At 55.6% G+C, this 270,224-nt stretch overlaps 8 protein-coding genes across 27 annotated transcripts in view; 3 read left to right on the top strand and 5 right to left on the bottom strand.

The window, feature by feature from the left end:
• Positions 1–13,164: 13,164 nt before the first annotated feature.
• On the bottom strand, positions 13,165–17,366 carry HRH3 (histamine receptor H3). Its single transcript, XM_049869430.1, has 3 exons — positions 17,099–17,366; positions 16,024–16,190; positions 13,165–14,313 (listed from the first exon to the last, which is right to left on the bottom strand). The coding sequence occupies exons 1-3, from the start codon at positions 17,364–17,366 to the stop codon at positions 13,387–13,389; spliced, it is 1,362 nt and encodes a 453-aa protein (XP_049725387.1). The 3' UTR covers positions 13,165–13,386.
• Positions 17,367–29,321: 11,955 nt separating this feature from the next.
• On the top strand, positions 29,322–86,485 carry OSBPL2 (oxysterol binding protein like 2). 2 transcript variants are annotated; one of them, XM_049869119.1, is made up of 14 exons: positions 29,322–29,402; positions 48,600–48,768; positions 49,117–49,258; positions 53,356–53,431; positions 59,775–59,909; positions 60,976–61,073; positions 65,996–66,178; positions 67,004–67,111; positions 72,116–72,205; positions 74,224–74,347; positions 80,105–80,233; positions 81,173–81,296; positions 82,539–82,629; positions 85,101–86,485. In XM_049869119.1, exons 2-14 carry the CDS (start codon positions 48,732–48,734, stop codon positions 85,201–85,203), a joined length of 1,440 nt encoding a protein of 479 aa, XP_049725076.1. In that variant the 5' UTR covers positions 29,322–29,402; positions 48,600–48,731; the 3' UTR covers positions 85,204–86,485. The 2 variants fall into 2 exon arrangements, with proteins under 2 accessions (XP_049725076.1, XP_049725075.1); XM_049869118.1 differs by having other exon boundaries at positions 29,322–29,413.
• A 6,296-nt stretch (positions 86,486–92,781) lies between these two features.
• On the top strand, positions 92,782–98,619 carry ADRM1 (ADRM1 26S proteasome ubiquitin receptor). Its single transcript, XM_049869057.1, has 10 exons — positions 92,782–92,865; positions 94,074–94,287; positions 94,987–95,103; positions 96,068–96,191; positions 96,499–96,585; positions 97,080–97,161; positions 97,332–97,564; positions 97,840–97,997; positions 98,143–98,245; positions 98,390–98,619. Exons 2-10 carry the CDS (start codon positions 94,075–94,077, stop codon positions 98,494–98,496), a joined length of 1,224 nt encoding a protein of 407 aa, XP_049725014.1. The 5' UTR covers positions 92,782–92,865; position 94,074; the 3' UTR covers positions 98,497–98,619.
• A 44-nt stretch (positions 98,620–98,663) lies between these two features.
• LAMA5 (laminin subunit alpha 5) lies at positions 98,664–153,186 on the bottom strand. Of its 3 annotated transcripts, none has more exons than XM_049869054.1 (80): positions 152,817–153,186; positions 148,037–148,189; positions 139,414–139,531; positions 138,816–138,934; positions 138,553–138,723; positions 137,722–137,819; positions 129,977–130,092; positions 129,778–129,896; positions 129,539–129,629; positions 128,676–128,810; positions 128,385–128,447; positions 124,339–124,479; positions 124,119–124,256; positions 123,871–124,005; positions 123,647–123,781; positions 123,436–123,573; positions 122,705–122,757; positions 122,379–122,484; positions 121,962–122,014; positions 121,774–121,879; positions 121,196–121,295; positions 120,904–121,060; positions 120,646–120,784; positions 120,175–120,317; positions 119,994–120,100; positions 119,752–119,905; positions 119,060–119,220; positions 118,875–118,983; positions 117,838–117,935; positions 117,555–117,756; positions 117,330–117,456; positions 116,720–116,859; positions 116,122–116,237; positions 115,751–115,962; positions 115,280–115,484; positions 114,978–115,122; positions 114,714–114,854; positions 114,377–114,538; positions 113,743–113,844; positions 113,573–113,656; positions 112,632–112,862; positions 111,874–111,987; positions 111,588–111,715; positions 111,309–111,389; positions 110,986–111,200; positions 110,579–110,679; positions 110,285–110,465; positions 110,005–110,154; positions 108,990–109,141; positions 108,755–108,865; positions 108,428–108,539; positions 107,908–108,078; positions 107,566–107,762; positions 107,302–107,418; positions 107,008–107,162; positions 106,553–106,694; positions 106,365–106,467; positions 106,011–106,121; positions 105,026–105,205; positions 104,727–104,875; positions 104,298–104,468; positions 104,078–104,214; positions 103,790–103,943; positions 103,462–103,595; positions 103,223–103,385; positions 102,757–102,882; positions 102,532–102,680; positions 102,285–102,417; positions 102,049–102,192; positions 101,660–101,790; positions 101,393–101,563; positions 101,187–101,322; positions 100,972–101,108; positions 100,622–100,814; positions 100,374–100,532; positions 100,119–100,281; positions 99,874–100,007; positions 99,694–99,787; positions 99,420–99,542; positions 98,664–99,329 (listed from the first exon to the last, which is right to left on the bottom strand). In XM_049869054.1, the coding sequence occupies exons 1-80, from the start codon at positions 153,111–153,113 to the stop codon at positions 99,169–99,171; spliced, it is 11,103 nt and encodes a 3,700-aa protein (XP_049725011.1). In that variant the 5' UTR covers positions 153,114–153,186; the 3' UTR covers positions 98,664–99,168. The 3 variants fall into 3 exon arrangements, with proteins under 3 accessions (XP_049725011.1, XP_049725012.1, XP_049725013.1); XM_049869055.1 differs by having other exon boundaries at positions 98,664–99,305; XM_049869056.1 differs by lacking the exon at positions 123,436–123,573.
• A 29,983-nt stretch (positions 153,187–183,169) lies between these two features.
• RPS21 (ribosomal protein S21) lies at positions 183,170–184,507 on the top strand. Its single transcript, XM_049869343.1, has 6 exons — positions 183,170–183,252; positions 183,469–183,531; positions 183,635–183,698; positions 183,835–183,906; positions 184,306–184,361; positions 184,445–184,507. Exons 2-6 carry the CDS (start codon positions 183,482–183,484, stop codon positions 184,452–184,454), a joined length of 252 nt encoding a protein of 83 aa, XP_049725300.1. The 5' UTR covers positions 183,170–183,252; positions 183,469–183,481; the 3' UTR covers positions 184,455–184,507.
• A 69-nt stretch (positions 184,508–184,576) lies between these two features.
• Positions 184,577–198,332, bottom strand: CABLES2 (Cdk5 and Abl enzyme substrate 2). The gene is made up of 10 exons (XM_049869342.1): positions 197,881–198,332; positions 192,054–192,125; positions 191,798–191,890; positions 190,301–190,378; positions 188,897–189,005; positions 188,225–188,390; positions 187,752–187,855; positions 187,261–187,367; positions 186,960–187,164; positions 184,577–186,832 (listed from the first exon to the last, which is right to left on the bottom strand). The coding sequence occupies exons 1-10, from the start codon at positions 198,330–198,332 to the stop codon at positions 186,692–186,694; spliced, it is 1,527 nt and encodes a 508-aa protein (XP_049725299.1). The 3' UTR covers positions 184,577–186,691.
• A 1,741-nt stretch (positions 198,333–200,073) lies between these two features.
• RBBP8NL (RBBP8 N-terminal like) lies at positions 200,074–217,303 on the bottom strand. Of its 16 annotated transcripts, none has more exons than XM_049869325.1 (16): positions 217,105–217,303; positions 214,048–214,216; positions 212,069–213,883; positions 210,124–210,309; positions 208,950–208,992; positions 208,228–208,323; positions 207,710–207,822; positions 206,746–206,818; positions 206,147–206,304; positions 205,975–206,057; positions 205,272–205,435; positions 203,924–204,668; positions 203,535–203,661; positions 202,973–203,043; positions 202,751–202,880; positions 200,337–200,560 (listed from the first exon to the last, which is right to left on the bottom strand). In XM_049869325.1, the coding sequence occupies exons 4-16, from the start codon at positions 210,182–210,184 to the stop codon at positions 200,430–200,432; spliced, it is 1,995 nt and encodes a 664-aa protein (XP_049725282.1). In that variant the 5' UTR covers positions 210,185–210,309; positions 212,069–213,883; positions 214,048–214,216; positions 217,105–217,303; the 3' UTR covers positions 200,337–200,429. The 16 variants fall into 16 exon arrangements, 15 of the variants coding, with proteins under 15 accessions (XP_049725296.1, XP_049725297.1, XP_049725282.1 ...); XM_049869338.1 differs by having other exon boundaries at positions 202,751–202,877; XM_049869326.1 differs by having other exon boundaries at positions 210,124–210,260.
• Positions 217,304–259,055: 41,752 nt separating this feature from the next.
• Positions 259,056–270,224, bottom strand: part of GATA5 (GATA binding protein 5) — a 12,309-nt gene continuing 1,140 nt past the window's right edge. Inside the window, exons 3-7 of one of the 2 annotated variants that reach the window (XM_049869127.1) lie at positions 268,900–269,075; positions 261,731–261,856; positions 261,238–261,334; positions 260,627–260,751; positions 259,056–260,470 (exon numbers count right to left, since the gene is read on the bottom strand). In XM_049869127.1, coding sequence (XP_049725084.1) covers positions 260,315–260,470; positions 260,627–260,751; positions 261,238–261,334; positions 261,731–261,856; positions 268,900–269,075 — 680 coding nt within the window. In that variant the 3' untranslated portion in view covers positions 259,056–260,314. The remainder of the gene's footprint in view (positions 260,471–260,626; positions 260,752–261,237; positions 261,335–261,730; positions 261,857–268,899; positions 269,076–270,224) is intronic. The other variant, XM_049869128.1, reaches the window with a different exon arrangement.

The following is a 270,224-nucleotide window of genomic DNA, read 5'->3' as shown; positions in this document are numbered from 1 at the left end:
CAGTGCTAATGTTATGAAATGCTGCTGAAAATGCAGACTCCCTGGAGGGCTGAGCAGAGAGAGCCCGTGTGGGTCCAGGGCCGAGGGCACAGACTTGAGGCTTAAGCACTGTCCCCTCACATTTATCAGCCATGACAAAGGGGCCCCTAGTTTCACAGCCCCTTTGTCACCAGCCGGTGACCAGCTGCTCCATCCCCAGGTGTGTCCTGCAGCGTGGCAGGCCCAAGTGCAGTGTGGGTGGTATTCTGGCTGCTGGTGGGGGAAAATGCCCCCATGCAGGGGGGACGGGATGTGTGTCGTCCTCTGCCTTGGTGTCTGAGAAAGGCAGGAAGGGCCGACTCCTCCCCCTTGTTCCTGGGGCACCATGCTGGGCTGGGGGCCAGACACCAACAAGAACTGGGTGTGTGCCCCCAATATCCTGGCGGGTGGGCAGGTGCACTGTGGTCCTGAGTGGTGCTTGGGCCTTCACAGCACGTGATGGGTGAGTGGGACTCGGCCCTCAGCATTGTTCACGCAGGCTGTGCAGAGAAACGGGGAGAAGTCTGCTGGGTGGCCTGGGGCCGGGTCTCCACCTAAACTCCAGACAAAATGGAGGATTTTCAGGGGTGGGGGACTCAGCCATTTAGAGTTTGGCTAAGCCGAATCAAAGGGTTAAGTCGCCCAAAGGACCCCCAGCGAGCCCTCAATGCTGGGGCTGCAATCACTTAACTGTGGCCAGGACCCTCCCCTCACCCACAGGCTAGCACCCAGCTCTCAGGAGCAACTTGGTTTTGATCTAACATCAAATCTATATCTAGAACAAGATAGCCCTTTTACCCAAAGCTTTATTTTAATGTCTTATAATTTCAAAGGTCTGTCTGTTTTCAAACCCTATTTGCTTTCTCTGCCAAGCCACCTCAAAGGGCTTCGTTAGGGTGAGATCAGGGTGGGTGTGCGTTAATTACCATTCCTTTCATCTTCAGCTACGGAGCCAGTCAAGACTACCCTGCCTCAGAGCCATCCTGCTCACGCCCCGCCCTCCCTGCTCCGTGGCCTCTGTCCGGTTCTGTCCCATGACGTGCCAGCTGTTGGCTGGAGTTCCACGTAGTTTCCTCCAGCAGCTCTGAGCTGACCACTTTGAGGAGCTCCCCTGTAACTTGTTCTGTGACAGTCAAACCTGGCCAAGGGCCCAATATTTTCTCCCTTCTTTTCGCTCCTACCACACAGGAGGCCATCCCAACCCATACCTGGTCACGCCACCACCAGGGACTGCACGTCCAGCAACCACCAGTCGAAGAAGTGGTAGGGTCTCGTTCAAAGCTGAGTCGGCAGCACGTCCAGGGGCCTTCATCTGGCTGAGGGGGTTGGGACGCTGTGTCCAGGTTGCACCACATGTCTTAGATAGCCTTCCCTGTTCCACGTGGGGAGCCCCAGCTTGCTGCTTTCCTGTTGCCAGAACTTTCCTTGCCACAGAGCCCTCGGGACTTTTCCCCATCACACAGAAAGCATTTGCGTGATGTTTTAAGCATAGCTTTTTCTCTTTCACGCGCTACTCTGTGTAGGAAGGTAAAGCTGGACCTCACTTCCTCCGGCGGGTCCCCGTCTCTTCTGTTTTAGGAACAGAAATTTTGCCAGTCTTCATTCTTTTAATTGAGATATAGTTTGTACACCATAAAATTTACCATTCAAAGGCATACAATTCGGTGGGTTTTCGTACATTCACAAGGTTGTGAAACCATCACCGCTATCCAATTCCAAAACGTTCTCATCATCCCAAAAAGAAGCAGTTACCCCCTCCCCTCTCCCCAGCCCTAGCACCCGTGGATCTGCTGTCTCTCTGGATTTGCCTGTTCTAGACCTTTCTATAGGTGGAACCGCACAGCAGGTGGCCTTTTGAATAGGAGGACTGGGACTGGAGGCTGGGGGCAGAGCAGGTAATTGGCTGACCCCGGCCTCAGCGCCGCGGGGGCCCGGCCAAGGGCTCCAGGGGCCATAGTGGGTCCTGCCCACTCAACCTCCCAGCTCAGCGCCTCGGGGGGCTGGCCCAGGGCTCCAGGGGCCACTGACGGTCCTACCCACTCACCCTTCCGGCTCGTGGGGAATTTCTGGTTCTACCACTTAGGGGCTGGTGCCCAGGAACAGGGCAGAGGCCGGGTGCATCCCCACCTCTGAGCTATCTCTGCTCCTAAACCCTGGCCTCGACTCAGGGTGTGCTGATCCAAAGCCCAGGGCTTTAAAAAGCCGTCAGATTGCCAAGTTCAAACTTGGACATCAGGGTGACTGGAGCACACAGCACAGCTCCCAAACTCTCTCCTTGTGTCCAAAGCCTCCTGCGCCTTCCTCCCTTCTCCCCTTTCTTTTTCTCCCTCCTTTGATGGATGCTGTGTGCCGTCTGAGTGTCGTCTGAGAATTCCCAGCTCCGGACAGGACGCCTGCCTCCCTGTGTGCGGGACGGCCCCGCGGCGGAGCACCTGCTCAGGTCCCTGAGCAGCAGCCTGGGGAAAGAACTATGGCCAGGCATGTGGGCCCGCCTCCTGACCTTCCAACCCAAGGGGTCTGGGCTGTTAAAGACGGCTCTCCTACCAAGAGCTAGTACAACTAATTAGTGTTTACTGAATAGCTCACTTACTTTGCCCTGTTGTATTATTAACCAAAGACATGAACTGGCTATGGGCAGGCTGAGCTGTCCTGCCCCCTAAGACAGAGGGATTCCAGCCCGGCTGGAGCCTGGGTGTTAAGCAAGCCAGCACCGCCCCCACCAGGACATTTGGGAGCAGGTAGATCCACACCTTCTGCCCACCAGTGGGGAAATGGAGGCTCCAGACAGGGTGGATTGGGGGTCTTGCTGGACAGGACTCCTCCATCACAGTTACAAAAACCCATTTTATACTGGCTGTAGAAAAGGTGTTTTTGGTGACTGGTGAAACAGGCCTAGAACTGGCTTTAGGCAAAGCTGGATCCAGGCACTCAGACAATGGCATCAGGAAGCTGTCTCTTTCCAGCTCTCAGCTCAGCTTTTCTCTACTTTGTCTGCAGTCCAGGTGAGCACCGTCCACCATGGCCCACAGCCAAAGCAGGCTTGGAGGCCCCAGGCCGCTGGAGAGGACCCCTGCCTGCCAAGCCCTGGAGGCTGGGCTGGGGAATGTACCACCCTGAACCGACCACAGAGATTCTGACTGCCCACGCCTGGCACCCACACCCATCCTGGGGCCAGAAACTAAGGGGTGGGTGGTTTGGCCCTTGGTCCCTGTCTTAGTCATCTAGTGCTGCTATAACAGAAATACCACGAGTGGATGGCTTTAACAAAGAGAAATTTATTTCCTCACAGTAAAGTAGGCTAGAAGTCCAAATTCAGGGCATCAGCTCCAGGGGAAGGCTTTCTCTGTCTGCTCTGGAGGAAGGTCCTTGTCATCACTCTTGCCCTGGACTAGGAGATTCTCTGAGCAGGAACCCCAGGTCCAAAGGATGTACTCTGCTCCTGGCACTGCTTTCTTGGTGGCATGAGGTCCCCCTGTCTCTCTGCTCACATCTGGCTGTTACATCCCAAAAGAAATTGGCTCAAGACACAATCCAATCTTGTAGATTGAGTCCTTCCTCATTAACATAACTGCCGCCTATTTCACCTCATTAACATCATAGAGGCAGGATTTACAACACACAGGAAAATCACATCAGACAGAAAAATGGTGGACAATCACACAATACTGGGCATCATGTCCTAGCCAAATTGATACACATTTTGGGGGGGACACAATTCAATACATGACAGTCCCCAAAGAAAAAGTGGCGACTGCTGTTACCAGAAGAAGGGGGCAGCAAGAGACGCTCTTAAGGACCTGCACCAGGAAGCCTTGAGCACAACTGGTAACGTGTCCGTTCACTGAGCTGGCTCTGCCGGTGCCTGGGGTGCCCGGTGGGATGGGGCGCCTGCCCTGGAGAGGAGGGAGAAGGTGGCCCCGGGAGCTGAGGGCCCTGGGAACGTGATCGCGGCAGGGAACCAGCACTGACTCGGTCACTTAGCTGTGTGAACAGGAGCTGGTCACAGCATCCCCATGCCGGGTGTCTATAAAAAGGGGGTGAGAGTGCCTACTTGGTGGGGTGGTCTGAGGACTAAACAGATTTAGATAAGAAAAGCACACAAAGTATCCTGAAGCAAGTTGTTGTTGTTGTGTGCCATCAAGTTGATTCCAACTCATAGAGAAGTCATGTGACCAAGTAGGACTGCCGCATAGGGTTTCCTAGACTGTAATCTTTACAGGAGCAGATCCCTAGGCCTTTCCTCCCGTGGAGTCACTGAGTGGGTTTGAACCAACGACCTTGCGGTTAGCAGCCGAGCACTCCACTGTTGAGCCACCAGGGCTTCTCTCCTAAACCAGAAACCCAAGTAACAAAACCCATTGCCACTGAGTTGAATTCTGACTCTTAGCGACTCTATAGCATAAAATCAAAAAACCAAACCCATTGCTGTAGAGCCAATCCCGGCTTGTGGCGACCCTATAGGACAGAGTAGAGCTGCTCCATAGAGTTTCTAAGGAGTGGCCGGTAGATTCCAACTGCCAACCTTTTGGTTCGCAGCCGAGCTCTTAACCACTGTGCCACAGGGCTCTCCCTGCAGCATAGTGTTAAAACCAGACTGCATTACTATCCTCGGAGTCTGAACGCTCACGTCTGCTACCCCGGCTCCCCTCCCATGGGGTCCCCAGGCCCAGCCTCAGGCCTCTCGCCTTCCCTGGCCAGTCCCTTGGTCTCCCCAGTAACCCCAGCCACCCGCATTCTACAGAAGGAAACAGGCCCAGGAGCTGCCTGGCCTTGGACACTGCTGGAACCAGGAGGCGGAGGGCTGGCGTCTCCTCAGGCTGCCAGGATTTGAGCCCTAGCCTCAGCATAGGCCTGCGGGGTAGGCTGGGGCCATCCCTGCCCCCTCTGGCCTCAGTTTCCCCCATGAAACAAGGAGTCAGACTTGCTGCCATCTGAGCACCCTTCCTGCCTGGCCATGCACCTGGGCATTATGAGCTGAGCCTCCGTGGCACCACCAGGCCCACGTCTCCCTCCTCCCCCATCAGCTGACTGGGCAGGTCTGCTGCTCACAGCTCCCTTGGGCCAAGACAGCAGGGGCATACGGGTGGCGCTTGATCAGTGCTTCATGTTGTATTCAGTAGAGCCAGGTCTGGCCCAGAGTCTCTTCTGGATCCCTCCTGCACCCCCCTGCTCCAACTACAGCACGCAGAGAGGGTGAGGCTTTTCTGCAGCGGAGACCTGCAGTGTCCCCACGGGGCCACACAAGGAGGCGCTCAGGAACTAGCCTTGCTATGGAGTCAGACTGGGTAAGATCCTGCTCCCCACTCCCATCAAATGTGTGACCACTGGTCCCGCTGTTGGCAGTCTAGAGAGGGACAGGCACCCCTTGTGGACAGCTGGAGGGTGTGGCAAGCTCAGCCGGCCTAGCGCCCACTGTGCGTTCCCGTAGATATCTGGGGGCCTGTCTTTGCACCCCTTCCCAAGCCACAAGTGAGACACGGGGGTAGGGGGAGCAGAGGCCAGATGGCCACATGCCCCCCTCCCCAGCTCCAGAAGCCCGGACTGGGAGACCATGCTTGGCTGTGGTTCATACCAGTTCCCCATTGTGCCCCTAGGTCTCCAAAGGGAGCATTAGACAGCTTGGCCTCTTGCAGAGGATGTGGGGGCCCTGCTGGGCACTGTGAGAACTCAGGGAGGGAGGACCCTTGGCACAGCTGCCCACTGAGGCACAGAGACCCCTCGTGCCTGTCTCCCCTGGAATTCCGTGCTCTCCCCAGCATGGGCCCAGGCCTGTGCCAGGGGCACCTGTTATGGATTAAATTGTGTTCTCCCAAAACAGGTGTTGTAAATCCTAATCTCTGTGTCTGTGGTTACATAGGTATTCATTGCTTAACGTCTGTTCGGGTAATGCCTGACCATATATGCGTCCATGGTCCCACAAAGTTATCCCAATTGGAGAACAAGAAGTAGTGGACATACTTTGCTAAGTAGGGAGATCTGACCTGTCTCTTACTAGCACCCCCGTCCTGTGTTCATTCAACCCCCGGCCCTGGGGCAGGAGGGTGAGGGAGCCCTGGCACCTCTGCTGCTGCCTGTCCCACTGTGCTTGCCTCAGGCAGGGACCAGGCAGATGCCACCAGAACACCTGAGGGGGATGCCCCCTGAGGCTGCTGGCCCACTTGGCCCGAGGGCACCCTGTGCATCACGCCCGGGTGAGGCCTTGACTCCTCCAGTGGTGGCAGATCCTGGGGGCGGGCTGGGCTGGAGGAGCTTAAAGCCCATTAGGGGAGATAGGGAAGGCAGTCTGGGAGGAACGGAGGGAAGAAAAAGCCTGTGGGCAGGCGGGGGCCGGGCAGGGGCAGGCGAGGGCTGAGCAGGGGTGGGGGGGGTGGGCGCAGCTCTTGGAGACAGGGTGGTGACCCCACATGACCGGTGGCAGCAGAGCCAAATTTTGGGTGCAGTTTCTCAGTTTGGTGGCAGCAGTGGTGGTGGCGGCACAGGTCCCAGGCTCAACCGGTGACCATCCTATGCACCTCTCTCCTATGTATGATATGGTGTTCACGCAATGTCCAAATCATATAACATCCCATTTCACAGAACATGTTGTGGATGTTAAGTGACGCATACCTGAAATTCCATTTAGGAATAGGTGTCTTTGTTATGTTAATGAGGCAGAATTGGTGTGGGGTGCATTCTGAGTCAATCTCTGTTGAGATCTAAAGGAGATAAAACAAGCAAGTGAGAAAGCACAGAGTGGGGAAGAGAGATGCCAAGCCACGTTGAAGACTGCCCAGGAACAGAAGCTCAGAGAGACAAGGACCTTCTTCCAGAGCTGACAGAGAGAGAAAGCCTTCGCCTAGAGCAGGCACCCTGAATTTGGACTTCTAGCCTCTAAACTGTGAGAAAATAAATTTCACTTTCCTAAAGCCACCCATGTGCGGTACTTCTGTTACAGCAACACTAGATAACTAAGAATTTGGTACTGAGAAGTGGGGGTGCTGCTCTAACAAATACCTACAGTGTGGAAGTGGTTTTGGAATTGGGTAATGGGTGGAGGCTGGAAGATTTTTTTTTTTTTTTTTAATTTTGCTTTAGGTGAAAGTTTACAGCTCAAGTTAATTTGTTGTACAAAAACTTATACACATAATGTTATATGTCCCTAACTGCAATCCCTATAATGTGACAGCACACTCCCCCTTCTCACTCCGAGTTTCCTGTGTCCAACCAGCTCCTGTCCTTTTTTGCCTTCTCATCCCGCCTCCAAACAGGAGCTGCCCATTTAGGCTCATGTATCTCCTTGGAAACTCTATGGGGGCAGTTCTACTCTGTCCTACAGGGTCGCTATGAGTTGGAATCGACTCGACCGATGGCACTGGGTCTGGGATCTACTTAAGAAGCACACTCTTCACAAGTATTATTTCATGTTTTGTAGTCCAGTCTAACCTTTGTCTGAAGAGTTGGCTTTGGGAATGGTTTTAGTTCTGGGTTAACAGAGAGTCCAGGGGCCGTGTCTTCTGGGATTCCTCTAGCCTCAGTCAGACGATCAAGTCTGGTCTTTTTACGTGAATTTGAATTCTGCACCACACTTTTCTCCCGCTCCGTCAGGGACTCTCTGTTGTGTTCCCTGTTAGGGCAGTCATTGGTGGTTGCTGGGTACCGTCTAGTTCTTCTGGTCTCTCTCAGGCTGATGAAGTCTCTGGTTTATGTGGCCTTTTTGTCTCAGGATCATATTTTCCTTGTGTCTTTGGTCTTCTTCATTCTCCTTTGCTCCAGATGGGTTGGGACCAATTGATACATCTTAGATGGCCACTTGCAAGCTTTTAAGACCCCAGACATCACTCACCAAAGTGGGATGTAGAACATTTTTCTTAATAAACTTTGCTATGCCTATGGAAGAGTTTTAAAGTGCCTTACAGTAAAAGCTTAGATTGCCTAGAAGAGACTGTTGGTAGAATTATAGGAGTCAAAGGCAATTCTGGTGAGGTCTCAGAAGCAAGTGAGGAGAGCTATAGAGAATACATATGGCACCAACAACAGAATGTCACTAGAAATGTGCACGTTAAATGTGCTTCTAAAAGACAGTGCTGAACACGTGATTGGGCGTGGAAGGTCAATGCTTTTTATGCAGCGGCAGAGAAAGAACGTGTCTGAATTATGTTCAAATGTTTGGTGGAAGGTAGAACTTGTAAGGATGAACTTGGATATCTGCTGATGAGATTTCTAAGCAAGGTCTTAAAGGGGTCGCATGATTTCTCCTTTCTGCTTATAGTTAAATGCAAGAGGAAAGAGATGGACTTAAAAATGGACAGTGAAAACTGAAAACAAAACTTTAAAGATTTGGAAAATTTGGTTGTACAAACTAAGGACACATGTCCTAAAATTTTCATGAAGGATGTGGGTACGCAATATTTTGTTAAAGACATTACGCCTGTGACTGATGGATCTAACCAACTATTACAGCAGGAAAACCATCAGCTTAGACTGAAAGGGACAGAGAAAGAACAAAAGGAAAGAACGCTGTCTGCCTCTTGGAATTCTACAGGCAGGAAACAGGCCAAAGGAGCTGCATCTGTTTCTTCCAAGGAAAAAAAGAACTATCCCTGGAGCAGCTCAGAGGTCAGCAGAACTGTTGGAAAAAGCAAAGGGAGCACAGCTGCCTCAGTCTCAAAGGGTGGGGCCACAGCCTCTGGGGTCTCAAAGGGTGGGGCCACAGCCTCTGGGGTCTCAATAGGTAGAGCCACAGCCTCCTAGGTTTCAAAGAATCAGATCTTCACCAACTCCATTCTGGAGCGTGAAGCTGCCATTCAGTTTGGCCAAGAGGATGGGGCCGCTGCCCATAGCTGAGAGGCAGGGCTGCCATGCCCAAGGGACAGAAGAATGGAGCTTGCCGAGGCTGAGTGGGTAGATGGACTCCCACCCAAAGCCAAGGGAGCTGAGTTTCCTTCCCAGTGGACCTGGAAGGCTGAGCTGAAGCCCAGGGCCAAGGAGCCTCCACCTAGAATCCAGAGAGGATGGCCAGCACTCAACCTGGAGGGCGGGGCCATTGCCCAGATGGTCCTAAAGAACAGAGGATTATTTTCAAGCCTTGAGAGTGAATGTAAATCACTCTGCTGGGTGTAGGACTTGCTTGGTTTCCATTATCCCTTCTTTCACCCCAACTTCTCCCATTTGTAATGGAAATATCTATCTTGTGCCTGCCTGACCATGGTGCTTTGGAAACAGACAACTTGTAGTCTAGACTTCGTAGGTTCACAGATGAAGAGGAATTTTGCCCCAGGATGGAAGACACCTAAAGTCTCACCCATATTTGATTTAGATGATTCAGAAGATGAGGTTTTAGACCTGGAGCTGATGTAAGACTTTGGGGATAATGTGATGGGGTGAATGTGTTTCGCAGTGGCAAAGACATGACTTTTAGGGCCCCGAAGTGCGGAATGTTATAGATGAATTGTGTCCCCCCCAAATATGTGTTGTAAATCCTAACCTCTATGCCTGTGCTATAATTCCATTTGGAAACGGGTTGTCATTGTTACCTTAATGAGGCAGGGTTAGTGTAGGGTGTGTTTTGAGTCAATTTGTTTTGAGGTATAAAAGAGATTAAATCAGCAAGCAAGAAAGCAGAGATGGGGGAGGAGAGACTCTGAGCCACATGAAGATCGCCCAGGAGCAGAAGCTCAGAGACAAGGAACTTCCTCCAGAGCAGACAGAGAGAGAAAGCCTTCCCCTAGAGCCGGTGCCCTGAATTTGGACTTCTAGCCTCCTAAACTGTGAGAGTATAAATTTCAATTTGTTAAAGCCATCCATTTGTGGTATTTCTGTTACAGCAGCACTAGTTGACCAAGACAGCATCCAGAGCCAGCACAGGAGCACATGCAGCAGTGCCCATCCTGAGGGGCCCTGTCTGGAGGACCCTGGGAGGTCTGCTGGCTCTGGCCTTCTATTGGTGAGTGGCTCCAGGGCTGTGGGCAGCCCATCCCTGTGCACTCAGGTGGGTCCTGAGTCCCAGAACTGCCCCGTTCCTCAGATACCACGCCCCTCTAGTCTCTGCATATGTCCCTCTATGGCTGCCAAGGCCCCCTACTGTTAGGTCGTCGGGGACCACTGCTTCCAGGCAGACCTCCCAGACTGCACCCTCCTGGATCCTGAGGCTCCCTCCCCAGCACCCATTCCGTCAGCAGCAAGACTGCCATGTGATGCTCCTCCTGCCTTGGGCCTGTACACCTTCACTCCTCGCTCTCCCATCAGCTCCCCTGACTGGCCCCTCTGCCTCTTGAACCCCTACCTGGTGCTCAGCAGGGGCCCAGCCCATGTCTGCTGATAAGTGAATGAGTGGATGCCACCTCCACCGAGTGGTCCCAGTCACTTGGCTCACAAGCCGGCCGCTGCTCCTCCGGCCCTGCCCAGTCTCCCCTACAGCTCTTAGCCCCTGAGGGAAGGCCCTGGTTATTGATTATTGGTTGTTTATATGCCCCCTGGAGCCCAGGGACCACGTATGTCTGTGCCCACATAGGTCGGGGCTAGCCTCCAGCAGATGTTGGTCAGTGGCGGCCCCTAGGTGTGTTTGTTTGCTGGAGAAGCCGGCGATGGACTTGGCCTTTCTTCTCTCCTCCTCTGGCCCCACACAGGAGCTCGGGAGCAGCAGTTTCCAGACATTGAATGCAAAATTGCTTGAAAGCCTGTGCTTTTATCCTCCAATTTGCGGCCATTTAGCAGGACTGGGTAGAGGGGCTGTTGGCTCTGGCTGAGCGTGCGGCATAGACGCACCCACTGCTGCCAAGAACAGGCTCTTTGTCCTTTTCCAGACAGCCAGGCCAAGGAGCTGGAGCCTGCAGGGGCCAGCCCAGGTTGAACAGGACCAGGAGGGGCAGTGGACAGCTAGTCTGCTGGCAGCAGCAACACAGCCTCTTTACAGTGTTGGGGCATCCCACAGGCAGCTGCCAGGTGGGGTCCCTGCTCTCTGAGCTCTGTAGAAGGTGGCATCTGGTGTCCTTGCTTCCACAGTGCCTGCCCTGCTCCCACCTCTGCTCATAACAGCACAGCCCCCTTGGGTGGGGGGAGTGCACACAGGCGGGGACAAGAATCACCAAGGTCCAAGTGCCCCAGGCTTGCCTCCCTGGTCACCAGGGAGGGTGCTGGCTCTGCCTGGCAGTTTCTTGCCCAAGAAGAGGGTCCTGCCTTGACTACAGGGGTGCCTCGAACTTTCAGGAGATAAAATCAGGATGTTTTTTAGAGAGAGCTGGGGCGGAAGGGTGCGGACTTAGGGCTCTGGAGGGACTTCTCCAGGAGTTTGGGTAACAGAAGTGCAGACACAGCTGTGGGGCTGAGAAAACGTCCAGAGTAAACAGGTTTACATTTTTTGTTTCATTTTTTTAATGTTGCTGTGACGGCTTGTCCCCCCTGCAGTGTTGGCGGATCTGAGCCATTATGAAGCCATGTCTGGGTGCTGAGCGGCACTGTGGTGCTAAAGCCTGGACCCCCTGGCACCCAGCGGTAGCAGGGTTACACGGAGAGGATGCACATTTCTGCCAAGGGCCAGGGAACCACGGCCAGAGCTGGGGCAGAGCAAGCTGACCACGGGTGTGCGAGAGGGAGGCTGCGTCTGCGTGTCTGCCAAGGGCCAGGGAGCCACGGTCAGAGCTGGGGCAGAGCAAGCTGACCGCAGGCGTGTGAGAGGGAGGCTGCATCCATGTGGTCAGGGGGAGAAGGCCCCCTCTGACTAGTGAGGATGACAGCTGACGCCCTGAGTTTGCACCTCTCCTGAGTTGGACCTGACGTGCCATTTTCCGAGTGGACTTTGTGCTCCAGGGTGTGAAGGCCAGTGTCTGCCTCCTGTGTAGAGCCCACAGAGACTTGCCGCAGGGCCGCCTTTAGGACACTTTGCTCAGCAGGCAAGCACTGTGTTCCATCTGTCAGGTCCTCTTCTCACTGTCTCTGGCTGTCACCTTTGGCCCCACCTCCAGGCCTTTCCCCAGGACAGAGCCTGACAGCGCTGGGGCAGAGCCACGCTGCCCTGGCTGAAGGCCGTGGCCGGGAGTAGTCATGGCCAAGAGGGAGGACCTGTCCTGGGGGTAGGCAGGTGCCTGATGGATAAGAGAAGCCCCTCCCGTGGGGACCCCATGTGCTTGGCTAGTGATGTCCTTCCTAACAGGTGTACAGGGCTGACCCTCCCTGTGGGCTCCTGGGAGAGTGGGAGGCCAGGGGTGGGGCCCGACTGGGGTACAGGCCTTTGTTAGTGTGAAGGCCTGGGGTGAGCGGCCTGTCCCCACTGCAGTCCACTCAGAGGAGACCTTGTGGGGTGGGGGGAGGCTCACAGCCCTCCACCGTCACTGGCTGAGCTCTTGTCTCCTCACTCTGCCATCCCTCGGAGTCCTCAGGGAGCCACAGAAAGCCACAGGATGAAAATAATCCACTTTATTGTGGCCTCACGGTGGGCAGGGCAACAGGTGCACCAGGTGGCATGCAGGTGGCAGGCGTGGGGCCGGGCGGGGCAGGCAGCCCTCTCTGCCAGACCACCCAGGCTCCCTTGGCCTCCGTCAGAGCCCTCAGGGCATGCTGGCCCCTCTGCCTTCTAAGGCCCCAGCAGTCCCAGCTAAGCGGCTGGAGCGGAGGGGCCGGGTCAGCAGACAGAGGGTCCATCTGAGCTCTTGGCACGGTGCCACACCGGGGAGCACAGGGTGACGGGCAAGCAGCTGGTGGCTGAGCCGGAAACAGCAGTACAAAGGGAGGAGGGCGTGGGAGCCCACACCTGCCAATCCAGCCCAAATGCCTTGGCAATTTTGTCTCCCTTGATTAAACATCCAAGGAACATCAAGTTCACAGACGTGTTTTCTTCTTCATCTTCCTGAAAACACCCAGAATGGAAATGCAGAGAACAGCTGTGAGGTTCCTGGAGGGTCACTGGGCACTTTTTGGGGAGCAAGAGAGTTGGAGCGGGGAGTGATAAAGGGGCCAGGACTCAGGCTTAAGCAGGGGTGAGACAGTAGCAAAGGTGGGGTCTGGCTAGTTTGGGAGCAGGCAGGTGTGCAGGTCTGTGCAGGTGTGTGCGTGTGCAGGAGCAAACTGCTGGGTCAGGAGGCCTGGAACACACACTAAGCACTTGCTTTGGCAAGAGAACACCAACCAGTATTTGTGCAAAAAAGGACACCAGCGCCCTGCCCACTGGGGTGGGACAGCGTGGCTGGGAGCCCTGGACTGTCCCTCTGGGGCTGGAGCCAGGACTGGGGTAGCAGCCCCAGCCTACCATGTTCCCGTTCAGCCAGCACGGGTCCCCCATGCCCACCGCTGCAGTGCAGATGGCCTGAGGGAGGCTGCCTGGCCTTTAGGGTGGCCCCAGACATGATACGGCTCCTCGGAGGGCCATGTGGGGGCAGCATGGGTCTGGAGGACTCCTCACTTCCAGCAGTGCTCAAGGGAGCCATGGGGCTGGATCTTGAGCTTGTGGGGGCAGAGCAGCTTGGTGAAGGCGCGGCGGAAGCTGTAATGGCAGAGCGGATAGAGCACGGGGTTGACAGCTGAGTTGGCCCACAGCAGCCAGAAGGACGTCTCATACCAGTAGTCAGGGACACAGTGGCCATGACAGGCAGCGCGGATGATCATCAGGAGCGTGTATGGGGCCCAGCAGAGTCCAAAGATGCTCACGATGACAGCCAGGGACTTGGCCACCTTCTTGTCCCTTGACAGGCGGAAACGCTGGGTGATGCTCTGGGACACCATCTTCATGCGCTTTTCCAGCGACGCGGAGGACGCCGAGGGCTTGGGGCCACGCTTGAACGAGCGAGGTCGCTCTGCACCCCTTGAGGAGCTGCCTGAGCTGGAGGTGGGGGAGGCTGTGGCGCCTCCTCCCCCACTGCCACCCCCAAGGGCCTCCTCCCCCACATCGGGGCCAGGGGCCGCCTCACTGACCCCATACCGGTGCAGGGGCAGGGCCTCCCCGGGCCCCTTGTGCCAGCAGCCCCAACAGCTGGGCCGGGGCGGGGGCGGGGAGGGCTGGGCCTCGGGTGGGGGCTCCGGGCCGGACGCCTCTCGGACCCCATCCAGCCGGACACGCGTGCGCCTCTGGATGTTCAGGTAGATACTGAGGTTGAAGAAGGTGACACTGAGGAAGGGTGTGAAGAACTCCAGCGTGGAGGCCGTGATGAGGAAGTACCAGTTGTAGAAGAACTCGGCGTAGCAGTGGCCCTCGGGGATGGAGCTGCCGCCGGACAGGTACTCCCAGCTCAGGATGGCCGGCCCATACAGCAGGAAGGCCAGCACCCACACCAGCGCCATCTTCTGCACCGCCCGCCGTGTGTCACCCTGCTGGGCCCGATATGACACCTGCGGCGCGAAAGTCAGCAGGGACAGGGATGGTGCCCAGGCCAGTCTCTGGCATCTGTGCACTGGCCTTCCCCTCTCTCTGCCCCCTTCGGGGCTCAGCTCATAGTGCCTCTGCCAGGAAGCCTCCCGGGCTTTCCCCAGAACCTCCCCCAGATCAACTTGAATCCTAACTGTGCTTGGCTACCTGTTGACCCCTCCACCCTGGCTGTGAGCTCCCTGGGGTTCTGGCATCTCCCCAAGTTGCCAGCCCCCACCCTGCCTCAGCTGCACAGGAGGCGCCACTCAGCATCTTGTTCCCACATGAGTGGGGCTTGCAGAGAGAGGCCTGAGCCACTGCCAGGGGAGGCCCAGCCCAGCCCAGCCCTGTGCAGACGCTTTGCATGTAGCTCCCCAGGGAACTGGGGGGCAGGCAGAAGCCAGTGCCAGCCCGTTCCTGGGCAAAGTCCCATTCCTGACATGCACAAAGCATCCTGGAGCCACACCAGGAGAGCTGAAGGGAGAGCAGGAGGACGGGGCAGTGCCCAGCAAGTCCTCCCCAGGATCCAGGCAGGGCATGGGGCACTGCTCCTCTCAAGTACAGAAAGCAAACAGCTCAAAAGGAGGGAGGGTGGGACATGGCAGATGTCTCTGCTCTGTCTCAGCCAGGCCAGGCAGCATCAGCAGTTCCCCCTGGAGGGGCTCAGCAGAGGGAAGCACTTTATGGATATTATCTCATTTAACCTGCCCAACAAAGCTATTATTATCCTGGCTTTCCCGATGGCTGGGGAAGGGAGTGGGGAACCCAGGTGGGCCGGCTAAGGAGGGTGGAGCTGGGGCTGCAGCGAGATCTGTCTGGTCCACCCTGTGCCCTCTGTGTGTGCTCTGTCCCATAGCTTCTTGAGGCTAGACGGGGAGATACCTCCCCCGGCAGAGGGGAGACCCCTGGGAGTGCAAGGTCGAGGGGTGATTTCTGCTCCAGCCCAGCCGGCCCTGTGCCCAGAATGCACAGGCAAAGAGAACCCAGGCAGCCTCTTGGCCCTGCCTCCTGGTTACCATGGCTGCCACTCAAAGAAAGGGAGGACCACAGAGCCAGGGCCACTGCCTGTCTGCCAGAGTGGTGTGTGCATGTATGTATGTATATGTATGCACGTATGTGTGCAGGGGCATGTGTGCATGTTCTCTGTGTATGAATATTGTGCAACATCTGTGTGCAAGTGTGCATGTGTGTGTCCGTGTGTTTGTGCACATGTGTGCAGGTGCATTTGTGCACTGTGGATGTGTTTGCACGTATGCATGTATATGCATGCATGTATTGTGCATATGTGTCCATTGTGTGTGCATGTACACTGCACGCACGCATGTGGATGTGTGCGTATGCATGCACATGTGCAGGTGTGTTTCGTGCACCTGTGTGCACACATGTGCGTGTGTTTGTGATTTGTGAGTATGTGCATGTGTGTCTGTGTATGTGCGTGGCAGGGCGGGAGGTGCAAACACAGGTCTTGCCAAGGGCTTCTGACCTCAGATCCTCCTTCAGCTTCAGGACTGTGCACCTGCCCTGATGGTGGTTGAAGGGACCCTGCCATCAGGGCATCCGATTCTGGCTCCAGAACCCCAGGACCAGCCCTCTGGCAGCACATGGCTACTGAGCAGCCAGTCATCAGGTGTGATGAGCACCACTGAAGGACTCAGGACATCACCTGCTGGGCCCCTCCCTGTCCCGGGACTTACCGCTCTGGTGACTGAGAGGAAGCGGTCGTAGCTGATGAGCACAATGTTGAAGACAGACGAGGTACACAGCAGGTAGTCCACCACCAGCCACAGCTTGCAGAGGCCCCGGCCAAAGGTCCAGCGGCCGGTCAGCACATAGGGCACATACAGGGGGATGCAGAAGGCACCTGGGGGGAGGCACAGGGAGGCCACGCTGGACAGGGGCCGTGGACAGTGCCGGCCCAGTGGAGGGACCTGGGCGTCTAAGACCACAGCACTCACCTTACCCTCCCCCACACCTGGTCTCCTAGGGCACACCCTCTGCTCTGTGTCTGGTCTTCATTCAACTCTTGCCCCCTCCCCACTGGTGACCCCTGGATATGGGGGCAGGAGGGAAGGTCATGGGGTGTTTGTCTAGATGGAGACTCAGAGCCTGGAGTTGGGACTGGGCTTCTGTCCAGCCCTCCCCAGCCCCCAAAGGAAAGAGAATTTCCTCCTCCTCCTCCTGCCCGCTGGGACCCAGCCCCTAGCCTGGCCTTGGACGGCCCTGAGCATCAGCTCAGACACTGAGAAAGCTGTTCACTGGCTTATAGGGCACTTGGCTGCCACATTGGCAGCCTCTCCCTCAGGAAAGCCGCGCTCCTAGCGTCGGCAAGACACCTCGCAGCCACAACAGGTGTCTGGCGCTCGGCCCCCTCGGCGCCCCGCCCCCCAGCCGGCAGCAGAGTGTGGGCACGTGAGAGTGCGCCGCTCCTCTGTGCACCCCCGCCTTTCTCGCGGCCCCCCTCCCCCAACACGGCTCGGAGAACCGCTCTTCCGTATGCCCTCCCCCAAACCTCCCAAGACCCTCCCCCCTGAGCTCCGCGCGTCCTGAGTCCCTGCAGCCTTTGTTTGGCCACGGCGCCGAGCCAGCGCTGCATCCGCCGCCGCTGCGCCCTGCGCCTCGCTGAGTGCCCGTCGCGCCGGCCCTTCCCTGGGGACACCCCCAGCACCCTTCCCCAGCCTGGCTGCCGGCGGGGTCGCGTGCCGAGCGGGAGGCGCCCGAGGCGGCTCGGGCCCAGGTCCCGCAAGCTGGCATGTGGCGCGGGGGCTTTACCCACGAGAAAGTCGGAGATGGCCAGGTTGAGCAGGAAGAAGTTGTTCTGGGTGCGGAGGCTCGAGTCGGCCACGAAGGCAAGCATGACCAGCGCGTTGCCCAGCACCGTGGCTACAATGAGCAGCGCCATGAGCGCGGCCAGAACCGCGGTCCAGGCGGCGGAGAAGCTGCGAGCCCCGCCCGCCGCCGCCGCCGCCGCCGCCGCCGCCGCCTCACCCGCCAGCGCCCCCGACTCGTTGAGCGACCCGTCGGGCGGCGCGCGCTCCATGGCTCCCGCCGGCTCACGCGACTTCGGGCCGAGAGGTAAGGCACGGGCGGCGGGCCGGACGGCCGGGAGGGGTTCCGGGCCGGGCGCCTCGTCCCCCCGGGCTCTCGGCCCGGTCTGCTTCCCCGAGGGTCGCCCGGCGCATGGTCCGCAGGCGCCGGGACCGAGCGAGCGAGCTGCGCCGAAGAGCCCGGGCCAGTAGCCCGGGCCAGCAGCGGGCGCCAAGCTAAGCAGAGCCGGAGCGGCGCGGGAGCGTCCGTGCGCCCCGAGCGCAGCGCCAGCGAATGCGCCCAGCGCGGAGCCGGCGCCCCCCACCCGGCGCAGCGCCGCCGCCATTGGCTGTCGCCGTCGCCCCGCCCCCGCCCCGCCCGGAGCCGGCAGCACCACGGACAGCGCCGCGTGCCATCGGCTGGCTGGAGCCCGACGCGGGGCGCAGGGCCGCGGCTCGCGGGGCCCTGGGTGGGCAGGGCCGGGCCGGGAGCTCGCCTGCCCACCCGGCCAGCGCGCGGGAGCCGGTCTCGGGTCGTTCGGCCTACCCCGTGCCCTTGGCCCCGGTGACCCGGCTCAGCCCTCGTGGGGAGCCCGGCACTTGTGGGGACCCACGGTGGGGGTGGGGGCAGAAACGCCTTGCTCCCGCGCCCAGGGAAACGTGCCCTGTGGGTGCCCTCCCTGTCTCACGCCTCGGGCAAGCGGGTCTCCGGGGGTGGAACGTCTCAAGAAGGAGAGGTAGGGAGGGGGTCTCCGAGAGTGGGTCCCCGGCCAGGTCCACCCCCAACATGTGTCGGACTCTGGCCTCAGTCTCGCTGTGGGCAGGGCCCGGCGTAGGGTCCAGGGTGACCTGTCAGGCGCAGACAGATGTTCAGTTACATAAGGGAAGATGGGGAGCCCAAGCGGCCCAGCTGGGAGGGGAGCGCGCCCACCCCGGGCTCAGCGCCCCCAGTGGAGAAGAGAGCCAAGGGACTGCAAGCCGGGCCGGGACCCCCGCTGGGCAAGAGGAAAGGCGGTCCTTGCTGCAGCGGACAGAGGCCACTGGGCTCCCGCGCTGCCTGCGGCGGCGGCTGCGCCGCGTCGACCGTGTTAGCCCCTGCGGGAAGGGAGGTGGGGAGGAAGCGCCCCCCACCCCCGACACAGCTCAGATAGGGTCAAGGACAGATGCAGCCTGAGACACTCACGGTGAGACAGACAGACACACCCACACTCAGACACACAGAAACCCACAGACCAAGGAAACAGTCACCCAGCGTCAGGGACCACAGTGGCAGTTAGACACACATCAGACAGCAGACAGCTAGGCAACAGAGCTCGGGAGGGAAGCTGCGGCTCCCTCTGCCGCCAGTAGCACACACTGGCAGCAGCCTTGGCAGGACAGGCTCACCCCAGTGCCTGGGGGAAGGAGTGGTAAGAGGGGGGGTCCACAAGGCTGCCACCCCTAGGTGGGAAGTCAGGGGGCTACAGATTGGACCCTAGGCACAGGCACACAAAGCACCCCCATACTTTCAGCAGCCCCTGAGTATGGGGGGCCCACCCCTCTGCCAGCCCCAACACATGCTTCAGAAACTTTGGGAGTGGGGGGCTGGGCTCCCTCCACTCCCTCGTTGGGCAGGGGCTCCTACCTGCACACACCCAGGAAGGAACCCCCAGACCCTCAGCCCAGCCAGCCCATGATTTCCTGGCTCTCTGAGCCTGTGCTGGGAGGAGGGTTGGGGACCCCAGTGCCTCCTTCTGCCCAAGAGCCCTCTTGGGGTGCCTGGGTCCACTCATACCCTGCCACCAGCAACCTTGTTGCGCTAACAGCCTCCCCACTTTCCCTGCACCACCCCAATTTGCCTAGCGGTGGGACAAGTCGAGATGGAAAGTTCCTGGAGCTGGGCAGCAAGGGTGATTGGGCCCCCTGCCCCCCATCATCCTGCCTCCTTAGCTGCTGGGTCCATGCTCCAGCCACCCCATCCTCAGCCAGCAGCTCCCTGCTGAGTGGGCCCTCTGGGCCCACCCCTGCTCTTCCCCAGTGACCTTGGTAGTGCTTTGCGGGACCCACCTGAGGCCTCAAAAGGCAGGATTGGATGGGGGTAAAAAGGGGGCTCCAGCTCTCTTGCTCACTGGCTGAGAGCCCCCTCCCCCACTTTGTGTCTCCATCCTGGAATGGGAGTTCCATAGTACTGACCACCCAGGGCTGAGGGGAGGAGTAAGAGGGAGGAGAGGCAGGCGGCCCTGGCTGCTCTCCTGTGACTATTGTAATTCTAGGTGGGAAATCTGTAGAGGAGCAGGATTTGGGGACATTGTGCCAAAAACGATGTGCCCTGTGTCGAGATTGAATTGCCAGTGGGATGTTCTAGGGGAGAGGTCAGAAGGGCATTGGGGTTGGGTAGGGGAGCTTGGGCTGGAAAAACAAGCAGGGTGTTGCCAGGATCAGGCCAGCAGGACGCGGCCCCAGGCATTCTTCCTTGTCTTGGGCTGTGGGCCCTGCCGCCAGCAGCTTGCCTTGATGGGAACACTTTACTCCCTTGAGCCAGCTGCATGTCCTGCTGTGCAGGGACATAGCCACTTATGAGGAGTAATGAGGGGCCTCAAGAGCCAGCGGCAGCACACTTGGCCTGCTTGTCACACCAAGGCAGCTTCCTGGCACCTGTGGGGCTTCCGAGTCCAGCCTCGATGTTACCTCCATGGAAGCTGCTGTTTGCTTTCTCTCCCCTCCCCCCCACCCCCGGAGGAATCATTTGAATATGGGAGTACAAAGTTTTCTTTCTTTGTTCCTTGTCCCTGCCCCCCCCCCCACCCGTGACATTCTGAAGCAGCTCTGGGTGCATTCTGGTGAGCTCAGGGCCCAGTGTGATCAGGATGGCTCCCGAGGCTGCGGTTTGGAACAGGAAGCAGAGCAGAGCCTGCCTTTCCCTCCCTACCTTTGGAGTCAGGGCAGAATTGGGTCTGGGGACATGTGACAGGCAGAAGATAAGGCGGAGTGAGATCTTCTCCAGGGTCCCCAGTTGCTGCTGAGCAGGAGACCTCAAGCACCTCCATCCTGAAGGTGTCGCTGCTCTGATTTGGCTGCAAGTAGCAGACACCAGCTCAAAAGGGCCTGGGGAAAATGACTGCTTACTATTGCCCAGGGCTGGAAAGTGCAGGGTAATGAGTTTCAGGTATAGCCGCATCCAGGAGCTCTGGGAGAGCTGCTTCTCCCCACTGGCCTTTGCACCATGCCCATTTTGTTCTCAGGCAGGGAGTCTCTTCCAGGTCACAGCTGTCCCCACGGCTGCAGGCTTCTTTCCTGCCTGCTCGTGAGACTCAGTTTTCTGGGGTATGAAATGGGCTTCCCAACATATCCACCACAGAAGGTCAGCATGAGGAGCCATGCATCACTCTGAGGGCTTGATAAATATTTGCTGAGTGCCTGAAATGAATTGCACCTGAGCAGGTCCTGCTGCATAAGTGATAAAGGAAATCATGGAGGAACAAGGAAGGGAAGCGAGAAAGTGGTCCTCTGTTTGCTGCGCCTTCTCCAGAGCCCTCAGCCCAACAGACTGGGAGGGGCAGGGATGGCTCTGAGCCCCACCCAGCTGTGTGGGGGCTGGGCCTAGCCCCAGGTGAGCCTCCACCACACACAGGACTGTGGGGGCTGTGACCAGACAATGCCACAGTGGGTGCTACCGGGGACCTGCCCCCAGGTACCAGAGTTCATCCTGAATCCAGACCTGACAGTTGATATTAAACTCCTGGGGGCTACCAGGCCTGACCAGAGGAAGGCCAGAGCGACCCAGGGCCCTGGGGCTGGAGAAAGTAGGCAAGTTGGGGGCCTGCTGCTGGAGCAGGTGGAGGTGGGAGGGGCATGGAATCAGCACAGTACTGGGGGGCACTCAGTGGACAGGCCTCAGCAGGGCCCTGGAGAGCAGAGGGTCAGCCATGCCTCTGTGCCCCCAAGGGTGGGGGGGTCTGTCTGGGGTGGAGGAGGGGTGGCCCACTGGGCTGGGTACCTTGGGGTGGCTCTGGGGAGTTTGACTGCTGTGTGGCCATCACTGGCCATGCTGCCTTGCTCCATCCAGGGGTGAAGTGGAAGCCAACAACACCACCCTGACCTCAGCGGCCCCCAAAGGCCCAACTCTTGCCTCTGAAACCTGGCAGAGTCTCCTTCTGTTCCCTGCCCTTTCCTGGGCACAAACCCACAGGCCCCACTCTCCTCCCAGGGCTGTCCAGGCCTCCCCCATCATGCCACTGACACTGGGTCCTGGACAGTGTGTGCGTGCGTGGGTGTGTGCATGTGTATGCATGTACATCTGTGTGTATACATGGTCCCAGCCCCTGAGCCTACATGCAGGATGCTGGGCACCTCTTCCTCCCAGCAGGCTCCCCTCAGGGGACCGTGGGGGTGCTCTGGGCAGGGTTGGGGCTCAAAGAATTGCTTCCTGGGGGAGGAGACAGGAGAGTCCTTCCACTGCCAATCCCTGCTGCAGGTGCCTCTCTGTTTACTCCCCAAACCCTCGGGACCAGCAAAGTTCCTGGAGGAGCTGAGCCTGTCAGAAAAATAAGGAGCCCAACAGCGCTAAGTGCTGGGGACACCGAATCCAGTTAATGAAGATGTCCCCAGGGTCCTGCAGGGTGGGGACCGGGTCTGAGGGACTCCCAAGGAGGGGGCGAGTTGTGTGTGTGTGTGCATGTCTATGTGTGTGTGCTTGTCCATATGTGTGTGCATGTGGGTCTGTGTGTGCCGGTCTGTGTGTGTGTCTGTGCATGTCTGTGTGCATGTCTACGTGTGTGTGCTTGTCCATATGTGTGTGCATGCGGGTCTGTGTGTGTGCCTGTGTATATGTGTATATGCGTGTCCATATGTGGGTGTGTCTGTGTGTGTCTATATGTGTGTGTGTCTGTGTGTATGAGTGCTTGACCTTCCCTCCCCACGACCCTGCCCCCACACTCTCCCGGCCCTCTGCTCAGCTCAGCCCTCCTCTCTGGGTCTGAGCTCAGACACTTGGCCCCTCAGAGAGGTCCCTCCAGGTGACATCCCAGCAGAGAGCAGCCCTGGATGGAGGATGGGGCAACCTAGGCCTGACCAATGGTCCTGAAGTGCTGACATGATGTCCCAGGTCTCATCTAGAGGTGGGCCACCTGAGGGTGGGTGTCCTGAAGGAAGATCCAGGGGCTGCCCCCAGAAGACAGCCACAGAACAGCAGACGCACACTGTGGAGTTAATGCCCCCTTGCCCCTCACCCCTTTACAAAGGCTGTTGAACACCTGGTCTCCTTTGGACCTCGCACAGCCCTGAGGACACCGGCTTGGCACACTTCCACAGCTGTCTGAGACCCTGTCACTAAGTGGCAGGGCTTGGATTCTAGGCAGGGCCTGTGGGCTCCAGGCTCTGTCCCACCCCAGCTGTTTGCCTAGCTGTCTGGCACCACTCCAGCAGACAGTCAGGAGTGTTTATTGAGCACCTACTGAGTGTGTAGCTCAGCTGAGCTTGGCAGAGGGGGTGCTTTGTCTCCTGGAGTACCTCACAGAGGACTGAGCCCTGGGGGTCCTTGAGCCCTAGCATGGGCCTCCATGTACACTACCTTTCCTAAGTACTGTGGGCAAAGTGTCTGGCCCATGGCCTCTCATCACCCTCTGTCTTCCCTAGAACAGGCCCACGAGCCACTGACCTGGCGTCAGGGGCACTCCTGAGGCCGGAGCTGGAAAAGTGGTGCCCCCATGGCCCCGCCTCCCATCTCTCAGCTCCCTACCCGGGAAACTATGAGATTTTCAGGCCTGTGCAGAAAGAACTGTGGGCTCCTGCCCAAACCTGATTAGACATTTCAAGATGGCCTGGGTGGAGCATTAAACTGAGCGTGGGGCCCTGGGGGGTGGCTGGGTCCATGTTGGTGGACCCCCTTTTCTCCTCACGGTCCCAGGCTCAGCCTGGCCCCTTGAGTCCCTTCCTTTGTAGGCTCCATGAGGGCAGGACTGGGCTGGCCTTGCCCACTGCCCCCACCTCCTCTTCTCCCCCCTTTCTCTCCCACAGATGGAATTGGGGAACCACCCCATTTCCAGAGGGACCCTGCATGCCTGCTGTCTCTTACCTAGGCCCCAGCAGCTCTGCCAAAGTGCTGCCGACCTGCCCCACCCACTGGCGGGGGGCTCCCGTAACTGCGCAGAGGCCTCAGCTACTCCAGAAGGAGGCCCGGCCCGCACCACCCTAGGCACCTCATGGCTCCATGTACTCCCCAGGCACATTTAAACTTTGCACCCCCTCTCCACCCCCTCTCCTGGCAGCTCCCCAGACACTGAAGCCCAGCCAGCCACTCAGCCGACGCAATTGGCTCCTGACAAGTTAAATTTAACCCAGCCCAAGCTGTCTCCTCCTGCTCCACGTGGGTCCCTGGGCAGGGCTGCAGAGGGGGAGCCAAGCCCCTGCTCCTGCACACTGGGCACAGCTCCCTGCCCTGGCCCTGTGGGCCCGTGCCAGGTTTCCTGGTACCTGGCGCCCAGCCAGGGTGGACAGCGGTAGGGGCACCATGAGTGCCACTGGAGGGGAAACAGGAGCCCATTCCGCAGCAGCTGGGTACAGCAAGAAGAAGGTTCATGGCCCCTGTGGGTGCTCTGCATCTGGAGGCCATGCTGAGGCCCAGGCCCAGCATGGGCTGGCACATAGTAGGACCACAGGCTGTGTGGCTCCAGGCGACACCAGGGACTTGGGGGCTGAGAGTCCTGCCAGGTGTCCTCTGCTGCTTTTATTCCTTTCCTTGACAGTGCAGGGACTCATGGTCTCAAGAGGCATCCAAGCCTCTGGGCCCTGCTCTAGCTGAAGGAGCAGAGCTGGGCACCACAGGTGGGGCTGGCCTCAGGGCCCTGAGCAGCTCCAGGGGTCTCCCTAGGAAAGGCCAGCAGGCAGGCCCCTCCGACAAGTCAATCCCAAGAACCTCTGACAAGTGGCCACCCCATAATCTTCTCCCGTTTGTTCCCTGTTTTATTCAGGGTGGCAATGCACTCGGCCGAAAGGCTGCTGCCCTGCCCAGTGTGGCTGGGATGAGGTTCTGGCCAGCAAGATGTAAGCAGAAGTGTATCTTTGTGTCTCCAGAGACAGATCCTCAGAGGGAGCTGATTTGCCTGGTGCGGTGGTGCTCCTCTTTGCCTCTTTTCCTTCCTCCTTCTTCCTGGTCAGACTTGTGCATGTAATGGCTGGAGCAGCAGCAGCCACCTTGGACCATGAGGTGATGCTAAGTATGAAAGCCAGCACTCAGAGAGTGACACAGTCAGGTAGGAGCTGGGTCCCTGATGATGCATGGTACCATACCAGCTCTGGACAGCAGGCCTGGTGTCACACAAGGGATAAGTATATTTCTATTTTGTTGAAGCTGTTGTTATTTTGAATTTCCTTATATATGCGGCTGTAACTAACCCTAAAGGGCAGGCAGCCAAGTTGGCCCAAACATCCCCCAGAAAGGTAGGAGGCCAGTCCAGTGTCCTGCATGACACTGCATGGGAAAGGCTCCTAGTTCCTGTAAATCCTGGGCCTGCAGCAGGCCCTTCCCATAGCCTGGGGCTGCATGTCCCGGGGTTGGGGGAGAGTGGGAAGCCCCAGAGCAGAGGAGGAGACACGTGCTGCCTGTGCTTAAACAACTTTCCCAAACCCATGGGACCATGGAGACCTCTGCTCCAGAAACACCTGGTAACAGCCAGAAAGGCCTGGCACCCCACGGTACCTGGCGTGGGCAAGTCCTTGTTGGGGCAATGCAGTGAGGAGTTTGGGCATGCAGGGACAGGTAGCCTGGGCCAGCGCACAGCAAGTGCTCAGTAAGTGCCAGGGCTGCCACCACAAAGCTCAGGAGTGAGCCTGTGCCTGCTCTCTGAAAGTGGAAGTTGGGACTCCCCACCCCCCACTCCAGCCTTCCCTCCTGAGCCTCCTCCTTCCATCTGATCTGGAGGCTGCGTGTCCACCGCCCTTTTTCTGCACTGAGTTCCACTTCCCGTGGGTCAGCGCCTGGCGGGCCCCTGCACCAAAGCTGAATGGCCCCAGTGGAGCAGGGTGGGGGCTGAACCGGGTGGGGACCACTCCAGGAGCAGTGGTTTGCAGAGCTGCAGAGGCGAGAAAGCCTCGGGGTAAAAAGTTTATAAGAGGAATGTGATTTTTTTTTTTTTTTTTTTGGCAGAATTTAATGATGCAGATTTTTCAGGTCCCAAAGCCATGGGGGAAAAAAAAACAAACGGAGAAAGCCCTTTGCTGCTGCTATTGATAACTTGTCTCTCTTCACGTGGAGGGGTTCAAATCTAAAAATACCCTTCTCCCGATGATGGGGAAGCAAATGCTGTCACGCTGCAGAGCTGCACTGGGGAAGGAGCTGCGTGGGCCACGTGAGGGCCAGGGCTGGCTTCTGCTGGCCTGGCTGCCCCCTGGCTGGCCAGGCTGTGTCCAGATGGAAGATTCCACAGCATTCCACAGAGGAGAGTGGGAAATGTCCTCTGAAAGCTTGGGAGTGGCAGAGAGAGAAGAGCCCCCACCAGGCCTCACCAGGGCAAAGGCCAGGGCAGCAATTCTGGGCAGGCAGCATTCTTGGTGCCGAGCCCTGTAGGTCTAGGAGGTGTCTCATCCAGACCCAGACAGAGATAACCCAGGCCCAAAACCAGCTTGGGAGGAGAGAGTGCGGGGCGAAGGAACAGTGGTCTGGGCAGGACTGCCACTCAGGTCCGTGCTCTGCTCTCAGAGCCTCAGTTTCCCCATCTGGAACGGGGAGCAATAATCTCCATTTGGCCTCCTCCATGCTGAGATGGGACAAGCTTCCTGGACGTGGCTGTGACCGCTGGGCCAGGGCACACCAGGCCTCGGGCACCCAGGGCCAGCTGGGCAGCTGAGGTGGGCTGCTGCCCAGGGTGCATGAGGTCGTGATATCCACTGACATACTCCATGGTTGGAAGGGGCATCCTAGCTCCCCTTCTTGTCTGGGAGGATGGTGGGAGGCGGGGTATCCTGGTAACTTCAGGGAGCTCCACCTTCTCCCCACAAATTCAAGACCTGGCTTGGCCCCAGTTGGCCTAAGTCCCCGCCATCCATGCTGGGACGCCCCCTAGGATTCAGAAGGAGTTCCGAAAGAGAGGCTCCAGTTATCCGTGCTGGAGGGGGGTTTACACAGGCAAGCATGAGTGTGGGTTTGCTCCAGGGCTGGGTGGGCTGGAGAGCAGTTCCAGGGGGCTGAGCTTTCCTTTCTGACAAGCTCCAGTGATGTTGCCTGCCAGTGGACTGTGCTGGGCCTGACATGCACTGGGCGACTTCCTCTTCACAGGGCAGCAAGGCTCAGTCTGCTCATCTGTAAAGTGGGGATAAAGACACATAGTAGCCACTTGATCAGCTGTTGCCAAGAAGAAGGGGATGAAGCCTGAAACGTAGGGACTCGGTCAGGTCAGTTGTCGTGATTCTTATTCTCATCACTGCTCTGAAGCCAACCTGTCTTCTTTCTGCCTCCCCTCCCATCTGCTTCCTGGAGAATCATGCCTCTGGAACTGACCCCTTGACCTGACAAAGATCATGAAAGATGACAAGTCAGACCCAAGACCCCCACCCCTACTCCTGATCCATTAGCACAGGGCTGGTCTGCCTGGTTTTGGCAACTGGGACCAGAACAGAGACAGGAGCAAATGACCCTCCTTCTCATCTGACCCAGTTACCTCATCTGTTAAAAGGAGAGAAGCCAAGTTGCAGCCCAGAGCCCCTCTTGAGAGCAGACCCTACCCTCAAGGCTCACTAGCAGGCAGAGGGAGGGGGATGGCTACCCTTGTCCCAGGAGTCCCGTGCATGGATGTGAGGGTCATTCAACCCCAGCCTCCCCTCTGACCATGTTCTCTGGGTGGGTAGGTGGACCACCTCCTCCCAGGGGCAGGGTCCCTTGCACTCGGTCAGTCACAGAGGCTTGTCAGGGTGAAGGGTGGGGAGGGGTCCTTCTGGGACCCTGTTCTGGGCCCTGTCCTGGCCAACAAGGGAAGCTCTGGAGCCGGTCATCTCTGGGGCAACCAGCTGTGTCCTCGTCCTCGTCCTGGCTGGGGGTCTCCCCGCAGACCGCACCCTTCCTCCCACCACAGGAGTTGGGTTTTTCAGAGGTAACCATGGCAACACCTTTGTTTCTGAGGCCTGGTGCCTGCCTCCTTCCCTCCCCTCTCTTCAGGAGAGGCCCAGAAAACTTCTTCTCAGTCCCTGCACGTCCCTGGCTGTGGCTGACTGTGGACCCCGTGGGCAGGGGACCAGCCTCTGGATGGGGGAAGGGGCCCCAGATGTGGCCTGGGCCCCACCCCTGTCACAGAGCCCCACTCACTCACTCACTCATATCCCAATATTTATTGGGGGCACAGAGCATCTTCTGTGGGTGCCAGAGGTGACCAAGGCCTGCCCTGCCCTCCAGGCACCCGACCCCACTAGGGTGACCTGCGGAGAGTCCCCTCGGTGCTGGAGGTGGGGAACAAGCTCTGAGGAGAAGCGCACGCCCACCGTGGGGTGGCTCTGTGGAGGAGGTGATGCTGAGCGGAATCTCAGAATGTGCTAGGTTATCATGGGCGATTTAGCAGTAATTTTGTGTTTTTACTCTTTAGGCAGCTGGGCGCCCAGGGCCCTTTTGGTTCCACCTCAAACTAGCTTAAGCAGAGAATTTATCGGCTCATGTGACCAGAGCCTGGAGATAGATCCTGCTAAAGTGCGGCTGGTTCCATGAGACCAGCGTCAGGGCCAGGGCCAGGGCCAGGCCTCAGTCTGCTGGCTGCCCTCTGGCTAGCCAGCCGCATTCACAGAGGAGATTCCACAACATTTTTTTCTACAGTATTTGCTTTTTCTTTCCTCTGGTTGGCTTCGTTCCTAGGTGCCCCTCCTCTCGTGGTGGCAAGCTGCCCACCAGTAACCCAGTCTTAGTTCTTTCCATCCCTGGGCGGAGGACGGTCTTTGACCCCAGCCTCCCCTGGGCGGAGTGATCCGGTCCTGTAGGAAAAGTCCCAGGGCTGACTGTCACTGGCCAGGATAGGGCCTCAAACCCACCTCTGAGCCATTTACTGTGACTCTGAGCAGACAGCCTGGTTCCTGCTCCTCCGCCCACCCCACAATGGACCCACGATTCAGTGGAATGAGGGTGGGGAAGCCTGGTGTGCTCATGGGCACAGAGAGGTTAGTTAAGTTACCCAGGGCCACACAGAAGGAAAGGATACACGCTCAGGGTCTGACACCAGCGCTTCTGAGCCTAAGAGCACACCTCTGTGGTCAGCAGGAGCCAGCGGGACCAGGGACGCAGCAGGAGAGGTGAGTTGGCCTCCGATCTTGGTGAGCAATGTATGGCATGTAACCCCCCACAAAAACTCAAACCCCTTGCCATGGAGTCAATTCTGACTCATAGCGACCCTATATGACAGAGCACAACTGCCCCATAGAACAGAATAGAACTGTCCCATAGGGTTTCCAAGGCTGTAATCTTTACGGAAGTAGATCGCGGGGTCTTTCTCCTGCAGAGAGTCTGGCTGGTTCCAACTGCCAACCTTTCAGGTAGCAGCCGAGCGCTTAACTACTGCGCCACCAGGGCTCCTATGGTATGCAAAGGAGAAGGGCTCTTTGATGTTCGGTGGGCTATGGGGGCCCTGCAAGGTTCTTGAGCTGAGGGAGAGTGACTGTGCCAGGATGACTCCTACCTACCACCCATGTCCCCATCCCCAGGGTTTGGGCAGCGTCGCGGCCCGGGCCACCTGACTCACTGTAAACTTATCTCTAGCCCGGCCACGCCCTCCCCCCCGCCTTCCGGATCCAAATCTGCATATCCCCGCCTCCCACCCGCTGTGATTGGCTGTCCGCGTCGTCACTCCTTCGCGTGAGCGGGACTCCCGAGTGGGCGGAGGGAGCTGCTGCTCTCACAGCATTAGCATAGTCCCGCCTCCGGGGCGGCCCTCCGGCTGCGGGTTGATTGGGCCAGCGGCGGCTGACGCCGGGGCACCGGGCGCAGCGAGTGGCGGGTGCGGCTGTCAGTCCGAGGCGGCCGGCCGCATTTCCGCCTCGGTGTCAGCGGCCGCGGCGGGGGCGGGGCGGCAGCGAGTTGGGGGCGCGGAGGAGACAGCGTCCAGGTGAGGCCCAGGTGAGACCCACCGCCCGCCGTCGGCGTCGCCGAGGGAGGCCCGGCCACCGGCGGGCCACGGGGGGCGGGCGGCGAGGAGGCGGCGGGCAGACCCGGCTCGGCTCGGACGCGGCGGCCCGCGGGTCTAGGCCGCACGGGCGGCGGGAAACTTGGGGAGAAAGTTCCGGGCGGCGGGCGGGACCCGCGGGCGGCCGCCAGAGCCTCCCCGTCGTCGCCGAGCAACTGCGGCCCCGGACGCGGGACCCCGAGGGACCCCAGCCCCCGGCCGCGCGGACCGACCCCGGGCCCCCGGCTGGAACCGGGCCCTGAGCCCGGGGCCGCCGAGTTTGGGCTCCCGGGACGGCTCCCATCCCAGCTGTCGCCCCAGTTCACCAGAAAGTCGGATCCGAATAAACTCGGAGGCAGAGAGGGGCAGCCCTTGCTCCAGTTCCCCTTTCGTCTCTGGCCCTTTCCTTTCTCCTTCGGGTCCGGATGTCAGTAACGACAGGTCTGATGGGCACGTCTGATTTCTGGTGTGTATTTAAGGTAGTCGATGTAGTCGATGTACCTGGTCCAAAAACAGGTCCAGCCAGCAATAAAGGGACATAGTGGACACTGCTGACCCTGCCTCCTGGGTCTCCTCCATTGACCACCTGTGTGGGGTCCATCCTGGAAGGCTTTATGCATGGTACACCCCTTCTCTATGCTGCTGTTTCTGTTCTTAATTTATAAATCTTCACAGACTGTATGTACTGTTGTTAACTTTTTACCCAACACGTGCCTTTGGTAATCTAATATTAAAAGATTCTTTCTCTACAGTTAAATTTTGGTAACCAGGAGGATATGCCATTGGAGGGGATAAGGTCAAATTTAGATCATGATTGTGGCACTAATCACAAAATCATTCTTCTGGGGTTTACGTGGGATGAGAAGTTAGGTGATGTAACGATGTGACAAATCCGTGAGGGTGAGGGCCACCTCCCAGGAAGGGTCGGTCTCAGTGAGCACTGGTTGGGGTAGCAGCCACGTCTGGATTAATTACAGCTGGAGAGGTAGTGACTTCAACTCATTCAGCAGCATTTCCTGAATGTCCACTGGGTGCCTGGCACTGTGCTGGGTGACTTTTCCACCTGCTGCAGATGTTGAGAGGACATCCCCGCATGTCGGGAGCCAGATGTCCACCTCCTGTCTTTTGTACTGCCCTTGCTGTGGCAGCAAAGCGGAAGGCCCTTCCTGGTTTCGCAATGTGGGCCGTGTTTTCCAGCCTCAGTTTTGTCATCTGTGAAGGGTAATGCTTACCTTACAGGGTTGCTAGGAGGAGCAGGTGAAACGATGGTTGACAATATCCGCAACACATGGTAGGCGTTCCTGCCCCATCCTCAGCAGGCGCACGTCCTCCTGGTCCAGCACGGCATCTGACACAGTATTGTCACTTCAGATGTTGCTGTGTATAGGTGGGCGACACTCTTCTTAGTAGAATTTACCTTCCTTGTTTGCCTCACATGCCTGTCTGTTAGTAACAGCGCTCACCTGAGCTGATGACAATATTTAACCATTGTTGTTACAGGGCGGCTGTAACAGGCAACCCTTTATTCACGTAAGCCTCACGACAACCTACAAGACAGGTTAACATTACCCTTAGTTTATTCACGAGGAGGCTGAGGAACAGAGAGGGTAAGTAACTTGCCCCGAACGACAGTGAATTATGGAGCAGGGATTTGAAGTCAGGCGCCCTGGTGGCGCAACAGCTAAGTGTTTGGCTGTGAACCGAAAGGTCTGTGGTTCAAACCCATCAGTGGCTCCGGGAGAGAAAGATCTGACAATCTGCTCCTGTAAAGATTACAGCCTAGGGAACTCAGTGGCGCAGTTCTACCCCGTCACACAGGATCACTGTAAGTCAAAATTGACTTGACGGCACCCAGCGACGGTCTGGCTCTGAGTCCCCCTCTCTGGCATGGTTCTGTTTCACAGTCTCCCCTGCACATTTCAGCCATGGTGCTGTGCTGCGAGGCATCAGAACCTTGTTTCTTACAGCATCTGTAATAGGTTTTTATTTTTGGTGAGCCTCAGTGTTTATAAAGCCATGTTGTTTCTTCCAAAATATAGTCATTTTCTGTCTGGCCACCCAGGAATTTGCCAGAACACCCCACCTGCCTCCAAGTCCCTCTGTTAGCAGTGAAGACGCTGGTGCTGATTGTGTGAGATGGCATCGGGAGCGCGGAGGTGTTGGCCGATGTGTCGGTGTTAAAGCACACGGCTTTAGTTTTTAATTCAATACTGAGTGTATTTAATGCAGTTAGCTTTACAGTGCACATTTAGGACGTTTTTCTTTTCTCCCTCAAGGATGTTTGAAGGGATCAGACTCTATTTTGTTGAATATTTGATGAGAATGTTATTTTAATGTTTAAAAAGTGCCACTTGACTTTCATCCTAGGGTCTCTAACCCTCGTCCTCCAGGAAATGCTCGCCAGTGCGGCTCGAATACCGATTTGAAACTTCTTTGACTTTAACACATTATTACATTCAGCTAATTACAAAAATGACATTTGTTTTGGTGAGAAAAAATCTGAAAAGTTTCATGTACTCTTATATTCTCTATAAACAGGGGGTTTAGTCTCTTGAAAATGGTTTCCTCAGCATTTCTGTGAAAAACTAAGACCTTGTCTTTTCAGAGGAGTCTGACTGTGGCAGTGATAAGGCATTCAAGGCTGAAGGCTTTTAATGAAAACAGTGACGTTGGCCCTCGAGGTAACGCTTTACGTTCGTGGGTTTAAGAATCCGTCTGCAGGCGGTGCGCAGCAGTGGGAAGGCCCAGGCTGGCCCTCCGTCTGGCTCTTCCTCTCTGGCTGTTTGATGTCAGAGAAGTCACATAACTGCTCCTGCCTTCAGTGTCTTTGTGAAATGGGGTCTTTGTGAGGTTAGAGTGCTCTGCTGCTAACTGAAAGGTTGGTGGTTCGAACTCACCGGCCACTCCATGGGAGAAAGATGTGGCAGTCTGCTTCAGCAAAGATTTACAGCCTTGAAAACCCGGTGGGGCAATTCTACTCTGTCCTGTATGAGTCGGAATTGACAGCACTGAGGTTTTTTGTTGTTGTTGTTGTTTTTGAGGAATAGATGTGACAATATAAATTGTCTGGTGTCTAATAGGTGTTCAGTGCACCCTTTGTGTCCCTGCCTGAGAGTGCTGAAATCGATGCCCACCACCACATGAGGACGCATGCGCGCGCGCGCACGGGCCCACGTGCTTGCGACTTAAGAACAGGAAGCCAAGGAGAGCGTTGTTAGGCAGATTTGCGTTCTCTTCCAAATGAGCTGCAGTAGTACTTTTAAATGACTGCCGAAGTAAGGGTCGTACTTATAAAAGATCCCCTAAAGAAATAAAACTGCCTTTGTTTGCAGATGATATGGTTGTTTATGTAGAAAATCTTCCAAAATCATTAAAATCCTGGAACTACTATATGGTCACACCAAGGTTGCAGGATACAAGGCTTATATACAAAAGTCAGTTCCTTGCCCATATACCAGCAGTGAACATAACACCATTTACATTAACACCAAAAAAAAAGAAATACCTAGGTGTAAATCCAATAAAATATGTACAAGATCTATATGAGAAAACTATAAAACTCTGATGAAGGAAATCAAAGAAGATCTAAAGAGATATTCCATGTTCATGGATAGGAAGATCTGATATAATTAAGATGTTAATTCTTCCCAACTCGATCTATAGATTCAGCACGTCCTAATCAAAATTGCAGCAAGGTATTTTGCGGATGTCGGTAAGCTGATTCCAGAGTTAAATGGAAAAGCAAAAGGCCTGGAGTAGCCGACACAATGCTGAAGGAGGACAGCTGGGGACCAACCCTCCCCTTCTTCAGGACTTACCCTGAAGCTGCAGGGATGGAGACGGTGGTGTTGACGAAGGGACGGACCGGGACCCACTTGCGAGGCCGTGGCCACAGTGCTGAGCCAGAGCCTTCTGTGGGTGGTGCGCTTGCGGGTGGGGCATTACTTATCCTTTAACGGTCAGTGCAGTTCCTTCTGGAGTTGTGATGTTTGAGTTCATCTTCACAAATTGTCGAACAGGAGGTTCAATTCTGCAACATACCATACTTTAAGGTCAATTTGTGTAACCTTAAAGACTGAAAGGAAGTCAGTATTTGAACATGACTGGTTATAAGAAAACCTAGATCCTGAGCGTTGATATCCTGGCTTCTAGTCTGACGCCTTAGGTGCGTTCAGTGTCCATGTACGCTATCTGTGTCTCTGCTGTAGTTCCCACTTTTCAAAGTGTCTCTGCAGAAACATTTCAGGTGTTGGTGTCACAGCCTGTCAGACTGAGGGGCAGACTCAGGTCCTGATTTGGAAATGGGGTGTGGAGTACCAGCCCTTGCCTGCAGCTCTTGTTGGCATGCATGTAATTACATGTTTGCAGGGACTTCATGGTGCTTGTTTCCTTTTCCTTCCAAAGTGGGAAAATAACCTGGGGTCACTTAGCGGAATCCTGACGCTCCAGCGTCTTTTCAACCAGAGCTGTGGTCACACCAACCCTACCATCTTGGAGCTAAGCGATAGAAGCAAGCCTTTAGCAGACCAGATTTGAGGGACAGAGATGCTGGGAGACCTGTGGCCCATGCCTGTGGTCTCTTTCTGCATGTTTGCTTGCTTGCTTTCTCCACTGGAAACCTTGCTTGGTTTATCCTGAGACACCGACTCTGGGATCAGATCCTGGCTGTGCCAGCGCTGGCTCTGTGGCCCTTGGAACTGGAGACAAGGGGGCCGTGGGAGGGAGGCTGTGTGTCTGTCAGGTGCGGACGTCCTGGTCCTCACTCTGCTTCTTCCCGCATCTGCCCATCCAGGAAGCCACCCAGTGCTGGTGGAGGAGGTGTGTGATTGATCCCTGAAGGGGAGGTATGGCCGTGGGAGTGGGTTCTCAGGTGGGCACACCTGTCTAACCCTGTAGCCCAGGCCTTGCGCCTGTGCCTTTCCTGGAGGGCCTGGGACCACAGGCCTTATAGGGTGCCCAGACTGGCACAGTGGTTCTTGCGGCGGGGCGGGGGGGGCGGGGAGCATTGAGGACAGTGGCTGTAGGGAAGCTGTGCTGAGTCTATGTTCTAGAAGGGCCGCCAGCTGCCATCTGGGGGAGCAGTGGTGTGTTTACTGGGCAAACAAGGCTGCTCAGAGGCTGGCCCCATGAGAAAGGAGCCAGCTGTGACTTGGTACCTCCTGCCACCGCATGCCTGGCTATAGGCAACTTTTGCTACTGCCTGAGACCCAGGGAACTGTGGACTTGGGGCAGTTTGGAGAAGGGTGCTGTTAGTGTTACAGTGGGGACAGGCCGCAGCTGGGGCTGTGGAGGAGAAGGTGGGCCAGGCACACCCCTGTACTTCGCCACCAGCCTCCAGCCTGGTGTGGACATGAAGGTGCATATCTCACTGCCAATGTGATGCACAGCCAAGCCGGTGCTTTAGGTTTCCATAACTGCCTTTATTCCAGGGAATCACTGACCGTGGGAAGTGGTGTGCACATGAGAGGAGGCGGGCAGGTGAGGGGAGCGATGACTGCGGGGGGTGGGGGCAGGAAGGAAGGTCAGGGGGCTCCTGGCACTGAGACTGTGCTCTCAGCCCCCAGAGTCTCCTGGGAGGTCCTGTCTCTGGGGTGGCAGTGTTTGGGGTTGGGAGACCATGCTTGTCAGCAGAAAGCCCCTGGCTCACGCTGTGGGGTTTTTGAGCCAGGCTTCTCCTCAGAAACACCTGGGGACTGTGTGAGTGCAGGCTCCAAGCCCAGCCCCAGGTCTGCAGAGCCGGGTCCAGGAGAGGGACCCGGGTGACCTGGTGACTGTGTGACCAGTCTCCAGCTAGTACTGGGGACCGCTGCAGGGCATGACTCTGTTTGGGATCAGGGGCCCTTTGAGAACGTGTTGACTAGCCCGAATCATCTTTGTGGGGAAGGAGAGTGAGCACTAACAGCACTTGCGGTGTTTTCTTTGTGTTCCATCAGAGGTTCATGCTTTCCCCGGCCTTGGTCCCGACGCCCACCCTGGAACTGTAGGGAAACACCATGGGCTCTGGCCAAGGCTGGTGTGGTATCAGGGTGACCATGTCGTCCCAGCATCCCGAGCGAGAACTGGACTACAGGTGGAACCAGTCAGGGCTGCTGACTGTGGGCAGGAGACCAGGGGGGAGGGCTGGAGAGGAGGCCTCGAGGAGGTGGTGACAGAGGGAGGCTGAGGACGCCTGCCTCACCTGAGCGGTCATCCAGGGATACCTGGGCACCCTGTCCACCTATGCACGTGCGCTCTCTGGACTCCTGGGACACTGCGGGACAGCAGCCTTGCTCCCCCAGGCCCTTTCCTCCATCCCTGCTCTGTACTGCACCCTTCACCGCGACACCCCTAGGCCAGGGGCGGGCGTCTGTGCCTGTCCAGCCAGCAGCCAGGGACTGGGCCCGACACGCCCTCTGGTCAGCTCTATGAGCAGCAGCAGCTCACTGACGGCTCTCTCTCTCTGGGGCCTTCTCAGGCCCCTGGCACCATCCTTGGGCTGCTGTGTGTGGTTTCTGTGGGCGCGGTGCTGGAGAGCTGCAGGTACACCCTGCCCAGAATGTTTTTGCCCCCTTCCGGGTACCAGTGCTGCATTTGAATAGCGTCTTCAGAATGATGGGCTCATTAAAACAAATGCTTTTGTACCAAAGAGTGTATGTTCTTGTGTGTTTGCACCAGGGTGTCATGTGTTTGCATTTCTAACAAGTTCCCTGGCGACGCTAGTGCTGCTGGTTGGGGGCCAGTTCAGAGAACCGTAGTATAGCAGCAGTTCTTAAAATTTATCACACACAAGAATCACCTAGGGATCTTGTTAAATTGTAGATTCTGATTCAGTATATCTGGGATGAAAATGTAAATTCCCAGCAGGGGTTCCAACCAGAATGAACCGGCTTAAAGTCCTGCTATGCAAGTACTGTGTCTGGCATTACAGAGTAATGTTCCTTGAAGTGTGAGACTTCTGTTTGGGTTTTACTAGTCACTAATGAGCCGTTTGGGAACGTCGAGGAAAGGGACCTATGGGAATTCACCGAGGACTGTGGCTTCCACCCCTGGGTCCTCAGGGGACCTGGCCCTGAGCCACGGCAGGAGGAGGGCAGCTCACGGGCAGCTCCCCAGGGTTGCCCTTTGCCTGTCCAGGGTGTGGAGAAGGGTAAGTGGTGGTGGCTAACGTTGTCGCTCGTGTGGCATGCTCAGTTCGTCTGCCGCCAGTCTCGGGGCTGGGAACTTCCTGTTTCTCACATGAATTCCCAAGAAAACTCAGGTGTGCTGACTGCTCGCGTCTTAAAGCGTGTGCTCACCAGCTGTCAGAACGAAGGGCTGAGGTCTGGGCTTCTCTTAGAAGTTTGACATTCTGTTTAGTACACGGTAGCCGAATTTGTGACGAGCCTAAGAACAATCATATAAACCTAAAGAAGCCTGAGCCATTGTTAAAGCCAGACGAGCTGAAAATAGAAAGCGTGTTGGTTTTGCCTCAGAAGAGCTGTCTGATGTAACTCCATGCACGGCTGGACTTCACTTCATTCTGCTAAAGGACAAGGCCAGCGCTCCACAAAGGTCATCTTGAGTCCTTCCGTCATCACCGAGGCACGGGCGGGTGGAGTGGGCAGAGGCAGGTGTGCCGGGCATGGACCCCCATGTGGTGTGACTGCAGGTGGTGGGCCAAGGCAAGACAGCTTGCTTGCCATGGGACACTTTTTTTGTTGTGGGTAGAGTAGGTATTTTTTGAGTCTAAATTTACACGAACTTTGTGAAAACAACTACTAAGCTTTTACAATTTGTTGTTGTTGTTAGGTGCTGTCGAGTTGATTCTGACTCATAGTGACCCTATGTACCACAAAACAAAACACTGCCCAGTCCTGCGCCATGTTCTTAATCGTTGTTATGCTTGAGCCCATTGTTGCAGCCACTGTGTCAGTCCATCTCGTTGAGGGTCTTCCTCTTCCTCTTTTTCCTTGACCCCGTACAATTACAGGAATGGTAGCTTAGCCTTTCCTTCATACTTAGCAGAAGGCCTCGTTTCAGTGGGTACGCATTGAGAAATCAGCTCAAGGGGCTTATGGAAATAAGAACAGAAGCAGGGCTTGGCCTGGTACACTCTTGATCACAGCCACCAAACAGATTGGTCTCTGAAAGGCTGCTGCAGAGTGCAGGACCAAGCGGGCTGTCTTTTTGTCCATCCAGCACAGGTTTGGGTGGTGCCACACAGAGGGCTGTAAGTCCGATGTCAGCATCAGGTGCAGTGCCCCACCCTGAGGCCTCAGTCCGTGGACACTAGAGCTGCACTGGCCAGTATGGAAGGTACTGGCCACTTGTGGCCACTTCAGCATGACCAGTTACATGTACTGACATTGAATGACATCCCACATTCTGTTCCTCAGCTGCACTAGCCCCATTTCAAGTGCTTAGTAGTCAGGTCTGTCCAGTGGCTATCGTGTCGGACAGTGCAGATTAGAATGTTTTCAACATCACAGAAGGTTCTAGAGTGTATGCATTGTTGAGTTTTTGCTTTAGTTAATTTTGGATTTTTTATAAAGGAAGGACACTGGGGACTGAGCCTGGTGGCCAGCTGGCCATCGGGAGGGCCAGGGCCTTGGGGTCCAGCAGCATGTGGGTCCCACTCTCACAGCGTGCCTTCCTGCACTTTTATCGTATCAGCCAAAGGTGGGGAAAGCACTCAGCAAAGATGACCACCAGGGCAGGCTGGCCCAGGCTTGGCCCCACGGCGATGTTGCTGTAGAAGAGAAGCCTGGCATCTGCTGTGCCCGAGGCCTGCTGGTGGCTGAGTGAAGGTTGATGCTTGCTAGGCCAGAGTCCCCGATGCTGGGAGCCTGGGTTCTTGCCACCTGCGGTGTCCTTGTTGGGACTTCACAGGATTCTGATAGAAGAAGCTGTAAGGGTGCTGGCCTGGGGAGACTTGTCTTCTCCTCACACATCTGGTGAGGGTAGGGTCCCAGCAGGTCGGGGGAGGGCTGCTCCAGCCTCAGGCCCGCAGCTGCTGGGGCTTTCTGGCCCACTGCCTTCCTTTCCCACACCCCCGTGGCTTATTGGGCTCCATGCCACTCCCAGGCATCTTGTGACTGCAGTTGCCATCCCCCCTGCCCTCACCCTGGCCTTCCCTTCCTCTCGGCCCGTCTGTGGCCCAGCCCTGGCCCCTCACCCCGACTCCCCCACTTCTTCCTGCTTTGGAGGCCCCCTCTCCCTGTGCCTCACTCCACACTCAGCTCCCGTTGCTTCCTGAGGGGCACCCTCCCAAGCCCCCGATGAGAAAGACCCTCTTTGGAGCGCCTGCTGAAGTTTTGCCTGGTGGTTGCTAGGTCCACGCCTCTCACCCCCAGGACCCCACAAGGCAGGACTGTGATGGTCCACTCGCCCCCAGCTCCCCTCCTGTTTGAGACTGGGCGCCCACTGGGCACTGAATGGATGAATGAGATCACAGCTGGTCTGCGTTGTCCTTCCCGTTGATAATCTGTAGTTGTTGTTAGGTACTGTCGAGTTGGTTCCCACTCATAGTGACTCTGTATACAACAGAACAAACACTGCCCAGTCCTGAGCCATCCTCACGATCATCGTTATGCTTAAGCCTGTTGTTGCAGCTGCCATGTTAACCCATCTCATTAAGGGCCTTCCTCTTTTTTGCTGACCCTCCACTTTACCGAGCATGATGTCCTTTTCCAGGGACTGATCCCTCCTGATAACATGTCCAAATTATGTGAGACGAAGTCTTGCCATCCTCCCTTCTAAGGAGCAGCATGTTGGTTGTACTTCTTCCAAGACAGATTTGTTTGTTCTTTTGACAGTCCATGGTATATTCAATATTCTTCACCAACATTGCAGTTCAAAGGCATCAGTTCTTCATCAGCTTTGGCCTGCACATGAGGTGATTGAAAATACCATGGCTTGGGTCAGGCGCATAATCTGTAGTAGTCGGGTGATTTTGAGGGTCCTTGCTTGGGACTCTAAAAGGAAGAAGGAAAGTGTGTGTCAGCTGTTAGGCAGATGTTTCCAGAACCATCTGGAGGCTGTACTGGGACTCACTATCGAGCAGAAATGCAAGTGAGTCTGGTTCTGCTGCATTTGAAGGCTCAGCATAGACCAAGTAGAGTGTTGGGAAGAGCCTCAGAGGTGGGTCTTTCTGGGTCCCAGTGGGGTTGGACGTTGGTGGGCGGGCAGGGCAGGTGACCTGAGTATCCCTACGGTCATCCCAGTGGGGTTGGACCTTGGCGGGCAGGGAGTGGTGACATGAGTGTCTTGGCTGTCATGCCGTGATCGAGGGCCTCTGTTTCCAGTCTTAGTCTAACCTTGCATTCTGTACCCTCATTTTAAAGAATGCCCATCATTTTTTACCTTTAATGTTGAGACTTTTGTTATGGGTGAGTAACCAAAAAGTCAGACCCACTGCCGTTGAGTTGATTATGACTCATAGTGTCCCTGTAGGACAGAGTAGAACTGCCCCATAGGGTTTCCAAGGCTGTAATCTTTACGGAAGCAGACTGAGAAGTGGCTGGTAGGTTTGAACTGCTGACCTTTTGGTTAGCAGCTAAGCGCTGAACCATTGCTCTACTAGGGCTCCTGTATGCGTGAGTAGGCATCTGAAAAAATAAAATGGTTCTTAACATGTTTTTTTTTAAATACTTTATTTTTTAGAGCAATTTTTGAATAACAGAAAAAATTGTGAAAAAAGTACAGCTGTGGAGTTTACATTAACTTTACTCAAAAGAATTTGGTCTTTGTCCTCAGTTCCTGAGAGATAATCTCTAAAATAAACCTTGAAACGTATGTGTCTTCAGTAAGGACCCAGACCACACCTAACAGGTTATGCTGGTGAGGTGATGAGGTGACTCTGGGGTAGGGGCTGGCCAGGCCAGAGGACCACCACCGCATAGTGCCTTGTGATCACCTCGTGATGTCCACCCACCTCAGGGGAGTGGGGCTGGAGTTGGCATTATGTTATGAGGCCCCAGTAAGGGCTCTGGACACGGGAGCTCCATGGGGTTCCTGGTTGGTGAAAGACATCCATGCACTTGGGAGGGTGGAATGGCCCTTAGGAAATGGAAGCATCATGTTGGGGACCCTCCCAGACCTCGCCCTGTGCGTCTCTTCATTTGTATCCTTCTTATAATAAAACTCTGATCATAAGTATAGTGCTTTCCTGAGTTCTGTGAGTGTTCCAGCGAATTATCAAACCTGAGGGGGTAGTGGGAGCCAGCAGGTCAGAAGTAGGGGTGGCTAGGAGCCCCTGAGCTTACCGCTGGTATCTGAGCGGGTAAAGGAAACCTCTGAATTTGTAGCCCACAGGTGGAGTGAGGGTGTCACGTGGACTCCCAAACTTGCAACTGGCTTCTGGAGTCTTGGGCCTCCTTGGTTGTCTGAAGGATGGTGTTCCTTCACCTTGTAAGATGTGCCCTAGCTCAGAGTGGCCAGGGGCAGGGGAAGAAGTGCTACGTGGGCAGCTGGAGTCAGAACAGTGGAGACCTGAACGGAGGATGGGCTATCTCCTCAGAGTTGGTGTCAGGAAAAAAGTAGATACTTGATTGTATTTGCTAGTGGATTCGATTGAGCCTTTCCACAGCGTTCCCTCCTACCCCCTCCCCCTAGAGTTTCTCCTGTTATGAACATCTTGCATTCTTGTAGTACATTTGTTAACAGCTAAGGGACCAGTACTGATGCATTATGGCTAAGGCCATAGTTCACATTGGGGTCCACGCCTTGTGTGGCACCCCTCTGTGGGTTTTGACAGATGCATGATGTCCTGGGTCCACCGTTACAGTGTCCTACAGGATAGTGTCTCTGTCCTGAAAATGCCCCATACTCTTCCTACTCATCCCTCCCCCGACCCCCTGGCAACCAACCACTCATCTTTTCACTGTTTCTATAGACCTTTTCCAGAATGTCCTACAGTTGGGATCATATATTGTGTGTCTTTTTCCACTGGCTTCATTCACTTAGCAGTATGCATTTAAGGCTCCTGGATATCTTTTCCTAGCTTGATAGCTTGTTTCTCTTTGTTGTTGTTAGTTGTCATCAAGTTGGCTGCACTTTGTAAAACGCAGTGAAACTTTACCCCGTCCTGGGCCATCCTCACGATCGTCAATATGCTCAAGTTTGTTGTTGTGGCCACTGTGTGTTGAGTGCCTTCCAGTTTAGGGGGCTTATTTTCCAGCACTATATTGGACAGTATTCTGTTGCAATCCATGAGGTTTTCATTGGCTAATTTTTGGAAGCAGATCACCAGGGTTTTCTTTCTAGTCTGTCTTAGTCTTCTCATCATTGAATAATACACCATTGTGTGGATGTACCACAATTTGTTTATCCATTCACCTTTTTTTTTTAATAGTTTTTATTGTGTTTTAAGTGAAAGTTTACAAGTCAAGTCAGTCTCTCACACAAAACCCCCTATACACCTTTCTACACACTTCCAATTACTCTCCCCCTAATGAGAAAGCCCTGCTCTCTCCCTCCACTCTCTCTTTTCGTGTCCATTTCGCCAGCTTCTAACCCCCTCTACCCTTTCGTCTCCCCTCCAGGCAGGAGATGCCAACATAGTCTCAAGTGTCCACCTGATCAAAGAAGCTCACTCCTCACCAGCATCCCTCTCCAACCCATTGTCCAGTCCAATCCATGTTTGAAGAGTTGGCTTCGGGAATGGTTCCTGTCCTGGGCCAACAGAAGGTCTGGGGGCCATGACCACCGGGGTCCTTCTAGTCTCAGTCAGACCATTAAGTCTGGTCTTTTTATGAGAATTTGGGGTCTGCATCCCACTGCTCTCGTGCTCCCTCAGGGGTTCTCTGTTGTGTCCCCTGTCAGGGCAGTCATCGGTTGTAGCCAGGCACTGTCTAGTCCTTCTGGTCTCAGGATGATGTAGTCTCTGGTTCATGTGGCCCTTTCTGTCTCTTGGGCTTGTAACCACCTTGTGTCCTTGGTATTCTTCATTCTCCTTTGATCCAGGTGGGTTGAGACCAATTGATGCATCTTAGATGGCTGCTTGCTAGCGTTTAAGACCCCAGATGCCACTCTTCAAAGTGGAATGCAGAATGTTTTCTTAATAGATTTTATTATACCGATTGACTTAGATGTCCCCTGAAACCATGGTCCCCAGACCCCTGCCCCTGCTATGCTGGCCTTCAAAGCATTCGGTTTATTAAGGAAAGTTCTTTGCTTTTGGTTTAGTCCAATTGTGCTGACCTCCCCTGTATTGTGTGCTGTCTTTCCCTGCACTTGAAGTAGTTCTTAAGTACTATCTAGTTAGTGTGTCCATTCACCTTTTAAATGACATCTCATTTCCTTCCAGTTTTGGACAATTATGAGTAAAGCTATAAATATTCGTGTGCAGGTTTTTATGTGGACATGTGTTTCCAGCTCATTTGGGTAAATACCTAGGAGGCACTTGCTGGATCATATGGTTAACCTATGTTTAGTTTTATAAGAAACTGTCAGACTGTCTTCCAAAGTGGCTGCACCATTTTGCATCCCCACCAGCAATGACCGAGCATTCCTGTTGCTCCACATCCTTGCCAGCGTTCGGTGTTATCAGTGTTTTGGATTTTAGCCACACTAATAGCTGTGTAGTGGTATCTCATTTTACCACACTTTTTATCATGGGAGATTTTAAACATGCAGAAAAGCAGGATAGTATAATGATTTCTATGAGCCTGTTACCAGCTTCAACAATCCACCCGCTCATGGCTCGTCTCGATCCGTGATTATCCCCACCTAATCCTGCCCATTTACTTCGGGAAAGTCCCAGACGTGATAGCATTTCCACCCATAAATATTTCAGTGTGTGGATCTTAAAAAATACTATTATGACACCTTAAAAAGTAATAATGTTTCTTACTGTCATCAGTCTGTTCAGATTTCCAGTCGTGTAAATGCCTGTGTAGGTTTGTGTCTGTCTGGCCGGGCCTAATTTAACCCTGCTGCAGTTATTAGTTGATGTGTCTTTTTTTTTTTTTTCAGTAGCTTTTTTGCGGTATTACTGATACCCAAAAAACTGTACATATTTAAAGTGTCCAATTTGATAAGTCCTGATGTACTCCTGAAACTATCACCTCAAGATAGTGAAGTACCCTTCTACCTCTCTTTCTTGCCTTTCTTTTCATTCATTTGCTAAAGAATGTGGGTTGTGTCCTGTTTGGATTTTGCTAGTTGTAGCCCTAGGACGTAGTTTGACATGACGTAGAGTTTACAACATGGTTTACTATAACACGTGTGCACACCCAAGAAACCAACTCCTCGTCAAGGTAGTGAACTGTCCCTCCACCTCTCTAGGTCGATCTCTCTTTTTTCCTTCATAATTTATTTGTTGAAGAAGCTAGATTTTGTCCTGGAGAGTTTCCCAGAGTCCAGATCCTGCCAATGGCATCCCCATGGTGTGGCCTAGCATGTTCCTCTATGCTTCCTGTAGTTAAACCTAGAGGCTGGGCCAAATTGTGGTTGATTTCCTTGGCAAGACTGTCCCCAAAGTGGCGGTGAGTTCTTCCTCCAAGTGTGTGGTGGCTGCAGCCGCAGATGGTCCGTGATCGCCTCCATGTTGCACAGTGGTGGGGCCCCGAGCTCGTTCTTTCTTCACGGATAAGTTGGAACACTAGGATGAAGAGAAACTCCCTTCATCTAGGGTTTGGGGTGCAGTGGTCAGTGCAGCGTGGCTAGGAAAGGCAGAATGAAGCCCGGTGAGTTCCTTTTATCAACAGCCTTCAAAACCAGGTCTTAGTTTCCTGGTATCACCCAGTGGTGGCCAGTTAGTTTCCTTCTTAGTATGTTTGTGAACCATGGACTTTAATAAACTCGCGGTGTTGTGGTCTGCTGCGGTTTTTACTTGGCGTGACCCTGTGGTCTTGAATGCCTTCCTTGCTGCCTGGGAGGGGGTGAGATGGTCCCAGTCCCTCCTTCAGCCACTTCTCCAAGGAGCTCTGGTCCCTTCCGTACCTTTTAAAGGGGCAAAGCGAGTCGACAGATGTTGTGGATGGCGTGTGACGTTAGAGAGGAGTTAGAAGTTAGTAATAAGAGCATCTGAAAAACAAAGTCATCAAGTGCAGAGCCATGCTTTTTGTGCTGGTGTGTTCAGAACTGTGCGGTTGCCCAGTTCCCAGGGGACAACCGGGGGGTTGGGGAGATAAGGGAGATGCTGACGAGTCTCTCAGGGAAAGAAGGAAGAAAAGGACTTCATGCTAACTTGTCCTATAACTTACAAGCTTGTGTATATATGGCTGCCATTTTAGCTTTGTTTTGGTGGGCAGAGCATCAGGGCAGAGACACTTAGGGAGTGTCACCAAGCATTGGCTGTGGCCATCCTCAAGACAGAAGGTACGTTCCTCATTCCGGACCACCCGTCACTCCTCCACTTCAGAGCTGCTGTGGAGCGCTCTGGGACTTGTCTCTTATACTGTGAACTTGACTTATGTTCAGAAAAAGCAAAACCTTTGGGACAAGGCTGACTTTTTGATCCAGTCTCATGCCATTTGTAAAACACTGCTGTTCATGTTGTTGTTGTTAGGTGCTGTTGAGTTGGTTCCATCTCATAGCGACTCTACAACAGAATGAAACACTGCCCTGTCCTGTGCCATCTTCACAATTGTTGTTATTCTTGAGCCCATTGTTGTAGCCACAATCAGTCCATCTTGTTGAGGGTCTTCCTCTCTTTCGCTGTCCCTCTGCTTTACCAAGATGATGTCCTTCTCCAGGGACCGGTCCCTCCTGATAACATGTCCAAAGTATGTGAGATGAAGTCTCTCCACCCTCCCTACTAAGGAGCATTCTGGCTGTACTTCATCCAAGGCAGATTTGTTTGTTCTTCTGGCAGTCCATGGTATATTCAATATTCTTTGCCAACACCATAATTCGAAAGCATCAATTCTTCTTTGGTTTTTCTTATTCAGTGTCCAGCTTTCACATGCATATTACATGATTGAAAATACCATGGCTTGGGTCAGGTGCACTTAGTCCTCAAAGTGACAACCTTGGTTTTGAACACTTTAAAGAGGTCTTTTGCAGCAGATTTGCCCAATGCAATACGTCGTCATCTGATTTCTTGACTGGTGCCTCCATGGGTGTTGATTGTGGATCCAAGTAAAATGAAATCCTTGACAATTTCAATCTTTTCTCCATTTATCATGATGTTGCTTATTGGTCCAGTTGTGAGGATTTTTCTTTTCTTTATGTCAAGGTGTAGTCCCTATTGAAGGCTATAATCCTTGATTTTCATCAGTAAGTGCTTCAAGTTGTCTTCACTTTCAGCAGGCAAGGTTGTGTCATCTGCATAACACAGGTTGTTAATGAGTCTTCTTCCGGTCCGGTGCCGTGTTTTTCATATAGTCTCACTACTTGGATTACTTGCTCAGCATACACATTGAATAAATACGGTGAAAGGATGCAGTTCTGACACACACATTTCTTGATTTTAAGCCGCACAGTGTCCCCTTACTCTGTTCAAATGACTGTTCTCTTGATCTATGTACAGGTTCCACATGAGCACAATGAAGTGTTCTGGAATTCCTTTACTTTGCAATGTTATCCATCATTTGTTGTGATCCACACAGTTGAATGCCTTTGCACAGTCAATAAAACACACGTAAACATCTTTCTGGTATACTCTGCTTTCAGGCAAGATCCGTCTGACATTAGCAATGATATCCCTTCTTCCACATTCTCTTCTGAAGCTGACTTGAACTTCTGGCAGTTCCCTGTCAGTGTACAACCATTTTTTAATTATCTTCAGCAAAATTTTACTTGGCTGTGATATTAATTATATTGTTCAATAATTTCTACGTTCTGTTGGATCACCTTTCTTTGGAATGGGCATGTATACGGATCTCTTCCGGTTGGTTGGCCAGATAGCTGTCTTCCAAATTTATTGGCATAGATAAGTGAGTGCTTCCAGCATTGCATCCGCTTATTGAAACATCTCAGTTGGTATTCCATCAATTCCTGGAGCCTTGTTTTTCGCCAGTGCCTTCATTGCAGCTTGGACTTCTTCCTTTAGTACCATTGGCTCTTGATCATATGCTGTCTCATGTAATGGTTGAACATTGACCAGTTCTTCTTGGTACAGTGACTTTGTGCGTTTCTTCCATCTTTTGATGCTTCCTGCATCGTTCAATATTTTGCCCATAGAATCATTCAGTATTGCAGCTCGAGGCTTTAATTTTTTCTTCAGTTCTTTCAGCTTGAAAATGCCAAGTGTGTTCTTCCTTTTTGGTTTTCTAACCAAATGTCTTTGCACATTTCGTTATAATACTTCGTCTTCTCAAGCTGCCCTTTGAAATCTTCTGTTCCCTTTAGCTACTGTATGTTCAGCACCAAGTTTCACAGTCTCTTCTGGCATTTATTTTGGTCTTTCTTTGCTGTCTTTTTAGTGACTTGTTGCTTTCTTCATGTAGATGTCCTTGATGTCATTCCACAACTCATCTGGTCTTTGGTCATTAGTGTTCAATACGTCAAATCTGTTCTTGAGATGGTCTCTAAATTCAGGTGGGACGTATTCAGGGTTGTACTGTGGGTCTCATGGACTTGTTCTAATTTTCTTCGGCTTCAGCTTGAACTCGCACATGAGCAATTGATGGTCTCTTCCTCAGCCAGCCCTGGCCTTGTTCTGACTGATGATAATGAGCTGCTCCGTCGTCTTTTTCCACATCTGTAGTTGATTTGATTGCTGCGTATTCATCCAGTGAGGTCCACATGTATGGTTGCCATTTATGTTGTTGAAAAAAGGTATTTGCCGTGGGTGAGTTGTTAGACTTGCAAATCTGTCATGCAATCTCTAATGTCATTTCTATTACCAAGGCCATATTTTCCAACTACTGATCCTTCTTCTTTGTTTCCAACTTTCACGTTCCAGTCGCCAGTAATCATCAATGCATCTTGATTGCGTATTTGATCAATTTCAGACTGCAGAAGTTGGTAAAGATCCTCAGTTTCTTCATCTTTGGCATTAGTGGTTGGTGCATAAGTTTGAATAATAGTCTTATTAACTGGTCTTCCTTGTAGGCATATAGATAGTATCCTATTACTGACAGCTTTATACTTCAGGATAGATCTTGAAATGTTCTTTTTGACAATGAACGTGATACCGTACCTCTTTAATTTGTCATCCCCGGCGTAGTAGACCGTATGGTGTGTCTGATTCAGAATGGCCAGTATCAGTCCATTTCAGCTCACTAATGCCTAAGATATTGATCTTCATGTGTTCCATTTCATTTTTGACAACTTCCAATTTTCTTAGATTCATACGTGGTGCATTCGATGTTCCAATTATTAATGGATCTTTTCAGCTGTTTCTTCTCATTTTGAGTCATGCCACATCAGCAAATGAAAGCTTTACTCTATCCATGTCATTAAGGTCGACTAAACTTTGAGGAGACAGCTATTTCCCAGTTGTATTTGAGTGCCTTCCAGCCTGAGGGACTCATCTTCCAGCACGGTATCAAACAATGCTCCACTGTTATTCAGAAGGTTTTTGCTGGCCAGTTTGTTCAGAAATAGACTGCCAGGTCCTTCTTCCTGGTCTGTCTTATTCTGGAAGCTCTGCTGAAACCTCTTGACCATGAGTGACCCTGCTCGTATTTGAAATACCGGTGGCATAGCTTCCAGCGTCACAGCAACAGGCAAAGCACCACAGTAGGACAGACTGACTGACAAGTGGTGGGGGATTGACGTGCATGAGTTCTGCTAAAGTCCCGTGATAAGGTATGAGCGTAGTTCAGTGGATCTGCTAGCAGCTTGCTTATACCATGGTCTCAATCCTCTAGAGCTGGAAATCGGTGTTTGGTAGACGTGAAACATCAATACTGTAACGCAGTTCTCCCTTTATTTATAATCATTCTTTCTCACCTTGGATAATGGTTTGCGGAGACTTTCAGTGAAAACTTGAGATGTGTCTGAGCACCTGATAAGGGAACTCTGCCCTACCACACTCTGAAATCATCCATCTGACTTGTCCCTGATTGTCTGCTTTATCCTCTTCAAATAATGAGCATTCGTTCATCTATTAGTCATTGATTGGTCTTTATGTTATGTATGCTTTCTCTCCCTTGTATTTTTGAAATAATTATTTGTTATTAATTTTATTTCTTTGCTTAGATGTAATTGAGATTGATGTCAAGAACACTGAATGTTTCTAAACCATAAAATTTCTGAGCCCTAAGTGTGTCAAATGATTTCCCCCCCCAGATCTCCAGTGCCTTTTGGATTTTTACCAAGAACAGGTGCCAAGGATAAGACTCCCTGTGCTCCAGATGTAGCTCAGACGCCATGATTCCATAGGGGAGCACACAGGGCGGCAGAAGGAGTGGCTGCTGAAGGATGAACAGTGAGGAGGAGTTCTTTGATGCCGTCACAGGTGGGTCAGAGGAAAATGAACTGTCGACCGTAGCGGGAGTGAAGATTCCCTGTAGCTGAGCCTCGGACCGAGCAGAGTCTGCATGGTCACATGGAATGAACTCGGGGCCTTTGAAATTCACTTGGGTACAGGTGTCCTTACTCAGGTGCTCCTGACATCTGCCTGCCTGCCTCACTGCTGTCACCTGTGTTTCTTGGGAAGCAGAGCTCATTCTTCTGAAACATGTCCATTAAAAGCCATCTTGAGCTTTAGGCTTTCTGCTTGCATAGCCAAACAGTAGACTTTCAGAGGCAGACTTTGACATCTTCCGGTTCCAGAGAAAATTCACATTTTGTTTGTCTTGTGCAGGCTTTGATTCTGATCATTCTGGGGAATTTTCAGAGGCAAATCAGAAGGTCACTGGAGGACTTGGCTCAGACACCAGCAAAAGTCAGGGGATCGGGAAAACTGGGGCAAGACCCCCACAGGAGAATGGAGTTCAAACACACAGGTGTGTCATCTCACATATGCCAACAGGCATCTGTTCACCCTGAGTCTGCTTTCGGGACCTCATCAGCACCCACAGAATGTCATCTGAGCCCCCAGCCAGCGTCACCTGTGCTTACTTCTCCAGACAACACATAGTGTCCCGAGGCCTTTGTACCTCGGGTCTAGGGATCAGAGGACGACGCGTTTCAATGTGTGAGACCCTTTAATGGTTCTCCCCTCACCTGTAAGGTGATGGCATTCTCCGTGAGGCCCTGGGACCACTGTGCAGATTAGGGAGATGACCTTCCAGGGCTATGCCCATGCCTGACCCAGACACCTGCTGCCCGAGCCACGGCCCCACCTGTCTCTCTAGTAGACCCTGTCCATCTGTTTTCTCCCCTGGGCTCTGCCAAGTTGGCTCACCTCCCTTCGTCAGGACAGGAAGGGTTTATCTAGCTTCATGCAGTCAAGACCACACTCCCTTTTCCTCCTCTTGCTTTTTCCTCTTCCTGCAAGTAAATGCTGGGGATGGTGGCTTCCATAAAGAGGCTTTCTCAATAGAAGAGAGCACACAGGCTGGAGAAGCCATCAGGGTGGTGGGTCACAGGGGATGGGCTGTGAGCGCCTTGAGACAGTAGTGGTGGGAAGGTGGGGGCATCTGTCTGCATCATCTGATTTGTGTTTTAGCTCCAGGTAGCCCCTCCAGCCCCCCCCACCCCTGAGTTCAGACCTGTAGACCCATTTGCCTTCTTGCTGTCTGCACTTGCTGACTCAGAGGTACCTCACTTGTGCCTTTATTTGCTCATATATTTGTTCAACAAATGTTTGTGCACCTGCCATAGCTCCCATTCTCACAGCGAAGGGAAGCTTAGGTTCCCTCTGGGGCTGGGCCTCCACCATCCTCCTCTTGCCCATGCACAGCGCATGGACGTGGGGTCAACCCTTGTACTGCCCTCCCTCACCACTGTGCCCCCCCTGCTCCAAGTGCTGATGTTTCTCCCATTTAAATATGTCTTGCACTCCTTCAGTGCCTTGTCCTGGTTCCACCACCATCACCCCTCACTGGTCTCCCGCACCCCTCTTTTCTTCATGAGAAACACAGAGCCATTTTATCAAGAGACAAATCAGATCAGGTTCCTCTACCCTTTGTTAGAAGCTCTCAGGCAGGGTGACCATGTGGCCTAGTGTACTCACGAGGTCTTGAGCAATGATCAGTAGCGTCTCTTTCCTCCTGGAGTAATGATCAGTGATACCCCTTTCCTCCCGGAGTAATGATCAGTGATACCCCTTTCCTCCCGGAGTAATGATCAGCGATGCCCCTTTCCTCCCGGAGTAATGATCAGCGATGCCCCTTTCCTCCCGGAGTAATGATCAGCGATGCCCCTTTCCTCCCGGAGTAACGATCAGCGATGCCCCTTTCCTCCCAGAGTAATGATCAGTGATGCCCCTCTCCTCCCGGAGTAATGATCAGTGATGCCCCTCTCCTCCCGGAGTAATGATCAGTGATGCCCCTCTCCTCCCGGAGTAATGATCAGTGATGCCCCTCTCCTCCCGGAGTAATGATCAGTGATGCCCCTCTCCTCCCGGAGTAATGATCAGTGATGCCCCTTTCCTCCCAGATTAATGATCAGTGTTGCCCCTTTCCTCCCGGAGTAAGGATCAGTGTTGCCCCTTTCCTCCTAGAGTAAGGATCAGCGATGCCCCTTTCCTCCCGGAGTAATGATCAGTAATGCCCCTTTCCTCCCAGATTAATGATCAGTGTTGCCCCTTTCCTCCCGGAGTAAGGATCAGTGTTGCCCCTTTCCTCCTAGAGTAAGGATCAGCGATGCCCCTTTCCTCCCGGAGTAATGATCAGCGATGCCCCGTTCCTCCCGGAGTAATGATCAGCGATGCCCCTTTCCTCCCGGAGTAATGATCAGTGTTGCCCCTTTCCTCCCGGATTAATGATCAGCGATGCCCCTTTCCTCCCGGATTAATGATCAGCGATGCCCCTTTCCTCCCGGAGTAATGACCAGTGATGCCCCTCTCCTCCCGGAGTAATGATCAGTGTTGCCCCTTTCCTCCCGGAGTAATGATCAGCGATGCCCCTTTCCTCCCGGATTAATGATCAGCGATGCCCCTTTCCTCCTGGAGTAATGATCAGCGATGCCCCTTTCCTCCTGGAGTAATGATCAGTGATGCCCCTCTCCTCCCGGAGTAATGATCAGCGATGCCCCTTTCCTCCTGGAGTAATGATCAGTGTTGCCCCTTTCCTCCCGGAGTAATGATCAGTGTTGCCCCTTTCCTCCCGGAGTAATGATCAGCGATGCCCCTTTCCTCCCGGAGTAATGATCAGTGATGCCCCTTTCCTCCCGGAGTAACGATCAGTGTTGCCCCTTTCCTCCCGGAGTAACGATCAGTGATGCCCCTTTCCTCCCGGAGTAATGATCAGTGATGCCCCTTTCCTCCCGGAGTAATGATCAGTGATGCCCCTTTCCTCCCGGAGTAATGATCAGTGATGCCCCTTTCCTCCCGGATTAATGATCAGTGATGCCCCTCTCCTCCCGGAGTAATGATCAGTGATGCCCCTTTCCTCCCAGATTAATGATCAGTGTTGCCCCTTTCCTCCCGGAGTAATGACCAGTGATGCCCCTCTCCTCCCGGAGTAATGATCAGTGTTGCCCCTTTCCTCCCGGAGTAATGATCAGCGATGCCCCTTTCCTCCCGGATTAATGATCAGCGATGCCCCTTTCCTCCCGGAGTAATGATCAGTGTTGCCCCTTTCCTCCCGGATTAATGATCAGTGATGCCCCTTTCCTCCCGGAGTAATGATCAGTGTTGCCCCTTTCCTCCCGGATTAATGATCAGCGATGCCCCTCTCCTCCCGGAGTAATGATCAGTGTTGCCCCTCTCCTCCCGGATTAATGATCAGTGATGCCCCTCTCCTCCCGGAGTAATGATCAGTGATGCCCCTTTCCTCCCGGAGTAATGATCAGTGTTGCCCCTTTCCTCCCGGATTAATGATCAGTGATGCCCCTCTCCTCCCGGAGTAATGATCAGCGATGCCCCTTTCCTCCCGGATTAATGATCAGCGATGCCCCTTTCCTCCCGGAGTAATGATCAGTGATGCCCCTTTCCTCCCGGAGTAATGACCAGTGATGCCCCTTTCCTCCCGGAGTAATGATCAGTGATGCCCCTCTCCTCCCGGAGTAATGATCAGTGTTGCCCCTTTCCTCCCGGAGTAATGATCAGCGATGCCCCTTTCCTCCCGGATTAATGATCAGTGATGCCCCTCTCCTCCCGGAGTAATGATCAGTGTTGCCCCTTTCCTCCCGGATTAATGATCAGTGATGCCCCTCTCCTTCCGGAGTAATGATCAGCGATGCCCCTTTCCTCCCGGAGTAATGATCAGTGATGCCCCTTTCCTCCTGGAGTAATGACCAGTGATGCCCCTTCTCCTCCTGGAGTAATGATAGTGGCATCCCTTTTCCTCTCGCAGGTAAATCACAAGGCCCGTCCTGTCAGGATGGAGGCCAGCACCCTCACCATATCACCCTCTCGGGCCAGCCCTGCTCTCTCCTCTGGCTTCATCACACCCCTTCCCACAGCCTGGTGCAGGTCCGTGCCCGCCCTCCATCTGCGATCCTCTCCTTCCTCCTCCACCTCTCTAGTTCCTCAGGGAACCCTTTCCTGCCCCGCTGAGCCATGCCCGTTCCTCATAGCCCCGCTGTCCCTCAGCTGTGCCACCGCACAGTGTTTATTGAAGGCACGTGTGTAAGAGGGGCCGATGGGAAGTCTTTGTTCCTAGGCAGTGTGCAGTAGAGCAGGCTCCTCCCTTCCCCCCTGCCCTGGCTCCCTGTCCACAGCAGCGCTGTGGAAGGAAGCCACAGATTCTTAAGGAAATGGCTGTCTTGCTTGTCATTGTCATCAAGGGAAGCTGTACAGAAAACCGATGCAGACCTTCCTTTGAGCCCTGGAACAGCAGTCTAGGCTGCTTTTTTCCCCAAACACAGCAGAATAAAGAAATGCTAATGTTTATATATAAAATTTAGGAAAAAATGGTCATTGAGCTAAACCGTCAGTGGTAAGTGACCCTCATGTTGGATTAATCATACCTCTGGTTATGTTATTCCTTTGCAGGACCTCGCTGCCCGCCCCCATGTTCACCAGAAGTGATTTCAGTGTGTGGAGCATATTAAAAAAATGCATTGGGTTGGTAAGTTCAGATGGACTCATCTGAAAGTCTGAAGCTTAAACATGCTTAATTTCTGTGGGGACTTTATGGCGCTGCTGGCAGTTTAAGAAGGTAGACTATGCATATTTGAAAACAGCGTGAAATAAAGATAATACAACAGGAAAGGACTATCTATGTACGAGGAAGAAATGGGGGAAAATGGTGAGTTATTGAAAAGACCTCGTAGGAAAGCACTTGAGACTGAAACCCAGGCTGAAGTGGTCTGTGAGAATGCTTCACTACTTGTTGCCCCTGTTCTCCTCCTGCTGTTTACTTCTCCTCTGACCCATTTCAGGCCTTTTTTTTCGAGAGAAAATGCTGTTTCCAACTTTTTATTTTTAAGTAATTTTAAACTTCAAGAAAAGTTGCAAAAATAGTTGAGAGCATTCCTGTAGACTCTTCACCCAGCTCTCCCTGAGCTTGATGTCTCAAAAACTGTAGTACATAATGCACAGACTAAGGGATTGTCACTGGTGTGTTCCTGTTGACTCCGCTACAAACTTTATCCTGCTTCAGCAGCTCTTCCACTGATGACGGCCTCCGTGCCAGGATCGCACCCAGGCTCCCATGTGACTTCAGGCGTCACGTCTCCTCAGGCTCTTCCATCTCTGACTGTTCCTCAGCCTCTCATTGTCTTCCCTGATCTTGACTCTTTGGAGAGTACTAGTTGGTTATTCTGTAGACTGTTCCTTGGTTTGGGTTTTTCTGAAGTCTTTTCATGACTGGGTGGATGGCGTGCCTTATTGGCAAGAGGACACCGAGGTGAGGTACTTTCCCAGCATGTCAATCAGGGCACATGATCTCCATGTGTCCAGTTACTGGTAATGTTGGCCTTTATCACCTGACCTGTTGGTTTATCCACTGGAAAGTTACTATTTTTGTCTTTGTAATGAATAAATATCTTGGGGAAGATACCTGGACTCCGGGTAAATACCGTTTTTCACACTATTTCGCCTGCCAGTTTTAGCATCCATTGGTGGATTTTGCCTGTAGCAGTTATTACTGTGTTGTTCTAAGAGTGCTTCTCTATTTCCCTTGTTCCTTGTAAGTTTACTAATTGGAATTCTTCTATAAGGGAGCAATGTCCCTTCTAATTGTACATTTATCCCATTATTTATATCTGCATGGACACGTTCATATTTATTTCGTGGGTTATGAGCCAGCACTGTCATTACATATTTAGTTGCTCCAGTCATTCCACCTGTGGCCATTAGGAGCTCGTGTAGGTTGGCCTGGCACCTGTTACCCCCCCCAAAAAAATCCAGTGCCATCAAGTAGATTCCAACTCATAGAGACCCTATGATAGGCCCCATCTTATTTCTGGCACTCACTTCCAGCACTATGGGATGTTCCGTGTTTTTCTTGTATTCTTCCTGCCTCAGCCTTGGAATCAGGCACTTCTCCAAGGAGTCTTTTTATTGGAGAGTAGTATTTAGAAACCAAGGTTTGGATACTGGGTGTGTTTATTGCTACTGGGATGTCGCTGCTCCCAGGCCTTCCCAGCAGCCCAAGCTTGGAAAACCCGATATGTGTGCCTGCTCTTCCTGCCTGCCCGTCAGCGTTTGCATGTCTTTCTGGGCGTTACCTTTCAAAATAACACACCTGAGATGCTTTTCTATCACTAGTGTTTTCTCCTGTGTTTATAACTCTGTGGACAATTCAAGTCTTGACATAAGTATCTGGGGATATACAAAGAATGTATTTTTATTATCCTGAAAAACGACTTGATTTTGACTCTCCAGGATTCTAACATCTTTTCAACAAAGTGAGATACAGTGAAACCTCTGAGAGCTGGAGCTCAGTGGGAGTGCCTTGTTTTTCTGGGTCTTGCAAGTTTTCTGCCTTTGACAGGGTGCAGCCTTACCACTTTTTTTCTTTCACTCATTGTATTGGAAAATATTTGCATTTTTTATCTCTGACTGGTTTCTGCATTGCGCAGGTTCTGGCTTTTGCAGGCTTTACTGTACTTTAATTTCAAATTAAAATAGCAAATTATAGGATGGATTCAGATTAAAGCTGAATGCATACTCAGGGATGGTGTGCTTCAGAGCCATTGGGAAGAAGGTTCTCTTACTCAGTCCTTCAGCCCCTCTTCACAGCAGTCTTCCTTTTGCCCTTGAAATGCTTGTCTCTCAGTTTCTGCAGCATACTGCTCTTTCTACGACTTCTCAGCTCATAAAAAAAATAAAAAAAAGCAACTTGTTACCATGGACAATTTCAAACACATACCAAACCAGACAGCGTCATATAAGGTTCCCCTATGTCCTCATCACCAGCGTCTACAATTATCCGTCATGGCCAGTTATAGCTTCTCTGCCCCTCCACCTGCTTTTCTCTGCCCCTGGCATTATGAAGCAAATTCCAGACATCTTTTTTGTGTGTGTGCGTGCTTTAAGTGAGAGTTTACAAATCAAGTCAGTCTCTCATACGAAAATTTTATATACGCCTTGCTATATACTCCTAGTTGCTCTTCCCCTAATGAGACAGCACACTCCTTCTCTCCACTCTCTATTTTCGTGTCCATTTGGCCAGGCTCTGACCCCCTTTGCCCTCTCATCTCCCCTCTAGACAGGAGCTGCCCACACAGTCTCATGTGTCTGCTTGATCCAAGAAGCTCACTCCTCACAAGTATCATTTTCTGTCCCATAGTCCAGTTAATCCCTGTCTGAAGAGTTGACTTTGGGAATGGTTCCTGTCTTGGGCTAACAGAAGGTCTGGGGACCATGACCTCTGGGGTCCTTCTAGTCTCAGTCAGACCATTAAGTCCAGACTTTTTTTTTATATATATATAATTGTACTTTAGATGAAGGTTTATAGAACAAACTAGCTTCTCGTTAAACAATTAGTACACATGTTGTTTTGTGACATTGGCTCCAACCTCACAACATGTCAGCACTCTTCCCCTTCTTGAACTTGGGTTCCCTATTACCAGCTTTCCTGTCCCCTCCTGCCTTCTAGTCCTTGCCCCTGGGCTGGTGTGCCTCTTTAGTCTCGTTTTGTTTTACGGACCTGTCTAATGTTTGGCTGAGGGGTAGATATCGGGAGTGACTTCATTACTGAGCTATAAACGTGTCCAGAGGCCATACTCTTGGGGTCTCTCCAGTCAGGCCAGTAAGTCTGGTCTTTTTTTGTGAGCTAAAATTTTGACCTACATTTTTGTCCAGCTCTGTCTGAGACCCTATATTGTGATCCTTATCAGAGCAGTCAGTGATGGTAGCCAGGCACCATCTAGTAGTGCTGGACTCAGCCTGGTGGAGGTTGCGGTAGTCGTGGTCCATTAGTCCTTTGGACCAATCTTTCCCTTGTGTCTTTGGTTTTCTTCATTCTCCCTTGCTCCAGATGGGGTAAGACTAGCGGAGTGTCTTAGATGGCCGCTCGCAAGCTTTTAAGATCCCAGACGCTACTCACCAAGTAGAATGTGGAACTTTTTTTTTAGAAACTATCTTATGCCAGTTGAGCTAGATGGTCCCTTAGACCATGGTCCCCACAGCCCTCAGTCCAGTAATTTGGTCCCTCAGGGAGTTTGGATGTGTTTATGGAGCTTCCATGACCTTGGAGTGAGGGGAGAGGGCAGAGACAGGAAGCTAAATTTCTTGGAATATACCAGGTTGTGCTGAATTCCCCAGTATTGTGTACTGTCATACCCTTCACCAAAGTTACGACTTATCTATTGACCAGACACCTTTTTATTTGTGGAATTTTCATGTCTCTCTAAAGGATGAGGACTCTTTTAACACAACCACAATACCATTAGCTACTTCAAAAAAGAACATAATGCTTTAATGTCATGGAATAGCCACATAGTGGTCAAATTCCCAGGGCCTCAGACGTCAGTTTTCACTTAATTATTTTTTAGCCGCTCGTTTATATGGACCTCGCTTGGATCCTGCCATTAGGAGACGTACCAGCACCTTCTTGTCTCTCTTCCTCTGAAGTTAAGCCCTGTCGACGAGGTGTTTCACCCATGTCCTCTGCGTTTACTGCCCAGGCCCAGGGCTCAGCCGTTTCACCAGGAGAGCTCATTACATGACCAGCGGCTCGGCTCTGGGGCTGCAGCAAACTGGTCCTGGTTTCTGGTCTTTTCAGGGCATAAAGCCAGGGACTGTGTTTTGGTTGTTTCGTACTGATGCTTCCATCGGACAACAGGGTTTGTCTTGCTCTTCTCTCTGCTGTCTGTGTCTCTGCCCTCCCACATAGACACTCCCAGCTTCAGCAACACTGGGGGTGGTAGTTAGACTTGTAGGTAGGTGGTGACTCACCTGCTTTACCCCAGAAACATAACAGTCCTGGGTCCAGCACCCATTCTGCCACTAACCATGTGGGTACGGGAGCAGCGTGAGCGCGTTTGGTCTTATGGCCCATGTGTCCTCATGGTACATCTCACCGGAGACAGGCATTGACATCGTCCGTTCTAGAATCGTCCGGGCAGCCCATTTCCGTGTGGAAGTTATGTGGGGTCATTTTTTCCGTTCTGTTTTTAGTGTTTAGAGATTGCTTTTTAAAATTCGATTTCGTTGTAGAATTACGGTCCAAAGTCAAATCTATTAAACAAGGCATTAGCTTCCTGTCCCTGCCTCCTCCCCCCACTCCCTCCCTTTTCCTGTGTGTGGCGGGGAGGGGGGGAAGAATTGCCCTGGAATTGACTGCAACTCATGGCAACCCCATGTGGGTCAGAGTAGAACTGTGCTCCATTGGGTTTTTAATGGCTGATTTTTGGAAAGTAGATTGCCAGGCCTTTTTTTTCTGAAGTGCCTCTGGGTGAACTCATACCTCTAAACCTTTCAGTTAGCGACCAAGTACGTTAACTGTTTGTACTGCTCAGCAACTTCCCCTTCCACTATAGATAATCATTGAAGGAATCCTGTGGTGTATTTTTCGTATGTATCTCCATATACCATAAAATTTACTACATGTAAATTTCCTCCCCATTTCTGAGATAAACGATAGGCTGTTACGCAGACCTTTTCCCCATCTGGTTTTCATTTAGCACTTTCTCCGTAGCAATATAGAGCGGTTTCCTGTTACAACTGTGTTGTAGCCCCCGCGTGGATGCCCTAAGTTCACTCAGCCAGTGCCCTGTGCTGGACACCGGGGCCATTTCGGGTCTTTCATTGACCCAAGTTGTGCCTCCCATTGTGTAGTGGGGCTCTGGGGTGTGCCCCCGCTGTGTAGTGGCTCCCCAGGACGCACCCCTGCTGTGTAGTGGCACCCCAGATGTGCCCTGATGAATGCTCCATGATGCTGTTACACCTCCCATAGTCATTGAGGAGGGGCCGCTCCAGCCCACACACGAACAAGGAGATGGGGCCAGGTGCTCAGTGGAGGTCACACCCGCAGGGTGACACTTTATCTGGCAGATGGGACCTTCCACAACCTGGCCGAATGTGCTTCTCCCTGTGTCCCCAGTGTCTGTTCTCAGGCGCCACACGGGGACATGGGTCTGAGTGAGGGCCTCCATCTGAAGCTGGCCTTGTCTCGATGCCACTGGGCAGCGCCAGCCATGTCTCCTTCTCCCCCTGCCCCGCCACTCTCCTCTCTCTCCCCTCCTCCCCGCCTCCGTTCTGCCCCCTCTCCGTCCTATCTCTTGCCTTCCCTCTCCTTCTCCTCTCTCCTCCCCCCTCCTCCCCCTCCCTCCTCTCCCATGCCCTTCCTCCCCTCTTTCCTCTGCTCTCTCCCAGTTCCCCTCCTCTTCACCACCCTCCTGTATTTCTGCCTCAGCCACCCCAGGTTTATGCAGCCATGCTTCATCCTGCAAACCCCTTTGCCTTATTCATGTCTGTCAAGTCTCCTTCCTGGAACCCATCTTGGGGTGTCCCCGTGGGTGCCTGATGACTCCCCAATCTGGCATCTTCCTGGCTGTACCAGCATAGTCTGCGCTCACACCACACCCAGGAGAGCAGATACCTGGGACTGGGCCAGGTTGGGGAAGGCCTGAGCGGCCCAGCTAAGGGGTTTACCGTCAGCCTGTAGGTGATGGGGAGCTGGTGAGGGTTCTGAGGGAAGCATTGGGCACCCTGCTTGGGGATGACTTGTCTGGAAGTGGCCTGAGAATGTGCTGGAGTTGGAGGGATGAGTGATGGCAGGCACACTCGGAAGCTTCCAGCAATGTCAGTTTGAGACCAGAGTCTGGAGTGGGCCTGTGTGGTTGAGGAGGTGAGGACTCAGAGCTGTGGTGCCAGTGCTGGGTCCACACAGTCAGATGTAAGCAGCCTGTCGGGCCACTGTGGGGTGGTGCTCTGTGGGGCAGTGTGGCTGTCACTTGGTGTGTCTGCGGTGCATGGTCGTAGATGCACTAGAGTAATGGTTCTGCCTTTGGTCACTGCAGGAGCTGTCCAAGATCACTATGCCCATCGCCTTCAACGAGCCACTGAGCTTCCTGCAGCGGATCACGGAGTACATGGAGCATGTGTACCTCATCCACAAGGCTTCGCGCCAGGCCCAGCCGCTGGAGCGCATGCAGGTGGGCAGGTGCCCTGGGGCAGAGTGGACCCACCGACACGCAGCCATGGGGCTGGACTGTCTCCACCTGAGGCAGCCACCGCAGTGCAGACTGCTGGCCACATAGCATGTCCTCCACGGTTGTGACGCTGGAGCTGGGCATGCAGACGCCCCGGACTAACCGCAACACTCCCACCCACTGCTTTCCACCTGAAGTCTCTCTCAGCACTGGGCCCTGCAGAGCTGCAGGTGCTGCTGAGACTGGAGCTGTGGGATGGGAGCTCCTCTGGGGTCCCCTCAGGACTAGAGCCCCGTGTGTGTGTGCGAGAGAGAGATCGGCACTGTGTCCACCTGCCGTCTGTGCATGTGAGACAGATGGATCGACATTGCCTCTGCCTGCAGTGTGTGTGTGTGTGTGTGTGTGTGTGTGTGCGCGTGCGTGTGAGAGACAGACAGATTGACAGTGTGCCGTGCCCACCTGCAGTGTGTGCCTGTGTGTGAGAGAGACGGATTGACAATGTCTCCACCTGCAGTGTGTGCATGGGTGTGTAAGAGACAGACAGATTGACGTGTCCACCTGCAGCGTGTGCGTGTGTGTCACAGATGGATCAACATTGTGTCCATCTGCAGTGTGTGCATTTGTGTGTGCATGTGTGAGACAGAAAGATCGACATTGTCTCCACCTACCGCGTGTGCGTGTATGCGCAAGACAAACGGATCGACGTTGTCTCATCCTGCAGTGCGTGCATGTGTGAGAGACAGATCGACATTGTCTCCACCTGCAGTGTGTGCATGTGTGCGCGAGTGTGTGAGAGACAGACAGATGAACATTATCTCCGCCTGCAAGGGAGTCCTGGGCGTGGGGCGTGCGAAGCAAGGCAGAGTTCCTGCTCTTGGTGGCTTTGAGGAAGTAGTGGTGTGACAAAGCACACTTCCCCGGGGGTTCTGTAATCTCAAAGCATGTCACAAGTGGGAAACTGGAAGTCACCCTGGAGTAGATAATGACAGAGAAAACGTGTGCTGTGGATGGCCTCCTGGTCGGCGCCCTTCCTGGCTGAAGCGCTCACTATCCTGTGGCTTGTTTGCAGTCTGTGGCTGCCTTTGCAGTATCGGCTGTGGCCTCGCAGTGGGAGAGGACCGGCAAACCGTTCAACCCGCTCTTGGGAGAGACGTATGAGTTAATCAGGTAAGGAGCAGAGGCCCGGCATAAACGGCTTCTACACTGAATTCTTGCGACGGCAAACACTGGGTTCCCCCGCCGGCGCTGACGGCTCCACTCCCAGAGCAGCCGGTAGAGCCGAGGAGCTCAGGAAGGGCTTAGCAGGCCAGAGGCTAGTCAGGCTGGGTATTGGGACTGAACTGTGACGAGCAGAGCCTGGGGCATGAAGCAGAGTCAGAGACAGGATAGCTTCATTGTTAGAATCAGGAGTGGAGACGGAATGTGTAGGAAAGGGCAGGCCAAGTGTGCAGGGTTGTGATGGTTTGAGGTTTTTTTCTTTGTATTTTATTGTTTTGAAGATATGCATAACAAAACATAAGCCATCTAAAGAATTTTTGCACATACATTTCAGTGGCATTGATTATGTTCTTCAAGCTGTGCAACCCTTCTCCCTAGCCTTTTCCAGATCGTTCCTCCAAATTGTTAGTTTTTGAACTAAAGTGGAAATGGGTGCTAGTCAGTGAAACGAGGCTAGTTTACCAACGCTCCTTAGTAGATGCTATTGAAAGAGCAGCTGATGCTAAAGAGAAGAAAAGAGGGCACACTGCAAAGAGGTGCCGGAGAGCCCTGCTCCCCCCCATCAGCCCAGCGGGTGCTAGGAAGGTGGCCGGGCGGGCTAACTGAGTTCACCAGGCAGCACCTGGCTTTGAATGTCTAGTGCAGCTCCTTCTGTGCGTGTCTCCCCAGCGGCATTGCTCTGCTTCCTGGGGTGCTCCAGTTTGCACCCCCGCCCACCTCCCTTGAGCTTCCATCCCTGATCTTGTGCTCAGTACACACGTCTGAGTTTGGACTCCAGGAGGTCAGATCCCATCGTCCATGGTGAGCTGGCTGGTCTGGAACCCCTCCACTGACCCTTGTTGCCGAGAGGGTGCCCGTTCTCAGAGAATTGTCCTGTGGGCCAGCCAACCCAGTGAAAATGCCCACTCTACCACCAAGAAGAAAATGAAAACCAGATCAAGAAAGTTAGACAGTGGCTGGATTTCTCACTCATCGGGTGAGCCGGGTGAGATGGCAAGCTCGGCAGGCCGGCCGAGTGTGGAGGCCAGCAGTGTCTGTGGGGCAGTGAGAGGTCTGGGGCAGCTTTCAATCCGTCACCCTGGGGACCACCCAGAAGTGTGTCTGACACAGACGCTGGTCAGCATGCCTGAGGACACCAGGAGCTGCATGACAGCCCTGAGTCCAGCCAGCCCTCTGACGGCCCCTGAGGAAGGGTAAGAAGCCATCCTGCAGTGTACCCTTCACACCTCTGACCCCAGTGTCGCTGAGGAAACGACTCAACTCTGCCTTGGTTTGATGAGGACGTTGGGGGGATACTGGGTGGTGACTGACACCAGAAGTTCTTGTACGAGACAAGATGCGTCCTGCCCACGAGCCACAGCGCAGGCTGTAGAGAAAGGCATCAGCCACAAAAACTAGGCTCTGGTTTGGGTTCTGGGCTAGCTGAGATTCTGCTGGGATATCTTATTAAAATAAAAGGTTTCTACCAGAACTATGTCCTGAAGTCTTCTTAAAACGAGACACTAGTTTAGCTTAACTGGTAAGGAGTGTCTGCCTTGAGCTTTGTGCTCTTCTGGGATCTGTCCATATGGGGTCAAACTGGTAACAGCAACTTGAAGGTTTAGATAGGAAGCTTAGGGGGCAGTGAGTTTATGTTAATGGGGGAGGAACAACTCGGAAAAGGAGGGTGAGAATGGTCACATAACTCGAAAAATGTAATCAGTGTCACTCAGTTATACATGTAGAAATGGTTGAATTGATGTATATTCTGCTGTGTATTTTTTTTTTTAATTTTTTGTGCTTTAGATGAAGGTTTACAGAACAAACTAGCTTCTCATTAAACAATTAGTACACATATTGTTTTGTGACATTGGTTACCAACCCACGACATGTCAGCACTCTCTGAGTCTTGATCTTGGGTTCCCCATTATCAGCTTTCCTGACCCCCCCCCCGCCTTCTCATCTTTGCCCCTGGGCTGGTGCGCCCCTTTAGTCTTGTTTTGTTTTATAGACAAGTGTAGTCTCTGGCTGAAGGGTGAACCTCAGGAGTAGCTTCATTACTGAGCTAAAAGGGTGCCCGGGGGCCATATTCTTGGGGTTTCTCCAGTCTCTGTCAGACCAGTAAGTCTGGTCTTTTTTTCTGTGTGTGAGTTGGAATTTCGTTCTCCATGTTTCTCCAGCTCCGTCCGGGACCCTCTGTTGTGACCCTTGTCAGAGCAGTCAGTGGCGGTGGCCGGGCACCACCTAGTTCTGCTGGACTCAGTCTGGTGGAGGCTGTAGTTGCTGTGTGTATTCTAAACAACAATAAAATAATAAAGGATATAAAAAAAAAAAGGATATAAGTATAAAAAAAGTTTTTTTATACATATGAAGTTACAAGAGCATGCTCTTTATAGAAAACGTATAAAATTAGAAAAGACAATCATTAAGATTTTGGCAGACGTCCTTTTCCCTGAAGCGTGGTGTGTGTGTCTGCGTTCACCTACTGTGGTAGATGGTGTGTGTGTGTGCGCGTGTGTGTTCACCTAATGTGGTAGATGGTGTGTGTGTGTGCGCGTGTGTGTTCACCTAATGTGGTAGATGGTGTGTGTGTGTGCGTGTGTGTGTTCACCTAATGTGGTAGATGGTGTGTGTGTGTGCGCGTGTGTTCACCTAATGTGGTAGATGGTGTGTGTGTGTGCGCGCGTGTGCGTTTACATAATGTGGTAGGTGGTGTGTGTGTGTGTGCGCATGTGTGCGTTCACCCAATGTGGTTGGTTTACCGTGTCCTCTCCTGTGTGACATCATGCCACCATCATTTTCCCGTGCTATCACAGATTCTGCCTGAACTACAGCGGCTCATCAGTTATAAGACCCTGTTTTTCATTTTGCCATTTCTGCATGTCCTAGTTTAATGTGCAGCGTTTTTCCTTCCTGCAATAAAACGGTGGTACATCTGCTGTACCCTCGATGGTGTCCTGGGTTCCAGGAGCCCAGTTTCTCTGATATTTCAGGTCTTTGTTCTTGAGGCCTTTATCTCCATGTGTCACTAAGGGTTAAGAAGGAGGGGAATGAGGGCTGTGGGGTGGGGGCTAGTGGCCTGCTCCACCCATGTGAAGAGTTGAGGCGTGTGTGCCATGCCTGATCCGTGGGCAGCCTTGCCTCCATCGTAGGGGAGGGAAGCCTTGCATGTCCGTATGGGGGTCACTGCCGTGGCTGGGAGAGTGGTGTGGATGTCAGACTCACAAAGTCCCTGTGACCTGCAGGGTGGGCGCCCCCTGGATGCCCCATGCTCTGGGTGCAGGCTGGCCTGGGCAACTGCACAGCTGCTCATGCAGCTCTCTGCCCTGAGAAGGCCAGGTGATGAGGGAGCAGCCGCCCTGGGCTCGGGTGAGGGGCAGCCAGCTCGGGTGAGGGGCAGCCATTGTGGGCTCAGGGTGCAGCTGTGGGTAGCAAAGGATGTGATTTTGTGTCAACACATGTCACAGCCGGAGGCCAGACGGGTGGTAGAGAACAGCCTCCTCCCTCAGCCTAGAACTGGGAAAACTAAGGCCAGAGGAGGCAGAGACTTGCCCAGGAGTCACTCGGCTGCCTGCCCTGGCCCACCCTCTTGCCAGCAGCATTTCGTAAGTGCCAGGATCCAGGCTCTGAACTTACTTAGCTGTTAGAAAATCATTGGTACTTTGGGCTATTAAGAAACACCATTAGTGTCCCTTGAAAAAGATAAAGTGTAATATGAGAACATATATCAAAAACAGAAAATAAGCAGTACGGGTTAAAAGAATATGAATAACCCAAGATGCTTAATAAAATGTGACACACCAAATTGTTAACCTTTTTCAGGAACGTAATTCAGAGGTTGAGTGAAAGTAGCACAGGCTGAAAGAAAAAAATTAAAATTCTTCCAAATGCCAATATACACAGTTTGTCACGCTCTGATTTCCGGGGCGCCCTCTGCCAGTGTCCAGCCGTAGTGCATACAGGAGCCTACGCACATTCTGCTTTGGGAGCAACATAAACACGCCGACACCCCGTACACCTTTATCCCTGCCGTTCCTCTTGTATCGCTAAAAATACACTTTCTTTGCTTAGACAAGTATTCATTTTGTAAATTACATACCTTGGTAGGTAACCTTTTAGAATCTTAAGTTTTCAACTTTCCTTCTTCTGCAATGATTGGGAATTCTGATTCCAGGTGAGTTAGTTATTATGTAGTTTAGCTTTTATAATCTTAATGACTATAGCTGGAGGTGTATTCACAGTTCCGGAACAATTAAAAACTGATATTTTTATTGAAAAAGAGAGTGTATTTAAAAAAAATCCTGTTTCCTGGCCAGGAATGCCTTGGGGGATAAGAAGTTCCATCACAGAAATCTGGCACACCAGCAGACGGCTAGATGCATCCCTCAGAAAGACTGTAGATGGATAACGGGGCTCAGTGGCCAGCAGGCTTTCCTCGCAGGGTTTGAGACGACAGCTTGGTGTCACTGGCTCTAATGGAGGTTTCTAGACCTGTGTCCATGAGCATTCCCACAGAGCCCCTGTGGGTGATCCCGGGCAAGCTTGAGGGAGAGCTTAGTGCTTCCAGGGACTAGGTTCCTAGAGAGCGTGAGGAGGGCTCCAGGTGGCCTTCCCCGCACAATGGCTGGTTTCAGTTGGTGGTCAGGTCTGCTCTAGAGGTTGTCTGTGGTCAGTGCCACGCTGAGTACAGCACTGTGGATGCTGGAGTCCAGAGTTGGAATCTGCCAAATCCCACAGTGTGGCCAGGGGTTCGGAGCACGTGCCGAGGTCAGGAGGGCTGTGCAGTGCATGGTGCGGCCGGGCAGCTCTCTGACTGTTTCACTGACTTAGCTGTTTTTCCCATCCCCTGCTTCCAACCCCCCTCCCCCCCGCACTGCCATGTTTCTTACTAGGGAAGACCTGGGATTCAGGTTCATATCTGAGCAGGTCAGCCACCACCCTCCCATCAGCGCGTTTTACTCTGAGGGGCTCAACCAGGACTTCATCTTCCACGGCTCCATCTACCCGAAGCTGAAGTTCTGGGGGAAGAGTGTGGAGGCAGAGCCCCGCGGGACCATCACGCTGGAGCTGCTGCAGTGAGTAGGGCGCCTGCCACTCTGCCTTGGAGAGCCAGCTGTGTGCTACTCATGGGGAAGGAGACCCGCTTTTGTTAAGTGTGAAGAATTCCTTTGATGGCAGTTGCTTGTTTGTTCTCCACTGAGGCGCTGGGCCTGTCCAGCAGCAAGCGCTCCTTCAACTAAGAGCTTTCCTGTAGACTCCTGGTCAGGGTGGAGCAGACCTGATGTACCTCTGCTCATGCCCGACAGCTGTTGGAATCCCCAACCCTTTTCCCCATGACCTGATGTGTGCTGGCCACTTGTACCCGTTCTCTTCTCTAAAGAACAAGTCGAGCGGCCTGAGACCACAAACCTACTGTCTCATGCTTTCCAGGGTCAGGAACTCATTTGGGGCGGCACCTCTGGGTGGTCCTGGCTTGGGGTAAGAGAAGAGGTAGTGAGTGTGTTGTTAAAAACCACAGACCACTTCCTCAGTGGTGGTGTCCCTCCTCTGAGCCACCCTGAGATCGGTAAACTGCCAAGGATGCACACGAGCGCGCAGTCACCCTGATGTGTGCTGGCAAAGCAGTTTTCTTTTGAGGACATTTGGGAAAGCTGTTTCTCCTTGCCTCAGTCCTCTTTTATTGCTCATTAGCTTGTCCTGACATTTACATAGAAAGCTTTGTTGATATTACAAGAAAGGAGAAATAAATTTAAAATGATTGCTAAATAAACGGCTGCCGTTTGGGGGAGTGGAAAGGATTGTCTGCCCGTCTTCAGGCTCTGCCAGCGTTGGCTTTCTGGGTCACATGGGGCCTGTGCCTCACTGGCTTCTGACGTGCATGTGTCTGACCCCTTCCACAGGCAGAATGAAGCCTACACCTGGACCAATCCCACCTGCTGTGTGCACAACGTGATTATTGGCAAACTGTGGATCGAGCAGTATGGGACAGTGGAGATCTTAAATCACAGGTACCTGCCATGGTCACTGGGGGCAGTCAGGTCCCTGCATGGTGAGGGCTGAGCTGGACCACGGAGCAGCCAGCAGGCTGGTCCCTACTTCTGTGGGCATTGAAACGACACTTTAAGTCATCTGTGTAGTGTGGTTCCTCCTGGCTCTGCCAGGACCCCAGCTGGGCTCCAGCACCTCATGGCAGCGTCCCTTCCTGTTCCCTGTGTCCCCAGCTCCCATACCCACCCTGCAGGAGTGGGGCTGCACACAGGTGGTGGGCAGACGGGGTTGGGGTGTGTTGACGTCACTGTGTCGGGTCCCTTGTGGTTAATTCATTTATTTTTATAATTTTTATTGTGCTTTAAGTGAAAGTTTATGAATCAACTCAGTCTCTCACACAAAAACCCATATACACCTTGCTACACACTCCCAATTACTCTCCCCCTAATGAGACAGCCCGCTTTCTCCCTCCACTCTCTCTTTTCATGTCCATTTCGCCAGCTTCTAAACCCCTCCACCCTCTCATCTCCCCTCCAGGCAGGAGATGCCAACATAGTCTCAAGTGTCCACCTGATCAAAGAAGCTCACTCCTCACCAGCATCCCTCTTCAACCCATTGTGCAGTCCAATCCATGTTCGAAGAGTTGGCTTCGGGAATGGTTCCTGTCCTGGGCCAACAGAAGGTCTGGGAGACATGACCACCAGGGTCCTTCTAGTCTCAGTCAGACCATTAAGTCTGGTCTTTTTATGAGAATTTGGGGTCTGCATCCCACTGCTCGCCTGCTCCCTCAGAGATTCTCTGTTGTGTTCCCTGTCAGGGCAGTCATCGGTTGTAGCCAGGTACCATCTAGTTCTTCTGGTCTCAGGATGATGTAGTCTCTGGTTCATGTGGCCCTTTCTGTCTCCTGGGCTCGTGATCGCCTTGTCCTTGGTGTTCTTCATTCTCCTTTGATCCAGGTGGGTTGAGACCAATTGATGCATCTTAGATGGCTGCTTGCTAGCGTTTAAGACCCCAGATGCCACTCTTCAAAGTGGGGTGCAGAACGTTTTCTTAATAGATTTTATTATGCCAATTGACTTAGATGTCCCCTGAAACCATGGTCCCCAGACCCCTGCCCCTGCTACTCTGGCCTTCGAAGCATTCAGTTTATTAAGGAAACTTCTTTGCTTTTGGCTTAGCCCAATTGTGCTGACCTCCCCTGTATTGTGTGCTGTCTTTCCCTTCACCTAAAGTAGTTCTTATCTACTATCTAATTAGTGAATGCCCCTCTCCCACCCTCCCTCCTTCCCCCCTCTCGTCATCACAAAAGAATGTTTTCTTCTCAGTCTAAGCTATTTCTCAAGCCCTTATAATAGTGATCTTGTACAATATTTGTCCTATTGCAACTGACTAGTTTCACTCAGCATAATGCCTTCCAGGCTTCTCCATGTTATGAAATGTTTCACAGATTCCTCACTGTTCTTTATCGATGCGTAGTATTCCATTGTGTGAATATAGCATAATTTATTTATCCATTCATCCATTGATGGGCACCTTGGTTGCTTCCATCTTTTTGCTATTGTAAACAGTGCTGCAGTAAACATGGGTGTGCATATATCTGTTCATGTAAAGGCTGTTATTTCTCTAGGATATATTCCAAGGAGCGGGATTGCTGGATCCTATGGTAGTTCTATTTCTAGCTTTTTAAGGAAGCGCCAAATCGATTTCCAAAGTGGTTGTACCATTTGACATTCCCACCAGCAGTGTATAAGTGTTCCAATCTCTCCACAGCCTCTCCAACATTTATTATTGAGTGTTTTTTGGATTAATGCCAGCCTTGTTGGAGTGAGATGAAATCTCATTGCAGTTTTGATCTGCATTTCTCTAATGGCTAATGATCGTGAACATTTCCTCATGTATCTGATAGTTACCTGAGTGTCTTCTTTAGTGAAATGTCCATTTGTATCTTTTGCCCATTTTTTAATTGGGTTATTTGTCTTTTTTGCAGGTGAGTTTTTGCAGTATCATGTAGATTTTCAAGATCAGGCGCTGATCAGAAATATCATAGCTAAAAACTTTTTCCCATTCCGTAGGTACCCTTTTTACTCTTTTGGTGAAGTCTTTGGATGAGTGTAGGTGTTTGATTTTTAGGAGCTCCCAGTTATCTAGTTTTTCTTCTACATTCTTTATAATGTTTTGTATACTGTTTATGCCATGTATTAGGGCTCCTAACGTTGTCCCTATTTTTTCTTCCATGATCTTTATCATTTTAGATTTTGTATTTAGGTCTTTGGTCCATTTTGGGTTAGTTTTTATGCATGGAGTGAGGTATGGTCTTGTTTCATTTTTTTGCAGATGGATATCCAGTTATGCCAGCACCATCTGTTAAAAAGACTGTCTTTTCCCCATTTAACTGTTTTGGGGCCTTTGTCAAATATCAACTGCTCATATGTGGATGGATTTATGTCTGGATTCTCAATTCTGTTCCATTGGTCCATGTATCTGTTGTTGTACCAGTACCAGGCTGTTCTGACTACTGTGGCGGTATAATAGGTTCTAAAATCAGGCAAAATAAGGCCTCCCACTTTGTTCTTCTTTTTCAGTAATGCCATATTTATCCGGGGCCTCTTTCCCTTCCATGTGAAGTTGGTGATTTGTTTCTCTATCTCATTAAAGAATGTCGTTGGGATTTGGATCAGAATTGCATTAAAAGTATAGATCGCCTTTGGTAGAATAGACATTTTTATAATGTTAAGTCTTCCTATCCACTAGCAAGGTATGTTCTTCCACTTATGTAAGTCTCTTTTGGTATCTTGGGAGAAGTGTACTGTAGTTTTCTTTGTATAAGTCTTTTACATCTCTGGTAAGATTTATTCCTAAGTATTTTATTTTTTCACGATTTTATCTTCTTGGGGGCTACTGTAAATGGCATTGATTTGGTAATTTTCACTTCGATGCTCTTTTTGTTGGTGTAGAGGAATCCAACTGATTTTTGTATGTTTATCCTGTATCCTGATACTCTGCTGAACTCTTCTATTAGCTTCAGTAGTTTTCTGGAGGATTCCTTAGGGTTTTCTGTGTATAAGATCATGTCATCTGCAAATAGAGATACTTTGACTTCTTCCTTGCTGATCTGGATGCCCTTTATTTCTTTATCTAGCCTAATTGCTCTGGCTAGGACTTCCAGCACAATGTTGAATAAGAGTGGTGATAAAGGGCATCCTTCCCAATCTCAGTGGGAATGTTTTCAGGCTCTCTCCATTTAGGGTGATGTTGGCTGTTGGCTTTGTATAAATGCCCTTTATTATGTTGAGGAATTTTCCTTCTATTCCTATTTTGCTGAGAGTTTTTATCATGAATGAGTGTTGAACTTTGTCAAATGCCTTTTCTGCATCAATTGATAAAATCATGTGATTGTTGTCTTTTGTTTTATTTATGTGGTGGATTACATTAATTGTTTTTCTAACGTTGAACCATCCCCTGCATACCTGGTATGAATCCCACTTGGTCATGCTGAGTTATTTTTTTTTGATATGTTGTTGAATTCTATTGGCTAGAAGTTTGTTGAGGATTTTTGCATCTACGTTCATGAGGGATATAGGTCTATAATTTTCTTTTCTTGTGGTGTCTTTACCTGGTTTTGGTATCAGGGATATGCTGGCTTCATAGAATGAGTTTGGTAGTATTCTGTCCTTTTCTGTGCTGTGAAATACCTTTAGTAGTAGTGGTGTTAACTCTTCTCTGAAAGTTTGGTAGAACTCTGCAGTGAAGCTGTCCAGACCAGGGCTTTTTTTTGTTCGGAGTTTTTTATGACCTTTTCCACCTCTTCTTTTGTTATAGGTCTATTTAGTTGTTCTACCTCTGTTTGTGTTAGTTTAGGTAGGTAGTGTGTTTCTAGGAATTCATCCATTTTTTCTAGGTTTTCAAATTTGTTTGAGTATAATTTTTCGTAGTAATCTGATATGATTCTTTTAATTTCAGTTGGGTCTGTTGTAATATTGCCCATCTCATTTCTTATTCGGGTTATTTGCTTCCTCTCCTGTTTTTCTTTTGTCAGTTTGGCCAGTGGTTTATCAATTTTGTTGATTTTTTTTTTCAAAAAAACCAGCTTTTGGTCTTGTTAATTCTTTCAGTTGTTTTTCTGTTTTCTATTTCATTTAGTTCAGCTCTAATTTTTATTATTTGTTTTCTTCTGGTGCCTGTGGGTTTCTTTTGTTGCTCTCTTTCTATTTGTTCAAGTTGTCGGGATAATTCTTTGATTTTGGCCCTTTCTTCTTTTACGATGTATGCATTTATTGATATAAATTGGCCTCTGAGCACCACTTTTGCTGTGTCCCAAAGATTGTGATAGTGTTTTCATTCTCATTGGCTTCTCTGAATTTCGTTATTCCATCCTTAATGTCTTCTCTAATCCAGTCTTTTTTAAGCAGGGTATTGTTCAGTTTCCAAGTGTTTGACTTCTTTTCCCTGCTTTTCCTGTTATTGATTTCCACTTTTATGGCCTTATGGTCAGAGAAGATGCTTTGTAATATTCAATGTTTTGGATTCTGCTGAGGCTTGCTTTATGACCTAATATGTGGTCTATTCTAGAGAATGTTCCATGTGCGCTAGAGAAGAAAGTATACTTGGTTGCTGTTGGGTGGAGTGTTCTGTATATGTGTACGCCCCTCGTGGTTAATTTATTTTGGCACTTTAAACAACACTGAAGAACAACGCTTGCTGGGTGAGCGTGTAGTGGCCGTCCTCAGTGTTATCCTTCCTCTGCCTTAGAGTGCTTTGTCCCTGGGATTTGAGGCTTGTTGGCTTCCTTCATATGGCCTCATCGAGTGCGACTTACACATCATGGCGGTCACCCATCTTCAGTGTACCCTTTGTGACCTCTGTCAACCCTCAGCACAGCCAACCTTTGGACATCCTCCTCAACCCAAAAAGAGCCCTTGATCCTGTTGCACCCCATCCCCTGCCCACCCCTAATCTATGTCCATCTCTGCAGAGGGGTGCTCTGGAATGTCTGTCCCACGGTCATGTTTGTGTTTGTCCCCCAGGACTGGAGATAAGTGTGTGCTTCACTTCAAGTCGTGTGGGCTGTTTGGGAAGGAGCTGCACAAGGTCGAAGGGCACATCCAGGACAAGAAGTAGGTTACTCCCGCGTGCCCGCCCAGACCCCCAGACCCCAGACATGCTGCGTGCGTACTGCCCACCCACACTTTACAAGGACAGCTCCCTACTGGGCAGGAGAGGAAACAGGGGCCACGATTTCCATGTGATTCCCAGAGTAGGGGGTGGTTGAAGCCCACTCTTTTCTTGAGGCTAAAAGATCTGGGTCCTTTTTCCCTTAATAAATGTGGAGAGAGCCGGACATTTGCACCAAGAGAGCCCTGCCAGTGAACGGGGCGTCACCTCATGCTGCAGCCTGGCCACGTATTCTCTCTGCACATCCATGGCCTGGCATCAGGCAGAACCCAAACCAGCCTGTGTGGGCTCTGCTTCCATGTGGCCCGGCACCAGGCAGAGCCCAAACCAGCCTGTTCGGGCTCCGTTTCCATATGGCCAGCCCAGTGCATTCTCCAAGCCAGGACCTTCACAGAGTCTTGTGAGCCAAGAAATGGCCAGTCGTGTCCTAACACATTTTCTGTTCCCCGCCCCCCCCAACTTTTGGGTTAATTCTCTTATCTGTTGAGTCTCAGATTTATTGTTTCCTTGCCAATAAGGAATTTAGGGCATATACTGCTGAGATTCCTTCCAGCTCAGACACTGAGCATTTGCCATTAGAAGCCCTGCCTGCTTTACTCTCTTAGGACATGAGAAGCTCGCTGGTTCAAACAGCCTGTGAAATGCTTTAGAGCTCAGGCTCTGACCATGCCACACTCAGCTCGTGTACCTTAAAGACAGCAGTCTTGTCGATGAGAATAGGACCAGCCAGCGCAGCAAGCAGTTTCTGTCCCTTGGGGCCAGCTGTGGGAAGCGCAGGGGACGAGGTTTCCCGTTCACAGCAGTGGGTGTTGTGTGCAAGCCCGTTCTGGTTTTCTGTCCATAAATTTGAGTGTGTTCTCTTTTAAAAGGGTGTCTTGTGGAGAGAAAGAGTCCACCATGCAGGCTAGGGTGCATGCCTATGGTGCCGGCCCCCCCAGCCTGAGCCCCTGCGGCACTGGTGCCCTCCCAGGATGTCACGAGGCTGTCAGAGCATGCATGCGGTTCTCCCCCAGGAAAATGCAAACAGATCCCCTCACTGTACTGACATCTGTTCTTTGAACACAGTCACCTTTGGGAAGCAGGCAGGACCTCTGGTGGCTGGTCTGTAGAGATCTCTAGGTTATTACTGAGAGAAAACAGCTGGCGGGCAACCAGAACGTAGGTGCGGTCCGTTGTGTGGCTGAAAAGGTGAGGCAGACAGCAGCCAGGGTGGGAACAGGTGTGGCAGACAGCAGCCAGTGAGAACAGATGCAGCAGATGGCAGCCAGTGTGGGAACAAGCGTGGCAGACGGCAGCCAGTGTGGGAACAGGTGCGGCAGGCGGCACCCAGTGTGGGAACGGGTGCGGCAGACGGCAGCCAGTGTGCGAACAGGTGTGGCAGACAGCAGCCAGTGTGTGAACGGGTGCGGCAGACGGCAGCCAGTGTGGGAATGGGTGTGGCAGACGGCAGCCAGTGAGAACGGATGTGACAGACGGCAGCCAGTGTGGGTGGGAACAGGTGCGGCAGACGGCAGCCAGTGTGGGAACGGGTGCGGCAGACGGCAGCCAGCATGGGAACAGCTGCTTATGTGACAATAGAACAGGGTCTGATGGACACGCAGTATGTAAACATTAAATGTATTTAAAATGATGATTAGATGGGCACAGAGAGTTTTCAGTTAAAAAAAATTACACTCTTTTTCTCCTCTTGGCTCTGCCACTCCTCCTTCACGGCTCCTGTTCCTTCATGTTCTTTTCTGCCATGGTGTCTCAGAAGTCGGAATACTTCCGACTGGCACGAGTAAGGGTTCTAAGATGGAAATCATCATCTTTGTATTTATCCAGAGGTATTCCAAAATGTATGAGAAGACAGGCCAAAACAAGAATCTTAACCCATAATCAGGGTTAGGGTGCAGCATATTTAGATGAACAGTTTATAATTACTATTAAACTGGTTTAAAAAATTCTCTTTTGATTACAGCAAAAAGAAGCTCTTTATGATCTATGGGAAATGGACGGAGTGTTTGTGGGGCATAGATCCTGTTTCATATGAGTCCTTCAAGAAGCAGGAGAGAAGAGGCGATCACCTCAAAAAGACAAAGCCGGTAAGGTGCCCACTCCAGGGCAATGGTCCTGGGCAGAGCACGGCCCTGGAGGTGGGCGAGGGTGTCCTGAGCCAGTGCTTAGAAACGAGCACTGTGCCTATCACTGTGGACAGTGAAGGAGTCAGGACGCGTCTGTCACAGTGAATGAGTGAAGGAGTCTGGATGAGTGAAAGATGAGGGAGTCAGAATGTGTCTGTCACAGTGAACGAGTGAGGGAGTCAGGATACGTCTGTCACAGTGAAAAATGAGGGAGTCAGGGTGCGTCCGTCACAGTGAACGAGTGAGGGAGTCAGGATGCGTCCGTCACAGTGAACGAGTGAGGGAGTCAGGATGCGTCTGTCACAGTGAACGAGTGAGGGAGTCAGGATGCGTCTGTCACAGTGAACGAGTGAGGGAGTCAGGATGCGTCTGTCACAGTGAAAAATGAGGGAGTCAGGATGCGTCTGTCACAGTGAAAAATGAGGGAGTCAGGATACGTCTGTCACAGTGAAAAATGAGGGAGTCAGGATGCGTCTGTCACAGTGAACAAGTGAGGGAGTCAGGGTGCGTCTGTCACAGTGAACAAGTGAGGGAGTCAGGGTGCGTCTGTCACAGTGAATGAGTGAGGGAGTCTGGATGAGTGAAAGATGAGGGAGTCAGAATGTGTCTGTCACAGTGAACGAGTGAGGGAGTCAGGATACGTCTGTCACAGTGAAAAATGAGGGAGTCAGGGTGCGTCCGTCACAGTGAACGAGTGAGGGAGTCAGGATGCGTCCGTCACAGTGAACGAGTGAGGGAGTCAGGATGCGTCTGTCACAGTGAACGAGTGAGGGAGTCAGGATGCGTCTGTCACAGTGAACGAGTGAGGGAGTCAGGATGCGTCTGTCACAGTGAAAAATGAGGGAGTCAGGATGCGTCTGTCACAGTGAAAAATGAGGGAGTCAGGATACGTCTGTCACAGTGAAAAATGAGGGAGTCAGGATGCGTCTGTCACAGTGAACAAGTGAGGGAGTCAGGGTGCGTCTGTCACAGTGAACAAGTGAGGGAGTCAGGGTGCGTCTGTCACAGTGAATGAGTGAAGGAGTCTGGATGAGTGAAAGATGAGGGAGTCAGAATGTGTCTGTCACAGTGAACGAGTGAGGGAGTCAGGATACGTCTGTCACAGTGAAAAATGAGGGAGTCAGGGTGCGTCCGTCACAGTGAACGAGTGAGGGAGTCAGGATGCGTCCGTCACAGTGAACGAGTGAGGGAGTCAGGATGCGTCTGTCACAGTGAACGAGTGAGGGAGTCAGGATGCGTCTGTCACAGTGAACGAGTGAGGGAGTCAGGATGCGTCTGTCACAGTGAAAAATGAGGGAGTCAGGATGCGTCTGTCACAGTGAAAAATGAGGGAGTCAGGATACGTCTGTCACAGTGAAAAATGAGGGAGTCAGGATGCGTCTGTCACAGTGAACAAGTGAGGGAGTCAGGGTGCGTCTGTCACAGTGAACAAGTGAGGGAGTCAGGGTGCGTCTGTCACAGTGAACAAGTGAGGGAGTCTGGATGCGTCTGTCACAGTGAACAAGTGAGGGAGTCGGGATGCGTCTGTCACAGTGAACAAGTGAGGGAGTCGGGATGTGTCTGTCACAGTGAACAAGTGAGGGAGTCGGGATGCATCTGTCACAGTGAGTAAGGGAGTCATGATGTGTCTGTCACAGTGAACACTGCGGGAGTCAGGATGTGTCTGTTACAATGCAACTGCCTGTCAGGGTCCTGGTACTGGTTATGGAATTTATGTGTACTTACACTGAGTCGAAGCTGAGTTGTAAACTGTGGCTCCAAGATTTCCTGGGTCTGAGTCTGTTCTCCCAAGCCTGGAGGTATCCGAGGGAACCGTGTTTAAGACCATTTCTTTCTGGAAGCTCCATGTTTTTGTTTCTTCTTAATAAAGCTCCTCTTTTCCTTTACCTGACGTAGCCTAGGCCTATTTAAAAAATCAAGTGAATGTCTTTTCTTTTTTTCTTAGCTCTGAGCACCAGATAATACATTTAACAGTCAGAAAGCGCTGGAAAGGATTTTCCTTCTGGAGCTTTGGATTACTGATTGTCTTAAGACTACATAGTTATTCCTGAGCTTAAAATCAGAAGTGATAGTTCAAAAGAAGTATCACATTTTTCTAGATAATAAGTTGGAATGGACCAAACTTAGCAAGAATACTCAACCTCTCCGGGAGCTGCATTGTTGCCTGTGCTGGTGTTTCATGCATGTTTTTAGGCATTTCTTTTTTTAATTTATTTATTGTGCTTTAGGTGAAAGTTTACAAATCAAGTCAGCCTTCCATACACAAAGCCATACACACCCCTCCGTGTGCTCCCAGCTGCTCTCCCCTAATGAGACAGCACATTCCTCCTCTCCACTCCATATTCCCCGTGTCCATTCAACTGGCTCCTATCCCCCTCTTCCTTCTCATCTCACCTCCAGCCAGGAGTTGGTCTCATAGTCTCATGTATCTCCTTGAGCACGAAGTTCACTCCTCATCAGCATCATTGTCTGTCTTATAGTCCAGGCCAATCCCTGTCCGTAGAGTTGGTTTGGGGAATGGTTCCAATCTTGGGCTATCAAAGGGTCTAGGGACCATGACCATCAGGGTCCCTCTGGTCTCATCAGACCATTAAGCCTGGTCTTTTTATGAGAATTTAAGATCTGCATCCCACTGTTCTCCTGCTCCATTAGGGATTCTCTGTTGTGTTCCCTGGCAGGGCAGTGATTGGTGGTAGCCGGGCACCATCTAGTTCTTCGGGTCTCAGGCTGATGGAGTCTCTGGTTTATGTGGCCCTTTTCGTCTCTTGGTCTCGTCTTTACTGTATGTCTTTGGTGTTCTTCATGCTCCTTTGCTCCAGGTGGGTTGAGACCAATTGATGCATCTTAGATGGCTGCTTGCTAGCATTTAAGACCCCAGACGCCTCTCACCAAAGTTGAATGCAGACCATTTTCTTAATACATTTTGTTACGCCAGTTGACCTAGATGTCCCCTGAAACCATGGTCCCCAGACCCCCGTACCTGCTACTCTGGCCTTCGAAGCGTTTGGTTGCATTGAGGAAACTTCTTTTGCTTTTGGTTTAGTCCAGTTGTGCTGACCTCCCTGTGTTGTGCATATTTAGGCATCTTTTCTAACAACGCTCTTTTACTTAAGAAAAAGTAAAGTTCCACTTAAAGATCTTACAGACTTAGGATGCTCAGTTTATTTACTGATGTCTTTTCAGGCTTCTGGTTTGTTGTTCCTCTATCCAGCCCAGAAGCGAGAGAGTGTTGTACATGAGTTCTTATCCTTGAGCTGTGTCTGTGTTTAGCTGCTGGCCCCAGATCAAGCAGCCTGTAGCCAGCAGTAACTAAGCCCCACTGGTGTCAGGTGGAGACTGCTAAGCTTTGTTTTTTATTTTCATGTTCTCCCTCAGCAGCTGCATTTCATAGTCACATTCTTCTTTCTGGGGAGCCCTGGTGGCACAGTGGCTAAGAGCTCGGCTGTTAACTAAAAGTACGGCAGTTCAAATCCAACAGCTGCTCCTTGGAAACCTAATGGGGCAATTCTGCTCTGTCCTATAGGGTCATTATGAGTCAGAATCGACTCAATGGGAACGGATTTTCTTCTTCCAGTTCCCACTGATTTTACAAAATAAATGTAACGGTTGTCTCTCTTTATTGAGCTACATTCTGTGGCTGACGTTCAGTCTGGAAATCTCCAGATACAAGCCTGTCTTGGTCGAGAGCAGGCGTGGACCATTAGGTATGGCTTTTCAGCCATGGAATTGTATGGTTTAGGAGAGTCCCATGGACGTGGACCAGATGTGCTGTTCTAGAAGGAGGCGCGCCATCAAGCTGTTAGGGCTCAGCAGGGCACGTTGTTGATGTTGCTGGTCGTTTTGCCACAAGGAAAGCCTGTGTGACCGTTGGCGTCCTGTCCCCTCCTCAGGAGTGAGTACAAACGCATGGTGCTGTCACCTGCAGAGAGGGTGTTAGCCACTTTAGGAACAGGACGTCCGGTCCCATCTGGTGAACAGACAGTGTGCAGGGTGGGGGGCGCGTTTTCCCTTAGTTAGGAAAAAAGGGAAAGACAGCGACAGTTTTGATCTGCTCAGTGACGCAGCAACTGTCTGGAATTGCTTTGAGGACCACTCTCCTCCCTGGGGTGACGCTGCCTGCCCCCGCCTCCCCGCCCCGTGACCAGCCTGCCCCCGCCTCCCCGCCCCGTGACCAGCCTGGGCCCCCCGCCCCGTGACCAGCCTGGGCCCCCCGCCCCGTGACCAGCCTGCCCCCGCCTCCCCGCCCCGTGACCAGCCTGGGCCCCCCGCCCCGTGACCAGCCTGGGCCCCCCGCCCCGTGACCAGCCTGGGCCCCCCGCCCTGTGACCAGCCTGGGCCCCCTGCCCCGTGACCAGCCTGGGCCCCCCGCCCCGTGACCAGCCTGGGCCCCCCGCCCCGTGACCAGCCTGGGCCCCCCGCCCTGTGACCAGCCTGGGCCCCCTGCCCCGTGACCAGCCTGGCCTCCCCGCCCCGTGACCACCCTGGCCTCCCCGCCCCGTGACCAGCCTGGGCCCCCCGCCCCGTGACCACCCTGGCCTCCCCGCCCCGTGACCACCCTGGCCTCCCCGCCCCGTGACCAGCCTGGGCCCCCTGCCCCGTGACCAGCCTGGCCTCCCCGCCCCGTGACCACCCTGGCCTCCCCGCCCCGTGACCAGCCTGGGCCCCCCGCCCCGTGACCAGCCTGGGCCCCCCGCCCCGTGACCACCCTGGCCTCCCCGCCCCGTGACCAGCCTGCCCCCCCGCCCCGTGACCAGCCTGGGCCCCCCGCCCCGTGACCACCCTGGGCCCCCCGCCCCGTGACCAGCCTGGGCCCCCCGCCCCGTGACCAGCCTGGGCCCCCCGCCCCGTGACCACCCTGGCCTCCCCGCCCCGTGACCAGCCTGGGCCCCCCGCCCCGTGACCACCCTGGCCTCCCCGCCCCGTGACCAGCCTGCCCCCCACCCCGTGACCACCCTGGCCTCCCCGCCCCGTGACCAGCCTGGGCCCCCGCCTCCGTGACCAGCCTGCCCCCCGCCTCCCCGCCCCGTGACCAGCCTGGGCCCCCCGCCCCGTGACCAGCCTGGCCTCCCCGCCCCGTGACCAGCCTGGGCCCCCCGCCCCGTGACCAGCCTGGGCCCCCCGCCCCGTGACCACCCTGGCCTCCCCGTCCCGTGACCAGCCTGGGCCCCCCGCCCCGTGACCACCCTGGCCTCCCCGCCCCGTGACCAGCCTGGGCCCCCCGCCCCGTGACCAGCCTGGGCCCCCCGCCCCGTGACCAGCCTGGGCCCCCCGCCCCGTGACCAGCCTGCCCCCCGCCTCCCCGCCCCGTGACCACCCTGGCCTCCCCGCCCCGTGACCAGCCTGCCCCCCGCCCCGTGACCAGCCTGGGCCCCCTGCCCCGTGACCACCCTGGCCTCCCCGCCCCGTGACCAGCCTGCCCCCCGCCTCCCCGCCCCGTGACCAGCCTGGGCCCCCCGCCCCGTGACCACCCTGGCCTCCCCGCCCCGTGACCAGCCTGCCCCCCGCCTCCCAGCACTGTGACCAGCCTGGGCCCCCCGCCCCGTGACCACCCTGGCCTCCCCACCCCGTGACCAGCCTGCCCCCCAACTCCCAGCACTGTGACCAGCCTGGGCCCCCCGCCCCGTGACCACCCTGGCCTCCCCGCCCCGTGACCACCCTGGCCTCCCCGCCCCGTGACCAGCCTGCCCCCCGACTCCGTGACCAGCAGCTCTCTTGCAGGACACCACCTCTGAGAAGGCCGACAGCGATGTGGCTGACAACGTGCCAGAGACGCAGGAGACAGTGCAGGTGATCCCAGGCAGCAGGCTGCTCTGGAGGATCAACACGCGGCCACCCAACTCGGCCCAGGTCTGTGTCCCTGCTCCTTCTCACTCAACCCCGTCTATCTGTCTGTCTGCAGACCAGACCCGCTGTGCCTGTCCATCTCTCAGTGGTTTTCAGGAATTCTTTACAAGGTCCCATCCCTCCGCTAGGTGAGGTGCACAGTTGCTGAGTTCTGGCTGGGGCCTGGGCCCACCCAGCTCTGTTGCTGTGGGGAAGCCGCAGGCAGCAGTGGGCACAGACCCCAGAGAGCTGGTGTGCGTTAGGAGGGGACGTGCCGTGGAAAGCATGGACCACCCAGGGAGGGGCTGGGGTGCTGGGGCCTCCGGGGGGTGTGGGTGCTGAGCCGGGATGCACAGGAGGGGAGGGGCCTCATGGGCCGCTGGGGGGAGGGGACAGCAGGAAGGTCCCTGTGGGGGCGGCTGGCGTGCTCAGGTGGCGGCAGTGGGGATCAGGGCGTGGGGCTCTGTTGGCTCTGAGTGGCCCAGGCTGCTCATGGAGGGTAGATTCCAGAGGGGCAGGTAGGAGGCAGTGGGGCGGGAGGAGGGAGGAGGGAGGTGAGGGAGAGGCGGGAGACTGCTGAGGTGGGAGGCTGTGGGGATCCGCATGGACTCGGCAGGTTTCTCCTGGATCCCAGAGATGTAGATAGTTGATGCGCTGCAGTGAGGGAGAAGGCTGGACATCCTGGGCAGGGGTGTGTCCTGGACCGGGAAGTGTCCCCCATGGACAAGCCCTGGGATGGCCCCCATGGCAGGGGCACATGGTGGAGGAGCTGCTGTGGAGATTGAGGGGGTGGAAGGGAGTCTGCAGGGGAGGTGCACACCCAGCAGGAAAGGAGCCCCTGCCATGCAGGCTGAGGAGGCACCAGGGCATCACGCATTTCGGTGACAGGGGCAGACTCGCCTGTGACTAAGCACTCCTGTTGAGGAGATCACCCCTGGTCACCCTCCCCACCTGTGTCTGCAGATGTACAACTTCACCAGCTTCACTGTGAGCCTCAATGAGCTACAGGCAGGCATGAAGGAGATCCTGCCCCCCACGGACTGCCGCCTGCGCCCCGACATCCGTGGCATGGAGAACGGCCACATGGGTATGTGTGCCACCTGGCCCCAACGCACTGCATGCACCCTTGGCGATTCGGAAGGATTTTAGAGCAGGGCTGCCCACCCTTGAGGAGATCCATGAGATGGCCTCCTTGTGGTGCAAGGCCGCCCCACCACACAACGCCAGCCTCCTCTCACCAGGCACCAGCACGCATAGGTCTCTAGACAGTGCTGCTCAGCCCGCAAGGGGAGCCTTAAACCCCCAGCCTGCCACCAACTGTCCCTCAGTAAATACCACGAAAGTAAATGACCAGAAAAATGAAGTGGAGACTGTATACAAAGTGCAAGCCCAGATTTTTATTGAGAGACTCAGTCAACATAAGGCCGTGTAGTAAAGACCACACACGCCATTTGTTGCTGTCCCCTTGGCCATCCTCGTCGCCCTGTTGCAGGAGGGGCTCTGTGCACCTGTAGCCGTAGCTACGACTGCGTACCTTTGTTCTCAACTTTAGCGAGCTCTGTGCCCCTCAGTGCTGGCGTTTTACTGTGGCAGGCTTGCTCTCGCTTCTTCACCACTCCAAGTGGGCTGTGTCCTAACCCTGGGCTTGGCCGTGAGGACATTTCAGTGGAAAGCCACCCTCCAGCCTCAGGCGACGGCAGGAATGGAAGGAGAGGGTGGAAGGCAAGCTCAGCCAGTGCAGGATAGCCACTTCTTAACTTTGATCCACAAGAAAGCAAACGGTGCCTCACAGTAAGAATTCATCATCAGTCTTTCCTCAGAATCCACTTCACAGCTCATCCTGTGAGGTTAGGGTTACATGCAGTTCATCTCTTCATGAGCCAGTGGGCTCTGAGTTTTGCCCACTCCGGGTCACTGTTGGCGAGCTGTCCCCACCGCACGCCCGCATGCCGTGGCCGTGGTTCCAAGTGTTTGCTGGTGAGCCGGAGTCCCGCAGAGCGTGCTTTGGGCAGCATTGTTCTGGAACACAGCTGTCTCCTCCCTGCCACCCTCAGCCACACGGTGGGGCACTGCTCCCCGCACAGGGGCCTGGCAGGCTGTGGTCTCAGTCACACACTTCCCTCAGCGTTCACCATTGTGTCTGGTTTCCTGATTACAAAACGTGCCCTCCAGTCTTCTTACCGAAGTGTGACCTTTAATCTCAGACCTGCAGATGTGTGAGGGTGTTCTGATTCCTGCCTCCTTTAGCCATTGTCTCCTTTTGAGTGAAAAACAAGGCTTCACTGTCAACCCGGTTCCTTACCCCAAGGCCTGTCTGCTTGGGCCCTAGATCTGGCGAGCCGAGAGAAGGAGCGCCTAGAAGAGAAGCAGAGGGAAGCCCGGAGGGGGCGGGCCAGAGAGGAGACTGCGTGGCGGACGAGGTGAGGCGCCCAGTGGCCCCTGTCTCCCCTTGTTGAGAGAAACAGGTTCATGGTTTCACAGTGACCGTGGTGCTGGCAGCCTACCACATGCCCCGTGTTGGCCCCTGTACAGATAAAGAAGCTGAGTCTCAGGGGTTAGCACTGAGCCCAAGAGCAGCAGCTGGGCAGAGCGGGTGCCTGGGGCAGGTCACCCGACTCAGTGAGTTTGCTCCAAGCCCGTCTTCTCAAGTGGGGCTCGTTTGAAAAGGCAGCGCAGCCCAAAACTGAGCCCCTGACTGGAGGAAGGTGCCACTTACCAGACGAAATGCTGGGCCAAGGGACATGTATGCAATGAAAACTCCCTGAGAAGCCATGTGCTGATTGGAATGTCGGTGCCCGTGACACCTCACAGCGCACTGTTTTCTGTACAGCACGCTGTCTTCTGTACAGCACGCATGGGAGACAGCAGCCTGAGGGCCACGCCACAGCACACCACGTCATGCCACAGCACACCACGTCACATCACGTGACTCCACATCGTGCCACACGTCACACCATGTCCCATCACGCCACATCACGCCGCGCCACAGCACACCATGTCATGCCACACCACTTGCACCACAGCATGTCATACCGCACCGCACGACATCACATCACGCCACACCACCACATGCCACGTCACACCGCGCCACTCCACACTATGTCAAATCACACCACACCACGTCATGGCACACCACATCACACCACACCACGTCACGCCACAGCAGGTCATGTGGTACAGGAAGAACGAGGCTGTATCCCAGGTCCCTCCATTCAGCCCCTGCTTTCCTCACCACCCTTGTTGACAGCTGTCACGCACAGTAACCAGGAAGGGCTTCGCTGTGGAGATCAGGTGCGGTCAGTCACGCTAAGATGTGGTGTTTCTACACTAGGGCATGCACGCACGTGTGTGGTTGATATGCCATTACTCAGGCTGGTCTGCGTGTAGTAGAGCTGACACATCACAGCTGCTGAGGACCTCAGTCTTCTTTCTTACTGAGGCCTCTTAAATAGTTGTATTTCATTTGTTGTTCTTTGATAGTCATAATGTGAACATCCATTTAATAGAGATTCAATCAATAAAGCACTGTAGTACTCAAGCATAATTTAAAAATACATGTATGTATGTTAAGAATTTTACTCTTATAAAGTCTCTTTGGATGTTATTGAGCAGTTGTAATTGGTACTTTTTCCTGTCAGGCTAGATGCTTTATAGCATTAATTTTCAAGACCTCTGATACCTGTACGTGACTGATGGCCTGGGTTTCTGATGTAATTAGTACACTCACTCCTCACTTATTGAGATGGTTAGGTTCCAGAGACCAGCTCGTTGTACGAAAATAGGCATTATGCAGAAATGGAGGGTGACCGCGGCATTACCTAACTGCCAAGTTACATCATTACCCATAAACACCCATTGCTGTCAGGTTGATTCTGACTCACAGCAACCCTACAGGACAGCGTAGAACTGCCGCATAGGGCTTCCAAGGAGTGGTTGGTGGATTTGAACTGCCAGCCTTTTGGTTAGCAGCTGACCTGTTAACCGCTGTGCCACCAGGGCTCCTACATCATTCCATAATTACCAAACCACAGACAATCACAGCCTAGCCAAGCTGACACCCAGACTTAACCGTCAAAGCCAGTGTTAACTCTCACCTTGCACCTTGGCGTTCGTTACTGCCAGATGTATGTCGTCATGCACAGAACAGTCAGTAGATTTTTTTTACTATTGTCATAAATGCAGATGTTGGATAACAAGGTAGCCAATAAGTGAGTAGTAGCTGTATTATGCTTTTAAGGGTTTGTTACTTGGAATTTGCCTTTGTTCAAAGAAAAACCAATTGAAAATAGTTATGCTTTCTTCATTCTGCTTTAAGTGTTCAATTCAAAAAAATGTATTGTGAAAATGATATTTTGTCCTTAGAAATAAATACTTCTCCTTCGATAGCCTCCCCAGCATACACGTGGTGGTAAACTGCAAACAGGCTTGAGCCATTCTCATGGCAGCAATCAGGTGCTTCTGAACAGAGGCAGTGGGGACTGGAAATTAGGCTTCCTGTCCAGTTACTTGGATGCCTGAGTCTGGGCGAGGTGCTATTATCTTCTCTCTGCCCTCAGTCTCTCTCCTAGTCCCCAATTTAAAACAAAAACAACAGAGTCTGCTGTAGATGAAAGAAGGCCTTCTTTCCTGAGGTGCCGTGTTACCCAGGGTCCCCTGACTGTTCTGGGATGTGGGCTGGGTTTGAGGTAGTGGCGTGGTGGGTGTGCGTGGGTCAGAGCGCCGATAGAGTGTGCTCGGTCCTTCTCAGCAGAAGTGTGACCCGAGGCTGCACTTTGGAGGCTGATGGATACACTAGGGCTCATCAGAGGGCAGGTGGTTGTGGGCAAGATGCAACCAGCAGGTGCTTGGTTTCCAGCCGTCTTTCTCATCGACCCCCATTTGTGTCCTGCAGGTGGTTTTACCAAGGCAACAACCCGTACACGGGGACTCCCGACTGGCTCTACGCTGGGGGCTACTTCGAGCGGAACTTCTCGGACTGCCCAGACATCTACTGAGGGATCGAGGGCCCTGGGGCCTGAGAGGCTGGACGCCCCTCATGCTGGCCACTCCGGCGCTTCGGTCACAGTCGAAACCAGCTTTTCTAATGCCCGAGTTCACGGAGATTGCGTCATCCCTGATCAAGGATTCCATTCTAATTAACTTTTGATTGCCAAAAATTTTCCTACTGTTGCAGTCTCTTCATAAAGCTTCACTTGAGAGCATCATGTTTCGTTACGGTTTAAACAGGAAAATCCTTTCAGTCCCCTTGTATGTGACAGATCGGCTGTGGCTTTTTTAGCTCATGGCACCTCTTCATTACGGGATCTGTCACTAAACGAAGTAGAGGAAGGGGCCCACATCCCTCCCTAGAGTGCAGTGGCAAAGCATCCCTGAACGTGCTTACACTCGACCAGCCAGGGAAAGGTGTATCTCGGAAGCCATCCTGCAAGGAGCTTATAAAGGCCAGCGGCTTCTTTAAAATTATGTAATTCAGAAGCGAGAATTAGCAAGCACCTGACTGAATGAAATGGGAAGTTGTCAGATTCTGTATTTTTTATCAGTCTTCAATAATGTAAAGAGTACTGTTAAAATATTTAAGTTAAACGACTAGTACTTGAATAGTATTTTGCTGAAGAGCAAGATCTACATCAGTCAGCAGCTGTTCCCTGTCCAAAGTAAAGCGTCACCACCACAGCCCAGAATCGCCAGGAAGAAAGAAAACACCAAGACCACACCCAGCTGCTCAGCGTCAGCCCAGCCTCCCGCCACGTCTGCTCCCGCCCGGCCTCCTGTCCGCTCCTGCCCAGCCGAAGGCTTAGTTCCCTGTGGACAAACCCTGCGCCTCCGGAGGAGTCATTTGCCAGCACCTTGCGTGTAGCCATAGCACTTGTGTTTCTGTGGTCCCCAGTATGCATGTCTGGAGCATAAGACACGCACATCTGGTTGTATACCCGGGGAGACACGAAGGCAGAGTCTACTTAGGATGGCAAATTAAAGTTATTTAACGAAAAACAGGCGTGTTCACCTCAGCCTTCATCTTTATCAAGCGACTTATTTCCTTTATGTAGAAAGTCAGCACCGTGTCGTGGTAGAGCTCTTTGCATCAAAGACAATCTGTTGTGCTTGCATGCACACACACGCACACAGGCACACAGCACGTGTGCACACCCACACGCATGCACATGCACACACATACACGCATGCACAGTTGTGTGGTGTGTGGGCTCCTGAGTCGGGCGTCTCCGGATGAGAGGGTGTCATTACTGTGTGTCTAGGTTAACGGTGGCATTTGTAATTAAACACTTTTTAAAATCAACCTGTTTTGAAAGCTTTGATTTTACAGCACTGGAAGCCGGAGCAGCAGTGCTGGGCCACGTTTGGGCCTTGTCCAGCACATCTGAGGTGTGAGGTTTTCAGTCCTCCTCGCTGCGACAGGAAGGCCCTGCACGCTCGGGCCAAGGGCACCTGTGCCCGTCAGGCCACGCCGTGAGGGGGTCACTGCCAGGGAAAGGTCAGTGGGCAGTGTCCCAGGCAGAACCCCAAACGTCTCAGACAGCTGTATTTAGGGTGCTTTAATGACTTCTTGTCGGTCATTCCACCTCTTGCTGCCTACTAGGTTTCCCAGTAAGGCTGACATTTCCACCGCCTTTCTTCCGCCCAGGCTGTCGGTGTCCTGGAGCCGGTCAGTGGTTGGCCTCGTGCACGTGGGCGGGCGTGCTCTCCATGTGTAATTCCAAAGTAGCAGGATAGGAAGGCTAAGACAAGAACCAGGTCAGCGTTCACACGAGTTATTTTAACTTTTGCTCACAGTTTTTTTTTTTTTTACTGCTGGTTCTGCAAACATAAAAAGGCTAGTGCCTAAACTTCGTCACCTTGACAGTTACTGAATGTCAAATGTTTGTCTATGATAAAGAGTTTCTTGGTGTACAAGGCTTTTTAAAAGATGACCCCCACTAATAGTGTGATTTGACCTGTGTGGAAATGACTTCCTCAGTGGCCTGGACACAGAAGACCCCGTGCCTCACTACAAGTCAGCTTTTAACTCAAGAGTGTTCTGGAGTAAAAAGCATAGCAAGTTTTTCCCAACAGAGCTGAATATTCTGATTTTGTTCCTAATGGAGGTTAGAATCCTGCTCATGGATTCAGGGTCCTGGAGATTCAAGGGTGACCAAACAGACAAAACCCCTGGAAGCATGTTTTCTGTAAAAGATGACGTCACGGTGTCTGCCAGCGCTGACTGGATGAACAGGAAGGAAGGTGCCCCACTCTGGCCTCTGGTCCCACCTGAGTTGTGGCTGGCGCCATCTTACCCCAGAAGCTGGAGCTGCCACTCCTTGGAGGGCGGGTGCGGCGCTGCCCCCAGTGGCACAGGATCTGAGGTCTATATCCTCTGCCGCTTCCAGCCATGAGTGGGCAGTGAGCAGCAGGTTCTGGGTCCCCCCACCACAGGGCATCCCAGCATGCTGCTAGGAACGAGCACCCCCAGACTTGTGCTTCCCTCAAGGGCAGTGGAACCACACATCTTTCCTGAAGAAACTGCCAGAGTGGACACTTGAGGCCCTAACGGGGAGTGGTGGCTGTGACATGTGGTCAGTCTTCTGCAGAGAACAGAAGACTGAGACAGGGCACTGGCAGAGCCCCAGGCCGCTTAGCTGTGGCCAGGCCCCGAGGAGCAGCGTGGGGGACTTTCTCGACCACCGTCACCCCTTTCAGGCCCTGTCCCCTGTGCTCACAGGTTTTCGGTCTGCTGAGCTCAGAGTTCCAGCTCTGCTGGGAAAGCGGTCTGGGCCGTGGCTGCCGGGGGCTGGAGGGCCCAGTGGACTGCCCCTGGGGAAGCACAGCCCCAGCCGCCCCTCGGAGAGCTGCATCCACCGGCCACTGGTTTGAGCGAGCTTGGAACTGTCGGCTGGGTGGCGTTGGCGATGCTTCCTCTCAAGGACACTGCTCGCTTTTGGTAAAATTTCTCCCCGAAATGAGTGACTTAGGAGTCTTACAAGTCCCTCTGTTCCCGTGAGGAACAATGAAACGAACACAGTGAAAATTCCCACTCACTTCGAAACTTCTGACACACCATGAGCCCTTAGCCTGGTGACTCTGAGGTAGAGTGGGAAGGAGGGGTGTGGGAGAGCTGTGTTCCACGTGGGGCAGTGGAATCGGGAGAAGAAGTTGAAGCAATAGGAAGTTGCCATGAGTCCCGGATTCCTGCTGTTTAACGTTCAGACTTGCACACATCTTCCAAAGAACATGCCTGTCACAGGTGGGCCCAGACATGGGGACCCCGGGATAGTCTGACGAAGCAGTTGTAGCCACACGGCACCCCACCAGCATTCCCCACAGCCTTCGTCCCTTGTCCCCACCATCTCCATGTGCTCCACGAGCACCATATACATGCCAGTGGTCTCCTGGCTAACTGCGGCTTTGCCTCTCAGTCCCGAGCTGTCCCAGGTTGTATATTTGCTGCACAGGGGCTGACACACAGACACACGTCCCTCTGTCTTGGCCCCTGGCTGTCAGTGCCACAGCCGTGCCTCGCATGGTCTCCCATCTTCCTCCCTCCATCGTTGTGCTGGGCTCAGTGGTTCCTTTGCCAACACTGTGCTCGATTCAGTGTGGCATGAAAACAGGCAAGAAAAGGAGGCTGAGGAATGGATTTATTTTTATAATGCTCAGTGACCGTCAGTTTGCCGTGTTTGGATTTGGGGGAGGACTGTGTCCAGGCCTGTGAAGGTAAATGCCCAACTGCAGCTTTGAATGAAGGCACCGACAGTGGTTGCATTAGACATTTGTTGCGCCTCCCGACAATTTTTCACTGTCTCTGTGACTCTTGCCTTCCGGGGATGGGCTGTTTAGTGGCTGCAGACGAGTCCTCATGCCCGGGGACCGGGTGGTTGGCTGTCTGCGCTTGGAGACGGGCCTGCCAAACGGGTGGTTTCCAAATGTACTGGGCGCGGCTGGAGGAGCAAGGGGTGCTTGGGACGCGCTCAGTGCCACGCCGTGTGGGTGAAAGGGCTGGTTCTCCAGGCAGCAAGCATGGGCCCACCCCCCTTTCTGGGGTTGCTGGAAGCAGCACAGCCCCCAGGGTGCACGTTCGCTGACACACAGGCTCCCACTGCCCAACCTCTGCCCCAAGTGGTCCTGCCGCATGTTCCCACATGCACCACCAGTTGCGCTCTGAGAGCAGACTGAGCAGAGGCCAAGTGGCCCTTGGTCCTGGGTATTAGTCCCCTGGGAGTGCCCTGGGGTATGGACAAGGGCTATGCATCGGCTACACCATCCACTGAGGGCGACTACTGAGCACGCGGCCCTGCCAGCCCCCAATGACCCACCCAGGCCAACTCCCAGAGCAGAATGAGGGCCCGTGAGTGGGGAAACCCCGGCATGGAGCGAAATGCACCGTTAGGTGTGCAGTCGTGAATTTTGACAAATTCACACTGTCTTAAAAAAAAAAAAAAATTTTTTTTTTTGTATACAGATACAGAAGACTGCTGTCACCCCCCAAAGTCCCTTCGTGCCCCGGGCACCCCCATCTGTCTCTGTCCCTGCATTTCCACTTCTCTTGCTGGCACCGTGCACCTTAGATGCCTTCCAATGGGAGGTCTGCAGTGGGCTCTGGTTGCTGAAACAGTTCCCCAGGCCGCTTAGCCGCTGGCCAGTCGGTGGACAGCTAGGTTGTTCCCACATTTGGGGCAATGATGAAAAAGGCTCTACAGACATCGTGAGGGTTTTGTGGGGACCTATGTTTTTATTTCTCTTGGCAGATACCTAGGAGCCGAGTGGCTCCACTGTATAGCAGTTGCTCGTGTTTAAATTTACAAGGAAACTGCCAAACTCTTTTCCCCGATGGCTGCCTGTTCGAGTTCCCCCAGCACCCCCAGCTCTGGGCTCAGTGGTATGGGGTTTCCCTTTTGTCTTCGTTTTTAGCATTCTAACAGGTGGGTTGTAATTTGCACCTCTCTGCTAACTAGTGACAGTGAGCATGTTTTCAGGTGCCTGTTTGCCACCTGTGCCTCCTCTTTGGAAAAAACGTCTTCATGGCTTCTGCCGATTTTTTTTTTTGCATCCCAGGTGCTGTGTCTGCTGCGCCTGTGCCTTTCATCAGAGGCGGGGCTCTCAGGTAGACCTGGTTTGTGTTCTTTGCTTTGGGGCTTGTTGGTTTGTTGCACAAGATGAACAGAGAGCATCCTTCAAACGATCTGATTAGTTAATCTGGACCCCGGGAGCTGGAGACACGTCTTGGTGATGGAAGCATTTTGCAGACATTATCCACTAATTTTAATCAGTACAAATCAATGATCAATGATACAAATCCCAATGGCTGCGGCTTGTCAAGAGCCTGGGAGGCAGTGTGTGGGCTGCGACCGGCTGTGTCGGCCCCTCCAGCCTGGAGCCAGGGAGCTCTGGGTGAGGTGGAGCCTCGACAGGAAGGCACAGGGGCTTACAGGCCGCCAAGCAGGGACAGACGGGGGGTGTGGGGGCAGGTCTGGGCAGCTCGTACCAGCCATGCTGCAGCTGCCTTATCAAAGCAGTTGTCCCCAAGTTGACTCGATCTCATGGCGACCTCAGGTGCCTCAGAGTAGAACTGCATTCCATAGGGTTTTCCATGGTTGATTTTTCCACAGTAGATCGCCAGGCCTTTCTTCCTAGGCTTCTCTGGGTAGACTCCAGCTTCCATCTTTAGGTTAGCAAACCAAGCACTTAACTGTTTGCCTGACCCAGGGACTCCTTCAAATTCATTTAGACAACAAATTTAGAATTCACCAAGCCTGTCAACGGTGGAGAGGGTTTTCAAGGTGGCCCCACCATGCCTATCCACCTATATAGCTCCTCACTGTAGATTGCTCGAGGAAACTATTGAAAACTTCACTGGACGTGTGTGCAAAGAAGCCAATTTTTTTTTTTTTTTTTTTTTTGAGCCATCTGAGAACCCAAGGCCTGAGCAAAGGAGAAGTTGAGTTTGGGGTCTGCTCTGGGGTCCCTGCCTGGAAGGGGCATGTCGCCTTCAGGTCCTCACTGACTCATTTTCCCTGTGGCAGCTGTTCAACTGTCCACTCATTTGCACAAGTAATAGCTGGCCTGCCGGCCTCTTTCCTGCAAACCCAAGTTGGATTTTCTCAGTTTTTTCTTTGTTCTTTTTGGCAGGGGTATGTTATAGTTCGAATCCGCCAGGTGCTCCTTGGAAACTCTATGGGGCAGTTCTACTCTGTCCTATAGGGTCGCTGTGGGTCGGAGTTGACTCGATGGCACTGGGTTTTTGGGTTTTATGTTACAGTGTCATCCTCCAGCTCTTGGGGGCCGGCTCTGTCTGTCTAGTCTCAGGGTCCCTTTAGAGGCTGAAGAATTACTGAGGACCCCAAAGAGCTTTTGCTCCAGGGGGTTTAATCTATTGATATTTACCACATTAGAAATTCAAATGAAGACATTAAAAATATGCATCGGTTAACTTTAAAATAATAATAACACTACTCGTCAATATAATTAATAAAAAGCAGCTGATCTTTCTTTGACCAAAAAGACGGGGACTACGGCACCAATTGACATTTTTGCAAGTCTCAGTCTGGCTTCACAGCCATTGGCTGTCTCCAGCCTGTTCCTGGGCACATGTTTGTAGCATCTGCAAACTCCATCGTGCTCTCTGGGGAGACTGGAGTGAGAAAGGCAGACTACATCCCAGGCTATTACAGAAAAGGGGGCTCCGGGACCATACTCTCAGAACCCCTGCTTCAGGCAGCTTTAAGCAAATCCCAGCAAACTGATCGGTTTGTTCATCAGCAGGCTCCTGCTCCCAGGTGTTCCCTCGTTGCCTTTGCTTTTATGTCAAATTAACTCAAAGTAACACGGAGCTGACATTTTCCCAGCTCCAGTGTCACAAGACTCCTACCTTTTTAACTTTGTGACTTTCTATCTTTGGCCTCGGCATCTTGCAGCACTGAATCAGGAATCTTAGAGGCCTGATCAGGGCTCCCAGGTCATTGCTCTGTGTACACAGGGGGCATCCTGGATGGACGGTCGGCCTGCTGGCCTGAGCGCCAACAGCCTGTGGACCAGGGCCCTGCCCCTCCCACACCTGCGGGACGTGGGCGCAGCCGAGGCCCCTGACCCTCCGAACACCTGCGGGGCGTGGGCCCAGCCGAGGCTCCTGCCCGTCGAAACACCTGCAGGGCGTGGGTGCAGCCGAAGCCCTGCACGGTGGTACGATGCCTAGCACTGATGCGGTCGGCCGTGTTTAGGGCCCTGGTCGCGACCCCGCGCCGAACCCTGCCTGCCCCTTAAGTGCGCCCGTGCCCCGCGGGCCAGTGGCACGCAGGGGTCGCGGCGTCGCCAGAGGTGACGCTGTTGGCTGGGACACGGGCCCCCGCAGCCCGGCCTGCGGTTCCCGGCGCCGCCGCCAGGGGCCGCCGCCGCCCCCTATGACACAGCAACAATAGCGGCCTCTCTGGCCCCCGCCGCCCGCTTCCTGCGCGCCGCGGCAGCCTGCACGGGGCGGGGCCGAGCGATGGGCGGCCACTCGGGCCAGTCGCTCGCGGCGAGGGGCGGGCCGCGAGCCCGCGCAGGACCAATCGGCAGGCGGCGCAGCGGGTCAGGCGGGGCGAGTGCGGGCTTCCGGCGGGGCCCGGCCGCCGCGGAGGAGGAAGAGCGAGCTCGGGCATCGCTTCTCGGCCTAGCGTCGGCGCAGCCAGGTGCCCCCGGGGGCGGCCGGGGGGCGGGGTGCTGCCCGTGGTGTGGGGACCGGCTCGGAGGGGCAGGGACCGGCCCAGAGGGGCGGGGGCGGCGCAGCTTGCGACCCCGCGGGAGGGACCTTAGGCCTGAGAGGGTCCTGCGGGGGAGGGGGAGCCGGGTCGGGGGTCCGTGGAGCAGGGGTCCTGGGGGTGAGGGAAGGGGTGCGAGGGGAGGGGGTCCTGGGGGTGAGGGAAGGGGTGCGAGGGAGGAGGATGTGAGGGGAGGAGATCCTGTGGGTGCGAGCAGAGGTGCGAGGGAGGAGGATGTGAGGGGAGGGGGTCCTGGGGGTGAGGGCAGGGGTGCGAGGGAGGAGGGTGTGAGGGGAAGGGGTCCTTGGCTGGGGCCTCTGGGGGCGGTGGTCCAGGGATGGGGGGCGGGGGGGCGAGGGAGAAGTGTGTGTGGAGGGGGTCCTTAGGCTAGGAGCCCTCGGGTGGGGGTTCTGGGGGGAGGGGGGTCCTGGCTGCTGCCTTTTCTGCTCCTCCGAGCCCAGCACTTCCTTAGGCCCCAGGGTGGGGTTTCCCAGGGATCCCCACCACCCCCAGCCCTCATTCGCTAAGTTCAGAAGCCACAGGCTTTTGGTGAAATCGGGGTTCCTCTTTACCCAAGCGCAGAGGTGGGACAACCATGAGCTGCTGCCTTCAATTCTGCCTTTGTGAGAAGATCTGGGGCACCACTCCATGAAATAGCCAAGTTAGGGGCTGCGTGTTCTCCAGCCCAGTGGCCAGCTTCTCTTTTTTAAGGGTCATACTTGCAGCGTTGCTGTGTTAAAGCAGAAAGGCGAGGTCACTGTGCCCATGGCCTGTCCTGGGGCTGAGGGGTTAGTATGAGGCCACCTCAGCTCAAGTGTTTTGAGTTCTATGGCTCTCAGAACGAAAAACCAACAAGAGTTTGTAAGAGAGTGCCGCCCACAGGGCCCATGCACTCTGGGGTGACGGGTGTCCGTGCACTTCGGTTTTGCTCTTTGGGAAACATGAAAAGAAGCTCAGCATTGATCCTGGGAGGGCGGGTGGAGCTGGAGTGGGACCAACCCTGGTGTGGGGGCACGGCGCACCCTGGGGGCTTTTGTCCCCATCCGTGCAAGCAGCAATGTTTGCAGAGGAAATGGAGAGTTTTGGCAGTACACCACGTTGGCACACGTGGGGTCTAAGTGCCACCTCTCCTTTTTCAGGATGACGACTTCAGGCGCTCTCTTTCCAAGCCTGGTGCCAGGCTCCCGCGGCTCCTCCAACAAGTATTTGGTGGAGTTTCGGGCAGGAAAAATGTCCCTGAAAGGAACGACGGTCACCCCGGACAAGCGGAAGGGGTTGGTGTACATTCAGCAGACCGACGACTCCCTCATTCACTTCTGCTGGAAGGACAGGACGTCGGGCAGCGTGGAGGACGTGAGTGTCCGCCACCTGGACGCCACGGCTGCCGGCGGGTGGCTGGGGTGGTCTTTGGGGCTTGGTTTTTGCATGGGGTTGCTGGGTTGGTGTCCGCCATCAGCCGTTTCACTTGCTTCTGGAGCGTCCCAGTCTTGCAGGGTCGTAGGTCATCACTGCTTGTACTTTAGCCATCAGGTGTGAAGTGGAGGTCTTTCCTCTGTTAGATTCTCGAGGAAGCTTTGTCTGCTAGTGCTTGTCACTCTGCGTTCTTTGCTGTCCGCGATGGATTGATCTTTGTTACGTCTGAGAGTGGATCAGAGCTGACCTTCTAACTGTCTACAAAACTAAATGGTGGTGATACTGAAAATATTTGAAAATCACCATTTATTTTATAAAAAACAACAAGCTTTTGAAAGGTGATGACATGGGGCAGAACTGTAAAGTACCCTTTGAACCCACCTGAGCCCCTGCTGTGAGTGCCTGCCCTGCCCCCCAGCCCTCACCTGAGGGTCCGCCCTCACAGTGGGCGTCGGAGGCTGGCTCCTCTTCCCTGTGGAGACCCCGTCCCTGTGGAGACTCCGATAGTGAGGGGCTCTGGCAACTGATCTGTCTCACACTCTGACACACAGGCTCTGCCGTGTCTTCTCGAGCAGTCGGGAGCCTTGAAGGTTTGCTTGTGTTAAGCTTGCTCTTGCCTCCCCTCGTGTTCCTCTGTAGGACTTGATTATCTTCCCCGACGACTGTGAATTTAAGCGGGTGCCTCAGTGCCCCAGTGGGAGGGTCTACGTGCTCAAGTTTAAGGCAGGATCCAAGCGGCTCTTCTTCTGGATGCAGGTAGGTGGGAGGCCCTGCTTCCTGTACTGCCTGTTCTCAGCATCATGAGGTAGATTGGGAATTTGGCTCAAGGGTAACCTTGTATAGGCTGTTCCTGTGCGCCATCTTCCTGTTAAAAGTCTAGAAGCGGACTTGCTTGTTGTATATGCGTGTTTGTGGTTTTGACACAGACCCCCACGGCCCCCCCGGAGGCTGACCTCCCCCTCCCCCCAGGCACTAGAGCAAGGCATCAGCTGTTCCTGGGAAGGACTAGGAAGGAAGTGCTTCCCACCCTGTGGACCCCGTGGTTTCTGTCACGACTGCTCAGCTTTGCTGCAGCAGCTTCAAAGCTGCCAAGGCCAGCTCGTGAATGAGTGGGCATGGCTGTGTGTCGATAAAATGTTATTTACAAAAACAGGTGGAGGCTGTGGTTGCCAACCCTGGTGTAGAGCGTGTCTCTCCACAGCTTTGCCAATAGGAGTTGACAGGCTTTGAGTGCCTTTTCCACTTTTTACCCTTCCCAGTTGTGCTCTTGTTTGCCGCCTGTCTTCCCTCTTTGCCAGGCAGGCAACAACCATCTTTTGTCCTCGCTCTGTTCCGGGTGGTATGCAGGGTCTGTGGTGTGTGCCTGGTGACTGTGACTATTCTTCTCAGTTCTGGGAGAGACGCTGCCTGATAACCACCCCTGCTGCGCTCCCAACCCTGCTCTGTGTCTAGCCCTGAAGGGCCGCCGGGGCTGGTGCTCAGGCGTCGTGCGCTAAAGGCCGCGTTGAAGGGCAGACTTGTGTCGTGGGACGAGTCGAGGCGTGGAGGAACAGGGAGGTGGGCCCGTGGGTGTCGATGCTGTAGTGCCCGTCTGGAAAGCGGGTGCCATCATAGCCCCAGTGAACTTGTAGGGCGGGGGCAGCCTCGGCCTCACCTGTGAGCAGAGCCTCTGCTGTGGGGCTGGCCCGAGACTCTGACACACTGTGGCTGTTCCCCCCAGGAGCCGAAGACTGACCAGGATGAGGAGCACTGCCGGAAGGTCAACGAGTACCTGAACAACCCCCCGATGCCCGGCACACTGGGGGCCAGTGGCAGTGGTGGCCACGAGCTCTCTGCACTCGGCGGTAACCGCTCGGTCTACGCGTGCCGTGCTGGTCGGGTGGGCTGGATGCCGGCCTGGTGGCCAGGCGGCCTTAGTGGAAGCGGAGGGACCTAAGCTGGAAGCCCCTGTGGTTCCTGATCAGCCCTCCTTGTTTTTGTAGGCGGGCATTCCCTGGCCACCTTTTTGCAGGGGAGACCTGGCGTGGCGGGTGGGGCGTGCTGTCTCGCCACGCGTGGGTGAAGGCCGCACTGAGTGCCGCTTGTCTTCCGGGGGGACCCGTGGGACAGGTGGGGCAGGCGGGGGCGCTGAGCACCTCCCATCTGCTGCAGGTGAGGGTGGCCTGCAGAGCCTGCTGGGGAACATGAGCCACAGCCAGCTCATGCAGCTCATCGGACCGGCCGGCCTGGGAGGACTCGGTAAGCTGCCCGCCGCTGCGGGGTGTGGGTGGGCGCATCCTCGGCTGGTTCTGTCAGGGTGATGCTCCTGGCGCATTTGTGCACTACCCTTCTGGGGCTGAACTGTGCATATGGGCCTCCACGAGGACCCCAGTCCCATGCAGGGGGCAGGCTAAGGCACGGGGCCCGCTGGCTGGCCTGTGCCACCTTGTCACTGGGGGCAGACGGGCATGTTCCTGGGCAGAAGTAAGTGCTTGTTGCTTGGGGTGGATTTCGGACTGAACGTTACTTTTGAGTCTTTGGCTTAACGTGATTAGCGGAGGGGAAGGGAACAAATGACCTGACTGGACAGAAACTTCTAGAATGTTGTGCTCTGGGCTGCTGCTGCCCTGCCCCCCTCAGGCCCAGTACGTTCACCCCGCGTCTGCCCAGAGGCTGTGTGCGCTGTCACCTCCCCTGCTTTGCCCTGCGGCGGGGGGGCCGTGATGTCCTGAGCACTGTCTCGTTCCTCGTAGGTGGGCTTGGGGCCCTGACTGGGCCGGGCCTGGCCAGCTTACTGGGGAGCGGAGGGCCTCCAGCCAGCAGCTCATCGTCCAGGTGAGCCCAGGCCGGCCCCCAACAACACATAAATACGAGGCTGCACGTTGTCATTCCTGAGGAAGACTCAGCACGGGTGTGGTGTGTGGACACTTGGCAGGAGCATGCCGCCCCCAGTCCTGTGCTCAGGGCTCAGGCGCTGTGGCTCTCTCTCTACACCCTCCCGACAGCTCCCGGAGCCAGTCTGCTGCCGTCACTCCCTCCTCCACCACCTCTTCTGCCCGAGCTACCCCAGCCCCTTCTGCGCCAACAGCTGCCTCCGCGACCAGCCCGAGCCCTGCGCCCAGTTCAGGTAATGGAACCAGCACGGCAACAAGCCCAACCCAGCCCATCCAGCTGAGTGACCTGCAGAACATTTTAGCCACTATGAACGTGCCGGCGGGGGCAGGCGGCGGCCAGCAAGGTAAAGGAATGCACGCTGTCGGCTGGAGGCTGGGTGACGGTGTCTGCTGCCCTGCTCCCCCACTCGCGCACTCTCCAGGGCGTGGGCACGGCATGTCCCCTGGCCCTTGCAGCCCTGCACGCATCGCCCGGGCACTGCTGTGACGGAGACCAGCCCCACGCTTGCCTATCCCCTCGCCTTTGCTTGTCTCCTCGCCTGGCCTGGAGTCTGGTGCTGTCTGCCCGGCGGGGCACACAGGCCAGAGTGCGGCCACTGACGCCATCTTTGCATCCTAGTCGACCTAGCCAGCGTGCTCACGCCCGAGATCATGGCGCCCATCCTCGCCAACGCTGACGTCCAGGAGCGCCTGCTGCCCTTCCTGCCCTCAGGGGAGTCGCTGCCTCAGACGGCGGAGGAGATCCAGAACACATTGACTTCGCCCCAGTTCCAGCAGGTGACATCCAGGCCCACCCTCATGGTGCCGATGGGGTGGGGATGGAGCGCCTTTGCCTGCCTTGGGGAGGGAGCCTGGCGAGGGTGGCACTGCGGGCCCTGGCAGGAGCCCGCCACCTCACGCTCCAGCTCTGCTCTTCCCGCAGGCCCTGAGCATGTTCAGCGCAGCCTTGGCCTCGGGGCAGCTGGGTCCCCTCATGTGCCAATTTGGCCTGCCTGCGGAGGCCGTGGAGGCTGCCAACAAGGGCGGTGAGTGCCCATGCCGCCTGCGTCTCGGCTTTGCCTGGTTGTCTTGGGGGTGGGGGTGCCACACCCTTCGTGCTTGCATGTGGTTTTCGCGGTCCTGGGGGAGAGCTTAGGGCCAACAGCGTCATGTTTTTAAATACATTGTAGACGTGGAAGCGTTTGCCACAGCTATGCAGAACAGTGCCAAGTCAGAGCCGAAAGAGGGCGACGCGAAGGACAAGAAGGACGAAGAGGAGGACATGAGCTTAGACTGAGTTGTCTGCGCCTCTTAGGGGCGGGGTGCTTAGTGGTTGTGACTTCAGTAGCGGTGTTTGTGGCTCCTTGGAGACCTTTGCACCTGTTTAAACTTCTTCATAAATAAAAGCCTTTTCTTTTATCCTCTCGTTCTGGTGTTCTTTGTGCCGCCTCGGGGGAGGCACCACCCTGGCCTGGCCGTCTCCCGTCTGCATGGTCGGCTGCGAGGCTCTGCTTTGCAGGGGCACCGTAAAGAGCGTTCCAGGTGCCCGTCTGGGGCAGCTCAGCAGAGTGGAGTGGGGCGCCTAGGAGACCCTGGGGGCTGGGGCCACCCGCCGCCGTGCCGGCACCAGACTGGAGTTGTAGCTCTTCTCTGTTCCAATTTGATTCAGAGTCAACACTCTGTTAAACAGGTTACTTTTAATTTTTATTTTAAAAAGCAGGGACCAGTGACAGCTCTCTTACTACTTTAAAAATTGGTGGAAGTAAAAGTTCAGAATTAAGCCAATTGAGAGAAAATACAAAAACTCACTTTACGTTTAAAGAGTCAGTCATAACTTAAACCAGTTCTGGAGACCCACCACCCACAGCTTCTAGGGAAGCCTGGTGCAACCTGGCTGCCCTCCCTGCCAGGGGCCCACCACTCGGGAGAACTGAGGCCAGGTCCAGAAGTCCCGCAGGGGGTGGCCATACTACATGACTGGACAGCTGCCGAGCCCCACCGCCCCCTGGACACGCGAATGCATCATGGTGACAGGGGCCCCATTGACGAGCAGATTCCTCATGCAGCCGCGGTAGGTAGGGGGCTGCGGGGGCGTGTCCGTGGGTTCTGGGGTGTGGAGAGGGAGGAAGGCTGATGGGAGCAGAAACAGCATCGTCTACCTGCCCGCTGGCCCCCCAACCTCGGCTGAACCACCACCACCCAGGGCATGACTGCACTCACCGGGCAGGCCCCCCAGGTGCAGAGGCGCGAGGCTGCGGGTAGAGGCTCGGGCATAGGTGGGACCCAGGGTGTGATTGCTCAATGAGTCCACCTCCAGCAGGATCGAGGCCCCGCCCTTGGTCACTGCAACCACAGACTCCTTGTGGCCCAGGATGTCCCCAGCCCACCCTGCACCTGCCCCTCCCCCTCTCACCAGCGGGGGGTTGTGGGGTGGGAGACTCGGGACTCCCGTGTCCCAGGGCTTGATCTGCCCTGCACAGAGAAGCAGGCTCACCTGCAAGGCGGTGCCACCGCCCATCACACAGCGCTGTGGGGTGTGTCACCTGCGTGGAGAACTTGCCCGCTCCATCGTCCCCCTGCAGCAGGACCTGTGGGGGTGGGGAGCGGGAGTGGGGAGGGTCAAGAGGCCCACCCACCCAAGTCCATAGCCTGGGGCCACACCCCACCAGCTCACCTGCTTGTCCAACACCTGCAGCTGCAGGTAGGGGGGCGCCTGCACCTGCCCCAGGTGGAAGACCAGGCCTCTGGCTGCCTGGGGCCGCACCTCCAGCTCCAGGCCCAGGTCAGGCCCCGGGGCCACTGGGAGGTCTGTGGAGAGAGAGGAGTGAGGAGAGAGGGCCAGAGCCCTCCCTCCTGGGCGCTATCCCAACCCACCCTGGCCTGAGAGCATATGGGAGTAGAGTGCCTGCGCCCACAGACCTGGAGTGACAACTCCCCCACTGCCAGCAAAGAACAGGCCTGCCTCCAGGGGACCTGAGTAGCAGGGCACGACACCCATCATCTGCGTGGGGGGCCCCACCGGCCGCCTGTCCAACCTCAGCCTCTTCACACAACCGCTGAACCCCAAGCCACCGAGGGCCACCTGGGGGTAGAGAAGCAGGGGGATCAGGGCCCAGGGGTACAGGGAAAGTGGACCACTGTGGGCGGGCAGGTGGCTGGGGGCGCAGTTCTCACCGGCAGCTGGGAGCTGTGGCCCCCAGGTGGGAGGCCCCCAACAAAGAGGGTGCTGGGCTTGGGTCCCTGCACGCCCCGGTGGCGGGGGCCTTCCTGGCTCTGGGCATGGGTCCCATCTGTAACCAGCTGGATCCGTCTCTGCTCCCAGCGCACGGACACCTGGGGTGGGCGGGGTGTGTTAGGGCAGCCAGGGTCCTGCCCAGCCCCTTCCTGGCACCCTCCAGAATGGGCCCTTCCCTGCCCCTCACCGTGTGCCACCGGCCAGCACGCAAACGCTGGCGGCTCTGGATGCGGAGCCGGGGTCTGGGGCCTTCCGTCTGTGCAACCAAGTGTCCATGGGTCAGGAAAAGCCCCAGGGAGGGGCTACCAGGCATCAGGGGGGCAGCGAGCAGCAGGAGTCCGTGGCGGGTGCGTGGCCACACGAGCATGGAGACATGGGACCTGGGAGCCCAGAGGGGGCTTCAGTGGGCAGTGCCCACCCCTAGCCTGGCCCAGCCCTCGCACCACACCCTGTCTGACACCCCCCCAGCCTGCCTCACCGTCCTCCCACCCCTGTGCCCAACCCCACCCTCCGCGCCTGCCCCAGCCCAGCCCTTACCAGGCCCTGTGGGGGGTTGCAAACTCTAGGTAGCTGGACAGGGCACCCCCAAACTGGTAGGCATCTCGAAGGCTCCGGAGGGGCCGAGGCAGTGTGCAGGCTGGGTCCTGGGCAGGGTGGCGGCTGCGGCGGGAGGCCTGGGGGGACAGGAGTGATGCGGGGCTGCCTGAGCTGCCCCCTGCCTGCCTGCCGCCCCAGCCCAGGATCCGGCCCACCTTCCGTGTCAGGGCCCGTAGTCCTTGTGGTCCTGTCCCTGAGGTCTGGGCCAGAGGGGCTGGCATGCAGCCGATGCTCACGTTGACACTGCCCACGTTCTGCTGCAGGTCCAACACGTGCTGTGGCCCAAGGAGCCTGCGGGTGGGCACAGGGTCAGCACTGGGGGCAGCTGTGCCTGGACCCACCCCACGCCTACTTGGCTCACCGCTGCACAAAGACGTTGCTAATACAGCCACTGAAGTTGTGGAAGGCACCGGACTCAGGTAAGCCCCCCAGGAGGAGCCGCGGGGGACCCTCTGGCTGCGGCTGGAGCCTGGGGGGTGGACCCTGCTGGGGTTTCATCTGTTGCAGCTGGTCATCCACGTAGAGCCAGACCCTGGGCGAGAGGGCTGTCAGTCCCTGCCCCCACCCCACCCCAGCCCTGACGCCACCTGCCTGAGATGGTAGTGAGGGGCCAGGCAGCCGTGCTCACCCGGTGGCATTGCTGTAGAAGGCTACGTAATGGGGGGCACCATCAGCGAAGCCCCCTCGACTTTTCACCTCTGTCTTCAGAAGCTGGAGTGTCACGCGGCCCTGGTGCAGGGATACCTGGCATGGCCCATCCTGGGGACAGCAGCCAGGTCAGCAAGCCAGCCACCCTTGTTCCACCTGCTGCTGCAGGCGGTGGTCAGACTTGGGGATCAGGTAGTGGTCAGACTTGGGAGGGGCAGTGGCCAGACTCAGGGATCGGGCAGTAGCCAGACTCGGGGATTGGGTGGCGGTCAGACTTGGGAGGGTGGCGGTCAGACTCGGGAGGGGTGGTGGTCAGACTTGAGAGGGTGGTGGTCAGACTTGGGGAGTGCTGGGGCAGGGCAGACGAACCGGGGAAGCTCGGTAGAAGAGGAGGCCTCTGTCCTGGGTGCTGCGGAAGCCGAAGCCGGAGTAGACGTCGCCTGTGATGGGTGCCACATCTGGGAGCTCCAGGGACAGGAAGCCGTGGCCGTGGAAGGTCATGGTCCGTCCCACCTGCAGGGAGGGGACGGTTGAGTGCCCCCACCAGCCCGAAGGGCATGGCGTGCCTAGAATGGCCCAGCTAGCATGGGGCAGGATGAGCTTACCAGGAGGTCAGCTGTGCAACCGGCGCTGACACCCGTGGTGTTCAGCCTCTTGAGGTCCACATACTTGCCCAGGGCTTTGATGCCCTTGACACAGCCACGGATGGAGCCTCCAGATGGGAAGAGCTGATGCAGGCTGGTGGGTGAGTAGGAGTCAGGGGACAGGTGGGTGGGAGTCAGGGGAGGGGTCAGCGTGAGGGTCAGGGTATGCTGAGGGCGCTGGAAATCCCACCAAGTGCTGCGCCCTCACCTCGGGGGCAGCAGGCTGGGCGGGGCGCCCCCCAGGTAGTAGGCGTCGGCATGCTCCAGCATGTTCTCCTGCTCCACGCTGAAAACCGTGACCCTCTCCACGCGGACCAGCACCCGCTTCCGGGCCCCACCGAGCAGGAACACCTGGACCTGGGTGGCACCAGTGTGGGTCATCAGGGTGGGCTGGGGGAAGCTGCTGCCCCCCACCTGCCACTCCGGGCCTCACCGCCTTGCTGGCCGTGGTCAGCGTTGGTGGGGAAGAAGACATCGGGGTGGCCTCCTTCAGGCCCATGCCAAAGTCAAAGAGAAGGACCAGGCGGCCCTCCCGGACAGCCAGGCACAGGAATTGGCCCTGGGGACAAGGATGGTGTCAGTATAGGAGCAACAGGGGAGGGGAGGGGGGTCAGCGCCTAGAGGGAGGTAATAGGGCTGGGGTGGGGAGTGGGGCCACACAGGATGTGGTGGGGGTGGGCAGGGTCAGCCCAGGGTGGGTGGGGTCAGCCCAGGGAGGGAGGGGGTGTGGCAAGGTAGGTGGAGTCAGCTCAGGGAGGCAGGGGGTGTGGTGAGGTAGGTGGGGTCAGCCCAGGGAGGAAGGGGTGTGGTGCAGTAGGTGGGGTGGGGTAGATGGGGTCAGCCCAGGGAGGGGTGTGGTGGGGTGGGCGGGGTCAGCCCAGGACAACATGGCCCCTTGCCTCCTGCTGCAGGAAAAAGATGATGCCATTGTAGGACATGAGCCGCAGCTCCTGCTCAAAGCGCTTGGTGTTGCTCATCTGGCTCTCAAAGCTGATGCGGGCAAAGCCAGAGCCATCCAGGTAAGAGCCGTCTGTGAGCCAGGGGTCACCTGTTGACTTGGAGCTGCATGACGGAGATCAGAGGTCAGTGGGTAGTGGGAGGGCTGGCGAGGGTAGGGAGGGCTGGCTGGCCCACGTACCGAGCACAAGGCTTGTCGATGGCCGTGTCCAGCTGGAAAGTCCTCTCGAAGTTGTACAGGCTGATCACTTCCTCATTCAGTGTGTCCAGCTCGATGCAACCATGGTAACCAGGGAAGCGGAGGGGTATGGGGGGCTGCGTGTACCACACATGGTCAGGAGCGCGGGCAAAGCCCCCTCCCCACCCGGGGCAGGCCACAGGGAAGTGAGTTCACACTGCGGCAGGAGGGACTGCAGCTAGACACCAGAAAGGACTTCCTGGGACATGGGGGGTGGGCTGCCCCCCAACCGCAGGAGCAGCTCAGTAGTTGCCATACCCCGTGGACTCACCGTAAAGTTGCTGGGGTAGCCACCCACGTAGAAGACGAAGTCATCTGGCTTCAGGCTGAGCAGCCCCTGGGCCCCAGGAGCCACTGTGTCACCCTTGGTCTCATGGACCATCTGCTTCTCCACCGTGACGGACATGTGGCCAAACTGGAGGGTCCTAAGGGCAGAGGTGGGGCAGCGAGGAGCTGCCCTCTCAGGCCATGCAGGGGCGTGGGTGGGGGGCGGGGGGATGCAGGGCCATGCGCAAGGGGTGGGGAGCAGGGCAGCGTGCAGGGGCAGTGGGGGGCTGACCTGTCGATGCTGATGGCTGCAAACTGCTCCCCAATGTCCTCATCAATGCTGAGGGCTGTGGGGCCCGCCTCCCCAAGGCGGTACACCCAGTGTACCTTCTGGTCACGCAGCGCCACACCCATGTAGTCTCCAGTGGCCTGCGAGACAGGGAGGCTCGGTGAGGACACCAGCCAGGGCACTATCCAGCTCCCACCCTGAGGCCACTCTGCCCACCCAATACCTGGTGGCTGCCCATGTACAACACAAAGTGGTCCCCAGCAGCGTGGCCGGACGCTGGCTCTGGGCTCTGCAGGTAGAACTTGAGGGCGGTGTGGGCGGCCAGATCGGCCAGGTCCCACGGGGCACGCAGCTGCACCCCAGAGCGCCCATTGAACTTCATGGGCACCTTGACCTGGGATGGAGCACATGAGTCAATTGGCACCCGCCAGGATCCATGCCTACTGCCCAGGCTCCCAGATGTGCCCCCTAGCCTGTACCTCCCCGGAGTTCACACCCACCTCCCCAGGCTCCCAGATGTGCCCCCCACCCCAACTGCACCCCCCGGGGTCCACGCCCACCGTCCAGGCTCTCAGATACACCTCCCCAGGGTCTGTGTCCCCCCATCGCCCAGGCTCCCAGGTGTGTCCCCCACCCCAGGGTCTGCACTCACCTTGCTGGCCGCGCCCCGGGCCTGGGCGATGAGCTGGCGCACGCGGGCGATGCTGGTGGACAAGGCCAGGCTGGCGTTGTGTCCACCACGGCCCTCCAGCAGGCTCAGCTTGGCCAGCAGCTGTGGCAGTGTATTCTCCAGGGTGGACACTGAGGGGAGGAGGTGGCCTGAGAACACAGCCACCCCACCCCACCCCAGGCCCCAGGAGGGTGGCCAGTCCCCCATGCAGAGCCACTCTGGGGCCAGCTGCCCAGTGCAGAGGAGGGATGGCCTGAGGTTCACCCCACCACCATGCCCACCTGAGTGGCCAGCATTGCGCACCACCTCATCCAGGTCCTGGCCCCGCAGGCCCCCAAACTGGCCCTGCCACCGCTCCAGGTTGTTCTGTATGTCCTGAAGCCGGGACTGGACACGTGCGGCCATGTCCTGGGCCTCAGCAGCCACAGCCTTGGCGTGGGCGATCTTCTCACTTGTCGTGTCTGCGGCGGGCAGGAGTGCAGCTCAGCAGCCAGGTGGGGACTTTGTAGGGACCCCAGGGCAGGGACAAGGATGGCACCTCCAGACAGTGGAGAGTCTTGCCCCCTGCACTCAAGTGACCCTTCGACCTGCCCAGACGCCTTCCCCATCTCAGAGAGAGCACCACCTCTCAGGCCAAACCTTGGGGCACCCTGAGTGCCTCCGGCCCCTCATCTCTGGCTGCATCAGCTCAGCTATGTCTCCTGTCATCCTGGCCCCGGGCAGCCCCTCCCCAGCCCTCACCCAGCCTCAGAGGCCCTGGTGTGAATGTGAAAAGCCAGTCCAGCCACGCCACTCCTCTGGTAGCACCCTCCTCACCCTGGCCATGTGGCACCCCCCAATGCCCCTCCCCTGCGTCACAGGCTCCGTCATGCCTTCTCCAGAGCCAGCCCTGACTACGCAGGTGCAAGCTGTCCACACCCCAGCTTCACTTCCCCAAGCACTTTGTGTCACCATCTAGTGTCTGCTGTGTCTCCAACCACGGCCATGTCCCTGCCATGTACCCAACGGCCTTTGGCTTGTGTCTAGGACCGGGCCCCAGCACCACGGCCTGTGCCACCCAACGTGGTAGCCACGCGCCACATGACCCTTTTCATTCTTGGCCACACTGACCGCCCTGTCTGTGTTCAGTGGCTGCTGTGGCCAGTGGCTCCACCTGGGCAGCAGGGTGTGAACATTCCCGCAGCACCGGACTCTCCTGGACAGAGCCTGGGAGTGCTTGGTGAGCCAGGGCAGGTGGAGGTGGAAGGAGAAAAAGGGCCTCTGTACCTGTGTCCATGGCCAGCATGGCCTGCACGTCCCCGATCTGGGCCACCAGCTGGTCCTTCCTGGCATGGATGTCTTGGAGCTGGGTCCTGGCACTCTGCAAGGCAGCCCGCACTGCAGGAGAGATGCGGTCACTGCAAGAAGCCTGCCTGGGTGCAGGCGCACCCACACACACAGAGACAGATGGATACGCTGACACAAGACAACCAGCTCAGCCGCTGTGGACACGTCCTCCTTGACCCATCTCTGAGTTAACAACTGCCCTCCTCCCATTTTATGGACGAGAAAATGAGGCAGGATTTGTGTACTGCCTTCGAAGCCCCATGCTTCGAGCCACCCTGCCGACCTGGTGCTCACCGTGGCCCAGCCGCTGCTGCTCGCTAAGGCTGGCCTCCTCCAGAGCACTGCTGTTGGCCAGCAGCTCACGGGCTTGGGCTGCGAGGCCCTGCTGCACCACCGTCTGCAGACACAGGGACAAGATGTGGTCACTACAACGCCACCTATGTGAACTGCAGAGGCAGGGTGTCTGAGGGCTGGGGACTCACTGCCCACGCATGGCTGGCCTCCAGCAGGGCCTGGCCGGCAGCGCCCTCGGCAGCCTGCACCGCCTGCAGGATGCTGGTGTAGGCGTTGGAGGCCTCGATGGCCTGCTGGATGACGCGGTCCTGGTTGACGCTGCGAATGATGCTGTGGGGGAGGCAGAGAAGGACAGAGGGTGTGGGGGTGGTCCCACGTCCTCATTCTGGCCCGAGGACCCCTGCCAACTTCGTGCCCCTCTCAGCTGGTGGCCTTTGGATCCACCCCAGGGCCCTTGCCCACACCCTTCCGTCACCCAGGGGCATTCCCTGCTCCTTTCTGCCAATCCAGGCCCACCTTCCTACAGTGCCAGGGCTGCCAGGTTCCTTCTGACACAGGGCCTCTCCCCCTCACCCTCCAGACCAGCTGTCTCCAGCCCCTATTGCACCGGTGGGGGCCTGGGCTGCATCCTTGGGCCCCACACCTCGACAGGTTGCTTGCTAACTGGTCCAGCCGCTGCGCGTGGGCCTCAGCGGCCTCCACCACGTCCACCTTGCTGCCAGCAGGGGAAAAGGCCCGCATCTTCTCAAGCAGTGGTGTCCGCGCCCCATCCAGCCTGGCGGCCAGGCGCTCATACTCCTGGGCGGGTAAGCAGCAGGCAGCTCCGTGAGGCCTCAGCCGCCCTCACAAACCGCCCACCTGGCCTGGCCCCCATCGAACACACCCCCATCTGCAGCCCTAGGGAGCTGGTGGAGGGCAGCAGGGAGGGGGTGTGCACCTCCTTGGCTTCATCCATGCTCTGCAGGAGCCCTGAGACCCGGGCCAGGGTGTGGCGGGAGGCCTGCAGAGTGGCCTGCAGAGTAGCGTTGTCCCGGGATAGTTCCTGCTTTCGCTGCTGGAGACAGAGGTGGGGAGGGAGTGAGGGGCAACAAGGAGCTACAGGAGTGACGGGCGGCGATGGGGTGACATGGGAAGGGGGCGCTGGGAGCAGGAAGGACACAGGAAGAGGAAGAGTCTGGGGGCCGCCTGCCCATGTTCTCACCAGGGCTTCCTCCAGGCGCTCCAGGTTGCGGCTGTTGAGCTCCTCAGCCTTGCGTGTGTCACCCACCGCCCGGTTCAGGGCCTCACGCAGGTCCATGAGGCCAGCCTCGTGCTGGGCCAGCTGGTCGCGGGTGCGTGTGACCAGTGCCTGGTTCTCCTCCGAGCGGCTGGTCAGCTGCTCACGCACGCGGGTCAGCACTGCCCGGGTCAGAGTGTGAGAAGGAGCAGTCAGTTAGCCTGAGCGAGGGTGCAACTCTGGCCCCTGCCCAGACGCCTGGTTGTCCCCAAAGGGCCCTGGAAGCTCTCCAGCCCACTCCCACCCCTCGACGGACCGTCTACTCACGTCTCTGGGCCTCATCCAGCTCGGCCCCAGCTGCTGCTCGAGGGGCCCCCAGGTCCCACCTGCGAATCTCCCCAAGCAGCCTCTCCACCTCGGCCAGTGTCTGGTGCAGCTGCTTGCCCGACGGGGCCGAAGCATTAGCAGGTGACAGGCGGTCCGTCTGGGTCATGAGCTCTGCAGGTGGGTGGGGAGAAGCAGCCTCAGTCCCTCCGGTTACCGCCCGCAAACCTGAGGACACCTGGACACACCCTGCACTCCTGCCCCATTATCCAGGCAGAAAAACCTGGGCAGCAGGTTCTAATACAAGCTCCAATACCTGGGGGGGCAGGGGGCTGGCCTGCCACGGGGACCACCAGGCCCTGGCTCTCTGGCCACACCAGCCGCCACTCCCACCCCGACCCAGCGTCAGCTCCTACCAACTAGATGCCCAAGTCCTACCCATAGGGTTATGTGGGGAGCCCCAGCCCCTGGAGACCACCACCCTGCTCTGAGCACTACCTCAGCCCCCTTGGCCAGACCCTACCGTTCAGGGTTCGAGCCAGTGCCTGGATGGGACTCAGCAGCGCCTGTGCCCGGCCCTGTGTGGCCTTGGTGCTATCCAGGAGCTGGCCCGCCCGCTTCTGGGTTCCCCTGGCCTGTGGAGGTAGAGCAAGGCCCCTCAGCACTCAGCCCAGGGCAGAGGGGCTACAGGGGTGAGGGGCCAGATCGGGGGAAGCGTGGGTCCAAGGGTGGGGTTGTGTGTCCCAGGACATTTGGGGGTCTCTTGGGGAGAGTCTCCTAGAGGACCCCCCAGGGGGGCGTTCTTAGGGGGAACTGCTGGGGGGGGGTCCCAGTGAGGCCTGGGTCTTGCCTGGCTGCCCAGACGCTGCATGTCCTGCACCAGGCTTCCACTCTGCAGCTCCAATGTCTCCAGCTGCTGTAAGATGTCATGGCGGGGGCCCAGGGGGCTCCGGAGCTGGTCCTGGGGGGAAAGGGGTAGTGAGGGCCTGGGGGTGGGGGAAGGCGGGTCCAGGGGCCTCCAGAGCTGGCCCTGGGGAGGAGGGGGCCAGTGGGTGGGTGGGCAGGAGCTGTGGGCAGGGCGGCACCTGGAGATCAGTGATGGAGGCGTTGAGCCTGTGCAGCCGGGCCCAGGCTGCAGAGCTGGCGTTGATGCCATGTAGCTGCTCTCGGATGACAGGTAGGAGGGCACTGGCCCTCTCCAGGTCGTCCAGGAGCAGGACCACACAGTGGTCACACACTGCGGGCAGTGGGGCAGGTCAGCATGGGGGTCATGGGGTCAGCACAGTGTCTGGGTAGGGGGAGTGGATCAGCCCGAGTCACAGGGTCAGTGTGGGGTCATGGGGTCAGCATGGGGTCAAGGGGTCAGGGCAGAGGGAATGGGTTGGCTGGGGTCACTGCAGGGCCAGAGGGTCAGCACAGGGATCACAGGGTCAGCCCGTGGTTAAGAGACAAAGGAAGGTCATAGGGTCAGAGCAGAAAGATGGGGCCAGCCAGGAAATGGGGTCAGCATGGAGTCATGGGGTCAGGGGAGTGGTCACAGACCAGCCAGGGATTATAAGTAAGCATGGGGTAACTGGGTCAGCCAGGAAGAGCGTTTGGTTGGGGGAGGCACAGGCTTCAGGGTTGGCACAGGTGTCAAGGGTCAGAGGGTGGGTCAGAGCCAGCACAGGGGAACAAGCTGGGGGGGGGGGCGGTGATAAGGTTCGTGGAGGCTCATGGGTAACTGAAAGGTCAGCAGAAATCGGGGGCAGGGGGTGGGAGCTATAGTGCCCCTGTGTGTGGATGCCAGGAGGTCAGCACAGCTGAGGGGGGCAGAACGGTGTGGGGAGGGGTTGGTAGATGGGGGGGTTGGTGTTGGCATCACAGTCCTGGCTTGGGGGTCAGAGGGTCAGTGTGGGAGCCACGTGATCCCTTGGTGAAGTGAAGGGAGAGCCCTGGGGTCAGGGGCCACTCTGCAGTGGAGGTTAATGTGGGGTTCACCAGGCCAGCATGGGAGTCCCAGATGGGATCAGTGGGGGTCAGTGCAGGGCTGGACCCCTGTGGGAAGGGGGTTGAACGAGGCCATAAGGTCAGGCCTGGGGGTCCCAGGGTGGGGCGCACCTTCGCAGTGGACGGCACGGCCCCCAGGCCCACCAGACATGGGCACCTGGTGCTGGTGGCTGCATGTGTCACAGCGTTCCCCGCTAAGCCCGGGGGCGCAGGAGCAGTGACCCGTGCGTGGGTCGCAGTGGCCCCCCCGGCACTGGCAGCCTGTGGGCAGGAGGGGCAGCTGAGAGCTGGCGGCCTGGGGCCCAGGGTGCTTGCTCAACCCGAGGTGCTCCCCACCCTCGGTGCTGCCCCCCACACTGTCCCCCGCAGTGCCCCCACCAATTGCACTCACGCCTGCAGCCCTGCTCAGGGACCCCCCAGTGGCCAGGGGCACACTCTCTGCATTGGAGGCCCCCAGCACCCAGCCGGCAGCGGCACTGCCCGCTCTGGGGGTGGCACTCGGAGCCCTCGGCGGCTGGTCCACAGGCGCATGGGCGGCAGCCTCCACAGCTCTCGAAGCCGAAGTGTCCTTCCTGTGGGGGAGGTAACAGTCACAGGAGCTCTGGCCTGACCCCAGGACCCTACCCCAGCCCCAAGTTTCCCCTAACTCAAATACCACCCCCTCCTCCCCTACACCCCACCCTACCTGGCAGCGGTCACAGCGCCTCCCTGCCACACCCGCCTTGCACAGGCAGTGCCCGCTATGGGGATCGCAGGTCTCCATCCCACACGGGGAGCAGTCACATCCTGCAGAAGGGGGTGTGACGATGGTCTGGGCCTCTGTCCCTGGCTTTCCCCACCCCAAGCTCTCACTGGGGTCCACGTGGAACTCAAGTCACCCCAAATAAAGCCCCACCTTCCCTGGTCACCACCCCCACTGGGTCCTGGTCCTAGCTGGCAGCACCTCTAGCCTCCATAAACCCTGTACCCCACACCCTCTCCTGGGTCTGCTCCAGAGCCTTGTCATAGCCCACCTGCACAACCCGCCCTTCGTACCCTACCCTGTGCACCCTGCCCTGTGCACCCTGCCCCGAGCACCCGCCCCACGCCTACGGGAGCAGTTGCCGGGCAGCAGAGCGTTGCCGTAGAAGCCGGGGGAGCAGATCTCGCAGCGCGGCCCAGTGGTGTGGCGCAGGCAGCCGCGGCAGACCCCCGTTAGTGGGTCGCAGTCACTAAAGAGCATGTTGGGGTCACCGTTGCCGCTGCAGTCGCAGGGCTGGCATGAGCTGCCCAGCACCAGTGGGTTCCCGAAGTAGCCAGGAGCACACCTGAGGGAGGAAGGATGGGGACGCGTGTCAGCGCCCCACGCCCACCCGTGTGTTGCTGGTGGCCACACCCAGCCCCACCACTTGCTGCCTTCCTGCTGCCATACTCACCGCTCACAGGAGACGCCTGCGTAGCCAGGTTTGCAGAGGCATTGGGCACGGCCACCCCGGAGGACACAGCCCACAGCAAAGCTGCAAGGACGGTGGGGGCCATTATCCCACATGCCACCCCTCCCAGGCACCAGGAGTGCAGGGTCCCCACCTGTGGGCACCCCCCCAGCTGCCTGGGCCTCTGTCAATGCAATTGCTGAACCCAGCCAGTGCCACGATGGGGGGCGCCCAGAGACCAGCAGGTAAGGGTGTGCCCACTCCCAGGGGGCTGCTGCTTACTTGTTGGAGGGCACAGCAAGGGGGCAGGGGCAGCTGGTACAGGGGGCTGCCGGTCCCTCGGGGCTGCTGCTCACAAAGCCGGGGCGGCAGCGCTCACAGTGGTCACCCTCCGTGTTGTGCTGGCAGCCCTGGGCAGGGGACAGGGGTTCTGATGGGGGAACCACCTCGGGGCTCCACCCAGACCCTCCAGAGCTGTGCGCCGCAGGCCGCCGGCCCCTCGGGCAGCCCCTTCTCCCTGACCTCAGTTTACCCGTGACTACCAGCCATCTCCCTGGGCCCTGCTTACCACACAGATGCCCGAGCTGGGAAGGCAGTGCTCTGAGTGGCCATGGCACTGGCAGGGCACACAGCGGCCCAGGAAGAGGCCCTTGGTGTCACGGTAGTAGCTGGGGGCACATTCCTGGGGGGGGTGCATGGGGAGGTGCTGGTGAGCAGACAAGGTGGCCCCATGGCACCCAGGCTCAGAGGTTGGCCGCGTCAGAACTCCTAACCCTGCCCGTGGCGTTGGTGACCATCTGCTGTCGTCCCCCAGGCTGGCAGCTACATCCCGGAGCCGCAGGGATAGCCCGCCTCAGCGTGGTGACCACCTCCCCAGGGGCTGGGCCTTTCTCTTCAGAATATCTCATCCTGTGGTGCTTTGACCACAGACCGCCTCAAACACAGGTGCCGCACCGGACAGACAAGCGGGTGGATGGAGGAGATAGCACGCAGGTGACGGTGAGGTGGTCTGGCCTTCGGGGGATAGTGGGAGCCCAAGGGGATGAGTGCTGGGGTGAGTGGGGGATGAGCCAAGGCTGGGGGGGTGGTGAGTGGACTGGGCAGGTGTGTGCAGGGGAGCGCACAGGCAGGTAGGTGGTGACGGGGGGTGAGTGAGGGGGCTCAGCCTTTGGGGTGAGGAGGCACCGGGAGAAGGGTGAGATGGGCACCTGCCCCACCCTGCCTCAGTGAAGGAGGTGGAGTGAAACAGGTGCCCACCCCACCCTGCCTCAGCAAACAGGGTTGGAGGGGTGAGATGGGTGCCCTCCCTGCCCTGCCTTGCCTCACCTGACACGAGTCCCCACGGTAGTTGGCAGGGCACATGCACAACTCTACACTGCTGGCTGGAGGCCCCCTGCCCCCCACATTGGTGACCTCCAGTGCCACACGGCGCAGGGAGATGGCCGAGGCGATCTGGGAGAAGAGGGCGCGGATCTGCAGCTGGTCCAGGCCAGCCAGCACCATCATGAGCTCCTCACGGGACACGGCGTTGTGAGTCTCTGTGTGCCGGAAGTTCCCCTGTTGGCCAGGACAGAGCCTCAATGGGCCACCCCCATGGGCCGAACAGGGAGCCCAGGTGCAGACCCCTACCATGGAGGGCAGAGGAGGGCAATTAGCAACATATGGAGAAAGAGAAACTGGTTATCACGTGGAGAAAACCCAGATCCCTATACCTCATGCCACCTACAAACTCGACTCCAGGTGCATGAAGAATTTATATGTAACAACAAGGTATTTTAAAATTTAGAGGAAAATAAACGCTAAAATATAGGTATTTTCTGATCTCAAAGAGGCAAAAGATTAAGGCACAGCGGCACTAACTGCACGTGACAAAGTTGACAAAATTTATTAAATACAAAAACTTCTGTTCAACAAAAGACATCTTAGAGAAAAAGGTGAGCCATAAACAGATGTCTATAGTTAAAAGTATTGAAAATAATAAACAGACCCTCAAAAAGATGAGGAAAAGACCGTGAAGTTGAGAGAGAAATGGTCAGAAGACACTCAAGCACCCCACAGGAGAGGGACCCCCAGGGGCCACTATACCCCACAAGAGGTTTCATCCCTCCCAGAAGTCTGACAAGGTGTGGTGTGGCTGAGGACCCCCACCTGGTCCTGAACTCGGTTTCCCCCATGGAGAATGGGCACAGCAGCCCCGGGCCCCTTTAGCCCTCCCCGGGCTGTGCCAGAGTCCAGGAAGGGCCTGGTACCAGGCTGGCCCCACTCACCTCCACCAGCTGCAGCTGCCCATGGTGAGGGTGGCCAGGCGCCGGGTATGCTGGCTCTAGGAAGGTGATGCTCATCTGATTGCCCTGGGGAGGTGTGCGGGTGGGGTGAGGGCCGGTGCCGGGGCTGGCCCCCACGCTGCTCCACCGTGCCAGCCCACCTGCCTGCCCACCTGCAGCACCACGTCTGGCCGGCTCTCTGTGGGGATAAAGACATCTCCACGCTGGGTTTCCGAGTGCAGCTCATAGCGGAGAGTACCCCCGTAGGATGACACCTGGAGGCAGGAGTGGGATGCCACCCGGCTGGAGCCCGACCACAGTGTCCACAGGCCCCGAGTCCGACTGTAAGGGCTCGGGGACCCTGGAGCTGGGTGACACCATATCTCCCAACCTCTGGACTGGGCCTGGATGCCCTCTCTATTCAGTGCCCCCACCCCCAGACAACCTAATTCTGGGCTCTGCTGTCCTTGCTGACCCTCCCTCTCCCCAGCTGGGCCTGGACCCCCAGAGTCTTCCCACCACCCTGACTAAACTAAACACAGATGCCCTCAGCCCTCTTCTGCCCCTTGGACAGGCCTGGACTGCACTGCCACCCACTTCCCAGTTCGTCTCAGTGCCCTTGGGGAGCTCCCCCTCAGATGGATGTGGACTCCCTCACAGCTCCCCAGTCCTCCTGGGGTCCTGGACACCCTCCCGCACCCTCCCCCCAGACATGGACACCTGCTTTGCTCCCCCCTAGTCCTCTAGGGTCCCGCTCTCAGGTAGCCCCCAGTTCTCAGATCTGGGCACTGGCTACGCTGCACTCACACGGTCCCCCAAGTAGGAGGGTGGAGCCTGCCAGTACAGCTCAGACGGGGTCTCCATCTCGCGCCGCAGGTTGGCATGTAGCAGCTCTGCCTCTGCCTGTAGCTCGTGGGGAACTACCTGCCGGTCCCCACTCAGCAGCGTCCACCCCTCCATGTCCACGAACTGCAAGCACAGGTGAAGGGGGATGAATGGGTTGAAGTGGGAGCTCGCTTCCCAGCCAGCCCCCAGGCCCTGCCCCATCCCACCCTAAGTCCCACCCCACCCCAGGCCCTGCCCCAGGCCCATGCTCACCTCCTGGTACCCGGTCCCCAGGACTTGCCCCGAGGCCCATGCTCACCTCCTGGCGGGAGTGTGGTGAGCTCCCGCAGCGCTCCGTGGCCCCAAAACAAAAGCAGCGTGTGCAGCCTTTCGGGTTGGTGGCATCCAGTGAGAAGGTCCCCAGGCGGCACTGGTCGCACCTCGGGCCCTGCACGTTCTCCTGAGGGCAGGAAGGAAAAGTCCTCTGTGCCGCCGGATGCCTGGCCCCCAGGAAGCCCCGAGGATCACGAGCGGCTCAAAGCCCCCACCCCCTACTGCATCCCCCACCCTCTGAGACCCTCACCTTGCAATAACACTGCCCAGTGAGCGGGTCGCACATGCCAGGTGCAGTGCCTGCCTCGTGGCAGTCACAGGGCTGGCAGCTGGGGTAGCCGTGGAAGCCAGGGGCACATGTATCGCAGCGGCGCCCAGCCACGTTGGGTCTGCACCTGCAGTGATGTTCAGAGCTGGCTAAGCGCCCACCCCCTCACCACCTTCAGGCTGCCCCACCCAGGTCTGCTCAGAGCTCAGAAAGGGAGGGCACTGACATGAGCGCCACTGCCACCGGGAAGAGTACCCCTGCCCAGGTACGTAGACCTCTCGCACCTGCACTGGCCGCTGTCCATGTCGCAGCTGGGGTCCATGAGCTCCTGGACGCCCAGCCCCGAGCAGTTGCACTCCTCACATCCAACCAGGGGGTGGCACCCAAAGGTCTGTGGCTGGCAGACCACACAGTCGGGCGGCAGGGTGCGCGGCGGGCAGATACACTGGCCGGTGAGTTCGTCGCAGAGGCGGGCGCCACAGTCACAGGCTGCAGAGGAGGCACTGTGGCTCACTCTCCTTACCCGCCTGCCGCTGGCCCAGGGGCCCCAACCGCAGCCCTGGGGGTGTAGGAAGGGACACATCCTGCCCCATGCTCCCCACCCGCCTCCGCCCCCAAGTAGCCCCCCAGGTTCTAGTACATACTGAGCCATGGGTGTGGAGGAATGGACCCACCCCGCCCTGCATTCCCCAACCCTGACCCCCTCCCTAGGGAGCCCCGGGGTTTGGTGCACACCCTCCAGGCCGGGCACTCACGCCTGCAGTGGGGGAACCCCCAGTAGCCAGTGGCACAGCGGGAGCAGTCCCGGCCAATGACGTGGGCGCGGCAGGGGCACTGGCCCCCAAAAGGCTCACACGTGGGACCTGTGGCGCCCACTTCGTGGCAGCGGCATGGCCGGGCTCCATTGTTGTAGAAGAGGGAGAGGGAGATGGCAGCGTCACGGCAGAAGGGTGATGAGCTGGAGGGGCTGCAGTGGCAAGCGGGGCTGACACCTGTTCCAGCCAACTCCAGCCCCTGCCCACCCCCAGCCAACCCCTGGCCTGAGCCCTGCCCCTGCCCTGGCCCCACCCCCTCCCTAGTCCCAGGCCCACCCCTTGCCCTGGCCCCACCCACCTGCCCCACCCACCTGACATGGTAGCCCTGGGCAGCGCACTGGCTGATAAAGTCATAGGATTTGTCCAGGGGCTCTTCTTGCAGGTAGCTGGAGGTGTAGGCATCCTCAGGAACCACCAGCACGTAATCCTGGGGGATGGCAGCCTGGTCACCTTCCCATGGGCCCAGCAAGGGCGTGGGTGGGGGTTGGGGGAGGGTGGGAGTGGATGGGAGGGCAGCAGCAAGCCCCCAACAACCCCCAGGGTCCAGGCAAGACTGGTGGGTGCTGTGTCCTGCCCCCTAGGCCTGCTCAGTAAGTGGGGCCCACTTCGTAGCCAATCAGAAGCTTTGGGAAGCTGGAGGGCAGCACTCAGGGTGTTGGCTGGGGATGGTTTCTCCCTTCCTCCCCCCTCCTTCGAGGCCCCACCTCCTCCAGGAGGGGGCCTGAGTCCAGGAACATTTCAGCTGTCAGGGTCCCCTGGGAGCTAGTGGGTCCGGGGTCCCCAGATGCAGAGGATGTAGGCCCACAGCTGGCCCTGGGTAAGTGACTGGTGGTGGGTAGCAGGCCTGAGGACCTTTGGCCAGGTAGGGCTGCACACAGGGACGCTGGCCCTGAGCCAGCCCAGACTCACCAGCCAGAACCACCGGCCCTCAGGCACACGTACGGTCACAGTCAGCTCGCTGTCGGTAATGTCCAGCATCGTTTGGCCCTCGCACACCACCAGGGTGCGGCAGCCGTAGCCGTGTGGGCAGAAGCTGGCATTGGCCTGACCTGGGGGAGGGAGGCAGGTCAGAGCCCTCCCCCAACTCTGACCTGTCCCAGCTCCATGGCTTTAGGCGGGGCTCTGTGGTAGACACCAGGGCAGAGGAGACCCACTGAGGCAGTCAAATCCATGACTGAGGTGAGGGGTATGTGACCAGCCATCAGAACCCACCGTTGCCCACAGCAGCCCTTGTGACTGGGCGGTGACCACGGCGTGTGGTGGCTGGTTGACCAGTGACCCAGCTCGAGGGCATGCCCAGGTGCCTACCAGGTGCAGCCCCTGAGCCTGGCTATGCAGGGAACACAGTATCACCCCCTTCCCCAGTGTCACTGCAGCATGTGTGTGACCTGCCCCTCCCCACCCCAGTGCTGCTCAAGAAGTGAGGCCCACTTCACAGCCAATCAGAGTCATGACTGAAGGGGCACAGAGCAAGGGATGCAACCCCCTGGGCAGGCTGCACATCGGGGTGCCCACTTACCATGCCAGATACGCCCCCCATTCACGAGCACCTCCACGGGGAAGGTGGGGTGGGCCGGCTGGTAGCCGTGAAGCAGGAAGGCATAGCGGCCCAGGGTGGGCACGTGGGTGGTGAAGACCACAGTGCCCTGTGGGGAGAGTCCAGTGAGCAGTGGGCCAGGGGCACCGAGGGATGCTGGGGACCCCAGCCAGCTCCCACTACCTGGGCTGCCTGCCAGGTCCTCACCTGGGGATGGCGCAGCATGGTGGGCTCAGTGTTGGGGTCCACGGCAGTATGGGGCCGAGGCTGAGGCCCAGCCGGGGGTTCACCCGGTGTAAGTTCCTGCGAGTGGGTCAGCGGGAGGCCAGGTGGCAGCTGCAGAACCTGGCAGTCCCGAAGCACGATGGGCTGGGGCGGCTTCGGAAAGCGGGAGGGCAGGCAGGCGGCGCTGCAGGCAGGTGTGGGGCCGAGTCAGTGCCCACCCGCCTGATCGCTACCCCCACCTAGTCCTCCCAGCCCTGCTCACTACCTATTTGGACCAAAGGTGCCGTGGCGGCTGATGCAGCGGACTTGGGGCTTCACGAACTCCATGCTGAATTCCTCCTCGGGCACCAGGGCGACACCATGCTGCAGGCAGAGGGACAGTGAGGTCTCGGGGTGAGGTCAGCACACACTGAAGCCAAACTTGTTCTGCCTCTGGCCAGCCCACAGCCTCCTCTGGCTGCTCAGACCCCAGCCCTCAACGAGAAGTGTGGTATTTTCTGTGAATCAGGCGCTTCCTGGCGCTCACATGGCCCCCTCCTTGTCATTCAGGTCTCAGCAAAGTGTCATCTCGTCAGAACGTGCCTCTCCCAACTTCCCCCCACACCCTGCTGTCACCAGCCCCTAGCTCCCTCCATGGGGCCAGGTGCTCAGTGAACGTGGACTCATGGATGGGCGTCTGCTTGGGCACACGACTCACCGTGATGTAGGGACATGTGCAACAAATACCATAAAAGACAAAAAGACTCAAACAGCATCTAGACGAACCCGACAGCGAAGAGAACAGATGCCGCACAGCCACAGTGACAACATAAATCCATCTATGGCCGCGCTTTTGGTGGAAGAAGCACACAAACAACTGTGGTGTGTGGTTCCATTTATAGAAAGTTCCAAAATGGGCAAAAGTAAGAGGTACTGTTAGATGTCAGGATAGCGTATACCCTGGAAAGGGGCGTGGGGCCCGAGGGATATCTGGGAGGTGCTTATGCTCTGTCCTGACCCAGGTGCTGGTTACATGGAACGTTTGACTTCTGGGAGGGCCCTGCGCTGTGGGTTGTGCTGTGGGTACTTTCCTGTGTATATGAAATACCTCAGTAGAAAGTTCAAAACCATCGCACCCACAACTGGAGCACTGGAATGAGGAGAGCCTCTGATGGAGAGTCTGGAGAGGGCTCAAGTGGGAGCTATTGAATGGCACCTGAGGGTTCAGGACAAGCTTCTCTTGACTTTTGTATACGTTTAAAATCCCCTAAAGCTGACCCCACAGGGATCCCGGGGCCCAGTAGATGAGGGAGCCTGTCTTACCAGGAAGAAGCGCGCCTGCTCAGCAGTGAGCCGGATGCTGGCCTCCGTGTCCAGGTGGAAGATGGCCAGATGGTACTGGGTGTCCACGGCAGTGCCACGGCACAGGGTACTGAAGGCGGAAAGGCGGTCAGACAGGGAAAGGTGGCACTCCCCCTCCCTGCAGAGACCAGGGTTCCCTGGCACACCTGTACGAGCAGGGGTACAGGGTAAGCTTGCCCTGCTGGGGGGCTCGCTGGGGGCTGTGCACGGCCACCCCCACCTCCTGGTGGGTGTCCTCATTGGCATACTCCACCACCAGTGCATAGCGGCCTGGCCGAGGCACGGCCACCTGAAGCTGGACATCCACCTGGGGGGGACAGGGTGATCAGAGTGGCTCCACAGTCCCCACTAGAGAACAGATCCTACCCGATCAGTCCGAACTCCTGGACACGGCCCCAGGGCCTCCAACTCAACCCCTCTCCCCCTCACTCTGCGTCTCTCCCCTTCCCCCTGCACCCCTCCCCCTCGCCAAGCCCCTCCGACTGCAGGGCCTTTGCACTCACTATCCCTGCAGCCCCTCGTCCTTCCTACCTCTGAACCCCCTGCCCACCCACCAAGGGCCCCATCTGAGGCCCCAGTGTGGGGAGGAGCACCAGGCACAGCATGGGGGTCCGTCCAACTGTCTGTGGGGTGAAGGAACACCTGTGGGCTGCCTCACAATGGACCCCATGAGAGATGAGGCTCCAGGGTGCTGGGACCACCAGGTCACCCCCGTGACTGCAGCAGATACCCAGCACCCCGACCCCTGCACCTGTGCCCCTACCACTGTGATGTGGGCTTCCTCCCCCAGGGCCAAGGTCTTGAGTCTGCCCTGCCCCTGTGGGACCCAGACGCTCACATCACTGCCCAGGCAGGCGGCCAGCTGTGGGTGCGAGGGGCTGAGCTGCTCCATGGGGCAGGGCCGGGGCAGGCTGTTGTCATGGCGACATAGGGCGTCAGGCCAGGTGGCTGAGGGGAAGCCATCCAGGGGGAGGTGGGCATAGAGGAGGCAGCTGGGGGGCACACAGGGTGGTCAGCACTTGTGGCGCGGCCCCAGGGCTCCAGGCTGACCCCCAGCCCCCGCCCTCAGGCAGCTCTCACTTGTCTGCGGCATGCTGGGCAGTGGGGTGGTGGCTGCAGGCCTCGGTGACCCGCAGCTGCAGGAGGGCCGCCTCATAGTAGGCGCTGGGCAGCAGCACCACGTGGTCCTGGGGCGAGGGGATGGGAGGTGGGTGCCCGCCCGTCACCCAGCCCGCCCCACCTCGTCCAGCCCCTACCTTACCAGCAGCACCCCTTCAGCCTCCACGAGCAGGGCCCAGATGCCAGGGTTCATGACAAAGGGCTCCCCGAAGCCCCTCTGGGGTACCATGATGAAGGTAGGCTCTGTGCTGGGCAAGAAGGCCACTTGCTGGCTCTGCTCCGTGCCTGTGGGTGGGGCTGTGAGACCTGGGCTGCCACCAGGGCCCCCCTGCACACCCCAGCACTGGGCTGGGGCTGGGACCACCCACCTATGCAGGGCCCAGAAGGGGGTAGGGGTGGAGACAGAAGCGAGGGCGGGACTGGGGCCAGATGAGGGGTGAGGATGGGGTGGAGAGGGCAGGAGTCAGGTGGGGCTGGGCAGGACAGCAGCGGGCTGGGGGCGGGGACAGGAGTGAAGGCGGGACTGGGGCCAGGTGAGGGGTGAGGACAGGGTGGGAGGACAGGAGTCAGGTAGGGCTGGGAGGGACAGTGGTGGGCTGGGGGCGGCACGCACAGTTGATGCAGGCGTCAAACGTGCTCTCCTCACGCACAGAGATGCGCCCCCCCACACTGGTGGGGCCCCTATTAACATAGCGGAAGACGAGCCGGAAGAGGTCTGGAGAGGTCACGTTCAGCCTGGCCACAATCCTGGGCTGGGGGCGGGGGACAAAAGCTTCGGTCAACTCTCTTCAGCCACGCAGGTACCACCACCACACCCCTCGTGCATGGAGCCCTGGGACGAGGAGTGGGGATGTGTGACCCCTGACCCCACCTGAATCGGTGCCATCTGTGCGTAGCCCCTCCAGCTGAAGTTCTCGAACTCGAGGGGGTTGAAGCCGAAGCGCACAGCATGGCCCTCGGGCGTGGTAGCCTCCTCCAGCTCCAAGCGCAAGTGATGCAGGTCAGGCAGGTAATGGTCCCTCGCCGGCCTGGCACAGCAGACGGGGTTCCCAGGGGCAGCCGGGACCCAGGTGGCCCTGGGTGAGGGGGACTGGAGAAGCCCAGGGGACAGCTGTCCCCTCTGACCCTTGCCGCTACCCAGCCCACTGGGGTGGGGCACTCACTCGCTGCAGGTGGAGCCGCGGGTGTTGGGGCGGCAGCGACAGGCGCCTGTCCGAGGCTCACAGCCCTGGCCTAGGGCACCACCAACGTCACACTGGCAGCCTGCAGTAGAAAGGAGCCAAGTCAACTCACCTGCTGCCCTTCCCGCCCCCAGGCCACTCCTCCACAGCCCCTGCTTCAGGACCCTGCTTTGTCTACCCTCCTTGGGGCCCTCGCTCCATCCACCCTCTGTCGAGAATGACAGCTATTATCTGCCACAGGGCTGAAGTCTAGCCTTGGGACAAGAGCACTGGGATTGATTAGTGATGTCTCCCCAGGAGGAGGAGGGGAGAAGTAAGCATCACAGGCTCCCACTGGAGCCTCTTTCTGCCCCATGCCCAGCCTGGGCCAGCCTGGCACCCTGCAGTGGCTCTGTAATGCCACTGCATGCCAGTGCCTTTCTGTGCCTGGCCCCTAATACCACCCCACACTGGGGCCTCCCTGTGCCCAGCCCCAAGGTGGGTCCGTGCCCGAGGGCCCCCCTGGGCCTTGGCCTGCTGGCGTGAGCGGAAGGCAGGTGTAGAAGAGGTCTGGAACTCACCGCGGCAGCCAAAGTAGTTGGCCTGGTCCAGTCCGAAGAAGCCGTCCCTGCAGGCAGCACAGGTCTGCCCGCACACGTGGGGCCTGCAGAAGCACTGGCCACTGCCCTGGGGGCCGAGGGGAGAGTGGGACCGGGAAGAGGCCCCACCCACCTGCCCCAAAGCCCCCACCCTCAGCCCCCAGACTCACCCGCTGACACTCCGAAACACCTCCCAGCGTGCCCCGGGGGTCACAGTTGCAGCCTGGGGAAGGGCAGAGCTGGCCTTAAAGGGGGAGCAGTCCAGGGGGCTGGACTCCATCCTCAGCTGGAGTCTCCAGGAGCCCCCCAGCACCCCCACACCCACTCTGGAGATTCAAGGGTGCAACCCACCCCACCTGCCCCCAGGAGTCCCCGAGCACCCATACACCTACAATGGGAGACTCATGGGTACAGCCCATTCCACCTGCCCCCCAAAAGCCCCCAGCACCCCCACATCCACACTGGGAGACTCACTCTGCCCACACTCCAGGAGCCCCCCAGGACCCCCATACCCACTTTGGGGACTTATGGTAGCAGCCTCCCCCACCTGCCCCCCAGAAGCCCACCACACCCACTGGGAGACTTACGGGAGCAGCCCTCAGGGTTGCTGGGACTCAGCCCCCAGAACCCAGATTTGCAGCGATCACAGCTTGGCCCCTCCACGTGAGCCCGGCACACACAGGGGGCCTGTGCCTGGGAGAGGGTCAGAGTAAGGGTCAGAGTGTGTCCCTACTCTGTACCCATAACCCCTGGAGCCCTGACGAGAGCAGAGGAGAGTGGAGGTCACCTGCCCTGACCTGACCCACACCTGGAGTCTATTGGAGCCTAGGGCAACAGGTGAATGGGATGGTCCCACTGGGCCTGGGGATTTCAGTCTGACCTGCCCACCCCCTGCAGGCAGACCTGGGCTCACCTCAGGCAGGGTAGGGTTAGCCGGGGCCAGACCAGCAGGGTGGCAGGAGCCAGCTATGGAGAGAGGCGGGGCTGCCGTCACTTCTTGTGCACAACCCCGGAGGTCAGGGCTTCCCCAGGCCGGCCAGACCCCCATGGCCCTGTGTGAGCCTGCACGCTGACCTCACAGATCTGTGGACACGCGTGACAACATGTGCCTCCCTGCTCTGGAGCCCTCCCCTCACCACACAGCACATGCTGTGAACACGCACATGAACACACACAGCACATGGATCACTTGAACACACACAGCATGAACTGTGTACATGCATGTGAACACACAGAATGTGGACATGCACATGCACACTCACATGCACAGCACATGGACCATGTGAACCGACACATGGGCACATACAAAGCACGTCAACACAATTACATAGATGCACAGTCTTGTGAGAACACACACGTAACATGAGCCTGCCCGACGAACAATACATACACGCAGACACAGCACATGACACGAAGCTGGCACATGGGCACACACAACCCTGCACACATGGATGGTTGCAGTGAACATGCACAGCAGATGAACACACAGTCTATGACCAGTCACACACATACACAGCACATGAATACGCCTGGTACACGGGTGTGTGCACAGTCACATGCACACATGGTGCCTGACCTCTCCTGGTGGGTGCACACACATGTGCACGGTGCCCACCCCCACCTGCTGGCTGAAGCCTGGCTCACCTTCGCAGTGGGGGAAGTCATAGGCACCAGGCACACACATGTCACAGCGCAGCCCTGTCACGCGGGGCCGGCAGCTGCACTGCCCACTCCGGGGGTCACAGGCCACATGTAGGGAGCCGTCGGAAGAGCAGTGGCACGCTGTGGGGAGGGTGGGTGGTGGGCACGCAGTGGGGACCTTCACCTGCCTCCCTACCCTTCCTGGCACACTCACCAATGCAGGTGGGGAAGCCGTGGAAGCCAGGGCTGCAGGCCTGGCAGGCGGGGCCTGCATAGCCAGGGCGGCAGTGGCACACACCGCCCGCCCCACAGAGCTCATCCAGGGCACCCCGAGGGTCACAGGCACAGGCTGTGGGGGCACACAGGGTCAGGACCTGGGGACTACGCAGGCGGCGTCCCCCTCCTGCCCTCCACTCCCATCTCCCGGCCTCAGCTCACCACGGCAGTCGGGGTAGCCATAGTGGCCAGCGTGGCAGCGGTCACAGTGGGGGCCATCGAACTCAGGCCGGCATGGGCAGTGGCCTGCCTCATCGCAGCCTTCAGGCAGAGTTCCCGTGGGGCTGCAGCCACACACTGTGGGGTGAATAGCGTCACGGGGATCCTCAGCCCAAGCAGGCTTTGTCCCCAGGTATCCCCACCCGCCCCCCTCCACGCCTCGAGCACCTGCTTGGGGAGGCATGACTCACACTGGCAGAGAGGGAAGTGGAAGTAGCCAGGGGCACAGCGGTCGCACATGGCCCCCTTGAAGCCCGACTGGCACCGGCAGTGGCCTGAGTCGCGGTCACAGTCACCGTCCACTGCCCCAGGGCTAGAGCACTGGCATGCTGCAGGGAGGGGGCCGACATGCCAGGTCAGAGGGGGCCCAGGCCGCAGCATCCACACAGGTGTGGCAAGGGCTATACTCACGCTGGCAGCCTGGGCCGTAGAATCCAGGGGCGCAGAGCTCACAGTGGGTGCCCTGGAAATTGGGTTTACACACACAGCGCCCCACCTGTGGGTCCTTGCGGCAGGCATTGCCCTGGGTCCCGGCGGCACTGCAGTCACAGTCTGTGGGTATCAGGTGGGAAGGGGTCTCAGATGCCCTGTGGACCCAATCTTCCCTGCCTGAGAAACTCCATTCTTCACAAATTAATTTTCTCACCCCTTACACCACCGTAGCACACAAAAAAAGAGCACAACAGCCCCAGGAAGGAGCAATCCAGTGTTTCGAGAAAGCAGCAGTGTGCGAGAAATAGAACAAATATAAACCAAGGACTATGAACCAAGGACTCAGACAGGTCGGAAACAAAGAGACGCATGAAAACAGAATGGGCGGGCACCAACAGCCAAGGAGGTGAGTGTGAGCAGTAGGGGCAGAAGTCAAGGCAACAAGCATTGAAACAAAGAGAGCTTTTACATGTTAAGAAAACGGACACTTGTCCAAAATATGCAGTAAACATGAACCTCTAGGTGCAGAACCAACCTTTGTCTCCTGGTATATGCAAAACCATAGCCATGGACAGAAAGACTGAATAGATGTTCTCAGAACATGGCAGTTCAAACAGGCAAAATATCAGCAAGGACAGAGTAGACTTAAACATCATAATTAACAAGCAGGTTTTGAGAGATATTTGTGTAGAAATCTGTACCCAACAGAGAACACACATTCTTGTCAAATGTTCATGGAATAATCTCATAGTGGTCATATTCCAGGTGGACAACAAAAAAAAGCACAAATTCCAAATCCAAAAACTAGAAATCATTGAGCTACAAAATCTGACCACGCTGCAGTAAAATTAAAACTGAACCTCCACAAGAAAGGACAGAAAATTAATCCAATCGCTTGGGATTTATAAACACATTGCTAAACAACTCAAATTCAAAAGACTATAAAAACAGAAATTACAGACTATTTAGAAAGGAGCAATAATGAGAACGTGGTGTATCAAACCCTGTGCATACACATAGCCAAAGCTATATTTTGAGGAAAATTTATAGTTTTAAACCCAGGTGCCTCAATCTCTGCATCACTGATATTTCTGGCTGGAGAACTCTTTGTTGTGGGGCTATCCTGTGCATTGTAGGATGTTTAACAGTATTCCTGGTGCCTTTACCCACTAGATACCAGTAGCACCTCCCCAGATGTAACAACCAAAAATGCCTCCAGACAGCACCAAATTTCCCCTGGGGCACAAAATTGCTCCTGGTTGAGAAGCACTGCTTCAAACGTTTTTGTTGATAATAAAACCAAAACCAAACAAAACCCGTTATTGTCAAGTCAATTCCGACTCAGTGACCCTATAGGACAGAGTAGAACTGTCTCATAGGGTTTCCAAGGAGCGGCTGGTGGATTTGAACTGCTGACCTTTTGGTTAGGAGCCGAGCTCTTAACCACTGCACTACCAGGGCTCCTTTGTTGATAATAACAACAAAAAACAATAAACTAGTAATTCAAGAAGCTATAAAAACAGTAATAAATCAAAAGAGAGTGGACAGGAAGAATTAAAGACTTTAGTTCAAAACTTACTGTATCAAAGGAAAGCAAAACCTCTCCCCCAAAACCAAACAGAAAAACCCCAATAGCTCTTATCAATATCACCTGAAGCTAGTTCTTTGAAATCGCCAATAAATTAAGCAAACGTCTGATAGGTCTGATCGAGAAAAAAGAAAATGGCAGAAAATAAACTCTGGAAAGGGCTAGTACCAATGAACAAGTAAAAAGGCAACACTTTAAAAGAAAAGTGAGCAGAGGCCCTGGGCAGGCACTCCCAGAAGAGCAACTAAAGAAGTAAAAAACCTATGAAAAAAGATTCACCCTCACCAAGCAGCCAAGAAACGCAGCTGAGCACAATGAGATACTGAACACGATCAAATCCATTTATCGTATAACACTTTGTTATTTTATGTCCCCCTATGAAAGAAAAAATTTTTTTATGAAAGGAAAGGTGTCCCTGGGTGGTGCAAACAGCTGCTAACCAAAAGGTAGGAGGTTTGAGTCCACCCAGAGGTACCTCGGAAGAATGGCCTGAAGATCTACTTCCAAAAAAATCACCCATTGAAAACCCTATGGAGCCTTAGGTACAGTCAAACACCTCCTGGGATCTGGTTCCTTGGTTTGGAGCTTGTGGGTCATGGTGTCACGGGACATCCCAGTTAACTGGCCTGATAACTTGTCCTGTTCTACCTCATAGCTCGTTTCCCAGTGCCTGGGGTGTTAAAAGCTTGCAAGCACCCATTCAAGGTACAACAATTGGTCTCTATTGACCTGGAGCAACAGAGGAAGACGAGTCAGGAATAGGAGGAGGAAATGGAATATGTGGCTAATTGCCTCCATGAACAACTGCCTCCCTTGCCATGAGACCAGAACTGGATGGTGCCCAGCTACCACCACTGAGCATTTTGGTCAAAGATTCCATAGAAGAATCCTGATCAAAATCCTGATATTTACAACTGGAAAGAACCCACATTTCCAGAGAAAATGCAGAACAGAATTTCAAATTCTTAAGGGCTCTGAAGCCGTGGAGGCTGGACGATCCCCTGAATCTATTGCCCTGAGATAATCTTAAAACCAAAAATATTCCTGAAATATTCTTAAAACCAAACAATAGATTAGCATAACTAGTAAAAACTGTCTGCCTTGAGGGTTATGCTCTTTTAAGAACTATCTACATTGGATCCAACTGACAACAGTAATTTGAAAGATTAGACAGGAACCTTAAGGGGGTAAGTGAGTTTATGTTAATGGGGAAGGAACAACTCGGAAAAGGAGGGTGAGAATGATTGCACGACTCGGAGAATATAATCAATGCCACTGAATTGTACATGTAAAAACTGTTTAATTGGTGTATGTTCTGCTGTGTATACTCTTAACAACAATAACAAATAAAATAAATTATAAAAAGCAAACCAAACAAACCAAAACACCCTCTGGGGCCCAGTTCTGCTCTGACACACACGGGATCATCGTGAATTGGAATTGACCTAATGGCAACTGGTTTGGCTTTTCTCCTTTTTCCATGGAAGGAAAACCCCCCTGCCAGTGATGCTCTGATGGGCTAGGGCTAGGTTAGGGTTGGAAATCAGAAGGGGGAAACCAGGTCTCTGAATTGATTCATCTATGTTTTGCCAAACTGAAGATAATGAACGCTGCCACCTAGTGACAGCAATGAGTCAAGGTGCGTGCGTTCACACTGCTAATGTGACAATAGGCTAGACTTTTTCTACGTTGTGGCGAAATATATATAAGGAAACATTTGCCATTTCAAGCATTTCGATATGTACTAGCCAGTGACATTAATTCCATTCCCATGTTGTAACCGGCACCACTATCCATTTCCAGCTTTTGGCGTCACCCTCAACAGAAACGGCCCCTTAAGCAGAGACTCCACTTCTCTCCCTAAGCTTTGTTTTTTTAACAGAGAGATTTGGCAACCCAGAGCCAAAAATGTCCCAGAGAATGCACATCTAGAGACCCAGAACCTTCTAGGAAACCATCCTACGGACACAAGGATTTGTGCCTGCAAAGTTTTGGCCACAGGGATGTTTATTTTAGCATTATTATATATATATTTACAACTGGAAAGAACCCAGATTTCCAGTGATTGGGGGCTAGTTAGTAAACGCTACATTGGAATAATGCAGAAAGTGAAGTGACATGTTTACAGGACGAGGTTGTGTGGAAAATGCGACCACAAAACTGCCTGCTGGTGTGACTGACCTCTAAGAGCACACGGGCAGGAAGAAAAGCCCAGGCCCCGTGTGTAGTGGTTATTTGAGGGTGGTGTGCATATGGACAGCTTTTGGAAGGTTTTCTAGCATGACCATGTGTTGTCTGCATAAAGAGCCAAAATCAAGGCGACCAAAAATAAAAAATCCCCCCTCAGTGAGGCCTTCCCGTGGAGCTGGGATGTGGCCCCTCCTGCCCAGCAGCTCCTGGGCAGGCTGGGACTCTTGGGGACTTGGGGGACACTTACTGACGATCTGTCCAGCTGGCAGCACCTGCTCCCCAGTGTCGTTGAGGGAGAACGAGGACACAGCTGGGGGAGAAAGTGGGAGTTGGCCAGGTGGGCCCAGTAGCCCTTCCTGTCCCCACCCCCAGAGTCTGCTCCAGCCCCCGCAGGCCTCTCACTCCCCCTCCAGCTGGGGCTGAGCTGTGCTCCACAGGCAGGACAGGAGGGCCCAGGTCCTGTCCCCCTGGGGACTCCCCAGGACTGTCAGGTCGCGATGCTCTGTGCTCAGGGCCTCCACAGCAGGAAGGCGCTCACGGTAGCAGTGCGGGAAGCCCACGAAGCCCTCTGCACAGGCATCACAACGCTCCCCCGTGAAGTTGGGCCGGCAGTAGCAGCGGCCTGTCAAGTCCTCACATGTTCCATCCGTGAAGTCTGACTCACAGTTGCAGCCTGGGTGGAGCCGGGGGCAGGGAAGAGAGACCTCAGCCCAGGGGTCTCTGCCTCCTGCATCCCAGGGTCCCCAACCTGGGCAGGGGGGATGAGAGCTGTGGCCAGGTCTCCTGAGTGCTGGAGGGTTGAGGACGCAGAAACCGGAGACCCCAGGACATCCCTGCACCCATTCTAAGGTCTGGACGCCCCTATGCCACAGACCATGGGCCCCAGGGCACCCCCATGTTGTCGGCCCCAGGCTCTAGGGACACCCCCACCCTGGAAGACTCTGGGCCCCAGGACACCCCCACACTGTAGAGCCTGGGCCCCAGGGATACCCCCATGCTGCAGACCCTGAGCCCCAGGGATACCCCACGCTGCAGACCCCAGGCCCCAGGGATACCCCCATGCTGCAGATCCCAGGCCCCAGGGATACCCCCATGCTGCAGATCCCAGGCCCCAGGGATACCCCCATGCTGCAGATCCCAGGCCCCAGAGACACCCCCACCCTAGCAGAACCTGGGCCCCAGGGGAACCCCCACCCCACAGACCCCAGGCCCAGGGACACCCCCCACGCTGTGGACTCTGGGCCCCAGGGACATCCCCGCCCCAGCAGACCCTGGGACACCCTTACCCAGGCAGACCCCATGTCCTGGAACAGCCAGCCAGGCAACCTCTGAGGCTCAGGGACACCCCACCCAGGCAGATCCTGCAGCCCAAGGACACCCCCACTAGACAGCCCCACTCACGGTGGCAGGCATGGGGTGAATCCAGAGGGTCGTTTGGGGAGCGGTAGAAGCCAGGCAGGCAGCGCTCACAGTTGATGCCGGTGGTGTGGTGCTGGGGAGGGGGTGCAGGGGCCACTGAGTCCGAGAACATCCCCAGCCTCCAGGTGCCCCAACTATGCCATCACCCACACCTGACCCCCCACACAGGCCCCGCCCGCCCCCGCTCCAACCCATCGCAGACCTGGCGGGCAGTCTCCCACCTGGCAGTCAACGCAGACGCCCCCGCCCTGGTAGATGTGGTCCAGGTTCTGGCTGGCATTCCGCCGGTCAACTTCGGGGTCATAGTAGCAGTCATGGGCGTGGCCATGGCAGTTACAGGCTGGAGAAGGTATGTGTACATGTACACGTGTGCACGTGTGCACGTGTGCACACTTGTGAAAGCAGGGGCAGGGTACTCACATTGGCACTCATTGGCGCTGTTGGTGGTGGCTGGCCGCCACGGCTGCTGGTGAAAGCCTGGGCAGCAGCGATCACAGGAACCCCCACACGTATTGTGCTGGCAGGCACACTGTAGCCTGTGAGGACACAGCTCGAGGGGCTCAGACCACCATGTATCCCAGCACGGCCACTGGGGCCTGCCTCACCCCACTCAGAGGTGAATGCCTGGAGACATTAGGGGTGGCAGGTCCTCCTCCCTCCATTGCTGACCTGCCATGAAAGCGCAAGCCCGCTGCCCTCCCTAGCCTCATTTTCCTGAGCCGTCAGACAGGAAGTGCCTGCTCTGGCCCCATCGGCTCTGCTCCCAGTCTCAGGGCAGGCACCCAGAGGGCCAAAGCCTCCCTGGACAGGGGTGTGAGGGAAGGAGGTAACAGAAACGGCAGAGTTTCCATGGCAGCAGGAATTCTGTATGGGCCTCTTGGAGGGTGGGGAAGAGGTGTGTGTTGGGGTGGGGCAGAGGCTCAGGCAGGAGTCTCACAATCAGAGCAGAGAGCTCCAGCCTGCTTAGCAGGCTACCTTGAGCTCAGCCAGACACCCCTATGCATCCAGGGCACCTCCCCAGGGGCAAGTGGCCAGGAACTGCTTCCTCCTTCAGCTGGGGTGGACACCAGGTGGGATGGCTGGAATCCTGCTTGTCGTTCATGAGAGCAGCTCCTGCTGGCTCAGTGGGCAGGGGAACAGCTGGCTAGAGATGAGGACTGCCTGCTGCTCAGAATTAACCAGAACATCCATGCCAAAGCCCCACTCCCTGGCACATATCTCACCAACTCAGCGAAGGCAGGGGCAGGAATTACAAGCCCATCCCCAGCTCTGTTTGCTCTTCTGCCCCAGTCCAGCACCAAGGCTGTGGGCTGTCCTTGTCCTTAGCAGGACCCCAGAAGCCAGTCCATACAGAAGGTCAGAAACCTTCAGAGGCCTGTATCTGGTGTTCGAATTTTCAATAACCTACATGACCAGGGCACCTTTAAACCAAGTAATTAACATAAAACATGGTAGCAGGTTGACGATACCCAGGGGTGTTTGACAAAAGCCCTTGAAAAATCACTCTGGAGAGAGCCTTAGAAACACAAGACACACATGAATCACACATATAAAGCCCTGCTAAAGAAGAATTTGCAAGGAAACAATGCAACAGACACAACAAACAGCAGGAATAGACCCCAAGAACTTCATTTAGTGGAGTGATCCAGGAGAAACCATAAAATAAGAATGCCTGAAATGATTATAACAAAGGAAATTAAAACATAACAAAAGACACAATGCTATGAAAAATGGGCAAATATGAGAAAAGAGCCAATCAGAACTCCTGTAAATGAAAACAAAATTACTGAAATTAAAGACTCAATGGACAAAGATTAGACAGGTCTATAAAACAAAAAATAACACATGAGGAACATGCTTCTTAGTTCAATCAAATACACATGATCAAATGGGCAGTCCCTGCCCAAAGGCCGGACAGAGCAGGAAGGGACGGGAACTGGATGAATGGACACAGGAAAACGGGAGTGGAAAGGGGGTGCGTGCTGTCACATTGTGGAGATTGCAACCAATGTCACAAAACAATATGTATATAAATTTTTGTTTGTTTTCTTAACAGATTTTATTATGCCAATTGACTTAGATATCCCCTGAAACCATGGTCCCCAAACCCCGTCCCTGCTACACTGGCCTTTGAAGCTTTCAGTTTATTCAGGGGACTTCTTTGCTTTTGGTTTAGTCCAGTTGTGCTGACCTCTCCTGTACTGTGTGTTGTCTTTCCTGTCACCTAAAGTAGTTCTTATCTACTATCTAAATAGTGAATATCCCTCTCCCACCTTCCCTCCCTCCCCCCTCTCGTAACCATCAAAGAATATTTTCTTCTCTGTTTAAACTATTTCTCGAGTTCTTATAATAGTGGTCTTATACAATATTTGTCCTTTTGCAACTGACTAATTTCACTCAGCTAATGCCTTCCAGATTCCTCCATGTTACGAAATGATTCCATTGTGTGAATATACCATAATTTATTTATCCATTCATCCATTGATGGGGACCTTGGTTGCTTCCATCTTTTTGCTATTGTAAACAGTGCTGCAATAAACATGGGTGTGCATATATCTGTCCGTGTAAAGGCTCTTATTTCTCTAGGATATATTCCAAGGAGTGGGATTGCTGGGTCCTATGGTAGTTCTATTTCTAGCTTTTTAAGGAAGCGCCAAATCAATTTGCAAAGTGGTTGTACCATTTGACATTCCCATCAGCAGTGTATAAGTGTCCCAATCCCTCCACAACCTCTCCAACATTTATTATTTTGTGTTTTTTTGGATTAATGCCAGCCTTGTTGGAGTGAGATGAAATCTCATTGTAGTTTTGATTTGGATTTCTCCACTGGCTAATGATCGTGAGCATTTCCTCATGTATCTGTTAGCTACCTGAATGTCTTCTTTAGTGAAGTGTCTGTTCATATCTTTTGCCCATTTTTTTTATTGGGTTATTTGTCTTTTTGTAGTTGAGTTTTAGCAGTATCATGCAGATTTTAGAGATCAGGCGCAGATCAGAAATGTCATAGCTGAAAACTTCTTCCCAGTCTGTAGGTAGCCTTTTTACTCTTTTGGTGAAGTCTTTGGATGAGCATAGGTGTTTGATTTTTAGGAGCTCCCAGTTATCTAGTTTTTCTTCTACATTCTTTATAATGTTTTGTATACTGTTTATGCCATGTATTAGGGCTCCTAACGTTGTCCCTATTTTTTCTTCCACGCTCTTTATTGTTTTAGATTTTATATTTAGGTCTTTCATCCATTTTGAGCTCATTTTTGTGCATGGAGTGAGGTATGGGTCTTGTTTCATTTTTTTGCAGATGGATATGTATATAAAGTTTTGAATGAGAAATTAACTTGAGCTGTAAACTTTCACCTAACGCACATTAAAAAGAAAAAAAGACTCAATGGATGGGTTAAACAGCAGATTAGGCACAGCTAAAGAGAGATTATTTGCTGAGCAAATAATCTGAGAAGCTGGACTATATGAAGAAGATCGGGGCATCAGGATTAGAGGAAGACTCATTAACAACCTGCCATATGCAGATGACACAACCTTGCTTACTAAAAGTGAAGAGGGCTTGAAGCACTTACTGATGAAGATCAAAGACCACAACCTTCAGTATGGATTACACCTCAACATAAAGAAAACAAAAATCCTCACAACTGTACCAATACGCAACACCATGATAAATGAAGAAAAGATTGATGCTATCAAGGATTTCATTTTTCTTGGATCCACAATCAGCAGCCATGGAAGCAGCAGTCAAGAAATCAAACTACGTATTGCATCGGGCAAATCTGCTGCAAAAGATCTCCTTGAAGTGTCGAAAAGCAAATATGTCACCTGACCCAAGACATGGTGTTTTCAATTGCCTCATACCTGAGTGAAAGCTGGACAATGAATAAAGAAGGTCCAAAAGAACTGACAACTTTGAATTGTGGTGTTGGCAAAGAATACTGAATATACCATGGACTACCAAAAGAAAAAACAAATCTGTCTTGGAAGAAGTACGATCAGAATGCTCCTTAGAAGCAAGGATGGAGAGACTACGTCTCACACACTTTGGACGTGTTATCAGGAGGGATCAGTCCCTGGAGAAGGACATCGTGCTTGGTAAAGTAGAGGGTCAGTGAAAAAGAGGGAGACCCTCAAGGAGATGGACTGACACAGCAGTCTCAACAATGGGCTGAAGCACAACAACCATTGTGAGGATGGAGCAGGACCAGGCAGTGTTTCGATCTGTTGTACATAGGGTCGCTATGAGTTGGAATTGACTCGACGGCACCTAACAACAACAACAAAAGAAAGATTTAGTAACCTAGAGGAGGAAACGAAGAAACTATCCAGAAGGCAGCTCAGAAGACAAAGAGATGGAAAATATAAGAAGTTATAAGGCAGAAGAAAACCATAAGAAGTTCTCATCTATGCGTAATTCCAGGAGAGAAGAGAGAGAAATGGGAAGATCCAGCAGTCAGACAGCTAATGGTCAAGAATGGCCTTGAATTAACAGACATATATTCTCAGATTTGGGAAGCGTGAATTCTGAACAACATAAAATAAGTCCACCCCTTGGCACATCAGAGTAAATCTGCAGAACATCAAAGGCAAAAAGGTCATAAACACATCCAAAAAAGAGGCAGACAACCTACAGAGGACCAAAAATTCAAGTGACAGTGGACTCTGCCAAGCATCAAGAGATTCAAGATGACAGTGAAATAATAATATCTCCAAATTGAGATAAATACCTGTCAACTGAGAATTCTACAACCAGTTAAACTATCATTCAAGAGTGAGGGCAAAACAGAGCCATTTCCAGACAATTACTAACAGATCCTCAAGGAAAGAACAACTAAAGGATACATTTCAGAAAGAAGGAAACAATCTTCACAAATGCAGTGAAAGGCAAGGAACAATGGAGAACAGAGAACTGGGAAAACAAGGGGGTGAATCGATGGACACTGGTAATGGAACTAAATTACTAGACAGAGATAACATGTGGGTACGTGTTCGAAGGCTCTTGTGTCATTCAGGAAGCTAGTAGGGCAGGTCATTAAATTTGGATTTGGTCAAGTCAAGCATGCCTCTTAAAAAAGTAGGGCAATAAACATAACTAGAAGAGAAAAGTGATAATAGAAACAAAACATGTATGCCTTCTGAGATTGGTTTTCTAGGTTTGAAAATTTCGGACCTTAGTCTCGTGGGACAACTCAGTCAACTGGCATAATATAGTCCACGATGTTCATGTTCTGCATCCTAGTGAAGTGAGTAGCATCTGGGGTCTTTAAAGCTTGAGAGCGGCCATCTAAGATACAACTATTAGTCTCTACTCATCAGGAGCAAAAGAGGAAGAAGGTAACCAAAATCAGAGAAGAAACAAGTCTACAAGGCTGATAGCCTGCACAAGCCACAATCTCAACTGCCCTGAGACCAGAGGAGCTAGATGGTCTACCATCTCTGACCAATCTGATGTGGGGCACAACAGATAATCCCGGTTAGAAGGTGAGAAAAATGCAGATCGAAACTCAAATTGTTAAGAAAGTCCAGACTAACTGGACCCCCTGAGACCAGAGGCCTCCCTGAAACTATTGCCCTGAGACACTCCGTAAACTTTGAACCGAAACTATACCCTGAGATCACCTTTTAGCAGAGAAGCAGAATGACATACCAAACAAAGGATAGTACCTGTTAGATCTGTGCTCTACTAAAAAAAAAAAAAAATCTGTAGGAATCAAAAAGTCAACATTTAATACAAAGGAAAGATGAGAAGATAAAGGAGCAAGAAAACTAGAGTACCGGAACAACCAGAACACAAAAAGAATGTTGACACAATGTGGAAAATGTAATTAATGTCATTCATCAATTCGTGTGGAAATTTGCTCAAATGGAAACCTAAGTTGCTGTGTAAACTTTCACCAAATACATAATAAAATATTATTTAAAAAAAAAAATGTAACTTCCAAATCAAGAAATGAGAAGAGAAGAGAAGAGAGAATGAGGGGTTCAGTATAGAGCTTGGCAGGTAGTAATTACTCAAATCTCTGGAGGTGGTGGCCAGTGAAGGTGGGTGAGATGGTAGTACAGGTAAGGGTGGAGGCGATGGTGATGGTAGTGATGGTAGAGATGGTAGTGGCAGTGATGGTGGCAACAGAGGTTGTGGGAAGATGGTGGTGATGGTGATGGAGGTTGTGGCGGTGGCTGCGATTGTGGGATGGTGACGGAGGGGATGATGATGGAGGTGAAGGGAGTACTGTTAGAGACGATGGAGGTAACAGCAGTGGTGGCTACAGAGGTGCTGGTAGTGGAGATGATGGTTTTGATGATGATGGCGTCGATGGTGGTGGGGGTGAGTAGTGACAATGGAGGTTGTAGTGTTGGAGGTAACAGTGACTTTGATGGTGGTGGCAGTGATGGTGGTGACAATCCTGGTGATGGTCGTGGCGATGGTAGTGAAGGTAAAGGGGCAAAGGACGAGCCAGCTGGAGGAGCAGAGCCCCTGGAGAAGAGGCGGAGAGGGCAAATGGAGGGAGAGTGTGGGTAGGCTGATGTCCAGGATGCTGGCGTGATGGGCCTTGGTGACAGGGGTTCTCTTGGTGTTTGTGGTGCTGGGAGACATGCCAAGCCCATGCATGCCTCATGCCCTGCAGGTGAGCTGACCTCAGCCTACACCCAGGCACAGTGAGTCAGGGCGATACGACACCTCCCAGCAGGCAAGGACAAGCCCCAGCTCGGCTGGAGGCCCTCCTCCCCTCTGAGGCCAATTTGGCTGCCCCAGTGAGCTCCCCTCCCACTGCCTTGAGCTGTACTCCCTCTTGGCACTTAATTTCTCAGGGCAACTTAGCTGTGCTTAAGCTGAGCAACCTGAAGCCACACTGGTAGGAATGGTACCCACGAGTCCACACAGAGGCTGAGCCAGGGTGGGAGGGTCCCCCAGACCTGTGGCTCCCAGAAAACGCTGACACCTCCAGCTTAGTGTGGCCACCTCTCTCCCTTCAGACACATGGCCACGTCTGAAGACATCTGGGCTCACATCTTGGCCCTGCTCTGACCAGGAGAACAGCGGTGAGTGTCTACGCCCTTGGGGCTTCTCCTGCCTCCTCTATGAACTGGGGGGGTGGCCAGCACAACAGGAACCCCAGCAGACAACACGGAGCAGCCCCAAATCCAAGTGCAGAGTTTGGGGCTGCATTATTTCATGCCTGCCAGCTCCCTCTGGGGGTGCAAGGGGAGCCTGGTCACACGTCCTCCATCCAGCCTTTGCCAGGTTTGTCACCCTGACAGCGCCCAGTCCTGCTGGAGACCCCTGCTGCCTCCCCCAGAACAGGTGCTGCCAGGGCTGGGGGTCTCTCCCAGTGCCCCCAGTGCCAGGAAAAGCCCAGTGCTTGTCAGGGGCTCAACACACAGCTGTCGACAGAGTGAACGGACAGGCACATGTGCTGACGCAGAACCCAGTGGGGACAGCGGACCCCGGCCCAGTGCCAGGCAGTGAGCTCAGCCTCAGGGGCGGTCCCACTGGTAATTCAGGCGGCTGTCGCTGCCTAACTTCGGGTACCAGAGTCACACGGATATCTGGCCTCGGAGGCAAACACCTGAGGGCAGCCTGCCAAGAATGCAAACCCCTGGGCCCTGGCTTCTCAGTGACTTGGGGTGGGTCACAGAGAACATGCTGGGCTGTGCACTGGCCACGCCTTGTGGGCCCAGAGGTGCGGGAGGCTCCACAGTCGGAGGGGTTGGCACCTCCATGGTCAGAGGCTGGAATCCCTGGCTGCCCTGGCCCGTCCCCACCCCGGCCTTGGCCCTGGCCTTGGCTTGGGGGCAGGCGCAGCAGGGAGTGTGGGGTCTGTGACCTGCAGGAAGGCGGGGGAGCTGGGCAGGCAAAGAACCCCTCACCTTCCCAGGGGACGTGGAGGTGCAGCCTCAGGGCCTCCTTGCTAAGTGTCTCCCTCCACTGCCCCCAGTGCCAGCCCTGGAGGGAGGGGCAGCTGGCTTGGGGTTCGGGACAAGAGCCCACTTCTGCTGGGAGCAGAGCACATGGCCAGCCCCTCTACCTCACTGCCCAGGGGGAAAAGTGGCCTGAGGGCAGTGGTCTGTGCAGGTCTACTGGGAGCCAGGGACATGGTGGGCAATGAGCCTGGTGTCCACCCCCAGACCAGGCAGGGGCATCAGAAGTGATGGGGGTGGTGACTTACCTGTAAGGGTCCGTGGGGTCTTTGGCGTCACAGACATCTGCATGGCCGTGGCAGACGCAGCGGCCACCGACACTGATGTCCTTGATGCTGTAATAGTACTGCAGCCGTGGACTGGTGAGTGCCATGTAGCACAGCCCAACCACGCCAGCCCTGACCTGCCCCTAGTCCCCGGAGCCCCCCACAGGGCCCCCTCCTGCCCTGACCTGCCCCTAGTCCCCGGAGCCCCCAACAGGGCCCCCTCCTGCCCTGACCTGCCCCTAGTCCCCGGAGCCCCCAACAGAGCCCCCTCCTGCCCTGACCTGCCCCTAGTCCCCGGAGCCCCCCACAGGGCCCCCTCCTGCCCTGACCTGCCCCTAGTTCCCGGAGCCCCCGACAGGGCCCCCTCCTGCCCTGACCTGCCCCTAGTCCCCGGAGCCCCCGACAGGGCCCCCTCCTGCCCTAACCTGCCCCTAGTCCCCGGAGCCCCCCACAGGGCCCCCTCCTGCCCTAACCTGCCCCTAGTCCCCGGAGCCCCCCACAGGGCCCCCTCCTGCCCTGACCTGCCCCTAGTCCCCGGAGCCCCTGACAGGGCCCCCTCCTGCCCTGACCTGCCCCTAGTCCCCGGAGCCCCCAACAGGGCCCCCTCCTGCCCTGACCTGCCCCTAGTTCCCGGAGCCCCTGACAGGGCCCCCTCCTGCCCTGACCTGCCCCTAGTCCCCGGAGCCCCCAACAGGGCCCCCTCCTGCCCTGACCTGCCCCTAGTCTCCGGAGCCCTGCACAGGGCCCCTTCCTGCCCTGACCTCCCCCGCCAAGTCTCCAGGGTCTCCCACAGGACCCCTGCCCAGGGCTCACCCGCCGGGTGACAGTGGGGTCCCGCAGCGCCTTGCCCATGAGGTGGCCCAGCAGCGTGTTGGTTCGCAGGAAGCGCAGGCGGATGTTGGTAGCCTTGGTGAAGTCACGCAGCAGGGGCGAGTATGAGAAGTTCATGGCACCTGGGCGCCGGTTCACCAGGGACACCACGATCTGTGGACGGGTAAGATGGGCAGGGTGAGGCCCAGTCTCGGCCGCTGGACACAGCCCAGCCCAGACACGCCGCCCGCTGTCCCCAGGTCTACCTCGCCATTCTCCAGCGGCACGATTCGTGAGTACTCAGTGGTGCAGATGACATCGTCATCCCGCGTGATGCGCTCCAGTGTCTGCGGCCCAAAACGCTCCAGACAGTCCCTCTTGGAGGCTGCAGGGGGAGGGGTTGGGGACTGAAGGTGAGGGGTGCGGCCTCCAGAAGAGCCTACGGCCCCTGGCCCCTGACCATCCCTGTCCCTCTTGCAGAGGAATAGTTCCCAACTGCCCCCTAGGCTGTGGAGTTTTGGGGGGACACACAGCCAAAGCACACCCAATTGGAGCACCTCCTTCGTCACCAGTGAGACCAGTCAGGGGAGGGGAGCATGCGCCTGGAGCCAGCCACGTAGTTGGTGCCAGGACATCAGCCCTCCCCTGGCAGGGAGGCACTGCCTGGGCATGAAGCCAGTCCCCAAGGAGCCAGGAGAGATTCTTGGCATCTCTATATTATAGGCATCTCTAATCAGGGGAGCGACCCGGTAAGTTCCCAGCTGCCCTTGGGGACTTCGAGCTTCTGCTGCTTACACCCGACAGCCCAGCCGATGCAACCTGGTGAAAGCCCAGCACTGCTGCCAGGGCCGCCCAGAGACTTACAGGCAAAGTACTGCCATGGGTGGTAGGTCTGGCCGAAGTCCGTGGACCGCTCCAGCACCCAGAGGTCCGGCCGAGGGGAGTTGGCGAACTTGATGAGCACATAAGCCACATGGAAGACCTGCAAGGGTGGATGGCGTAGGCACCGAAGGCCCTCCACGTGGCAGGCCCCCCAGAGTGCTACCCGCCCTGGGAGGGCCCGTAGGCCACAGCAGAATCCGAGGTGCCTCAGGGCTCCCAGGTGACCTGTTCCCACATGGACTCTGTGGGTTTGCCTGGGGACACAGACAGCCCCAGGTGAGGGGCAGCTGGGCTGAGGGGGTACCCCTTGGCCCACTGACGCCAAGGCTACCCCTAAACAGGGGAGGGAATGGGCCCTTTTGAGGGCTCCCCTGGCACGGCTCAGACCCACCCTATCCCTGTCCTTTTCCCCCAGGAGCCCAGGCAGCCACATGGGTCAGGCTCTGTGGCTGCAGCTGGGGTCTGATGGGGCCGGGACAAGGCAGTTTCAATTGGGGGCCATGTGTCTATAGGTCCCAGCAGAGGGCTGGACAAGGACATGGGATCGAGTCCTGCTGTCCCCAACACTGTGGTAGCTAGCCAAGATGGGTGGCCAGACAGTGTCCCCAGTCCCCAAATGAACCTGCCCCCTCCTGACACATGGTTCTAGAGCTGACCCGCCCCTTCTCCCACTGATGGCCATAACCACGGGGGCCACAGGACACGGCAGTGTGAAGGGGCCTCCCGCAGCGGAGACAGACTGAGGAATGAGCTTTACAGAGCCGAAGGCTGCAGTCGAAGTGATGGGGCCCACAAAGGACAGGGTCAGTGTATTGTGGGGGGGCCCCACACACAGCTGGTGTCTGGGCTCCATGGAGACCGGGGCGGGGGGCACCACTGATCAGCCAGGGGTAGGCACTTGGGGGAGGGGAGAGCTGACACCCACACAGAGGGCCTAGGACACTCTGCCCCCTTGGGGGCCCTGATCTGGCCACGCCCCAGCGAGCAGGTCCCCTTCCGGAATCCCCCACCCTCGCCCTAAAAGATTTTTGTCTGCAGCAGGCACTGCCCTGACCACCAGGCCTCGCTCGGCCAGGCCTGTCCAAACCTAAGGCACCACAGGGCAGAGCAGGGCTCCTGGCCACCCCCCACCCTCCTGCAGCCACAGCTCCTGCGATCGCCCCCAGGAAGAGTCCTCAGACCCTTTGCAGCTCTAGTCCCAGAAGTGCAGCTGCTCAAGCTCCAGGTGGGTGAGGCCTTGGGAGCCTGAGCCACACTCATTCTGAGTCCTACCCTTCTGGGTCAGCCTGCGTGTGCAGGGATGGTCGGTGTCGGAGGGCAGAGGCTGGGGGTCCCAGCCTAGTCACACAATGCTGGGCTCTGAGTGGCTATTCCCTGCCTCCTGGAGGTGGGAACAGGGAGTACCAGCCACTGGCGGCAGGCATGGGACCCTACACTACCTGGCCCCTGGCCTCAGCCTGTGGCCCCAACCCTGACCACGTGGATTCCCAGGGAGCTTGATGCCAAGGCATCAGATGGGTGGGGTCTGTGTGAGGAAGGCCCCGGGGACCCACCCCCGCCTTTCCCGGAGGGTGGCCGGCTGTGTCCTTGCCTGGCTGTGTCCTCGCCTGGCTATGTCTGCACAGTCCCACTTGCATTTTTCCCAGCTGACAGCACTTGCACAAATATTGACTGGAAGACTCGAATCAGGCAGCACAAGGGCTAAATGGAAACTGCGCCCACGCTGGTTCACTGGGGGGCACTGCAGATCTGCCTTCTGCCTGTCCGTCACCCCCAGCGTCCGCCAGTCAGTCGAGGCCCAGGCTGGAGGGAGGGAGGCCTGTGTTGGCTCTCCTCACCCAGGGCCACCTGGCTGCCCTCGGCAAGGCCCAGGAGTGGCATGAACCCCGGCCTGTCCAGCCTCAGCCTCCCTCTTGTCTGCTCGGCCGCCCGCCCACACAGAGCTGACCTTTCCCGCTGCTTGTGTAGCTCTGTGCTGAAGGAAAAAATGTCTTTTAAAGCAAAAGCCAAACAAAGCCGACCGGGTTATTTTTAAAAATCAGCTATTTTAGGGTGGGCACGTCTCCAGGACAGCAGCCGGCCTGGCCTCTGGCCGCCACACCCCCCAGCCCCTCACCCACCTGACCAGCAAGGGCTCTGCCCTGGTGATCACAGCCCGGCGGGGAGGGGCGCAGGTCCATGCATGACTGGCTGAGTGGCCCTGGGATGGTCATTCCCCTGCTGGGCACCTGGCACCGGGGACAGTACAGCCAGAGACAGAGAACAGGGCTGAGGACCAAGGCTGCTGGGCGGTCAGGAGGCCCTAGAAAGGAGGAGCCGCCAGTCCCTGGGGATGGGCAGAGCCCCCGAAAAGACCCTGCAGAAGGCACCATGGTGGGGGGGGTGCCTCCAAATCCACAGGGGCAGGACTTGAGCAGGAGGGCACAGGCCTGGCTCTGGGCGACAGGCCGGGGTTAGCAAGAAGAGTGGGGTCTGCACCCTTAGAGGTCTCCATAGCCCCAGGAAGGTGAGGGCAGAGGGTAGCCCAGCAGCTTCCTGGGCTCACCAAGGGGCTGAGTCCATAACATCCGGGAGGTCAAGGCCTGGGGGCCCGTGTCCCCAGGGAGGGAACCGGGCTCACACCCAGCTCTGTCCTGGCTGGCCTGGGGCTTGGAGACTGAGGTCGACCCCTTCTGAGGGTTGGGGACCCTGCAGCCCTGCCCCCACCTGCCAGCTGGCGTGAATCACTGGCAGTCTGTGACTCAGCTCTGGCTCCACAGGAAGAAGGGCCCAGAGCCAATTCCTGGGGACAGTCTGGGGTCCTAGGCGGTGGCTGACTGGAGGCAGGAAGCCTCTCCTAGGCCCAGGCGTCCGGCAGCTCCCTGACCGCTCCCCTCAGACCAAGCACTGGGCATCCCAGGCTCCCCAGGCCTCCCATCTACTCAGTGTCCCCACAGAGCACATCTGGAAGCCTTGATAAAAGCTGGGCTGGGCCAGGCCCCCGACTGGGTAAATAAGTGTGGCCCATCCACACAATGGGATCGTACTGCCCCAGCAAACGAGGCCCCAAAAGGACTGGGCACCACGGCAGACGGTGGAGCAGAAAAAGCCAGGTGTGCACAGGAGCAAGCCCACTGCCGGAAAGAAAAGTAAATCATGGAAGCAGACCCCCAGCCCTGCTAGGTGGGGGTCTGGCCCAAAGGAACTTGTAGGGAGCGGTCAGGTGCAGAAGGGCCCTGACAAGCGTCCAGGAGCTCACAGCCGAAGGTCCCAGCCAAGCAAACGCACCAGGGAACCCAGTGACCCTGGTGTGCCAGCAGCTGGCCCTGGCCCTGCCAGAGACGGGCAGCTTTCAAGGTCCAGCCCAGAACTCCCTCCTTCCCTACCCCTCTTCCCTGCAGCCAGGCCCAGGTCAGCTGGGCCACAGGAAGTGGAGTTTATTTCAAGAGGACCCTGTGGCCTGAGGTTAACCCAAACAGTTTAGCCTCCGCCAAGTAGGTACTTGTCGAAGGCCAACGTGGTTTAACAACAGACAGGAAACAGGAAGCCTTGCGGGGCTGCAGGGCCTGGGGATCTGGTGTGAGGTGGTGGAGAGTCTCTATGTTGCACCCACAAATTGAGCAAGCAGAAAAGCATGCCAGAATGGGAGAGGGGGCCCCTGCTCTGTGTCCTCTGAGTCCAGGGACCAGTCAAGGGATGGTCTCGCCAGTTCTTACGAGGGGGTGTCTCGGGCCCAGCCACCAGGACCCCAGGCTGCCCCCCATGCTCCCACCCTGGCCCTGCAGAAGTCCAGCCGGGTGCCACGTCCGGCCCAGCCCCTGCACCTGTCCCAGCGCTGGCTCTGTAACCAGACCCTCCCTTGGCCGCACTTCCTGTTACTCCCCTCGGACAACCCAGCTGACTCTCCCGGGGTGCTGGCCACATGGCTGAGCGCCCGGCCAGGATGGGAGGCCATGCCAGTGGCCTCCATCTCGGACAGGCCAATTAGGCACACCGACACCAAGGGGCCTGTGGTTACCACCCAAAACAAAGGGAAGATAGGGCCACGAGCAGGGTGGACTTGGGCCGCTCAAATAGCCCGTGTGTTCTGGGGTGTCTGGGGCCTCTCCCTGAATCTGCCCAGCCTGATGATGAGGCTCCACCCCCAGACACCAGCTTGAGGACTGCAGTCACTCCACGAGGCTCATCTTTCTCGCAGCCTCCACCTCAGTTTCCCTTGTGTCCAGGGAGGATGCCATGGTGCTCAGTGACTTCACCAAAGCTTCACCACCCCCCTTTACCCCGCAGACCTGGGCGGCCAGCTGACCACCATACCCCTCCACTGCCTCTGCCCTAGCTTGGGCCTCCCTTCCTTCCAGCTACCCACCACAATTTGCTATTGGAAAGCTGCCACCTGTGCCCACCCACGGCTCCCCACTGTCCCCCAAGGACACCACAGACCCCTCAGTGGCATTTCTGGCCTCATACACAACCACCCCAGCCTATACCTGAAGTGCCACCAGCCCCCTCACCTCATGCCTCCCCCTGCTGTCCTCCTCCAGCTCCAGGCCTACCAGGGCTGGGACAAAGTGCTGCCCCTCCTGAGCCCCCTGCACAGGCAGATGGAGAACAAAGCGGGAGGTCCCCTGCCTGCCAAGAAGGGGTCAGCACTCTTCTGGGAGCTACCTAGAGCACACGGACAGAGTCTAGGGCAGGTAGAAAAAAGAAGAGGAGGGGGCTGCTTTGGAGAGCCCCTCCCTTAAGAAGCCCATAGGAAGCACCTGCAGGCTGCTCTGCACCCACAGCAGCCCATCACCTCGCCCTGGCTAACGGCATGGTCACCCCTTACACTGAGGGGGCCGAGGCTCCGGGGTTCGCTGTGGTCTCCTCACAGTGCACAGAGGCAGGAGCAGAGGCCTGGCGCCTCTCCATGCCCTTCCCGGATCCTCAGTTTCTCTGCCTGCTAAATCGGAAGGAAGAAGGTCCAATGCCCCCCTCCGCTACCCTGAGACGGGAAGGGTCAGAGTGGAGGAGGCTTGACCCATGGAGAGAAAGAGCAGGCTCACCAGCTGAGGCCTCCTCAAAGTTCCCGGCTCAGCTGCCCCCCGAGACCACAAGGATAAGCCCCCGCCAGCTCCTGGCCCGCACACCAGGGCGTGTGACCCAGAGCTGTAACAGCCCCCACCCCGCCTCTGTCTCAAGGAACAGGAAGCCCTCCTGGTGCCCAGTGCCAACTCACCCTGCCCCTTGCTTCCCAGGGCATCTGCTCCAGAGCCCAGAACAAAGACTGCTGGCAGCCAGCCTTGGGAGAACCAGACCCCGTGCCCAGTGCCACTTCCTGATGAGGACCGTGCCTCTTAGGACCTGGCCAGCCCAAAGCAGGAGAACCTTGGCAGAAGGTCGGCGCCCCTGGGCTCTGGGCCCTAACTATACCAGCCTGGCCTAGCCCTACCTTCTTAGGCCACAGTCCCCCCATATGTACCAGGCAATCTGCTCGGAGGGTCCTGCCCTGGGGACAGTCTCTGCCTCACTGTGAGCACCAGCCACTCCCAACACTAGACCTATGTAGACAAGGACGCAGACCCCAGGGTAACCACAAGGGCCAGTTGGGCAGGGCTCAGGTTTACTCCTCCAAATGCCTTCCTTGAGCACTCCAGCCCATGCACCTCCACCACTTGGAGCCCTCATTCCTGCCTGCTTTCTACTCTAGGTGGGGTTCCTCGGCCCCCAGCAAGCAGAGACACCTCAAGGTGCCCAACTGCGCAGGGAGGAAGGGGCAGTGAGCTGCCTTTCTGAGAAGGAAGGCAGGGAAAGTGGGAAAGTCCTCTGGAATTCCACCATGGCTCAGGAAACCATGCCCCCAGGAAAGAAATTTCTCTCACCCACGGAGCTGGGAATTATTTCCTCCCCACTGGCAGGCCACGGGAACCCTGGTGATGCAGTGATTAAGCACTTGGCTGCTAACCAAACGTCAGCAATTCTAACCAACCAGCTGCTCTGAGAGAGAAAGATGTGGCAGTCTGCTTCCATAGAGATTACAGCCTTGGAAACCCCACGGGGCAGTTCTACTTTGTCCTATGGGTCACCATGAGTCAGAGTCAACAGCAATGGGTTTGGTTTTGGTTTTGGCGGGCCACACCCCACTCAACTTCAAAGGACACATTTGTGGCCAGTCCTGTGCTCCCCCACCCCATCCCAAGCAAGACTGGTAGCCCCTTGACCCAAGTCAAGACAGGAGCCTTGGATTCATCTGAAGGGGAAAAAGTGGGTGGGTGGATGGGTGGGTGGGTGGATGGATGGATGGATGGATGGATGGATGGATGGATGGATGGATGGATGGATGGATGGATGGATGGATGGATGGATGATGAGTAGGTGAGTGGATTGATGGGTGGATAGATGGACGAAATGTGGGTGGGTGGATGGGTAGATGAGTAGATGGGTGAATGGATGGATAAATGAAAGGTGGGAGAATGGATGGATGGTGATGGATGGTGGATGAGTGCGTGGTTGGATGGATGGATGGATGGATGGATGGATGGATGGATGGATGGATGGATGGATGGATGGATGGATGGATGGATGGATGGATGGATGGATGGATGGATGGATGGATGGATGGATGGATGGATGGATGGATGGATGGATGGATGGATGGATGGATGGATGGATGGATAAATGAGTGGGTGGATGGATGGATGGATGGGTTGATAGATGAAGGGTAGATGGATGGGTGGATGGATGAATGGATGGGTAGGTGGATAGTTGGGTAAGTGAGTGAGTGGGTGGATAGGTGGGTGGGTGCGTGGGTGGGCATTTGAGTGGGTGGGTAGATGGATGGGAGGCAGATGGATGGGTGGACGGATGGATGGGTAGTTGGGTGCATGGATAGTTGGGTGGGTAGATGGGTGGATGGATGGATGGATGGATGGACGGACAGATGGACAGACGGACGGGCGGATACATGGATGGATAGATGGATGGGTGAGTAGGTAGGTGGGTGGGTAGACGGGTGGTGGGTCTCCTCCCAGGCAGAGCTGGAAAGGGGTCCTTGCCCTTTTGTGTCATTTTACAAGTGGAGAAACTGAGGGTTAGAGAGAATGTTCACCTGGCGAAGCCCTCTCCCTGACCCTGGAATGGTCTATAAAGCAAGACAGGCCACAATCTGCTCCAGGCCCAGAGGTCACTGGTCCATTTTCCAGATGTGAAGACCAAGGCTCGCAGAGGGGCATCAGATCTCACGGGGGCAGAGACTCAGTCCCAAAGGTCTCCCTCCTTGGCCTCACCCACTGCACATAGGGAGCTGTGCCCACCTGCTCTGCAGCCACCCCAGGGTTGCCATGGAGATGGGCCATTGTGCACAGAGCTGGGGCCTTCTCCCTTCCCCCAGTCCAGCCAGGCCTGTCTGCGGAGGAGGAGGTGCAGGAAGAACCCCTAGCTCAGCACAAGTTCCCTCTGACCAGCAGGCAGGGCCAGAGCATCCACATACAGGCCCACAAAGCAACCCCCAGCTGGCTTGAGAGATGGGCCCTGGGGTCCCAGAAGGCCTTCTGGTGGCCCCCCTAGAGCAAGGGATGGGGAGCCCAGAATCAACGAAGTTCCTCCAAGCCAAGCCCAGTGAGGTGAAGGGAAAGAGGCCCAGCCCCACGCCAAGCTGGGCAGGTGGACATGAGAAGCCACCAGGTCACCCTCACCCTGATTCTCTGGGCATCTCTGTGGAGCAGTGAGTCCACTGCCCCTTGAAAATTCCAAGCCACTTCTTGGGACTTGAGTCTGCTCCCCTCACCCCACACCTGCTGGGCCAACCTCAGGGCTGGCGGGCTGGAGGTGCAGCTTTGTGGCCTGAGAGAGCCCAGACACACACCTGTGTCTGCCTTGCAGGCCCACCTCAGAGGCAGGAGGCTCTTGGGAGACAGTCATCATCTCTCCTCCAAACTTCGAGAACTCAGAGGCTCAGCAAGGAGCAAAGACCCATCCAGGGCCACCTCTGCCTCTGTGCTCATGGTCCAATGTCCCCCCCAGCTATAGGTGAGTGCCCACCCAGGAGGCAATAGGATTGCTGGCCCATTTCACAGGCAGGGACACCAAGGTAGCAAAGTCACAAGGGGTGACGCAGCCTGAGTCTGACCCAGCCCAGAGGTGAGGTCAGGGTCCTCGGCCCACCTTGGGTGCTTACTCGTTGCCAGGAAGCACCTGGCCCCATCCTCCCACCTGCACAGGGGCTGGGAAGGGCAGATCTGGGAGGCCCAGAGCCAGAACCTGAGCAGCACACGTGCACGGAACACAGTCTCTACACAGGTATCCCAGGAATGTCCACTTCCCGGACTTCCCGCATTCCACAGCCCCTCCCTTGCCTGCCAGCTCCCACTGAGGAATTCCTTAGAGTAAACACCAGTGCCAGAAGGGCACCAACATTTCTACCCCTGCCCTGTGGGATCCCCTCAGCAACTCCTCCGTGAGACCCCTTGCTCAGCCCCCTTTTTCCCTGTGCCCAGAAACTGGAAGAGAACCCAGTAAGTTGCCCGCTGGCCTCTGTTGTGCTGACCTGCCCTGCAGGCCTGCCCCACCCCAGCCTCCCAGGCTCCCTGTGCTCCAGCCCAGGGTGAGCCCGACGGCCAGAGAGCTCCTCGGGCAGTAGGGAGCCTACCTGGCCCAGGTCCAGGGTGACGTTGACCTCGTTGTATTCCAGGCCACGGGACAGCGGTGGGCTCTGCCACCAGCGCTCTGTGCCATCGATGGCGTTGCTCACGGGGTGTGCCTTGTTACTGTTGGCGGCTGTGCAGATGTCGCAGTACTGGCCCTGCAGGGACAGGGTGTCAGGGGGACAGCTGAGACGCCTGGGGACCCTCACAGCTCCAGAGTCACCTCCCAACATGGGACGGCCTCCCCGCCAGCCAGCAGCCACTCGTCTGCCCCTTGCCCAGCTGGCATGCATTGAGCACCGACAGCAACCTGGACTCAGGCAGTGGCCCCTGTAAGGCAGCACTGTGATGATGGAGCCAACATCGGGGCCAAGGGCACCCACTTTGTATGGGAAAACTGAGGCAGGCCTTTCTGAGAGGGGGTGTCAGACTGCGGGGTGAGGAGAGGGTGCTTGGGCAGAGTGCAGCACCCAGGCAGGCTGGCGAGGTGCGGGGGGGGGGGCACAGGGACCAGGAGCCAGTTGGCTGAGCTGGGGGCAAAAGGGTAGGCTGGGGGGCACCTCACTTCCCCTCCACATCCTGCTGCCACGAAGGGGCTGGGACTCATCCCCAAAGCTCCAAAGGGTTCAGGATGAGGGACAGAGGGAGTGAGAACTGGGGGCTAGGTCTTCCCTCCATGGGCACCATTCAAGGCTGGGGATCACATGGGGGCCAGGCCACCTCCACCTATATGCCCCACTTCCCTCTCACCCTGAGGCGCCTGGATTAGGGTCTCCCAAGAGGCGGAATTAACCGTTCTGGTGGCCTGTGGGGACAGGCCCAAATGGAGGCGTGCGGGCAGCTGGCAGCACAGCCTGGGCCTCCTGGCTCTCCTGTTTCTGAGCCCTGGGATGGGGCCAAGTCACGGCAACTGCTGGACCTCAGCATGCCCACCCACAGAGTGGGGACGATGCTGCCATCTGCCCGGAATCACAGCACAGGCTACATGGACCATGCTCCAGGCCTGGCAGCTGTTTCTGTCCTGACCCACCACCTGCAGGGGCCTGTCCTCTGCTGGGAGAAGGACTGAGAGGGCACCATGTGGGGTCCTGTCGGGGGAGGAGCAGGTGCCGGGAGGCACAGGGAAGGGGGTGGTGGGGAGGGGGCCGCTCCCCAGGGAGGGTCTGCTGGAAGTGGAGGTCTGAGAGTGGAGGCCCGCCCAGGCCCCCAGAGACAGCCAGACCTGCCACCCTCACACACAAAGGCAGTACTCTGAGACTTGGCATTGACTGAGGCCTGAGAGGCCTGTCTGGGAAAGGAGGCAGCCCCAGCCCGCCCAGGCTCCCGCGGGGCCAGACCTCATTCTAGGAGGAGGAGGTAGGAGCGTGGGAGATGCCCTGCCCCAAGGCCCTGCGGCCACGAGAGCCGGATCCCCACACAGGCAGGGTGTGCTCCCGCCCCCTGCACTGTGCACCCAGGATGGCCAGGATGCACCAGGGCTCAGGCCGGAAGGCTTCCAGGATGCCACGCAAGGGGCCCCATTTCTGTCTTTGCACTGACTGGTCCCCCTCATCTTTGCCAGCTCATCCTCATCCTTCGGGTCTCAGATGTCACCTCCTCTGCAGACCACCCACGATGCTGAAACTGACACCCCCCGCTAATACAGCACCCGTCCTAATAGTCTTATTTATTCTACTGCCAGCATCAAGACCCAGGATTTTTCTGTCTGTCAGTGATCCTCGTGTTTATCGAGTTCCCAGGGACCTGGGTGCTCTGGTGGTGGCAGTGGGGTGGGGGGACCACCGCTGCCTGTTCTTAGCTGTGTCTCTATGCCCACTGGCCCAGAGCTGCTACATGGAGGGGCTTTGCAGGAACTGGTTAGATGAACAGAGGAGTGCAGAGGGGGGATACGGTGTACTTTGCAGACCACATGGCTTAAATGGAGACACCCATCTCGACCCGTGATCCTGGTGGGTGAGACCAGGAGGCTTCCTGGAAGAGGGAGAAGCAGGCAGGGCGTCCTGACTGGGGTGGTAAGGACCTTCAGAGAAGACTAGCTGCCAGGCCAAGACCCTCCCAGGCACGTGAGCACCACAAGAAGGCTGGGTCAAGGGTTGAAGTTTGCCTTCCTTGGAGGCCCGAGCCCCCACTTGGCCACCTGGCTGCTCGCCGGGCAGGGAAGCCTCAGCTGCACCACCCCTCTCCGCCCAGCTCTGCTGGGAGTGGACAGGGTGGGGAAGCCAGGCTTCCTCCACCCTCTACTGCAGAGGGTCCTGCCAGGAACAGAGCAAGGAAACGGCCGAGGGACCGATAAGGACTTCCCTCCCATGAGTCACCAGGCAGCGCACACCAGCAAAGCCCCCAACTTCTCTGCTGGGCCCCCAGCCAGCCCGGAAGCCCTCCACACACTGCCCACCTGGGGTTCCTACACAGCAGCTTGCCCAGACCAAGCTTCTGCCCACACCAGGCCCCCTGGGATGCCCCTGCAGGTGGGCCTGACGCTTGGGGGCCATGCTGCCTGCCCCCAGGTGCCTTGTCCCCGGGGACCCACCCCACATGCTGGCACAGGACTACATTCTCAGGTGGTGTAGCCCAAAGAAACCAAAAGCAGCCACCTCCCTGGCCAGCTGCCAGCCTCCTGAGCCCACCCTGCCTGCTGGCCACCCGCTCCAGACGGGACCTACTGGCACTGATGGCAGCCAGGGCAGTGAGCGGGCCCACTGCTCCAGGCCTCACAACCTGCCTCAGGGAAGAGAAAGGGGCCCCTGACAGGTTCAGCAACCCACCCAATATCTCAAGGCTGTGACTGGCTGTTCTTTCTACCATAACCAGCAGCCTCAGTACTGAGGGGCTAACTGTTACATGCTAAACCAAAACCAAACCCACTGCCGTTGATCCTGACTCACAGTAATCCTACAGGACAGAGCAGAACTGCCCCCATAGGGTTTCCATGGAGCGCCTGGTGGATTTGAACTGCTGACCTTTTGGTTAGCAGCTGTAGCTCTTAACCACCATGCCATCAGGGTTTCCACGCTACATGCTAGGTAGTGAGTTCTTGAGGGCAGGGCTGGTTGAGCTGTTCAGAGCCAGCTCTGAGATGTTGCTATGCCAGCTACCATTCTCCGGGCACTTACTCTGCCAGGCATTGGCTGACTGCTTCCCAGGCTCCTTGGGCCAGCCTCCCTGCCAGAGGGGAGGTGGCCCTCTCACTGTGCCCATTAAACAGACAAGGAGGCTAAGGATCAGGGAGGAACAAACCCACCAAGCTGCCCCTTCACCAGCACCTATACTCCCGAGGGGAGCCGGCCAGTGGTCTGGGGTTCCGTGGTGGCCTGGCGCCCCCTCTACCTGGAGCCCCAGCTGGGTAGTAAGGAGAGGCCGTGGGGGTAGGCCTGGAGACCTATATGAACTCCTTCCCTCAATGGCTTCTCCACCGTCAGCCAGGTGCAGCACAAGTAGGCAGCCAGGAGGGGCCCAGGTGTCTACCACTCACCCAGCCAGACCCTGCCCTGGCTATGGGGCCTCCAACAGTGTCTGCACCTTTGTGGGCCTCAGTTTCCCCTCCCTCCTGGGCTGAGCTGTGGCTTAGAGAACACAGCAGGTACAGGAGCCAGGGCCTGTCCCAGGATGGTCCCCTCGGGGAGCAGGCAGACAGTGCAGGGACCCAGCTTACCTGACTTCATTCATTCCCCAGTTTCCTGGCTTCTTGCCCTCTTCTTCCCCACCTCAGCTAATCCAATCTCCCCAGCTCCTCTCTCCCCACCCCCACTACTTCTTCGGGAGGTGGAGCCCAGGCCCCCTGAGGCGGGGCTCAGGTTACCACCTCCCAAAGGGGGGGGAGGGGCGGGCCTGTCCCAAGGTGTCTGGGGTTACAGCCTAGGGAGCCCGGAGGGGGAGCTGGGGCAGACCTGGAGCATACTCTGTTCCCCCTGGCAAAGGCAGGCTGACCCCAGCTGGCCTTGCCAGACCCCAGCTCCAGCCCTAAATCCCTGGCCATGGGTCCACCCCCTGCCCAACACAGTCCCCACTACAGGCTCGAGACCCCCATGCTCCCAGTGTATCTTCATAGACTGAAACTTCTTTATCACCGGGGAGAGGAAGCACCCGGTGCCCACCACCTCTGGGCCCAGAGTTGGCCCCTGTTGACAGCTGCGTGTTCTCACCCCAGCTAAAAACCCCGCTGCCTGCCCCCTACCTGCAGGAAGGGGTCCAGTCAAGTCCCTAGACCACCAACCCTTGGCCGGCTTCAACCCTTGGCTTTGGGCTGAGTCTCTCGTATCTACCCTGAACAAGGAGCCGCAGGCGGCCCCCCATCCCCCTCCATCCCGGTCCCCAGCCCGACGCCAGCAGGTTCCAGCTTGTCCCGGGGGAAGGCGGAGTCCGCCCGCCTCCTCCCCACAGGCAGCCAGCGGCAGAAGCCAAGTCCCGCCCTCTCCGCGATCCCGGGACTTGAGGCCGCTGGGGACTAGGCGCCAGGCCCCCCTTCCGCCCCGTCACCGCCGCCGAACTCGCCCGGCGTTCCCACCGGCGTCCGCACCGGGGACGCCCTGTTCTGTCTTTCCGAAGCAGCGCACAGTTGCCCGGCAGAGCCTGTGTGGCGGCGCTGGGGTTTCGCTCCGTCCCCCAAAATGCAGAACCGGGGAGTCGGACAGGACGCGGGGGCTCTGGTCGATACTTGGACCCTGCCCGGCCTAGGCGCTCCCCGAGCGTAGGGCTGGAGTTCCGGGGTCCGATTTGCCCCCGGGCCGGGGCAAACTCTCGGGGCGGTGCCCCCCAAACCGGGGGGGCGAAACTGCCCGGGCTCACCTGGATGGTCTGGTTGGGGTCTCCGCCGGCCACCGGGCCCCCCACCAGCTTACAGTAGAGGTCCTCGGTGGGGCGCGGGGCGCCGCGCGCTGGGGCCTCCTCGCCGCAAGTCGCGGACGCCGTGATGCGGGAACTCTCCGCCAGGTTGAAGTAGGGAGGGTGTAGGCTGAAGTCCCCGGTAGCGGTAGCCCGCGCTGCGCCCAGCAGCGCCAGCCCCGCCAGCAGCAGCGGCGCGGATCCCTGGGGGCTGCCCGCGGGTGCGCCCCCCGCGCAGAGAGGCACGCGCGGCTTCGCCATCTTCCGGACTAGGGACTGGCTCCGCACGGAGGTGGCCCGCGGGTCTGGAGCGCGGCGGCCTCCGGGCCCGGCTCGGCCCCGCCCGCGGACGCCAGGCCCCGCCCCGGCCCGCCCGGCGCCCCGCGCCCCGGGGAGGGTCGGGGAGGGGGGTGATGAGGCGCTGGCCAGCTTAACCCTTCCGCCCCCGGCCCGGCTGGCCTCCTGGAGGGGACACCTGCTGGCCCTTGGCCAGGCGGTGAGAACCCGGCGCCCCCGAGCCCCGGCCTGTCATGGCTCCGGTCTGGGCGGGGACCTGCGCCCCCTCTGGGCGCCCCCGGCCCTCAGCCCCCTGCCCTCGGCGCCTTTTGGACACCAGGTCCTAATGCAGCCAGCGGCCTCGCTCTTTGTTTCCCCAACTTTGGGCACCTCCCGGCGGCTGAGCGTCCCCGGCGGCCCGGGCATAGAGCAGTCCAGAGCGCTCGTGCGCGTCCAGCCTGGCATCTGCCTCACCAGGCAGCCCAGCTCCCTGCTCACCGGCAACCCCAGGCCTTTAGTTTGCAGCAACCGGCTCAGCTCCCCAGCGGCCACTTCACAGCTGGATGCTTGGGTTACAGGGGTTTGGGGACCCCACGCCTGTGTCCACCCCCACCCCAGGACTGGTGTTGGTTCTTCCCTTCCCCTCCACTCTTCCCCGCCCCCCAATCCTTTATTTAGCCCATCCTCCTGGAAGGCACTCTGCCAGCTGCGAATGGCCAAGGGGTGGGGCGGGGGGGAGGTCATGGGAGGATCCCAAACCTGCGCGGGAACTGATGGAGACCCTGAGGGGGCCATCCCTGCTCCCCTGGCTTCCTGGGCAGCCCACTCAAAAATAACATGACTGGATCTTTCCATCCCAGTTGGGCTGGAAAAACCTCTCAAATTCAGGAACATGAGAGACTCTCTCACCCAGGGAACCCTGCAGCTGGGGTGCATGCTCACAGCACCGTGGGTGCAGGTAAGATGTGCTAGGACCTAAGGAGACATCGCCCTCCTCAGTCATCTACTGAATGCCTGCTGTGTGCCTGGGAGAGCCTGTCTTCTGGGTGCTGCAGACTCACCCCAAATGTCACCTGCCAAACCCCTGAACCCTCCTGCTCCAGGATGCACCCCTGTGAAGGACGCACCCCTTCAGCTGGAGGATGGGGGACAGGGCTGAGCTTGGGACTGGGACCCAGCAGTTTCTGCATTCGAGTGGCTGTGGCCGCTGGGTCTCCTCCCCCTTCGACTTCTTGGCCAGAATGACCTCGAGGGAAGCCCCAGGTGGGGGGCCGGGTGGGCAGCAGCTGCTGGGCTGGCAGCCCCCCTCCCCCAGTCTCTCTGAGCCAAACCCACAACACCAGCGGGGCTGGAATACCACGTGGGCTTGTGAGCTGTGGGGCTGACATCACCCTCAGCCCCTGGAGGTCCTGGGGTGCGACATGAGAGTGTGGGGTGCCTGTGGCCGGTCCTGGCAGAGGTCTTGGCCTGGCAGCTGTTCCCGGAAGGCTGCACCACCATCTGCGTCTTCATGGCCGCCTGGGCCTCCCGCAGATCCCAGATCCCCAGAGGCTGGGCAGCTCTCCTTGGAGTGGGGGAAATGGGATGGCAGGATGGCATTCTCCCTCCCCCATGCTTCCCTGACCTCGCTTTCCTTCTCTCACCTGGGGGAGGGGAGGAGGCGGGTCCTTTCTTCGAGAGAAGCTCCCAGTGGGGGAGGGGTGGCCAGAGGGGGTGGGAGGTGTCAGGGAATCCGGAGTGCAGACAGACCTGCCTGAGCTGATTTATGGTCGTATGCTAGGACTGACAGATGCTTCCTCAGGGGGAGACAGTGGGGTCCCAAGATAGGGGACTTGCCCCACCCTCCCTGTGCCCAGAGGTCCTTCCTGTCAGCACACGGGCAGTGCGCTCTGACCCTAGCAGCCTGGGGTCTGGAGCCTGGGAACTCCTCCAAGGTCTGGCTTCGTTGTCCCTGCATCCCCACTGGAGCCTGCAGGGATTGGGGGCCGGGAGCCCTCTGAGTCCCCTAGGCTGGTCGTCACTATCCACTGAAGGGGGAGGGGGTGGCTGCGAGAGAACACGCTGAGTCAGCGGGGCACCAGTGCAAGGAGGGTTAATTAGGCTCCCACTTCCTGGCAGACAGCTGCCCTGGAGCAACTGGCGTGGGGGTCAAGGGGGCAGAGAAGAGGGTGGTGCAAGAGGCTGGGTGGGGTGCCCCCCCACCTGTCCCGGGCAGCCTGTGTCACAATTACAGTAAGCAGTCACCAGATGGACCTGCAAGTGTCCCCTCCCCCGCCCCCACCCCCATCTGCCACCGTTCCTATGTTCCTATTTACAAATGGGGAGACTGAGGCCAACAAGGCCAGGGTCTGTCAAAGGCACAGGGCAAGTTGGGGGGTCAGCCAGACATTTTCTGCCCCACACTTACTGGCGCCTTTTGGACACCAGGTCCTAATGCAGCCCTCTCCCATGGCAAACCAGGAAACCCCAGCCTGTCCCACTGGGAATCCACAGAAGGGTGGTGAAGAAGTCAGCTGGGGAGGGAGGGCGTGGGGCCACCTGTCCTCCTGTCCTGCCAGTCAGGCTGCCCAGTCCACTGAAGAGCGCAGCCGAGGAGGGGAAAGGGTGCTCCTAGCACCAGGGAGGGGTCTGGCAGCTACTCTCCTCCACCCTGAGGTATGGTCCCTGCTCTGGGGCTCTGGCCAGGGTGACTCACCCTTGTGCAGGCCCCCTCCCGAGCGCCCACCCCACTCGCTGGTGTGCCGGGAGCCACAGCTTGGCCCCACCTGGCAGTAAGAGCCCACACATCAGGAACAGCCCTTACGGACTTACTGGACCGGTAGAGACCAGATGAACCCCTGAGACTATCACCCTGAGATGCTCTTTAAACCACTCCCCGAGGTCACTTTTCAGCCAAATGACAGATTAGCCCATAAAATAAAAACATCACCTGTGAGTACTGTGCTCCTCAAAGTGATCACCTCGATGAAACTAAATGGTTAACATTTACCCTAGACCAAAGACAGAAGTCAAGAGGGGCCAGGGAGGCTAGATTAGTGGAAATAGAACAACCAGAATGAAAATAATGAGAATGCTGATATATTACGAAAAATGTAATCAATGTCATTGAACAAAATTGTTAAATGAGAACCTAATTTCCTGAGTCAACTTTCGCCAAAAACACAATAAAATATTAACTAAAAAAGAGAAAGAAATAGGCCTAAGCTGGGAGTGTTGGAGTCTCTCGGGGAGCAGCTGCACCAGCGGCACCCCTGCCCGCACAGTCACGTGCACGTGTGCCTGCACACTTGCATACTCACATGGGCATGCTCGAGCTTGCACATGCCCACGCACTCATGCCTGAGCACTGCACATGCATGCACACTTGCCCTTGTACACCCATGCTTGCACACTCATGCCTGTGCACTGCACTTATGTACACACACACGCGTGCACACTTGCACACTCATGCCTGCCAGCAGTGCACTCCTAGTCAGGCATATGACTGTCTTGAACCTCATGTCCTCAACCTCCACTCTCCCTGGGCCCATGTGGGGTTCCAAGTGTGTTCCACACCCCCCAGAGGAGCCGCAAAGCACCTGGGGTCAGTGCCAGCCGCTGCAGGGATAGGCTGTGCCCCGGGGCAGCTGGCTGCGCTTGGTCTCCTCCTAGGGCAGGCAGGCCGGGCCCTGTGGATCTTTGCTCCATAATGGAAACATTTGTCTCAGAGGGAAGAGAGAGGGTTTAGGGGAATGCGAGGGCTGTGACTTGGAACGTTGGAGCCGAGTTTCCTTTCTCAGGGCTGCTCTACTGCCCTCCAGGGTGCCCAGCAGGCAGGAACGTCCACCTGGTCTGTGGGGCAGAGATGCTGGGAGCAGACGCTAGGAACGGGCTCTGGGCTGACTGCTGTAGGCCACTGTTGGCCCCACAGTGAACACCAGAGTCCTGCCCAGCCCTGAGGGAGGAGGACACAGACTTTGGACATCCCAAGGACTCACAGCTGGGAGACAGGGAATGTTTCCAGGCCCCTGGGGGCATCTCTCAGCCAGGAAGCCCTCCCATGTCCCTCAGGTGGTCTAGCCCAGAGCCTGGGCAATTTGAGGGCTGGGGGCTAGTGGGCGGAAGGACAGGGCTGAGAGGGATGGGGCGAGCCTGAGGACCGTGGGAGGCCCCCCCAGGGCCAGGAGTGCCCTTTGCACTCCTGGATGCCACCCCAAGGGCCCAAGGATTTCTGTCCTCAGAAGGCTGGGGCCAGGTGAGGGCTGGGGGATTCCTGACATGAGAAGCGTCCAGACACAGGCCCTTTGCTGGTGACTCTGGAAGAGCGGTGCTTTCTCCCTTCTAGCCACGGCAGCCGGTCACTCACCAGGCTTCTGCCACCACTGGGGCCCGAGGTTGTTAGAAACCACAGAGGCCATGAGGCTCCAACGTCGGCCGGGAACCACAAGATGGACCCCTGCACACGCTGCCTGGCCCAGCGCCTCCTCCACTGGGTGCCCTCTCTGCTCCAGGAGGGCACCTCACCAGCTGTCCATGCCCAACTGTCCACCACACAGCCCCTGGCACTGCTAAAAGTGAAGGCCCTCAGTAACTTGGACTCCTCAGAGCCCCTGGCACTGGGCCCAGAGCCTGGCCCAGTTTTACAATGGAGGGACCAGGGCTCAGAGAAGCCAAGTAGCTGGCCAAGTCTAGGGTCTGCTCACTCCTCGTGCAGCCCACCGAAGGCCTGGCCCTGCTGCACAGATAAAGCCTGATAGGGTGGGTAGATGAGCCTCATACCCCAGGATGGCACAGACAGGCGGCACCCAGGTGTCTGGGGCAGACAGGTATGGGGAGGCCTGGGTAAGCTAGCGGGTATGGTGATTTTGAACTACGTGGTGAGCTGGGAGGAGTCAGGATGGCCCTCTGTGCTGTGGACAGTGATGATAGCAGATACCAGTGCCTGTGGGCCACTGGTCAGGTGCTCAGGGCCTTCCCCATCTCAGTCTATCCCCATTGGGGTTTCCTTCACGTCCTGGGATACAAACAAGCCCCTCTCTGTGGGCCCCAGGACCTGTGGAACCGGACGCCTGCCCACCCACCTTCCTCAGGTCTGTGCACAGCCACTGACTGCACAGGACTTTGACCTTGTCACCTCCACCCAGGTGCCTGCACCCCTTTGTCTGGCCAACTCCCCGCCCCTCCCTCCCAGGGAAGCCCAGACTCAGGCAGCTGGAGCTGCCAGGTGGCCTTACCTAGCCTGACTCCTTGGTGGCAGGTGTCTTATTGCATTCATTCTGGAGCTGTCTCCGACCTGTCTGTCAGACCACACCCCAGCACCTGGCAAAGTAGGGCACTCAGAGTGCCCATCCACAGCCCTCCAACTGACCACCCCAGGCAGCCCGGCTTCAGGGCCCTAGACTCTGCATTCTGGATGAACTCAATGCTGTACCCCAATGGCCCCACTTCCTGCCTTGGGGCCCTGGGAGCTGAAGGAGGGACTTGCCCCCCCGAAAATGGGGCAGCGGTGAAGGGAGAGCTGCTATTTGTGACTCACCCTACCCCCTACAGCCAGCCTGAGGGTCAGACCCACCAACAAATGGCTCAGTTCCGAGCACCTGGCCCAGACACCCCCAGCCTCAGGGGACAGGATGGGTCAGAGGCCCTGGGGACCCCCGGGGAGGGGTCTGAGGCCTCCCCAGAGTCCAGAGGATGTCTCTTAGAACCTCAACCCCATGGGGAGCCCCCTCAGGGTACCTCCCAGGCCCTCACTGGGGCACGACGGTGGGTGGGGGTCTAGGCTCTTGGTCCTAGTTCTGTGGGAAGCACACAGGGACACCCCCAGAAAAGGGGACAACCTGGTTTAAACAACCCCCAGATCCTCGGCTCAGCATCCAAATCTGACACCGGCCTATTTCCACGGGGTTACTTTTTTATCCCCTTCAACCTTTGGTCCCCCACCCCAGTCTTCCCCATCCCCATCCTTACTACCTCCCTGCTCCAAACCCAAGACCAGGCAGCCCTGGGCACCCCAGAGGCTTGGAGCTGCTGCAGAAACTGGTGATGGCTCCAGAAATCCTGAGTCCCAGCTCTGGGGGCCAGGCCTGCCCATCCCCTCCCCCTCACAGGACCAAGACTCTAGCAGGTCCCTCCCCCACTTCTGTCCATGGGGGACTAGCCAAGCTCTGGTTCCCACGGGGAGCGGGTGAGGCCCTGCAGCTCCTCTGAGAGGTGCCCACAGACAGCCTTATATGGCCAGGAGCCTCAAAGCCCCGAGGAATGTGACCCCCCGGGAGGCCCGGCAGGCAGAGCTGGGCCTGGACAGGGACCTGGGTCCAGGGCGGCCCAGGGCTGCGTGAGCTGGTAGCCAGGAGGGCCCAGCTCCAGTTCCGTGAATCCCAGAGTCCTGGGCAGACAGCTCTTAGAGGGGTGGGTTTAGCCCCGATGCCCTCTTCAGCTTTGTGACATCTGGTCAAAGGCTGTGACAAATGGCCACCTGTAGTGCCTGTGGGTTCTCCCCTCACCAGGAGATGAACCTCTCCCCCAGGCTGTTCTGGTTCCCTGTGTTGCAAAGAGCAGTTATCTCAAGGTTCACCTGTCCGGGTACCACAACCCAGTGGTTTCCAAGGCACACAGATGTCCTAGTGGGGGCAGGGGCAGATTACTCAGTAAAAAAGGTAAGCACGGGCTGAGGGCATTGACAAGACAGGGGCACCATTGTCCAAAGCAAAGACCCATGGAGGCCAAGCGGACAGGACACAAGGAAAAGGCAGTGCCACAGTGGAAGGGAACCGGCAGAGCTTCTCATAGAAAACGTAGTGCGTAGTAAGAATCTTAGAGCCCACGTCCACTGGAAGTGTTATAGTCCAGCTCACCTCATCCCACTGAAATGGCACACACCACTTTCGTGTTCAGTCACAAATATTACAGCTGCATTTGAAAAGAAGTTACATCCTAGATAGCTAACACACACACACACACACACACATCCTAGATAGCTAACACACACACACACACATCCTAGATAGCTAACACACACACACACACACATTCTAGATAGCTAACACACACACACACACATTCTAGATAGCTAACACACACACACACACACATTCTAGATAGCTAACACACACACACATTCTAGATAGCTAACACACACACATTCTAGATAGCTAACACACACACACACATTCTAGATAGCTAACACACACACACATCCTAGATAGCTAACACACACACACACACACATCCTAGATAGCTAACACACACACACACACACACACATCCTAGATAGCTAACACACACACACACATCCTAGATAGCTAACACACACACACACACATCCTAGATAGCTAACACACACACACACATTCTAGATAGCTAACACACACACACACACATTCTAGATAGCTAACACACACACACACATTCTAGATAGCTAACACACACACACATTCTAGATAGCTAACACACACACACATTCTAGATAGCTAACACACACACACATTCTAGATAGCTAACACACACACACATTCTAGATAGCTAACACACACACACACATTCTAGATAGCTAACACACACACATCCTAGATAGCTAACACACACACACATCCTAGATAGCTAACACACACACACACACATCCTAGATAGCTAACACACACACACACACATCCTAGATAGCTAACACACACACACACACATTCTAGATAGCTAACACACACACACACACATCCTAGATAGCTAACACACACACACACACATCCTAGATAGCTAACACACACACACACATTCTAGATAGCTAACACACACACACATTCTAGATAGCTAACACACACACACATTCTAGATAGCTAACACACACACACATTCTAGATAGCTAACACACACACACATTCTAGATAGCTAACACACACACACATTCTAGATAGCTAACACACACACACATTCTAGATAGCTAACACACACACACACATTCTAGATAGCTAACACACACACATATACACGTATGTGTATATATTATATATAAAACTCACATATCCCGCTTGAATGAGTAAGTAGAGGAAGGGATATCACAGATTATCAGTGATCAGGACCCCTGCATTCCCCCGTCCACCCACAGACTAGCCTGGGCCCAGCAGCCGGGCTCTGCCTCTACCACCAGGCTACTGGCCCCAACTCCTAGGCCCCCATCTGCCCCAGCTTGGGATGGGCCCTTCCTCGGAGAAGTACCCAGGTCAGAGCTCCTGGTCCGGGCTGGGGTTGGCCAGGGGTGGGCTCCCAGGGTCTTGCCCCTCCCATCCACAATGCCCCTGGCCCCTCCTAAGCCTGTTTGTCACTCTTCCCCCATCTCCTTCCCCTCCTCTACCTGCTCTGTCTCTCTCTCTTAGTCTTCCTCACCTTGCTCTTTCTCTCCCTCTCTCTCCCTCTTTTTTTTCCTCTCTCTCCTTCTCTCTCCCTTTTTGTCTCTCTCCCTCTGTCTTGGTTATCTAGTGCTGCTATAACAGAAATACCACAAGTGGATGGCATTACCAAACCAAAAACCAAACCAAGTGCCTTCGAATCGATTCTGACCCATAGCGACCCTATAGGATGGCATTAACAAAGAGAAATTTATTCTGTCACAGTCTAGGAGGCTAGAAGTCCAGATTCAGGGCATTAGCTCCAGGGAAAGGCTTTCTCCCTCTGTTGGCTCTAAAGGAAGGTCCTTGTCTTCAATCTTCCCCTGGACTAGGAGCTTCTCCATGCAGGAACCCTGGGTCCAAAGGATGCACTCTGCTCCCAGTGCTGCTTTCTTGGTGGTATGAGGCCCCCAACTCTCTGCTCACTCCTCTTTCCTTTCATCACTCATAAAAGGTGGTGCAGGCCACATCCCAGGGAAACTCCCTTTACATTGGATCAGGGGTGTGACCTGAGTAAGGGTGTTGTTACATCCCACCCTAATCCTCTTTAACATAACCTAATCTTGCCTCATTAACCACAGGCAGAGATTAGGATGTACAACACATAGGAAAATTACATTGATCACAAAACAGAGGGTGACCACACAATACTGGGAATCATCCCCTAACGAAGTTGACATATATTTTTGGAGGACACAATTCAGTCCATGACACCCTTTCTCTTTCTCCCTCTCCATAGCTCATTCTCTCTCCCTCTCTCCTTCCCATTAGCTGCCTTAGATCCTCCAGGTGAAATGGAGCCAAGCCACCCCCGCCCACCTCTGCCTACCCCCCCATCCATACCCATTGTCTTAGGCTGGGTTCTCTAGAGAAGCAAAACCAGTGAAGTGTATAAACATCTATATAAACCCCAAAACCAAACCCGTTGCTGTTGAGTTGATTCCGACTCATAGTGACCCTATAGGACAGAGTAGATCTGCCCCATAGAGTTTCCAAGGAGGGCCTGGTAGATTTGAACTGCTGACCTTTTGGTTAGCAGCCATAGCTCTTAACCACTACGCCATCAGCGTTTCCAAAGTATCTATAATATTTATCTCATTTATATCAAGGAAATGGCTCACTCAGTTGTAAAGGCTGGAACATCCCAAGTCCATGGGTCAGGATAGAGGGTTCTCCTGATTCACATAGCCGCAGGGGCTGGCAAACCCAAGATCAGTAGGTCAGTGAGCAGGGCTCTTACTCACAGGCTTTGAAGATTGACGAATCCCAAGACTGGCAGGCAAGACGGCAGGTAAGCTGCTAGCTTAAGTTCCGAGAACCAAGTATCAGATGAACAGGAGTCAGTTGCAGGATCCAGAGTGAACAAAAGCCCACAAACCTGGCCAGAATGTCCATTTATATTCGATGCAGGCTACATGCCCAAGGAAACTCTCTTTCCACTGATTGGCTACTTACAACAGATCCCATCATGGAGGTGATCACATAATACCAAATCTCATCATGGAAGTGATCATAACATCACACTGCCAAACCACTGAGAATCAAGGCCCAGCCGAGTTGACACACAACCTTAACCATAACACTCACCCACTCCACCCATGCCCACCCCCCTGCCCGGCCCAGCCTCGCCTAGCCTCCCCAGGACCTTTGTAGGAAGGGCTCTGTTTCTGGGGTCATGGGGTACTTCCCGTCAGTGGGCCCTGGGACGTAGTGGGCAGTGCCCATCTCCAGGAGGCCAGGAAGCCCCTACCCCCATAAGCTCACTGTTAGTCTGCGCCCAGGCCCTCAGGCTGCCAGCGCCTGAGAGGCCCTCCCTGGGCAGAAGGGTCCTGGCCAGGGATAAGAGGAAGGAGAGATAGCAAAACTTACCGCTGGCCCCACACTCCAGGCAGGGGCAAGGCACCCAGCCATGTCCCTGTGACAAGTAAAGGACAACCCGGCAGGGGACAGCTGAACTGTCCAGGGGTCTGCACTTTGCCTGATGGTGCCTCTGATGAGCGCAGGGAACCGCTGTCTTGCTTTACAGAGGAAGCAACAACTTTGTTTGGTCCCAGGGCCAAGGAAGGGTGGTGTCAGTAGGGTTGGCTGTTGTCTGTTCCAACACCCTCTGAGGGGACTTACCTGTCCTGAGATGCACTAGAGGTGACAGGGGCTCAGCCAGGCCCTGCACGGTGGCCAAGCCCTGCCATGGTTAGGGTGGGAGGCTCCCTCCTGGTGGCATCTGCCCAGCTGTCTCCCTTGAGGTCACACCAAGCCTCCTCTGGGTTGGCAGAGCTCTACGCTGCTCCCTGAAAACCTAGCCCGCAGCCACAGTCACCCCCAGCCTGCTGAGCCATGACTGCAGTTCCTGGTGGAGGTGGCAGAGGTGGGAGAGAGGCCTGGACGGGCCAATGCTGGGCCCTCAGGAGCCTTGGGCCTGGACACTGTTGGGGAACCAGGGTTTGGGGTACCGAGGGGTCAGGACACTAAGGGGTTGGGGCACTGAGGAGTGGGGCACAGAGAGGTCAAGACACCAGGGGTCAGGGCACCGAGGGATCTGGTCACTGAGGGGTGGGGGCATTGAGGAGTGGGGCACTGAGGTGTCGGGGCATGGAGGGATGGGGCACATAGACCCCAGCCCTGCAGCTGGGAGGTGGGATGAGTCTGGCTCCTGCTGGTCTCCAGCGGGGGCTGCATAGCCCATCATGTCATGGCCTTTTTGGGGGGTGAGCGCCCTGTGGTGCCCACCTGAGACCCCTCGCAATTCCTATGACCCACGGGCTACAGTGCTGCCCCCTGGCTTTACCCAGGCCTGCACTGCTTTATTGTCTTATTTTAGTATTAAGTGTATTTTTAATGTTTTTTTTTTTTTTTTTAGAAGGTCAGCGAAAAAGAGGAAGACTCTCAAGGAGATGGATTGACAGTGGCAGCAATGATGAGCTCAGACATAGCAGCAATCGTGAGGATGGTGCGGGACAGGGCAGTGTTTCCTTCTGTTGTGCATCGGGTCACTGTGAGTTGGAACGAACTCAATGGCACCTAACAGCAACAACATATGTATTTTTAAATTTTATTTACGTTTTTATTTTTAAAGGTATTTATATTATTTGGTTATTTTACTTTATGTTTTATCTTATTGCTTTATTTTATTTTAGTAACGTTATATCGTTTTAGGTTAGTTTATACTAGTTTGTTTTTAATTAATTCATTTACTTCTTTGTTATTTTACTTTTAATTTTATCTGTTTTATTTATAGTTTGTTATTTTATTATTTATTTTAAAAATTAATTTATTTTATTAATGTTTTGTTACTTTATTATCTTATTTTTGAAAATTTAGTTATTTTTTTAAATTTTGTATATTTTATTTTTTGCTGTTATAGGTAATTATGCTTTGATGTTATTTCATTATTTTATTTTGTTGATTTTATTTTGCTTATGTTGCTATTGGAAACCCTGGTGGCATAGTGGTTAAGTGCTACGGCTGCTAACCAATAGCTCAGCAGTTCGAATCCGCTGGGTTCTCTTTGGAAACTCTATGAGGCAGTTCTCCTCTGTTCTGTAGGGTCGCTGTGAGTTGGAATTGACTCGATGGCACTGGGTTTGGTTTTTGGTTTGGTATGCTGCTATTTATTTTATTTTAGTCATGTTATGTCCTCAAGAGGACTTGAAGCACTTGCTGATGAAGATCAAAGACCACAGCCTTCAGTCTGGATTATACCTCAACATAAAGAAAACAAAAATCCTCACAACTGGACCAACAAGCAACATCACGATAAACAGAGAAAACATTGAAGTGGTCCAAGATTTCACTTTACTTGGATCCACAATCAACGCCCACGGAAGCAGCAGTCGAGAAACTGAACAACATACTGTGTTGGACAAATCTGCTGCAAAGGCCTCTTTAAAGTGTTAAAAAGCAAAGATGTCGCTTTATTTAATATAATTTATGTTAGTTTAGTTATTTTATTTTACTAATTTTTATTTTATTTTATTATGTATTTATTTTTTCATTTTATTTTATATGAGTGATTTTATTATGGTTGCAGTATGTTATTTTATTTTGGTTACATTTTTATTTTATTATTACATATGTATTTAAATAGTTTATTTTTTATCTTATTGTTGAGAACATATACCTACCCAACAATTTCTACGTGTACAATCCTGTGACACTGATTACATTCTGAGTTGTACAACCATCCTCACCCTCCCTTTCTGAGTTGTTCCTCCCCCGTTCACATAAACTCACTACCCCCTAAGTGTTTTATCTACTCTTTCTAGTTGATGTTGTCAATTTGATCTCATATAAATAGTTCTTCAAAAAATATTTCATATTTTATTGTTAGTTATGTTTTTATTTTACTTTAGTTGTGGCATGTTATTTTGTTTTACTTTATTATAATTATTTTAGTTATAGTTCATTTTGTTTTATTATTTATTATTTCTCTTTTAGTTATGATTTTCTAGTTGTGTTTCGTTAGTTTATTTCAGTTGTGCTAAATCAAACCCATTGCCACTGAGTGGATTCCAACTCATAGTGACCCCACAGGGCAAAGTAGAGCTGCCCCATAGGGTTTCCAAGTAGCGGCTGGTGGATTCAAACTGCCGACCTGGTTAGCAGCCAAGTTCTTAACCACTGTGCCACCAAGGCTCCTTAGTTGTGCTACATTGTATTATTTTATTTATTTAAGTTTTGTTTTATTTTATTCATTTATTCTGTTTTACTTTATTTTACACACCAGGCCCCGGTGTAGGCCGCTGTTCTCCCAAGAATGGCTGCTGCTCGGCGGAGCGAGCACAGTGCTGAGCTTGCCTGTCTTTCCTAAGCTCCTGACGTGGCCCTCGCACACCTGCAGGAGGCACTGTCTTGGCCCTGGCAGCTTGTCCTGGGGCATCCAATGTCTGGACGACAGAGGACTGTTCCTTTGTCACATTCACTGGGGCAGGAAGCCTTGGCCCTGAGGGGAGGGCCAGGTGCAGCCGCGGCTTAGGCATCCAGACTCAGGGCTCGTTTTGTGCCCCAACATCCATGGACCCCGAGGGCGACTGTGGCGTCCAGTCCCAAGACCACAGGGGCATCGGCTGGAAGAGGCTGGCTCTTCAAGTAGGCCGCCTGGGCCCCAGGTCTGGGCACGTGGATGCACTTTGGTCATGGCTTCTCCAGGTGGGCCAAGGCATGGAGGCCATGGGTGCAGCCAGGCTCGGAGATGGGAGTCGAGTGGCGTTACCTTGGTGACCCCAGGACCACCCACACCTCTGCCTCAGCTGCTGGTGGTTGTCCCGTGCTTGAGGTGGGCACTGGGCCAGCCTGGGCCTGTATTTAGGGCTGTGGTGAACCCAAGACACCATTCAGAACAGGATACTCAGCGTGAGGGCTCGGGGTCCATGGAGGAGCCGCTGAGCCATGGCCCGCCCTCCCCCTTCTCAGAGGAGGCCCCTCTGCCGGCCCTTTGCTATAGGGTTGGCCTTGCCGGCTCAGAGGCCCAGCTGAGAAACCTGGCCCCTGTCTGGGTCCTGGGCCCCTCCTGCCCTGTCCCACAGGTGCTTGACTGGGGCTCCCAAGGACCACCCAGACTTCAAGCTGCCCAGAGGAACCCAACCGCTTTTGTCTACTGCTACCCTAATTCACAAGAGGAGGACTGAGAGGAAGGAGGCTGGGCCACCCGGAGCAAGAGGGGGATACTGCCGCCTCCCAGAGGCTGCCCCCTGCAGTCCAGGGGCCTCCAGCTCCATCTGGCTGGCTGGGAATAGAGGGTGGGCCAGGCGAGAAGGCCCCCAGAATCTCAGTGGGCGTCCCTTCTGCCCAGGAGGGGGTAGGATGGGTGAGCTCGGCTCCAGGCTTCTGTTTGCCCCAAGTTTCAACATTAACAAAATACTTGTCCTGTGACTCCTCTGGAGAAATATTTCCTTGGGGAATGTAAACACGTGGGACCTTGGAAGGTTCCTGCTGACCACAGGTGATGGTGGGGGATCACTGAGAGCTCAGAGCTCCCTCGCAGAACAGGGAGCAGTAGTGAGGAAGGTGGAGGCCCCAGAGGGAGTCTCTGGGTCACCTGCCTCCACGCCCACCTCTACTGCCACCTCCTGGAGCCTGCATCCCGGCCTCATTCCTGGGCTTCCTGTGTGACTTGAGGGCACAGCGCGTCCTCCCTGGACCCTGAGGAAATGGGGATGATTTCGTTTTCCTGCCTCTGTCCCCCGCCCTGTGGGCCATGATGAAGCTGCCGTTTATGGAACCCTCTGGCCAGATAACCTGAGAAGGAGTGTTCTCGTTGTTCCCACTTTACTGACAGGTAGGCTGACTACTGAGTTCCCAAGGCTGCCTGTGTGACTCTGAGACACCATGTGATACTGCCCCCTGCTGGTCAGGAGGACTCAGCCTGTCTGGGCTGGTATAGCCCTGGCCTTATCTGCAATGGAAGCCCTGCGGCACAGTGGTTAAGAGCTTGGCTGCTAACCAAAAGGTCGGCAGTTTGAATCCACCCACCGCTCCTTGGAAATCCCATAAGGCAGCCTATCCTGTCCCACAGGGTCACTCTAAGTCAGAATCGACTCAACGGCAGTGGGTTTGGTTTTGGGTTCTCTGCAAGGTAGGAGGCCCTGGGTGATGCAGGACTGCTGGTTGAAAGGTTAAAGTAGTTTGAGTCCACCCAGAGGCTCCTTGGAAGAAAGACCTGGGGATCTGCTTCTGAAAAATCATCCATTGAGAACCCTATCGAGCACAGTTCTACTCTCGAGGTCGCTGTGGGTCAGAATTAATTCCACGGGAATTGACAACCTGCAAGGTGCTCCTTCCCAGGCCCACCTGTGGCTGGACAAACTCTCCCTACACCGCTGGGCAGTGCTGCCTGAGTGCCCTCAGCAAGCCCCCTCACCCAGTCCCGCATGTTGAGTCGCGCAGAGCCTGGATGGAGGTACTCTGGGGCCAGAGGAGGCTGGCTCAGGCTTCGCCCTGGCCTCTTGTATCTCCACCAGGAGTGTGCTGAGCGCCCCCCCCCACCCCCGCCCCCTGCCCACCCATCCAGAGGAATGTGGCAGAGGCTTCTGGGAGCTGGGGGCCTGGGAGGAGGGTCCATGCTGAGAGGCCTCCTGCTCCTGGAATTCCCCAGCCCTGGCACCAGAGCCCACCCAGCTTGGCCGGGGCTCTCAGGCTGCAGGACCAACAGATGGCCTGGTCACCCCGTGGCAACGTTCCCTCCCGAGGTGCTGTCCTGGCCAATCAGTACCTCATCTGTGCCACTGCCCTTCAAAGCCCTCCCCCCCAGGCTTCATTGACAGAGGCATGGCTGGATTTCAGGGCTGGGTTCTCTCAGTGGTGGTGTCGTCCTGTGCACTGTGGGGTGTTGAGCAGCATCCCCCTGCCCCCTGGGCCCCTCCACCCTGCCCCAGTTGTGATGGCCACAAATGTCCCCAGACATCACCAAGTGTCCCCTGAGTGAGAGTCACTGCCCAGACCGTCCCGAGGTGCCTGTTGTCTCCCCCTGGCTGTGGCGCCCTGCACACCCCAGAGCCCCTGCACCACCACGGGGCCTGGCACACAGCAGGCGCTCAGCAAGTGTTTGTGGAATTAATGAGTATGTGAATGAATGGCCCTTCTGTAGGCCGGGGGCCCAAGGCCTGGAGAGGCCCCCGAGGCTTGGGCTGTGCCTGGTGGCCAAGGCTGTGCTGAACCTTGCTGTGGTAGTGGACTCTCGGGGCTCCTCTGGAGCTTTGGAAAGATGGTGCTGCCTCCGGGTGCACATGAGATCCCTGAAGGGCACAGGCAGATCTCAGTCCATGGTGGCTCTCCTCCCTGCCTTCCAGGGAAGATTCCAGTTCCTGACTGGATGCTGAAGGGCCTCTGGCGAGGCCCTAGGATCCCGCCAGCCCCTGATGGGTAGACCTTGCTGGCCCAGGGACCTCCCCACATGGCCACGCAGGAGGATGGCAGTGGTGGCTCAGTCAAAATGTCTGGGGGGACAGCCTGGTCATCCCCCGCCCATCCGCCTCCCTGGCTCCTTCTCTCTACTGTCCTGCCGGACAGCCTGGCCCACTACGTCGTTGAGGAACGCCAGCCCTGTTCAGAGCTCTGCACAGCCACCGGCCAGTGGCGGCCTAACTCTCATGCTTCACTCTCACCCTAGGAAGCCAGCAGCGGAGCCAGGCCCCGGCCGGGGTCGCAGCAGGTGGCAGGGGGAGGGGGGTGCCTTCTGGCTGGCCCTGCCCCTCAGGGCCTTGTCCTCGTCTCTGGGACACCAAAGGACTCAGAGTCTGGGGTGGTGGTGGGGGGCGCTGTGGAGCTGCTAGGAGGGAGCAGCTGAGCAGGGGCTAGGCTGGCGGATGAGCCCAGGCAGCACCCCCCTGGGGCAGGAATGTGAATGCCCTCGTGCCCTACCTGGCGTTTAGGCCTCACAAACCTGTGCCTCTGGGCGTGTTTCAGCAGCTGCTGGCAGGACCTTCTGGCCCAGAGCTCAGATGGGGCTGGGCTGGGCCAGAGAGCAGGCTTGTCCCAGTCCTGGCTCAGGAGGTGGGTACTGGGTGGGAATCCATTCTCACTCCCCTCCACCCTCCCCCTCCCAGCTTGGCGTCTGGATCAGCCTCGGTTTCCTGCTCTGTAAAATGGACAAATGACTGTATCAGCTCACAGGGCTGCTGGGCCTCCTGTGGGGGGAAGGGCCTGGGGGCAGAGGCGTAGCAATGGGGGATAGAGGGAAGAGAGGAGCCCCCCTCCTTGAGGCCGGCAAAGAGGGGGCAAACTTAGAGACTGGTTACCCTTGCTATTATCTCTGGGCTTGGGCCTGGTGTGGGAACGGACCTCCTGGGGACCTTTACTATCTGCTCCCAGTTCCCAGGCAGGAGGACTGAGCTCGCAGGCAATGCACTGGGCAGACTCCGTGGCCCTGGAGCTGGGATGCCCCGTTCCTGTGGAGCCCTGGGTCCCACGAGCTCTGCCGCCTCTCAGTGCCAGCTGTCGCTTGCTGATTCAGGCGTTCTGTGCATTTCTCCATGGGAGAAAGAACCAGGCTCTGGAGAGCCCCAGACAGATAGGCAGAAGTACAGACAGACATCCAGACCATGTCCACTGGGGAGAAAAGAGGCAAAAGCAGGAAGGTCAGGTGCTCTCACCTCTCCCTGCGTCACACCTGTCCCAGGGTGTGGACAAGGCGTGGGCCTTTGCAGGCTGCCACCTGGAAGGGGACTTGATGGCTCTTTCCTGTTGAGTCCTCCCTCCACTGGATGTGGAAGCTGGGGCAGGGGGAGAAGCAGGGTAGAGCAGCCATGACTGCAGAGGGCCCTCACCCTAACCACCCTACTGCCTGCCTCCCAGTGGCGGGACTGGCCCAGGTTCAGCCTGTGCATGAGGTCAGAGGTCAGCCTGTGCCCAGTGTCAGGGGTCAGCTTGGAATCAGGTCAGGACTCAGGCCCATAGGTCCCAGGTGTGACAGCTGGAGGGGAGTTGCAGTGTGGCTGACCTGGCTGCCCACCCTCCCCACCCGGCAGCGTCTCCCTCTGACATGAAATCCCAGTCCTGCTGGGCCGAAGTGTCTTGGCACCCAGCCAACATGGTGAGCCCTTGGTGCGTCCGTGTCTGGGACAGAAGCACCTCCTCTCCCATCTCTTGGCTCAGACCTCCATGGCTGTACTGGGGAGGGGGGCGCAGAAGATGGGACCTGTAAGCGTTTCTTAATGATGGTGTCCCTCTGCTGGGCACAGGCTTGTGCCCGTGAGCCAGGCCCCATCACAAGTCAGCCCCTCCCAGGCTCAGCGTCCTTGTTTGGAGCCTGGGACACCGCTGGGGTATCCATGGGATCAAATGTGTGAGGTGAACACCCAGGGTCTGGGCCCTGTCTTCTGTAGGTCACCCCCCAGTTAAAACTCTGACCACAAAAAATAAAGCAAAATAACATAAAAATATCCTGCAGTAGGGCCAGCGGAACAGCTGGTCCAGTGCCCCGCCCCCTTGAGACCTGCCTGCTCAGTCACCTCATGGGAACACTCTGGGACCAGAGAATCCCCCGGAATCATGGCTGGGGGTGGGGACACCAGACTTGGCCGGGCAGCTTACACGGAGGTTGCACGGTTCCCCCACTTCCTGCTGTGAGCCCCAGTTCGCAGGCGAACCACTGCGCCTGACCTCTGTCCTAAGTAGCCTCCTCCCCCAAGATGGCTTCACTGGGGGGCAGGTGGGAGGGGCCAGGTGGCCAAAGCTCCTGGCCAGGCTGGTCTGGGGAGAAGGCCAGCCCCTTGGCCCTGACCTGCCACTTACCCGGCACCCTGCCCAGGACGGACGGATGGAGGATTTCCTTGTTCTGGGCTGGGTCCCTTGCAGGCACAATGCATTTCAGGCTGGGCTGGGCTGGGCCCCCAAACAGCTGCCAAGGAGGAGGCAGGGGCCCCCCTCCAAGGCTGCCAACATGCGTCTGAGAGCCTCAGTTTACCTGTCTGTGAGGTGGGCCCCCAGGATAACAATTCGGAACGGTGCCCACAGACACTGACCAACCCCTGCTGGTCGTGGTCACCTGCCGGGCAGCATGAATGGGGGCTGTATAAGATCGGGGTGGTTGCAGTGCGTCCCCTGGGGTTCCCCGCCCAGGACTGAAATCTCACTGGGTGTGTGTGTGTCTGTGTCTGTGTGTGTGTGTATAAATGGAATCATACAGTATATGCAGTTTCTCTTTTTTGGTCTGGCGTCTTTCTCTCAGCATCATTATTTTGAGATTCATACATGTTGTGTGCACCAGTAGTTCTTTCTGTTACTGAGTCGTGCTCCATTGTACACACGTGGTACAATGAATCTCTACTATATGGTCCTTCTAGCCACGGTCTTGTGACTCCCACAAAATGACTGGGTTGGACCACGCAAATAAGGTGCTTGTGGCCCACCATGGGAACTGGACAGACTGCTAATGTAAATAAGGTGCATGGAACCTTTGTGGGATTGGGGCTATGCAAACACGGTGTATGGAACCTTCATAGGCATTGGTAGGTTTTGCCATCCTGCTACGCTTAAAGAAAGCCAGTCCCAGAGGTTGGAGGGGGACCTCACAGCCATCAAGAAGAGCCAGAAACAGAGTGTACCCTTTGGACCCAGGGTACTTGTGCTGAGAATCTCCTAGACCCAGGAGACAGAAAGAGCTATCACACTGGAGACAGCATGAGACGGCTGTGGCACAGGACTGGCAGGCTAGGCTCACTAACCCACAGAGCAAGAGAGCTCAGCATCTTCAGGCAGAAGGCCGAAGTAGGGTGCCCCCGGGCACTTAATGGAAGATCTAAAGAGGTTTGTAACACTTGCCTGAGCAGGGCAGAGGCTAGGCCAAGGGCCAAGGGCCGAGAGGCCTGCCTGTAAGCATGGCTGAGAAGAAACTCTTGACTGAAGAACTGTATCCTGAGTTGTTTCTGTTACTTCCAAGTTGATCCTGATCCTGAACTGTAACCTGCTACTGCCTTAATAAACCCCATAATCATGAGTATGGTCTGTGAGTTCTGTGTAGCCACTGCAATGAGTTATCTAACCCAGTAGAGAGTGGAGAGTACCGTAGGAGGGACAGCTGGTGTCAGAAATGGTAAAAAGGCTGAACAGTGGAGATGTGTCTGACCTCCACTTCACAGGAGTCAGCTTTGGGCTGCCGGTGATGGTGATTGTCTCTCCTCTCCCTGAAGTTGGATGACGAGGTCCGATGCCGTGTCATTTTCACAGTGGACATACCACAATTTGTTCATCCATTCACCTGTTGACGGACATTTGGGTTGTTTCCATTTTTGGCTACTGCAAATAACACTACTGGGAGCCTCCGCGATCAAGCTTTTGTGTGGACGCCTGTCTTCATCGGGAGCATTCACGTACAAGCTGTTACGTGGACGTACGTTTTCATTTCTTTTGGGCAAAGAATGGCTGACCCACATGGTACGTGTGTGTTTAACTTTTTAAGAAACTTCCGAACTATGAGATCAAATTGACAACAGCAACTTGAAAGATTAGATAGGAAGTTTAGGGGGCAGTGAGTTTATGTTAATGAAGGAGGAACAACTCAGAGAAGGAGGGTGAGAACGGTTGAACAACTCAAAGAAGTAATCGATGTCACTGAATTGGTGTATGTTTTGCTGTGTATATTCTCAACAGCACCAAGAAAATAAATAAAATCTAAAAAGGAAAAATTTCCAGACTGTGTTCCAAAGTGGTTGTACCATTGTGCATGTCTACCAGCAATGTATGAGGTTCAGTTCTTGCATATCCTTGTCCAACAGGATATTCGGGCTGGCTGAATAACTGAAGGGCCCAGTGCAAAAGGAAAATGTGCGGCCCTTTCATCTTAGTCACCTAGTGTCGCTATATCAGAAGTACCACAAGTGAGTGGCTTTAACAAACAGAAATTAATTTTCTCACAATTTAGGAGGCTAGAAGTCTCAATTCAGGGTACAAGCTCTAGAGGAAGGCTTTCTCTCTCTGTTGGCTCTGGGGGAAGGTCCTTGTCTCTTCAGCTTCTGTTTCCTTGTTCCTTGGAGATCTCCATGTGGCTTGGCATCTATCTTCCCCCATCTCTGCTTCCTTAATCTGCTCTTTTTATATCTTGTAGGAGATTGACTCAAGACACATCCTTCACTAATACTGCCTCATTAACTATACTGTCTTTTGTAGCAGATTTGCCCAATGCAATACACTGATTTCTTGACTGCTGCTTCCATGGGCATTGATTATGGATCCAAGTAAAATGAAATGCTTGACAACTTCAATCTTTTCTCTGTTTATCATGATGTTGCTTATTGGTCCAGTTGTGAAGATTTTTATTTTATGTCGAGGTATAAGGTATAAGGCTGTGGTCTTTGATGTTTATCAGTAAGTGCTTCAAGTCCTCTTCACTTTCAGCAGGCAAGGTTGCGTCATCTGCATATTGCAGGTTATTATAAAGTTTTCCTCCAATCCTGATGCCCCCTTCTTCTTCATATGGTCTCGCTTCTTGGATTATTTCCTCAGCATACAGACTGAATAAGTGTGGTGAAAGGATACAACCCTGATACACACCTTTTCTGATTTTAAACCACTTGGTATCCCTTCGTTCTGTTCATACGACTGCCTCTAAGAGTACAGGTTCCACATGAGCATAGTTAAGTGTTTTGGAATTCTCCATTCTTCTCAATGTCGTCCATAATTTGTGATGATCCACACAGTTGAATGCCTCTGCATAGTCAATAAAACACTGGTAAACATCTTTCTGGTGTTCTCTGCTTTCAGCCAAGATCCAGCTAACATCAGCAAGCAATGATATCTCTCATTCCACGTTCTCTTCTGAATCTGATTTAAATTTCTGGTGGTTTCTTGTGGATGTACTGCTGCAACTGTTTTTGAATGATCTTCAGCAAAATTTTACTTGCACGTGATATTTAATGATATAGTTCGATAATTTATGTGTTCCATTGGATCACTTTTCTTTTGAATGGGTACGAACATGTATCTCTTCTAGTCGGTTGGCCAGGTAGCTGTCTCCCAAATTTCTTGGCAAAGGCAAGTGGGCTTTTCTAGCGTTGCATCCATTTGTTGAAACTTCTCAATTGGTATTCCGTCAATTCCTGAAGCCTTGTTTTTCACCAATGTCTTCAGTGTAGCTTGGACTTCTTCCTTCAATACCACTGAACATATGCTACCTCCTGAATGGTTGAACATCAACCAATTCCTTTTGGTATAGTGACTGTGTAAGCCTTCCATCTTCCTTTGATGCTTGCGGCATCGTTCAATATTTTGCCCATGTTGTCGCTGTTAGGTGCTGTCGAGTCGGTTCTGACTCATAGCGACCCTGTGTACAACAAAAAAGAAACACTGCCCTGTCCTGTGCCATCCTCACAATCACTGTACGCTTAAGTCCATTGTTGCAGCCGATGTGTCAATACATCTTGTTGACAGTCTTCCTCTTTTTTGCTGACCCTCTACTTTACCAAGCATGATGTCCCTCTCCAGGGACTGGTCCCTCCTGATAACATGTTCAAAGTATGTGAGACGAAGTCTGCCATCCTTCCCTCTAAGAAGAATTCTGGCTGTACCTCTTCCAAGACAGATTTGGTAGTTCTTTTGGCACTCCATGGTATAGTCAAATATTCTTTGCTAATACCGTAATTCCAACGCATCAATTCTTCGAATTTGAATTTAAAGAATTGATTTTGCCCATAGAATCCTTCCATACTGCAAACTTGATGCTTGAATTTTTTCTTCAGTTCTTTCAGCTTGAGAAATGCTGAGCATGTTCTTTGCTTTTGGTTTTCTAACTCCAGGTCTTTGCACATTTCATTATAATAATTTACTTTGTCTTCTCGAGCTGCCCTTTGAAATCTTCTGTTCAGCTCTTTAACTTTATCATTTCTTCTGTTCACTCTAGCTAATCCACATTCAAGAGCAAGTTTCAGAGTCTCTTCTGACATCCATTTTGGTCTTTTCTCAGTTTCCTGTCTTTTAACCGACCTTTTACTTTCTTCACTTATGATGCCTTTGATATCATCCCAAATGACAAGAGCACATTGGGCAAACCTGCTGCTAAAAACCTTTTAAAAGTGTTAAAAAGCAAAGATGTCATTTTGAGGACTAAGGTGCACCTGACCCAAGTCATGGCATTTTCAACTGCCTCATATTCATGTGAAAGCTGGTCGATGCATAAAGAAGATGAAACAAGAAATGATGCATCTGAATTATGGTGTTGATGAAGAATATTGGATATACCATGCACTGCCAGAAGAGCAAACAAACCTGTCTTGGAAGGAGTGCAGCCAAAATGCCCCTTAGAAGTGAGGGTGGCAAGACTTCATCTCACTTACTTTTGACATGTTATCAGAAGTGACCAATTCCTGGAGAAGGACATCATGCTTGGTAGAGGGTCAGCAAAAAAGAGGACAACCCTCAACAAGATAGACTGACACACTAACTGCAACCATAGGCTCAAACATAGCAACGATTATGAGGATGGTGAAGGTCGGGACAACATTTCATTCTGCTGTATGTGGGGTTGCGATTGGTCAGAGTCAACTCAATGACATTCGACAACTGTACTGTGGTGGCATCAGACCTTGTCTGACTTCAGGGGGGATAATGAGAATCAGCCTACTGAAAATCAGCCCAAAGCTGATTCCTGTGAGGTAGAGGTAGGACACACCTCCAGTCTCCAAACTTTTTACCAATTCTGACACCTGCCGTCCCTCCCACGGCACTCTCTACTCTGTTCGGTTTGATAATTCATTGCAATGGCCACACAGAACTCACAGACCGTACTCACGATTCTGGGGTTTATTAGGGAAGAAACAGGTTACAATTTAGGATCAGGATCAACTTGGAAGTAACAGGAACAACTCAGGAGACAGAAAAGTTTGTCAATCAGGGTGGCTTTCAACCAAGACAGCCCTCAGCTCCTACTCCCTCTGGCCCTTTGTTCAGGCCCACTGCAACCTCGCCCTTCCACATGGGCCTACTGCCCTGCTCAGGCAAGTGTTTTTTCGTTCTTTAGCTCTGTTGAGAAGTGCCCAGAGGCGCTCCAGCCTGCCAAGGAGCCTCCTGCCCAATGGCACTCAAGTCTCTTGCTCTATGGGTCAGAAGCCCACCGTGGACGTCTTGCTCCACCGCCCCTAGTGCCACTGTACTGTCTTGTGTCATCTCATGCCATCTTCAGTGTTACATCTCTCTCTGTCTCATGGGTCTAGGAAGTTCTCAACACAGGGAACCCAGGTCTGAAGGATGAGGTCTGCTTCTGGCTCTTTTTCTTGATGGTAGTGAGGTCCCCCTCAACCTCTGTGGGACTGGCTCTTTTAAGCCTAGTGGGATGGCACAACTGACCAATTCTGTAGGTAGGCCACAGGCACCTTACTTGCATAGTTGCTACAAGAGTTTTACACACCTTGTTTGCATAGGCCTAGCCAACTATTTTGTGGGAGTTAAGAGAACATGGCCATATAAAAGCAATTCACTGCGCCTCATTAACATAACAAAGAAAACCCTTTCCCAAATGGATTATAACCACAGGTACAAGGGTTAGGATTTACAACACATCTATTTGGGGGACACTGCTCAAACCATAACATTCTTGTTAAAAAATTAGATTTCAAGATGGGGACCAACTGAAACCAAACCCATGCCGTTGAGTTGGTTCTGATTCATAGTGACCCTATAGGACAGAGTAGAACCGCCCCATAGGGTTTCCAAGGAGTGACTGGTGGATTTGAACTACCAAACTTTTGGATAGTAGCTGAGCTCTCAATCACTACACCACCAGGGCCCCAGGATGGTGATAGTAGAGCGTTAAACCAACTGCAGACCTTTCTGAGCACTGCACAGGTGGTATTCTGTGAAGCCAGCCCTGCGTGATGTGGTCAGTCTTCTTTACTTCAGTCATGTTAATGGTTACGTGGTGGCATCTCATTATGGTTTTAATTTGCATTTCCCTAATGACTAATTAAGGAGCCCTGGTGGCACAGTGGAGCCCTGCTGGCACAGTGGGTAAGAGTTCAGTTCCTAACCAAAAGGTCAGCAGTTTGAATCCACCAGCCACTTCTTGAAAACCCTATCGGGCCATTCTAGTCTGTCCTATAGGGTCACTAGAAGTCGGAATCAACTCGACGCCAACAGGTTTGGTTATCTGGTGTCTTAGTTATCTAGTGCTGCTATAACAGAAATACCCCAAGTGGATAGCTTCAGCAAACAGAAGCTTATTCTCTCACAGTTTAGGAGGCTGGAAGGCCGAATTCAGGGCACCAGCTCCAGGAGAAGGCTTTCTGTCTCTGTCGGCTCTGGGGAAGGTCACTGTTATCAATCCTCCTCTGGTCTAGAAGGTTCTCGGCATAGGGACCCTGCGGCCAAAGGACATCCTCTCCTGGTTCTTCATTCTTGGTGGTAGGAGGTCCCTCTGTCTCTCTGCTCACTTCTCTCTTTTATATCTCAAAAGAGATTAACTCCTGCAGATTGACTCCTGCCTCATAACATAACTGCCTCTAGTCCTGCCTCATTAACATCATAGAGGTTAGGATTTACAACAATGGGATAATTATATCAGATCACAAAATGGAGAACAGCCACACAATGCTGGGAAACATGGCCTAGGCAAGTTGACACACATTTTGGGGGGACACAATTCAATCCACAACAATTGGTTTGGTGGCACAGTGGTTAAAGTGCTTGGCTGCTAACCGAAAGATTGGGGCTTCGAACCCACCAGCTGCTACACAGGAGGAAGATGAGGCAGACTGCTTCAGTAAAGAAACCCTATGGGGCAGTTCTACTCTGTCCTCTAGGGTCACTATGAGTTGAAACTGGCGTGATAGCAATGGTTTAGTTTTAATGACTAATAGTGTTGAGCATCTTTTCATTTGCTTTTTTGTCATCTGTGTATCTTCTTTGGTGAAATGTCTGTTCAAATCTTTGGCTGAATTCTTTTTTTTAATTGGGTTGTTTGTTTTCTTACTGAGTTTTGAGAGTTCTTTACATATTCTGGATACAAGTCTTTTATCAGATATAGACTTTGTAAATATTTTCTGCCAGCCTGTGGCTTGCATTTTCATTCTCTTAACAGTGTCTTTGGAAGAGCAGTTTAAAATTGTGCTAAAATTCAAGTCATGAATTTGTTCTTTTAGGAATCCATGCTTTTGGTGTCGTGTCTAAGGAATCTTTACCTAGCCCAAGATCATAATCGTTTTCTGTTTTCTTCTAGAAGTTCTATACTTATATTTATGATTCATTTTAAGTTCATTCTTGAATATTGTGAGAGGTGTGGACCAAAGTTAATTTTTTTTGCATATGAGTATCCAGTTGTTCCAGCACCACTTTTTGATACATCCTTTCCCCATCGCATTGTTTTTGTTCTTTTGTTAAAAAAAAAAAAAAAAAAATCAATTGTCTGCCAGTGGAGGAATCTCTCTATTCCTAGTTTGCAGAGTTTTTTGTTTCTGACCAGGAATGGATGTTGCATTTTGTCAAATACTTTTTCTGCATCTATTGAGATGATCTTACAGTTTTTCTTTGTTTAGTTTAATATCAATAATTTGATTTTTGAGTGTTATACTAACATTGTATTCCTAGGATAAACTCCATTTGATCATGATACCTTATTTCTTTTGTGTATCATTGGATTTGATTCGATAAAATTTGTTTAGAATATTTGCATCTATGTTCATCAGGGATATTGATCCGTAGTTTTATTTCCTTGTAATGTCTTTGTCTATTTTTGGTACCAGGATAATGTAGGCCTCATTTTTTCATAGACTGAGTTGGTAAGTATGCTGTCTTCTTCAATTTTATGGAAGAATGTGTGTAGAATTGATATTATTTCTTCCTTAAAATGTGTTTTTTTTTTTTTTTTTTCCTGTAATTTACTGTGTGGGAAGGTTTTAAACCACAAAGTCAATTTCTTAGATACAGGGCTGCTCAGGCTATTTCTTCATGAGTGAGCTTTGAAAAACTGTCTTTCAAGAAATGTGTTCATTTAACCCATGTTATCAAATTTACTGGCAGGCATAAAATGGTTCGTAATATTCTTTTGGTATCCTTTCATTATCTGTGGAATCTGTAGTGGTTTCGTCTCTCTCATTACTGATACTGGTAATTTGCCTCTTTTCTTTTTCTGTCTTGATCAGTCTGCCTAGAGATTTATAATTTTATTAATTTTTCTCAAACAACTAGCTTTTGGTTTTATTGATATGTTCTATTGTTTTTCTGTTTTCTATTTTATTGAGTTTTGATCTTTATCATTCCCCTTTGTTTTGCTTACTTTGGGATTTAATAGTTCCTATTGCCATTTTACTGCCATACTTCCAAGTTAACTAATCTTTTCTTCTGCAATGTTTACCGTTAATCCTACCCAGTGTCTTTCTCATCTCAGATATTGTAGCTATCATCTCTATAGGTTTGATTTGAACCTTTTAAAAATAGCTTCCATTTCTTAACTTTTGAACATATGGAATATGTTATATATAACAACTGTTACAATGTCTTTGTCTACTAATTCTAACGTATCAGTTCTGGATCAGTTTCCATTGATTGCTTTTTCTTTTCATTTTAGGTCTCTATTTTCCTGCTTCTTTTTGTCTGGTAATTTTGACTGAAGTTAGACATTGTGAATTTTACCTTGTTAGGTGTTGGATGTTTTTGTGCTCTGAAACCCTGGTGGCACAGTGGTTAAGTGCTATGGCTGCTAACCAAAAGGTTGGCAGTTTGAATCCACCAGGCGCTCCTTGGAAACTCTATGGGGCAGCAGTTCTACTCTGTCCTATAGGGTCGCTATGAGTTGGAATCGACTCGACGGCAATGTGTTTATACATTTTAAGTTGTTTTTCTGGAATACAGTTACTTGAAAACTTGATCCTTTCAGGTCTTGTTTTCACAGTTTGTGAGGTGGGACCAGTATAGCATTTAGTCCAGGGCTAATTATTCCCCATTACCGAGGAAAGGTCTCCATGACTACTCTACCCAATGTCTTGTGAATTATGGGTTTTTCCAATCTGGTTCAAGGAAACAGGTACCATTCCCAGCACTGCGTGAGCACCAGTCCCATTCCCTGTAATCCTTTAGGATGGCTCTTTCCCAGCCTTGAGGAAAAGCACTGATCAGCACTCTACTGAACACTGGAGGACAACCCTCTGCAGATCCCGGGGTCCCCTCTCTGCAGTTCTTTACCTTCTGGTGCCTGCTGTGCATACTCTAGCTGCCTCTGTCTCCCTGGACTCCCAGGTGCAGAGACCGGCTCCAGCTTGGCTGGGCCGACCCACACACAGATGTGGACAGGCAGGCCAGCTGTGCAACCACAAACATAAACAGGGCATCTCTGCACAGATTCTGTGGTTTTGGAAAAAGCACACATCTCTCAGGACATGCACGAACTCTGAGCGGCCTCCCTGAAAGACAGTGACTGTGACGACTTCACTCCTGTTGCTGGTTACTAGGGTCCAGTGGAAGCCACAGGAGGCATGCTGCCCACACAAACACCTGGTGTCCAGGCGACCAGGGGACTTGCAGCCTCAGCTCCAGCTGGCCCCAGATGTGAAATCCTCTCACAGTTGTGAAGTTGGCAGTGACTCAGAGAGGATACCATGCAGCTGGCTGAGGATGGTCCATGCATTCACTCGACACTCGTGCCTTGTGCCTCTACTGTGTGCAGTGCTAGGGGCAGGAGCCACAGGGATGAGCAGACACAGCCCTGGCTCCAATCCCAGGGAGCTCAGTCTACTGGGGAGAGGACCTCAGCCAAACAATTGCACAAATGAGTGCTTAATGATAAGCAGCAGGCATGTGAAGGAGGACAAGTCGATGCTCAAGGGCCCTTAACAGAGTGAGCTGATGTGAACTCGGGTCAGGAAAGTGACATATTGCTAAGACTTGTAGGACCAGGAGGGGTTGGCTGGGCAAAGTGCCTGGCAGACATTAGTCCCTGTGGGAGAGGCACAATGAACATGGCAACCTGAGCCCGCCCTCAAGGGTCCTGTCTCACCTGGAAGAGGAAGTTCCAAGCACATGTTTTAGCTTAGGGACTCTGGGAAGGTAGCTCCCAGTGTGCAATTTTTCTATTTTCTCCCTTGGCCCCTGGAACGGGCCTGGTGTAGGATTCTACGTACTGCTCCATGCACAAATGGGTGGTGGCCCACTGGGGAAGGGTGGGGCAAAGAGTGGTCCTTGGGTGGGCACGTGGAGGTGCAGGGCAAGGGCTGTGGGGTTAGGCCCTGGCTCTGACACTTGCTTGGCCAAGCTCCTTCCCTGTTTGGGTCTTGGTTTCCCCAGGTGTTTGCTTCTACCTCTGCCGCTCCCTCCCCCGCTGGGGTCTTCCTCCTGGCAACAAGGCCACAGCCTCCCCGGGACCCAAGGGCTCTTTCCACTCTGTGCTTTAGGGAACACACACTGGTGCACTCTCCCCTGATTTCCCAGGAGTCGGTTGTGGGTTCAAAGTGTATGCACCTCCAGCGTCTGGATGAACATGGCCAAACCGCCCTTCAGAACAGCTACTCTGCTGCCGGGCCCTCACTGACACTGGGTTTGTCTTTTTCGGTGTTGCCATTCTAATTCGTGAAAAATGAGGTTCCCGTGTGGTGACTCGCAGCTCTGGTGGGCTGAGCGTCTCTTCCTGCTCTCGCCTGCTGTCGGCTTCTCTCCTCCGTGAATCCCGGGTGCCCTTCGCCTACTGGAGCACGGGGACGTCACCAGCAGGCACCTGGGCAGTGTGGACAGACCCTCCCGCGGGGTCTCCAGCCCACCGGCGCCCAGAGCCCCCTTCCAGTAGGGTTTGATGGATGTGGGCCCGGGCATGTCGCCGGCTGGCACCGCGGCTTGGGGGTGCCCGTGGTCGCCAGCTGAGGAAACAAGGGGATGCGCAACAGCCCAGAGGACCAGGGCGGGCGGGGGTCGGCTAAGGCACCCGCTGGTCCTGGCGGCGGTGAAGCCGCTGCTCCGAGGTGGCGGGTCCCCTGTGAGGAGTGGGGTCTCGGCAGAAGACGCGGGCAGATCCACGATGCCGTGTGGCACCCTCGGCTGTGGCGCCTGGCCTGGGGCCCCCCCTCCCCGGGCACTGCGGCTTCCCCGCCGGGTGAAATACTGCCGGCGTCTCCACGCGGGGGCCCGCGAGGCCAGCGGGCCGGGGGAGGAGGGCGCATGCGCTCTCCCGCGAGGGCGAGGAGTGCTGGCAGGGGATGAAACCAACGTCAGGGCGCACGGCGTCCGAATCCGCTCTGCGCAGACTCGCTGCAGCGCACCCCTGACCCGGAAGCACTCCCCGAGGCCCCGCCCCGCGCGCCAATACCGCTGCCGGGGGACGCTCCGCTTCCTTTCTCTGCTCGCGCTCGGCGTGGTGTCGTGAGGTCGGCCGCTCGGCGGGGCACTGGGCTTCCGGGCCGGACCGGAGCGGGGCCGGGGCGCGGGGTGGGACAAGGGCGCGGGGCGGGACCGGAGCGGGGCGGAGGCCATCGCGCGCGGGCCGGCCTGAGTCGGGGCCCGGGGCGGAATTGGCTGAGGCGGGTTCTGGGTCCCGGCGAGGTCGGGGGTCCGGCCTCACGGTCCGCGCGGTGGCTTCGCAGGCACGGCCTCGACATGCAGAACGACGCCGGCGAGTTCGTGGACCTGTATGTGCCGAGGAAGTGGTGAGCGCTCCCGCACCGCCCCTCGGGCTCCCCCCGCCCCGTCCTCTCCATCCCGTCTCCCCCGCCGACCCCGTCTTCTCCCCCCCACCCCGTCTCCCCGCAGCTCCGCCAGCAATCGCATCATTGGCGCCAAGGACCACGCGTCCATCCAGATGAACGTGGCCGAGGTGAGCCCCGAGCTGGGCCTGCGGGTCTTCGGTGGAAGGTGGTCCCGCTGGGAGGGACCGCCAAAGACCCAAAGGTATTGAAGTTTCCGAAATTCCAGGTCTGGTTAGGTCTTGGTGACCCCCATTCTGTTTGTAGGTTGACAAGGTCACCGGCAGGTTCAACGGCCAGTTTAAGACCTATGCCATCTGTGGGGCCATCCGCAGGATGGTGAGTGTTGCAGCGCCTCCTGCTCTGGAGGGCCTGGTATCATGGCTCCTTCCAGGTCCCCTTTCCTCAGGCCACGCAGGGGGTGGAGTAGGGGTTGTTTCCAGAATCCCAACCTGCTTTGTGGCAGTGTCTCCAGTGTCTGCCCAGGCTCCCAGGAAAGGGTTGTTCTGGGAAAACAGGTGGGTGGTGGACCCTGCCATTAACTGGGGGCACCCACCTGAGCCTTGTGGTCCTCCCGTGCTCCAGCCAGGCATGAGACCCGTGTGAGAGGTATCTCCAATCTCCATCTGTTAACTGGAATACACGTATAATCCCTGGGCTCCGCTGTTCATGTTGTCCTGCCTGTCATCTGAGGTAGTACAGGAGAAAGATTCTCAAAACAAATTTCTTGTTTTAAAGGGTGAGTCAGATGACTCCATTCTCCGGCTGGCCAAGGCTGACGGCATTGTCTCAAAGTAAGAGGGGGTCCCATTTGGGCGTAGAGACCTAAGGCTTCTCCAGATGGTGTGTGTAAAGCTGTCTTTCTCCCCTTTTCTAGGAACTTCTGATGGAAAGAGTCGCGGGTATGGAGTATTTGTCGTAAATAAAGAGTAAAACTCCATGTGTGTTAGTCATTCATTTATGCCTGCAGGCACGCCCTTTCCTCTCTGGAGGGAGCAGGGATGGGGCTCACATTTGTGGAGCAACGAGTGGGCAGTGCACCCTGAAACAAGACAGACTAGTGTGTAACAAAACCATCTTTTATTTCAAAACAAATTCATTACCCCTTTGAAGACAGACACGACAAACAGCTACAATATCCTGAGATCCACATGGTCATTTACACAGGAGGTGTTGGAGGCCGGGCAGCACCAACTGGGGTCCCTCTGGCCATAAGCCCAGCAGACACCTTACACACAGGTCACACATCTGGACTTGTTCTCCAGGGTGACGTTTCCAGCTTAATTTTGGTTTAAGTATTGACTGTTTTGTTGCAGTTAAGTTTTCAGTACCATGTGGTGGCAGCTCTTGGCATTAAGGATAAATACACGGAGGGGAAGAGTTTGGTAAAAAACTCTGACCATAAATACAGAAGCTTAATTACTTCGTTTGCCAGCCACTCTGCCAGTCTAGAAATGCCTGAGAGGACACGCATCCCAAGGCTAGGCTGTAAATGGGAGGTCCTTCAGCGTCTGTAACATGGAGTTACTGAGATGACAACACATTTTAGCAGCATCCCTGGTCCAGCCCTCCTGTCCTGGATGTCTCAGTTTTGTTCTCTGTTCTGTGGCTTCCCACTGTATTCCTGCCGGTTACTGGTTTTGGGGCCGAGTGGAAGGCTGGCCAGCTGAGCTGACCAATGAAGCAGGTGCACCTCTGCTGGGGGTCTCAGCTGAATTGCTGATGGTGGTGACAACTGGCATCTCACTTCAGCAGAAGCACCAGTCCACACAAACATGGATGTGATGTATTGGGGGGGTCATCCAGGAGCCCTCGCCGGTGATACACAGGGTAAAGGGCAGCTGTGGGTCTGGCCAAGCTGAAATGCATGTTTTTTTGAGACCAGCCAGCCTGTGAAGACAAAAGTGTGACAGTCTTCTCCTCAGAGTGATCCACAGGGGCAGCAAGCAGGTGCGCAGGCCACACCAAGTCAGCACCTGAAGGACTTTGTCTGCAGGGGCAGCGGATGAGCCGTAGCTACCCAGCACAGGCCTGCAGGGAATGTTGAGGCCACTGCCTGGGCCACTTTGTGCCGGCTGTGGTGGATGCTGTGGGGGGTGTGGAGGTTTGGTCGGCAGCAGGAGAACCCCCTCACTTCTGGGTCAAGTATCAGTGTTTAAGTTCTAATGTTAGCAGACCTCATTTAACACATTTTTGTTCTCTTAAAAAAGACCCACAGAACCCTATCCCAAATTATAATAAATACATTATCTTTCTCAGTTACAATATTTGGGAAAATCAGGAACCGAGAACCAGCAGTCGCAGTTGTTTTTCCTAAAGTCCAGAGTGGAGACAGGTTTTATGCAGGTTACGTGGGTTTCCCTGGCACCAGGACAGAAGGCGGGTTCTCACATAAGGTGTGAGCCACCATCTGCTGCAAGTTCGGGTTGGCAGCACACGGGGCCTCAGGAGGAATTTTGCAGTGTCACGATGCTCAGAAGAACGGAAGTCCAGGAGTAAAAACGAGGCTAAGGTCAGGAGGTCGGTCTTGTTAGCTTCACCTGAGCTCTGTCAGGAACCCTATCTGGATGCTGGAGGCAAAAGGATACCAGGGGGCTGAGCTGGGCAGGAGGGCCAGTGTGTGGAGGCCTGGGAGGCAGGCCGGCCCTCAGGAGTTCATTGAGAAACCAGAGGTCCGAGCGTTAATGCTCAAATAAGTTAAACTAGAGCAATTGAGCTTGCTCTGGAAGGCCTGGAGATCCAGACCTCCCCTGAGATGCTGGTAGAGGGCTCCCGACAGGCGGCCGGAGGCTGCCAGTACAGGAAGGGGAAGCCCGGCCACCGTCAGAATCCACCTGCAGTGTAGGCAAGGGTCCTGGCACCAGCCCAGCCGGGCTCAGGCCCATGAAAAACTAACCAAAACCCACATTTTGTTCACGAAAAACCCAGGAAAATTCCTAGAAATGTGTGGGAGACGTGGTCACTTTGGAGTGAAAGCAAAGTGGGTAAATGAGGGGCAGGGAAGGCGCCGGGTGGTGCGTGGACCTTGTGGTGTGCACCTGGGCTTTGGCGCCGCATCCACACCTGGGCAGCTGCAGGCTTCGGCCAGGAAGGACAGGGCTGCTGCCAGGCAGAAGCGCCGTGTCTAGAACTGCTGGGTGAGGCGTCTGTAGTGAGGTAACACCTGGCTTTCAGGCAGGTACAGGGCAAGCTCCAGAGCCACCAGCACAGTGAACTCGAACCCGATCAGGTCCCGTCGGTTGAACCGAAATCGTTCTTCCAACTTCTGCAGGGGAGAAGAGAAGAACGGTCACGTGGGATGGTCACATCACTACGCTGGGCCCGGGCACCAGCCTCGGCAGACATGAGACGCGTCGGGTTCACGACCCACCCTGGCCGGCCCACGCACTCACGTCGATGAGCTGCTTGACTTCGCTCTTGCGCAGGTCGCTGCTGATCTTGGCAGCGAGCAGCACGCAGGCGCCAGCGCACAGCTTGCGGTTCTGCTTGTTGAGCTTGCCCTGTAGCACAAGCTTCTCGAAGTACACGTAGGCCATGGACACGGTCACGGGCTCCAGGCTGCACTCCTCCGAGAGGCTGCGCATCTCCCGCTTCAGGCTGCACGCAGACACGCCGGCCTGAGCCCAGGCCCCAGGCCCTGCAGCCCCACCAACCCCTGCGTGGCGGGCGGGGGCATCTCCTTGCCCCCCTTACCTCCGGATTTTGCTCAGCGTGAGCTTGATGTGCGGGAACTTCTCCCTGAAGGTCTCGTTCATGTCCTTTTTGAGGTCCGAGGGTTTCACGTACTCAATCACTGTGGTCTGCGACAGAGCATGTGGGTTGGCTCGTTTCACAGGCTGGCCCCTCGCACGGCCTCCCGAATCGCCTTCTGAAGGTGACCAGAGCCTGCGCCTCTTGGCCGGCACACTCGAGGTAGGGCCAAGCTGTCTGCACTGTGGGCTGCAGTGCCGCCCTGCGGCCTGCCATGCCGCTCGTGGCGTGGCTTGGTGTGGCCCCAGGCTGCTAGGTATAGGCCTGTCCTGCAGTGGCTAAGCTGGGCCTCTAGCCTGGCCGGCCTGGGTACAGGAGGGGCGGCGACATCATCCCATGCCCTGCTCCTGCCCCCATCCCTGTCTGCGTGCATAGGCTGCAGCTGTGGGGTGTGTGGCCCAGTGGCTGCCTGGCTTGCCGGGCACGGTGCTCACCATGTAGGACGCGAAGATGAGGACACGCTTGTGCTTGCCGCATGGCCACTGTGGGTCATCCAGGAGGTTGGGGTTGTACTCAAGGGTGTCATTAGCATCGTTCCCTGGGGGCAGAGGGCAGCCTGAGCCCACTGGGCACTAGGGCTCTGCCCGCCTGGCTTTACAAACCAAAGCCTCCAATGGAAACCCTGCTTGTTGCAGTGAGGTGTGTCGGAGGCTGAGGGCACCACAGACTCAAAACCACCCAGGGACAGCAAGGGGAGTGGAGTGCCCAGGGTCTGGGAGGGCCTGAGGGTGGGCAGAGAGCAGTCCTCAGGCAGGGTGGCCCCACTGCCAAGCTCAGGGTCAGCTGCTCCACCGAGAGTCACTTATCTCCTAGAGAGCTCCTGCCCCTGCCCCACACACCAGGCCTGGCCGCTGCTGTCCCTCTGCCCCCACACAGGGAAGGCTGTGGCCAGAGGCCCGCCAGCTACCTAGCTCTGTGCCTGCTGGTGCTGACTTGGTGGGGCCAGGCTTGTATCTCGATCCTGGCAGAGCCCGGGGGACGCTGGGCCGAGGCTGGCCTGAAAGGCCATGGCCGTCGGTCTTGGGTATGACCAGGGCGTTGGTGGGGTACAGGAACTTGGCGTAAGACACGACCTGGAGAGAGAAGTGCATTAGGCTCAGTCCTGAGACCAGAGATGAAGACAGGCTCTGTGACTTGTGCCCTTGTGTCAGGACCACAGCCCTGTTCGGACGCATGGATGTCCCATGCCGAGAAGGGAGGACACAGTCCCAGTAATGCTCCAGGGCAGCCTTGAGCACCACACTGCACATGCCTTTGACGTGAGCATTCTCGTGTGCCAAGAGCATTACAGAATGCCACAATGGCTATCCCTTATCTGGGGTCTATAGCATAGTAGTGGGCTCCCATGTGAAGCCCGTGACCTCTGCCCACCGGTATGCAGGAGACCTGGTCTGGAGGTGGCCACGCAGCTCACAAAGTGGACGATGGTGGCACACCTGCTGCAGTGAGCTGCTGAGATCACAGGAGCCTGGCGGCTTGCCTCCCCTCGCTCCCTGGCACTTCACAAAATTAACATGAAAAGACCCCATAACGTGTTTTCCCACCAACCCCAACTGCGCCAGCCTGTGAGGACTCTTGCCTTTCCATCTGCACCCAGCTCGACGCCTTCTAACTCAAAAACCATCTCAGAAGACACGGAGACGCCGCCGGACGAGTGCCGCTGCTTCTGGCTGTCCACCCTCAGGTCACTGCAAGGCACGGAGGAAGCTGGGGCCGCAGGGTCTGCACACAGAGCGGGGGGTGGGGTGGGGGAGCTGGGGCCGTGGGAATCCCTACACGGAGTCGGAGGGGGGAGCTGGGCCACAGGGTCTGCACATAGAGCAGAGGGTGGGGTAAGGGAGCTGGGGCCATAGGGGTCTCTACATGGAGTAGGGGGGGAGCTGGGGCCATGGGGTCTGTACACAGAACAGGGTGGGGTGGGGTGGGGTGGTGGTGGGGGCCGCAGGGTCCGTACACGGGGGGGGGAACTGGGGCCACAGGGTCCCTATACAGAGGGAGGCGGGGGAGCTGGGGCCACAGGGTCCGTATACAGAGGGGGGCGGGGGAGCTGGGGCCACAGGGTCTGTACATGGAGGTGGTGGGGAAGTGGGGGCTGCAGGGTCCGTACATGGAGTAGGGGGGGGCTGGGACCACAGGGCTCATACGTGGGGGGTGGGGGAGCTGGGGCCGTGGGGTCTGCACATGGGGGGGGATGGGGGAGCTGGAGCAGCGGGATCCATACACGGAGGGGGGCTGGAGGACCTGGGGCCCCGGGGTCCGCATACAGAGTGGGGGGTAGGGGGTGGGGGAGCTGAGGCCATGTCTGCCCACAGTGGGCCTGGGCGCTGCTCACTCGCCCTCCACCCAGGCAGCAGCTGAGCTGCGGGTCACACAGAGCATCCAGCGGAGCCCCACCCCTTCTCTTCCTGTTAGGATAGGATCGAGGCAGGCCTGAGCACCGTCTGGGTTCTCACCCTCGAGGCCACCGTAGCTGGGAGCAGACCCTCCTTTCGGGACACCCGCCACGTCTGCTGTGACGAGCGTGTGGCCCCTGAACATGCAGGCCCTGGGAAGTGGCCGTTCTCCCCCATGAAGGGGTGGGGGCGGGTTCTGACCATCAACTACTGTCATCCCAGGCCATACACAGTGCCGCCCCCATGCCCGAACAGTGCTTCCTTCTCCCATAAACTGCGCCAGACACAATCGACAGGGCTGCTTCCACAGGAGGTGGAGGAAACCCACGGTCACCTGCACGAGAATGTGCACACTTGGCTTCTCCAAGAACGAGGCCCCTAATGTCCGCCTAGTGTCCGAGGAGCTTCGGCTGAGCCACCTGCGGTCGCTCCCAGCTGCAGGCTTGCAATGAGGGATGGGGGTCTGGGAAGACAGCCCTGCCAAAGTATCTCACACCCTCAGTCTGTTCTCATGGGTGCCCGCTGCTGGGCTCAGGGGGACCCACTGCACTGGAGTCTATGGAGGGGACATGCAGGTGACATACACTCACCTGACCCGCAGACCGTCTCCGTAGGGCAGGACTGAAAAGGCCGCACACAGGGACCGCTTGGCGCAGATCAGCACAATCCTGCAGGTGGGGGGCAGGGGAGTCAGGACTGGGCACAGCAGGGTAGGCCAGGGGGCAAGGGTGTGGGGATAAGCTGCTTGTAGAGGTGCGGGCACTTCCAATGAGAAATTCTTCCCTGCCTGAACGGTAAACAGACCTCTCACTTTTAAGATATAAACCTGGGTCTGAGGGGCCTGAGGGGCTTTTGGGGCCCTGGAGGGGGGTGGTGAGGAGTGTGCGGCAGGTACAGCAAAAGCATCTGGGCGGAGTGCGCCTGGATGGATCAGCCCCTGGGCTGTGCAGGCCAGGTCCCAGGCCCAGAGCCCTGAGGCCGGATTCCCTAGAGGCATCCCATAAAGCATCTCAATGGAGCACGGATCCCAGACCTGTGCTCTGCCCTGTGTGGCATGGCCCCGACACCCAGGAAGGCGTCCTCCCGGCCCACGTTGCAGACAGGGTGAGGTCTTGTACCTCAGGACCCAGGTCTTGGTGGGAGTGGGGAGAAGACTGAGTGGGACGGGAGGCCAAGGGCAGCTCCAGGGCCTGAACTTTGCCCACCCCTCATCCAGCACCAAGCTGGTCGTGAGGCCCTCCCCTCGAGCCCCAGCTGCCGGGCCCAGAGTCCTGCAGCTGGAACCATGTTCTCACTTTCTCTGGGTCTGGCTCTTGCCTGCCCACCCAGCCATGGTCTGGACAGGGGCACCAACACCAAGGGACGACAAGGATTCCTCTCTCTACCCCTTTTTTCAGGTGGGGCTCCTCGGCGTGGCAGATACCAAGCCAGTTATGTGTTGAGACGGAACTGGGCGAGGTAGCATCTGTCCAGATCCAGTCACCATGGAAACCAGCACTCACCCTGCAAAGGCCTGGGAGGGCGCCTGCAGCATGACCCTGGGTGGGTGTGGGTGGCGGGAATGTGTACCCCCCCAGGGCACTTGGGCTGTGCCAAGGAACAGCTGGGCGCCAAGCTGCACCGAGTGGGCCACCTTGTTTCAGATTTTAGCTAACCGCCCTCTGACTCAAATGGACAATCAAGCCATTGGGAAGCCTGTCCCCATGTATTGAGGTCCCTCAGCTGACACTGGAGGCCTGCACCCCGGATTCTGGGAGGATAGGCGCTGTGACAAGCCATGGACTTGCGGACACCATGCTAACAAGAGAGGAGGCAAAGGCAGGGGCAGTCGGGGATGTCCCTTCTTCTATCAGACGTGCAGGCGGGCCCTGGAGAGCAGGTGCCTCAGGACCTGGAGGAAGGGGCATCCTTTACAGAGGCTGACTTTGAAGAAACCCGGGAGGCTCAGTGGGTCCTGCAGCCCCTGCAAATGTGGCTTCCTCCTCCACCATGATGGCGTCAGAGCCCTGCACTGGAACCCCATGGACCCAGGCCTGCTCCCCGGGGGCCAGCCCCAGAGCCTTCCGTTGGGCGCTGTGCGGCACTACCTGCTGCTCTTGGTGTCATACTGCCTCATGTTCTTAATGAAGTGGGTCTTCTTCAGGCCTTTATGTCTCGGGGACCCGGATATGTGTTTGGTTCTGCAAGGTAAAAAGCAGGTCACTTCTCTCCCTTGGCCTCCAGGGGGCAGTGCAGCCTGAGCACGTGGAGCCTTGGGGTGTGGACTCAGGAAAGGATGCAGGTGTGGGTGAGGGTGGTGGATGCAGACGTGGGCACGCATGGGGGCCGTGGTGAGGAAGGTACCTTTGCACCGAGGCACACCCCACCATGTCTTCCAAGAACTCCAGGGAGCAGCGCTGGGAGGTGATGCGCCGTCTGTGAAGATGCACAGGGAGGGCACGGAGTCAGGGAGGCCTTGGAACCAGAGACGGCAGACAATGCTGCCAACACATCTCTGAGAGAGCACATTCTCCCAAAGGTGCCACCGTGCTTGCTCTATGATGGGAAGGGTGGTCCGTGGGGCTGAGGTGTTTCAGACCGGAGACTCAGTGGAGCAGTGCTGTAGGGAAGGGTTGCCCTTCCCACTGTGACATCCTTATTTTAAGTTACTAACACAATACGATTTATGTCTCTTAAATGGTAAAAGCAACACAAGCTGGTTGAGAATAAACTAAAGCTGAAGAGAGAAGTAACTGCAGCCAATGCTGGACTGCCGTCACACCCTGCCCTGACCTTGCTGGCCCCGACCCCATCTCAGAGGATGGGCCGTGCGACCACCTGGACCCCAATGCCTCTGGGCGGCACAGACCTGGGACTGTACCCGAACCTGGGCCTTGGATGCAGCAGAAGGTCCCCAGATGAGAGTTCTGGGGGGGTGGGGAGGGCCCCATGGACCTCAGACATGATGGGGGTGGGGGTAGGGGGTTGGCCCACGCTCGGCTTGGGTCCTTCATGCAAGGGCTGGATGGAGGGAGGAGGCCAGGAAACAAGGGTCCTCTTCAGGGGGTGACAGAGGGGTTTCTAGTCTGTGGAGAGGGTCCGGAGACTAGCCTGGCCAGGCTGTGGAGGGTGGGCTGTAGGCCCAGACCCAGGCCAAGAAGCAGGGCCAAAGGGGGGTGTTGGGGGTGGTGGGAATACAGAAGGCGGGCAGCTCTGCACTGGGGTGGCTAGGCCAGCAGGACCGAGAGGGCTGAAGGAAGGGGGCACGGCAGTGGGGAGAGGACAGCAGATCAGCCACAGGTAGGGGGTCCTAAGAGGCCCGGGTGGGACCAGATGAGGGCTGACCCAAAATGGGGGACAGCAGGCAGACCGCACAGTCTTGTAGAGCTGAGGGGACCATCTCAGGCCGGCCATGTGTGCCCCATAGGAAAGCTGTGTGTGCCCCACAGGGCTGAGCCCAGAGGAGGCCCCAGGCGACAGCTCTGGTACATTGTTGGAGGTTCATTAGGTCATAATTACCCAGGTGAGACTGTGGCTTCCCCACTCCTGGGACTGTGCTTACAGGCATCCAGCCCAGTGGCAGAGCCCCCGAAGGCCTGTCCCGCTGCATCAGCGGCCCCATGCCCTGTGCCGCCTGGCCTCCTCGGCTGGCCGGCTCACCTGGCTGTGTCCTAGTCACCGTGGAAGCGATGCCCTTTCCCTTTGCAGGCATCTAGCTTGGCTCCCGCGGTCTCAGACCATTTGCTTTGTGATCTCCTTCTACCTTCCTTCCTTGTAGGCACCTTATATGGAGGCTCAGTCCTCACAGCCACTCTATAGTAGTTACCACCCCATTTTACAGGTGGGGAAGCCAAGGCTCAGCCCCAGGTGGCGGCTCCCACATCTATGCCTTGGCTGCTGGTGGAGCTGCGCCCCCCTGAGCCTGAGCCCCGCCTGGCACTGTCCCAACTTCGCCAGCCCTGGATGACACCGCCTTTCTGCTCGGGGGATGTTTCTGAATCCTGTTTCCACTCCATGGATGTTCTCTGAAGATGCTGACGCCACATGTTCTCAGTTACAGGCCAGGGCTTTTCCCTTGCCTTCCCGCTCCACGGGAACTGCTGTTTGTGGAGGAAGGACGCTCAGGGCAGGACCTGGGGCCCCAGGGACACAAGGCCACACTTTTGCAGGCCTGCTGTGTTTTGGAAAGCATTAGGCTTCAACAGTCAATTACTGAGAGATCGTCATATAGTTTTGGGCCAGTGGATCTATCCCAAGAAGGGTAGTTAGGGGGCAGCCCTAGGAAAATAGAAATCCTGGATCATGGCCTCCAGAAGGCGCTAGTAGATAACACCCATTGAAAGGAGAGAGCAAGAGACAGTGTGAGAAAGACAGAGACAGTGTGAGAGACAGAGAGTGACAGAGAAAGAGCAAGAGACAGAGCGAAAAAGAGTGTGAGAGGGCAAGAGAGTGAGAGACAGACAGAGAGAGACAGAGAGAGGGAGAAAAAAACAGCGAGAGAGACAAAGCGCGTGCGCTCACATCTGCTCACTCCCAGGCCAGTGTAAACAGACAGTGGTCCCCACGCAGCGAGATGTGGGTGGAGGGAGGGGAAGAGCAGTGACAGCAGCGTACTGGCTGTGGAACATTCTGGAAGTGGGAAAGTCCACATTTGGGAGAGGAGCAGTCCTCACACTCTGAAGGCAGCCACACAACATCCTCAGTGCCAGCGAATGAGAGAGAAAAACTGCCTGTCAGGCCACAGCCCGAGTCCTAACCCGCAGGACCCTTGCCCCTTCCAGCCGTCAGAACAGGACTCCGACACTGGCAGGAGTTTCAGGCCCAGCCTTTGTCAGGCTGGCCACGTAAAACAACCACAGAGCACCAGTCATTGTCGAGGTTAAGGGTGGTGGTGAGGGGGCATTTCCATTAGTGAAGGCACACGAGACACTCCCAAGGAGGAGGACTGTTGTGACTTTAAAATACCCACCAGGGTGGCTGAAGTGCCCAGGACAGCCATGCACAGTCACAGGCCAGGTCTGCCTGAGCCGCCCTCCCTGCCAGAGCATCCCCAGACGCTGACCCTATGCCAGCACCAGCCCTACAGAAACTTGTCTGCTCGGCCACAAGACACGCTGGGCTATCTGCAGAATCTCTGGCAGGTGTCCTGTCTCCTGAGCTGGTGCAGTGATGACATAGGGGTGTACGTGTATAAACCCACTGATCTGTACCCGAAGCCTTGCACACAGCACATCCCCACTGGGGGTGTTTTATACCTCAATTTAAAAAACAGTAAAAAACCAAAAACGACCTTTGGAAAGAATGCAGCTTGGGCTTCCTACTATCTTGATAATACTCACCCAGACACACAGACACGGCACCCCCACCCTGGGCGCCTGGGGAGTGGGAAACTCCCTGAGTCCTAGGAAACCCTCTTCTGGTGAGTCACGTTAAAGCCACAGGGACAAAGAGGTCATCTGCCTCAATGACGTGGCAGCGACCGCCTGGGGTGGTCTGCCTCTGACCTCATAGGAGAAGGACCCAGGGCATGGGAGGCTGCTGGGGGCAAGGCGGCCACCCGCTTTGTGATGGGTCCACTCACCCTGAAACAGGCACAGAGAGGAAGAGAAAGCTATTTATTAAAAAATGTTTCTAGTGTTCATAAATCCCTCTACTTTGTAACTGAAAAAACGGAAATACTATTTATTAAACAATGTTTCTAGTATTTATAAACCCCTCTACTTTGTAACTGAAAAAAATGCCAGGAGGAAGAGAGTAGCCAGCAGAGGCCAAGGCGGGAGGGAGGATCTGCACCTGCCTTGGGCTGGTGCAGAGGCTCTGGCCAGCAAGGGCGGGCTGACATGGCCTTGCAAACAGGACCAGACAATGTGGGATAGATGTGCAGCCTTGGGGAAATGATCACATTTGTCCGTGGGCTGCCCAAAGCTTTGGCCCCAACAAAATTCGAATCAGGCACTGCCAGGAAATCCGTGTGCACTTAGTCCTGAGCTCAGTGGGCAACAACATGCCCGGCCAGTGCCTGGTGCCCCTCAGCCCTACATCCATCTGTCCAGTGGAGAAGCGGTGCTGGGTGCCCAGTCTCAGGAAGTCCCTGGCAGGCAGAACTCAACCACTGTGTCCTGAAACATTGGGCAGAGGTCCAAGGGAGCCCTGTGTTTCCCACAGGAAAGGGCCCAGGAGCAGGCTAGCTGGGGCTCACCTGGCCAGCATTAGGGAACTGCCTCTAAGCTCTGACCAGGCCACTCGCCTGCAGCTGTTTTCCAGCCAGACTGCAAGAGCCCCCAAATTGGGGTTATAAACAAATTGCCAGCTGCTAGGCTGAGCCAAAATCAATTGGATTTGGACAGGCACTCGGTGGCTTCTGGAAAGCTAAGTGGTCCCCGACCTAGAGGGCCCCACATCTGTGCTAAAGCCCCAAGCCTCTTCTCAGACCCTCTCTTCACCAGCCCCCAAGTGGTGAGGTATCTCCCCTGTACAGGGCCACTCCCCCCATCCCCTGCAGGCCAGTGTTTGCTGTGATCTCCGAAGGTCCCTGGCTGTACGGATGGTACCCTCTCTCCGCTGTCAGCCTTGCCCAGGAAAGATAAATGAAGCCTAGGAAACTCAGCTTGCTCCTGGGCGCCAAGTCACCACTGAGGCAAAGTGAAAATAAGTCCTCGTAGTAAAGACACTGGTTGGACCCAGGTGTGAGATTCAGATTCTTCCAGCAGCTGAGCTTCGAGCCCTCCCTGGGCCACCTCATGGTGCCGAGGCTGCGTTCACCTCGGCCACTGCCATGTCCCATAGAGCCCTCACCACACACCGGACCCTCACACCAGTCTCCTCATGTGGGCGGTGCTTAACAGGAACCCCCTCCATGGAGCACGAAACTGAGGCTCAGAGAGGCTGAGGAACTTGCTCAAGGCCACATAGGACCTGGTCTTTTCCCAGAGCCGGGCTCAAACTACCACACTCACCTGAGTCCCTCAGTTTCCTTAAAAACACTGACCCCAGTACTCCAATGGCCCTTGCAACGGCCCCTTATTCACCCCCTCATTGGGCTGTGACTCTCAGCAGCCACAGAGAGGAGCGGAGTTCTCACTCCTGTCGGGGAAGAGGCCATGGCTCCCATGCCAAGTCAGGACCCCAGACTAGCACTTGTGGCAGAGGAGGGAGGAGTCCCTGCAGGCAGGGGTGGGGGGATGCAGGGGGAGCATCCAGAATGGATAGGGCCTGAGGAGACCTGACCCCTGTGCGGGGGGTGTAGGGGCTGAGGGAATCCTGAAATCCACTTTCAGGGAACCGACAAAACCTTGACCCTTACATCCAGGAGCTGAGAGAATTAAGAGGACCTTGACCCTATCACTCATGTCCACGGGGCTGACAGGCCCCAGGCCACCCCCAACTCCCAAGTTCTGGGCTGTCTGGACCCTAGGTGACCCTGATCCCCAAGTCCTGGGCTGACAGAACCCCCAGGTGACCCCAACCCCTGAGTTCTGGGCTATCTGAATTTCAGGTGACCCTGACTCCCAAGTCCTGGGCTGAGAAGGCCTCAGGTGACCCTGACCCCTGAGTTGTCTGGACTCTAAGCCAAACCCATTGCTGTCGACTTGATTCCAACTCATAGCGACCCTGTAAGACAGAGTAGAAATGCCCCATAGAGTTTCCAAGGAGCGCCTGGTGGATTCCAACTGCAGAGCTTTTGGTTAGTAGCTATAGCTCTTAACCGCTGGGCCACCAGGGTCTGAACACCAGGTGACTCCAACTCCGGAATCCTAGGCTGTCTGGATCCTAGGTGACCCTGATGCCGGAGTCCTCGGCTAACCGGGCCCCATGTGGCCCTGATCTGCAAATTCTGGGTTAATGGGGACCCAGGTGACACCGACCCCCAAGTCCTGGGCTGATGGAGACCCAGGTAATCCCAACTCCTGAGTCCCAGGCTGTCTGGACCCTAGGTGATCCTAACCCCCAATTCCTGGGCTAACAGGGCCACAGGTGACCTGACCCCAGTTCCTGGGCTGAGGGGGACCCAGGTGACCCTGGCCCTCGAGTCCTGGGCTGATGGGGACCCAGATGACCCCGATACCCAAGTCCTGGGCTGACAGGTACCCAGGCGACCCTGACTCCTGAGTCCTGGCCTGTCCAACACGGGATGGCCCTGACCCCCCAGTCCTGGGCTGTCCACTCTGACCCAGGTGCCTGCCCCACTCACCTCTGGCGCTGCATGTCCAGGGCCAGGCCGGCGACCACCTGAGTGGGACTGAGCAGGCTCTGGGGGGCGGCCCTGGCCGGGGGCGCGGGGGGCGCAGCGGGGGGCCCTGGCGGGCCGGGCAGCGGCGGCAGAGGGGGCGGCGGCGGGACCGCGCGGGCGCCGGGCTCGGGCTCGGGCGGCGCGGGCGGCTCGCGGGCCTCGGCGGGCGGCGGCTTCTCCCCGCCCGGGCCCAGGCTCGGCGGCCGCCCATCCAGCGAGATGTTGTTGAGGAAGAAGAGCGCGGCTTGGCGGCGCCGCGAGTCCCCGCGCTTCCGCAGCGCCGGCGGCGGGGCCCTGGCAGTGGGGCCGGGGATCGGGACCTCGGCGGGGCCCGGGCGAAGGGCGGCGGGGGCGGCGGGCCGGGGGGCGGCCGAGGCCGGGCCCGGGGCTCCACCCGCCGCGGCCGCGGCCATCCTCCGACTGAGCCGCCGCCGCCGCCCGCGCGGGCGCGCGCACGCCCTCCGCCCATTGGCCGCGGCGCGCCGACATGCAAATGACCGGCCGTAACGCCCGCCCATTGGCCTGCCGGGCGCCCTGGCTGGGCTGCCGTGCTTGGGGGCGGCTCCCCTGGGTCCTAGAGACAGTTCAGTCGCGTCCCGAGAGAGCGTAGTCGCGCTCCCGGCGGTCCCGCGGGGCCTGGCCTGGGGCCGAACGGAGGACTGCACAGAGGGTTCGAGTCCCCGCCTTGGAAGCTGCGACCGCGGGCGCCGGCGCCCTGACCCCGTAGCTGGGTGGCATCTGGTTCGTGGTCAACCTCGGGCGAACCCGCATTGTTAAGCTCCGGACCCGGCTGTACCCCGGAGGGGTGGGGGCGAGGGGGAGCGGCCAGCGCACCGCCACCCTCCAGTGTGTGTGTAAATTGTGTCTGCTCTCGGCGCCACCTACAAAGGCCCAGGACGCTGTGGCTCCCTCTAACCGCCCTCTCATAGGGCTGTCCAGGTTTAAGTCCTGAGCTCACCCCTCACTGAGAAACCTTGGGTAACCTGCTGGACCTCTCTGAGCCTCAGGTTTCTCATCTGTAAAATGGGAATGATAACAAGACTCTCCTTGTAGGGCGCTGTGAAGACGCCTTGCTTGAAGGGTGCAAGGTTCTTGGCACGCAGTGAGAGCTTAATTACCGTAGTGGTGAGAAATCAATACAGATGCAGGGATCTGTCCGGATCAATGGTAGGCGCGGCCTGCCTGACCAGCGCTCCCACCGCCTGGACTAAGGGCACTTCTGTTTCACTTCCCACCCCTCTCAGGTGCCCTCCTCGGCTCTAGGGCGGCAAGCTGGACCCCTACCCCCTTCACTGCAATCACCCTCTTTACTGGACATACAGCCCTCATGGGTGGTGGGGGGAGGTGGAGGTCTCACTACTCCAGCCTGCAGACACAGGACGTGGGCTTTCAGCCTTCACCCCACCTGGCCACTACCACCCCTCCAGGGAGCTCCTTACCCCCCAAATGGGACTAGAGGGTTTAGGTGGGCAGCTGCAGGGAGCCTGGCCTTCAAAGCAGATGTGTACAGCACACAGGTTTAATTTAATTTGATTCCAGAAAAATCAATGTAACCTCTAACAGCTGAGAGACTGCACACGTGTGCATGCGCACATGTGTGAGAAAACACACACACACACACCACACATCCCTGGACTTCAGGTTCTCTTGGGAATTCAGTCCTCTGGCGGTGTGGGCAAGCTGCCCCCATACAGAATGGCAGAACTGTGAGTGGCCAACGCTGGGCCTGTGGCTGCGAAGCATGCCAGTGAGGAGGGGGCTCTGTGCTGGTGAGGGGGCAGGTGCACACCAGCTGTGTCACCATGCTCAGCCCTCCCCAGGGGGCACTCCGCTTCCTGCAATGTTCTGCAAATGGGGCAGCCGACCTGGTTTTGTCCTGCCCTCCTGCAAGCAGTGACCTCCAGCTCCGGGATGCATTGAAGCACCTCTTGGGTGGGGCGCAGGCTGTGGTCCCTGTCCAGGCAGGTGGAGGTCTGCCTGACCCCGACTCTGCTGGTACACGTGTGTTCTTCCTTTACAGGTTTATTCTCCGAGCCCCTGGGACCATCCCCCCTTCCTCCGGTCTTGCCCCCAGACGCCCGTTTGCCGGGACCCCACGAGAGGGCGCCCGAGACCACTCAAGCTTGGCTGGAGCTGCTGAAGGCGGGGGGGGGGGGGCGGGGGGGAGGCATAGGGGAGGAGGCATCCGGGATGGTATGAAGCATCTTGGTGGGGGGGGTGCGATGCCGGGATGGCCTGCCCGCGTGGGAGGAGGAGCTGAGCGATCCTCCTCTACACTCCCCTCCCCATTCCCCCCAAAGAAGCAGGCGCTGGGCCAGGAGGCATTTCTGAGATCCTGGGGGGTTGGAGGGTTCCCTCTAGGCCTTCCTGGCCCCACTGCTGGCTATCCATCCGTTCACTGCCTGGAACCTGGCCTGGGTCTCCACTGCTTGGTGATGTGGTCTGTCCTGGCTGTGGCAGCTGGGGAGTGTGCAGTCCCTGAGAGCACCCACCCCCTCCGCCTGGCCTGGCTAGGTCTCCTCCCAGTCCCGGCTGCTGGGTGAGGGGCTGCTGTCCTCAGTGTCCTGTGGGCTCCCAGGCCCCCCGCCCACTGCCAGGGGCTCTGGAGGTTTCCATCTCCCTCGGGAGGACTTCCTGGAGGCTGTGGAAGGAGGACCCAAGTCAGGCTGGGAGGCCCAAGTGGCTGGGCACTGCTGGCTTCATGCAGCTGACCCTCTTGAAGTGACACTGGGCAGCTCCTGGGCCTCCAGAGCCACATTCACAAAGTCAGCTGGCCACACTAATGACTGACATCCATGGGGGCGGGAAGTAGAGGGTGGTCTGATTCGATTCCCAGGCTGAGCCGTGGGAATCTGGTGGAAGCCTCAAGCCCTCTCTCCAGGTCTGTGACCTTGAGGACAGGGCCTGACCTCGGCTCCCCACCCCCCCCTTTTGGTGCCTTGAGAAGGACTGTGACATCCAGGTGACCAGAGCTCCTCCACAGGGCCTGGCCTGGGGCTGGGACCACAGGGCAGATGTGCCAGATTCCTGGGACCATGGGTGGTGGGGGCCCATCCTGGCTGGACCCACCAAATACTGGGTTGGCCTGCTCCGAAGTTCACTGTGTGGCGGACACAGCAGAAAGAGCTCGGGTTCTGGGTCAGATGGGTGGGATTAGAATCTAGACCCTACATGTTCACTCTATGACCTTGGGCACGTTATCTCCCTTCTCTGAGCCTTGATCTCCCCACCTGTGCACAGGATAATCCTACCTTCTGGGCAGGTAGGTCATGAAACCCAAAGGTGGGAATGACTGTGCCTTCCCCCCTCCACGGGAGAGGTAAGGGGCATTGACTGGTGCTGAGCCTAGGGCATCATGCCTGCACAGTGGGTGCCCAACACGTGTTGGGCCTGTTCTCACTGACCACCAGGGTAATGCCACAGGAGTGTTGATGGGCAGCCTGCAGAGCAGGGGTGCCCATGGGGGAGGCCTGCCAGCTGACCCCTGGCCTGGCTGGATGGTAGGACACGACCTCAACCTGCTTGCCACATGGGGGCGGCTCGGCTCATCCTGGAGGCCTGGGAACTGCCCAACACGTCCACCGGATGGACAGGACTGCGGCCTCAGCCAGGACCTCAGAGACAGGAGAAAAGGCAGGGAGCCGGCCCCTCACGACTGTGAGGAGCGTTCCTGGCAACAGTGGTCCTGCTTCGCCGCTGGGCCTGGACAAGCCCCACGGCCGCACCGAGGTATTAGCTTAGGTGTTCAAAGCCCCGGCGCCAGAAGGCCGGCAGAGCTCACGTTCCCGGCCAGAGCGGGAAGGGGGAGGCTGTCCGGACACCCGAGGCAGGCCCGCAGCCCCTGCGGCCTTACGCGGGGAGCGGGGCCCGAAGCACCACCCTCAGCAAACGTCTGAGCAGCGCCAGCCCAGCGGAGCCAGCACGCCTCGCCCCCAGGGCCCCGCCTGCGCTGCCGCTGCTGCTACTGGAGTGTGCGCAGAGGGAGGGGGCGGGAAGGCCTGGGGCGGGGGTCCCGGACCACCAGGACGGGCCACCGGTGGGCACGACGGTGATGGCGCTGCTGAAAATGGGGACGATGGCTGTCTTCGGCGCCTACGCGTTAACCTGCTAAATCCTTGCAGTAGCCCTAGTGTCGGCCCCTTTGACGGGTGAGGAAACCGAGTCCCAGAGGTGAAGGGACTGGCCTGGCCACTCAGTGAGGGAGGGCCGGGGCCGCGTCTGCTGCCAGGCCTGACAGAGACCCTACTCTTAAGGGGCCCACTGTGGAGGGATTTGGGGGCTTTTGCTTCTGGGTTCGAGCTGGTCCCAGGAGGAAACCCACCCCTCAAATGGCCAAAAGGGGAGGTGTCGCGGGTGGGCGTTAATGCGTTAGTGAGGCAGGCCTTCCCCCAGGTCCCGCCTCAGCCCCGCCCCAGCCATCAAGCCCTTCCCACTGGCCCCTCCTACCCCGCCCCCAGCCCCGGCCTCTCCCGCGGCCCCGCCCACTGACCCCGCCCCCACTCGGGCCCCCCTGTCTTGGCCCGCCCCAGGCCCACCCCGGCCCTAGACCCCGCCCCTGGCCTGGCCACCAGCGCGCCCCGCTACAGCCCCCGTCCCCGGTCCTGGCCCAGCCCTAGTTCCCCCCCGAGACGCCCCCCCACCGCAGCCCTAGGCCCCAGCCGGGCTTCCAGCCTCTCCCCTGACCCGTCCCTTTTTTCCTAGCGCCGTCACGCTGGCCCCGCCCCGCCCCGCCCCGCCCCAGCCCGCCCCGGCCCGCCCCAGCCCCAACCCCCTCCCCGGCCCGCCCCGCCCACTGGTCCCGCCCCACTAGTCCCGCCCCCGCATCTAGTACCTTTGCCCCGGGGGGCCGACGCCCGCTTCCGTTTGCGCTGCAGACCGTGCTGGAGCTCCTTGTCGCAGGAGCACCTGGGCCCCTCCCTTGGCGTGCTGGGCTTGGCATCCGCCTCGGAACTTGGGGCCTTCTGGGCAGAAAGGGGTAAGATGAGGACGAGGACCTCCCCCCCACCCCCAGATGCCCTGAGCGATGGCCCCGTGGAGCGTTTTCAGGACCCACCTCACTGTCCGAGGTGTCTGGCTCGTCCAGTCCGTCCGACTCTGGCCTCTGCGCCTTCGCCTTGCTGGACTCTGCGGGACACAGGGTGCCGGTCGGGCTAGACGGTGGCCTGGGAGTCTGGTGACTCTGGCGCCGAGAAGGCTGAGATGAGGTCACTGAGACACAGAGGGGCCAGCCGCCTGTCCCCCCTTCCCCCCCCCCGCCCCCCGCCACAGTCCTCGTGAGAGGCAGAGCTGGGATTTCATCCAGGACCAGCAGCTCTGAGTTCCCTGTGTAATGACCCACCAGCTGGGGTGCCATCACTACTGGCGACGGGGATCTCTCTACCTGTCCTCAGCCCTGATCCCTAAGATGCTCTTCCCTTCACAGTGTGTGGCAGGAGGAGTGCCCACCTGGGGCCCCAGCTCCATTTCTGGGTCTGCAGGTGGGAGACTCAGGCCCAGGATTAAGCTGGTTAGGCAGACAGAGGCTGAACTTGGCCCTGGACCACCGGGGTGCCCCCTCCCCAGCAGGTACCCCTCCCAGACAGACCCTCGTGCCCCTGGGCAGTGCTCATGCCCACCTGTGTGGCCATCAGTGTCAGGCCTCTCTGGGTGGGTGGGCTGCCTGGGCCTCCCTCTGGGCTCATTCACCATCCCACCTGAAGAGGGTAGCCTGAGGCGGTGTTCTGGGAGGGGCTGTGGGGGGGTCTGGGGAGAGCCAAGTAAGTGGCTTGAGTTCATTTTGGGGGACTGCCTCTGCCCCCCAACCCAGCCAGCCCTGGATGCAGCCCGAAGGAGCCTTCGGCTGAGGGCCATTTCCCCTCTAGTGTGAATTGGGCACGCCCACCACCCTTCTTCGTGGGCATGGTAGGGCAGAGGAAGAGCCATCTGCCCCTCGAGACCCTGCTGGGGTAGAGCGGTTGGAGGCCCAGGATGGGGACTGAACGCATGGCTGGGGCTGGGCCCTTACCAGTGGGGTTGGGGGTTCCTCAGTCTCTGGTGCTCTGGCCCCCTTGGTGCGATTGCTGATTGCCTGGGGGCTGGGGATTAGGGGTCTGGACTGGGCAGGTGGCTCAGCTCCCTGGGGTGACTCTGGGCTGGGAGTGTGGGTGGTTGGGGGGCTGAGTGACCCAGGGTGGCAGGCAGGCTTGGGGGCGTTGCGGCCACGGCCCCGATCTGAGAGGTCTAGGGGCTTGTCTGGGGCATATTCTTGGAGAGCCGCAACCATCTCGCCCCTGGGGCTGCCCCCGTCTGTGGGCTGTGGGTGCCACCCCTCGTGCCAGGCTGCTGTGGTCAGTCCTGCCCTGGCCACCTTGATGTCCTCAGGGCCCTCGGAGTCTGGTCCAGTGGGCGGGGAGGGTGGCATGCCCCCTGGCACAGGCAGGCCCTTTGGCCTGGCACTGCCAGCTCGCACTCGAAGCCGCCGCTGGGTCAGGAGCAGGTGCAGTGTGCCCTCCAGCCGTGGGTCCCTCACATCCGCCAGGGTCCCTGGCAGGCCCAGGAGGCCCGTGGGCCCCTCCCAGCTCTCAGTCTCCACAGCTTTTAGGGTCTTTGGCCGGGGGCCATCAGGGGCCATGGTGGGGTTCAGGGAGCTGCTGCGGGGGCTGTGGATGCGCAGGGCCAGGTGGCGGCTCAGGAGGCCAAGGCGGTCAGCCTGGAGGGAGCGCTTCAGGGCCTCAAAGGCCATGGTGGAGGGCCGGGAGGCCCGCAGGAGGCTGCGGAGGAGGGGCCACATGAAGGCTGGTGGGACCAGTAACGGTCCTGTGGGCCCTGGGGGGAGAGACGGCGGCCCCCCATTTTGCAGGTGAGGACACTGAGGCCTAGGGAGGTGAGGGTAGGCTCTGGACGCCAAGCCATGTGGGCAGCTGTGGACCTGGCTAGAGGGCCTGAGGCTAGGGTACTGAGGAGGGCCTGGATGCCCGCTTCCATCTCTGGGTTTCCAGCAGGACCTTCTCTCCACAGGCACATCAGGAGTGCCCCCTTCCTCCCACGCAATCCCGGGCACTCTCCTCAGATACAACCCTTGGGCCTTAGATGGACAGGAGAGGCTCCCGGTGCCGAGTCCTGGTAAAGAAGCTGCAAGGAGTGGGCCCCATCTGCTCTCCCTGTCCCCCCAGCCCCGGCCACTCAGGAGGCATCCGCACGGGGACTTTGTGCTAGGCAGGTACCCAGGAAAAGCCAAGGCAGGGTAGGGCAGGGGCTCCTGGAGGGATAATCAGAGGGACGGCTTGGCCTCTTTTGGGAAGGAGGGGGACCAGAGTCTGAGAGGGGACCTCAGGTGAGGCCGCACAGGCAGCGGCAGTGGGTGGGGCCCTTACCTGTCCAGTGGGAGGCTGGGCTCATAGTTAGGGCTGGGCGGGCTGCTCCTGGTGGGTGGCGGGGGTGTCCCGTTGGAGGAGCTGTGGTCCACGAGGCACACCTGGGACCCAGGCCGTACCACGGCTATGGTCCCATGCAGCTGGTTGGAGATGCGCTGCGGGCTCTGCACAGGGCGGGCGGTCAGTGGGGGTGAGGGCTGCCACCCTTCACCCCTGATCCCAGGCAAGCCATGCACAGGGTGGGTGGTCAGTGGGGGTGAGGGCCGCCACCCTTCACCCCGATCCCAGGCAAGCCATGCACAGGGTGGGCGGTCAGTGGGGGTGAGGGTTGTCACCCTCCACCCAATCCCAGGCAAGCCATGCACAGGGCAGGAGGTCAGTGGGGGTGAGGGCCGCCACCCTTCACCCCTGATCCCAGGCAAACCATGTACAGAGTGGGCGGTCAGTGGGGGTGAGGGTTGTCACCCTCCACCCAATCCCAGGCAAGCCATGCACAGGGTGGGCGGTCAGTGGGGGTGAGGGCCGCCACCCTTCACCCCTGATCCCAGGCAAGCCATGCACAGGGTGGGCGGTCAGTGGGGGTGAGGGCCGCCACCCTTCACCCCCGATCCTAGGCAAGCTGTGTGCAGGCCGAAGGTCACTGCCCCACCCGTTGGAGCTGTGAGGCTGGTGCCCAGTGCCCTGCCTGGGGTCCTGCCCTCACCATGTCTGGGGCCCGCGGCCCGGGCAGGTTGGCACCTGGGGAGATTTTGGTGGCAGATGATGTCCTGTACCCCAGTGGCTGCTCTGTAGGGGAGAGACAATGGGCAGGAGAGGCTGGGCACAGCCTGGGGGGGCTCCATGATCCTGCTGGGCCCCTCCCACCCTGCACTCACCTTCTCCCCGTGGATCTATGCTGGGGCACTCGGCCTCAGGCTCCTCATGGCCTTGCGGTGACTTCTCAGTACCAGCCTTCTGGCCGCCAGGGGAGGGCAGTAGCAGGGGTGAAGGGGGGTCCGTAGCACCCTCCCTGCTCAGGGGCTTGGGCCTGTCTCTGGAGGGGAGGCAGAGATGGGGAGGTGAGGGAGGACAGTGACCAAGGCTAGCAGAAAAACCAGGCACTCTCCTCGGGGCCAGGCTCTCCTCAGAGGACCCGGGTGACAGGGAGACCCAGCTCTCGACCCTGTCTGTGAGTCCACCATCAGCACCCCTTCCGCACAGCTCAGCATCATCCTTGAGGCTCTTCTCAGTCCACACGCCCCTGGCAGAGCCTCCAGGGTCAGAGCTGCTTCAAGTGTGGGGGACCCATTTCGTTTGGGGGCATCCCTGGGGGCGGCTGCTGTTCATTAACTTAGGAGTCTCTCTTTGGGAGGTGGCCTGGGAGTCCCCTCACCCTTCCCCCTGCACCTTGTGCCCTGGTCCCCCCACCCGTGTGCCATGGGTGCTGTGGGTGGGCTGTGGGGAATTGGGGTATCATGCCTCCTTCCCCACTCACTCCAGGCCCCGAAGCCGCTTCACCTCCTCCTTCAAGCTCCTGTTCTCCTCCTTCAGCCTGGTCATCTCATTGGCTGTGGAAGTCACTGATTAATGATGCAGCTGGGGGGAGGAGCAGGACCAGGGAGGGGGTCCTTACAGCCCGAGGGATGTCCCCTTCTTGTCCGGTTCCCAGCTTTGTCCCCAGCACTTGGCCCAGGGCCTGGCATGCGGTAAACCATAAAACCAAACCCGTTGCGGTTGAGTCGATTCCGACTCATTGCAACCCTATAGGACAGAGTAGAACTGCCCCATAGGGTTTCCAAGTAGTGGCTGGTGGATTCGAACTGCTGACCTTTTGGTTAGCAGCTGAGCTCTTAACCACTGTACCACCAGGGCTCCTGGCATGCAGCAGGTGCCCCATAAATGCTTGCCTTGAGGGTGTGAATAGTGACAGGTCCTCCCCCAGTTCCAAGCTTGCCCCTGGGGACTTCAGGGAAGGGGGTTTGTCCTTTGTCATTGGTAGGACTGTGGCCCTCCTCAATGTTAGGAGAAAGCTGGGGCCCAGAGTGGGGCAAGGAGCCCCCAGTCCAGGGACTAACAGTGGGGGACATGGCGGGGCCAGCTAGGGTCTTGTGCCTGGCATGGGCCCTGGGCATGGGTCTCCTTGTCTGTAAAATGGGGTGTGGTGCCCCCCCCCATGGCACGAGGTGGTTGCCTCCTCCCCTTTCTCAGAGATGGGGGGCAATCATGGTATACCCAGTAGCCCTGGGACCCCCAGGTAGGATGTTAGGGTGGGCACAGCACACCCAGTAGCCCTAGGAACTCCTAGACAGGACACTGCAGGGGGGCACAGCACACTCAGTAGACCTGGTCCCCCCAGACAGGACGCTGGGGTGGGCACAGCACACCCAGTAGCCCTGGGGCCCCCAGACAGGATGACCGGAGCCCAGTACACCCGGGCGGGCGGCTGCGGCGGGGCTCACTCAGGAGGAAGATGTGCTGCAGACTCTGCAGGTGGGCGCTCTCAAACTCCTGCTGCTTTTTCCTGGCCAGCTCCTGGGTCACCATGCAGCGGTCACACAGGCCGGCCCGAAGCCTGGGGGCAGGAGTGAGAGGCCGAGCTGAGAGTACAGCCAGCCGACTCGCATCACTCGGAGGGACCGAGGCCCACAGAGGCGGGGGCCAGATCCCTTATTGCCCCCTCCCAGGGTATGCCAGATCCCTTATTGCCCCCTCCCAGGGCGTGCCAGTCCCTTTCCCAGCCTGTGTTCCGTAGACCCCCCACCCCATGCCCTGCCCTGTGAGGTAAGGGTTTCACGTTCAGTTAAGTTTGGGAAGGAATTCTGAAAGTGCAGTCTACGTCAGGACCTGAGGAGTCGTGCAGTGGAGGACCTGCCTGGTTTGGCCTACCCCAGTGTCTCCCAAACGCATTCACCGAAGAACCCGTTCTGTCCCTGAGCTCCGCCGCCCCCTCCCCCCGCCCCATAGAGCGTGGCCTCACCTGTTCTCCAGCACCCGCACATTCTCGGTCAGCGCCTTCTGCTGCTCCCGGAGCTGGTGGTTCTTGGCAAACAGCTCCTCCATCCTCTGGGCATCCCTGTGGTAGCAAACCGAGAGGGGGGTTCCTCTCTGCCAGGGTCACCGCACACTCGGGCCCTCTGTCCAGCCTGAGGCCTCCACAGGGCAGCTCTCCCCTGGGGTGCCTGCTCAGGGCCTCGTCCTGCTCATTGTGTCCCCCTGTGGGGACCTGTGCTTATAAAGTGGAGCTTAACCCAGCGCTCTCAAGCTGGAGTCATGGCACTACACTTCAGGACGTTTGTTCTGTCCATGTGCCCATCGTAGTGTCAGCGCTCAGGGGAGAAGTGTAGCCCCGTCTGTGAGATGGGGACCTGAGGTGTAAACCCATCGTCTGCGCCAGAGGAGGGGGCGTCTCAGGTGCGCTGTTGCTGCTGCCCTGGGGCAGGAAGACGCCCTGTGGGCTGCCCACCTTGGGGGTCCCTGCTCAGTGGTGGACTTGGAGGCTGACACACTGGGCTCAAGTTCCAGCTCTATCACCTACTCACTGTGTGACTGTGACAAGCAACTCACCCACCCCTCCCAGCCTCAGTTTCCCCTGGGGTCATGGCACTACCGGCATCCTGGGGGCCTGGTGGTCCAGACTCCCGGAGGGGCTGCAGTCCCTGCTCCCTGTGCCCACTTGGCCCGGGGCCACCGTGCACTCACCGGCACCTCTCAGAGTTCAGTTCCAGGAGCTTGTTCTGCAGGCCTAGCAGGAGGGGGAGAGAGGCTGAGGGCCAGACCCCATATGTTCACCCTGCCTCCCCCACGGTGGGGCAGGGCAGAGTCATAAGTTGGTACCTCCTGCCCATGGTATCTCTGGACCCCTGGGTCCTCTCCCAGACTCCCTGAGGGAGACTCGCAGGCCACCCTGCCCAATGGGTCCCTGCCTGGTCAGCCACTGGACACTCCAGCCTTAGCTCCACCTGGTCACTCTGGTTCTGCACCTGGGGTCTGGGCCAACTGTCCCCCTTCCCTGGGGGTCCTGGGCTCTGTGGCATCTTTCTGGAGGTTGGCAGGGACTGTGATGCTGTGAGTGACCTGACACCTTGGCCTGTCTTGGGAAGGACAGTGAGGAGCCAAGAGGGGGCCGTTTCAGGGGATGTGGTGAGTGTTGAAATAAAGTGGCTTTGGGGACAGTTCCTGAAGACCTCCTCATTGTGCTTTGTGACCCACCATGGGTCCCGCGGTCCCAGGAGCCCAAGGGTGGGAGGGCATCGTCTCAGCAGCCGCCCTGCCTCTCATGGTCACTTCAGAAGTAACCCAAGCCTTCGGAGGGTAGGTTTTGTGAGTGCTCACTCACTGGAAAGGCTCTTAAGGAGGGTCTGGGTGAGCATGGGGGTGGGGTGAGTGGGGACTCCAGCCTGTCACTGAGTGGGGAGCTGGGAGGGAAGTGAAGAATTTTAGCCTGGGGAGTCAGTCCCAGGAACTGTGAGGTGGGTGCCCTCCCTTCTGAGAGGTGCCCAGACCTCTTCCCAGAGAGCGAGGTTGAGTCAGGGCTTCTCCCTTTGGGGGAACACAGCTCGGACAAGCTGGGATGCTGCTAGTAGCAGGTAGCCTAGGCGTTCCTAATGTCACTCTCGCGTCCTGCCCCTCTTGGCTGCACTTTGAGTTCCAGTGAGCACTCATGCTGGGACTGGGCCAGGATGGTGCGTGGCCATTTTATGGCTCCATGGCCTGAGTCAGGGCACCCCTTCCTGGGCCTGGGGACAGACCCCCAGGTTTGGGGAGAATGGAGACTGCTGGCAGGAGCTTTCTGGCCTGGCTTGGCCCTTAGTGCCATGTGTCCGGGGGGCTGTGGAGACCCCTGCCCAGGACCTACTGTTCCTGCTGCACTCACCTAGGACCTCCTTCTCGTGGATGTCCTTCAGCCTGTTCAGTGACTCCACGAAGGTCTCCATGGCTCCCCGAGGCCCTGGCCTTGGCCCCACCGCACTCAGGGCGTGGGGCTGGGCTCTTCGTCTCCTCTGTTGCCAGCTTGAAGAGGAGGAAGTTGGGAGAGGGGTCACCTTGGCTTAGGAAGGGCCTGTGTGTGTGGTAACACCAGAGCCTTGTCAGGGAATGCCACCTGGGACGGGGGCTAGAAGATCTGGACCCCATCCCACTCAGAGCTCTGTGAGCCTCTCCCTGTGACCTGCCCCACACCACCCCCACCACCCCCACCTGGTGAAGTCCGTATCTGGAGGCTCGTCTACATTGCTCTGGTCTCAGAGTATGCCCCCTCCCTCACTCGCTTACTGTTGTCCCTGCAAGGGAACTTGGACATAACACACACAGACGTGTACACAAACACAGGTACACAGAGACACACAACATGGACATGTACACACACAGACACACGTGTACACAGACATGCATACGCAGACACAGATACACACAGAGACACAGCACACAGACATGTACACACAGACACAAGTGTACATAGACATGCATAGACAGATACACACAGACACAGCACACAGACATGTACACACAGATACACATGTACACAGACATACAGACGTGTATACACAGACACAAGTGTACACAGACATGCATACACAGACACAGATATAGACACAGCACACAGACATGTACATACAGACATGTGTACACAGACGTGCATACACAGATACACAGACACAGCATACAGACATGTACACACATATGTGTACACAGACATGCATACACAGACACAGCACACAGACATGTACACACAGACACAAGTGTACACAGACATACAGATACAGAGACACAGCACACAGACATGTACACACAGACACAAGTGTACATAGACATGCATAGACACAGATACACACAGACACAGCACACAGACATGTACACACAGATACATGTGTACACAGACATACAGACATGTATACACAGACACAAATGTACACAGATATAGAGACAGCACACAGACATGTACACACATACATGTACACAGACATGCATACACAGACAGATACACAGACACAGCCCACAGACATGTACACACATACGTGTACACAGACATGCATACGCAGACACAGATACACAGACACAGCACACAGACATGTACACACAGACACACGTGTACACAGACATGCATACACAGACACACGTGCACAAAGGCATGCATACACACAGCACATTGGCATGTACACACAGATTGAGTGTGCTTGGGAGAGTGGGCGTGTGTGAGCATGCATGTGAGTGTGTGGGTGTGAGTGCATGTGTGTGTGAGTGTGCACATGAGACTCAGTGTGTGTGAGTGGGTGTGGGTGCGTGGGTGGGTAAGAGTGAGTGTGCAAGTGAATGTGAGCATGAGGGTATGTCAGCATGTGAGTGAGAGTGAATGTAAGCATGCGTGAGTGAGTGCGAGTGTGCAAATGTGAGTGGATGTGCAAAGGTGAGTGGGTGCGAGTGTGCAAATGTGAGTGGGTTTGTGAGTGCGAGTGTGCAAATGTGAGTGGGTGTGTGAGTGCAAGCGAGTGAGTGTGGGGGCAGTGTTGTTGGTGCCCCAACGCCCCTCCTCCCTGTGCCTCTGTGTGACTTTCCTGCCAGCCCGGGACCATGGGGGCCATGCCTGCATGTTGGTTCTCTGTCCAGGGCTGGTATCTCCACTAGCCTCCTTCACAGACAGGGGACCCGTACTCTGAGCCTCTCAGTTCACGCCGAGAGTCACTCACTGGAGAGCAGGGTCCACGCTCTGACGCTAGGCTGCCTGGTGCTCAGACCGAGGGCCTCACATCCTCCCTCCCTGGCACCTCACATTGATCTGCCCGCGAGGGGCCGCTGTGGGCTCTAAACACGCGGAGGCTCACCTTTCTGGGCCTGAATGCCACGACCTCGCCTGCACCACGGAGTCTACCACCCCTCGGCCCAGCCTTCACGTGCGCCCCGCAAGGACGCTCTGTGCCCAGCAGTGGGAAGTCGCTGGAGCTTCCGCCCCCGACACGCCTCCCAGCTCAAAGCGCACCTGCGCTCTGCCGTGTCCTCTTGAGGGCGGGCACAGGATCGGGTTCGCACTTAAAGATCTGCTCCCGGTGGCGTTCTGCGGAGTAGCCCCAACAGGAACCTCCAAACGCCCACATACCACTGTGGTCCTCACAGTGCCAGTGGCCACCTGAGGCTGAGTGGCAGGCCAGCCACCAAAGCCACTCTACGTGCTCCGTGTGCGCCAGGCTCAGACAGCGGGCTGGGTCCTCGTGGCCAGGCTAGGGGTCAGGGGTCAGGGCAGAGCTGGGACCAGACCCTAGACAGCCTGTGCCAGGGCAGCTGCAAGTGAGGAGAAGAGCATTTGGCCTGAGGCCTGGCAGAACCTGGGAGCCCTGAGCTGGCTGGGCAGGGCCCACTGGGGTGTTGTGGGAGTGAGAGGCCCACAGGAGGTAGGGCTCCCCAAACACATTTCGCAGACCTACCCAGGCGGCCCTGCCAGTGGAGGCCACTGCCTGGGTGGCCTGCGTCGGGGGCAGGGCTCTGGGCATGAGGGGTCTTGGGAAGGGCCCCCAACTGGAGGCTGGGCTGGAGCTCACCTGGGGACGATCAAGACACTGAATTCCAGAAGTGGCTGAGGGGAAACTAGGGCCGCCGGTGGGGGCACAGATGCATGACTGGTATTAGTAATCGTTCCGGTTACCGTTTCCTGACCACTTGGTCCTGACCACAGAGTGAAGAGCTCACCGTTCAGATGGGGAAACTGAGCCTCAGAGAGGTCACATAACTGGCCCTGGCCACCCAGTGGGACATGACAGGGTCAGGATTTGAACTCTGCTCCCAGGGCTACAGACCCTGCACGTTAGTCCTGTGTGCAGTGGGGGCATCTCCTGGGGTTTCCGTCTCCCATTCCCCTGGTGTCCCTGCCTGCCCACCTCCAGGGGTCCCAACATGCCTGTCTCCAGGGCTTCCTGCCTGCCTTCCCTTCTGGGGTCCCTGTGTGCCTGTACCCCTGGGATCTCTGCATGCCCATCCCCCAGGATCTCTGCCTGCCTATTCTCTAGGGTTCGTGTGGGTGCTGGCCCAGCCATGCTGAGGGCCCTGGGGAGGTAAGACGTGGAGCTGGGCCTTGGTGGATGGGAAGGGGCTGAGCCACTGCAACCTGAAGGCCCACCTGACCCACTGACGGGCAGCTCCTCCCTGGCCCTAGCACTGCGAGTGGGCCGTGGGCTGGGCCACTGTTGCCAAGGAGCCATCACGGGAACCCCTGTACCCTGGGCCTGGTCCACGGAAGAGGCAGGCACTGCGGTTGATGACATCAGGTGGTGTGGGGGCTGGTGGGACCAGGTTTCCTCTGCCGGCTCTGCCCGCACCCCAGGCTCCTCTGCGTCCCCCCAGCACCCAGCAGGCCCTGCCTGGCCATGAGGTCCTCCTTCTACCCCGGCTTGCCGGGGCCACCATTCACACCCCTCTACATGCACTCAACAGTGTGGAGAGCCCTCCGCCCTGTGAACGTGTGGCACTCTGACCTTTGGGTGCAGTGCCGCTCTCCGGCTGGCTCCCCTTCCCCCTCCCAGACACCCCACCAGGTGGCGGCACCCTCATTTCTCAGGAGGAGAAACAAGCCCAGGGATCTCACACAATCTGCCCAGGTACAGTTCCGGAGTGGTCTCGCTCGGTGCTGCCCTGCTGTCTCCCCCGATCTGATGGAGTGGCAGCCTTGGGACCGCCTCCTGGAGACCCCTGGCCTCTGTTGCTGTCCCCAAGCCAGCCCACCCATCCCATCATCCTGCTCAGCCCCAGCCCCCCCACCCTCCCAGAAAATCAGAGCGAGCTCTGGGCGGGGTGCTGAGGGCAGGGGTGGTACCTGGAGCGGGGTACAGACTGGGTGGGGGAGGAAGGGCAGACTGGGCTGGCACCACCAAGGCCTGAGGCAGGTCTCTGTGACTGGAGTCAGGGGCTCCCGTCTTGGAGCTGAAGGGCTGCTTTCTTGGGGAAGCCTTGTTCCCTGGGGCCAGTGTGGCACTGTGATGCTCCTGGAGAAGGGGGGCATGGGGGTGGGCAAGGTGGTCCATCTGGGTGAAGGCTCTGCCTGAGCAGCTGTTCTGGGAGAGATTGGCGCTGCGGTTTCTTGAACCAAGGTTGTATCACCCACATGAGCCCACGCCCTGGAGGCCTCTGGCCAAAGGGTCAGGAGCCCGTGCCCCCAGGTGTCCTGGTCTGGTGTTTGTCGGGCCTTGTGGAGCTGGCTGGAGTGCTAGGCTAGGGTGGGGTGGGGGGACTCTGACCACGGGCTGGGGTTCTCCAGGCTTGGACGCTCCACACGGTTGACAGGTTTGGAGGTGTCACAGATGCTGGGGCCTGAGCTGGGGGCAGGGGCCCACAGGGGAGCAAGTCTGCCGGGGCCTGAGGGGCTAGGCTGCTGCCTGGGGGTTGAGTTGCCTATGCAGACTTGGGGGCTGCACAAGGCCCAGGGGTGTGCGGAGCCTGGGTTCTCAGCACCCCAGAGAAGAGGGTGCACCCCTGTGGACTGGCCTGAGTGGAGTAGGGGTCCCCCTGAAAGGTGCTGGCCCTTGAGAGTCAGTCTGGGCCAAAGGTCAAAGGCATGGGCTTCCAAGTTGAGAGCCCTGGGTGGGGATCCCAGCTCTGCTCTTTATCCTCCATGCCCTGGGCAAGCTGCTTGACCTCTCTGAGCTTCTCCCATGTTAGGCTCCAGCCAGGCAACACAGGTAACAAAGGTAATGTGCTTAGCCTGGAGCCGGGCAGGCAGCGAGTGCTGGGTGAGTGGCGGGAGAGACGCTGCCTGCCTACCACCCTGTGCAGCCCCCCACTAGAGCCTCGCTCAGACTCTGGCTTGATGCTCACACACGGACCCTGGGTGGCAGCCAGCCTTGCTTACAGGTCCCTCGTCCCCTAGACACCCTCAAGTCCCATTGCCAAAAGACTTGTCTGTACGGGAGGCCGCGTGCCCCAAGTTCAGGGTGAGGGCCTCAGTTCCAGCACACATACTCACATCTTGGGACAGTCGCTTGCTGTGGCCACTGAGCCCCGGAGCCCTCCTACCTCCCAGGTGAGATGCTGTCCTGTCCACCACACCACAGAAGGCACCCTGGCCCCTGTCTGGACAAGCCCCATTGGGCTGAGCAACTCGGCCTGTGGTGGTGCCCGTTCTTGCCTGCCCTGGGGCTGGAGCCAGATCCAGTCCTGCCCTCTGGGGGCACCAGGGCCTCTGAGCACCTTGGGTTGTCTGAGGATGGCAGCAACAAGCCAGCATCCCCATGTGTCATTGCTGAGCCAAAGGGGCCCTGCCTGGGCATGGAGCTCCAAGGTCTGCCAAGGCTGAGTACCCCAGGCATGTGGTCAGCTCAACACCCCTCCCACCTTCCTCCTGGGGCACCCCTGCCTCCAACAGGGCCTTCCCCCGAGGAGCGCTGAGCCAACTGAGTCTGTCTGTCTGCCTGTCTGTCCCCCTCAGAAAGGCAACACTGACAACAGCTGCAATAGCAGCCGCGGTGGCTTCCGGTCCGCACTTGCCAGCTCTGTGCCACGCACCATGCTTACACTACACTGTGCCGAGGGTGCAAGGAAGATGGGCTCAGAGAGGCACCGCCCATGCTCCTCTGGAGCACCCCCTGTGTGCCTGGCCTGGCTCAGGGTGCAGCCCACACAGCCCTCGTGGAGGGTCATGGTCGCCCATTTGCAGACGTGGATGCTGAGACTGAGGCCAGTGCAGGTTGAGGACCTATCAGGTGGAGGCAGGATGCAAGCTCCGGTCTGGCTGGCTCCAGAATTGCACCTACCCTCTGAAGCGCAAGGCCTTTCCACAGTGCCTGGCCGTGCCTCAGTTTCCCTGTCCATAAAGCTGGCCATGGTGGCGAGCCTCTGGCTCCTGGAGGCACGAGGAGTCTCAGCTCCTGGGGCTGCTCTTAACGACTGCTTGCCTGACAGGCGGCTGGGAACGAGCAGCCTCCAGCCTCACATGAGGAGCTTCACATGGGCCCCCCACCGCCTGCGGGTGCCACGAGAGGCCCATTCTACAGAGGAAGCAGCTGAGGCTCAGAAAGATGCCACCTGTCCATGGTCACCTGCTCACAAGGGTCAGAACGGGGCTCAAGCCGGTCTCCAGGTGACCTCCTAGGCCAGTTCTGGGGCAGTATCCAGAGAATTGTCCCTACCAGAGCAGTTTCTAGCATCCACCAGACATGACATACCTGTGACACACATGTGCACACACAAATGACACCACACTGCATATATGGAGAAGCACACCTGGTACACACCAACACACACCTGTGCAGACATGTGCTCCCTCAGTGTCCCCCCCCACCCCACCATGCACATGGTGCATGCATCCACGGAGGGACAAGGCTGGTGCTGGGCTTGGCCAGGCAAGGTGGCAGATGCGGCTCGGGTAACCTTGGCCTGCAACCCAACTCCCCGGGTGGGCAGGGCATCTGCCCCACAGTGCCCGCCGTCCGCCCTGGCTGGCTGGCTGGCTGAGGCCAGTGGGGGAGGTGGGCATGGGGCCAAGGGCGGCTGTGTGTTCATGGTGCCCAGTGCTGACAGGAGGACAAGGCACCCTCACCCCTTGCCCTGGCTACACTCTGCCCTGCCCGAGTGAGAACTGGGCATTGGGGCAGATCTTGGATGGAGTGTGTAGCCGCTGACCCTTCCTGGTGCCCCGTCCCCTCACCTGTGCCCCCTCAAGTGTAACTTCCTGGTGCAGTGGGCACGGCCTGTGTCTCTACCCCTGGGCCCTGCCCCATCCAGCCACCCAGGAAGCTGCTGAACCCCTCCCCGGCTTGGCCCCAGGCCATGTGCCCCCGAGCAGGTGGCTGTGTGGTCCCCATGCCACCCATTGGCCGAGGACAGTCCAGCTGCCACCCCTGGCTCCTGCATGGAACCCCTCCGTGGCTGCCCCTACCTGTGCAGTGAGCCCAGCTTCTCACCCTCGGTTGGGTGGCCCACTCCAGCTAGCCAGCAGTGCCAGCGCCCTCAGGCATTTCACGTGCCCCTCCGTCACGCAGACCCCCGGAGCCTGAGTCCGGAACTGTCCATGCCCAGTGGAGCTAGAAGTGAGCAGTGTGTGAACCTGCACAGTAACAAGACATGATTTTGGCCAAACCCGATTTACTGGTTTTCTCTTCTCTCAGCCAGGAGCAGTAGGGAGGCAGGGACTTGCCAAAGCTGCCGGACGGGTTCTGCCGTCCACACACAAGTGGCAGAACGGGTCTGGCCTGAGCCCACATAGAGATCGGATTGTTTCCCCGAAATCGCGGCCATCCTGTTGGCTGGAGCCAAGTGGTTCATGAGGAGGAGCCGAGGGGCCAGGCCTGCTGGGAGGCATTGCAGCATGTGGGGGTGGCAGTGGGGAGCCACCCCACCAGCCCAGTGCTGGAGGCTGAGGTGGGTCCAGGGCTTCCTGCCCCTCGTCGAGGGCCACAGCCGATCCCCTGGGGCTGACCTTAAGTTCTAGCCTCTGTTTCCTTGTCTGAATTGGGGGCTCAGGCACAAAGTCAATGCCCTTTAGATGGAGCCATGGCCTAAGTGGATGACTGGGTCTGGGAAACACCTCCTGCCCTGCCCCTCCTGGAAGATAGCTGCCCCAGGGGGCTGCGGGCACTGGGCCCCTGGGCTGAGTCATCTGCTCTGGGTGGCCCAGTGGGTGTGGCAGCTCCAGCCTCAGGGTGCTGGGACCTGGTTGAGCCACGGCGCCAAGTGGGGCTGGGGCGATGCCTCCTGACTTGCTTGCTCTGTGGACGAGACGCAATGGCCGCATTTGGGCAGAAGGGGCATGCCTCCGTGGGCTGTACCGCCCAGCTGCCTCCCCACTCTCTGCTTTCTGGTGCCTCACAGAAGTGGGGAGAATCCTGAGTGCACGGCCCCCCAACATCACCCCCTTGGCCTTCCTGCAGACCTGGGATGGTCCAGGGCTCACAGGGGAGGCCAGGATCCTGGCCAACAGCCAAGGAGGCGGAGCCAGGGAGGGCCTTCCTGCCCCCTGCCAAGGCCCCTGCTGGTGACTGATGGCCAGGCCCTGGACTCTTGGGAGCGGCAGGAGGCATCATGAGGCCTCCCCAGGCTCTGGCCAGACCGTGGACCATTGCGGATGTTTCCCCCACAAGGCCTTCCCGTCTCCTCCTGGGGCACTGGTGGGGGTGCCTTTGTGCTGCCAGATGCATGTGTGTGGGTGTTTGTGTGTGCATGAGTGTGGCCACAGCCACTGCATGGGGACCATGTGCACAAGTGTATAGGCATGTGCAGGCGCATGCAGGTATGTGCATGTGGGTTCAGTTTGCACGCAGGCGTGTGCAGGTATATGTCGGTACATGCAGGTGCAGGCATGTGGGTGCAGGTGCATGCAGGTTATGCAGGTGCACAAAGGCGTGTGCAGATGAGTCCTTGCCTGTGGCGTGTGGTGTGTGCGCTTGAACACGGATCAGCAGGTGGCTTCTCAGTACACCAGGTGCTCGCCTGTGTGCTTCTGTTTCGGCGTGTTCTCATCCCATGTGTATATGTGCTGCAGTGGCTCTGTGTGTGCATGACAAAGGGGTGTCCCCATGGGGAGGGCAGAGGCAGGGACATCATCAGGCCCTCCACCCAGCAGGGCTGACCCTTGAACTGGGTCCACATCAGGAGACTGGGGCTGAGTCGAGGGCTGGGGCTTGGCCCCTGTTACTCTGTGTTCCCCCCGCTCCAGTCAGGTTTGAATCCTGACTTTGTCCCTTGTGAGCTGGGCCACTTTGGGGCAGGAAACCAGCCTCTCTGAGCCCAGGGCCTCATCTGCAAAGGGGACTTCCTGATGGAGGGCTTGGGAGGAGCTGCGAGGTTGGCTGGCACAGGCAAAGCCTTGGCCAGGCTCTGCACACAGGAGGTGCTCAAAAGGGTGAAAAAGCCCAACAGAGTTACTGTATGACCCAGCAATTATACTCTTAGGTATATCCCCAAAAGGCCTGAAAGCAGGGATTCAAACAGGCACGTGTACACCAATGTTCACTGCCGCGCCATTCACAGCAGCCAAAAGGTGGAAACAACCCAAGTGCCCATCAGCAGATGAAGGATAAACAAAATGCGGTCCACGTATACAATGTTAGGAGGGATCAGTCCCTGGAGAAGGACGTCATGCTTGGCAGAGGACAGGGTCAGCGGAAAAGAGGAAGACCCTGAACGAGGTGGATTGACCCAGTGGCTGCAACAATGAGCTCAAGCATAACAACGATTGTAAGGATGGCTCAGGATCGGGCAGTGTTTCATTCTGTTGTGCATAGGGTCGCTATGAGTCGGAACCGACTTGATGGCACCTAACAACAACAATATACAATGGAATACTACTCAGACATAAAGAGAAATGAAGTCCTGATGCATGCTACAACATAGATGAACCATGAAAACACGCTGAGTGAAATAAGCCAGATATGAAAGGATAAATACCACATGATCCCATTTACATGGAACATCTAGAACAGACAAATGCAGAGAGACAGAGAGCAGATTAATGGTTGCCAGGGGCTGGGGGAGTGGGGAGGCAGAGTGACCATTTAAAGGGTACAGAGGTTCTGTTTGGGGTGTAAACGGATAGCGGCAGCCTGGCCCAGGCCCCTCCCACCCACTCCTTTCTGGACCTCAGGATGGTGGGGGGGCTAAATGTCAACTTGGGCCTGGGCAGTGAGATGTCCAGGATATGGAGGGGGAGCAACAAAGGGCAGCCTAGGAGCCCCCGATGGGGATCAGGGCAGATTGTCTGGCCCCAAGACCCTTCAATGCCCGCGAGGCTGGGTGTGTGTGGAGTCACAGAGGTTGACACAGGCTCAGAGGGGCCTGCTTGCCCTCTGTGTGGGGGACAGGGAACCCCCCTTCCACCACCCCTTCTGTCCCTTCTGTCCTCCCTCTTTCCCTGGCCCACCCTCCCTCCCCTCCCTTATCTTCTTCTCCTCCTCTTCCCTCCTTCCCTGCTTCTTTCTCCTCCCTCCTCTTCCCTCACCCTGTCCCTCTGCCTTCCCTCCACCCTACCTTTCCTCCCCAACCTCCAGAACCAGAGACCAGCATACACACAGGGTCTGTGATCTGTACCAGTGCTGTGGGGCAGTGGGGACCACCGAGGCTCTGGGGAACACAGCAGAGGCCCAACAAGACTTGGGGGCTCCATCCGACAACCTGGAGGACAAGCTGGTGGCTCAGAGGCATGCAGGGTGAGGGGTAGGAGTGTGCAGCTGGAAGGGAGTGCTCACTGCAGTGAGGGAGGGGGCTCAGAGACCTGTGGATGGGGGGGGACTTCCCCCTGGAGGCAGCAGGAGAGTCTCACCTCAGAGTCTCAATTCCCCACCTGTAACCTGGGGAGGCATCCGGAACTCGGAGCTCGCCAGCTTTGCAAATGGGGAAACTGAGGCCCAGGGAGGTAACATGATGCACCTGGGCTGGGAGCAGGTGGAGACAGGGCTGTGGGCTTGGACCAGTATCCTCTCAGGTATAGGACCTGCCTGAGGACACAGGTGAGAGGTGAGATGGAAGATGCTGTGTCTTCAGCCCTCACTGAACAAAGTTCATTGGGACAGAATGACCGAGCACCTGGGCCTCTGTGATACGGGATAGAGCACCCCCTGTACCCAGTGATACGGGGCAGGAGGCCCTGTTCACCTGTGCCCCCCGCGTGCAGGACCTCGTGATATGGGGCAGCACCCCCTCCCACTTAACAAGTGCCCACGAGGAGTGCCCATATTCACCGAGCACCCCTTGAATACAGGCTCCCGTGATGTGGGGCAGTCCCCCCACTCCCCGTGATACTGGCACATCTGCCTCCTGTCTTAGGGACCTTCAGTGGGCAGGGTCGGCACATAGTAGGTGAGCTTGAGCCTCAATTTACTCATCTGTAGCCCAGAGACAGTGATGCCCACTTGGCAGGGTGATTATTGGGATCATCCCCTGGCGCGCATTCACTTAGTCCCTCATGCATTCATCCATTTGTTACACACTGCCAGCCCCACAGACACACTGTGGGCCCACCCTCTGGGTGAGCACTTGACCCGGCTCCCAGGAGCAGGTGCTGCGTGACAGCTAGCCTGCTGGCTCTCCAGAGCAAACCAAGTCCCAAGCCAACCTCAGAGTGGGGGGCTGCCCCACCACCTCGCTCTACAGCCAGCATCCCAGGCTGAGTGGAGCTTGCCGCTCCAGGGCTGCTGGCTGAGCAGCTGGGGCGTGGGGCCTGGGGAGGGGTCCAAAGGACCTATGGCTCCCCATGGCCCTCAGTGCTTGCTTTCTGGGCTTCAAGGAGAGGCGGCTCCCGGGCTTTTAATCCTGGAGCTGGGAGGGGTGGCCCGATAAGGCTTCAAAGGCATCTAGCTGTAAACGCACCGTTAAAAGCCACCTGTCTTGCCTGATGTTTGTGTTACTGCATGGATAGATAAGGGGGGCAGAGATGGGGGAGCAGCCAGGCTAGGCTGGCCCTGCAGCCCTGGCCCCCAGATAAATGGGTCACCTATTAATATGGCCTTGCAGAAGGAGGGTCTTCTGTGGTGTCAGTGGCCCCGGCCCCACCCTCCCCACAGACAGGCTCCTAATGACTGGGTGGGGGCTCCCTGATAGTGGCCATGTGCTATGCTGGAGGAGGGGCATGAGGAGCAGGGTGGGCCTGGCCTGGGCAGTTGGAAGAACAGAGGGGGCCTGGAGTTCTCTTGGAGAAGAAGAGCCAGCCCCCCGCCCCCACTCCGGAATCACCACGACACCAGGAGCTCTATCTTAAATTGACATGACAACTCAGGAGCTGCAAGGACCCAAACTGCAAAGCACTAAAATGGACAAAGCAGGCCAAAGCACCCTCGGTGGGTAACCAGCCATGCTGCTCTGAGTGTGTCCTACCGGGCCTCTTCTGGGGCCACCTGATGGCCTGGGGCTCTCAGGGGAGACCAGTGTGGTGGCCGCCGGCTGGCCGTCCTGGAGAGTGCCCCAGAGACTTCAACTCGTTTCTGTTTGTTCGACAGTATCTTTTGGAGATCTTTCCTTTCTAACTGGGTCTGAGGCGTACCAGCCTGATGCACAAAGGTTCTCTGGGTATGTCATGACGGCGGTGCCCACGGGACATCCGGATCAACTGCTCCCAGACCTCCGGTGTGACCCAGGCATCAGGGTTTGGTTTGGTTTTGTTTTTATTGTGGTGAAACACACACAACATAATCCTGACCATTTCAAAGTGTACGATTCCGACGTTGAGTGCATTCATAACGTGCAACCATCATGGCTGTCCAGTTCCAGAATGTTCTCAGCACCCCAGAAAGAAACCCAGCACCCACTAGCATCCAGTCGCCCCCCCCTCCGCAGCCCCTGGCAACCGGTTCTCTGCTTTCTGTCTTTATGGATTTGCCTATTTCGGACATTTCGTGTAAATGGGACCCACGATACGTGAACTGTTGTGATTGGCTTGTTTCCCTACGTGAGCTGTTGTGATTGGCTTGTTTCCCTACGTGAGCTGTTGTGATTGGCTTGTTTCCCTACGTGAGCTGTTGTGATTGGCTTGTTTCACTCACAATATTTTTGAGGTTCATCCAGGTGTAGCATGTATCAAGACTCTATTTCTTTTTATGGCTGAATAGTACTCCATTGCATGGGTGGACGACAGCTTGTGTATCCATTCGTCTGGTGATAGGCACTTGGGTTGTTTCCACCTTCTGGCTGGTGTGGATAGTGGCGCAGTAACATTGCTGTACCCTTTTGTTCTTCTTGCCAGCTGCACAGTGGTTACAGATTGAATTGTGTCCCCCAGAAATATGTGTTGGAAAACCTAACCCCTGTACATGTAGATGTAATCCCATCTGGGAATAGGGCTTTCTTTGTTATGTTAATGAGGCCATTATCAGTGTAGGGCCTGCCTTAAGCCAATCACTTTTGAGATATAAAGGAGCAGATTAGGCACAAAAGCGAGCAGGCAAGCAGGAACGGGGAAAAGATAGATGCCATGCCACGTGAAGCCTGCCAAAGAACCGAGGAATGGAAGCCGAAAAGAGACAAGGGCCTTCCCCCAGGGTCAATGGAGAGAGCCTAGCCCCGGAGTCAGTGCCCTGAATTTAGACTTCTGGCCTCCTAAACTGTGAGAAAATAAAATTCTGTTTGTTAGATACTTGTGATGTTTTTGTTATAGCAGCGCTAGATAACTCAGACAATGACATGGTGCTTAATGCTTGTGTCATCTTGGCTAGGACTTGATCCTCGGTGGTTTGCAGACACTATCTGCCAGCCTCCTTTACATGCTCTGATGTGAGCAGCCAATCATTTGGAAGGGGAGTTTCCTTGAGGGTGTGGCCTGCATCCCATATATATATAGATGTTCTAGCAAAACTCTCTCTCTCTCTCCATCCTGTACTTGCCCTGTCTGACTTCAGGTTCTTGGGACATGAGAAGCCTTCAGTCTGCTGCTTGATCTGCATTTTGGATTCTCCAGTTCCTGCAACCCTGTGAGCCAGCAGCCTGCCTCCTGACTCACGGATTTGGGACTTGCCAGCTCCATAATTCGCTGAGCTATTTCCTTGAAGTAACACTCTCTTTTTCTCAGTGTATATATATATATGTGTATACACACACAGGCTTCGCTGGTTTTGCCCCTCTTTAGAACCCAGCCTAAGACAAACAGCATCCCCAGTAAGACCACATCTCCTTTTTCCTAGCCACCCTCACTCACAGACATTGGACTTGTTCGCTTTCCGTGGTTTATCTTCTGCCTATGAGAACAGTGCTGCAGGCTTCCTCCTTCAGGCCAAGCAACCGATTCGTGGAATTGCTGGGAGCACTCCAGGGCGTCCAGGCTGTGGGGAAGACAGAGGAGCCGGCCCACCCACAGGGACCTCCAGGTCTGAGGAGGAGGTGATGGGGATCAGGGTGGAGGGAGGGTCTGCACCCAGCCCAGGCGAGGGTGAGTAAGTGAGGCGATTGCTGTCGGTGCAACATTTAAGGGAGCGTCCCAAAACTCGACAATCAAGAGAAACAGTGTATGTATTTTTGCTTTTTGTTTTAATTGAAGTTTTTATTGAGATAATTGTAGATTGACATGCAGTTGTAAGGAATAATACAGAGATCTAGAGATCTCACTACCCATTATACCAAGGTGTTACCCAATGGCAGCAATCTTGCAACATTGTAATACAATATCACCACCTGGATGATGGCATTGATACAACCAGCAGGCCTTATTACAATTTCACCAGTTTTGCTTGTACTCATCTGTGTGTGAGTGTGTGTATATGCGCACGTGGACATTTGTTGTCGTTAGCTGCCGCTGACTCGGCTCTGACTCATAGCGACCCTGTGCACAACAGAACAAAACACTGCCTGATCCTGCGCCATCCTCACAATTGTTGTTATGCTTGAACCCACTGTTGCAGCCACTGTGGCAACCCATCTCGTTGAGGGTCTTCCTCTTTTTCAATGACCCTCCACGTCACAAAGCATGATGCCCTTCTCCAGGGCCTGATCCCTCCTGATAACACGTTCAAAGTATGAGGTGTAGTCTCGCCATCCTTGCTTCTAAGGAGCATTCTTGTTCTACTTCTTCCAAGACAGATTTGTTTGTTCCTTGGCAGTCCATGGTATACTCAGTATTCTTCACCAACACCACAATTCAAAGGCATCAATTCTTCTGTCTTCCTTATTCATCGTCCAGCTTTTGCACGCATGAGGCGATTGAAAACACCACAGCTTGGGTCAGGCAAACCTTAGTCCTCAAGGTGACATCTTTGCTTTTCAACACTTTAAATAGGTCTTTTGCAGCCGATTTGCCGAATGCAATGCAACCTTTGATTTCTTGACTGCTGCTTCCATCGGTGTTGATTGTAGATCCAAGTAAAATGAAATCCTTGACAACCTGTCTTTTCTGTGCTTATCATGATGCTGCTCATTGGTCCAGTTGTGAGGATTTTTGTTTTCTTTATGTTGAGGTGTCATCCATACTGAATGCTGTGGTCTTTGATCTTCATCAGTAAGTGCTTCAAGCCCTCTTCACCTTCAGCAAGCAAGGTCGTGTCATCTGCATAACGCAGGTTGTTAATGAGCCTTCCTCCAATCCTGATGCCCCGTTCTTCTTCATATAGTCCAGCTTCTCAGGTTATTTGCTCAGCATACAGACTGAATAGGTATGGTGAAAGAATACAACCCTGGTGCACCCCTTTCCTGACTTTAAACCACTCAGTATCCCCTTGTTCTGTCTGAACAACTGCCTCTTTATCTATGTACATGTTCCTCATGAGCACAATTAAGTGTTCTGGAATTCCCATTCTTCGCAATGTTATCCATAATTTGTTATGATCCACACAGTTGAATGCCTTAGCATAGTCAATAAAATACAGGTAAACATCCTTCTGGTATTCTCTGCTTTCAGCCAGGATCCATCTGACATCAACAACGATATCCCTGGTTCTACATCCTCTTCTGAATCCGGCTTGAATTTCTGGTAGTTCCCTGTCGATATACTGCTGCAGCCACTTTTGAATGATCTTCAGCAAAATTTTGCTTGCGTGTGATATTAATGATATTGTTCAATAATTTCCACATTTGGCTGTATCACCTTTCTTAGGAATATGCATAAATTTGAATCTCTTTCAGTTGGTTGGCTAGGTACCTATCTTCCAAATTTCTTGGCGTAGACAAGTGAACACTTCCAGCGCTGCATCCATTTGTTGAAACGTGTCAATTGACGCTTCGTCAATTCCTGAAGCCTTGTTTTTTGCCAATGCCTTTGGGCAGCTTGGACTTCTTCCTTCACATGTGTGTTTAGTCCTGTGCAGTTTTATTATGTGTGTGAGCTCACGTGTCCACCAGCACAGTCATGGCACTTAAAATTCCATCCACACCTGAATCCCTCGTGTTACCTTCTCTACCCCTGTGATGGTCAAGGCTATATGTCAACTCGGCCATGATTCTCAGTGGCTTGCAGATATGTAATCATCCTCCATTTTGGGATCTGATGTGAGCAGCCAGTCAGTTAAAAGGGGAATTTCCTTGGGGGTGTGGCCTGCATCCAATACATACGAATATTCTGGCAAAGCTCGCACTCTTTCTCTCTCGATCCTATATCCACTCACCATCCTCTGACCTCTGGTTCTTGGGATGTGAGCCAACAGCCTGCTGTCTGACCTGCAGATTCGGGAATTTACCAGCTCCTGAAGCCCTGTGAGCCAGTAGCCTCACATCTGACCTGCTGATCTTGGGTTTGGCAGCCCCTGCAGCCACGTGAGTCAGAAGGCTTTAGCCTGATGCTTGATGCATGGATTTGGGACTTGCCAGCCTCCACAACCGCGTGAGCCATTTCCTCAAAATAGTCTTTCTCTCTCTCTCTATACACTTCATTGGTTTTGCTTGTCTTGAGAGCCCAGCCTAAGATGACCCCCCCCACTACCTTCCACTTTTCTCCCTAACTCTTGGAAACAACTAATTTGTTCTCTGTTTCTAAAATTTGTCATTCCAAAACGATCGCATAAACAGGATTGACCTTTTTTTTTTTTTTTGCTCAGCTTAACTCCCTGAATTGTTTCGTGTATCAACAGCTCACCTTTTTCTTGCTGAGTAGTTTTCCTGGCATGGACGTGTCAGGGTTTCTTTATCCATTATTCCCCCGTGGAGGCACAGCTGGGCTGTTTTTGTTTTGCACTGCGATAAACAAAGCTGCCATAAACCTGCAGGTGCACATTGTGTGTGAACACGAATTTTGGTTTCCTGGGATAAATGCCCAGGAGTTCAATCGCTGGGTTACATGGTAGTTGGGTTATATGGCGCAGGACTGGGCAGTGTTTCATTCTGTTGTACATGGGGTCACTATGAGTCAGGACCAACTCAACAGCACCTAACAACAATAACAACTAAGGTAGCTGCGTGTTAGTTTTTAATGAAATTGCCAATAATATTTTAATGGATGTTTGGATGAAGGATCCAATAGATGGACCCTGATCAAAAGGAGGAAAATCATGGAGCAGAACTTCAAATTCACACGGAAACCAGACTTACTGGATCCACTGAGACTGGGGGAACCCCCAAATCTATTGCCTGACATGATCTTTAAACCTTGAACTGAAGCTATCCCATAAAGCCATGATTAAACCAAACAACGGGTTAGCTCAATTAATAAAGAATGTTTGTCTTGAGCATAGTGCCCTTATACAGAATTATCTGTAAGAGTTCAAACAGACAGCAGTTAATCTAAAGCACAGATGAGAACTTTAGGGCAGAGAATGTAGATTAATGGTGGGGAAACGGTATGGGTAGAAATAGTGAGAACGGTGATACAATGTGAAGACTGTAACCCATGTCACTGAACCGTACATGTGAAACTGTTGAATGGACGTATGTCAGGTTGTGCGTATTGCCACCAAAAATAAATCCAAAAAGTTAATGCAAAAAGTCCATGATGAACAGAACATCTAATGTCAAAATTTTAAATAAAGACAGGTCTGGGATAAGGCGAGGGAGGCACTTACACTCCGGGTTGTGCAAATTTAGGGGCCCCCCCAGGCCCCTGTGGGTGTGGAGTGCTGAGTGCCGACCTGGGCAGCGAGAGCTTGGGCTCAGTACTCAACCTCTCTGAGCCTCTCTTTCTCATCTCATGCCTCCAACTCATCAGGTTACTCTAAAGATGGGATACGTATTTAAGTACGTAGCTCAGGGCTGGAGCCAAGATGGGGGACCCCTCCTTGTGACCTTTGCTGAGCTCTACTTGCCACCGAAGTTCCCCTGGGCCAGGTTTCTGCTGTCCCAGCCTGCACTAGTGGTGGTCTCCCTGAGCCTTTGGTCTGATCCCTCCTGAAGGTGTCCACCAGTGCCCACCAGACTGAAGCCTTCGGCAGCCAGCTCTCTCCTCTCCTAGCCAGCTCCTGGGTATCCCTGAAGTCTTGGCTCAGCAGCCACCTCCTCAGAGAAGCCCTCCTTGACTGCAGACAGGGCCAGACCCTCAGAGGTTGATGTGGTGAGGGCTCAGGTGGATGATTAACGGGTCGATTTTAGAGTGCCATCCCTCTGCTGCATCCCGCCATCTGGCACGTGGCAGGTGCTCAACAGAACTTCTTAAGTGAGTGCATGAATGGGCAGGACCTGAGGAAGTTCCAGCCCCCCCCAAATAACATCAGTTCCCCAAACTGAAGGACATGGATGTCCACAATGAAAGGGCCCAGAGTGCCCGGAGCAGGGAAATGAACAAAACCCTATACCCGGATACTGTGGGGAACACACCAGAACACCTAGAATAAGGAGGAAATTCTGGAAGCTTCCAGAAAGAAGGAAAAAGGTCATGGGCAGAGGGTCAGGATCAGCTCTTCTCCCTGGAGGCTGGGAGGTGATTGTCTAGTAAAGGATTAGCTCAGCAGGCCTGGTGTTCAGACCCTGCAGATTCCAGAGGAAGGGCTGGCCCTTACCTGGCTCTGGGGAGGTGACTTCTAACTAACACCCTGGGGTGTCCTGCTGAAAAGAGGGTCTTTGTTTACCTGGGGCCTTGGGCCAGGCCAGGTCGTCTGTGCTTACAATGTGATTTATGATGGGGACCTCGGACCACATGGTATCAGCTTGACCTCGGGTGGGGGGGCTGGGGACTGAGGTCAGCCATGTGGTGGTCAGCCAGGCCTATGTGACTGCCCCCAATAAAAATCCTGCACACCAGCCTCAGGGGAGCTTCCGTGGTTGGCAACAGTCTGTGCGTGACGTCACATGTTGCTGCTGGGAGAAATCAGTGCTGTCCACATGACCCCATGGGGAGTGGACACCTGGGTGCCCACTCCTGGTCTCCCCTGGACCCTGCCACAGCTGCTTCCTCCCTTTGGTGGCTTTAACCTGTGTCCTTTCACTGTAATGAATGGTAGCTGTCAGGATGTCAGCTTTTCTCGGTTCTGTGAGTCTTTCCATCTAATTGTCGAACTTGGGGGTGGTCTTGGGGACCCCCTAATATAGCAATGGTGCAATATCTTCACATTCTGAAGGTGAATAATTTCCACCCTGGAAGCATACACTGGATGGAATCAAGTTCTTGTATGTGGGGCAGCTTCCCGCCCAGCCCCCAGATGAGCTGGCAGAGTCTGTGTTCCACCAGGCAAGGGGGTCGGCTGAGGGCTCACGGAGCTGGGCTCCAGGAGACAGGTGAGGGTGCAGAGAGGATGCTACACCACAGGTACAGGGGCCAGCAGCCAGTGGGGCAGGGCAGGTGGCCGGGGAGGAGGTCTTTGAGATGGACTAATGAATTGAGAAGAGATATGGACAGTTGAGGGCAAGTTGGGAATTAATAACCAGATTACCAACAGTGGCATCACTAGGGTAGTGGTGGGGGGACATGCGGAGCACATCTCCTGACACTGTCAGAGGGGGTGACACTAAAATGACCCCAGGATCCTGGGGGCAGCAGCACCAGCTGTAAGGGTGGCATTGCTGGAGGAGGGGCTGCCAAGGCAGTGGCAGCACGAGGACTGGTGTCAACGGTCACCTAGTTCAGTAACTCGTTACCCATCACCCCCACCAGGCAGCCTGGGTGCAGGTGGCCAGGCCGTGGCATCCTCTATTGGGCAGGGAGCAGGTTCTCTGCACTGACCAATAGGAGAGGGGAGGAGCTGCAGGGACCCAGGGGGCAGGGTCGGGAGGCACTGGGCTGCTTGTGGCAGCACTGGGTAGGGCGCAGGTGGTGGGGCCTGGTTGCTCTACCCACAGGGGGTTTTGCTGGCCCTGCCCACCCCCGGGGAGGAGGCGAGTGACACCATGAATTAAAGCACTGGGTGACACCAACCCTAGTGATGTCACTGATTACTTACAAGAAAATAGAAAGGGGGGAAAAAAACCAACCATTAATTGCAGGGTGTTCAAAAAGTTGTGCAAAAATCTCCTGCCTGGAGGGGAGATGAGAGGGTGGAGGGGGTTAGAAGCTGGTGAAATGGACGCGAAAACAGAGAGTGGAGGGAGACAGCGGGCTGTCTCATTGGGGGAGAGTAATTGGGAGTGTGTAGCAAAGTGTATATGGGTTTTTGTGTGAGAGACTGGCTTGATTTGTAAACTTTCACTTAAAGCACAATACAAATTATAAAAAAAAGTAAAAAAAACTTTGTGCAAAAAAAGGAAGAAAAAAATCTTAGTACACTCGTGGCTCAGCTCTGAGTAGCGTTTACAGTCCTGCTGGTAGGGACGCTGAGTGTCGTTCTGAAGCACGGGGCGGGGGGCGGGTGGAAGGACAGCAGAGCGTGCCTGAGAAGAGTGAAACCCTCCCCTTCCGCGTGGTTGCTGTGCTGTGTGCCCCCCAGTAGACTCCAGCTCACAGAGATCCTGTAGAACAGAGCAGCATGGTTCCTTAGGGTTTTCTTCACTGCAGTCTTTGTGGGAGCACATCACCAAGTCATTCTCCCAAAGAGCCGCTGGTGGATTCGAACTGCTGACCCTTAAGTTAGCAGCCAAGCGCTTAACCGCTGTACCACCAGGACGCCTTCGCCTTCTGTAGGGGAGCTCAGTCAGTCACATCTTAACCAGGAAACTCAAGAAATTTAGAGATACGGGAGCAAACGCCAAAAGCGTCCACTGAAAGAGCTTACAAGTGGCCGCCCCTGGCGGAGGGAGGCTCGCGGGGGGCTCGGGCGGGGCGGGGGTCTCGGGCGGGGCGGAGGGAAGCTCGCGGGGGGCTCGGGCGGGGCGGGGGTCTCGGGCGGGGCGGGGGGTCTCGGGCGGGGCGGGGGGTCTCGGGCGGGGCGGGGCGCTGACCTTCTTCCCCACGAGCACCCTGGGACTCCGTGAGCTACAGGGGCAAGTCGGCTCAGCGACCCTGCGTGCGGCAGAGCGGAACGCTATCTGGTCCTGGGTCGTTCTCGCAGCAGTGGGTGTGTACGAGCCCATTGTTGCCGACACTTCATCGGTCCATTTTGTTGAAGGTCTTCCCTCTTTTGCTGACCATATACTTTACCAAGCATGGTGTCCCTTTCCAGGAATTGGTCCCTCCTGATAACGTGTCCAAAGTAAACAAGACAAAGTCTCACCATCCTCGCTTCCAAGGAGCATTCTGGCTGTATTTCTTCCAAGACAGATGCTGGAAGTCCATGATATATTCAATATTCTTCGCAAAACACCATGATACAAATGCACCGATTCTTCTTTGGTCTTCCTTTGTCGTTGTCCAGCTTTAGTATGTATATGAGGCAATTTGAAAAGACCATGGCTTGGGTCAGGTGCATCTTGGTCCTCAAAGTGACAACCTTGCTTTTTAACATTTTAAGGAGGTTTTTGCAGCAGATTTGCCCAATGCTCTATGCCACTTGATTCTTGACTGCTGCTTCCACGGGTGCTGATTGTGGACTCAAGTAAAATGTAATCCCTGAACAACCTCAATCTTTTCCCCATTTATCATGATGTTGCTTATTGGTCCAGTTGTGAGGATTTTTGTCTTCTTTATGTTGAGGTGCAATCCATAATGTAGTCTTTGATCTTCATCAGTAAGTGCTTCAAGTCCTCTTCACTTTCAGGAAGCAAGTTTGTGTCATCTGCATATTGCAGATTGTTAATGAATCTTCCTCCAATCCTGATGCCAAGTTCTTCTTCATATAGTCCAGCTTCTTGGATTATTTGCTCAGCATATAGATTAATAAGTCTGGTGAAAGGATACAACCCTGATGCACACCTTTCCTGACTTTAAACCATGTGGTATCCCCTTGTTCTGTTCCAATGACTGCCTCCTGGTCTGTGTACATGTTCCTCATGAACACAATTAAGTACTCTGGAATTCTCATTCTTTGGAGTGTTATCCATAATTTGTTATAGTCCACACAGTCGAATACCTTCATGTAGCTGATAAAACACAGGTAAACATCTTTCTGGTATTCTCTGCGTCTTAATTAATGAATGCTGCTGTAACAGAAATACCAGAAATGGATAGCTTTAACAAACAGAAATTTATTCTCTCACAGTTTAGAAGGCTAAGAGTCCAAATTCAGGGTGCAAGCTCCAGGGGGGGACCTTTTCTCTCTGTCAACTCTGGCAGAAGGTCTTATCATCAAGCTTCTGCTGGTCTAGGAGCTTCCCAGAGAAGGGACCCCGGGTCCAAAGGATGCTCTGCTCCTGGCTCTTCTTTCTTGTATGGTATGAGGTCCCTCTCCTCCCTGCTCACTTCTCTCTTTTATATCTCAAAAGAGATTGACTCAAAATACAACTTAATCCTATAGATTGTGTCCTGCCTCATTAACATTCTAGAGGTTGGGATTTACAACACATAAGATAATTATATCAGATCACAAAATGGGGGACAACCATACAGCACTGGGAGCCATGGCCTAGCCAAGATGACATACATTTTTTGGGGACACAATTCAATCCATAACACTCTGCTTTCAGCCAAGATCCATCTGACATCAGCAGTGGTATCCCCCTTTCCACGTCCTCTTCTGAACGCAGCTTGAACTTCAGGCAGTGCTCTGTTGATATACAGCTGCAACCGTTTTTGAATTATCATCAGTAAAATTTTGCTTGCATGTGATATTAATGATATTGTTCAATAATTCTGCATTCTGTTGGATCATCTTTCTTTGGGGTCTTAGTCACCTAGTGCTGCTATAACAGAAATACCACAAGTGGATGGCTTTAACAAAGAGAAATTTATTCTTTCACAGTCTAGGAGGCTAGAAGTCTGAATTCAGGGTGCTAGCTCCAGGGGAAGGTTTTCTCTGTCAGCTCTGGGGGAAGGTCCCTGTCACCAATCCTGCCCAGCCAAGGAGCTTCTCAGTGTAGGGACCCCAGGTCCAAAGGATGCACTGTTTTCCTGGCTCTTGTTTCTTGGTGGTATGAGGTCCCCATGCCTCTCTGCTCGCTTCTCTCTTTTATGTCTCAAAAGAGTTTGGCTTAAGACACAACCTAACCTTGTAGATTGAGTCCTGCCTCGTTAATGTAACTGCCACTAATCCCACCTCATTAACATCATAGAGGTAGGATTTTCAACATGTAGGAAAGTCACATCAGATGACAAAATGGTGGACTATCACACAATACTGGAAATCATGGATTAGCCAAGTTGACACACATTTTTTGGGGGGACACAATTCAATCCGTAACATTTGGAATGGTCACAAATATGGATCTCTGTTGGCCAGGTAGCTGTCTTCCAAATTTCTTGGCATAGACGAGTGAGCACTTCCAGCTTTCCATGTTTGTTGAAGCATCTCAGTTGGTATTCTGTCAGTTCCTGGAGGCTTGTTTTTTTGCCAATGCCTTCAGTGCAGCTAGGACTTCAGTACCATCAGTTCTTGATCATATGCTACCTCCTGTGTACATATGTCATTGTTAGGTGCCATCGAGCCGGTTCTAACTCTTAGTGACCCTGTGTACAACAGAATGAAACACTGCCTGGTCATGCGCCATCCTCACAACTGTTGCTATGCTTGGGCCCATCGTTACAGCCGCTGTGTCAATCCATCTTGTTGAAGGTCGTCTTCTTTTTTGCCGACCCACTACTTTACCAAGCACAGTAACATGATGTGTGCATATTCCTCTGTTTAAAACTCAAAATAGGAAATGTGAAGAGTGGCTAAGCTTTGTGTGCAAAATTGGGACCGAGTTCCCTGGCTATCTTCCCACAGCTAAGATCGTGGCGGCCTTGGGGTTCACGGGGGTGGCAGAGCCACACATGGGCACCAGGGCTGGGTGTGCAGGAGTGTGGGTGTGTGGGCAGAGGGGCCTGGGTGCAACCAGCAGGGGCGGCAGCTCTCTCCCCACCTCTACTGCCTCCACTTCTTCTCCAGGACAATGGGGCTCCTCTGCCTTGTCTCCTGGAGGGCTTGTGGGGACCACAGGGAGAACGTGGTCCCCCATCACTGCAAGGTGAGATGATGGCCCCGATAAGCACTCCCAATGGGCACCTTCCAGGGGTCAGTGGCTGAGGAGGGATCAGATCTCTCAGTCTCCTGGGCAGGTGGGCTGACAGAGGGGAGGTGGGCTTGAAGGAGCAGACCAGGAGTAAAGTCCTTTTGCCAGTGGAAACAGAGCATCCCCAGCCCCCCCGGAGCTGAACCAGCCCCACCAGCCTCCTTACCCACCCCCGGGAAGCCAAGAACTTGTTTTTCTGCTTACTTATCCCTGGACATGAACAGCCATCACAGGGAAGCCAGACCAGCCCCCCAGCATCCTTCCTTGAGTGGTAGGAATTTCTGCCAGCATCCCCGGATAACAAGATCCGTGATTTTGGGTGAGGAGAGCGGGCTGGGGCAAAAGGAGGCACCCATGATGGGGGTGACCCCGCACTCGGCTGGGCCGTCTGCAGGCTCCTCACAGATAATAAAACTGCATCTTCCCTCAGCGACGGGGAGACCTTGTCAAATGAGATGTCATAACGGGTGCCTCGCGGCCAGGAGGGCGGCGTCAGAGTCAGGGCCCAGGCACCGCGTGTCCCCCGCACGTCGTAAAGATACATTAATGGTATATGTGTCTTTAAAGAAAAACTAATATTGTTGTTTTATGAGAAACCAGAGTTGACGATATTAAAAGTCAGGATTTTATGCCCTAGAATAAGTTAGATGACGGGGGGATGGGAAGGAAGGCTGGCGTGTCGTTCACTGCCGTCCCGGCGTCCAGGAGGGACAGGGCGGGGGAGGTCCACCGCCTTGGATGAACTTGGCCGGCCTCCACAACCTCTCGGTGAACCCTGGGGAGGGTTTTGAGCGCAGATACCAGGCGGCATTTTTGCTGTGAGAATCGTCCCAGGGCTCGGGAGGGAGGGCCTCGAAGCGGGAGCCTTGTCTAGTCTTAAGGAGCTGGGGTCCTCTGGCCTGGAGCATGGAAGGGTGGCTTGGAGACCTTGCTCCACCGAGCTCTTTCCAGAAGGAAGTTCTGGGGCTGCTGCTCCTTGTTGGAGGCTAATGCCCTGTGGTTCCACACTTAAATTTCTATCTCTAGGGTGGTGCAAAAGCGCCTGACACATGTGTAATGAGGTGCTGTTCCACTGGCCCTGACTCACGGAGGCACCCCATGTGCGTCAGAGTAGAACTGTGCTCCACAGGGTTTTCAGTGGTTGATTTTTTGGGAAGTAGATCACCAGCCCTTTCTTATGAGGCACCGCTGTATGGACTCAAACCTCCAATCTCTCGATGAGAAGCCTATCGCGATCACTGTGTGCACCACCCGGGGACTAAATCTTAGGGACCAGCCTGAAATACCCACCACCAAGGAGCAAATTAAGGGGACGGTCAAGACCTCAGGGTGGCTTTGCTGGCAGAGCACCTGGCTGACCCAAGGCCATGGGACCCTCACCTGTGAGCTCCTGAGCCTGGGACCGGCCCTCATTCCCACTGAAACCCCCATGCTTACCTGGGAGCTGCCACAGTTGGCTGGGTAGAGGGCTTTCTCTGGGGAACCGCTCTTCTCCAGCTGTGTCTGCTGCTCTGTGGTTCTGCCAGTGGACGGAGCCCGTAGGGTCTCCTCAAAGCCCCCTCTGGCCTGGGAGGGGAAAGCTGCCCGTGTGGCCAGGTGGGGTGCTGGGGACACAGGCATGCCCAGGCTCAAGATCCCCTAAAACTTGCTCAGTTTTTGTTTTTAAGTTGAGATGAAATCCACACAACTTAAAATGGACTGTTTCACAGTGAACATGGAGTGGCATTCAGGATATTCGCAGCGTCTTTGTACAGCCACCAGCTCTATTTAGCTCGAAAGCATTTTCATCCCCCAAAGGAAACCTCCACTCCCAGTAAACAGTCACCACCACACCCCTCTCCTCCAGCCCTGCAACCACCTGACTGCCAAGTGCGAAAGCCCAGGCTTCTGGCACCGCAATCCCTCCTCTAAAACGGGCAGTCTGCGCACCCTCACCCACCAAAAAAAACCCAACCATTGCCGAGGAGTCGATTCCGACTCATAGCGACCCTCACCTACCGCTGCCTCCTACAGTCCTTAGTATCTCGCTCTGCATTAGTGTCAATTCCAGTGCACATGGCCGTGGCGAGGCCCCGCCTGCCTCCCCAGCCCCACCCCCCTCTGCCCAGCTGCCTCAGGCCATTTGCAGGAGCTGCTCCCTCTGCCTACTCTCCTGCCTCTGTCCTCCTCCTCCTTTGGGACAGCGTCTCCTGGCCCACGAACCCGCTCAGGTTTGTTGTATGAACAGTGAGTCTGAAATGACAGCTGGTGGCCGCTGACACCCTTCTGACAGGAGGGTGGAAACCACGCCTGCCCGTGGCCCCCGAGCCCCTGCCTGGGCTGGGCTGGCGTGTGACTGCTGAGTCTGGCGCCAGTGAGGGTGGCCTGGAAATGAAATGAACGAGGGCCTTTCTGGCACCTCCAGCTGGACCGTCAGGCCTCTGGGTCTGGGCCATCCTCCAGGATGACCCCAGCCCTGGCCGGCGCACACCCTCTGGAGACAGGAAGGGGCCAGGGCCTCCACCTCCAAAGAAAGGACTGCTGAGTCAAATTGTAAGTGGCACCCTCCCAAACCTGGGGGACAAGACAACTAGGACATTGGCACCCACCCAGGACAGAGGCTGTGGGACCAGCCAGTGGAGAGGTCCCTGAAGCCTCACTAAGGCCCCCTGCAGGGAGGAAGGGGACCCACTTCCCACACTGGCATTTTGCTTTAGAGCAGGAGGGGGGTGGACACCTTGCTCTCTGGAACCTGGTTCCGGGGGGGCCATGAAGGGCCCCAGGGAATAGCGCCCTGGCCTCAGGAGGCTGTGAGAGAAAGCCCCGGGAGCAGGGACACCTTCCCTGGCCAGGGTGACATGGCCCTGGACTTCCGCTAAGGCCTGTGTGGTCCCCTCCATTGCATGTTGCTTTCCCAACACGCAACGTTACATAAATGATGATAACACTTCATAAACATTGTTCTAGCATGCGGAATGTTTGACATGAATTTCAGCTATTTTAGAATTAATAAACAATTGTCAATGTCATGGTCGACAGGGAACAGAGCCACGTTTTCTGGAAGATCAAAGGCATGAGCAGAGATTGCCTCCTTCTTTAGAGAGAAAGGGAACGGGAAGAAAACCCACCCTGGTCCTCATGAGGGCGGATGACCTTCAGAGCAGAGCTGAGGGCCCGGGCAGGGGCTGGGGTAGGAAGACCACAACCCAGTTCCAAAACATTTCATCACTCCCAAATAAAACCAGTATCCACTAAGCAGTCACTCCTCATCCCCCCTCAGCCCCTGGCAGCCACCAATCTGCCTTTCATCTCTACGCATTTCCCTATTCTAGATGTTTCACGTAAGTGAGATTGCACGATATTTGTCCTTTTGTGTTTGGCTTGTTTATTCAGCATAATGTTTTTAAAGTTCATTTATGTCGCAGTGTGTATCAATACTTCGTCTCTCTCTCTCTTTCCTGTGGGAAATATATGGGTAGCAAAATGTTTGCCGATTCTACGGTCTTCACACGCACAGTTCAGTGACATCAGTTACATCCATCACGTTGTTCAGCCATCGCCATGAACCGTTCCCCAATGAGATTAAGAGCTCAGGCTTTAACCAAAAGGTTGGCAGTTCGAATCCACCAGCTGCTCCTTGGCAACCCCATGGGACAGTTCTACTCTGTCCTATAGAGTCACTATGTGTCAGAATTGACTTGATGACAACGGGTTTGGCTCAGTGCCCCCTAAGTGTTGTGTCTTCCTTTCCCCCTCCTGCCCCTCTGGTGACCACTAATACACTTTGATTTCTGTACACTTGCCTGTTCTAGATATTTCATATAAGTGGAATCATACAATATTTGTCCTTTTGTGACTGACTTATTTCACTCAAGGAGCCCTGTTTGCACAGTGGCTAAAACACTTGGCTGCTAACCAAAAGTTCGGTGGTTTGAATACCACTAGCTACTCCATGGGAGAAAGATGTGGCAGTCTGCTTTGGTAAAGATTACAGCCTTGGAAACCCCATGGAGAAGTTCTACTCTGTCCTACGGGGTCACTATGAGTCGGAATCGGCTAGACAGCAGTGGGTTTTTATTTCACTCAGCCTAATGTTCTCCAGGCTCGTCCCAACCATAGCGTGTATCAGAACTTCATTTTTTCTTTTTTGGATGAGTAATACTCCATTGTATGGCTACACCACAGTTTGTTTATCCATTCTTTCACGGATGGACACTTGGGATGTTCCCACTTTTTGACTATTGTGAATAATGCTGCTACAAGCACTCATGTAGAGTATTTTGTTTTCATCTATTCTGGGTAGATACTGGGGAGTGGAATTGCTGGAGCATGTGGTGACTCTGTGCTTACCTTCTAGAGGGCTGTAAGGCTGTTTTCCGAAGGGGCCACAAGTGAAATTCTTTACACGCCTTGTCTCTCTAAGTCATCACAGCTGCCCTGGGAGGCCAATGCTCTGGTTGTCTTAGGCTGGGTTTTCGAAAATCAATGGAATATATATGTATCTCAAGGATATGGCTCACACAGTTGCAAAGGCTGACAAGTCCCAAATCCATGGGTCAGGCATCAGGGTGGACACTTCTCATGACTCATGTAGCTGCAGGGGCTGACGAACCCAAGACAGGCAGGCCACTGACTCATGGGCTGTGAAGGCTGACAAACCCAAGTTGACAGGTGAGACAGCAGGCTGCTGCCTCCCACGCTGCGGAGGCTGATGAATCCCAAGATTGGCAGGCAATATGGCAGGCCACTGGCTCAAGTCCCAAGGACTGGAGGTCAGATGATGATGAGCCAGATACAGGATCCAGAGAAGCAAGCAAGCTTTGCCAGAATGTCCATATATATATTGGATACAGGTCACACCCCCCAAGGAGACTCCCCTTACAAGTGATTGGCTTACCACATCATGGAGGATGACCACATCATTACATAACTGCCAAAATACTTCATTACACAACTGCCAAATAATTGAGAATCATGGCCCAGCCAAGTTGACACACAACCTTAACTGTCACACTCCACCCCTGTTAACTTGGCACCTGTACACATTTCCTTAAACCATACATAAGCTGTAAATGTAGACAATTCCAAATTCATACTAACATCTAATATATAACTAACATGTGTACAACCAGAAATGCACTAGCCCCCTTTATATCTTACATTTTATAAGGGGAGAAAACAAAAATATTTGATGCACACATACAAGGAAGAAATACAACAATCACAGTCCTCGTTTCTGAAACTGGTCCCATGATCATAGCTGGTATTTAGAAATACCTTCTTCCACCACCCATTCTGCATTCCCTTTACTCTCAGTAAGCACCTCAGCTGGTCGTGGTTCTTTGCCTGGTGGGGTGACCCAAACCTTCATTACTGAAGGGTCTGGGCCATTAGTAAAAAAATTAGTCATGTAGAAATTGGGTTGCTGTAGTTTTTCATTGACTTTAACAACAGGGGATTGTAGTACTAAGAGACGCCCTAAGGAATCTCCTGTATTCCAGAACACTCTTTTTTACCTCCATTATGCACGTTAATCTGATTTCCCCTTGGTAGTCAGGGTCAGTCACACCAGCCAACATGGCAACTCCCTTTTTTCCCTATTGATCCAGAGGGATGAGGATCCCAAAGTGGCTGGCTGGCATTCCTAACTTCCAGTTAAATGGAATCTGTGTTGTATCTCCAGATGGGAGCATTCCTTCTATTGGAACTAAGGATTCTAGACCCATAGATCATAGGGTTGTGGGGACAGGAAGCAAAAATTTTGCAAGCAGGTCACTAGGGTTGTAGTGAGTGGTGCCACTTCCATCTCCACCCCTTGATTCCTGGAACTGTGAATCCTGGTTATGGGAGAAACAGCACCATATACTGGATGCTGGTTTAGAGAATATACAGCCTCCTGGAGAACATTGCCCCAATCTTGAAAGTATTGCCATCTAGCTGGCACTGTAATTGTGTCTTTAGGAGGCCATTTCATCATTCTATCCAGCCAGCTGCTTAAGGACGATGGGGAACATGTAAGACCAGTGAATTCCATGAGCATGGGCCCACTGCTGCACTTCATTTGCTGTGAAGTGAGTTCTTTGATCTGAGGTGATGCTGTGTGGGATACCATGACAGTGGGATAGGCATTCTGTGAGTCCACAAATGGTAGTCTTGGTAGAGGCATCTCACGCAGGGAAGACAAATCTGTACCCAGGGTAAGTGTCGATCCCAGTAAGAATGAAATGATGTTATTTCCATGACGGAAAACACCACAATTCAAAGGCATCAATTCTTCTTCAGTCTTCCTTATTCATTGTTCAGCTTTCACATGCATATGATGCGATGGAAAATACCACAGCTTGGGTCAGGCCCACCTTAGTCTTCAAGGTGACATCTTTGCTCTTCAACACTTTAAAGAGGTCCTTTGCAGCAGATTTACCCAATGCAGTGCATCTTTTGATTTCTTGACTGCTGCTTCCATGGCTGTGGATTGTGGATCCAAGTAAAATGAAATTCTGGACAACTTCAATCTTTTCTCCGTTTATCATGATGTTGGTCATTGGTCCAGTTGTGAGGATTTTTGTTTTCTTTATGTTGAGGTGCAATGCATACTGAAGGCTGTGGTCTTTGATCTTCATTAGTAAGTGCTTCAAGTTCTCTTCACTTTCAGCAAGCAAGGTTGTGTCGCCTGCATAGCGCAGGTTGTTAATGAGTCTTCCTCCAAACCTGATGCCCTGTTCCTCTTCATATAGTCCAACTTCTCGGATTATTTGCTCAGCATATAGATTGAATAGGCATGGTGAAAGAATTTTTCTTGGAAGAAGTACAACCAGAATGCTCCTTAGAAGCAAGGATGGCGAGACTGCATCTTACATACTTTGGACATGTTGTCAGGAGGGATCAGTCCCTGGAGAAGGACATAATGCTCGGCAAAGTACAGGGTCAGTGGAAAAGAGGAAGACCCTCAACGAGGTGGATTGACACAGTGGCTGCAACAGTGGGCTCAAGCATAACAACAATTGAAAGGATGGCACAGGACCGGGCAATGTTTGGTACTGTTGTACCTGGGGTCACTATGAGTCAGAACCGACTTGACAGCACCTAACAAGAATAACGACAACCATGATGGGAGTGTACAATGCAATCAACCTACCACCAGGTTGCTGACTGATCACCTTGAGGGATGGTGCCATATTGGGAACTCCGTGTTGTCTTCTGCTGGTAGCAGATTGGGCATTCAGCAGTGGCTGTAGTTAAGTCGGCCTTGGTGAGTGGAAGTCCATGTTGTTGAGCCAATGGGTTACCTCCATCCCTGTCACAATGGCCACTTTGTTCATGAGCTCGTTGGGCAATGACAGAAGTGGCCGGGGAAAGAGGATGATTGGGTTCCACAGAACGTGTCATTCTATCCACTTGATGGTTAAAATTTTCCTCTGCTGAGGCCATCGTTTGATGATCATTACCATGAGACACAAATATCTTCACTTCTTTGTCCCATTCAGAGAGGTCAATCCACATGTCTCCTCCCTATACTTCCTTGTCGACTATTTTCCAATCATTTTTCTCCCAAATCCCTGACCATCCAATCAAGCCATTGGTCACAGTCCGTGAATCAGAATACAATTGCACATCTAGCCATCTCTCCTTCCAAACAAAATGAACAGCCAGGTACACTGCTTGGTGTTCTGCCCATTGGGAGTATTTCCCTTCACCCGTGTCCTTCATGGGGGAGGGGTCCCAGAAAGGGGCTGCAGTGCTACCACTGTTTACATCTGAGTGGTGCCTACATATCATGCAGAGCCATCTGTAAACCAGGCACAAGTTTTCTCTTCCTCAGTCAACTGATCATAAGGAAGTCCCCATGAGGCCACAGGTGCAAACTGGGAGAAAAAAGTAATTTGACAGGAGTGGGGACCATGGTCATTTGGGCACTTCTTCATGTAACTTACTTGTGCCTTCAGGTCCTGGTTGAGCCTGAGCTCGTTTATACCACTTCCATTTAACATTGGAGTGCTTTTGTGCACATCCGACTCTTTACGGCTCTGTGGGTCAGACAACATGCAGTTAGTGATGGGCACCTTGGGCTGCATAGTGACTTGGTGGCCTGTGGTTAAGAGTTCAATCTCTGCTAAGGCCCAGTAATAAGCCAAAAGCTGTTTTTCAAAAGGAGAGTAGCTATCTGCAAAGTATGGCAGAGCTTTACTCCAAAATCCTAAGAGCCTGCACTGTGATTCACCAATAGGGATCTGTCAAAGACTCCAAACAGCATCTCTATCTGCCACTGACACTTCAAGCACCTTTGGGTCAGCTGGATCATATGACTCCAACGGCAGAGTGCCTAGTATGGCAGCCTGCCTCTGTTGCAGAGTCTTCTCTTGTTCTGGGCCCAACTCAAAACTAGCACCTTTTTGAATCACTTGATGTAAATAGACTGGAGTAGCACACCTAAATGAGGGATATGTTGCTTCCAAATTCCAAAGAGGTCCATCAGGCATTGTGCCTCCTTTTTAGTTGTAGGAGGGGCCAGATGCAACAACGTATCCTTTACTTTAGAAGGAACGCATCGACATGCCCCACACGACTGAACTAGAAATTTTACTGAGGTGAAAGTCACCTGAATTTTTGTGGGATTAATTTCTTACCCTCTAGCATGAAAATGTTTTACCAATAAGTCCAGAGTCATTGACACTTCTTCCTTAGTAGGTCCAATCAACATAATGTCATCAATGTAATGGACCACTGCGACGTCTTGTGGAAGGGAAAGGCAATCACGGTCCCTGTGGACTAAATTATGACATAGGGTTGGAGAGTTGATATACCTCTGAGGCAGGACAGTGAAAGTGTATTGCTGGTCTTGTCAGCTGAAGGCAAACTGCTTCTGGTAGTCCTTTAGAACTGGAATTGAGAAAAAGTCATTGGCCAACAGCTGCACACCAGGTACGAGACGTATTAATTTGCTCAAGCAATGAAGCCATACATGGAACAGCAACTGCAATTGGACTCACCATCTGGCTAAGTTTACTATAATCCACTGTTATTCTCCAAGAACTGTCATTTTTTTTTTTTTTTTTTGCACAGACCAAATAGGGGAGTTGAATGAGGATGTGGTGGGAATTACCTGGGCAGTGGCAGTAATCTCTGCGATTACTCCAGAAGTGTGGCATTGCTTTTGGTTTACTATTTTCATAAGTTAGGGGACATTCTAATGGCTTCCACTTGGCTTTTCCTACCATAATAGCCCTTACTCCACTTATCAGATCCAATGTGGGCATTCTGCAAGTTGCTGAGTACATCTATTCCACTATTCCAGTTATGTGTTCTGGATCTGGGGAAATCACTGCAACATGTGTTCAGGGACCCACCGTGAGACTGACATGAGCTAAGGCTCCATTAATAACCTGACCTCCATAAGCCTCCACTCTGACTATGGGCCACAGTGATATTTTGGGTCTCCTGGAATTAGTGGCAATCCAGAGCCAGTATCCAGTAACCCCTGAAAAGTCTGATTATTTCCATTTCCCCCATGCACAGTCACTCTTGTAAAAGGCCATAGATCCCTTTGGGGAAAGCTGGGAGAAAGATTAATAGTACAAATTTTTTGCAGTGTAGAGGGGTCCTTTCTCAAGGAGACCCAGCCTCCCCTTCATTCAAGAGATTGTGGGCCTGTAAACTGGCTCAAGTCTGGGAATTGATTGAGGGGTTATGACTCTCTATTCTGGTGAGACTGCCATTCACTTGACTCAGAATTCTTTCCCTTGTACAGATCAAGTAAATATTTAGTAGATTCCCCATCTATTTCACCTCTAGGGAAGCCATGACTAGGCAGCCAATGCCATAAGACCATATGAGTCAGATTGTTCTGATTACTGCTTTGACTTCACTTTCCATTACTGTAACCATGCCTAACTTGTCTTTGTCAATTGAATGCTGTCCTTGGCCACTACCACCACAGGGTCCAATCAGTCCCATTATAGTTAGGTGTCTTAATTCAGTTAGGGCAGCTCCCGCCATCAAATCTGACTTACATAAAATATCAATCACAACAGTCTTTAAGAATGCTGAGGCTCACTTCACAAATTTGTTTTTCACCCTTGTGGTGAAAGGCGTGTCCTCTGGGGACTCCATGTGTAGGTCTGTGGGTCTAACCTGATAAATCCACTCTAACATGCCAGTTTCCTTAAGCCTTTGGGTACCTTCTTCTACAGTACACCAAGGCAGGTCTGGTATTTCAACTTGTTGTAATGTGGGCCGCTGCTTAATCCACGCTTCAGTGAACCAACCAAATAAACTATTAGATCCTTTCCTAACCTCTCAAGCTGAAAAACTGAATGAAGAATCTGTGCTTAGTGGGTTTATATCAATAAACTCAGACTGATCCAACTTTATGTTCCTTGCCCCATTATCCCACATCCTTAATAGCTATTCTCACACATATTGCCCAGTTTTCTGTTTGTACATATTAGACAAATGATGCAGTCCTTTTGGAGTGTAGTGTGCCTCCTTCTGGGCCATACTTTATACTTCACCTTTTGGAGCTCACTAGGGCTTAAGTCTAGTTATGTATCTCAAAACAAAAATGGATGGTGGAGATGGATCCTGGGAACATTCAACAATGTCTTGTAAAACATCTACCTCAGGTGATACTCCAGGTAATGCTTGAGGCACTGCCTCAGGTGATCTCTCAGACAAAGACTCTTCAGGCACACTTGGGTTAATCTCATCAGATTGGGGTAGAAGGGATAATGGTTTTACTGGGGAGGGTGGCTCAGCAGACAAAGATGGAGTGATCTCTTCAGATTGGAGTAAGACGGCTGGTTCTGTTGGCAGAAGTGAGTTAACAGAATTTAGAGGATCATTGTCCCCACCTTCCTGATTATCTGCCCATATGTCCCCAGCCCAAGTTTCAGGACTCCATTTCTTCGCCATGAATTCCTTCACTGTAACTTCCAACACAATCTGAGGTTGGGAATTCAACTGTTGTTGTAATTTAGCCACTCTTACAATATGACTCGAGGTTGGTTTTTGGCAACATCAGCTTGGTTACTACAAGAAATAAGGCTTTCTTTAAGGGCACAAGTGGCAATTTTCAGGTCTTTTATGCAGCACTTGAGCTGTGACTCTGAAGCCCTGAGCTCGTCTCTTTCTTTCACCACTTTGTCTAATGAAAGTAGGACCAACCAACCAGCTTCCTTATACTTCTCATTCTAACAAAGTTGTGGAAAAGTATCAAGCATGTGATCACCCAGAGCCTCCCTTCTCAGCAATATTTGATCTATTGATGGTGATATTTCATATATTAATATTGCCAGCTCATGCCATGGATTAGCAGCAACTTCTTTACTACTGGAGGCATAGTCACCAGCACCTTTAAGACCAATCTGGCTTGAGAACTAATTTAGAAAATTCATCCTTGTGATTTTGTTTTTCTAGAAGCACTCTCAGCACCATATGTCTTAGACTAGATTCTCTAGAGAACCAAAACCAGTGAAGCGTGTATATATATAGATAGATAGAGACAGAGAGGGAGAAAGAGAGAGATTAATTTCAAGAAAATGGCTTACGTGGTTGAAGAAGCTGGAAAGTCCCAAGTCTATGGGTCAGGTGTCAGGGTGGAGGCGTCTCCTGGCTCAGGCGGTTGCAGAGGCTGATTAACCCAAGATAGGCGGGTCAGACGGCAGGCTGATGGCTCACAGGCCATGGAGACTGACAAATCCTAAGATCAGCAGGCAATATGGCAGGCTGCTGGCTCCAGTCCCAAGAACTGGAACTGGAGGTCAGATGACGAGAAGCCAGATGCAGATCCAGAGCAAACAGGTGAGCTTTGCCAGAACGTGCATGCATACATACATACATACATATATACACACACTATATATACACACACACACACACACACACACACACAATGCCACACCCCCAAGGAAACTCCCTTTACAACTGATTGACTGATCTTCTTCAGAGTACTTCATGGGCGATGACTACATCATTATGTAACTGCCAAACCACTGAGAATTACGGCCCAGACAATTTGGCACACAACTCTAATCATCACACTGGTCAAATCCACTTTACAGTTGAATACACTGAGGCTCAGAGAGGTGGCATTACTGGTTCCAGGGCTGGAGGGCAGCAGGGTGAGAACTTTGTGTTGGTCCTTGCATGTCTGCCTCCAGGCCTGTGCTGGGACCAACTGCATGGTTGGCACTGCTTGGCGGTGAGGTTGTTTTTCCTTTTTGGGTGGTTTTATAAACAACACCATAATGAACATCTTTGTATGGAAATCTCCGTGCACATCCCACCCAAAGCTACGTCTTGGGAGCACTCTCTAGAAGTGGGCATGCGGGGGGCTGGAGATACTGGATTCTAAGATTCAGTACATACTGACAACTTGCCCCTCCACCCCCAGACAGGCCTAAGACTGCCTATTTCTACAAACATTGACATCATATTCTTTTTGACTTTTGCCAATCTTTAGGTAAAATAATATCTTTTTGTTATTTTGATTTGAGCTTCCTAGATACTTGTGAGGTCAAATGTCATATTCTTACTCATTTCTGCTGCTTCTTTGATGAATCATCTCTGCACGTCCTTTGCCCTTTTTCCTTATGAGTTTTTCATCTTTTTTTTATTGATCTGTAAGAGCTCAGCATGCCTATCCATCGTTCAGCCCAGCGTGGGGTGTGGAGGACATCCTGGAGCCAGCCTCCCCCTTGAAGGAAGTGGGGACCACCCATGAACATCCTTCCCCTCACCCTTTCTCGGTCTCTGCTGATCACCAGCTTGAGAAGCAGGCCCAAGAGAGGACAAGTCCCGCCCCCTGCCAGCGGGAAAATCTGAGTCTGCCTAGAGATGGCTGCTGGCTCCTCACCAGCCCCTTCCTCGCTGGGGCATCAGCAGACACCTCGGGCCCCGCCTGGCAGCAGAGCCTGGCATGGCCTGGTGCCAGTCTTGGTGGCTGGGCAGCCACGTGGAAAACCCACTGCATCTATCACCACATCGGGGGCCTGGGGATTCTGTCCCGGGAAACTTGTCTGCTCAAAACCCCAGCTCACCCTGCATCCTGGGGCTGGAACCATGATGGTGGGGTCTGCCTGGCCATACCTGCCCCCCTGTTGTGTTTCTCAGAGGGGGCCGTGGGGATTGGCCCCCGGTTCCCCTCCCCTTCCCTGGGCCACCCACTCCCTGCTCCCCTGCCCTGCCCCCCAGTCCTCAAGTCTCATCCCCCCTGCACTTCAGCCCCCTACCCCCATGTCTCATCCCCCCCTGCACTTCAGCCCCGCCCTGCCCCCCTCCCCCATCCCCACACGGTCACAGGATCCTTGTTGCTCACGCTCAGCAGGCAGGTGCAGCACCCACAGCGCATATCCCATCTTCCTTGTTTGGGGATGACAGCTGGGACAGAGATGGCAGGTCATCCCGCATTGGGGCAGTCCAACTGCTGGTGTCCTCACAAGAAGGGGAGGCCCTGCGATGAGGCAGCAGCCAGGGATGGAGTGATGGGACCATGAGCCAGGAATGCCGGCAGCCACCAGAAGCTGGGAGTGACAAGGCAGGATCCTCCCCTAGAGCCTCTGGAAAGTGTGTGACCCTGCCTACACCTTGATGTGGGACTCCTGGCCTCACCTTGAGGTGGGACTCTTGCCCTCCGGGACTGTGAGAGCACACGAGAGTTGTTTACGTCCCCAGAGCATAGCCACTGCAGAGCACCAACACACCTACTTACGCACATCTTCATTTCGTGAGAGTCCAAAAACCTTAGGGAAGCAGAGACGGCTCGGGTCTCCCCCTCGCCAATCTGGTGGGCCCTGTGTCAGAGCCCCTGAAGCCCTGCAGGGGAAAGCTGGCTAAGGGTCTGTCCCCCCGGGGGGGCCATGAGTGCCCTGGGCAGGCCCTTCATGTCTACCACAGGCCTGGCCCAGCAGCCATGCAGTGACCCCCCAGGAGAGGGGTGATGTGCCCACTGCAGATGTGGTCACTGCCCAGCCTCTGCCACTGAGTGCCCTCCCCCCGGGTGTCAACTGCGCCGGGCCCCCAGCGCCCTCTGCCCTTTGGTTTATGGCTGGCTCCTTTTCAGGGACCTTTGCACTGGGATCCCTGCTCACCTGCAGGTGGCAGATGTCAGGGTCCTTTACCTCTGCTGCCCCACCCAAGCGCAGGGATCTGAGGGGTGGGACCCGGTGCAGGGGCACACATTCCTTAGGACCATGGAGACAAGGCGTAGTGGGCATAGTTGGCTGGAGGGCTGCTCCTGGGGTGGGTGTGAGACAGATTGAGAGAGGGGCACAGAGGCAGAAAGAGGTGGAGACACAGAGCCAGAGACAGACAGGGAGGGGTGGAGAGAGGCCTGTACTACCTTGAGGGCAGGTGCTGACTCCCAGTCTGGAGTCTTACGACTAATGGGCCCCTCGGTCACAGGGAGAAGGCCAGAGCTGAGCTGAGGCCCTTGTCCAATGCCAGATACTCAGGTGGGGAGCAGGATGCGGACTGGGGTACAAGAGGCTTCGCTGGGCAGTAGTGGGCAGGGCTGGGTGGGATGGGGATGCAGAGGCTGTGGGGGGCAGGACGAGTACCCTTTATGCTTTGATTGCTCCTCACATAAGTTGTGACCTTTCACCTTTGTCTAGCTGGGTCATCTGCCCTGCTCACGCTTTGGCTAGGCTTCACACAGCTGTGGCAATGGGGTGTCATAAGTTCCTCGACCCCTTGGATACCCCCTGTGCAGTGCCCTCAATGGTGCCAGGAGCCACTCTGGTGGGGGCTGTGTACCTGGACCCCCAACAGGGCCATAGTGAGCACCTGGTGTATGCCAGGCACTGTGCCAGGCCCAGCCAGCGTGGGGTGATGGACGCCACAGATGCAGTGCCAATCCCCTGGAGTTGGGACCCTGGGACGGTCACTAACTAGCAGTGACACAGATGACCAAGTGATTCTGGGCATGAGACAAGCCTGGGAGGTACAAGGCCTCATGGGAACACCCACCAGGCCATGCTGCGTTGTGTCAACAAGGGTGGTGACACCACCAGCAGGCTGGGAGGAGGAGAAAGCACCCCAGGCAGAGGGGAGCAAGGGTCTTGAGGTGAGGGAGGTGTGGGATAGCCAACAGAGCCCTGGCCAGGGGCCGTGTGTGAGGGCAGAAGGTGGTGGATGCGGTCCTGGTGGGGCCTGTGATGGGGGCAGAGGCCGAGCCTTGAGGGAACTATGGGGGCTAACCAACAGGGACACAGAGGACGCAGAGTGGACTCAAGGAGGCTGCTGCAGTCACCCAGACAGGGGTGGCCTGGACCAGGGTGGCAGAAGGGATGGAGTCTGGTCCAGGAACTGGAACCTCACTCTGGGGGCAGAAAGGGGACTCAGGATGACCCCAGGATCCTGGGGAGTATGTGGTGGTCCCATGCCTGGTCAGACTGCTGGTGGGGGCAGGTTGGGGGCAATGGCTGCGCCTGCACATGGTCTGGTGGCCAGGAGAGGTGGTCCTGGCCCTGCCCTGCCTCTACCTCTGACCTTCCCCGAGGCCCTGGCTCTCAGCGGCTCCTGGGGAGACCCTGCTTTTTTCATTTTTCCTTTTTTTGCCTGTAGCTAGATTTAACTGTAAAAAGCAATAAATTATGAATCTGGAAAAACATCCCCTTGTCCTCACAAAGGACATTGCTGTCCCCAGATGACTAACAGCTCTGAATTAACATTATTTAGTATTTATAACTTCCGCCGGACAGAACTTACAGATGTTCCTGGCAAATCCCGCCTGCCTCTGGGGTATTTTTAGTGCCTATTGTCTGCCTGACAAGGTTCTTTTAGACGTGGCTTCGCTAAGGCAGGGAGCATGAGAGCCATTTGGGTCTAGAGGGAGGTGTCTGGGGGTGTCACAGCCCCCTCTCTGTAAGACTGGAGGGTTTTCTCATGCCCTGGGAGGTGCTTCCATCAGACAATCAATGATTCCACCTAGGCGTGTCTTTATTGAATTAACTGCTATAGGCCCATCCCTGCACTGAGAGTTGTGGGGAACATGAGACAAGGAAATGTAAGGAGCCCCTGCCTTGTGTGAGAGCTCTGGGGGAGGCCATGGGCTAGCTGAGTCCTGGGGAGGAGGTGAACAAGGCCGAGGGTTGGGGTGGAGTTCCCATGGTACGGAGCGCCTGTTGGAGTTGGGGAAGTGTCATGGGAATTGAACCGTGTTCCCCAAAAATATGTGTCAACTTGAGTAGGCCATGATTCCCAGTATTGGGTAGTTGTCTTCCATTTTGTGATCTGATGTAATTATCCTATGTGTTGTAAATCCTAACTTCTATGATGTTAATGAGGCAGGATTAGAGGCAGTTATGTTAATGAGGCAGGGCACAATCTGCCAGATCAGGTTGTATCTTGAGGCAATCTCTTTTGAGAACTAAAAGAGAGATAGAGGGACCTCCTTCCACCAAGAAAGGCGAGCCAGGAGCAGAGCATATCCTTTGAACCTGGGGTCCTTGCACTGAGATGCTCCTAAACCAGGAGAAGACTGGTGACAAGGACCATCTCCCAGAGCTGACAGAGAAAGTCTTCCCCTGGAGCCGGCACCCTGAATTTGGACTTCAGCCGCCTAAACTGTGAGAGAATAAATTTCTGTTTATTAAAGAAATCTACTTGTGGTATTTCTGTTACAGCAGCACTAGATTACTAGGACAGGAGGGCACAGTGTCCAAGCTGGGTAAGTTTCTTCTCTTCTCCCACCTCAGGGTTCTCATCTGTAAAACTGCACACAGAAGGAAATAAGAAGTGAATCAAAATATTTAAGTACAAAAAAATCAGCTAATACAAAAGAAGTCAGTGATGGAGGAAATGAAGGACATAAAAGGTATAAGACACACAGAAAACAAAAAACAAAATGGCAAAAGTAAGTCCTTCTTTATTACTTTAAATGTAAATGGATTAAACTCTCCAGTCAAAAGGCAGAGATTGGCAGAAGGGATTAAAAAAAATGATACAACTATATGTCGTCTATAAGAGACTCACTTGAGATCCAAAAACACAAATAAGTTGAATGTGAAAGGATGGAAAAAAAAATTCCATGCAAATAATAATGAAAAGAGAGCTGGGGTGGCCATATCATGAAAAAAAAAAAAAAGACTTCCAGTAAAAATATGTTATAACAGATAAAGAAGGACATTGTATATTAATAAAAGGGTCAAATTATCACGAAGATATAACAATTATAAACACGTATGCATCTTACAATAAAACCCAAAAATATATGAAATATTGAAAGGAGAAATAGACAGTTCTACAATAATAGGAAATCAGGAAAGGTGTGTGTCACCACACCTATTCAATCTGTATATTGAGCAAATAATCCAAGAAGCTGGTCTATATAAAGAAGGACGCTGCATCAGGATTGGAGGAAAGCTCATTAACAACCTGTGATATGCAGATGACACAACCTTGTTTGCTGAAAGTGAAGAGACTTGAAGCATTTACTGATGGTCAAAGACTACAGTCTTCAATATGAGTTCCACCTCAATATAAAGAAAACAAAAATCCTCACAACTGGACCAATAAGCAACATCATGATAAACAGAAAATATTGAATTTGTCAAGGATTTCGTTTTACTTGGATCTACAATCAACATCCATGGAAGCTGTAGTCAAGAAATCAAATGACATATTGGAGTGGGCAAATCCGCTGCAAAAGATCTCTTTAAAAAAATGTTAAAAAGCAAAGATGTCACTTTGAGAACTACGATAAGCCTGATCCAAGCCACGGTGTTTTCTTTTACCTCATATGCATGTGAAATCTGGGCAGTGAATAAGGAAGACTGAAGAAGAATGATGCCTTTGAATTACGGTATTCGTGAAGAATACGGAATATACCACGGACTGTCAGAAGACAAACAAATGTGCCTTGGAAGAAGTACAGCCAGAACGCTCCTTGGAAGTGAGGATGGCGAGACTTCATCTCACATACTTTGGACATGTTATCAGGAGGAACCAGCCCCTGGAGAAGGACGTCATGCTTGGTAAAGCAGAGGGTCAGGGAAAGAGAGGAAGACCCTCAATGAGATGGATTGACACAGTGGCTGCAACAATGGGCTCAAGCATAGCAACGATTGTGCCGATGCCACAGAACCGGGCAGTGTTTTGTTCTGTTGTGCACAGGGTCACTATGAGTCAGAACCAACTCAATGGCACCTAACAACAGCAACAACAATAGCAGTTGGAGACTTCAGTATACCACTTTTAATAATGGACAGAACATCTAGACAAGAAAAATAAGGAAATGGAGGGTGTGAACAACACTGTAAACCAACGAGACCCAACAGATACGCACAGAACACTCCACTCAACGCCACTGAGTGGTGCCTACCTGGGCCCTCCACAGGCACTGCTGGTCACCGGGCTGTCTGGACCCCCGACGGGCACTGCTGGTTCCTGACTGTGTTAGCATTCCACGAGGTGGGGGCAGAGCTTGGCATCGCTGGGTCAGTCAAGGAGGGCTGGAGGAAGCTCAGGGCCTCTAGGGCAGGGTCAAGGGATGCCTAGGTAGTGGGGAGCTGCTGAGAGCTCCTGAGGAGAGGTGGATGACAGGAGCAGTGCATCCAGCAACAGGATGGCAGGGTCTCCAGAGGGGCTGAGGGTCTCCAGGGAAGCTGGAAGCAGGGATGTGCTCATGAGACAGGGCGGTGGGCTGTTTGGGGGGCAGGAGTGGACACGAGCCAGAAGAAGAAGCAGGGGCTCAGTGGCCCACGGGGTGGGGGTGGGGAGAGGGAAGGACATAGCCCAGAGCAGGCCAATGAGCCTGTGGAGGAGGTGGAGCCCCAGGAAGGGGGGAGGCACTGAATATGGCAGTGGAGGGGGAGCCCCATGGTCAGAGGGTGGGGGGGGAGCCACAGAGAGGGTCAACGAGGGCGGTGGACGGAGTGGGCCAGGGTGTCCTTGAGGATCCGTGAGCAGTGCCCTCCTTCAGGGGCCCCAAGACCACTCTTCCTTTTCTGGGTCGGTGGGAAGGGCCTGGAGAGGTGATGTCCTTCTCCTCTGCCTGCTGTCAGCACCGACAGAAGGGTCTGGGAGCCAAGGCATGGCAGCCAGCAGAACAGGAACCAGAACCGAACTGCTCTGGGCTGGCCCCTCCTGGGGGAAGAAAATCAAAGAAAAGAAGAAGGCTGTTGGGGTTTGGCCCGTGTTTTCTCCCATGACAGAAATGCTACGTGGCTCTTGTAAAACACTCAAAGGACACAGGAGAGAACGACAAGGAAAAGCCCCCAGAACTATCTCGGGTCATGGGGTCGGGCACATGCTGTGTGCTTGGCAACAAGGACCCCCGCTGGAAAGCACACGGCAGAGTCATTATGGTGCCTTCTCTGCAGACGACGAAGCGCAGAAGGGCTGCAGGCTCACACAGTCACCTCGATCCATAGGCAAGCAGAGCCTAAACCTGGCCTGGAGGGGTCTGCCAGAGGGGCCCAAATTTCATCTGCCAACGTCTCAAAGACATGGTGCTCACCCCCAACCATTGACTAATGTCCCCCCTCTGACGTCTGTGCTGTTCCCTCCTCCAGATGCCCTAGCTGCCTCCCTGGTGGGCCCAGAGTTGGGGTTTGGGGTTCCCTGTACTAGCTGTGAATATACCATGGACTGCCAAAAGAAGAAACAAGTCTGTCTTGGAAGAGGTGCAGCCCGAATGCTCCTCAGAAGCAAGGATGGCAAGACTGTGCCTCACATATTTTGGACATATTATCAGGAAGGATCAGTCCCTGGAGAAGGACATCATGTTTGGTAAAACAGAGAGTCAGCAAAAAAGAGGAAAACCCTCGATGAGTTGAATTGACACAGTGGCTGCAACAACGGGCTCCAGCAAAGCAACAACTGTGAGGATGGTGCAGGATCAGGCAGTGTTTCTTTTTTGTTGTGCGTGGGGTCACTGTGAGTCAGAACCTACCTGACAGCACCTAACGACAACAAGCTGTGGCTGGAGACCCCCTTGGGGCACTCCTCTGGGCCTAGCCGTAAACTCTCCCTAAGGGCCCGATGGAGAAGGCAGGCGTTCTAAGTGCCTCTTGGACTGCAGTTCATCCCTGCAAAAATTTATATGAGTATTTAATTTCCTCTCTCATTCATAAAGTAAACAGGGGTGATTTATCGGGAAGTGGCCGTAAATGTGTTCAGGCTCTGCCGTGCTAGGACCACAGCGCAGTAAATTGCCTCTAGAACTTGACCTGGGGAAGTATCCGCTTTTAAGTGATGCGCAGGCAGGAGGCAGTTGGATCCCATATTTTAGTTGGAAGGGTGCGTGGCGGGGCTGCGGCCTTCAACTGCCGGAAGCCCCGGGGGTAGCAGAGCTTTGGGGCAAGCCAGAGGCGAGCCAGAGGGACAAAGCACTCCAATGAGGAAGAGTGCTGTGAATCAAGGAGCCCGCAGTACTAGGCGCTTTCTGCATTTAGTTAGAAATCTTCCGGAAAAACTCCTTAGACCTGCCCCCGACCGCCAGGAGTTGGGGCTGCTGTCTGGTCCTGATGGCTACTTCAGGATGCAGTGACTGGGGCTCCAGGGCCACCGGGGGTGGGTGGCAGGGTCCAGGCCAAGGGACTCAGAAAAGGCTGTTTGCTGAGGTTCTCGGTGGGAGGGGTCTGTCCTCCACCGCTTTTCCTTTTGGAAACAACTTGGAGGGTTACTGAGGCGAGGGACCCCCAAAGCCAATAATAATAGAGTCAGGGGATGGCCTGGCTCAGCCTGACTAAAGAAATTACACCCATCCATCCTGACCTGAGAGTCCCTGGGTGGTGCAAACAGTTAAACTTCTTGGCCTCTAACTGAAAGTTTGGCCATTTGAGTCTACCCAGAGGCACCTCAGAAGAAAGGCCTGGCTAGCTCCTTCTGAAAAATCAGCCACTGAAAACCCTATGGAGCACAGTTCTACTCTGACACACATGGTTTGCCATGAGTCAGGGTCAACAACAACTGGGTTGGCTTTTAGTTTATTGTGACCAGGAGCCCCCGGACCCCCTTTTCTCCTCCTTTCCCCCAGTCCTCCATCCCCAAGGATAGGAAGATGGGCCAGTGGGTGCCATGTTCCAGCTATTCCTTGCCAATCCTCCCTGTGGGGCGCCACCTCCAAATCACCCAAGACCAGGGCCCCAATGTTTCTTCGCTGGGTCAAGTCGGCGCCTAGTCCCAGGGGTCAGTCAGCCTTGAGGTGGCTTTGCCCTATGTGAACTCTGAGCTCTGCTTAGGGTCAGGGCACAGGGGACATCGTCTCTGGGCCTCACCAAAGCCACGGCTCCCTGAGCTGGTGCCCACTGCTGCCTGGGGGAGGTCACTCTGCTCTGGCAGAAGGGGCCTGGTGTCCATGGGGTCACATGTGGAATTCATGGGGGCTGGGCTCTTGACTTCCAAGCAGGGTAGCAGGCCCGCTGGCTGTGACCTAGCGCTGTCTGAGGAAGACTTTGTGGAGTGGTGGTGGGTGACCTCCAGAGGGGCTTGGCCCTGAGTGCCCCTCATCACTGGATGCGTAGGAGGGAATGGCACATGGGAGGCCCAGAGGTGGACACCCTGAGTACTTATACCTGAGGGTGTTGGGAAAGGGGATCCCCAAGGCAATGGGGTGCCAGGCAGGAGGCCTGGAAAGCCTGAATGTAAGCCGGGTTCACACGTTCAGGTGTGACCCGGGGCTAAGGGGGGCTGGAGTGTTGGAAGGAATGGAGAAACAGGTCCAGATTTGCATCATGGGATGTCTGCGCTCAGGGCCAGGGGTGTGGGGGGGGGCAAGGTGGGCCAAGGGGTGGGCTGTGGTAGCAATTGGGTAAGAGGCAGTGGACGGAAAGAGGGAGGGTTCCGGGGATCAGGGGATGCAGGCCATGGGGAGCAGGGGGGAGAGGACATGGCTTCTCAGTGCGTCCTGCCCTGATGAGGCGTGATGTGGCCAGCCCCGCCCCTCTACTTCCCCCTCCCCCAGACCTGCCACCCCAGTGAGGCCAGACGCCATCCACTGCGGTGCAGCGGGTGTTTTATCAGATAATAAATAAGGCAGCTGGAGCCACCCATGTCAGCATCTTGGCGGGCAAGCAGGGCATGGGGAGAGGCGCCCTCCTCGGCCTCTGTGTGGCCCTGAGGGGCTACCCCCTAAAGGGTTGGGGTTCTGGTCCCCTGATGTGCACACTGGGGAGAAGGATGGGCCACCTCTGCCCCCAGTCTCGGGGGGTGGGGGTCCTGGCCTTGATTTCTCGGCTGTGCACAGGGTCCTGGTGTGCAAAGGCTCCTCGAGGCACATGCCACAGGCAACAGCAGGAACGGTCGGCACCCCGAGTGCTTGGTCTCCAGGCCGCACTGTCCCCACAGAGGGTGGGACTGGGGCACCCTGCCCACTGCCTGAGCCCCTACTGTGTCTGGGGGGCCAGGCGGCGATGGAACTGTGGGGTGCAGGGCCCCACCCTGAGCCCCCCAGCAGCCCGATGGTGGACGTCACTAGGAGGGTGCCCGGGGGTGGTACCGAGGCCCTGCTAATGCAGGTGGGGGAGCCAGGTGGGGAGGCGTCCTTGGGCTGGACCTTGAAGAGGGCAGGGCTGGACCAGGCAGAGCATGGAGGAGGGGGTATTCAGAGTGTCCCCCCAACCCCTCCCAGCCAAGGCCCACTCAGTGATGCTCCCTTCCCCCACTGTGGGCTCTTGGATGAGGGCAAGGAGGACACAGAGGCCCTGGCACCCAGGACTGCCCAGAGCAGGGATGCTGGTGTGTGGCCCTTGGACCCAGTAGCCCAGTGGGGCGGGGCAAGGTCCTCCACCTAGGCCTGGGGCAGGGCCGTGCACGTGTCCATTGTGGCAGGCAGCTGGGGTGGACCTTGAGTTAGGGAACACCCTCAACTGCAGGTCTGACCTCCCCAAGCAGTGGGGTGGAGACTTTAGGCCACGGATCGGATCGTGGCATCCAGGAGTCGGCCAGTGCTGCCTGCCCCAGGGAGAGCCTGGACTTGGGCTGGTCCCACCACCCCTATACCTAGGCCTCCTGCCTCCACCCTGGCTGGCCTCCCTCCTCCCCAGGCCCCAGTGGGCCCATTTCTGAGCCATTATCTTGAGGCCCTGGAGCCCCCAACGAGCTCTCCAGGGTTTGTGGGGAAGGGGCTGGTCAAGGCGGAGGCGTGAGGCCAACCCTCAGGGCTGAAATGGCGCCTCCCAGCAGGTTTGGTAGCAAAAAGACCTTCTTTCATGATGGTGATAGTGGTAAGCGGTGGTTTCTAACAATGTCCTTATTTGGTCAGCTGAAAAGTTGGCACCCCAAAGAACGGTTTTCCTTTCTTCACAGGCACGCACAGACGTGCTTTCCTACGAGGGCGGTGACGGAGTGCGCCCCTGAGCTCACGGCCGAGCACGCTGATAGGTGGCTGCCCTGGGTCAGGTCTGAGCTCGTGCAGGCCTCTCGCAAGAGCGGCGGGGGGTGGGGGCTGCGCTAGGCTGGGCCAAGGACCCTGAGATTCAGGGAAGCAGGGCGCGGGCAGCTCCGTGAGCTCGGTGTTGGGTTTCACCGCCGCTGACAGGACCCCAGGACCATGTGGGGAGCGGGGGCGGGGGGGAGCGAGCGGGCCAAGTCCTGCTGTGGACAAGGTCATGGCCCCTCACCCTTGGCTCTGCTTTCTGGAGGGAAGCAGTGAACTCAGGGCTCTAAGTGGGAATGGGGACAGTGGTGGTTCAGGGGTAGAATCTCACCTTCTGTTTTTGTGGGAGACCTGGGCTCAAGTCCAGGTGCACCTCCTTTGCAGCCACCACCCGTGTATCAGTGGAGACTTGTATGTTGCTAGGATGCTGAACAGGTTTCAGTGGAGCTTCCAGACTAAGACAGACTAGGAAGAAAGGCCTGGTGATCTACATCCAAAAATCAGCCTGTGAGAACCTAATGGATATCCCCAACCAATTATGGGGATGGTGCAGGGCCAGGCGCCCTTCAGGAGTGCGTGAGCCGACTCCAGCAGCTAGGACAGCAAGTGGGAGGAAGAAGCTGGGCCATATAAATTGTCCTGGTTCCCACGCCAGGGAGCCTGGGGTCCCTTCTGTTTCCTGCTCCTGTGGGCTCCATTTCTGGAGGGTCTGCTCCCTCCTGGCTACCCACTACTGGAGGGGACAGTTGTGGGGCCCCCAGGGGATTTTGAGGTGCAGTGGCACCCCCGCCCCCCCCAAAGGGTTCTCAAGAGAAGATGATGTGAAATGAAGGGAGCGCAGTGCCCTGGAGAAGGGGCCTGTCCTGCCCTGTCCTGCCGTCCCTGGTTGTTTTCAACCAGCCGACAGAGTGCTGGGTGGGCTGGCGGAGAAAGGGCTTCAGGAAAGAGTGCCCAGTGGCTATATTAAGGCCTATCCTGACAGCTTCCGGCCCCGGGCACTCAGGAGAAAGGCTTAAATTTAGCAGCAAGGACCATGCCCAGAGGTGGAGCACTCAGCTGCCTTCATCCCGCACATCCTGAAAAATGAAATAAAAACATGGGAAAGGAGCCCTTCCTTCTTTTCCTCTTACCTCCACCTTCCCCTCATTGACCCTGCTTCATGGACCCTGCCCCCGCCACCGACATGACTTTGTACCCCTCCAGAAAGCCTCCTTGGATTGCACTGGCTCCCAAATCGTTGCCTCCAACCCTGGGGGTGCCTAGGAATGGCTCCCCACTCCAACATGCTCGGGTTACCTGACCTGGATATGGACACATGCCCCCCCACCCTGGGGAAACTGAGGCACAGCAGGAGCGAGGGAGCTGCTCCATCCCCACTTGGGCCTGTTGTGACCTGGTGTCTTCCAGAGCCTCAGTTGTTTTCACCTGCAAAGAGGACAACAACCCAGCTCCCTTGGAGGAGGAGTGGGAAGGGGCCCTGAGGCCAGGGGACAGGCCACTGGCTTGGTTTCTGAAAGCAGGGGCTGTGGGTTGTGAGTGTCAGAGTTGCCAGGGACCCAAGGAGGAGGAGCAGCCCAGGGACCCCAGGGCAGGGATGAGGCTGGGAGCAGCCCAGGGACCCCAGGGCAGGGATGAGGCTGGGAGCAGCCCAGGGACCCCAGGGCAGGGATGAGGGGAAGGGTTAGGACTCCTCAGGCAAAGGAGAAGAGGGAAAATAAGGCTCAAGGTCTTTATTTAACAACCTTTCTTACTGTGTCATTTATCTTTTTATAAAAAAAGACAACACCCAGGGAAATCGGGTGGAAGAACCTCTGGAGGGGCAACTTCAGACGGACGGACCTGTTCCAGAAGCTAACCCAGGATGGCCATTTTTTTAAAATATAAAAGAAATGGTTTAAGCAGGGTGGTTTTGCACATGGTCAGTGTCAGCTGTTTTGATTGACTCACAAGATGTTTTAAAAAAAATTGGAATCAAATTGTGAAAAGAAAGCTTTACATTGGAAGATTTCACATAAAAGAAATCCAGATATCTGGCTTCCTGGAAAAAATCCAGTTTTGTTGGTGAAAGGCAGCAGCAGGGTGTAAGTGTGGATGTGGCCTCTCTGCAGGCCCCACTCCCCTCCACTCCTTATTGCCTCCCTGACATCACTCACCGGCTCTCCTGGGCGGGGTGGCCTCTAGCTAGTGTTACCAGTGAATTTATCATCCAAACTGGGGCTGGGGCCTTTTGTGAGTGAAAGGGGTGCTAGTGATGATTCTCTTGGGACTGTAGGCCTCTCTGGGATGGCCACATAAGCTGGGACATGTGACCACTCCATTAGCCCCGAAGTGTGGGTCAAACAGGGCCCCAGACACAGTCCATCTGTTGGACACAGATTCTGTCAGAACAAAGCCCTTTACTGCCCCCTTGGGAAAACCATCCAAATAAATAGACAAAAGTCCACACCGACTTGGTTGTGGATGGCTGCCCCTTATGGGCAAGTCCTTGTGCAGTGCACAACCTGTACCTCTGTCCTGGCAGCCCTGTTCTCATAGGAGGGACTGTTCTCTATGCCTGTAGCTCCATCATCAAATGTGGGATGCAGGACTGACCCTAGGCGAGGCCTGAGCAGGGGGGTGGACTTGGGGTCCGGTTTTGCAGCATGAGTTCAGGGGTCTTCCAATCACAGAGCCCGTAAACATGTCGACAGTGAGTGTTGACCCAGAATTCAAGTTGGCGGTGGGCGGCCCAGGGCACAGGAGCCGACACGGTCCAGAGCCTCATGCAGCGTTCAGAGGTCCCTCTGCGGCCCGGGGGCCTGAGCCTGTATCCTACAGGCCTTCCTCCTGTTCTGAGCAGAGAGGCCTTCCCGCCAGGCTAAGGCACGCCCCATGCCGTGGGCTTCCGAGGCCAGAGGAAGCCATTCCTTGGTAGGCAGGTGGGTGGGCCAGCGAGGTGCCGGCAGTGAGGTGGGTCAAATGGGTGCTGTCTTGTGGGGAGGCACCCCAGATGCCGCGTGCCTGGGGCCTAGGCCAAGGCTAGCGCACACCAGGCCTCCTGGCGCAGGGCCCCACTGAGGCCAGCCTGGGGGCCCAGGGCAGCGGAAGGGAATCCAAAGTCCTCCGGCTCAAACTTGAACTCTAATTGGCTGGGAGGCAGGGGCTCGTCCACCTGACTGGAGGCCTGCAGGGAGGACAGGCGAGTGCATGAGAACCCAGGCTGTCCGGCCCCACTCAGGGTCTGAGCCTGGATGGGTCTGAGTGGTAAGGGAGCTGGGGAGGCTTCCCTGAGGAGCCTGGGAGTGAGCTTGGGGCGCCCCGCCACACCTGGTCCCATTACCTGGGAGGTGATACTAGGCCCAGGGCACATCGGGGATGCCAGGCTAGACTTGGGCTTCAAAGTGGTCGCTGAGCTCTTGGAGTTGGGGACAGAGGACAGGGAGCCTGCGGTGCTCGCGGTGGACCCTGCGGGGAAGGCAGGTGTTTACAGATCTGCCCAGAGAGGCACCAGGACTCCTCAAGTCACACAGCAAGTGAGGGGTGGGTGTGGCCGACTCAGCTGCAGCTTCTTTGACCCCCACCCCAACCCCTCCTCAGTCAGAGCATAACAGGGCAGAAGTGGGGGCATTTGCATCTGGGGAGGACGATGCTTGAGCCAAACATAAACCCAAACCCAAACTCAAACCTGTTGCCGTCAAGTTGATTCTGACTCATAGAGACCCTAAAGGACAGAGTAGAACTGCCCCGTAGGGTTTCCAAGGAGTGCCTGCTGGATTCGAACTGCCGACCTTTTGGTTAGCAGCCATAGCTCTTAACCTACACCACCAGGGTTTCCTCAGCCAAACATATAAATCTCTAATGGTGGAATTTCAGAAACTAAAAGCGACCCCATGGGGAGAATGTGCACCCCCAGACCTGGCACCAGCCTCGCCTGGTCCCAGCCCCCCACACCTGATCCACCTGAGGAGCCCCTGTTCTTGGCGGTGCCTTTAGGTTTCCTCTTTCGAGTCTGGATGCTCTCCTTCTTCATCGCCAGAGGCCGTGGCACCTGGTGGAGCGGCAGGGGGTGGAGTGGGGCCTAGGTCCTCTCCTCCCCCTACCGTGGGAGCTGCCCAAGTCTTCATAGCCCCGACTGGCCAGCTTGCACCCCAGCTGGGCACCTTCCTCCCTGGCGGGAAAGGAGTAGCCCATAGTGGCTGAGACTGGGGCGCCCCAAGGGGGGACTCAGATGTTCCAGCCTCAGTGGCCCCGTCTGTACAATGGGAGTAACCGTATGAGGCCCTGCAGTAAAGCGTGGCGCGGGCAGTCGGCAGGCTCATGCGTGTGACACATGTGCTACTCAGCACAGGGGCCGCCATCCCTGCCAGCTCCTCCCTGGCCTGGTCTCTGCCCTGGCTGGAGGGCGCCCTCTGTGCCCACTCCCGCCCCGTGGCGGTCCACTCACCCCATGAAGCTTCATGTAGAGACCGCAGGCATTGCACACGGGCTCGCCTTCTGCGCTTCGTCGCCACAGCGTTGTGTTGGTGGTGCGGCAGTTGGTGCAGCAGAGGCCGGCGCGGCGGGAGGAGGACTGTGGGGATGTCACGGCTGCTGAGAACCCAGCGCTGGACACTGACCACCGGAGCGGGGGGCGGGAGCCAGGCCCAGGACTGACCGCCAGCCAGGCTAGGGGAGCTGGTGCGTGAGGGTGCTGAGGTTGTGAGCTCTGCCCGCACCGGCCTGGCAGGCCTCGGTTGGCCCTGGGGCGGGTCACGCCATCCTTGTGGGCCTTAGTTTCCCCATCGGTAAAGCGGGATGATGACAGACCCACCCTGCCTGGCTGTGGGGTTAGGGATGCAGCTTGAGAAGGGCCAGGCACAGGGAGGTGACGTAGGGACATGCTACCATCTTCCTGTGGTGCCTCTTTAGCCACCAACACGTGTCCGTGGTGAGGCAGCCCTCAGAGCCACGGACCCCAAGATCTGGCCCTGCGCTCAGCGTTTGGGGCACCTGCCTCCCTCCCAGGCCAGTGGGCCCATTCTTAGCAGCAGCACCCACAGCTCAAGAACTCCCCCTGACTCCCACTGCCCACTGGACAGAAGACCAAGGCACCGGTCCCTGTCTGCCTGGGCCTCCTCCCCTCACTGTTTGCTGTGCTCCCATACCTCTCACCCCTTCCTGCCTCAGCCTCTGCTGGAAGACTGACCTCTGACCCTGCAGACCCAAATCTAACCTGGGACCTGACCTTGGCACGTAGGAACCTCCTGGGGCCCCAGTTCAAGAGCCAGCTCCAGGGTCCTGTCAGTGGTTCTGGTGGGGCTCAGGAATCTGGATTCAACTGGCCTAGGGGGACCTGATGGCTGGCTTGGGGGACCACTGCAGGAGGCCTGCTCAGGGGGCACCTCAACAGCTCAGTGGCCCTGCTCCTGGTTGAGCCACCTCTCTTGGGGTTTGGATGGAGTCCTGTGCCCTCCCAGGCTGGGAGTGCCACAGTAAGATGCTCGGACCCAAAGCCCCCGCAGCCCAGCAGTGCCATCTTGCAGGTGACTCCACCCTCCCAGCCGCCTCTCCTTGGAGGCTGCTGGCTCTCCTCACCCCACAGCCCCTGCCTGCAGACCCATGGGCCCATCCGGCCCCCTTTTCCCTTTGTACGGCTCCATCAGGTGGCTCCTGACGCCTGTCGCCAACCCGGTGCCCCTGTGGGATCTCTAGCCAGCCCCTGCCTGCAGTGAGTCTGTACCCCCAGCTCAGGGCACAGCCAGAGAGAACCATGCGCCAAAGGAATCCACCCCGGATAAGGGCTGGGGGTAGACACGGGCTGGCCTCAGTTTCCGCATCTGCCCTCAGTCCTGGATCCCTTCTTGCTGCCGTGACCAAGCATCTGCTACCCCTCCCCCCGGGCTGCGGTCAGCTGGTCAAGGGTGCAGGCCTGGGTGCCAGGGGTTTTCTGTGATGGCCCAAGAGGAGCGGTCTGGGGTATCGAGGGTCTCCCTGATACCTTCACAGACTGACAACTGTGCAGAGCCATTGTGCAACCATTGGATATTCCTCAGACAGAAAACACCTCCTCACCAGCCCCACCCTACCCCAGGTGCCCACAGGCGACCCTGTCAGAGGTTCCAGAGACTTCCATCCTGTGTAATGTGGGGCTCGGCTGGGCTCAGCCCCACTTGGCCCTGGCTCTGGGACAAAAGGCGGAAAGGAGAGGGAAGCACAAGGTCTTGGTGACCAGAGCGGGAGCCACCGAGGCGGCTCTAGAGGGCTGAAGCTCCTGTCTGGCTAGGAGGCGGGTAGGACAGCCGCCCTGTCCCCTGGCTGATGGCCTCGATGCCATGGCTGAGTTGGGCCTGGTGTCCAGGCACTTGGGGGTTGCTAGGAGTCTCTGCCATGGAGATCACTGGGCCTGGCAGAGGCCCTGGCAAAACCAGAAGGGAGGGTTGGTCAGCCCCCGAGGTGGATGGCGGGGAACTCTCTGAGGCAGGAGCACTGGACTCCAAGTTGGCTGGGGGCCCCAGCCCCAGCCCCTCTGGGAAACGTAGACCCCGGCCAGAGGGCAGCTGCTTTTACTGGGTGGGATTTGACTCTGTCCCCCATTCCCAATCCACCTCCTAGTGAGGGAGCTGTGGACACGGCGTGGAGCCTGGCCCTCAGGGCCCATTGTCCCTCATGGGGCAGGGCCCCCTCCCAGCCTTGTGGTTGCCACCTACCTCAGCCCAGGCTCCCTGACTTCCACCATCCGCCTGCCTTCCTGAAGCGGAGAAGGCCTCGGGACCTGCCTGGAGTCACCAGATTTAGCCAAGAGAGGACACCCAGCTAAATGGACTTCAGATAAGCAACAAAAACTGCAGGCAAGCCTGTTTCATGCAGTATCAGCGACACACTGGTACTTTTGTTTTTCTGAAATTCACACTTACCTGGGTGCCCTTATCTGGTGACCCTGACCCACCCTCTGGATCCCACTGTGGTCCCCACCTCCGGCTGTGCCTTCAAGCTAATGGGGCCCACAGTCTGAGGCTTGCCCCTCCCTCCGCAGTGGAGACCCTGGGCCGTTTTAGCAATCATTCTCACTTGGAGTTCACGTAGCTGCCTCCACGATTCAGAAGAACATGTGTCCTTGAAACCTCATGAATCACAGCACGAAAACAGTCTCCTCTGACCTTCCAGCAACTTCCTCTTAAAGATCTTTCTCACAGACCCTCACGAGGGCACAGAGACTCAGACGGAGGATGGGGCGCTCCAGTGCTGTTTTCAGTAGCATGTGTGAGCACATGCACACATGTATACACATGTGTACACAGGCACAGATGTACACACGTGCACACATGCACTTGAATGCACACATATGCACACACAGACATGGATACTTACATACACATGCACGCACACGCACATGCACCCCCTGGAGGGAGGCAGGGCTGTGTGAACTGAGGACCCAAAACTGTCTCCGCAACACGGACTATGGAGAGAAATGAAAGCCGAGGGACCCGCATGAAACATCTGTGCAGAAACCACCCTCAGCAGCAGGCACACTCATCACCTTACACGCTGGGGCTTGAAGGATAAAATCCAGACCCCCCGTCTGAATCTTCGTACAACGAGCATGTTTTAAGTCTATGAAATTAAGGCCTGGAAGGGAAGGGCAAGCCCTTTAAATGTGCCGGTGCTTCCTCTGTTAACCATTTTCCTCTACCTCTGCAGGAGGTCAGTTTACGGTGGGAAACTGAGGCTCAGAGGAGTCGAAAGACCCAGCCAAGTGTGCTTTGCTTCCAGGACGTGCTCCTGGTGGTGCCCTTGGCCTGCACTGGTGTCCCTGAGCCCTCCACACCCTGCCGGACGCACAGGCCTCCATCTGTCCTTCCTCACCCTCCAGACAGGCACCAGGCATGGCTGTGCTCAGAGCCCCGCGCGCCCCAGCCCCTCCCAGCTGGGTTTCTTTCCTCTTCTCTGGTCTGTTCTTTTCAAAGGAAGTGGGACTTCAAAGCCTGCTCAGCAGCCCTGAGCGCCAGGCCCCTGTGAGTCTGAAAAAGACCCAGATAAATCGGGTGGGGCCGGCGCCGTGCTGGTAGGAGGTACAGAGAGGGAGAGATTGGAGCTGGTGTGGAGGGACAGGCAAGCGCACACGAAGAGGCACTTTGAAAAATAAAAACTGCAATTCACTAGCAGCCTGCAGCCTTCTCTCAGATCAGAGCCTGCCACCCACAATCGGCAGATGTGCCACGGATGGCGGCAGTGGTGGCCAAGGGGTCTGAGCCTCTGGGGATAAGGGTGGATGGGATGGCCTCCAATCTCAGCAGGACGCTCTGGGGAGAGACGTGTGGCTGACACTGGACATGGTAAAGCCCTCATGTACCCACTGCCTGACGAGGCAAACGGTGCTGAAGGCTGAGAGTCCATGAGCGGCTAGGCAGGAAGGAACCGGAGGTAGTGAGGGCAAGGCCTCAGCTCAACCAAGGACACTCAGCCACACGTGGCACTGTGACTCCTGGGGCTGGCACCAGGGCGGCTTTGGGACTGTGGGTCTGCCCTGCTGCCCACTCTGCCATCTGCTCTGACCTTGGCTGTAGCCCTGCTTTAGCCTGGGCTCCAGTGTCTGGTGCAGTGGGCCTGTATGCGGGGGTGGGGGGGCTGCATGGGGCTCGGAGAGTGCCTGGCTGTGCCCACACACATGCAAGTCAAACATAGGAGAAGAGGGGGAAGGAGGAGAGGAGACCACCACCAGCCATCCTCTGCCAACTACACCGAAGGAGGGAGGAGAAACCACTACCAGCCATTTTCCCTGCTATCTACATTGACGGAAGGGTTGACCACCATTAGCCATCTTCCATGCTGTCTATACTGACGGAGCGGGGAGAAACCACCACCAGCCAACCTCCCTGCCATCTACACTGATGGAGGGGGGACCACCACCAGCTGTCCTCTCCTGTCTACACTGACAAGAGGATCACCACCAGCCATCCTCTGCCATCTACACTGACAGAGGGAGGACCATCACCAGCTTTCCTCTGCCGTCTACACTGATGAGAGCCCCGTCTGCATCCCGAGGATGCTCACAAACAAGCACACCAAAGGGCTCCTTGTCACTGTCAGGCTCCTGTATGCTGGTGCCAAGCTCCTGGGCCTTGCAGTCATTTAAAGAGGATTAGAACAAACCCTCCCCGGGACCCCTCCCCCGTGCCTGTTCTGAACACTAGGGGGGAGGGGGAGGTGCAGCTGGGAAACTGGGGGGCAAGTCTAGGGGTGACCGGCCTGATCCTGCCACTGCTGGGTGCCACGGGAGCCCAGGGCTCTTTCTTGGGATTTCCATACTGAGCCTGGAAGGCCCTGCCAGAACCAGCCACAGGTAGGTGAGGACCTGGGCAGGGGCCCCCGGCATGAGTCAGAGGAACACCAGGTCCTACTTGGGGGAGCTGGGGCACAGAGCAGCCTGTGATGCCCCAGTACACTTCCTGGCGTGTTCCACACACACCCAGATCTCCATAGTGCTGGACACTGGTGACCAGGCCCACCCCACACCCAGGGCTGTGGCCTCAGGATGAGCAGGCCCACGGGGATGCAGACGCCAACGTCCTGGAGCCTCTTGGGTGCTGGTGTTCTGAGCCTGCACAGCACTGCCTGAGCTCCCTGTACCATGAGGCTGATTTAATCTCTCCAGCGTGGCAGAAGGGCAGTTACTGAGCCCCTCTCCCCATTTCTCAGGTGAGAAGACTGAGGCTCCAAGGGCTGGAGAACTGTCCACTCGATGCCGCACCCCAGGCCAGGAGACCCAGGACACATGCAGGGGCACAGGGTGCACTGGGCAGGGAGTCCTGAGTCAAAGCCTGGGCCTACCCACATGGGCTTTGCGCTCTGAGCCCCACCACACCTGGGCTACTGAGAAGGGAAGTAAGATGGGCGGCTCTGCCTGCCCTACCCACCAAGCCAGGAATTTTCTGCCTTGAAGTGGGTCCTGCATGTGGTGGGGGCACAGGCAGGCTCCCTCCTGGTCCTCTGTTCTGCACTCTGTCTTTGGCACCCAGGTCAGGGATTGCTAGAGAGGAGTGGGCAAAGCCCAAGGATCGGCCAGCCTGCTGCCTGGGGCTGGGGCTGGGGCCTGGGGGTGCTGGTCCCCTTCCCCTTCAGGAGGCCACACCAGACACCAGGTCACACTGCACCCCCAAGGAAGGAGGGGCGATTGCTGAGGCAGATGGGCTAAGGAAGAAGCCGAGGGCGTAAAGGCGAGCTTGGGGGACCCACAGCACCCCAAACTCTTAGCCAGCTGGGTGGAAGAACAGTTTCTGCCTGAAAACAACCTGACCTGTCAGTCCGCTGTGGACTCAGCAAGGAAAGGTTGGGCCCAGGCCCCCAGCACAAACCAGAGCCTCTGACTGCCGCCAAGGCTTGGAAGCGAGCGGCCGGAGAGTAACTGACAGAGAATCAAAATCAACACGGTTCAGAGTAGCAATCGACCACGAAGGGTCGGGGACAGCGGCAGCCAGGGCATGGTGGCCCTTGAACTGGGCCCAGAAGGACAAGCAGAGCCTTCTGCCTGGCCCTGCATGCAGGGCTCACACCAGCTGGAGACCAGAGAGCCTGGGCCCCCAGGGAACATGCCCCTGGCTTGTCCCCAGCACTCAGGGCCTCCCTTAACTTGAACCAACTTTCAAACAAGTTCCTGCCACCATCTTATTGTGAAACAAGTTGAACATAAAATTTGTCTGTGAAACAGTGTAGAAGAAAGTTATATTAAAACTTTCACACCAGCTTTTGGGGGTCTGTCCTGCTCAGCAAAAGTTGGGGCTCCCCAGTCCACATTCCCTGCTTACCCACTCCCACACGGAAAGAAGAACCAAAAGTGAAAACAAGCTTTGCCCAAGGAGGCAGGAACAGGCACAGACCCAGTTTTCTTTCCACCTGTGTGGGACGTGCCCCCCAAGGGGGCGGGCAGGACCAAAGGCCCCTCCCATTGCAGACTTCACTGCCCCCCAACAAGGCATCTAGCCAGCTGTCCCCATCCCCCGTGGAGTCCTCTGCCCACCTCCTGGGTCGAAGTTTCAGGAAGCACACAGACCGGCGAGCTCCACAGTGCCAGTCCAAGCGGGGGGGGGGTGGGGGGAGCTTTTGACCCACTGGGGCCCTCCAGGTGCCCCACCGCCCCTGGAGACAGAGCTGCCTCTTCCCTGCTGTAGGTTTCCCGGTGCTGGTGCCTAGAGGAGCTGAGCTCAGAGGGCCAATGGAACCTGGGACCGTCCCTATCCAAACTGCTGCCCTGGTCCCACATCCTCGCTCACTCCCCCAACAAGCACCTCTTCCCCACCAGGTCACTAGAGCTGCCCGGGTGGGTCAAAGATGCTGGCCATCCCCATTTGCCCTCCTGGGCCTCGAGTCCTGGCTCCCTCCCTCCCACACAAGGTCTCCCAGTCTCCCTGAGATGCCAGGGTAAGTCTGAGAGGGGCTGAGCTGGATCCCATGGAGGGACCCCCCGGCTGTCTCCGTCCAAGAACCTCCCTCACTCCCACACATGAGGCCTCCCCCATCCAGTCACTTCAGAGTCCCCGAGTGGATTGCAGTAGCTGAGCAGCTGGCCCCACCCTGCTGGCCTCTGCTCCGCTCCGCCGCCGCTGCCGCCGCTGCTCCCGCTGCCGCTCCCTCACTCACCAGGCGCTTCTGGGGCTGCACCAAAGGCCGGTTGATGCCGTTCATCTTGTGGTAGAGGCCACAGGCGTTGCACAGGTAGTGACCGGTGCCGTCGCGGCGCCACAGCGGTGTGGACAGGGCCCCGCAGTTGACACACTCGCGACCTTCTCCAGGGAACTCCTCCAGGAAGTCGGACACTGGGAGACAGGCAGCTGGTGGGGGACCATCCTGCACCCTGCCATCTTCCCTTGTACTCTTTTATTTTTACTTTTATCTTCTTTTTTTTTGCCTTAAAATTTTTTTATTTTAAAACGAACTAATTAATTAAGCTTTAGATTTTAACTTTTATTTTAAATTTACATACAGTAAAACTTGTGCTGAACTTAAAAAAGTCGTCAGAGATGGTTTTTATAAAGCGGGTTAATAGATCCAGCCTGGTGGCCAGGGATCCCCCTCTTCATAGCTCTCCTCCAGCTTTCTTGGGAAGGCACCAGCCTCTACGAGGGAGGTGGCAAAAGGGCCAGAACCAGGACTCTGGTGCCTTCGCTCCACAAAAGGGCTGCACCCCCTCAGGCCTGCCTTGTCCTCTGCAAAGTGGGACGATTTCCGCGGACCTGGGGTGGCTTTTTTTTTTGGGGGGGGGTGGCTAGGTTAAATGAGATACGTCTCTGTACATGGAAGTTGGAACGATTTTTACAGTTTGTGTTTGCTGTGATTGTAACAACCGGCCCACCTCGCCCCCCACTGGGTGGTTGCACATGGGGTTTGGGATGGGGTCACCATAGACCCCTCCTGGTCGGCACGCACGCGGGTGGCTGGGGTGCCCAGTGGGGACCATGCAGGACCAATCCTCGCCAGGCTGGGGTTGGGCGCCAGGCACTGGGCTGCCTGGGCAGCAGGGCCAGGGCACCCTTGGGTCTGGGCCGCAGGGTTTCCTGCGCGGGGGGGCAGGCCAAGGCTGGCCTGGAGCAGGGCAGACAGGACGGCCCCAGCAAACATGGAGGCCCTCGGGTTTTGGGCCCGCAACACCTCTCCCTGGGAAGAAAAAGTGGTGGCGCCAACTACTCAGAACCCGGGGGGAGCTGCAGATGCTGCAGATGCCTGGAATCGGATTATTCACATTTACACCCCTGGAGTGATGGAAATCAGGCCTCCAATTATAATACAGAAACATCACACATCAAGGAGATGACTGACGGAAGTGGCTCGAATAAACCAGTATATCGAGCTTTATAAAAATAATTTCCCAAACTGACTTCATAAAAACATTCAAGATTTAGGCTCCGGATTGCCGTGATCCAGAATGTGGTTTTGTGTTGGGATGAATGGGAGACAGTAATAAATAC

The sequence above is a fragment of the Elephas maximus genome, chromosome 25, assembly GCF_024166365.1.
Source record: "Elephas maximus indicus isolate mEleMax1 chromosome 25, mEleMax1 primary haplotype, whole genome shotgun sequence".
NCBI lineage: Eukaryota > Metazoa > Chordata > Mammalia > Proboscidea > Elephantidae > Elephas > Elephas maximus.
Note: the sequence above shows the minus strand (reverse complement) of the source record. Positions and strands in the feature narration are given on the sequence as shown.

What these genes read in the sequence shown, in the direction of transcription:
- LAMA5 (XM_049869054.1), bottom strand. Translation starts at nt 153,113, where the DNA reads ATGGCGAAGCCGCGCGTGCCTCTCTGCGCGGGGGGCGCACCCGCGGGC. An exon ending in ATGGACAGCGGCCAGTGCAG is followed by an intron (nt 115,123 to 115,279) that starts GTGCGAGAGGTC and finishes ACATCACTGCAG; the next exon opens with GTGCAGACCCAACGTGGCTG. An exon ending in AGCAACGTCTTTGTGCAGCG is followed by an intron (nt 101,323 to 101,392) that starts GTGAGCCAAGTA and finishes GCCCACCCGCAG; the next exon opens with GCTCCTTGGGCCACAGCACG.
- ADRM1 (XM_049869057.1), top strand. Translation starts at nt 94,075, where the DNA reads ATGACGACTTCAGGCGCTCTCTTTCCAAGCCTGGTGCCAGGCTCCCGC. An exon ending in CGTCGGGCAGCGTGGAGGAC is followed by an intron (nt 94,288 to 94,986) that starts GTGAGTGTCCGC and finishes GTTCCTCTGTAG; the next exon opens with GACTTGATTATCTTCCCCGA. An exon ending in CTTCGCCCCAGTTCCAGCAG is followed by an intron (nt 97,998 to 98,142) that starts GTGACATCCAGG and finishes CTCTTCCCGCAG; the next exon opens with GCCCTGAGCATGTTCAGCGC.
- RPS21 (XM_049869343.1), top strand. Translation starts at nt 183,482, where the DNA reads ATGCAGAACGACGCCGGCGAGTTCGTGGACCTGTATGTGCCGAGGAAG. An exon ending in CTGTATGTGCCGAGGAAGTG is followed by an intron (nt 183,532 to 183,634) that starts GTGAGCGCTCCC and finishes GTCTCCCCGCAG; the next exon opens with CTCCGCCAGCAATCGCATCA. An exon ending in GTGGGGCCATCCGCAGGATG is followed by an intron (nt 183,907 to 184,305) that starts GTGAGTGTTGCA and finishes CTTGTTTTAAAG; the next exon opens with GGTGAGTCAGATGACTCCAT.
- HRH3 (XM_049869430.1), bottom strand. Translation starts at nt 17,366, where the DNA reads ATGGAGCGCGCGCCGCCCGACGGGTCGCTCAACGAGTCGGGGGCGCTG. An exon ending in CATCTCCGACTTTCTCGTGG is followed by an intron (nt 16,191 to 17,098) that starts GTAAAGCCCCCG and finishes GCCTCCCCCCAG; the next exon opens with GTGCCTTCTGCATCCCCCTG. An exon ending in TCCTCTCAGTCACCAGAGCG is followed by an intron (nt 14,314 to 16,023) that starts GTAAGTCCCGGG and finishes TTCGCGCCGCAG; the next exon opens with GTGTCATATCGGGCCCAGCA.
- RBBP8NL (XM_049869325.1), bottom strand. Translation starts at nt 210,184, where the DNA reads ATGGAGACCTTCGTGGAGTCACTGAACAGGCTGAAGGACATCCACGAG. An exon ending in GCAGCACATCTTCCTCCTGA is followed by an intron (nt 206,819 to 207,709) that starts GTGAGCCCCGCC and finishes TGACTTCCACAG; the next exon opens with CCAATGAGATGACCAGGCTG. An exon ending in CCCAGCCTCCCACTGGACAG is followed by an intron (nt 204,669 to 205,271) that starts GTAAGGGCCCCA and finishes CCTCCTCCGCAG; the next exon opens with CCTCCTGCGGGCCTCCCGGC.
- CABLES2 (XM_049869342.1), bottom strand. Translation starts at nt 198,332, where the DNA reads ATGGCCGCGGCCGCGGCGGGTGGAGCCCCGGGCCCGGCCTCGGCCGCC. An exon ending in GGGTGTGCCTCGGTGCAAAG is followed by an intron (nt 191,891 to 192,053) that starts GTACCTTCCTCA and finishes TTTACCTTGCAG; the next exon opens with AACCAAACACATATCCGGGT. An exon ending in ACGCTGAGCAAAATCCGGAG is followed by an intron (nt 187,165 to 187,260) that starts GTAAGGGGGGCA and finishes GTCTGCGTGCAG; the next exon opens with CCTGAAGCGGGAGATGCGCA.
- OSBPL2 (XM_049869119.1), top strand. Translation starts at nt 48,732, where the DNA reads ATGAACAGTGAGGAGGAGTTCTTTGATGCCGTCACAG. An exon ending in AATGGAGTTCAAACACACAG is followed by an intron (nt 49,259 to 53,355) that starts GTGTGTCATCTC and finishes ATTCCTTTGCAG; the next exon opens with GACCTCGCTGCCCGCCCCCA. An exon ending in ATCACGCTGGAGCTGCTGCA is followed by an intron (nt 66,179 to 67,003) that starts GTGAGTAGGGCG and finishes CCCCTTCCACAG; the next exon opens with GCAGAATGAAGCCTACACCT.